At 41.8% G+C, this 243,793-nt stretch overlaps 3 protein-coding genes and 1 long non-coding RNA gene across 5 annotated transcripts; 2 read left to right on the top strand and 2 right to left on the bottom strand.

Annotated features, from left to right (window-relative positions):
• Positions 1 to 113,633: 113,633 nt before the first annotated feature.
• On the bottom strand, positions 113,634 to 133,567 carry NMBR (neuromedin B receptor). Its single transcript, XM_074946978.1, has 3 exons — positions 132,544 to 133,567; positions 118,123 to 118,471; positions 113,634 to 114,737 (listed from the first exon to the last, which is right to left on the bottom strand). Exons 1-3 carry the CDS (start codon positions 132,969 to 132,971, stop codon positions 114,336 to 114,338), a joined length of 1,179 nt encoding a protein of 392 aa, XP_074803079.1. The 5' UTR covers positions 132,972 to 133,567; the 3' UTR covers positions 113,634 to 114,335.
• Positions 133,568 to 148,555: 14,988 nt separating this feature from the next.
• GJE1 (gap junction protein epsilon 1) lies at positions 148,556 to 152,461 on the top strand. 2 transcript variants are annotated; one of them, XM_074948529.1, is made up of 3 exons: positions 148,556 to 148,809; positions 150,556 to 150,738; positions 151,876 to 152,461. In XM_074948529.1, exons 1-3 carry the CDS (start codon positions 148,771 to 148,773, stop codon positions 152,269 to 152,271), a joined length of 618 nt encoding a protein of 205 aa, XP_074804630.1. In that variant the 5' UTR covers positions 148,556 to 148,770; the 3' UTR covers positions 152,272 to 152,461. The 2 variants fall into 2 exon arrangements, 1 of the variants encoding a protein (XP_074804630.1); XR_012638838.1 differs by lacking the exon at positions 150,556 to 150,738 and having other exon boundaries at positions 148,734 to 148,809; positions 151,876 to 151,982.
• On the bottom strand, positions 150,520 to 160,625 carry LOC141984945 (uncharacterized). Its single transcript, XR_012638839.1, has 5 exons — positions 160,350 to 160,625; positions 158,619 to 158,750; positions 154,689 to 154,782; positions 151,913 to 152,106; positions 150,520 to 151,350 (listed from the first exon to the last, which is right to left on the bottom strand). It is a non-coding gene; the product is annotated as an uncharacterized LOC141984945 (long non-coding RNA).
• On the top strand, positions 160,430 to 242,902 carry VTA1 (vesicle trafficking 1). The gene is made up of 8 exons (XM_074948528.1): positions 160,430 to 160,632; positions 185,463 to 185,557; positions 189,504 to 189,631; positions 190,891 to 190,966; positions 201,780 to 201,891; positions 214,353 to 214,520; positions 219,714 to 219,794; positions 241,587 to 242,902. Exons 1-8 carry the CDS (start codon positions 160,524 to 160,526, stop codon positions 241,730 to 241,732), a joined length of 915 nt encoding a protein of 304 aa, XP_074804629.1. The 5' UTR covers positions 160,430 to 160,523; the 3' UTR covers positions 241,733 to 242,902.
• The last annotated feature ends 891 nt before the right edge of the window (positions 242,903 to 243,793 follow it).

Here is a 243,793-nt window from a genome sequence, read left to right on the forward strand (position 1 = left end):
TCACTGGGCTCACTCCAGGCGAACTCCCAGGCAAACTCCTGCTGTGAGCTGCTCTGCTGTCCCCGCTGCTCAGCTGGTTCGCTGCCGCTCAGCTGGTTCGCGAGGCTAGATGTTTTGGCTCGATCTCTCAGAGCCCAGGCTTCAGCCTTCCTCCCTTCACTGGGTTTCAGAACCCAGGCTCCAGACCAAGCAGGAACATCTACATTGTTGTTTTTTAGCTCCGTAGCATGAGTACATCTGATCCAGGCTCTGAGACTGACTGCTGTGGGGGATTTTTGTTGTGTGGGGTTTTTTTTGGTTTGGTGTGTTTTTTAGGTGTAGATGTACCCTTAGATGCTTGCATATGAGTCATGCATCTGGTGCACTACCAAATACTTTATCTAAATAAGGAATGTGCACCACAGCATTGCAATGTTCCATGAAGATGAACAATTACATCACTGTTAAACAAGATATTCCTAACTCTGTCAGTAACAGAATCCAGGGGCACAGTGAGGCAATGCTTACTACAGATGTGAGAGTTCTAAAGTGCATTAATGTGTTGTGCATTAATTGGGCCATGTAGACCCTACTGGTGTGCACTAAAGGTTCCCTAGTGTGCTTTAATGTGGTACTGTTTCAGGCAGCACTACATGGACCTATTAATGTGCAACAGGTTACCATTCTGTGTAGACAAGCCCCAGGTCTCTTAAGTTCTGTTCTCCAGTCCCTTAAAGTCAGTGGGCATCCTTTCATTAACTTCAAATAGGCATAAGTTCAGGTCCATAATTCCCAAGCCTTTGCTCTATCCTCTGATCCACACTGGTTCCTATTGAGCTACGAACTCAATTGGCAGTTAGATGATAATGGAAAGAGAGTTTCCTCTGTCTGACTTGTATATAGGATTCCCAGTGGAGAGTATGAGACTGCAGGACATTGTAATATTATGGCTACATCACCATTGCCTATTTTTCTCGAGGAGCCAGTCTCCATTTCCATGGGCTGTCTAACTTTTTGAAATTGCTTGACCCTACATGGGAAGGTGAGACATGGGGAAACTGGTCCATCCTTCTGCCCTCTACCTTCTATTGGCAGGGAGAGAGAAAGGTGTCTAACCTATCCTTTGATATGTGTTAGGGTATACTACTTCAGATAAAATAAGAGGCAGTTCTCATATGATATTCCTTGTCTTGCAAACAAGTATTCAAGCGACTCTCTCTTTTTTTCTCACCCATCGCAAGATTATTTGCAAGCTGTGACATGGAAGTAGTTGATTGGATGCTGTAAAGAGGTGGGCTATCCCCATGAACCTCCTTGTGTTCTTCCATGGCACTGCAGGTGCCCCTGGCCTTAATTTTCCCCCAGTTTGGGTGGCAATAAGCACAATTTAATGGATCTAGGCAAGGAGACACTAACACATACCAATAAAATAGCATGTCCTCTTTAATATTTCAGTACAGGGGCAATTACATCAGAGTTCATAAGGTCCTCCTCTCTGGAACCTGGTTCAGAGCTCCCAGACTTAAAGTCCTCAAACCAAGACTCTACGTTTGATCAGGCTCGTGTCCTGAAGCGTGAGAGAAACCAACACCCACTGCAGCCTGCATGGATTTTTCTCCCCTCTCCACTGCTCAACTTCCTCTTCTTGTTTAAATAGCCTAGCCTAAAGCAGGGCAGGGCCTCCTTGATTACACCCCAGGCTGTCCTGGCCATAGGCTCCAGCCTATCCCTTCAAAAGGGATCATACACTCCTTCACAGATGCACTGCGTCATATGTTCTGGTTGTGTTCCCTGGCTTAACTCTTAGAATCCGATTTCCAGGAAGAATATTCATGATTGTACATTTTGAGATCTGCTTTCTGTGGATATTCTCCAAAAGTCACTTAAAGTTTGACTTCACCACCTTTCCTGCCATGAAAGTTGGTTGCTAGAATATTTGTGGAGAATGAACACAAACTTGATCTGAACACAGTGAAAGTAAAATCATTAACAAAATTCTAAAGCATATTAGCAGATTTATTCCCTTAGTATTCCCTCCCCCAGCTATAATAATTACTATTCTGATGGATATACATTGTTTGTTTTAACTTTTGTTGTATAGAACTTGCAAATTTGATCTCAGTACTGGGGAATACTTGAATGGTATTGCCAGATGTATAAAGCTATGTTGTACTCTGCTTAAGGAAGGTAGATTTGATCATGGATAGAAATCCAGTGGGAGTACTAATAATGGGTGTATTAAACTGAAAATTCCTTGCAACCAGGACTTTGTATTCTTGCTATACTTGTCCGTAAAGCACTAAGTAAACCTTCATTTACTCAAGAGGTGGCTGCATTTCAGTTGTGTTGTATAGTGCAATAACTGCCTGGTAGCAACCAATACGACTAAGGTTTACAAACTAGTATCTGTTTATAACCACGATTTTTTGCTCATTTTTTTTTTCTAGACCACTCACCTTTTTCTGTTGACTGTTTCTAAGCCTGGTCAGTGCCAAGCTTTTTATTTTTCTAAAAAATGTGAAAATCCCATTGTCCATTACTTGGCCCAATTTTCCATTGCCTTGCACCAGTGCACAGTAGGTAGCAAACCTTACTGAATCTGAATTCTCCACTCACACCAATAATGATAGAGCCCACAAATCCAAGTACTGAGGTAGCCCAATTATAGAATCGGAGGGACGTACAAAATAGTCATAATAAATCATTCAAAAACTAATTCAATTCTAGAATAATATCTTTAGCTAAATATGCAGCATCACTTATGGTTCCTATTCATTCTCACAGCAACAGTTTTTTTTTTTTCCCCAAAAAGTTTCTTTGTTGTGGAATTTATAAATCATTGCAGAAACACAATAGTTTGGTTAATCTATTTACTCCTCTTGTTTGACAGAGAACAAAATACCCAAGGAACCTGTAATTAATGGGAAATGTTAGCTATTCATCGTTCCTTAAACAGTGGAAAGCAAACAGAAATTTTGGCTACAAATATGATGCTGCTTTATACAGGCTTATTATTCAATGCTACAGCAATTTATTGAATGTGGTGTTTAAGAAAAAATTAACAGTGCATTTCCAGTAATAAACATCACCCACTATAAATGTTTTAATGTATTTTCTGACACAAAGGATAAAAAGCAACCTTGCATTTTTAATAGGCATTGATTGTTTATCTAGGATTTAAAGTGCATTGTAAATTCATACATTCATTCACACATTCTCCACATTGGTAGATTTCTAACATTACTGTAGCCACCCCCTGGGTGACATAATGTTCCAAGCACATTTTGGGTGTCAAAAATAGTAAAAAAGCTGTGTTTGGCTTTTTTTTTTCTCAACAGTTTTTCAAAATATCCTTTTAATAGTCTATATGATCCCAGTCTTGAAAATGTTCACACAAATACATAACTTGAAGTTAAGGGGACTACTTGTTCTTAAAGTTTAGCATAGATCTCTTGTGGGATGTGGGTTCGTGCACAATGTGGGGAAGGAGTTTGGCTGAACAATTCACTGAATAATTTATTTAATGGCTTTGGCTTTTTTTTTGTTTGTGAATGACTGACTATGAAGTTATTCATAATGTATGTTTGGTGAATTCATTTAAGGAAATATTTGGGAGTGTTGTTGTTGAGTGCTTATAAGTCACATGTTGTTGTGGCTGCTTTTTCCTGATTGAATGACCTAGTGTTTAAAAGCACCAGCAGTGCATGAAGAAATCATTCCGATGTTTAAACATTTCATGGAGGCAGAGCCCACTAAGGAGACAAAAATAGCAGGAGCTAAGCAGCCCTAAGAAATGTTAGGATAATTAAAATCTTCTGTTTTGTACTGAAAGATCATATGTACATGGACCTATTGGTTCCACTTATAGATTTTTAAAAACAGTTAGGTCACTTCCAGACACAGAGAGAATAAGCAAGCCAGATTTATGGAGTGGCCTAGCACAGTGTTTCTCAACCAGGGGTATGCACAGAGGTCTTCCAGGGGGTACATCAACTCCTCTAGATATTTGCCTAGTTTTACAACAGGCTACATAAAATGCATGAGCGAAGTCAGTATAAACTAAAGCTTCATACAGAAAATGACTCCTTTATATTTCTCTATGTACTAGACACTGTCATGTAAGTACAATATTTATATTCCAATTGATTTATAATATTATGGTAAAATGATAAATTAATCAATGTTTCAGTAGTAGTGTGCTGTGACACCTCTGTATTTTTTGTGTGTGATTTTTGGTAAGCAAGTAGTTTTTAAGTGAGGTGAAACTTGGGGATACGCAAGACAAATCAGACTCCTGAAAGGGGTGCAGTAGACTAGAAAGATTGAGAGCCACTGGCCTAGCACACTTTGTTAGGTTTTCTCTTGTCACATCCACTAACTGAATATTTACATAAGCTGGTTAGGGAGCAGGTCTGGTGCAGATATGCTCATTCACACATGAGCACAAAGATTTCATATTTGCATAAATAGAAGTCCTCTGCAAAAGCAAAAAAAAGGTACACCAACAGGTGGATTGAATGGCAAGTCAAATGTAATGAACATGTTTACAAATAATTTTACTTGTTCAATTCTTGAGACCGCACAAGGCGCACTATCTCTTTTATTTCCATTTCCTTTTTTCTTTTTTAATAAGCAGACTGTTTCAACGAGCACATGAGACCTAATCCAAAGCCCACTGAAGTCAACTGAAAGATTCCTATTGCCTTCAGGTGGTATTTAGTTCAGGCACATGGAGCTCAGCGGGAATGAAAAATTTCATAAGAGTCTAAGATGCCATCTGAAAGTCTATTATTAATTTCCTTATTTGCTGAATCCAAAAGGCAACAAAAATATCTGAGTTCAGACTGCAGATTGCTGTCTGTAATGTTTATGCATGTGAAGATCAGCTGCATCTTTGAAGAATTACTTTTGTTCTACTTCAAAATAGGAAAAACCTATTCTGAGTCTCAATCTGTGTGAGATAACAGAAGGAACATCACTGTGATGTTCCAGCAAAAAGAAAGTAAAAGCGTCCAACACAGAAAGAGACAGGAGAGTCAGTAATTTAAATATACATTAAAATATGGACTTATCACTGAAAACCACATACATATCCTGATTCAAAATGAACCAAATGGGATCACAGAGCAGACAATTTTAAACAGTATGAGCAGGATCCTTAGCTGATGTGAATTGGCGTTGACTTCAATGAAGCTACTCTGAACATGGGTCTTAAAAGATAACTTGTTCTCTCACACAGACTGACAGGTGGATCTATCTGTTGTTTCTTGTCTTATACTTAGATTGTAAACTCGCTGGGGTATCTTTTTGTTCTGTGTTTGTACAGAGCCTAGCACAATGGGATCCTGATCCATGACTAGGGCTGTAGGCACTACAGTAATAAACTGATTTTCATGTATTTTACATTAAATCAATTGTTTGCAGTTTCTAAAGTTACATGTCTAGTTTTACTGATGCTTAGAGTAAAAAAAAAAAAAAAAAAAAAAAAGGCATTTTATTTTTTTTAAATTCCACCAGAAGTTTATCAAGAGCAGGCTAAAAAAGCGCACAGGTGTCACCAGAGTGAAAGACAGTTTATTCTACTGGGTAATGCAGTTGTTCACCTTTTCACAAGAGAAATGGGGCTCTCGGTGTTATACCAATAAAATAAAAACCAGCAGGATCTTATTAAAGGGGAAAAGGCAAAATACCACATTTATTGTGAATATAGAAAGAATCATAGTAAGCAGTTATTTATAGCTATAACATTCCATTCAATTTCATATTTATACACACACATATACACACACACACCCACCCACCCCCTGCTGGTATCATAGTTACCAGCCTTAGAGTTGCTCATGCCAAGCCACTGGCCAGGTGGCCTGGACATGAGGAGGGAGCAGGGCCTTGTCAGATGCTCATCTGATGCTTTTGGAAGTTGGTTTGCAGAATCAGATCCCAAAGTTCTCACTTTCTAGAGTCCATTTTTATAGGAGTTTCTTCCTATGCCTGTCTATGGGAATTGCTTCATCATGCTGTTGCTGATTCAGTCAGCAGATAGCACATTCCTGACGGCTCCGTGCTGCTAGATGTTATCTTGTTCTTTGGTTCTCCCATTCTTGAGGCTGTTGGGTGGATTCCAGTCTGCCCTCTGGGGGTCCTCTGGTTATTTCCACTGGACGCCTTCTTCAGCCGATGGACACTGGATTCTTAGGCTGGCACCTCCCTGATCATTCAGTTATTATCCACACCAAGCATCCATCCACATACATCCTCTATCTCTATTTTAATCACAATTGTTAGCAAGCGAGATGAATACAACAAAAGGGCGGGGAGTCTCTGGGTGCTGTTTCTATAGTTACAGAGTATTGCTTTGAGTCTCTCTCTGTGTGAGTAGTTGTTGTTGTTACAAAGAATTGCTTTGAGAACAGACTCTGTCTTAGAATGTACTAACACAATTAGCAGCTTGCAAGTTTCACACAGAGAGGGAGAGAAACAGTACCAAAAACCAAGAGACCTCTTAATTAGTAATACCCTGGAATTTAAACTATGGGGAATCAAACTCATTTGTGATTTTAATACAGAACTTCTTTAATATGATCCAACATCAGCAATGTGGCACAGGATACTGCCAAATCCCATGATCAAGCACTTCTTGGGTGTATGGATTCTAGCCTGTAAACTTCAAAATACAGAATAGTGTCATCTTACATATATGTTTGTACTACACAGGACTTCATTGCACACTTCTTGATGTACAGATCTGCTCTTTCTTGGCCCCCCCCCCCCATTTCAACTACTTTTTTGCCAATACTATCGCATTCTTCTTTATTCTGAACCTTATTTGCCCTGAAGTTAAAATGTACTTCCTCAGTTCTCCATAAATATTTCATACACTTTCCTGGGTGGTAGGAAGAAAACATAACCTTTTGCACTGAAGTATTCGAAATACAATTCCTATTCGTTAATATTTCCAGAGTAACCTGCCCACTCAACCTAAACCATTGGGTGCACTGTGTATGTGTCTTAAAGAGAGAAGGTGGGTGAGGTAATATCCTTTTATTGGATCAGCTTGTGGAGGTGCATGAGAAGAGATGTTGATCCAATAAAAGATATTACCTCACCTCTGTTGTCTCTCTAATACCCTGGGATCGACATGGCTACAGCTACACCACGTACAATGTATGTCTTGGTGATCATGTTTGCCTCTTCTATAAGCCTAATAAAGAAGCTAAAGGTGAAATTCTGGACCTGTGGAAATAATGGCAAAACTCCCAGTGACTTAAATGGGGCCAGCATTTCACCTTAAGTAGTTCTGTGACAAACACCCATTTGCCTAAAATTATTCCTATTGTGAATGCATAACTAATATAGTACACATCTCTCTTTCCTTCCTGTTGCAACAGGGGGATCATATCCAGAACAATAATGTAAGTATGGCTAGTAGATGAGTCCAAACCACCAGGGTTCCTGCCTTTTTTGTTTGTTTTTTGTTGGAACTCCATTGCAATGGATTAGTGACTGGGTGCTCTCTCCACCACAGGTTCCCTTTATATCACATCTTGGCAGTAGTTGTAACCTCTCCTTTTCGCTTTTCATTGTCTGTTCCTTTTTAACCATCTCTACTCTTGCTTTGTCTGGTTGGTGGGGAGGTTTGCCTTCCATCCTGATGTGCGTGCAAACACTCACTCGCTCCCCTTCCCTTTGTGAAGATCTCACACAAGAAGCTCAGTAGTCATGGGGTGAGAGGCAAAGCATTGTCATAGATCACAAACTGGCTAAGAAACAGAAAGCAAATGGCCAGTTTTCATCACGGGGAAAGGCTAACTGGTAGGATGATCTAGGTATTGTATTTAATGTAGTTATTAATCTAAAAAGAGGGGTGAGTAGTGAGGTAGCAAAACTTGCAGATAGGTTTGTGCTATGTAGGTTAATTAGGTTCAGAGAGGATGAGGAAATTCATTTGCCATTCACCTAGCTTTTTAGCTTTTTCTGAAAGTCAATGTTAAATGCACAGTGATCCACAGTGGGAGGAAAAACTTAAATTTCTCTTACACATTACTGGAGGTCTAAGTTAGCTGTATCCACTCAAGAAAGGGACCATTTTAGCTCTGTTAAAACCTCTGCTCAATGCTCAACTGTGGCCAAAAGGTTAACAAGCTGTTACGGTGTTCTGGTCTATGTATATTCATATACCATGCTCATCATATAGGACACACAAGGAAGGGAATGGTGAATAACACAAAGAATATTATAATGCCTTTATAAGTCAGTGGTACAGACTCCTCCAGAATACTGTGTCTCATATTGGTCACCTTGGCTCAAAAAGGATATTGCTGAACTAGCTGGGCTTCAGAGAAAGGTGACAAGAATGATGAAGAGCATGGAAAAACTCCTATGAAGAAAGATTGGAAAGACTGGGATCCTTTTCATCTCCTTTCAAGGTATAAGCCGGGACATGACAAAAGCATATGAAATAATGAATGGCTTAGAGAAAGTGGATTGGGACTTCCCTTTTTCTTGTATTGAGACAGAAAAATCTGGGCATTCAATTAAAGTGGCAAATTCAAAATTGATAGAAGGAAATACTTGTTTCACAGGACAGGTAATTAGAGTGTCTAGTCATTGTCACAGGAAGTCATTGAGAATAAAAACTTAAGATTCAAAAATGGATTGGACACCACTATCTAGAGTTACAAACAATTTTATAACAAACTTTGTAGAAGGGATATTAAACCTCATGCATCAGACGAATCTCTAACTATTAGAGATCAGGATGAGCCATAGTGTGGTGGGAAGTTATCGCATATCTGCCTACTGTGAGGTTCTTACTCCTCCCTCTGAAGGAGCTGGTGCTGGCTACTGTTGCAGACAGGATACTGAACTAGACAGACAGGTCTGATCATAGTATGGTAATTCCTGTGCTCCTAGATATTTTCTTTCCACTTGCCAAAACCTGCAAACTCATCCTGAGATCTGAAAGGCAAGCTGTGTGTTTCAGGTTCAGTGCAAACATCACTAGACACGATCTGTGGGCCAAATCTTTCTTAGTTATGCCAGTGCCCATTGCCCTCAAATGATTGCAGAATTTGGGTCTACTATTATAGCTTAGTTAAGAATATTTTTGACAGACGACCAGGATGCTAATCATGCAAAAACTTAAGCACATGCTTAATTTTAGTCACTATGAGTACACATTGATGTGTGTACGTCTTTGAAGGATGGGGGCCCGAATGACTCACATTTCCAAAGATGAAATGACTCTTCAATGCTAAAAGTGTAAGAATAAACATTGATTTAGTCATTAAAGTTAGCAGACAACACATTGGGTACTTAACAGGGACCAGAGCTGTTGGTTTCAGAAAATGCCACTCTTACATATGCACACCCTCATTCTTGAAGATTTAATTTTTTTAAATTTGGTCAGTCAGGTTTTTATTTTCCGGGGTGGTGTGGTGTTTCTATCCTCACTTCCCTCTTGGTCCTACTCTCTGCCCATCACTTTCTTCTGCCCATCCATTTCCCTCCTTCCCTAGTCCTTCTGAGATAGAGCTGGAAGATTCATAATCCTTTGTCTGATACATTTATAATAAATGTCACCTTTCCCTTCAGGATTTAGGAATCTCAAAAAGAGGAACACTTCCCATACTTTATGCTCTGTTTTTACAGTTTAGTTCTTAAAAGACTAAATGGGGGGGGCGCGTTTCCTGTCATTCAGTCATTACTCTTTTGTTGGTGACATTTAAATGTCAGTTCTCCAGGTTTGTTTTGTGGGGTTTTTTGTTTAACACATTTGCTTATCTTAATAACTGAATGGGGGAAAACAAACAGCTGAATTTTAACTTCGTCTGCAGTTTATTTGTTCTGAAATATAATTCTAGCATCATTGTGTGAAACCTGAATGCTTTGGTCGAGGAGGGAAGCTGTGGGGCAAAGACTAGCTCAAGGGGTTGGTAGCCCCAAATCCTGCATTTGGCTCTAGGTCTGGAAATCTGCTTTTGAGACAAAGCTAGCTTTTGCAGGGCTTGTATAAAGTCAGCTCCCCGCCCTGCCCCCTCACGCTTGTGGCTTACGTGGGCCATAGATCTCATTACTTGCAATACAGTAGAATCCAGAGGCACCAATTCAGAGCAGGACCTTTTTATGCTAGGTGTTGTACAAACAGACCCTTCCCAAAGAGTTTAAAGCATAAAGAAACAAGACTAAGGACAGGAAAGAGGCACAGAGGTGACTTGACTTGTCTAAGGTCACCCAAAGGGTCAGTGACAGACCCAAGAATAGAACCCAGGTCCTCTAAGGATAAGACTTAAACTGCAATTAGACATCCATAGCTGGCCCATGCCAACTGACTTGGGCTCATGGGGCTTGGGCTGTGGTGCTGTTTGATTGCAGTGTAGAATTCCAGGGTTGGGTTGCAGCCCGAGCTCTGGGACTCTCCCACCTCACCCGCCCAGCCCAGAAGTTTACACTGCAATGAAACAGCCCTGCACCCAGAGACTAGTGAGCCTGAGTCAGCTGGCGGTGGCCAACCATGGGTTTTTTTATTGCTGTGTAGACATACCCTAGGTTCACCTATTGTTCAGTAGACAGGGAACAAGTGTTGGACCCCAAGATCAGTAAGGGTTGTGGAATCAGACTCTTCCTCTTGTTCTTGGCCAAGAGGGCAATGTAGTTACAAGATGGAGTCTGCTGTGTAGGTGGCTCCAGCCAAAAAAGTCACCAGAACTCCAGGAGGGCAGTTTTTATATCTTCTGGGACCATCTATGATTTTGATATAAAAGTTTTTCCATCCCAACAAGATGAAAATGTGGAATGTACTGTCATCTGCCATGCTGTTTAATGCTGGCTGTCACTACCATTTCCTTCATTCTTCCAGTTGAAAGAATGGGGACTGTTGTGACAGTTAAGTGGAGCTTAACTTTTAAAAATAAATAACAGTAAGGGGCTGCCTTAAAGCTACAACATCCAGAAAATTATTCAGAACCAAGGATGCCACAATAACCCTAGATCAACCCCATGTGCCTAGGTACTACAGTACATCCCAAGATCCTGTAAATAGAACACTGAGCAATGTGAGATATCACTGGGCAAATATTAATTCCACTAATATGAGCCAAGTATTGTTCAGTATATGCAGGCGTGGCAGACCAGTCATTTGAAGTTCCAAAATCTCTGGCATGAGATAACGCAGGAATTGCTAGTTAACTCTCATTGGTATAACTGATGAAGATGGACGAAGGCTAGTATAACAGCTTCTGATTTCCCTGCTGCAGTGTGGAGCAGATACCTGCTAAAGGCAGTGGAGGATTATTGCTGAAATCAAGCAGGGAAGCTGTAAGTGCTGCAGTGTTAGTGGGGAGATGGGTGGCAAATATGCATTAACTATGACTGTCAGTAGACCAGCTGAAAAATTCCACATCCAGCAGCACTGCAGCATGAATTACCAAGACCTCTCATAGTGTCTAATCCTGGTCACTAGGACAGCTACGCTGTAGGCAAGTAGACTGCTTCACCTCCTTACTAGGTTCGAGGGAGCAGCCTGCAGAAGCAACAGTGACAGTGAGGAGGTAAAAGCTGGTACCAGTTCTTTCATTCTCGCAATAGAAGTCCTTCTCAAAAGATATGAGAGTTACATAGCACCAGGGTGGAGTTGCAACACCAGGTTGAAAATATTGTAGACACACATGACCTTGAAGCAACGTTGAAGAGAGTGAAAGGAGACAGGGCCTGGAGGCGGGCAAAGAGAGTTGGGGAGCTAAATGGGGGGAGGAGGAGGGGAAAATGATGGAGAATTAGATGATAGAGGGGAAACATAGGGGCTGACTGACTCAGAAAAGAGAGAAATTAGATTTACAAGAGGTGAAAAAGGAGGGAAAATTAAACTGAAGAAAACCTGTGACACTGAAAGAGTGAAGGCCAGATATATAGAGCTTTAGGAGAGACTATAAAGGATAGAAAGAAAAAAGTAAAAACAGAGGGAAAAGGAAATGGATAGCAAATTAACTTAACATTTTGAATATTTATTTAATGGTGGTTTGGCTATATCCACAAAAACCAAAACAAACAAACAAAAACAAAATGAAAGAAAGAGATTTATATATTTATTGGGCTTTCATGATTTTTCAGAGCAAATTTGCCCATTTTACAAGCAGATTTAATGGAGATCCTAACATTTGAAAATACTTGTTTGAATGTTTTCCTCTCTCAGACTTGCTTATAGATGCACTCACTCAATGCAGCTACATCAGCAGAGTGCTTTGTATTTCACTTTAGTTTGAACATTAATAGACCCAATATAACATGCACTGCCTTACACAATGAATAGAATACTGAATGAAGATTCAAGCAATCTGAGCAGTGAAGGTACAGGGTAACTCTTTAGAACTGTCCAGTCCATACCATTCAAGTAGCATCACCAACACAAATAATCAATAGCCTGTTTTGTTTTATTCCATTTTCAGCTTGTAATAGCAATAAATACAGATCATTTAACGAGGAATGACACTGAGCTAGTGTTAACAGCCCTGGATCATGCATCAGGCTATCAACTTCTCTTAGCTAGTTATTCTCAGGAAATGCTCCCTGACTTGAGTTAACCCTTCATTCCTGAATTAAAAGTCAGATAGAAGGGTAGTTGATGGCAGTTTTTGAGCTTTGTGGTCCTCATGGTCAGCTGAAGGACTACTCAGGGAAGGCGTATGTTTAGACCAAGGGAAAATCCCATTCATTTATTATTTTTCAAGGATCTCATGAGTGGAGCTCCTGAGGAAAGGGGTTGTTCCTTGTCATTCTCCTAATTTCTGCCGTATGGATTAACATATCGATACTTAAGAAGAAAGGAAGCATCCTTTATTATTAATTTGTTTGCATTAGTGCAGTGCCTACAAGCACCAGTCCTGGACCAGGACCCCACTAGGGTAGGTGCTCTACAAACACAATAACAAATCCCCAGACCCTACCCCAAAGGGTTTAAACCTAAGTTGAAGTGTAAAGGGTATAATACTAATTTGACTGTGACTAGGCAAGGGGAATCAACTCCCATTGGAAGACTCTAATTTTTGGTGACTAAATTTTCCCTTCATAAATGCTGCCTTGTTGCTATTTTTTTCCCTTTGGGTCAGTTTTTGTTCGTTTTGTTTTTCATCCAACAACCTGCTTCCTTCAAGCATTTTCCTCAGAAGAGTAACCTCAGGACCACAGTTTCTACCTCTCATGTGAAATGCTTCTGGGTTTAATTATGCCACTGGTTTATTATGTAGAATCCAACAATTCTTTTAGCCAGAAAATATAATCAAGACAAGATGAGGTTAGGATCAAATTAAGCGAGAATGGAAGGGTGCTCTGGCCCACCCTGTGAGGTCAAACCTCCCTGTCTCAATTGTCGATTATTTTAAAGGTCGTATTTAGGAGCTGGTGTGGGAAGGAAATATAGTAAAACAATTATTTTCCTATGTCAGCACAAGGAAAGAGAATACCCTAGAACATTAGATATAAGACCATTTTAACCATAAAATAGATCACATTTAAACCATAAAATAAAATGTCGTATTTAAGCATATGAATGGTTTAGACTGAAGTGTGGGTTAGTTGGAGTGCTCACATTTCAGAGAGACCCTACCACATGCTGTGTATGCATATGGGAGCCAGGTGACTAGGGGTATGTCTACACTACAAAATTAGGTTGAATTTATAGAAGTCAGTTTTTTAGAAATTCTTTTTATATAGTCGATTGTGTGTGTTCCCACACAAAATGCTCAAAGTGCATTAAGTGCATTAACTCGGTGGAGTGCTTCCACTGTACCAAGGCTAGCGTCGACTTCCGGAGCGTTGCACTGTGGGTAGCTATCCCACAGTTCCCGCAGTCTCTGCTGCCCATTGGAATTCTGGGTTGAGATCCCAATGCCTAATGGGGCAAAATCATTGTTGCGGGTGATTCTGGGCACATGTTGTCAGGCCCTCCCTCCGTGAAAGCAACGGCAGACAATCATTTCGCGCCTTTTTTCCTGAGTTACCTGTGCAGACGCCATACCACGGCAAGCATGGAGGCCACTCAGCTCACTGTCACCATACGTCTCCTGAGTGCTGGCAGACGCGGTACTGCATTGCTACACAGCAGCGGCTCGTTGCCTTGTGGCAGCAGATGGTGCAATAAGCCTGATAACCATCGTCGTGATGTCCGAGGTGCTCCTGGCCACCTCAGTAAGGTCGGTCAGGAGCGCCTGGGCAGACATGGGCACAGGGACTAAAATAGGAGTGACTCGACCAGGTCATTCTCTTTAGTCCTGCTGGCAGTCCTATTGTACCATCTTATAGCGAGCAGGCAGGAGATGAGGTTGGCTAGCAATCCTACTGCACCATCTGCTGCCAGCCAAAGATATAAAAGATAGATGGAGTGGATCAAAAGAAGAAATACACCAGATTTGTTTTGTATTCATTTGCTCCCCCCTCTCTCCATCCGTGAAATCAACGGTCGACAATCATTTCGGTGAGGTCTGTCAGGGGCACCTTGAAAAGTTTAATGGAGATTCAGTCCTGCCTGAAATACCCGGGGGAGGGATAGCTCAGTGGGTTGAGCATTGGCCTGCTAAACCCAGAGTTTTGAGTTCAATCCTTGAGGGGGCCATTCTGTGTGACAGTTGTTTTTGTTTCTCCTTGATGTAAAGCCACTCCCTTTGTTGATTTTAATTCCCTGTAAGCCAACCCTGTAAGCCGTGTCATCAGTCGTCCCTCCCTCCGTCAGAGCAATGGCAGACAATCGTTCCACGCCTTTTTTCTGTGCAGACACCATACCACGGCAAGCATGGAGCCCGCTCAGATCACTCTGGCAATTAGGAGCACATTAAACACCACGCGCATTATCCAGCAGTATATGCAGCACCAGAACCTGGCAAAGTGAAACCAGGCGAGTAGGCGACGTCAGCGTGGTGATGAGAGTGATGAGGACATGGACACAGACTTCTTTCAAAGCACGGGCCCTGGCAATGTGGGCATCATGGTGCTAATGGGGCAGGTTAATGTAGTGGAATGCCGATTCTAGGCCTGGGAAACAAGCACAGACAGGTGGGACCGCATAGCGTTGCAGGTCTGGGACGATTCCTAGTGGCTGCGAAACTTTTGCATGTGTAAGGGCACTTTCATGGAACTTTGTGACTTGCTTTCCCCTGCCCTGAGGCACAATAATACCAAGATGAGAGCAGCCCTCACAGTTGAGAAGCCAGTGGCAATAGCCCTGTGGAAGCTTGCAGTGCCAGACAGCTACCGGTCAGTTGGGAATCAATTTTGGAGTGGGCAAATCTACTGTGGGGGCTGCTGTGATGCAAGTAGCCAACACAATCGAAGATCTGCTGATATCAAGGATAGTGAGTCTGGGAAATGTGCAGGTCATAGTGGATGGCTTTGCTGCAATGGGATTCCCTAACTGTGGTGGGGCCATAGACGGAACCCATATCCCTATCTTGGCACCAGTGCAACAAGCTGGTGAGTACATAAACTGCAAGGGGTACTTTTCAATGGTGCTGCAAGCACTGGTGGATCACAAGGGACGTTTCACCAACATCAACGTGGGATGGCCGGGAAAGGTACATGACGCTCGCATCTTCAGGAACTCTGATCTGTTTCAAAAGCTGCAGGAAGGGACTTTATTCCCAGACCAGAAAATAACTGTTGGGGATGTTGAAATGCCTATAGTTATCCCTGGGGACCCAGCCTACCCCTTAATGTCATGGCTTATGAAGCCATACACAGGCACCCTGAACAGTAGTGAGGAGCAGTTCAGCTACAGACTGAGCAAGTGAAGAATGGTGGTAGAATGTGCATTTGGACGTTTAAAGGCGCGCTGGCGCAGTTTGCTGACTCGGTTAGACCTCAGCGAAACCAATATTCCCACTGTTATTACTGCTTGCTGTGCGCTCCACAATATCTGTGAGAGTAAGGGGGAGACGTTTATGGCGGGGTGGGAGGTTGATGCAAATCGCCTGGCCGCTGGTTACGCGCAGCCAGGCACCAGGGCGGTTAGAAGAGCACAGGAGGGCACGGTGGGCATCAGAGAAGCTTTGAAAACCAGTTTCATGACTGGCCAGGCTACGGTGTGAAAGTTCTGTTTCTTTCTCCTTGATGAAACTCCCCGCCCCTTTGGTTCACTCTACTTCCCTGCAAGCTAACCACCTTTCCCTCCTCCCTTCAATCACCGCTTGCAGAGGTAATAAAGTCATTGTTGTTTCACATTCATGCATTCTTTATTAATTCATCACACAAATAGGGGGATAACTGCCAGGGTAGCTCGGGGGTGGGGGGTGGAGGAGGGAAGCACCGGGAGGGGTGGTGGAGGAGGGAAGGACAAGGCCACACAGCACTTTAAAAGTTTAAAACTTATTGAATGCCAGCCTTCTGTTGCTTGGGCAATCCTCTGGGATGGAGTGGCTAGGTGGCAGGAGGCCCCCCCACCATGTTCTTGGGTGTCTGGGTGAGAAGGCTATGGAACTTTGGGAGGAGGGCGGTTGGTAACACAGGGGCTGTAGCGGTGGTCTGTGCTCCTGCTGCCTTTCCTGCAGCTCAGCCATATGCTGGAGCATATTAGTTTGATCCTCCAGCAGCCTCAGCATTGAATCCTGCCTCCTCTCATCACGCTGCTGCCACCTTTCAGCTTCAGCCGTCTCTTCAGCCCGCCACCTCTCCTCCCAGTTATTTTGTGCTTTCCTGCACTCTGACATTGCCTGCCTCCATGCATTCATCTGTGCTCTGTCAGTGTGGGAGGACAGCATGAGGTCAGAGAACATTTCATCGTGAGCGTGTTTTTTTCGCCTTCTAATCTTCGCTAGCCTCTGGGAAGGAAAAGATCCTGTGATCCTTGAAACACATGCAGCTAGTGGAGGGGAAAAAAAGGGACAGTGGTATTTAAAAAGACACATTTTATAGAACAATGGGTACACTCTTTCACGGTAAACCTTGCTGTTAACATTACATACATAGCACATGTGCTTTTGTTACAAGGTTGCATTTTGCCTCCCCCCATCTTGTGGCTAGCCTCTCCCTGTGGCTAATAGCGGGGAACATTTCTGTTCAGCCACAGGCAAACAGCCCAGCAGGAATGGGCACCTCTGAATGTCCCCTTAAGAAAAGCACCCTGTTTCAACCAGGTGACCCTGAATGACATCACTCTCCTGAGGATAACACAGAGAGATAAAGAACGGACGTTGTTTGAACGCCAGCAAACATACGCTGCAACGCTTTGTTCTGCAGTGATTCCCAACTACGTGCTACTGACCTGGCGTAGTAAAGTGTCCTACCATGGTGGACGGAATAAGGCTGTTGTCCCCAGAAACCTTTTTGCAAAGGCTTTGGGAGTACATCCAGGAGATCTTTATGGAGATGTCCCTGGAGGATTTCTGCTCCATCCCCAGACATGTTAACAGACTTTTCCAGTAGCTGTACTGGCCACAAATGCCACGGCAAATTAATCAGTAAACACGCTTGCTTTTAAACCATATATACTATTTAAAAAGGTACACTCACCAGAGGTCCTTTCCCCGCCTGGCGGGTCCGGGAGGCAACCTTGGGTGGGTTCGGGAGGTACTGGCTCCAGGTCCAGGGTGAGAAACAGTTCCTGGCTATCGGGAAAACTGGTTTCTCTGCTTGCTTGCTGTGAGCTATCTACAGCCGCCTCCTCCTCCTCATCATCATCATCAAATTCCTCATCCCCAAAACCTGTTTCCGTGTTGCTTCCATCTCCATTGAAGGAATCAAGCAACACGGTTGGGGTAGTGGTGGCTGAACCCCCTAAAATGGCATGCAGCTCATCATAGAAGTGGCATGTTTTGGGCTCTGACCCGGAGCAGCTGTTCACCTCTCTGGTTTTCTGGTAGGCTTGCCTCAGCTCCTTAAGTTTCACGCGGCACTGCTTCAGGTCCCTGTTATGGCCTCTGTCCTTCAGGCCCTGGGAGATTTTGACAAATGTTTTGGCATTTTGAAAACTGGAACGGAGTTCTGATAGCACGGATTCCTCTCCCCATACAGCGATCAGATCCCATACCTCCCGTTCAGTCCATGCTGGAGCTCTTTTGCGATTCTGGGACTCCATCATGATGAGCTCTGCATGGTCACCTCTGCTGATGAGCTCTGCACTCACCTGCAGCTTGCCACGCTGACCAAACAGGAAATGAAATTCAAAAGTTGGTGGGCCTTTTCCTCTCTACCTGGCCAGTGCATCTGAGTTGACAGTGCTGTCCAGAGCGGTCACAATGGAGCACTCTGGGATAGCTCCCAGAGGCCAATACCATCTAATTGTGTCCACAGTACCCCAAATTCGACCTGGTAAGGCCAATTTCAGTGCTAATCCACTTGTCAGGGGTGGAGTAAGGAAATCGATTTTAAGAACCCTTTAAGTCGAAAGAAAGGGCTTTGTCATGTGGACGGGTGCAAGGTTAAATCGATTTAACGCTGCTAAATCAACTCCTACCGTAGACCAGGGCTAAATGACCCTTTGTAGACTTCTGGTGTGATTTGCAAATGCCAGTCAACTGATATCTCTTAAAATACTGTAGTTGTCTTACTAAATCCCTGGGAGAAGCTACCTGTAAACGTCTTCAAAACTAACTCACTGTCCTTCAAATCCTCATCAAAGCTCTACTGTGCCATAAGGTGTACAAAAAACTTGACAACAGTTAGGCTGCTGGTGTGCTGAAACACAGCCGATCATGCTGACCATTAGTATCTCATTGATTGTTTCCTTGTACTCCCCAATTTGTCTGTTGTCTCTTGTCTTATATTCAGATTGGAAGCTCTTTGTGTAAGGGACTGCCTTTACAGTGCCTAACACAACTCGGTCCTGGCCCTTGACTAGGGATCCTAGGTGCTACAATAATAATTATTATAACAACAAGGAACCTGCAGTCCTACTAAGCTCTTCAAGAAGCCCCCATTACCCTATTCATTTAAAAAAAAAATCTGGATAGTGCTAGCTCACAGTGGAGTGCTGCCTCCTGAGCAAAAAGGCTGGACAGTAAACATGAAAGGGACAGCAGCCTACCTCAGGCTGAACAGAGGGACTGCAGAAAAGGCAAGATGGGGGAAAAAAAGAACAATTGAGAGATGGTGTGGCTAGACTACTGAAAAACATATGACCATGTCCCACACTTGTAGGTCACTGAGACAGTGAAAATGTGCAAGGTTCATGCAAAGATCATTTCCTTTCTGCAACAGTTAATTGCTGGTTAACTGGAATACTTGATCCTACCTGGAAAAGACTTTCATTGATGAGGTCCAAATCAAAAGAGGAATCTTTCAGGGGGAAACTGTTCACTGTAGCAATGCTATCATGGGTGCTTCATGAGATAAATTGTAGTTGTTGCTCTTTGCTGATATAATCAGTTGTTATACATGGATGATCTGAAACAATGTGTCTGGTAACAAAAAGGAGATAGCTTTATATCTTCACATATCAATCTCTATATATTGGCTTGATGAAATGCGCATTGACATCTGTAAAGTGGGCCAAACTGGTACAATCAGATGGCATACAAAGTTAATGAAGGTACCATCCAAGATCTTTCTCAGCATGTCTCCTGCTAATGTCTTGGAATCAGGGAACCATCAGAGTTACACCATAAGGAAGTAAAAAAAAAGAGGAGGAAAGAGTATTACAGATGAATGAGAAGTGTACTGTAAGGACAAAACTCAACTTGAAGAATTTAATCTGAGCAATTAATACGTGAGTAATACCAATAGTACAATACACTGAGGAGTAATCAAGAGGAGAATAAAAAATCTGACATCCAGACAAGAGCGTCTGGATGCGTGTCCAATGATGTGATGGAGGGAAAAGGTCTCCTATCTGTGGAGGAAGAAACTGACAAGGAAGGATATAACCTCAAAATATATGAGGAGCCAGCCAGAGAAAAAGTTCATCTGGTCGCCATCGCACACAATGGCTGAGGGAGCATCCCAGCCCAAGGAAGCATTAAAGAAAGCAGAAAGCAAATCGCCACAGAGAGACTCAAAAGATTTACACAGAAATCAATGTACAGACAGTGGTAGAGAGAGATCAGAGCCATTAGTGACAGAGTATTAACATGATGCCTTGTAGGAGGATACCTCGAGAGACAGAGAGCCTCATTATGGAAAACAAGAACAAAGACAATCGCACAGATCAACTGAGCATGTGAAGCAATTCTTAAGGGCATGAATATGAGCATCTCAAGAACATGTTAAGAATGCAGGACAAAATGATTAGTGGCCTCCAGAAGACAGGGCCCCCAGGCTCTCTGAGAATATTAAGGAAAGTCAAAGGAGAACCAGTGCTTGTGAACACCTAAAATGCAGGAATTTTGCAGAAGGCTTAACCAAACTCCTAGCTATCCAAATCTATGGAGTAGGTTCATGGCCCGGATTGACTGGTGAGTCATGATAAATTTTAAACCGTATCTCTCTCCTCCTTTTTATGCTTAAAAACCTTGTATGTTGTGAAGGCTGTTTTCTTAAAAAAGAAAAAAAAATCCCACTGATGTAATAATGAGGGATGATGGCAATGAAGATGACAATAACTATAGCATCACAAAGAAGGACCTATAACTTAGGGCCAGAATAAAGATAGGAATTATAGGCACCAGTTCCTGGAGTCATGTGATGAGATTTAAATGAAGAATGAGATTCTAAAATGTACATTTCTAGTGCCGTGGTTGAGGAGGAGAACTTGAAAACATGATTCAGGCTCTTTTAGTCTCCTCTTGTAAAATAGTCCTCCATTCCCGTGATTATCTTAATAGCCCTCCTTTGCACCTGTTCCAGTTTTGAGTTTATCCAACTCCTAAAGTAACACATATATAACAAAAAAAGCCCATGTTTGAAATACTGAATACTTTTTCTCATTTTAAGTATGTGAAAATGTTTACTCGTAATATAGGAGATTTTTCTGCTACTTGTAATAAGAACCTATAAAAATCTAACAAATCTACTGTATGATTTTGTCTACATAGTTTAAAACACAATGGAATGTTAATAGTATATATGGCAAAATACATTATAAAAAGGAAAGCAACTTCCTTATTGATCTGTACATTTGTTTGCATATTGTACAGAGTGACTGCAGACATTTGAATATGGAAATATTTAGCAAGGTCCATTGTGGGAGCTTCATCGTTGGAAATGCTCAAAAGTAGACTAGTAATATTAATATCTCTCTCATTTTAAAAAGCACTCATGAATAACAACTGAAGAACTGGGCTCTTAAACGAATTAGGCTAGATAAGACTTTGGAAAAAAATCTACTTGTACTGCAGGGGAGTAGGAATTATTTAGTCTTTCCTCACTCTAATATCTATGGTTATGTGATGCTGTAAAAACCAGCAGCATTTCTGGCTGCCTTGAAAGCTTTGCTTAATTATTGTGACTAATCTGTCCTCCCATTTGGTGAGAGATTGGATGTCTCTTTTCGTAAAGTACACTAGAGTACACACACTTAGTATCTTTCCATATCTATCAGAGTACATTATTTTACAGCAGCTGCCTTCTGTGGGGATTAAGCTTCAGGGATATCTTGGGTGTTCTCTCATTAAAAAATGCAAATGATAAATTATATCATGTCAGTAACTAATATTGATTATTTTAATTCAGTCCTACTTAGCAGAGATCCAGTTCAGAACACAGTAAATTAGATAAGAGAGCAATTTGCATAAAGTATAAATTTGAAAGATTTTTTTTTTGCCTTGTGTTATGACATTTTTCATTAAGCATGCAAAAAGCAATTATAGTAAGGCTGGGAGTTAACAAAGGGGCCCAACAGAGTTAGGTGCCCAATTCCATTGTACTTCGGTGGAAAGTGAATACCTACCACCCACAGAATCCTTTGAAATACCCTGCCTTCACAACATCTGCTACCCTTCCTCTCCACATCTTTAAAAAGGTGAAAATAGAACATCTAGTACTTTGAAAGAAGCTGGGAAGCAGGGGGAGGAGAGGTGCATCTTCCCTGACTGATATAGTCTTTTCATGGAGTTCCTAACCCTTGCCATTCATTATACTGTGAGCTGCTTGCATTTTAAACAGCATTTTGCATGAAGACGAGGTTTGCATCACTTTGTGGGATAGTCTCTTGCAAAGTCTGAAAGTGACACCTCATTTAGAAGTCGTGCAGAATTTAAGACTAACTTTTCTACAGACTTTTGTAACCAACCTGTACAAATCTATAGTAGGGTTGTAATTTAAAAACATTTGGGAATGAATATTTATTAGGTGTACTATATCAGGTTTCAGAGTAGCAGCCGTATTAGTCTGTATTCGCAAAAAGAAAAGGAGTACTTGTGGCAACTTAGAGACTAACCTATTTATTTGAGCATAAGCTCCCGAAAGCTTATGCTCAAATAAATTGGTTAGTCTCTAAGGTGCCACAAGTACTCCTTTTCTTTTTAGGTGTACTATAGTCATCCTCAAAAACTCAACATTTCACGCCCGGTTACCATGCAGTGGTACTTGTATTACAGGATCTCTCAGATGAATCCATCTAAGGTCCTAGTTACTGTAGTACAGGGGTGGGCAAACTTTTTTGGCCTCAGGACCACATTGGGGAATAGAAATTGTATGGCGGGCCATGAATGCTCACAAAATTGGGGTTGGGGTGTGGCAGAGGGTGAGAGCTCTGTTTGGGAGTGCGGACTCTGGGATGGGGCTGGGGATGAGAGGTTTGGGGTGCAGGAGGGTACTCTAGGCTGGGATCCAGTAGTTTGGAGAGCAGGAGGGGGAATAGGGCTGTGGCATGGAGTTTGGGCATGGAGAGAGGCTCAGGGGTTCAGGCTCCAAGCAGCACTTACCTCCAGCATCTCCCGGAAGCAGTGGCATGTCCCTTCTCTGGCTCCTACGCAGAGGTGCGGCCAGGCGGCTCTGCACACTGCCTGATCCGCAGGCACTGCCCCTGAAGCTCCAATTGGAGCACCAGAGGGGGCCATTGGAGCATGTAGGAGCTGGAGCGGGTGATGCCGCGGCTTCCGGGAGGTGTGTGGTGTGGGACCCGATCCTGTGCCCCAGCTGGAGTGCCAGAGCAGCCCACAACTACATACCCTGTTGCTAACTCTGTCCGCATATCTATTCAAGGGACACCATCATAAGACCTAACGACATCAGCCATACAATTAGGGGCTTGTTCACCTGCACAACTACTAATGTGATATATGCCATTATGTGCCAGAAATTCCCCTTTGCCATGTACATTGGCCAAACTGGACATCTCTATGCAAAAGAATAAATGGACACAAATCAGACATCAAGAATTGTAACATTCAAAAACTAGTAGGAGAACAATTCATTCTCCCTGGACACTCAATAACAGACTTAAAAGTTGCAATTCTTCAACAAAAAAACTTCAGAAACAGACTTCAGCGACAAACTGAAGAACTGGAATTAATTTGCAAACTGGACACCATCAAATTAGGCCTGAATAAAGAGTGGGAGTGGATGGGTCACTACAAAAAGTAATTTTCCCTCTCCTGATACTCGCACATTCTTGTCAACTGTTGGAAATGGGCGATGTCCACCTTGATTGCATTGGCCTCATTAGCACTACAAAAGTACTTTATCCTCTCTTGATATTCACTCCATCTAGTCAGCTCTTGAAAATAGGCCACTTCCACCTTAATTCAATTGGCCTCATTAGCACTGACCCCCCACTTGGTAAGGCAACTCCCATCTTTTCATGTGCTGTAATGTTTATAGTGTTTACTGTATTTGTCACTCCATGCATCTGATGAAGTGCATTTTAGCCCACAAAAGCTTATGCCCAAATAAATTTGTTAGTCTCTTAGGTGCCACAAGGACTTCTCATTGTTTTTATAAGTGCTGAAGTTAATGTTCTCCCCTCTGGTTCATAATCTGGACATTTGCCCAACTGCAGTGTTATAAAAGCTGGTAATTTGTATGCTTTGCAGACCGTGGGTGAAGTAGGTGTATGCTCTTTGGTCTACAAAGGCATAGCCTTGGCTGCAAAGTTTAATTCTGTAAAAGGTGCTGGTTCGAATACAGTTACATTATTGTCCTGTGATCTGTACTTACAGCTTGGTATTATGCATGAACTTGCACAGGACACTTCAAGTGTGGTTATACCCTGGAATAGAATGGAATACTCAAAGTATTATTCAGAGGCACCATGATTAATTAACAGTGACAGTGTTCTGTCTACAGGATATGTGTACTCTCTGCAGTTGGATTTGAACATCAAGCACTTTGCGCTCCCGTTTGGTTTGGTTTGGTTTCTGCTCCTGAGGTAATTCAGAGAGTGGTCTGTCAGCTTTTTGATAATACCCAGGGTGCATGTTTCTATTTGGAGGACATTCTCATCTTTGCTAAGACCCTTCTTGAGCATAATACTCTTCTGGATCAGGTGCTTGCCCAATTCCAACAAGCTGTCAAAAAGTTGAATGTGACCAAGTGCAGCTTTACAACAGATGCTGTGGAGTTTCTAGGGTATTCTCTGTTGGATGATGGTGTGAAATCGACTTCTGAATGGCTACAAGCTGTTGCATTGCTACAATTACTCACTGATCATAGCAGTTTATGTTTGATCCTTGCCCTAGCTCAACGCAAAGGCAGCCATGCTTCGGCCCGTTTTAGTACTCCTGCCAAGCCACTGTGGGATGTTATCCAGGGCCAGAAACGGTTGGGATGAAAGCAGGGTTTTGAAACTGTGTCAAGCTCTCAGTCAGATCCAATCCTGTGTTTGTTGTGATCCAAGGAAGCCTGTAGTGATTCAGACTGGTGCATACAATCAGGACCTCGGCACAGGTCTTCTCCAGAAGTCCATGGCCAATTATATTTGCACCCTGTACTCTCACCCCAACAGAAGTAAAGTATTGCCAGGCTAGCAAAATCCATCACCAAGAATTCTAGCTCGTATGCTTCAAAGCCCACTTAGTGGGAAGACATTTTACAATAGAAACTGACCATTTGCGTGTTTTGGGCCTCTCATGAAGCATTGACCTGCTCAGGGCCAGGCTGCAATGGTGGATTATTCAGTTGCAGAACTATGACTTTAATTTGGTATATATCAAAGAAAGATGTAATTTACTTGCCAATGCTCTTTTGAGAAATTCTGCTGGATTGGCACCTTAATATGCAGAAAAGGCAGAGTTCACTGTATGCTTTTTACTAAAAGATATGGCAACTGTGCAAGGTGATGTGTTGTACAAGCAGATTTAATAGACCTAGTCCTTAAAAGAACTTTGTCTATATTCTATAAAATGCATTCCAAGCTCGAGGTGAAGACATCTGCTACTCCAAAATATCTTATACAGAGAATCCCAGGTGATTGTCCCATCCTCATCACCATAATGTTAAGCTCTGATGCACCCTGGTATAGCAACACCAAAACACAAGGAAATTGAAGCAAGACATGCAGGTAAGTGGTCAATCAAAACCAGTAATTACCATGAACTAGTTAAGTCAGCAACAATCCGAACAAAACAGTACAAATAGCAGGTATATAGCTGCGGGCCCTGAATAACTGCAAATGTCCAATGCTCTGTGTGTGTGTGTTTGTGTGTACAAATGATCAGTTTCTATTGTAAAATGTCTTCCCACTAAGTGGGCTTTGAAGCATACAAGCTAGAGTTCTTGGTGATGGATTTTGCTAGCCTGGCAATACTTTGCTTCTGTTGGGGTGAGAGTACAGGGTGCAAACACGCACACACACACACTCTTCAGGGAGCAGGAAACAAACAGGAACAGGGAGCAAGAAGCAGGAAGACAACATGCACACTAGTCATCAGAACACCTAGGAACAATGAATGCAGCCCATACTTAAAGACTGGTGAACTGTATTCTGGAAAGCACCAAGTCTGAAAAAGACTTATGGGTCACAGTGGACAAGCAACTCCACCATGGGTTCCCAGGACACTGCTGTGGCAAAAAGGGCTAATCTGGTTTTTAGATGTATAAACAGAGGAGTGGTAAGTAGGGAGGTGATTTTTATCTCTGTATACAGCATTGGTGAAACATACTGGAGTATTGCATCCAATTCTGGGGTCCACATCTTAAAAGGAATATAGAGAAAGTAAAGATTGCAGAACAGAGCTACAAAAATGAGTTGAGGGTTGGAGAAAATGCCTTAAAGTGAGAGATTTAAAGAGATCAATCTGTTTAGATTATCAAAAAGATTGAGAGGTGATTTGATTGGTGTATAGGTACTTTACAGGTACTAAAAAATGAAACCCCATTTTATACTGAAATAACATTGAAATTTTTACTTTGTTTTGAAAAGTTGATTCAAAGTGATTTTCCAATTGGAAAATCAAAACAAAATCAGTAGTTTCCCCATGTAAAACTTTTTTTAAAATTTAAATTAAACCCCATTTTTTGATTATGCAGGGAAATGTGTTTTGGTCCATATACTTCAGCCAATTCCAGAGAAATTCTTTCTCTACACAGACAGCAGATAGGCAAGAGTACCTATTTGCTTCTAGTGGGTGGGGCACTGGACAGGTCACAAAAGCTCTTGGTTCAATTCCTGGCTCTGCCATTGCCTGTTGATGGACCACAGGCAAATCAATTACTGCCCAGTGCCTCAGTTTCCCCATCTGTGATGGAGATAAGAGGTTTGTGATTTACTGCTGAGAAGCACTAAAGTATTTATTATTATGCCAACTTCAGTATTTCTGGTTGTTGCCCTGTCATCCTACATCTATTTCATTCAGTTTCCATACTTTGTCGGATGTTCATTGGGTGTGTCAGGACAAGACAGTCTATCAGAGAAAGTGTAATTGTGCTCTTTCAGTTCAAGGCATACAGCTTCATTTCAGGAAAGCTATGACCCGTGTATAGTTACAGGACACTTCTCCTGCTTTCCATGGTATTTATGGCTTGAGAACAGTTTGTTCTACCAGTTTCAATAGTGGTTTGTTCTCTGCTGTGAACGGCCTTCATGTCATTCAGTTTACTGAGTATTTATATTTTCAAAAGTGGAGAAAACTTTAAAACCTAGGCACATTTGACTTATTAGCAGCCATCAACATTATAGTCACAAGCTAGTTACATGAGCAGCAGTCTTGCAAAAAACAAAAACAAAAGAGCCTTTTTGTTTCTTTCATAGAAAACTGGGTCTAGAAATTAAGATGTCAGGAAAATATATCTACTGTAATGCATATCTACTGAAGTAGTCTGTGTTACAACAAAAGCTTGTCTCTCTCACTGCAGAAGTTGGTTCAATAAAAGACATTACCTCACCCACTTGTCTCTCTAATGTTACAAGTAGGTCATTTGGGACAAATAAGCTAAAGATGGCAGCCCTAAAAGAATGTCCCACTTTTACATTTTGGAAGAGTTAAGTGAGTTCTGCTACATATCAACACATTGTCCATTTTGGGGAAGGGTGTTCAGTAAAACTGCTAGTTCTTTACTTTATCACTGAGACTGAGGGCCAGAGACTGCAACTGGCTCTGTGGAGCACAAAGACGAAGTGTTAGGAGACTTGTCTCCAAACTTATGCAGCTGCTCCATGCCAACGTCACCAGCGATGCCAGACTTCTCAGTGTCAGAACTGGTCCCCTCGTACAAGGCAGAGGACGTGCAGCACTGGTTCCGAGGGTGGCAGAGCTTCCTGGGAGCCTAAGAGGGAATTCTGAGTTAGTTTACTTCTGCTGCGCCCACTGCCGCATAGACCCTCCAAGTTTCCCCAAAGTGCCTTTAAGACATAGTGATGCCCTCTGTGTATTATTTCAAGACTATCAGAAATCTGATATATCAGACCTCACTGCTCAGGCTTTATTATTTGTATTACCATAGCACTGAGGGGGCCCCACTATGCTAGGCATTGTACAAACACAGAACAAAAAGTCTCTGCCCCCCAGAGCTCTAACTGCAAGACAGGAGACAACAGATGGATACAGGCTGGAAGTACAAGGAAACAGTGAGACAACGCCAGGGCAGCTTGACAAGCAGTGGTCTCAACATACCAACGACCTAACTGTTTTTGTAGGCATCACCGCAACGGAGAGTTTTTTGAGATGTGTTTGAAGGATGATAATGAGGCTGTTCTTCCCTTAACCTTACTTAACTGAAATCTCTTTTCTGAACTAACCCTTATCAAAAAATTGCAGGTCTGGAAATGGTAACTGACCTTGTGAAGTATGTAGCCACTTTATCCCAAAGAACAGCAGTCTGGCTGACAGAGCAGGTACTTTTTGTGTTTAACAAATAATCAACAGCCCTCTTGTGAATGTTTTTGGATCTTTATTTTGTAGTCATCACAGCATGGAATCACAATGGCATTGATTTTGGAAAAACTGAAGATATTACCCCCTTTAAGTGAGCCTAGTGAATGTCCTCACTCGACAATGACTTGACCCAAGTAAATAAGGAAAACAATCTGTATTCAGAGTTTCCTTATGCCTCTCCTGTGTCTTGGCTTTTTTTCTTTTCTTCCCATCCTACTCAAAACAAGTTGTGCAGCTCCCCTGAGCCCTGTAAAGCTCCATTACCAATGCCTGTCTGTAGTGCTGGATTGCTCTCCTATTGCCTCTGTATCTCACCAGTTTAATGGCACTTCCTTTTATCAGGATCCTGTTTATTATGCATGCTACCTTCAGGGCTGAGACAGAGTACTTAAAGCAATCCTACTCCATAAGTGGGTTATAGGTCAGGAATAGACCTGCATCTGCTCTAGACAAGGAAACAACAATGGAGCTAGTGAAGTGCTGGAGAGAACTCCAGAGAGTCCCTTGTTAAAATTCTGCCACCAAACTGAAGTGAGAATAAAGGTAGTTTCCTGGCTTTGATACAGTGATGCTATTTCTGGAAGCTGCTTGATTATTCCTGGCAGAGATGACTTCTGGTGTTCATCAAAATGCTTCTGAAGAGCAAATTTTTGCTTTGCAAATCCATGAGATTTTGCCAAGTAGCAGGGTATTTTTTATTTATTTTATTTGTCAATGCCCTGGGGTGGATATACCCAGGCATACATATTTCAAATGGGACAAACTGCACAGTGCATATTTTCCAAGAACAAAGTGGAAATATTTCCAGCAAAGTGCAGTTTATCAATTGGTGTTGCCTCCCTCTTTAAATTAGATTTATAAGAAAATGCTTTAGGTGAAGTGAGGAAAAACCTCTTTTCTGCAACAACACACATCCCTGCTATGTGACAGCCCTAATTGGCTGTGTTCCATTCTATTATACAGTCTTCCCTTCTGCTTGGGATACATGGTATAACTCACTGTAGTAAATAATTTTGTGGCATGTGCATCCCACGTTGACAGGGAATATTGCACATACTTAATTACCTAACTGAGTCTGGGCCTAAATATATGGTGCATTGATTGGAATTTGTACACTTTGTACGAGTATTTGGATTTTTGGTGTGTTCTGTGAGCCAAATTCTTCCTGCCAAGTTCCTGTAAAACTTCCATTAAAGTCCATGGGTATCTTGGGCACATAAAATGAGACAGATTTGGCTGTATTTTTTACATGGATTTTGTTTATGTTGACCGTAAAGTCTAAAACAGTTTTATATTTAACACCCTTTTTGTTTATTAAGCTATTGGATGTTTTATAGTCAAATGCATTAATTAAACAAAAGATAATGAAAGAAAAAGGAGTCTGTCTCCCCAGATATGTGTTTGTGCCATTTTCCTATATTGTGAAATAAGAAAGATGAAGGGGGGAAAGAGAAACTAGATGTTTTTTTCCATTGTTTGTTCACTCAGAGGACGGCAAGTAAGTATCCCATAGCAATGACCTTTTGGAACTCCTTTAAGCCTCTTAAAAATTATAGTAGTTGTCATAAAAATAAAGGGAAGGGTAACCACCTTTCTGTATACAGTGCTATAAAATCCCTCCTGGCCAGAGGCAAAACCCTTTTACCTGTAAAGGGTTAAGAAGCTAAGATAACCTCACTGGCACCTGACCAAAATGACCAATGAGGAGACAAGATACTTTCAAATCGGGAGAGGGGGGAACAAAGGGTCTGTCTGTCTGTGTGATGTTTTTGCTGGGAACAGATCAGGAATGCAGTCTCAGAAACTTCTGTAAAGTTAGTAAGTAATCTAGCTAGAAATCGTTAGATTTCCTTTTGTTTAATGGCTGGTAAAATATGCTGTGCTGAATGGAATGTATATTCCTGTTTTTGTGTCTTTTTGTAACTTAAGATTTTGCCTAGAGGGATTCTCTATGTTTTTAATCTGATTACCCTGTAAGGTATTTACCATCCTGATTTTACAGAGGTGATTCTCTTACCTTTTCTTTAATTAAAATTCTTCTTTTAAAAACCTGATTGATTTTTCATTGTTCTTAAGATCCAAGGGTTTGGGTCTGTGTTCACCTGTGCAAATTGGTGAGGATTTTTATCAAGCCTTCCCCAGGAAAGGGGGTATAGGGCTTGGGGGGATATTTTGGGGGAAGACATCTCCAAGTGGTCTCTTTCCCTGTTCTTTGTTTAACACGCTTGGTGGTGGCAGCATAGGGTTCAAGGACAAGGCAAAGTTTGTACCTTGGGGAAGTTTTTAACCTAAGCTGGTAAGACAAAGCTTAGGGGGTCTTTCATGCAGGTCCCCACATCTGTACCCTAGAGTTCAGAGTAGGGAAGGAACCTTGACAGTCGTAGATAGTAACGTGCTCCCTCTTTTCATAAAAACATAACTTTTTCTACTAACATTATTTATTTTGCTCTATTTTAACCTTTGGGGTTCTTTGCTCACAATTTTCTATACTTCAAACTACTTAACTCAAAATAATCAGCATCTGGTGTGAAAGTATAATAGATGCATTACGTATTTTTAATCCAGTATATTTTTCATTTTTTCTCCTCAGTATTCTAATAATTTCAGATTTCTAATGAGCAGATGTAGGGATAAAGGAATAATTAGTTCATAATGTGAGTTATATTACTGTGCAATGACTAGATGACTCAGAAACCACATACTGGTGAAGCATATATGACTTTGTTGGCTTGACCCTATTTGCTATTCACTATGTATTAAATTTACATTTTGGTGTCCTACTGTATCAGGGCTGCTATGGCAACCCTGAAAATGTGGCATTCCTCCCAATTGGGAAGCTGTTCAACATGCTTTTGTGTCTTCAGGGGAGTAATTCCTGCAGCTCTCTGCTTTTCCTGATAAAATTCAATGGTGTTTGCATGTAGCCTTTTACCCTCCCAACCCGGAAAACAACCATGAATCTTAAACTTTGAGCTGTCTGGATCAGAGCTTGTGTCTCCATTTTACTCATTTCTACAGTGCCTAGAACAATAGGATCTTGTTCCACTGGGAAAGACATTGGGTTTATTTGTAATAACTTATTAATATTCTGCATGATGTCGTTATTGAGATAGGTCCTTCTGACTATATCAGAAGTTTACTGTACACATATGTTTAACAGCAAGGCTATTAGAAAACAAACAGGAAGGCAACAGAGTGGCTCCAGATGAGCAACCTCCTGGTAAACACATCGGGGATTATTGAGACAATGTCTGAGCTGTTGGTTGGGAAGACATTACTTCCAGGCTCCGGCCAATATTACAAGACTGGTTTTGGTCAGAGAGACAAGCTTTTGAGCTACCCAGAGCTCAGAAGAAGCTTGTCTATTTTCCCAGCAGAAGTTGGGCCAATAAAAGATATTATCTCCACTTTGTCTTTCTAATATCCTAGGACCAATATGGCTACAACAACACTACAGATAAGACTTGTTTTGTCTGGGCTGGGAGCCAAAAAATCAAAAGGACAATGGGGAGTTAAAGACTGTCTCTGACTAGAGCAGAAAATTGTCAGGAAACTGTTTGTGGAGAACAAACTGGTACAGACTCTTGCTTGAGGTTCTGAAGAAAGTAAGCCTTCCTAAGTGTCTAGGGGGATGCTTAGCTTTAGGTAAGATAGATGTAGGTGTAGGCTTCCTATTGTTTTAAAAATCCATTTTCTTTTATGCTTTGCTTTGTTCCTACTGTTAGGATTAAGAACATAAGAATAGCCATACTGGGTCATACCAAATGTCCATCTATCCCAGTATTCTGTCTTCATTCCCTCTGAAGCATCTGGCACTGGCTACTGTCTGAAAAGAACAGAGCAATTACTGAATGACCCATCCTCTGACATCCAGTCCCAGCTTCTGGCAGTCAGAGGCTAAGGGATATCCAGAGCATGGGATTGCATCTCTGACCCTACTAGCTATTAGCCATTGATGGACCTATCCATCATGAAATTATCTAATTCTTTTTTGAACCCAGTTGTACTTTTGGCCTTCACAACATTCGCTGGCAATGAGTTCCACAGGTGGACTGTGTGTTGTGTGAAGAAGTACTTCCTTTTGTTTGTTTTCAGTACTACTGCATATTAATTTCATCAAGTGATCATTGATTCTTGTGTTATGTGAAGGGGTAAATAACACTTCCTTATTCACTTTCTCCACACCAGTCATGATTTTATAGACCTCTATCATATCCCCTTTTACTTGTCTCTTTTCCATGTTGAACAGTCCTAGGTTTTTTTTAATCTAGGTGTTTGATAATTTTGGTCTTTACTAAAGTTTCACCAAATTTTCCTGGTACTGAAGTTAGGCTCACTGGCCTGTAATTGCCAGGATTGCCTCTGAAGCCTTTAAAAAAAAATTGGCATTACATTAGTTATCCTTCAGTCATCTGCTACAGAGGCTAATTTTAAGTGGTAGGTTACATACCACAATTAGTAGTACTGTAATTTCATATTTGAGTTTGTTCAGAACTCTTGGGTGAATAGCTGCTGATCCTGGTGACTTATTACTGTTTAATTTATCTATTTGTTCCAAAACCTCCTCTGATGACACCTCAATCTGGGACAGTTCCTCAGATTTTTCACCTAAAAAGACTGGCTGAGGTGTGGGAATCTCCCTCACACTCTCTGCAGTGAAGTCGGAGAACTCATTTAGCTCATTTAGAGAACTCATTTAGCTTCTCTGCAACAGCCTTGTCTTCCTTGAGTGCTCCTTTAGCACCTTCATCATCCAGTGGCCACACTGAACGTTTAGCAGGCTCTCTGATGTACTTAAACAAAATTTTGCTATTTGTTTTTGTGTCTTTTGCTACTTGCTCTTCAAATTCTTTTTTGGCCTAATTGTACTTGTACGGTTGACTTGCCAGAGTATATGCTCTGTATTATTTTCCTCAGTAGGATCTGACTTCCAATTTTTAAAGGATGCCTTTTTGGTTCTAACTGCCTCTTTTACTCTATTTAGCCATGGTAGCATTTTTGGGGGGGTGGACTCTTACTGTTTTGTTTTTTTTCGTGTGCAGTATACATATAGTTTGAGCCTCTATTACGGTGTTTTTAAACAGTTTCCATGCAGCTTGTAGGCATTTTACTCTTGTGACTGTTCCTGTTAATTTCTGTTTAACTAACTTCCTCATTTTTGTATCATTCCCCTTTTTAAAGTTAAATACTACTGTGGTGAGCTTCTTTGGTATTCTCCGTCCCCAAAGGATGTTAAATTTAATTATATTAAGGCTGCTATTACAAGTCAGTTCAGCTATATTCACCTCTTGAACCAGATCCTGTACACGACTTTGGACTAAATCAAGAATTGCCTCTCCCCTTGTGGGTTCCAGGATTAGCTGCTAGATATTTTATCTCTGAATCTCATTCTGAGGTGACATGTACCCAGTCAGCATGGGTTTAGTTGAAATCCCCCATTATCATTAGAGAAGCTACAATAGAAAACTCAATCTCCCTGAGCATTTCACCATCACCGTCCGGGTCAGGGGGCCAGTAGTATATTCCTACTGCTATACTCCTATTATTCAAGCATGGAATTTCTGTCCATATAGGTTTTTATAGTGCTGTTTCATTCATTTAAAATTTTTACCATATTTGACTCTGATTTCTTTCACATATAGTACCACTCTTCCACCAGCACAAACTACTCTATCATTCCTATATATTTTATACCCTGATATTACCATGTCCCATTGATTATCATCGTTCCACCAAGTTTCTGTGTTGCCTATTACATCAACACCCTCATTTAATACCAGGCACTCAAGTTTGCCCATCTTAGCATTTAGACTTCTAGCATTTGTATACAAACGCTTATAAAATTTGTCAGTATTTAGTTGTCTGCCTTCATGTGATGTAATTGAATGGGACTCTTTTTCACTTGACTGTTTCTCTTCAGCTCCTACCTATACTTCATAAAATTCCGTCCTCTCCTCTTTACAGGGATATAGAGAATCCCCGTTTATAGATCCTCTCCTAAGTGAGGTCTCTGTCTGAATTCATTGTGTGTTCTCATGCCACTGTTGGCTTTTCGCCAGCCCTTTAGTTTAAAAATTCCTCTCTGACCTTATTTTTACAAGCCAGCAATCTGGTTCTGTTTTGGTTTAGGTGGAGCCCATCCCTCCTGTATAGGCTCCTCCTTTCCTTGGGAGGAAAGGGTTCCTCAGCCCCTTATACACCTAAGTCCCTCCTCCTTCCTCCATCGTCTCATCCACACATTGAGACCCTGCAGTTATGTGTGTCTAATTGGCCCTGCACATGGACCTGGAAGCATTTCAGAGAATGATACCATGGAGGTCCTGGACTATAATCTCTTATCTAGAAGCCTAAGGTTGGCCTCCCAGAACCTTTCTCCTACCTTTCATTGGTACCCACACATACCACAACCACTGGCTCCTCCCCAGCACTGCACAGAAGTCTGTCTAGATGTCTCAAGAGGTCTGCAACTTTTGCACTGGCAGGCAATTCACCATGTGGTTCTCCTGGTCATCACAAACCCAGCTATCTATGTTGCTAATAATCAAATCCCCCATTACTATTAACTGTCTCTTCCTAATAACTGGAGTCCCTTCCCCCACAGGGTATCCTCAGTGTGAGAGGATATCATGACATTATCTGGAAGGAAGGTCCCAATGATGGGATCATTTCCTTCTGCTCCAGTTTGATGTTCTCCTTTCTTAAGGCTTTCATCCTCCTCAACAGCACAGAGGCTGTCAGACTGGCGGGGTTGGACCACACAACTGTGTCCTGGAAAGTCTCCTCTATGTACTTCTCTGCCTCCCTTAGCTCTTTCAGTTCAGCCCCTGTGGTCTCAAGTTCCTGTATTCGCTCTCTGAGGGCCACGAGCTCTTTGCACTAAATGCACAGATACCCACCTGCCCATAAAGCATGTAATCATACGTGCTGCGTTCAGTGAGATAAACTGGATCGCCCCCACTCTGCTGCTGGACTTCTTCCTGCATTATTTTTACTCTTGCTGGGTTTTTTGTTTGTTTTCATTTTTGCGGGGGAGGGAGTAATTCATCTGAGTGTAGAGAAGGTTAAATATAATTGGCTTTCATGGTCCCTCTCTACGCTCCCTCACAAAACTCCTCTGTTCACTAGCTTATCTGGTCACCTAGGTGCTGGCTATTTATACTCCTATTCTCCCAGAGTAGCCCCACCTCCTTGTTGGGGTATCCTAAAGGGAATAGATTTCAGAGTAACAGCCGTGTTAGTCTGTATTCGCAAAAAGAAAAGGAGTACTTGTGGCACCTTAGAGACTAACCAATTTATTTGAGCATAAGCTTTTGTGAGCATCCGATGAAGTGAGCTGTAGCTCACGAAAGCTTATGCTCAAATAAATTGGTTAGTCTCTAAGGTGCCACAAGTCCTCCTTTTCTTTTTGCTAAAGGGAATAGATATCGAAGGGCGGCAGGCTAAGGCTCTCTTAGGAAGCTCTCAGCCTTCTCTAGCAAGCTGCTAGGCTCAGTCTCCCAAACAGATCAGACTATAAACGTCAATCAAGCAGCAAGCACACAACAACAAACAAACTAACAGACAACAAACTCACCCCAAGGGTAATGTAGTCGCTCCTCATTCAGCTGGAGAACTCCTGTGCAAAATTCCCCCGTCTGCTGTTCCTCTTTTCTAGTTTCCACTAAACAACGCTTTGTTTTAAGAAGGCTGTTTGCGGTCACTGCACTCACCACTGCTCCCAGACGGAAGACTTGCATGTGTATCTTCGGACCTGATCTTAAGAGTGGGAGAATCACAAGATTCCACTCTGAGAAAAGTTCAGGCACAACACCCAATACCTCTAGGTGACCAGAGAAAGGTTAAGGGGTATAGTTAGCTCTGAACCAGGACATCCACAATATAATCAGTAATAAGATTCAGAATATTGCTGCCAGTGTACTTATCTGAATATGGTTCTCAGCATATGTTACTCCTGCTTTTGCATTTGTTTCACTAGCTTTTGATTTACACATTGCATTGAATACAGAATCCCTCTTTTGGCTTATAAACTTGATACAAGTCTTATGCCTTCCAAGCTGCAGTACTGAATTTTATTTTAGTATATGTACTAAGGCACTTTGCCAGATCAGTTACTTACTCATTCATTAAAATATAGGTTTTATGCTATCAGTTTATACTTTTTTGAACTTATGAAAGAACACAGGATGCCCACAGAAAACAAATCTATTTCTGGTTATAATATACAACAGGGTTGCACGCTTCCAGAGACAGTGTTCTCTTATACTGACAAACTTCAGTCTCAGAGACATAGCTTCTCTTGGTCATAATCTACTGATGGGATATTAGCAGAATCAGATCAAACAAATATGGAGCCCCCTGCAAAATTATTCATCTGGACTCACTGCCTGCTAGAAAGGTTAAGTTTCAAGGTGTGACTTCCTAGTTTGCTTCTCTACTCTCCATGGCAGCTGAGAAGCAAAGGACAGCACAGAGGGGAAAGTAGCTTGTGGGGAGAGATTGAGACTGTCATTAGAGAAATAGTGGATCCAGATTTCCTGTTAAACAAATGGTAAAACCCCCAGTGGCCTTAGTGGGACCATGATTTCACCCCTGATTTCTAGTGCACAGCTTTTTTTTTTTTTAAGGGGGAGGAGAAGAAACCCTGAATTGTACACTTGGGTTTTATATTTAGATTATGTGAACAGGGCAGTCTGTTTGACTTTCTTTCTTCCTGGGTAACTTACACTTTAGATGCCATGAGGGTGAAACCATCTACTGAGTTTTCAGTATTAGTTTTGAATACTTAATAACGGGATCTAGTTTTGGGAAGTCCTAAGAAACAAAAAAATAAAAACCTTTTCCAGTTTTCCTCATTTTTAACTGGGTTTGTTTCCCACTCTGAGAATCATCACATTACACTAAGTAAGTCCATGCTAAGCACGTGAAAAGAAGAATCTAGGGCCCAATTCAGTGTCTACTGAGGTCAATGGAAATGCCTTCACTGACTTTAGTGGTCTTTGGCATAAGCCCCTAATGTATGGTTTGGCAGCGTAGAATCCTCAAGTCTAAATCAACTTTTGTCCCTAGACTTTGTGTAATTTTCATGATTCTCAATCAAGTATATTTTTACATTCTCCATCCTTGATGTGAGAGAGGTCACTTATCATTTGAATGTAGGAAAATAATGTAGCATATGCATTGGTAACAGCTGTACATTTTTTGAGCTATACCAATGAGCTGTTGCTTATTCAGAGTGAGTCACCTCTGCAAGAGCTTGATCCAAAGCCCATCAGAGTCATTAGGAGCCTGGGCGTTCCATGGGCTTTGAACCAGACCTCAAGTATGAAACATACTATGCACAGTAAGATTAGAAAGATTAATTAAATAGTAACACCTAGCAAATGGACATGCAGTGCAAGGGAAAGAAATGTAAAAGAAAAGGGGCTAAGGTACAATTACAGGAATGTCAAGGACACATGAGATATAACACTGTCATGGCTTCTGGGTCATTAGGAAGATTGGAGAGAGGTTTTTTTCCAAAGGCACAAAGTAGTAGATGCCTAGCACTCACTGAAAGGCACCTAACTCCCATTTATGTCTTTGAAAATCTCCCTTTAAACTCACCACCCCAGTCCCCTTGTCTCTTCCACCCATTACAGCTTATCTCTTAGATTGCAAGCTCTCTGATGCAGGGACTGTCATATACTATATGTTTTTACAGTGCCTTGCACAATGGGGTCCAGGCCTGTAGGTGCCTCTGCAGTCTAAATGTTTAATAATGATATGTTTCTTTGTTGGGAGATAGTGAGGTGACAGTAGCACAGGAGCCTGTATCATAGTCTAATTTATTTACAGTTTCTCTGTGCTTCTGTCACCAAAGAGAAACAAAGTAGGTGAGACAGTGTCTTTTATTGGACCAAATTCTGTTGGTGAGAAAGGGACAAGCTTATGAGCTTACACAGAGGTTGTGAAAGGACCAGGAAACCTAAAATCTTTCCTGCTTTACTCCAAAAGCAGAAAGCACCTCTATTCTGGAATTAAGGCCCCTCCCTCTTAATCTTCACAGAATAACTCAACTCTGCTGACTGGTTAACCATTCCTGTGGCTGCTAACCCATCTCAAGTAATTATTTCAGTATATTTAATAGTGTCATATCTTTATCACTTTGCCACATTATAGATTATAATGACATATCATTAAATTGATACACCAAGAGCTATAATGTTATGGAAGGGTTTGAAATTTTGGGGACTGAGTCACCACTCCATGAAGTTACTCTGGCATAAAACAGGAGTAAAGAAGTGGCTGTTCATGTCAAAAAGCGTAACAGTATATTCATGTTTCTGTAACCGAACACTCATTACGATGTTGGACCAGATCCTCAGTACGTCAGAGCAGTGTACTGTGCAGCTTGTTGGAGTTGCAAAGGTGTCACCCTAAGATGGTTTTAGGATAATAAAAAGCCACCCCCTTCCCACCTGGCCAGTCCACCTGCAGTCCTACCTTTGGTGTAGGTGGTTCTGAGAAACATTCCTTGAACCCTCTGACATAGATCTAATTGAGCTAATCCTTTTGGACGCTCACCGGACTGCTGTGAGGGGATCCAAACAGTGAACGTCACATGCCCTATGGTTGCTGAGGCCGGTCATGGTTTAGGCACTGTTCCTGGCTCTGGATCTCTAGGCACACATTCCAGGTGCAGACCCCATATCTGATGCCCTCTCATAGTGAGGACCCCTTACCTGCAGAGCTTAATTTGTTCTGGGGCTTGCCAGGGCTCCAGCACCTCTTCTGTCAGTGGCATGCAAGGTATGAGCTCGTACGCATGGTACGTGCAAGCTCACATTAAGGGGAGGATGCCATCATTACTGGAGAACCCCGGCACCTCTTCTTTTGCAAATTAAGCACTGGGGTTCCCATGATACAATTTCCTAGGCGTTGAAACTAGTCTCACCTCACCTAAGCCTCCCCAGGAGCTCTTGCACATTTCCCAGAATCCCACTACAGATGTGTGGCTTCTGGTTAACAGGTTAGCTCTTTAGGAGCACATGCTAGTGAAAGCCAATGGACACAAAGACTTTACACCAGGATTCAAAAACCCCATTATGCTTTTTACTTTATAGCATGAGAATACACAGATCAGTATGATATAATAAACACACCTGTACTCATTTCCCTGCCTCAGTTCTCACCACTCTGGAAAGCTCTTTCAGTCTGAGCAGATACTGCTGGAGTATCAGTGATTTCTTTTCCACATCCATGGAGTCTTTCCAGCTCAGCTAGCTTTCTCTGATCTCAGCTGATCCACTGTTAAACAGGACCCCTTTGCTACCAAAGCATGTGCACATCTGCTTCTCTCTTGCCCAAAGCTTCCTATTCCTATCTCAGTCTCTTGAGTTCCCTCTACCAACCCCTGGTCCTTTGGTGGTGTTTTTCAACTCTCTACTTCACGAATTCCCTGCTGACAAGCTGGAGGAAGTAGTTTGTCACAACTTCAGCCAACCTCCTTAGAATACAAATTGTTCAGTCTAGAGGACAGTTGTTAAGGTTGACTCTCCATTATATTTGGTCTGCGAGAGACATGCTTACAGCCTTGTCAGCAACTGGTGGATTCCACATCCATATATAGGCATTCCCTGATATGAATTCTGGTAGAAGTTATTACTAAGTTGTACAGACAAATTCCCCATAGCATCACGCCTGCTGCACTTTTTGTTAAATTTCAATCTAAATTCATGGGACATTTGTTGCAAAGTTACCTTCAATATGCCTTTTAGAATTCCTCACTCCCCCACTGACATCAACAAACGGATGTCATATTTTCAGGCACAGAGATTGTTTCCTAGTCTGAGTCAGAGCTCCATGGACATAGTGAAGTAGCAACTTCTTTTAACCTGAATTGGAGCTTTATCATCATACTGGCAAAGGAGAATTCCCTCTCTGGACTAAGATACTCGGTCTCCAATCTATTCATTTGCAGTTCTTGTTTAAGGCAAAATAATAATTAAGACTAATGTTAATTTAAATTCTATTAAAAATATCACAAGCTAGTTTTAATAGCAAAATAACACAATTAGTTTTGAAATTACAAAAGTTAATTGATCTCTTAAATTGGATGAGACACTCAGGAAATCATTTTTAATATTTGTAACAAACTGAATAACAAACATGACCATGTACTATAGCTATATTTTGGGATTCTAATAGAATTATTTGTTTTAATTTACTATAACTACGTTTTGGGAAGTTAGCAAGGTTAAATCCATTTTGTTATAGGCAGTCAAACAAAAAATGAAAATCTTTATAATTCTCTAAATTGTTCAGGAGGGAGAGTTATCATTGTGGTTCAACATAAATCAAAGTGTTCTGTACCTATAACTCTAGATGCTCTGAATTTAGGTGGAATCTTAATGTGTGACCAAATGATGTAATGTGTGTGATCTCTTGCTTTGACCCCACTGACTGGCACTAAAAGTGACTAGATGTCCAGCAAAGGACTATTTGTGACTGATAGGGAATACTTGTTGTTGCAGATGTTTTCTGTGCTTGAGGAGATAATGACCTGCTGAGTCATGTTTTTAGCTTGTTAGGGGTTGCATGTTGTCACAGTGTTTCTGTAATAATGACTTTGTTGAAGGTGTCTCTAGGTTATTGGTTGTTAGCTGGGATGTCTTGAAAGGAACTCTAAGTAGCAAAGTTGTGAGAGAGAAAATTTCTTTGTACTAAACGTAGTAAATAAGGAGGAGAGTTTCTGAAAGTTAGTTAAAAGAAAAGGAGTACTTGTGGCACCTTAGAGACTCACAAATTTATTTGAGCATAAGCTTTCATGAGCTACAGCTCACCTCATCGGATGCATTCAGTGGAAAAGTTAGTTGAGAGACTTCTCCAAATCTGTTGGGTAAAATGTGACTTTCCGTTCTGTATTGTGCTGTATCAGTCATTGACTAGTAATCTTTCATTGGTAAATACTGATTGAGCCTGGGTTGTTGGAAGTCCTATAAATTGAACCTAACAAGCATGTGCTCCAGCTCTGCCCTCAAAATGCCCCCGTATGTGGGATGAGGTGGGTGCATGTGGTGTAGAGCTGCCTACATCAGGGTAATCCTTGGCTGCCTCTATCGGGCAGTTTTTCACCTGCTTTGCACTGCCTCGGAAGTGCAAACAGCTGAAACAGACATCAAAGAGCTATGTGTGTCCTCAGACACATCTCAGAGGCCAAAAGTTTCAAACTTACCCAAGAGAATTTAGGCACCTATCTGAGTAGAACTGATTTTTTTTCAGAGGTGTTAATTTTTGTTTGCATTACTGTAGCACTTAGTCATGAACTGGAGCCCCACTGTACAAACCTAGAGCAAACAAATGGTCCCTGCCCCAACGAGTTTACAACCTAAGTATAAGACCAGAGTGAAGGAAGTAAGTGTTGGGAGCAGGGCCGTCCCTAGGAGGTTGCGGGGCCTGGGACATTAGAAACATGGCACCTATCCCCCACTGCACCCCGTCCCCCGAGGCCCCACCTTTCCCTGCCCTACCTCTTCCTGCCCCTGCTGTGCCTCTTCCCTGCCCAGTTCTGCCCCTCCTCCAAGCTCACTGCACCCTCGCTTCTCCCCACAGCACCTCCTGACGCCGCAAAACAACTGATCCACAGCAGGCGGTAGGTGGTGGGAGGGAGGGGGAAGTGCTGATCAGCAGGATCCGCCAGTGTGCAGGAGGTGCTGGGAGGAGGGGGAGGTTCTGGTAGGAGGGATCCACCTCGATCCTTCTACATGCCTGCCTACCTGCCGCTAGCCTCCCTGTTCGCCCCCATTCACCTCCTCACCCTGCTCGCCCACCCGCCTCACCTCCCCACCCGTGGGGCCCCTCAAAGCGCGGGGCCTGAGGCAGTCGCTCTGATTCACTGTACCCAAGGGATGGCTCTAGTTGAGAGCGAGCCAGGGCTTGGGGTTTCAGCCCCGCGGCGCACCTGCCGGAGCTCAGGGCTTCAACCCCACTCCTGCTGAAGCCCTGAGACCTCCCCTCCTCCCTGGGCAGAAGCCCCTAGCCCCATCATCCCACCTCAGGGTAGATGCCATGAGCTCACCCCTCCCCCTGTCCGGTAGGCAGGAATAGGGAGGAACATGGGGGCTCCACCAGCTGCACTTCAACTGTAAAAGAGCCACATGGAGCTCACGAGCCATGGTTTGGCCACCCCTGGTATATAGATTAGATCTGGAAATTAGGCTCCATGGATTTGATTCAGACCAGCACACAACCACCACAATGGAAGTGCTGTCTGAGGTGGCTGATTTGGAAGTGGCTATAATATGGGATGTGAGTAAAAGTGGAGATATGGCCAGGATGCCAGTGCAGTTCCTGTGTAGTCCCAACATGCCCTCTGGGGAAGCCTTGTGGTCCAGCTGCTTCAGAAATTGCAACTCTTTGCACTGGTGAGGAGCAATCAAATTCTAGCTCTTATAAACAACCCCCCGAGCTATCAAATCCCTCACTGTGATTTGTCCATATTTTCCTTCTGTGGGTGGATAGTACCAATATAATACCCTAAGCTTGGATTTTATTTTCATTTTAAAGCTATCCTCAGTTTATCTTTATTCCATGGTGCCAGAGTCCGTGATCAGTAGCTCTTTTACAAAGGCTTTCATGTGTATCCTGGTGGGACACAAATAGACAGCTGTGAATTATGGAAAGAAGTCCCAGTTCAGACTGGAACGAAGGTCTCCAACTCCTTAGCTTCCCATAAAGGATTCTGCTGCTGAGCTAAAGCAGAAGATATGATGCTGTAGCCTAGCAACAGAGACTCACTTCTGTATGAACTTTCTAATTTGACACTGCAGATATGATAGAAAGAATTAAAACTAATGCAGAGGAAGCCTACAGGCAGCAGACCATTACATCCCTCATGTCCTCTGCCAAGCAAGCCTGGCAACTTGGAACAGATCAAGGTTTGTCTAGAAGCATTTTTAACAGAAAATTTATTTTTAATCTGTTCTGCTACTCTGAATGTTAACTCATTAATGACAGAAGTTTGAATTCTGCTTTCTTTACAGCACTCACAAAATTAGACATCTCACTACTGAATTTTCTCACTACAGAAAAATAGTGGTGGTTTAAAAGAAACATTTGTAGGGTTGCTCAGGATTTTTTCAACAAAACATTTTTTGTCAGAAAACTCTAGCTTGTTGAATCTGAAACTTTTTGCTGAAACATATCAGCTTGGACTAAACTTTTCTCGGGAAACCATCTCAGGGCCAGGACTGAATTTTGAGAGAGTGAGGGATCCAGAATAGCCAATGCCCTGGTGATTGGAGCACTCACATAGTTTGTGGGAAACTTAGGTTGAAGTCCCTGCTGCGAATCAGGGTCTCCCACATCCCAGGTGAGTTCCATAACCATGAAGCTATGCTGGCGTGAGTTTCTCTCTCTCTCTCATGAAAATATTTTAAAGGTCTCATTTTTATTCTGATGTGGAACAAAAACAAATTTTGAAGCCTCTTAACATTTTTTCCAATACAGAATTCTTCTTTTCCAGCCAGCCCCAATTACTTATAGTGTTGCTATGTTGAAAGGTGCCAACATAATAGGTGATTCTTGGATCCAAGGACAATCACAACCCTCATTAAAACCATGAGCCAAGCAACTTCATCCAGCTACAACTTCATCCAGTAACAACGATAGACTACAAGGGGTACAGCACAAAGCGATAGGCCAGAAGGCAGATCAGAGCCAAGCCATGTGCATTCATGGGTTTCCCTGGTGGTTAGGGGCTAGGATATTGGGATGTGTAGGCACTGTGTGGAGAAGGCAGAGAACCTGCAGAAGCAGTTGAGTATGACCTTGGGAGGAAGTAGAGGGACAGGGCTGCTTGGCCTAGAGCTCACCGGAGTGGCAGGCTTGGGAATGTCTCGGCAACAAAACTGCCTGCTGTTTATTTCTACTGTGTTTAGGGAAACAGGACTTTGCGTACATTTTTGTAAATAAATAGGATTGGACCAAGGATATACCTGGCTCATGTTTCTCATCCTAACAGAAACAACCCTGAAAGGCCCCAAATTTTGGCTAACCACTCAAGCCAAAGGGGCACCAGTATGAATGCAATAACTTAATTCATATCGAACCTGAATCTTGGCAGCCTTACGCACACCAGGAAATACCTCATTCGGTGAGTAGTCTTATTGACCTTACTGGGGCTATTCGTGGAGTAACTTACTACTCACACCATGAGTGGCTGAATCTGGCCTATTGAAGATATTATTTTTGTTTTCTACATGCAACCCAATTTTCTAGTATAAATCCTAGTGTGATACGTTTCTTAAGAAACTACTGCAGTGGGAGCAGGATGAGGCCAATAAGTATCAGGTCCCAGAGAAGTCAATCCCAGCAGCCATAGATCACTGGAGTGCTTTGTCTTACATTGAGTTCTTTGTTATATCTGCAGCTGGTGTACGTACCTATCTCCAGTTACAGCTAAAGAGGGAGAAGCATTCATCATGGGGACTGATCCCACAAAGTGCAGAGCACCTTTTACTTACAATAATGTCAGTGAAACTCAGCAGCTTATAAGACTTAGCCCAGAGAAGCAAATGAACAGCACTTTATATTGTTTTGTTAAAGCAATATCTTTATTTACACTAGGGTGCCTTTATACCACTATGGCAGAGCTCACTTTAAGGCCACTTTCCACTGCCCGAGTGGTGTAAAGGGGCCTTAGAGTAAATGAAAATCAGAACCATTGTATTTCACCAGTTCATATTACAGCAAGGACAGTCCATGACAACAGATTCACTCTTCTGCATTAGCTGCCTAACTAGAGGAGACAGCTTCTTCACTGTCATTTGACATCTTTCCTGTTAATTTTAATCCAGTATTATTAAATATAATAACTGGTGGAAATGAATTATTTATATTGGATTTGAGTGTAATTTTCTCTGCTTTCAAACTGTATAAAAGCACAATATAAGAAATCTAGAAATCTCCCCTTCTCCCATAATATAGCATTGTTTGTAAAAATCCAAGCGGATGCAAATCACATTTACTTTGGAGTAAATACATATGTAGGGCCTGCTACCACTATATAATTTGTATGCATCTACTTCCATTGGCTCATAGCTCTGCCAAAAGCAGCAAGCAACAAGCTGTGGAGTGTGACACAAGCACTTCAATTTGGATGTTCAGCTTCAGATTTTCATTTTGAAGCTATTAGAGGAGGTGCTAATTGTAGCACACCAGGTAGAAAATTAATCTGAGACTCTGGGCCTTATTTTCATAGTAATTGCAGAGAAGCAGAGTTTGAAAGTCTGAGTTATATGAGGATCTAAAAGTCACAGTGCTTTTAAGAATGACTTAACCTATCCACAAAGCTTTGGTATTCAATACCCAAACATTTTATTTACTAGCGTGACCAGATGTCCCGATTGTATAGGGACAGTCCTGATTTTTGGGTCTTTTTCTTATATAGGCTCCTATTAACCCCCCCACACACCCCCGTCCTGATTTTTCTCATTTGCTCTCTGGTCACCCTATTGTTTACTAAATAATTGTTTTACAAACATGCAACAAAAAGACATTTTGATCTGAAGACAGAGAGATTTGTAGTGTTTCACAGATCTTCCAGCAATGAGTTCGACAGATACAGGCCAATTGCCAAGGAAGTTCTGCCTATCTCCAGTGTACACAGTCTGACTCTTGAGATTGACAGTTCTTTGGTTCCAGTGGAGCACAGCTGTCATGGGAGCTCATGACCTCAGAGAATGAGGCAGTCCCTCAGGTAGTTTGGGCCAGTCCGATGGCGGAATTTGAAGATGAGGAAGGAAATCTTGAATCTTCCTCTGTATTCAATGAGGAACAAATGCAGACCATGAGTATGGTGTGGTTTCAGCAGCCTATGTTCTTGAATATGCAGGCTGCTTCATTTAAAAACAATATAGAAGCTTTTGTAAGGTCAGCAGTTTCAGTCCTGTACAATCTTAATTCTTCTGCTTCCATTCTGTGCTCTGAATGAGGCAGGGGTCTGTGAGAAAAACAGTAAGTGATTGTGCTGTTAAAGATGGTACAATAATGCACATACATTAAACTCAAATATGAATTAAAGTTGGCTGAGGAACTGTAAATATGTCACTTCCTGGTGTTCAGGTGCTTGATTTTTGCAGTCTAATAACATTCTTTTTATGTGCAATTTCCTAGGGTTGTTTTTTTTTAAGGAAAAAGGTAAAGAAAATTCTGTTATGTGCCATTATAATACCGCTGATACTATGCATCATCATCAGTGGGGTCTGAACCCTGAACCTGTAGCACTGCAATATAGAATACCACTACTACTATAAGACTACATTAGCTCATGGCAGCAAAAGGCTGTGACCCCAGAGGAGGGGCTAGACTGCTGGGGCCAGATGTAAGTTCAGGAAGTTGGTTGGGAGGAGCCTGGTTTGTCTGTCTCTCTCTCTCTCTCTCTCTCCCTATCCTCCTCATACACACTTTGGGAGGTGGGGGCAGGGCCGGTTTTAGGGGTGGAAGAGTAGAGGGGTTGCCCTGGGCACCAACCTCTGGGGGGCACCACATCACTGTGCTCCTTAGGCTTTATTTTTCTCAGCCACTCCAGGGGATGGAACCGGGGTGAGGCGTTGAACAAAAAAAAATTTCCACCTTAACCTGGTGTCAAGTGTGGTCCAAGGAGAGGGATCCCCAGCCTGGCTCCCCACTCCCCACAATTTACAGCTGCTCTGTCAGCTCCCAGCTGTTCCCAATGTAATGAGGACATCATCTTCTGCTGACTGCTACTTTGTGAGCCTGGCCTCTTGGGATGCTGGTGTGTTCAGTTTGTATGCTGGCAGGCTGTTAAAATTTTCCTGAAGAATGTAAGTGAGAGGGGGAAATGGTGACTTTTTTAATAGTTTATATATCAGCAAATGCTTCATGGGACGAAGTAAGAGCACCTCTATAGCCTGAGGGCATTCCTTCAGCTCTGCTGCAAAGAAAGGAGGCATGAGAACTTCTTAAAGAAAAGATTACAAGAATCCTTTATCATGAGAAGTGTTGGGCAATCTAAATTTTAATTAAAGGGGTTGCTACCAGCTCCCCCCATTAATGTTAATACTTGACTAGCTTTTAATTAGCACCTTTAAGCTTGTCTCCCTGATGATTTCTCCATGTACGCTTACTGACGGTGTTTTCTACAAATACCATATTGAGAAAATTAAGATGCTCATCAGTCATTGCCATTAGATTTTATAATGCATTTAACAAACAGAAACCTCACTAGTATTAGAGCACAAGCATGAAAAACACTGACGTCAATGCTGCACCAGTCTTGGAATACATAATGGCCAATATGGAAATGAAATGTGAAGTTAGTGACTACACTAATCAGAATGTAGAATAATTATCAGCACTCTAACCCTAAGCACTTCCAGTCAGACAGGAGAACAGCTATCCTAAAGTTTTTAATTTCACTTTAGGCAGATTATCAGCCATTCTCAGTTATCACACTAAAATAATTACGCAGGGGAAAATATCTTGGATAGAGTTAGATACATTTAAAAATTGATGTGCTGGAATCAAATCTTCATAAGACTTATTTTTCTCTTGTCCCACATGCTAGCACCCATAGGCTGGTATAGGAGTCCCTGCAATGGCTTAGTGTCCCTCAAGAATGTCCCTACCATGGAGAAATCCTCCAGTGGCTAGTGTAAAGCTCCCCCAACATACCAATGAATCAGGCCCTATACATGATGGTGATAGCCATATGACAAATTATATTTAAATTAATCTCTGACTACCTCATTTTCTATCTGCCCATTCATCTAGCCCCCAGGGACTAATTCTGGCATTCCAAACCTCTGAGCAGCTTCAGACAGCTGTCGTTAAGAAATATCAGCCATCTGCTAGAGAAATATTTCCTTTTCCCCACTCCAAGATGTGGAATTCTTTCCTCAAATTGCATTTGCCCAAGATGAGCCATATTTATTGCTGTCTTAATGATTGGTTTAAAGTCTAATGTCTTCTCATATCTGAAGAGCTATGGAATTCCCAGGGCTACCAGAGGATTGGACCCTTGAGTGCATTCACTTATGTGGGCCAGATTTTTCCAGTGTGCCAAATTCACCTTTCATCTGTCACGCAGTGCAAAGTGAGCTTAAAATGGTGGGAGATTGTCCCAGTTGTAGGGGAAATCTCCACTGGTAGACAAGTGGTGCAAAGCTGGTGGAGGTGGTGGAGCAACATCTAACACCAACACTGCAACCTTGACCGAGCACTACCTCCCCTACCTGCTGTAATGGGGAAAAGGACCATGTCAGGCAGGGCCGGCTCCAGCTTTTTTGCGCCCCAAGTGGCAAAGGGGGGAAAAAAAAAACCCAAGCCTGGTTGAGCTGCCGCCGAAGTGCCACCGAAGAGGAAGAGAGGGACTGCAGGGCCCGCCGCTGAAGACCCAGACATGCCGCCCCGATGATGGACGGAGTGCTGCCCCTTTCTATTGGCCGCCCCAGGCATCTGCTTCCTTCGCTGGTGCCTGGAGCCGGCCCTGGTGTCAGGGAAGGGCAGGAAGCCATGATCGTTGGCTGGCATAAGACTTTACACCAGAAGTTGCTCCACTAAAGCTTTAACTTATACTGGCAGCTGAGAATCAGGGAGCTATGACCAGTTCCCTGTCAGCTCTCTTCAGGAACAGTGGAAACCTAAGTCCCCTTCGTACAGAGGTGATGTGTTATTGTTTGCAAACTAGAGGAAAAACTACAGTAAAACTGTGATTGGCTAGGATGAGTTATCACTTGCTGTTGCCATGGTTTCCTGTATGGGAAAAAATGGCTTCCATTTCCAGTAACTGTGGACTTAAGGACTTGATCCAAAGCCTTTTCTAGTCAATGGGAGTCTTTCCAATCCATTAACATTAATGGGCTTTGGATCAGACCCCAACAATGAAAAATCACATTGCATCAGTACATGGCTGCTAGAAAAGATAACGTGTATCACGGTTCTGAAGGGATTTAAAGGAGCACAGAAGCATGCTGATTTTTTCCTCCCACCCCTTTAAATGCAGTGGTTCTGCATTTCAACTCTGACTTTTCATTCATAGTGAAGGAAGTTATTTCAAAAGACGTGCTAACTAGTGAGGCACTAAGTATCCCCTTGGCTTTGCTAACTGAATTATTTCAAGTTCAAAGATAATAATCAGTTAGATGGGAGATGAAAGGATGATCACCATTATCTGTCTGTATAACTGCCCCTAGGGTAGCATTTATTTCACCTTAGAGCTTCTTCAATAAATATAGCCTCAAAACATATAAACACAAACTATGCTTTAAAAATAATTCTCAGCCTGAGGAGATTTTGTTGGTAATTTCTCTCTCTCATTTCTTGGCCTCTAATAATAAATCTTACATCTGGATTCACCCAAGAGAAGAGAATGATGAAATTTTTATACATCTCTGCAGTGAATCCTTATGGCAGTAAGGAACCTATAAAATGACTTTCTTTCTGACAGAAAGTGGAGTGTTTGGGGCCTAATCCTGCAAGGTGCTTAGCATGCTCAACTCCCATTGACTTCCCAGAAGAATCTGGGCACATGAGCAAAACCTTAGGTGAGCAAAGAGCTTGTAATATGTTCAAAATCATTTCTCCCCTGCCACTATTAGTGGTGGATAGCAAGTTAAGATCAAAGTTCCTGTTTGTCCCAGGAAAAGAGGGTTATGATTCTGATTTCCTTGTGAGAAAAGAGGTGGAGGATGAAATCCTGGAGTGGAAAGCCTAGGTACCAATGAAGATCCCTGTATTTGTAAGAATTAATGCATTCATGGAGTTGGTTGGTTTGTTTTTAGAGAATGAAGTCCCTTAGCAACGTGATCACTGTACAACAAGACTTTTTTTAAAAAAAAAATACACCTGAAAGACACTCATTAGGAAAAATGAGTGTAAACAGAGTGTGTAGAAGACAGCCTCGGGCCCTGGCAAGGGAAGAAGATTCTGTAAGGTAAGGAGGGCAGAGTTAATCAGAGAAAGAAGCAGATGTATGTCATAAACAGGCTTGTTTTTCCTGCAGAAGGGAAAGTAGCTAAAAGAGAAGGTAAAGGAAGAATCTGACCATGGCAAGCACAAAATGATTATATAAAAAATGAAAAGAGGAAATTAATAATTTACTGTACAGCCAGAACATTTTAGGATTCTGCCTCATAGCAATGTAGTTAAAAATAAAAACAAAGAGGGAAAACATGTTTCTAGAGACCATTCTTCCTTACCAAAATACATCCAGCACAAACTTATGCTCTGCATTCTGAAGGAAACCATCTCTCAAATAGCTTAGCAATTGGTCTAAAATTAACATACATTGCCTTGCTCTCATTTATACAGTTAAGACTGTTAATATATAACAACATTAAGCCCAAATAACATATCACAATAACAACTTTCCATGTAGTTATTAAGAATAGCCTGTTGAAACATTCTTTGCGTAAAATGAGTATTGTTGTATGATCATTGTGATATCATTTGCAAGTTTATAATAATATTAAAGCCTAGGATAATAAAATCAAACAATTGATAAGTGGTACATACAGTGTAGCGATATGTTTCTGAAGGGATATGTTTCACTAAGACTTCCTAAATATTAATAGATAGAAAAATATAATCAGAGGGCCGGATCATCAGCTGTCATAAATTGGCAGAGTTCCATAGACATAAGTGCAGCTACATTGATTTGCACGAGCTGATTTGGCCTTGAGTATGTTGTTTTCTCATTACCAATCACCTAGTATAATCTTATGAGGACACACAGTAGGGAGACTGAATTATCTAGTAGATTGAACAAAGCTGGGAGTCAGGAACTCTTGAGTACAAATCATATCTTTGCTCCTGATTTGTTGTGTGACCTTAGATAAGTAGGCTCAGATTTTGAAAGATGACCACAAATTTTTGTTTTCTCAGATTTTGGGTACCCATATTGAGGCACTGATAGCTTGATTTTTCAGAAGTGCTGGGCATATTACATTAGAATGAATCAGTTAATCTTCCATCTAGTCCATTTTTGCTAGGCCTCAGATTTAAAAAAAAAATCCTCAGCCAGTTACATGCAGGGAGAGGTCACAAGGTTTTAGCTATTTCCATTTAGTTATTCCAAGACATCTCACTTTTGAAAATTGCCATCACCATTTCAAAAGTGGGTAATCTTATACATTCTTGTACAATGCAATCCCCCTGGCAACAGGAAACTGACTGGAGGGGGTTGAATTATTGACTGAGAATTTAAGATATGTCAGAGACCAACCTATTGCTGCACACCTGACAAAGCGAAACATGATGAAATTCTCCTGGCTGATTTTTCTTACCACTTAGATAAGGTAATAGGAAGAGACAAGGGGGTAGAATTTTACTGTAATGCACATTCTGTGGGAATGGGTGGTAATAGCAGAGGCAATATAAAGAGAAAAGGGGATTGAGATCTTTTTCTTTCCAAACACATTTGTAAATTTGACATCATTCTGAGTTTTTCTTCAATGAGAGAATTTTTTAAAGAGAATTTGCAAGGAATTTCCATGTCAAAGTTGAAATGTTTCCATGTTGGATTTTACAAAAGAATGTATACAGCTATTTCTTAGTTGCTCCTGGAATAAATCAACATTTAGGAAAGTCATTTAGGGCTAGATAGATTGTGTCCCTAGGACACAGATCATAGTAAAGTATGTTACATTACAGCACCACCTCAGGAGAAGCCTAGGGAGCTATAATTCCCTCCCTGCTCCCAGGGGATTGTAATTTACCTTTTGTCAGCAGTAAATTACTAGTCTTGGCATGCAGGCTCAGCTGCAATGGCTGATGCATTTGTCAATTCCCCTCCCCTCCCTGCCCACATACCGAAGGGAGGGAAGAAGTAAGTGTATATAGAGCATCTCTTATGCCTACTGTGACAGGGTCAGGCCGGATGGCTACAGGAGAGTAATAGAAAGCAGATACATTAGCCCCAGGTTAAGTAGGTCCCTTTTCCCTGGGTAAGGTAGCAGGGAAGGTTCCAGAACAATCAGGAACCTTCTGGAGACCATTAAGACAGTCCGGAGGAGATACTAGAGGTTCTTGTCATTGACCGGTACATGAGAGGACTACCGCCAGACCTTCGCGCCTGGGTAAGCCAGAACAAACCCTCCACCTACGACAAGATTGTCATGCTAGTAGAAAGGCAAAGGACAGCGAGGGAGCTGACCCAACCAGTTAAGGAAGAAGCATCCCGGGTTAAACTAGCAGCACCAAGCCCTAGAGCTCATGTGACTGGGCCACCAGGAGAGCCCACATGGAAAAAGAGAGGGGCTGAAAGCCCACCAGAAGCCACAAAGAGTCGGAGCACTGAGGGGGAAGAGGATCGTGATATTAGACTACCCAAACCAAGAGACCGGGGAACGCCTAGGGCTCCATACAGATGGTACACCTATGGGGAATGGGGACACATAGCTGCGCAGTGTCCCAATGCCGAGGAGCCTATGCAGTGTAACCTGGGGAACTGGGCAGACCCATGCTCCCTAATCCACCTTGTGGGGGTCTCACTAACCCCACATGTGTACACCAAACCAGTGAAGCTAAATGGGGTAGAGACCACAGCACTGGTTGATTCAGGAAGTGCTATCATGCTTGTCTCGGGGAAGCTCGTGAAGCGTAGTCAGCTGCTGTGGGCTAAGCGTACGGGGATAACATGCGTCCATGGGACAGTTGGTTATTACCCCACCATCCCAGTAAAAATCGAGATTCAGGGGAACACTACTGAGGTAGCAGCAGGTGTAGTCCCTAACCTCCCATACCCGGTGCTCATAGGGAGAGACTTCCCAGGGTTTGGAGACTTACTCCCAGTAGGGGAACTGGAGAAAAGGGGAAGCCCTGAAAAGTAGTGAGGCATCCACAGTAGACTGTCAACCCCCAACCTTTTCTAAAATATCCCCAGATTTGTTCTCCACTTCCAGACAGCGTAGAAAGACGAAAAGAGAAAGAAGGGCAGCTAAGGCCTTGGGAACCCGAATACTGGCCCAAAGCCAGAGGGTCACTCTCGTAGGTAGGCGGACCCGAACAGCTGAAAAGGAGGCCACCCAGGAGGGAGAAGCACCCCAGTCTGACCCACACCCTAACGCCTCTGAACCAGTCGAGGCAACAGAGACTGCCCCCCTAGATCTCGGGCAGATTAGCCCCGGGAGAAGAAATTTTGGACGGGACCAGGCTGAAGACCCAAGGTATGACAACATTAGGAAGGAGGTGACCAAAATAGATGGGGTCCCCGTGGAAGGGAAAACCCAGGGACCAGGACCCTATTTCATAATGAAGAAGAATCTCTTATACCAGGTTGCACCAGTACAGGGGCAGAAGGTACAGCAGATCCTAGTACCTCAAAAACACCAGAATGCTGTATTAAGTCTGGCCCGTAGTCATCTTTTTGGGGGGCATTTGGGGGTAGAGAAGACCCTGGCACAGGTCCTGTGATGATTCTTCTGGCCTGCAGTACATGAAGAAGTGCGGAGGTACTGTGTGTCCTGCCCGGAGTGTCAGCTGCACAGTCTCCATCCCCACTTGAGGGCACCTTTAGTACCCCTTCCCATCATAGAGGTCCCCTTCGAGCGAATAGCCATGGACCTAGTGGGACCCTTGGAGTAGACAGCCTGGGGCTCTGTATGCAGCTCCATATCCATACCCTGAGAACTTCAGTCTATCATCCGCAGACCGATGGGCTGGTAGAAAGGTTTAACCGAACCCTCAAGGCAATGATAAGGAAAGTGGTAAGTCGGGACAGGAAGGATTGGGACACCCTACTACCCTACCTTATGTTTGCAATCCAGGAGGTACCTCAGGCCTCAACTGGGTTTTCCCCCTTTGAATTATTACACGGACGCCACCCCTGTGGCATACTAGATATCACAAAAGAAATCTGGGAAGAGGAACCCAATGAGGGGAGAAATATAATTGACCATGTGTTGCAGATGCAAGAACGGATAGCCCAGGTCACTCCTATTGTACGGAAACATTTGGAAAAGGCACAGGAGGCCCAGCGAACCCATTACAATCGCCAGGCAAAAGTCCAACAGTTCCAACCAGGGGATCGGGTGATGGTGTTGGTACCCATGGCAGAAAGCAAGCTTTTGGCCCAATGGCAAGGGCCCTATGAGGTGGTTGAACCCATGGGGGAAGTAACCTACGAGGTGCGGCAGCCAGGACACCGGAAACAAGAACAAATTTATCACATTAACCTCTTAAAGCCTTGGCACAAACGAGAGGCGTGTGTAGTGGCCCAAGACACCCCGATCCAGGGAAATAACCTGCAGGAGCAGATCAGGATATCCACTGATCTGACACCCAACCAGAAGAAGGAGGTAACTGAGATGATCAACCGATACCAGGACGTGTTTTCAACCAAACCAGGTTGGACCACTGAAGCCTATCACCACATTATCACAGACCCTGGGGCAAAGGTAACTTTAAGGCCCTATCGGGTCCCAGCAGCAAAAAGGGAGGAGATCAAGGCAGAGGTAAAAAGGATGTTGGAGCTGGGAGTCATCGAAGAGTCCCACAGTTAGTGGTCAAACCTGATTGTGTTGGTGCCCAAACCCGATGGCACCACTCGGTTTTGTAATGACTTTTGCCAGCTGAATGAGATATCCAAATTCGATGCATACCCCATATCGATGAGTTAGTTGACCGCCTAGGCAATGCCTGATTTTTGACCACCCTTGATTTAACAAAGAGATACTGGCAGTTTCCCCTTGCCAAAGATTCGAAAGAAAAGACGGCATTCTCTACCCCAGAGGATCTGTTTCAATATACTGTTCTTCATTTTGGACTGCATGGGGCACCTGCTACCTTCCAGCATCTTATGGACAAGCTCCTACGGCCCCATACCAGTTATGCAGCGGCATACCTGGATGATGTGATGATTCACACCCCCGACTGGGAAACCCACTTAAGAAAGGTGGAAGTGGTTCTAGACACGCTAAGACGGGCTGGCCTCACAGCCAACCCGGCCAAGTGTGCTATAGGGCTAGCCAAGGCTAAATACCTTGGCTACATTGTAGGAAGGGGCATGGTCAAGCCCCAACTAAACAAACTAGAGGCTATCCAAAATTGGCCCTGGCTGAATCGGAAAAAGCAAATCCGGGCATTTCTGGGTGTGGTGGGGTACTACCGACGATTTATTCCCCATTTTGCTACCAGAGTGAGTCCCCTGACAGACCAGATAAAAGCCCGGGGTCCAGTGGTGAAGTGGACAGATGCCACAGAGAAAGCATTCATGGATCTATGGACAGCCCTCTGCAGTAACCCCGTGCTTATAGCCCCAGACTTCAACAAAGAATTCATTTTACAAACAGATGCATCTGAAGTAGGATTGGGAGCTGTCCTATCGCAGATGGTCAGATATGAAGAACACCCAATCCTCTAACTCAGCAGGAAACTCCTCCGGAGAGAGCAGAAGTAAGCCATGCTGAAAGAGAGTGCCAAGCTGTGAAATGGGCCATGGAAACACTACGTTATTACCTTCTGGGATGACGGTTTACCTGGGATGACGGTTTGTGACCGACCATGCACCCCTCCAGTGGATGCAGCGAAATAAAGAGAAGAATGCAAGGATGACCAGATGGTTCCTGTCCCTACAACGTTTCCAATTCACCGTACAACACCGGGCTGGAAGCCACGATGGCAATGCAGATGGCGTGTCAGGAGTACACTGCCTGACGTCCCAAGTTGCCCAACCCCATAGTGTTGGGCAGAGGGGTGGGGGATATGTGACAGGGTCGGGCCGGATGGCTACAGGAGAGTAATAGAAGGTAGATATATTAGCCCCAGGTTAGGTAGGTCCCTTTTCCCTGGGTAAGGTAACAGGGAAGGTTCCAGAACAATCAGGAACCTTCTGGAGACAATTAAGACAGACAGGCTGATGAGAACACCTGCAGCCAATCAAGAAGCTGCTAGAATCAATTAAGGCAGGCTAATCAGGGCACCTGGGTTTAAAAAGCAGCTCACTTCAGTTTGTGGTGTGCATGTGAGGAGCTGGGAGCAAGAGGCACTAGGAGCTGAGAGTGAGAAGGCATACTGTTGGAGGACTGAGGAGTACAAGCATTATCAGACACCAGGAGGAAGGTCCTATGGTGAGGATAAAGAAAGTGTTGGGAGGAGGCCATGGGAAAGTAGCACAGGGAGTTGTAGCTGTTGCACAGCTGTTCCAGGAGGCACTCTAGACAGCTGCATTCCACAGGGCCCTGGGCTGGAACCCGGAGTAGAAGGCAAGCCCGGGTTCCTCCCAAACCTCCCAACTCCTGGTCAGACACAGGAGGAGTTGACCTGGACTGTGGGTTCACGAAAACGGCCAAACTGAGGGCTGTTGTGAAGCTCCAAGGCGAGCAAATCTGGCAATAAGGGCAAGACCCACCAAGGTAGAGGAGGAACTTTGTCACACTACATACCCAGCCCCAAGGTCCAGATAGCCTATGCAGGGGACATAGGGAAAGCCTTCCTCCCTCTCAGGCCATGTCTACACTACAGCGTTTTGTCAACAGAAGTTATGCTGCTTTAATTAAACAGCTGTTGCATGTCCACACTGTGCTCCTTGTGTTGGCAGAGCGCATCCACACTAGCACCTCTTGCATCTACACAGAGAGCAGTGCACTGTGATAGCTATCCCACTGTGCAACTGGCTGCAGGGTGCTTTGGGAAGGGTTTGCAGTGCCTCTTGGGGCAGGTTCAGCATCACATGATGCAGGTTTCTCAATTCCATCGTTAGGAGAGTGTGTAACATGGAGCGTGGGGGAGGGGGAGGAGAGAGACAGAGTCAGAGTCACTGTTCCCTCTAAGCTGTGCGCATGTGTGCATGCATACAGATCCGAAACCCCGCGCACATGGCAAAACACCACGCTCACAAAAATTTGCACAGAAATTTTTTGCGCACACGGCCTGTCAAAAATTAAAGAGTCAGAGTGCATGTTGGGTGAGAGTGAGTGTGTCAGCATGCTGTCTTGTAAATTCAGACAGCTGCCGGAAGCAATCAATCCTGAGGCAAGGGGAGGGGGACACCCCCGACATCAGCCCCCACCTCCCTCCCTGGCTCTGCACAGCACAGTAGTCTCGTCCCCCGTTCTCCCCTTCCCCCACAGCAGCAGCGTGTCTGCTACTGTGTTCCTATTGCCCTGGGAGAGCAAGATTTGCAAGTTAATGATTTGCTGTTTGCTGCTGGAGTGAAGCAGCACACTCGGTTATCAGAACTTTCCGGAGCTTTGAAAGGGAAGTGGTGCATGCCTGTGTAGCTGGAATGCAGAGCAGCTGAGTTCAAAACACTGAGCAGAGCAGTCAGGCTGGTATTGTGGGATACAGGGGGAAGCCAGTTATGGCGATATAACAAACAGCAGTGTCTGCGCTGACACTTGGAAGCTTTAACTTCACTGCAAAAGGCTTTATGCCCCTTGTCAAGGTGTTTTTATTTTGTCGTCAAAACAGCAGAGTTTTGCTGACAAAACTAGCTTTGTAGTGTATACACCTCTCCCGTTTTATCAGCAAAATCTGCCTGTTGCTGACAAAACTCTGTAGTGTAGACAAGGCCTTACTCACCTGTCTAGGTGCAAAGACTGAGCTACAATCTAGAATACTACTGCAAATCTACGCTTATCTTTTGCGTTCTGAAACACAATGGCAGAAGTTCTGCAAGTAGATTTATAAACCAAAATGTTAAAACCACATTTAGTACTATTAACAAACAAATCATGTTTTGTGGCAGGTAAGGTTGCATCAGAGCACATCCCTTCCACCTCAGACTTTAAAAGCATGAAATCAAATTCAGGGGAAAGATATGTTCATTCTTTTCCACCTTCATGTTCCCTACAACACTATTGATGACACACGCCATCACTCTAAAGCTTTATGGGTACCCAACTTCATCTAACTTGTACTCTAACATAAAACCTAAACGGTGACCTCATCTGCTTTTATAACAATTGTATGAACAGATCAGCACATCTGACTGTCACATGTTCCATGCATTGGGGAACTAATTCTGCCTTGGCACTGCTGAAGTCACTAACCCCTGTATATCTGATATTCTCAGAAGCACTGCATGAGGAGCAACAGTGAGGACAAAAGAACACATCCAGACTGCTTTAGAATTCTTGCAAAAGGGGTGCAAAAATAGTGAGATAAGCAGTGAAAAAGTGCCAAAAAGGTAATTTTGAATTCTTATTTTACTCTTATGTTAATCCATTTTTCATCAACCTACCATAAAAATTTCAAATAGAAATTTTCAAAAGCTTACATTCAGTATTTTGGGTTTTGTCATTTCAATGAGACTTTTACAAAATAAAGGTTTAAATCTCCTGTTAAGCTGAAATCTGTAAAACAACATTAACTGTGTTGGTACCAATCCATCATAGAAAGTCCTCAAAAAGCTCTGGTTATCCCTGTAAAGCTCTGAGCTATTTCATTTCTAGTGCATGAAAAATATCTATAGTACAATACCTCTGCTAATGAAGAAAAATGAACACTTAACCATTGTTAATATTAGAAAGTTATGTGCCAATTGAGGACTTAATGTAGGTGATGGAATCAGTAAATCCAGCGGCACATCTGTATGCATGGAAAGAGAAGTCAGTATTTTTTTTAAGAAAATGGGGTAAGGAAAATTTCACATAATATCACTCCTGGTTGGTAGTGAAGTACGCTCATTTCTATTTGATAATTGAGGCTCCTGAGAACTGGTGGACTCATGAATGAAAATTAGAGAACTGATTCAAGAAGTTACTCATCAGACTATTTTTTAAAATACATTACACAGGACTAATTTAATCACCACTAAATTCACTAGAGATCCAAAAGAAGTATCTCCCCTCTGCCCCCAGTGTCTGAAACTGGCCCTGAAAATGTAATTCCTGTTATGGGACTGTATGTATTATTATATGTTTTCTCCTATGGGAATAGAAGGTACCTTCAAGAAGTCTTCACAAAGTAATTTCAGGTTAATATGGTGAGATGTGAATCAGGGGGTATGCCAGATTTCCAAACGAGAAGGATACATTTCTTTGCCATAATCAATACCAAATGGATTTAAAACAAATAAAAGGAAGTAGTTGTGCAGTGTTAACCTGTGGAACTCCTTGCCAGAGGATGTTGTGAAGGCCAAGACCATAACAGGGTTCAAAAAAGAACTAGATAAATTCATGGAGGATAGGTCCATCAATGGCTATTAGACAGGATAGGCAGGAATGGTGTCCCTAGCCTCTGTTTGCCAGAAGCTGGGAATGAGCGACAGGGGATGGATCACTTGATGATTACCTGTTCTGTTCATTCCCTTTGGGGCACCTGGCACTGGCCACTGTCAGAAGACAGGATACTGGGCTAGATGGACCCTGGGTCTGACCCAGTAGGGCCATTCTTACGGATACGTTTCTATTTCCCCGTCATATGTAAGATAAAAAACAATTTTAAAATCTCAAAATATTTTACTTTTGGGATAGAGCCTACAGGCCTTGAATCAAAATACTATTAATTTGGGACAACCTTGGTTGTAAAGCGTGAGCTTGTATGTATTGATACACTGATGGTTTGCCAGCAGCTTTTGGCATTAAATCGAACACATGCAATGGGGGTAGGTGGTAGTTTTGGATTCTCATTCTAGTACTTCCTCTCTGTTCCAGTTTCCTGGCTTCCTCATTTGTAAATGCTTCAGAGTTAATTGTCTCTGAGTTAATCTACTCTATAAAATTACACTGTGTTAGAACACTACCTTGAGGAGTTGTGGTAATCAGCATAATGTTAAGCACAGTTGAGCACTAACTATAGTCAGAGCAGTTGTGCTCAACATTCTCTCATTTGATTGTGGTTAACCCTAGATATGTTAACATACCTGTGTTCTACACTGGTTTGATGATTTGTATTTGCTCTTCAAACCGTGTATACATGGAACTTCCCTTTCCACTCGTTCAAACTCAGTTTCTTGATATTGTTGCTTGTATAGCTATGGCAGTATAGCTTTGAGACATGGGCTCATTTTGTGATAACTGTATGAAATAAACTAAGTTTTTGTCAGAGGGATTGGGTGGCTTTATGTGTCCCATATTTGCCAAAGATTCATAGGTTTAATAAATCTTAAGTCCAGAAGGGGGCCATTATGATCAGAACACAGGCCACAGAATTTCATGCAGTGACCCTTTAATTCAGTTTTCTTCTGATGCCATGTACTAACAGGGTGCCACGGAAGAGTGCTTGTCAAGAGACTGATTTTTGTTTATATTCCCTGTCATATTGCATAACGTGAGCCAGATTTACACAGGACAGGGCTCAATATCTACTGATTCCAAGGGCCGCTGTTACTGCAGCGCTAGACTAAACCCAGAACTATTCTCCACCCTCTCCTGCAATTATAGTTGTTAAGAGCTTTTACAGTGCTTTTGAGATAAAAGCATCTAATTAAATGTGAGAGGTTTTTAATGACTATTCACAAAATGTCACACCCAGGGACAAAAATTTTCCTGTCCCTGTTCCAGTAGCTTGTCCATCAAGAGTATTGGCTCTTAAGGGTGCAATTTTATTTCAAATCCTGCCTCTTATGTTGAATGTCAGTGAGTAATTTAGAGAACATTTTTACACATGAGGCTGAGAGGTCTTCAGATTCATTCATCATGTTGTCCTTGTCACTGTTGATAAGTGGAAGGATAGAAATGTTATTGTGTGTTTCTTTAAGAGTCTCTCCTCGCTGCAATATCTGTTAACATTGACTCCTTCCAGACTCTCCTCCTCCTTTGATGTTTTACCATGAGTTACTGTGAAAGTTCTGCACATTGCAACACTCATGGAACATGGAACACTCAACATTGCAAGATGGCACCACAAAGCAGTTTTGCTTTAGTCTACTGACAGTGTAACTACTAATGACTAGTAATGTTGTGGGCTAATGCATTTGTAATATAACTGTTAGATATGGTTATGCTATCCTAGAATGGCTTTAGCTGACTTTCAATTGTTAAAACAGTCTTTTAAAAAGTGATAATTTACACATAAGTGACTTAGAAAGCATTTTCCACTAAATTTGAGGATGACAAAAATTAGTTGTCATTCTTTTCTGAAGTGAGCAGAGCAATTAGCTCATAAAACTGTCCGTGAATATTTGTTCACATTCAAAAGCTGTTTTTGAAGGGCCCATATTCACAGCATTTGTATGCTTGCTTTCTACTGTGTTGGTTACATACAGAAGTTATCCAATCATGGAACAGAAGCAATACTATGTGGCTATTCCCAAGAAGGTGTTAGTGAATAACCTGCAGACCAGGAGTTATGTAGCTGAATGAGTTGATTTTGTGAATAATTTTGAACAAGTACATTTGAGAATTTAGCGATTTCCACAATCAACCCCTCCACACACATTTTATTTGTTACAAGTGATTCATTCAGCTCTAGTTAAGGGAATTAAAAGGTGGCCCTTTCAGGAGTCTCAAGAGCTTGATACGAAGGTGCAAGATGTCTTGATCTGCAACTGTGCAACTTTAATTGGTTATTATTTACTTTCAGCTCTTCCCAGTCATTAGAGTTAATGGGGCAGATCCTCAAGTAGTGTAATTTGCCATAGCTCCACAGTGGAACTATGGCAATTTACACCAAATCAGGATCTGCTCCCGTGTTTAGAATGCAGCATTCCTTAGGGACATCTGATTTTATTAACAAAGAATGTGTATACTAAATACTAATCCTAGGAGAAAGAGGTTACAATATCAGTCTCAATGGAAAACCTATCCAGTGCTTTCCTTCCAGAAATATTCTTTTACTTCTTGTTCTGCTTATCTGTTGACTTGTGGGTCTGCTTCTATTGCTTCTTATTTTCCATCTCTTTATACATCAGCAAAGGGGACGATACATACTATTACTGCCCTCTGATCTTTCTCTTCTTAGAATGTTGTTTTTACCTGTAATTACTGTTCCTGCATTGTTAGGATGACGACAGATGTCCTTCCATATCACCACTTCATGACTATCCTCCATGCACCTTACATGTTCAAGATCAAGAGGGCATTTTGTTTCCTCTAATCTTGATTCTTACACAGCACAGCTCAGTATATTATTCGAACAGCTTGATTTTGCTCCCTCTTTCCTTCTGTTTTCTGTTGAGTTCTTCTTTATGTAATGTACCTACCCTGTATGTTTCTTGTCTGCTATTGAACTTGAACAAACTTAAAGCAGAATATCCCCTAATCCTATATTGCACTTTATGCATTTGTCAAAAAAAATTTTTTTTTTTTTTGCAGAGATCTGTCCCAAGGTATCTTGTGGCTTTTGAGGCACAGTCCCCACCCTGTCTCACTGACTGCCTAGGGTTTGGCTTCTGCCTATCAGGTGGAGTAATAGATGTTAACCTCATTAAAGCAGGGGAAAATACAACTCTGCCATGTTACTTTGTGGGGGACAAAGTGGGCAAGGTAATATCTTTTTTATTGCTTCAAGCTCTGTTGATGAGAGAGACAAGCTTTTGAGCTACACAGAGCTCTTCTATGAGTCTCTTACTTTGTGATAGTGTATGACATTCCAGGATGCAATCCAGACCTGTAAGGGGGTGTGTCACTACTTGCCTTGCAATTTAGGGTGCCTTACAATGCTTCGCTTCTGTAGCTTCCAACCTGGGCTCCTCACAAACAGCCAAGCAGCCTGCAGGTCACACCCTGAGTGTCTGGATGTAGCTGCAGCCCTGGTTCAGCAGCTCTGACCCCAGCAGCCTGTTAGGAAACCCAGCCACAATCTGGCTTCCAGCAGCCTTGGTTACCACTTGCAGGGTGACCCCAACACTTCCCATCCCAAATTTTCCCAAAAAAGTGTGTTTTGCATTGTCCATCCCTCTCCTGGATAATCCAGATATATTAGGTCCATTGCCCTTCTAAGGGGATCAATATACAACTCTCTGCTATCTTAAATAAAGTTATTCAAACAATTCACAACACTGGATTAGTTTTGATTAATGAATAAAACATGTTTATTTAAAGAGATATGTTTTAAGTGAGTACAAGTAATGAGACATTAAAGTCAGAAATGGTTGCAAGAAAAATAAAGATTAAAATGCTTTCTAAACTTAACAAGCTGGACTTGGTTTAAAGTGAAGTTCTTACCACAGGCTTACAATAACATTGCTGACCAAGTTTCAGATCAGGCTCTGCTCCAGAAGTCCATAGGCTGTTTCTTTTTGTTCTTAGATGAAAAAAAGAGAGATGTATAGGGAGAGAGACACTTGGAGTGATTTTCCCCTCACTTTTATAGTCCAGTCCTCCTTTGACATGCATTTTCATAAAGGTTACTCAAAGCAAAATTTATTTTCATCACAATAGTGAAAAAGGTTCCATGATGTTTCTTATTACCTCTGTTTGCTGAAATGCAGATTTTCCTTGTTTTCTGTCCTCCCCCTCTCATTGCCTGAGGACCCTGTTTATATACTACATATATGGAAACTGAGATAAACACACATTCCTTTGTTTAAGATCTATTTGACCAGTTCTGCCTAACTGCAGCTACGTGGGTTTGAAACGTTCCACCAACATCATTTAGGGGGAATTCATAACTTTACATATAATGTTGCTAAATACATTTCACCATTATATTATTGACCAGTAAGTTGTTAGTTTTCAAATGATACCTTATAGGGCAAAAATTATTATAATAGTGTGTAGGGTATGAATATAGGGGTGCATTCTGTCACATAGTGATAGTGACATGCCTCCAACTAGATCATGAAAATTTGGATATGCAGATGATCTTGCCATGACAATCCAAGTACCAAACTTCCATAACATTGAGAAAGCATTAACTCCAAACTATGGAACAATACTTCTGGAAATGAAGGCTCACACCAAACCCTGGAAAAACAATAGTAAGCACATTTCATCTCGATAATAGGAGCGCCAAAAACCTTGGAGCGAAACTCGACCACACCTTCCCCTTTCATGATCACCTTGAGAAGGTATCTGCAAAGATAAAAAAGAAAGCCAACAGAAACCAGAAACTATTAGGTGCAACCTGGAGTTCATCAGCATCAGTTGTGCAAACGTCTGCAATTAGCACCTGTATATTCAGTCACTGAATATTGAGCCCCGGTATTAAGCAGATGCAGCCACACACAACTTGTTTACACCCAGCTGAATAGAGTCAGTTGGTTCCATCACTATGGCTACCTGTTCTGTCTAACATCGTTACACCAAACTGCTGCAACAGTCCACAAAGGTCAGCAGATCCAGGAAAACAGAGGCCTTCCTATCCACCAAGACCTTGAAAACACCCACCACCCCGCCCCAAAGTCCCACAAGCCTTTCTGGGAACATTTGCTTAGCCTCATGCAATCAGACTATGATCAGAAGGAGTCATGGAAAGCACATTGAACTAAACAAGACTTTAAAAATAAGTACCTTGTGCCAGATCCCACACAGAAGGCTCCTGGGTTCGACCTTCCATGGTCACTTTGGTCAACTCTGAACTGAATCCAAGCCAACCATGGTAGATACGACCATCTAATGCACAAATGGAAAATCAAGGACTCCTCAGCATACAAGTGTGGCTCCCCATGACAGACCATCAAACATATCACCAACTACTGCCCAATTTATAATTATTAAGGAGGCATTAATGCAATAAATTCTCCTACTCCTGATGTAGCCATTTGGCTCGATCAACTTTGGGTGAAACTGTTGTTGCTGCTCTACACCAGCCATACAAAAGAAGAAGAAGTGACAAGATGGATAATGTAGATTGTGTCTATAAAATTGTTAATAACTAAAGCATTTTACTGAAGTAATTGTATAAAATTTCTAGATTTTAACGTTGTTTAATTAGCTAAATGCTTTGAGGTGATGCGACATCGGCAATGGTAAAAAGCAATGCAACACAAGAAGTGATAGCACACCCTGGGGTACCTTGATGGCTCATTTAGCTAATCATTCTATTTACCATAATTATACAATGAAAACAGGACACAAATATATTGTGCAAACAAAAATATAATGTGCATTGATTACCATAATTTGGACTACAAATTAAACCTCCCTTTTGGCCTTCTTGTCATTAGGTTGACTAAATAAACTCATCATCCATGTCATTCTAAGAGCCATTAAGTGGATAGAATGCTATGAATGGTATCTTACATATTTGCAGTATGTTTAGTTATTTTCTGAGTTGGAACATGACTGCTTTTTCCTTAAAGTGCTTTGAAATAAAATACACTGGGAATGAGTCATACTTAAAATCCATCGGACCTCAGAGGCTTGTTCCAAAGCTCAGTGAAGTCAATGGAAAATTTTACACTGAATTCAGTGGACTTTGGATCTGCCATGAAAGGGAATTTAATTAGCACTTACTCACTGTCATTAATTGGTGTTTGAGAGGGACTGAAACTAGTTCTTGATACATGCGTCCTCAAATTTAGGGAGACAAAGTCTAATAATCAAAACCCAGATTTAAATCCAAACTTTTCAATTCTCCCCATCTCTGTAATGAGTTGAATTACACCAGTGGTTCTCACCCAGGGGTACGCTTACCTCTGGGGGTACACAGAGGTTTTCTGGGGGTACATCAACTCATATAAATATTTGTCTAGTTTTACAACAGGCTACATAAAAAGCACTAGCAAAGTTAGTACAAACGAAAATTTCATACAGACAATAACTTGTTTATACTGCTTTATATACTATACACTGAAATGTAAGTACAATATTTATAGTCCAATTGATTTATTTATATTTATATGGACAAAGTAAGAGACCATTACTCCTTGTTCTGTCATCAGCTACCACTGAGAACAGTCTAGCTTTGAGTGCAGTCAAGGCATACTCTTAATGAGAGCTGTGCCTTTTGGTTGCCAGGTTCTCGCTCAGTAAGCAGCGGAAGGGTTGACAATATTAATATTAAATGAGAAAGTAAGCACTTTTTCCATCACCCACTTTGAAATGTGAAAAAGTTAAGTTTTGGAAGGGGGTTAAGTAATGTGCACCTCTGCATTTCCAAGACCAGAAACAGAAGTACTGAAATACCATGAGAGAGAATGCTTTACTTGTTATATTTTCAGTCTCCGTAGAAATTGGAATGCTGGAAATCTTGCAATAAAATTTGTTTTTGAGCTCTCCACCCAATCTTTGCTTATCCAGCAGATTTGTATAGTTTGAATAAGCAACCAGACTTCTGTAAGTTTATCTTAACTGAACTTCACAGCTTTATGACTGAGGTTCACTCCTCCCTAATATTTAGCCATATCTTTAGAACCAGGTTCACTAGCAAGTTCCAGCTACCTTGTGCTTCAATACCATTGCATAGATGCTTTAAACTGAGTTTACTCAGGTTTCAGAGTGGTAGCCGTGTTAGTCTGGATCTGCAAAAATAACAAGGGGTCCTTGTGGCACCTTAGAGTCTAAAAATTTTATTTGGGCATAAGCTTTCCTGGGCTAAAACCCACTTCATCAGATGCATGGAGTGGAAAATACAGTAGCAGGTATATATACACAGTACATGAAAAGATGGGAGTTGTCTTACCAAGTGTGGGGTCAGTGCTAACGAGACAATTCAATTAACAGTAGAATACTAAGGGAGGAAAAATCACTTTTGTAGTGGTAATGAGGGTGGCCCATTTCAGACAGTTGACAAGAAGGTGTGAGTAACAGTATGGGGAAATCAGTTTTTGTAATGACCCATCATTACAAAATTAATTACCCATTACTGGTCAGGTAGTTAAGCCAGGTCTACAGCTGCTTTGCAGTGCCAGAGCAGCACAAAGTAGCTAGACCACAATGGTGAATCTCACCCTTCATTTTCAATCATTTTAGTGCTATATTTTTTTCACTAGATTACTACACAGAATACTTTCAATGACAGGCAGTTTAAATGTGCACTTGATGTAGTTATACTTGTTATCAAGTGACAACTGGTGGAAAATTATATTAGCAGACTTTCATTGAATGTAATTTTTCATCTTAAGGTATCCTGATAGTTTAACCTTGTCTTTGTGGTAAGTTGAACTTGAGGATAAGTGCAACTACATAAGATATCCTTGAAAATTTTCATGAATATATATATTAGCGCAGGCACAAAGTCTACTCACTCATCTTTACAAACAGGATAATATTAATTAAAAACTAATACCTTCATTCAGCCATCAGAAAAACTACTCCTTCAGGTCAAGGGAACAAGAAGAATTTTGCAAGACTGTATTAAGATGTCTGTGCTATAGGGAGGTAAGATCAAAGTGGTTATGACCAATAAGAAGAAGGGAGAAATATTTGTTCTGAAAATCTAGAATATTGGCTATTATACCAAGCAAATAAGTATAGGTAGCTTTATGATCTAGGTGCTCTTACTCACCTAGCACAACAGAAATGGAAAACTAACTGACTCAGTTGTTGCTATATTTTACCATCTATGGTCAACTTGGAGAGTATTCTTAAGTTCTGAATTAGAATTGGTGACTAATACTTTTGTATGCAGACTCTTCTTCATTTACAATGGTTTAACAGGCAAATTGAACCTCAGTGATTTGGAGCCAGTAACTGCCAGAAAACACCATTTCAAATCCTGGAAGAGCCAAAAGAGTAGAACTGGTCAGAAAAATTTCAAATATTTCCCCCCCCTTATTCTAATTGACAAGACAGAAGAATTTAGGTACACAAAATATCTAATTGGGAAACTGGCCAACTAGCATTAACATTGTAATAGCCTGATCGTATCTTAATTGTAGCACTGTGTGGTAATTGTTTAGAAACAACATTTATATAAGTTAACTAGGCTAGATAGGTGTAGAGAATGAGGGAGACCTCTGTATTATTTTTATGACTATCATATGTATCTGAGTTTACCAGTTTGATATTATTCTGCCTGACTTCCCAGAGTTAAATCAAAGAATCTGTTGGGGAGAATAAGCAGGAAACAAAACAATTACAGAGATAAAAGATACCTCAAGAGAGGATACTAAGGGCATTGAGAGAATAATAGAGGGACTATTAATTGGGATAACATATTTACTTTCCTAAGGCCCAAGCTGAGGATCAAAGGGACATGATACCATTAGAACCATCTGCCTATAGAGGAAGAGGAGGGAATGCTGAAGGTTAGACTCTGACAAAGACACACTGGAGAATGTGGCAGTGCAGTGTGTTTCTCTCAGTCCAGAGGTAGGGGTCCAGTATTGAGTGGAACTTACCAAACACTTGCATGGAAAGGATACGGTTTAGGTAAGACTGAGTCATATAGAACACTTGTTGTTTTAACCCTTTTCTCTGTTCACTATGTACCTTTATGTGAATAAGCAATGTTTGTTTTGATACATTGTTTTGAGACACTGTTAATCTGCCACTGGTCACAGACTCTTAGAGAGTTTACTTGATGGTGTCAAATACAGTTGGGCCTGTTAGGTTTTTACACTGTAGGGAAACAGGAGGCCTGCAATCCAGAGATCCAGTCTATAATTGTTTGAATGGCACGGTGCCACCTTTGAGAGAGGTCAAGGAAGTAAAGTCTGCCACCTCAAAGATGCACTCGAGAAGGACTGCAAAGGGGTCTAAAACTCAGCTCACCTAATAACTATGACACTGGATAATTATGAAATGATACTTAGAGATGTCATTGTAGTACAGTGTTTGTCTCGCAGGTGCTTGATATTATAAAATTAATATTTGAATACCATTTTGCTAAAAGTTTGTTTCTGAATGATGGAAGGAGATTAACAATCTAACATGTATTAATTGAAAAATAATTGTCTCTTTTGCCCTTTACACAACAGGAATAATATAAAGAAACCACATGGGCACAATGGGATCCAAACAATCTTATTTACTAAATATACACAACATACAAGGTCTAGTTACATATATCCACTCCTGCTCTGGCTGCTTTCTGTAACATAAAACACAGTGAGCACCACTAAAGGGCTTACAAACTATTTAAAGGGATAATGCCCTATTTCTATACACTAAGTTGAGGCTGAATCTTCGCAGGCAGACAAGTGGATGAGGAAGGTTGGCATCCTTGGTGGAGCAAAGCAGTGACCCAGTAAGGCTCAAAAGTAGATAAGTAAATGAAGGCAAGGTTAACAATATTATCCCCAAATATGTAATTGCAGCCCAGGATTAGTACCTTTTCTGGCTCAGAAAATTAGCTGAAGTTCAGAGATGAAGGGTAGTATAAAGTCAGTGCAATTACTACTGACAACTACAGGAGATTCTTCGTTAGCTCGGGGGATAGAATAGTTGCTGATCCTTGTCAGAATTAAGAAGTGTAGAGAATAATGAAAAATAGAAAAAAGTTAAATGAACTTTTCAAATCTCAAAAAGATTTGAGGCCACAGCCTCAGCGGGTGTAAATGAAGTTGCATCCATTCACATCAGCTGAGGATCTTACTCTTAGTTTTGGCTTGAGTGTGAGGTGACAATTTGATCCAAAACACTACTTTGAAAAATACTAGTGCCTGTATGATTGGTTTCCACTCCTGTGAATTTTAAAACCTTGGGAGAAATATTTAGGTTTCCATAACATAACACATTTCCCTCCTCTGACTGAGTCACTGAAGGATTTTGTCTCTTAAGATGTAGCTTCTTAGAGCTCTCTTAACTAAAATCATCAAGGCAATAGTCTCTGCCAGGGGTGCCATTTAGGAGGGGCAGGGAGGCTTCTGCCCCACCCTCTCCAATTTCAGACAGGAGTTGTGCTCCCAGTCAGAGCTCTTAACTGCAGCATAAACATTAGTGTGGAATGGGAATTCTGCAGAGGAAAGGTTCTGCTCCCAGCTTGTGGCCCTGGGGCAGGGAGCCAGTATTTTGTTTACAAACAGGTTTCAGAGTAACAGCCGTGTTAGTCTGTATTCGTAAAAAGAAAAAAGAAAAGGAGTACTTGTGGCACCTTAGAGACTAACCAGTTTATTTGAGCATGAGCTTTCGTGAGCTACAGCTCACTTCATCGGATGCATAGCATATCGTGGAAACTGCAGAAGACATTATATACACACAGAGACCATGAAACAAAACTTCCTCCCACCCCACTCTCCTGCTGGTAACAGCTTATCTAAAGTGATCATCAAGTAGGGCCATTTCCAGCACAAATCCAGGTTTTCTCACCCTTTCCCCCCCACACACACACACATACAAACTCACTCTCCTGCTGGTAATAGCCCATCCCTCTTTGAAACCTCTCTTTATAATGCGCATGATAATCAAGGTGGGTCATTTCCAGCACTAATCCAGGTTTTCTCACCCCCCCACACACACCCCCCTCCAAAAACCACACACACAAACTCACTCTCCTGCTGGCAATAGCTCATCTTACAATGTGCACAGCAATAATCCAAGTTTAACCAGAACGTCTTGGGGGGGGTTTGTAGGAAAAAAACAAGGGGAGATAGGCTACCTTGCATAATGACTTAGCCACTCCCAGTCTCTATTCAAGCCCAAATTAATAGTATCCAATTTGCAAATGAATTCCAATTCAGCAGTTTCTCGCTGGAGTCTGGATTTGAAGTTTTTTTGCTTTAAGATAGCGACCCTCATGTCTGTGATTGCGTGACCAGAGAGATTGAAGTGTTCTCAGACTGGTTTATGAATGTTATAATTCTTAACATCTGATTTGTGTCCATTTATTCTTTTACGTAGAGACTGTCCAGTTTGACCAATGTACATGGCAGAGGGGCATTGCTGCCACATGATGGCATATATCACATTGGTGGATGTGCAGGTGAACAAGCCTCTGATAGTGTGGCTGATGTTGTTAGGCCCTGTGATGGTGTCCCCTGAATAGATATGTGGGCACAGTTGGCAACGGGCTTTGTTGCAAGGATAGGTTCCTGGGTTAGTGGTTCTGTTGTGTGGTATGTGGTTGTTGGTGAGTATTCGCTTCAGGTTGGGGGGCTGTCTGTAGGCAAGGGCTGGCCTTTCTCCCAAGATTTGTGAGAGTGTTGGGTCATCCTTCAGGATAGGTTGTAGATCCTTAATAATGCGTTGGAGGGGTGTCATAAATAGAAAGGTAAGGGTAAACCCCTTTAAAATCCCTCCTGGCCAGAGGAAATCTCCTCTCACCTGTAAAGGGTTAAGAAGCTAAAGGTAACCTCGCTGGCACCTGACCAAAATGACCAATGAGGAGACAAGATACTTTCAAAAGCTGGTAGGAGGGAGAGAAACAAAGGGTTTGTGTGTCTGTCTACATTTTGTCTTTGCCGGGGATAGACCAGGAATGAAGCCTTAGAACTTTTAGTAAGTAATCTAGCTAGGTATGTGTTAGATTATGATTTCTTTAAATGGCTGAGAAAAGAATTGTGCTGAATAGAATAACTATTTCTGTCTGTGTATCTTTTTTGTAACTTAAGGTTTTTGCCTAGAGGGGTTCTCTATGTTTTGAATCTAATTACCCTGTAAGGTATTTACCATCCTGATTTTACAGGGGGGATTTCTTATTTCTAATTATATTTTTATTAAAAGTCTTCTTGTAAGAAAACTGAATGCTTTTTCATTGTTCTCAGATCCAGGGGTTTGGGTCTGTGGTCACCTATGCAAATTGGTGAGGCTTTTTATCCAACATTTCCCAGGAAAGGGAGGGTGCAAGTGTTGGGAGGATTGTTCATTGTTCTTAAGATCCAAGGGTCTGGGTCTGTAGTCACCTAGGCAAATTGGTGAGGCTTTTTACCAAACCTTGTCCAGGAAGTAGGGTGCAAGGTTTTTGGGAAGTATTTTGGGGGGAAAGACGTGTCCAAACAGCTCTTCCCCAGTAACCAGTATTTGTTTGGTGGTGGTAGCGGCCAATCCAAGGACAAAAGGGTGGAATATTTTGTACCTTGGGGAAGTTTTGACCTAAGCTGGTAAAGATAAGCTTAGGAGGTTTTTCATGCAGGTCCCCACATCTGTACCCTAGAGTTCAGAGTGGGGGAGGAACCTTGACAAGGGGTTTTAGTTGGGGGCTGAAGGTGACGGCTAGTGGCGTTCTGTTATTTTCTTTGTTAGGCCTGTCCTGTAGTAGGTGACTTCTGGGAACTCTTCTGGCTCTATCAATCTGTTTCTTCACTTCCGCAGGTGGGTATTGTAGTTGTAAGAATGCTTGATAGAGATCTTGTAGGTGTTTGTCTCTCTGAGGGGTTGGAGCAAATGCGGTTGTATCGCAGAGCTTGGCTGTAGATGATGGATCGTGTGGTGTGGTCAGGGTGAAAGCTGGAGGCATGTAGGTAGGAATAGCGGTCAGTAGGTTTCCGGTATAGGGCCCAAGACGTTCTGGTTAAACTTGGATTGTTGCTGTGCACATTGTAAGATGAGCTATTGCCAGCAGGAGAGTGAGTTTGTGTGTGTGGTTTTTGGAGGGGGGTGTGGGGGGGGGTGAGAAAACCTGGATTAGTGCTGGAAATGACCCACCTTGATTATCATGCACATTATAAAGAGAGGTTTCAAAGAGGGATGGGCTATTACCAGCAGGAGAGTGAGTTTGTATGTGGGGGGGGGGGGGAAGGGTGAGAAAACCTGGATTTGTGCTGGAAATGGCCCTACTTGATGATCACTTTAGATAAGCTGTTACCAGCAGGAGAGTGGGGTGGGAGGAAGTTTTGTTTCATGGTCTCTGTGTGTATATAATGTCTTCTGCAGTTTCCACGATATGCTATGCATCCGATGAAGTGAGCTGTAGCTCACGAAAGCTCATGCTCAAATAAACTGGTTAGTCTCTAAGGTGCCACAAGTACTCCTTTTCTTTTTTCTGTTTACAAACAGGGACACAGTGATTAAAATAAGAAAGGGCTGGTAATTTAATTAATTGTTAGATGAGCCTGTAAAACAAATCCCTCTGCAGTATTGAAGAGAGAATGCAGCGGACTAAGAAGAAATATAGCCAAGCCCTATGAGCCAAATTTACATTCAGAAAAGAGGAAGATTTGAGGAGTGTAGGTGAAAAGAAGGGGCCAAAACCAAGGGAAGGGATAGCAGTGGTATAGAGAAGTTCCCACTCTACCTGGGATATTTATGTGGCCCCATCACCATAGTATCTGAGCCATAGGCTGTGCATAATGGAGGCTGGGGGAGGCTAAGCCTCCCCAAACCTTGCGCCACTGTGGGCAGGCAGTGGCAGATTTGGGGCCTCTGGAAAAATCTCCCCCTGCCACAGCTGTGGAGCTGGAGGAGCTCTCACTCCCCACCATGGCACCAGGACTGCGACGGGGACACATAGCTTTTCCGGTCTCAGGGCCGCGGGGGTGGGGGAGTGAGCAGTGGAGAGAGCCTCGGGGGTTGGGGGGGAAGAGGTGGAGTGGGGACTGGGCTGGAGGGGAAGAAGCAGGATGCGGCTGTGGGTGGAACGGGAGGGGCTTCGGGCTTGGAGTTCCAGCCAGGGCCAAGAGCTCTGCTGTGGTCACAGCTGAGGCTGAGAGCTCCGGCCAGGTCCAGGGGAGGGCCTAAGAGCAGCGAGCGGTGCTGTGGCCTTGCCTGGAAAAGGTAGGAAAGCGGCAGGGCAGGGGGCTGGCCTCCCTAAGGGGAAGATTCACCCGCTGTCCATGATCTGAGCACCTCACAAATGTTTAACCTATTTCTCCTCACACCCCCTCTGTGAGGTAGAGCAGTGATGTTATCTCCATTGTACAGATGGGGCACTGAGGCACAGAGAGGCTAAAGGCCAGATTTTCAAAGGTATTTAGGCACCTAGTGAGATTTTCAAAAGTGTCTAGAAGGCTAGGAGCTTTGTAACCCCCACTAGATGCCTAGCTGCATCTTTGGGTGCCTAAAAAACTTTGAAACTCTGTCCCTAAGACCCTGGCCTGGGGTCATACAGGAAGTCTATGTGGGGAGTAGAACCCAGGCCTCTGGGGGCTAGCTCGCTATCCACTGGATCAGGTTCTGTCTCTGCTGGAAAAAAAAAAGAGAGAGAGAGAGAGAGACCACTGATAGATGGGAGCAAAACCAAGAAGGCCAGTTCTTTGATACTCGAGCAAATGGTCCCAGGTGATTGGGAACGATGTCATGGTTGACAGCATGACAAGCAGCACAGAGGTCAGGAAGGATGAAGAAAGAGAGAGAATAAGAGTCAGATGAGAAGAAGATGATTTAATCCCCAAGGAATGGCAGGTTCTTCTCCATGCTGGGTTGAAGAGCTATGGCTGCAGTGAAATTTTATATTTTAACTGAAACCCATTTTGTTGTGTCATTTTTTGTTCTGAGTTTGAAAAAAGGAAGGAATGAGAAAGTGTTGTATGAGCATCAGATGTGTTTATGCCTCAAATTCTTAGGGTGTCAGCTGTATCCAGGCCAATTCCAGAACAAAGAACAAAAATTGCATCCACAGAATCCATAAAGTCAACAATTATTGTCATGATTTGTCTTATTCACTGGGCACCATCTGTGTGCTCAGCACCGTTCAGAATATGCCAGAAAATGTAGCCCCTGAGCCAATGCATATAAGATGTGTAGCCCTGGATAAGATACCTCAAATATTTAAGTATGAAGTGTATAATTGTTGAGCACATGTTAATATCTGAGTGGAGTTGCTGATGATAATAAAAGTTTTACTTGATTAACAACTAGAAGCTTTGACCCTTCAACTTTCTTTCAAGAGGAAGAGCTGCCAATAGCTCCTGTGCCTGTTTGTTTTCCTTTCCTGCCTATAGTGGCCCTGATATACCTCAGAAGTCTCCATTTTTTTTCTCAACTTTAAAATGTGGAATTTTCTTGGTGTTTGGTTTTAAATATTCTCCAGTGAGAACTGCATGTCAGCCACTGTAGTGTTGTGTTTAAGAGCTTTCTGGGGAGTAACTAGCCTTTAAACAGAAGAAAAAGCTGTGTTGCCAACTCTCGTGATTTTGTCATGAGTCTCATGATAATTATTGTTTTCCTTGAAGCCCCAGCTTCTGGGAGTCAAGTGGACATGTGATGATTTCAGCCTTCATTCTTAAAGAAAAATGAAGTTTCTAGCCCTCGTGACTGTGGAGAAAGCTTCAAAATGTGACTCTAGTGCACTCTAAAAACTCAAAAAGCAGAAGGCAAATAAAGAACAGCAAAACTATTATGTTTACATAATCATGATTTTAAAACCAATCTTATGATTTTTGGTGAGCCTCACTCATGATTTTTGAACATTTGGGGTTGGCAATACTGTGAAAGTTTCACTCCTGTTTAAAGTCACTGACACTTTCAAGTCAGTTTCTAGTCTATTATTTGTAGTGGGGTAATATCCCTAGAGCCCCAGGCAGATGCAGTATAAATTCACAGGAGCTTGCCGTAGTAGGATGTTTCCAAAGTTAAATGATCTAATCCAAGCTTGGTGAACTGCAAAAAAAATGATAGAAATTAATCTAGATTTTTCTACAATTGTTTCAATTGTTGTATTCAAGAGTTAGTAACAAAGTAAGAATATACATTAAAATTTTAAACCTAGCCACCTGTTAGTATTAGAGCTGAGTAGGTCTAATATTTATTTAATTTTCTTTCTTTATATAGGAATTAGAAACAATGCTCCTGTCAGCTAATTTCTAAGTTATCATCTGCAAAAAAAAAAACCCTAGGGTTTTCGGTGCCTAAGTCGCCACCGGAATCACAGTTAAAGTTGCCATCCCTCCCCCGCAAAATCTGAAAAGGTGCCCCTGGTCTCTGCCTGTCTCATATGCAGATGGGGGCTAAACTGACATGCAAACTTTGTCACTGCCAGCAAGACCAAAAGGGAAGGTTGGGAGAGAACATTAAGATCAAAAGGGTCTCAAATGAAAGCACGTAAAAGCAATTTCTAGCTTTTAGAAAGAGGTTAAAATTAGAGTAGTCAAATTCAGAATAATGAGTTTCCTGCTGAGCCTCAATACTTAATCTGTATAGTTCTTTGATTTATTAAAATACATGATAGAGGAGAAAAAGAACATTTTCTTAATACTCCTATATTTTAAAAACTGATCCATTAAAATATATTCATATACGCTTCATTCCTGGGTTGTATGCTATATTTCACCCAATATCAATTTACAATGGTAGAGTGAATAATATCTAACAAGATGGTATACGACTTAATGCAGTTTGGACAATACCCCTGTAAAGAAAGTAATATAAAGGGTGTTAGTCTAGGTAGCAGAGTGAACTGCACATATCAGTTAATCTCTGGAGACCGAATTGTAAACCCTGTGTATACACAAATGGATATAAAGCTAGTGGTTCCACACTAGTGTCAGTCAAAAATCCACCACAATTTGGCTTATTTGACTGGTCAGGAGAAACCCAAGTCTGAAATAGCAAAAGGCATGACAGGTTAGGATTGAGGTGTACCAGCAGACCTGTCCTTAGTGACTTTCTACACTGTTAATTTTAGCAGTGTAGTGTTCTGCTGCCTCCCCACCCCGGCCAGAGCCTTTCACAGCTGCATGTAGCTACACATCACAGCATGGACATAGCCTGCTTTTAACTGAGGTGTGTAGCTACATGTACCCTACACGCTGCTGCCAGCATAGACAAGGCTTTTGACTACAAAGTCTTCAGGGCAAGGACTGTCTTAATCTTTGTGTTTTGTATAGTACTGAGCACAAGTGCTGTGCTAAGCAGATAAATAGTTATGACAAACTGAGGAAGGGTGAGATTAATTACATTTGTAAATCCAAGGTCACACTGCATGCGTCCGATGAAGTGAGCTGTAGCTCACGAAAGCTTGTGCTCAAATAAATCTGTTAGTCTCTAAGGTGCCACAAGTACTCCTTTTCTTTTTGTGAATACAGACTAACACGGCTGCTACTCTGAAACCTGCAAGAAGTATTGGCTACAACACTGCCCACAGCAAATTAGTGACAAAGTTGGATCCCAGCTCATCTTATTCTCACTCCCTGTTATAGCCTCTTTGTATTGTATTTATAAGCCAGAGCCGTGCTGTGATGATGATTAAGCTTTTGCGCCATTAATATTTTATTTCTGTTCAACACCTTTTTGTACCCACTGAGAAGTGTAATATAGGACATTAGACCCATAAGAAATCTTCAGAGGAAATACTTATGGAAGATGGGATGTATTTCTATGGGTACCATTATAAATACAAACAATATTTGAATAGTTGAAGCCTACTCAAATCATTAGTTTCTTTTAGTTAGTAACACAATAAACTATAATTTTGAGAAAAACAAGTGGTAGCTAATGGTTAATCAAAAAAAGCAAATGGAAGTTTTGGAGATTTACTAATTATTTCTTCCTGAGGCAATTATCTGTTTGGTTCAGGAATTCATAACCCTGTGTCATAATTCTGGCCACCTCCTGATCTGTATTAATTATATGGCTCTAATGTTAGTCAGAATAGAGTATGCACTGAGGATGTCACACACTTAGGCATGGAAGTGCAGTTTCACCAAACCCATTCAATTTATTAACATACTCTATAGCCTCTCTGTTTACAAAACAAACTGCTATTAACGCTTATTAAGCCGTTATTTCAGCGGATGCTTTTTTGCATGCTTAAGAGAAGAAAGTTTCTTGTTCTATGTAGATAATGGAAATTCCTTGTTTATCTTTCAGTATCTATATTTCTTACAATGCTCTCCTCAGCAGGTCAGTATTCCTTTATTGTGACATGAAGGCATGATCACAGGAGAACAATGCATACATCAATTTAATGGGATCTTGCTTCCTACACTATTTGCTAATCCTTGGAGAGAAAATGTTATTCTTCAGGAGAAATTTTCAATGGCAGGTGCTGAAACAGTTAGCCCTGGTCTACACTAGGACTTTAGGTCAAATTTAGCAGCGTTAAATCAATGTAAACCTGCACCCGTCCACACGATAAAGCCCTTTATTTGAACTTAAAGGGCTCTTAAAATCGATTTCCTTACTCCACCCCTGACAAGTGGATTAGCACTTAAATCAGCCTTGCCGGGTCGAATTTGGGGTATTGTGGACACAATTTGACGGTATTGGCCTCCAGGAGCTCTCCCAGAGTGTTCCATTGTGACTGCTCTGGACAGCACTCTCAACTCAGATGCACTGGCCAGGTAGACAGGAAAAGAACCGCGAACTTTTGAATCTCATTTCCTGTTTGGCCAGCGTGGCAAGCTGCAGGTGACCATGCAGAGCTCATCAGCAGAGGTGACCATGATGGAGTCCCAGAACCGCAAAAGAACTCCAGCATGGACTGAACGGGAGGTACGGGATCTGATCGCTGTATGCGGAGAGGAATCCGTGTTATCAGAACTCCGTTCCAGTTTTCAAAATGCGAAAACCTTTGTCAAAATCTCCCAGGGCATGAAGGACAGAGGCCATAACAGGGACCGGAAGCAGTGCCGCGTGAAACTTAAGGAGCTGAGGCAAGCCTACCAGAAAACCAGAGAGGTGAACAGCTGCTCCGGGTCAGAGTCCCAAACATGCCGCTTCTATGATGAGCTGCATGCCATTTTAGGGGGTTCAGCCACCACTACCCCAGCCATGTTGTTTGACTCCTTCAATGGAAATGGAGGCAACATGGAAGCAGGTTTTGGGGACGAAGAAGATAGCTCACAGCAAGCAAGCGGAGAAACCGGTTTTCCCGACAGCCAGGAACTGTTTTTCACCCTGGACCTGGAGCCCTATCCCCCGAACCCACCCAAGGCTGCCTCCTGGACCCGGCAGGCGGAGAAGGGACCTCCGGTGAGTGTACCTTTTAAAATACTATACATGGTTTAAAAGCAAGCATGTGAAAAGATTAATTTGCCCTGGCAGTCGCGGCTCTCCTGGATGTACTCCCAAAGCCTTTGCAAAAGGTTTCTGGGGAGGGCAGCCTTATTGCATCCTCCATGGTAGGACACTTTACCACTCCAGGCCAGTAACACGTACTCAGGAATCATTGTACAACAAAGCATTGCAGTGTATGTTTGCTGGCGTTCAAACAACATCCGTTCTTTATCTCTCTGTGTTATCCTCAGGAGAGTGAGATATCATTCATGGTCACCTGGTTGAAATAGGGTGCTTTTCTTCAGGGGACACTCAGAGGTGCCCGTTCCTGCTGGGCTGTTTGCCTGTGGCTGAACAGAAATGTTCCCCGCTGTGAGCCATGGGGAAGGTTGAGGGGGTAGCCACGCGGTGGAGGGAGCCAAAATGCGACCTTGGAACGAAAGCACATGTGCTATATATGTAATGTTAACAGCAAGGTTTACCCTGAAAGAGTGTAGCCGCTGTTTTATAAAATGTGTCTTTTTAAATACCGCTGTCCCTTTTTTTTTCTCCACCAGCTGCATGTGTTTCAGTGATCACAGGATCTTCTCCTTCCCAGAGGCTAGTGAAGATTAGAAAGAAAAAAAAACGCACTCGTGATGAAATGTTCTCTGAGCTCATGCTGTCCTCCCACACTGACAGAGCACAGACGAATGCATGGAGGCAAATAATGTCAGAGTGCAGGAAAGCACAAAATGACCGGGAGGAGAGGTGGCGGGCTGAAGAGAGTAAGTGGAGGGCTGAAGACAGGGCTGAAGCTCAAATGTGGCGGCAGCGTGATGAGAGGAGGCAGGATTCAATGCTGAGGCTGCTGGAGGATCAAACCAGTATGCTCCAGTGTATGGTTGAGCTGCAGCAAAGGCAGCTGGAGCACAGACTGCCACTACAGCCCCTGTGTAACCAACCGCCCTCCTTCCCAAGTTCCGTAGCCTCCTCACCCAGACGCCCAAGAACGCGGTGGGGGGGCCTCCGGCCAACCAGCCACTCCACCACAGAGGATTGCCCAAAAAACAGAAGGCTGGCATTCAATAAATTTTAAAGTTGTAAACTTTTAAAGTGCTGTGTGGCATTTTCCTTCCCTCCTCCACCACCCCTCCTGGGCTACCTTGGTAGTCATCCCCCTATTTGTGTGATGAATGAATAAAGAATGCATGAATGTGAAGCAACAATGACTTTATTGCCTCTGCAAGCGGTGATCGAAGGGAGGAGGGGAGGGTGGTTAGCTTACAGGGAAGTAGAGTGAACCAAGAGGCGGGGGGTTTCATCAAGGAGAAACAAACAGAACTTTCACACCGTAGCCTGTCCAGTCATGAAACTGGTTTTCAAAGCTTCTCTGATGCGTACCACACCCTCCTGTGCTCTTCTAACCGCCCTGGTGTCTGGCTGCATGTAACCAGCAGCCAGGCGATTTGCCTCAACCTCCCACCCCGTCATAAACATCTCCCCCTTACTCACCCAGATATTGTGGAGCGCACAGCAAGCAGTAATAGCAGTGGGAATATTGGTTTCGCTGAGGTCTAAGCAAGTCAGTAAACTGCGCCAGCGCGCCTTTAAACGTCCAAATGCACATTCTATCACCATTCTGCACTTGCTCAGCGTGTAGTTGAACAGCTCCTGACTACTGTCCAGGCTGCCTGTGTATGGCTTCATGAGCCATGGTATTAAGGGGTAGGCTGGGTCCCCAAAGATAACTATAGGCATTTCAACATCTCCAAGAGTTATTTTCTGGTCTGGGAATAAAGTCCCTTCCTGCAGCTTTTGAAACAGATCAGAGTTCCTGAAGATGCGAGCATCATGTACCTTTCCCGGCCATCCCACGTTGATGTTGGTAAAACGTCACTTGTGATCCACCAGAGCTTGCAGCACTATAGAAAAGTACCCCTTGCTGTTTATGTACTCGCCGGCTTGGTGCTCCGGTGCCAAGATAGGGATATGGGTTCCGTCTATGGCCCCACCACAGTTAGGGAATCCCATTGCAGCAAAGCCATCCACTATGACCTGCACATTTCCCAGGGTCACTACCCTTGATATCAGCAGATCTTTGATTGCATGGGCTACTTGCATCACAGCAGCCCCCACAGTAGATTTGCCCGCTCCAAATTGATTCCCAACTGACCGGTAGCTGTTTGGCATTGCAAGCTTCCACAGGGCTATCGCCACTCGCTTCTCAACTGTGAGGGCTGCTCTCATCTTGGTATTCATGCGCTTCAGGGCAGGGGAAAGCAAGTCACAAAGTTCCATGAAAGTGCCCTTACGCATGCAAAAGTTTCGCAGCCACTAGGAATCGTCCCAGACCTGCAAGACTATGCGGTCCCACCAGTCTGTGCTTGTTTCCCGAGCCCAGAATCAGCATTCCACAGCATGAATCTGCCCCATTAGCACCATGATGCATGCATTGGCAGGGCCCATGCTTTGAGAGAAATCTGTGTCCATGTCCTGATCACTCACGTGACCGCGCTGACGTCGCCTCCTCACCCGGTATCACTCTGCAAGGTTCTGGTGCTGCATATACTGCTGGATAATGCATGTGGTGTTTAATGTGCTCCTAATTGCCAAAGTGAGCTGAGCGGCCTCCATGCTTGCCTTGGTATGGCGTCCGCACAGGAAAAAGGCGCGGAACGATTGTCTGCCGTTGCTCTGACGGAGGGAGGGGCGACTGATGACATGGCTTACAGGGTTGGCTTACAGGGAATTAAAATCAACAAAGGGGATGGCTTTACATCAATGAGTATTTCAGGCAGGACTTCACGGAGGGTTCCAATAAGAAATGGTGCACCTAAGTAATTGTTCTTATTGGAACAAGCAGGTTGGTCTGGCCTCTGATTGATACATGGCTAGATTTACCTCGCTGCACCTTCTCTGTGAGTAACTGCAGTGTGACCTAGAGGAATATGTCCCCTAGACGTGGGAGGGGGGAAGCAAATGAGTACAAAACAAATCTGATCTATTTCTAGTTTTGATCCACTCCATCTATCTTTTACATCTTTGGCTGGCAGCAGACAGTGCAGAAGGACTGCAAGCCATCCACATCTCATGGCTGCTCGGCAGAAGATGGTGCAGTAGGACTGCTAGCCATCCTCATCTCTTGCTTGCCTGGCAGAAGATGGTACAGTAGGACTGCTAGCAATCCGTATCGCCTGCCTGCTCACCATAAGATGGTTCAATAGGACTGACGGCAGGACTAAAGAGAATGACCTGGTCAAGTCACTTCTAATGTAGTCCCTGCACCCATGTCTGCTCAGGCGCTCCTGGCCGACGTGGCCAGGAGCACCTCGGACATGACGATGACGGCTACCAGTCCTACTGCACCGTCTGCTGCCACAAGGCAAGGGGTTGCTGCTGCTGTGTAGCAATGCAGTACTGTGTTTGCCAGCACCCAGGAGACATATGGTGACGGTTACCTGAGCAGGCTCCATGCTTGCCGTGGTATGGCGTCTGCACAGGTAACTCAAGAAAAAAGGCGCAAAACGATTGTCTGCTGCTGCTTTCACGGAGGGAGGGAGGGAATGGGGGCCTGACGATATGTACTCAGAACCACCCGTGACAATGTTTTAGCCCCATCAGGCATTGGGATCTCAACCCAGAATTCCAATGGGCAGTGGAGACTGCGGGAACTGTGGGATAGCTACCCACAGTGCAACACTCCGGAAGTCGACGCTTGCCTCGGTACTGTGGAAGCACTCCGCCGAGTTAATGCACTTAGAGCATTTTCTGTGGGGACACACACACACAAATATATAAAAACGATTTCTAAAAAACCGGCTTCTATAAATTCGACCTAATTTCGTAGTGTAGACATACCCTTAGGCACAAAGTTAATTATACCACGTGTGATTGACAATTCAGTTTTTATAGAGAAATCTGGATTTGTTTTGCAGTTGCATTGTTGACAACCAAGCAAATGTTATTGATTGATTTTAGCCTTACATTGAGGAAGATGCCATCACAGAGCAAACTGACATACCTATAACATTATATGGTAGAATTTGAAAGGAGCCAGTTGTTAAGATCTAGCACAGACATCTGATAACTTTAGCAAAACACAAAAGATGAGAACAAACACCTTATTCCTTTTCAGGGGACAAGTAAAAAGGAATGCCAATGTCTAGCCCGGTGTGTCAATGAAATATCTTCAGATATTGCTTGTCAGGTAAATCTAGATATGACAGCCTATCCTCTGCAATGAGAGTAATAATGAGCTGGGGTTGCTACCTACTGGTCAGATGCCAGATTACGCAAGTCACAGAGTTTATTTAAAGATGTCATGTCAAACAGAAGCAAAACAGTAACAAACCAGTACTGGGATACCATATCTGCTTTGGAAGTCAACCTAATCACAGGTGGTTTAAAAAAAAATGAAACTTTCGAATTGACAAATTAACACTGATGGATTCTTTGAAACTAAATCAAATGCTCCAGTAGGTATGTGTATTGTCTGGGTGGAATGATAGAAAGTAAGTGGTGTAACGAGTTCTAGTACTAGACTTTTCTGTAGACTTGGCTTTCATCACAAACACAAAATGAATTTCATGTTCTTGGCCTATTCTTTACCAGACTTTTTGTCCACATCAAATAATCACCACGTTTGATGAGGTATAATTTTGCACAAATGAGACTTTGATTAGAAGAATGAAAAGTGCTTTCATGAGGAAGAAGAAGCCCTGTGCTTTCTCAGTGCATAGTTCACACATGATTGATTGAATGACCCATCATCAGCAAGGAAGGTGGCTTGTACCAGTATGCTGATTAGATGCTTGATTCAAATTTAATTAACATCAATGGCAAATAAGTTGATTTTGATGAACACCCAGGATCAGTCCCTAGAGTTGGTAAGAAGGAAGAGGAAAATATGGAAGGGGAGGACAAGAACATTATCTTGTGGAAAACAGGGAGTCTGTAGAAGAATTAATGTAAATGGAAATTTTATACATGGGATAGTGCAGAATATGCAACAGTGATGTGCAGTGCTGATAAATCTGCATTGTGAATAATAGTTTTGCATGCATGTGAGTTAAAGAAGGAACTTTCCATTCACATGTCTGAATTTCAGATATTTGCCATGCTGTTGTAGCTATTTTGGTCCGAGGATATTAGAGACACAAGGTGGGTGACGTAATATCTTATTGAACCAACTTCTGTTAGCGAAAGAGAGAAGCTTTCAAGCTTACACAGAGCTCTTCTTCAGGTCTGGGTTTGCAGATGGCATATTACTAGGACTAAGCCTTAGAACACCATATGGGTAAAATTTTCAAAAGGACCTAAATTACTTAGGGCAGGTCTACATATACAATGCTGCAACTGCGCTGCTGTAGCACTTCAGTGAAGATGCTACCTACGTCAACAGGAGAGCTTCTCCCATCAGCAAAGGTACTCCACCTCCCTGAGAGCGCTTTCTACATTGGGGAGTTAGGTCAGGACAATTACGTCACTTAGGGGGGTGGATTTTCCACACCTCTGAGCAACATCATTATGCTGACATAAGTTCCTAGTCTCAGACAACTAAGTCTCATAGACTTCCAATGGAACATAGGTGCTTTTGAAAATTTTACCATGTTTCTTTTGGAAATAAGTTGGGTGGTGTCATCACAAGTAAACAAAGCATTCCAATTACAGCAGGTCATTCCCAAACAAGTGGACAGAAATGCTCGTTGCAAACTGATTTTCCTTCTGAAGTGCACAAACCCTGCCAAAAGAAAAGGATTTTTCTCCCAATTTATCCTTGATGCATCTGTTGAACTGAGGTTGTCCTACAGTCCAGGATTCTTTTAGTACAATTTAGAAATCTTCTGCAATTTGTGCTCACAAAAATTGTACTAGAACTATACTAGAAAATGTTCGGGGAGGTGGGGGTGGTTAAAAACTACATCTGCATTACAAACATGCTGTTTCCAAACTGTAGTCAGGGTCTCAGTGCTATAAACCCGACCGTGATGACGACAGTCACACTGTTATTGATTACAGTTCATTTGCTTCTTTTTAGGTGCTAAATGGTATTTTACATGTTAGAGAATAAATTAATCACTATGGATAGCAGCAGTTTCAGGCCAGGTCGACACTAGAAAGTTAAGTCAACCCAGCTACATCACTGAGGGGTGTGAAAAGTCCACACCACTGAGCTACGTAGTGAAGCAGACCTAACCTGGTGTAGACAGTACTAGGTCAACAGAATAATTCTTCCATCGAGCTAGCTACCGCCTCTCGATGATAGAACCTGCAGGGCTGGAACCTTGGAGGTTCTGGCTCCCAACACCTCTGCATCGCTATGGGAGTCTCAGGCTTGGGCTCCCCCAGAAGGACACTCTAAGGCTGGGCTTGGCAGGAAGTACCACGCAGCAGGACCTGAGTGGCAACCCCTCACAGCCCATTTATTGGCCGGTAGCAGTACTTAAACCACGAAGCCCTGCAGGGGAGCTGTCTGAGCAACTATACAGACTGCCTGCCTGTCTCTGCTCCAGACCCTGCTTGCAATAGACTCTGGCTTCTGACCCTGGTTTGTCCTTGACTTTGCTATTCAATTACTTTCTGAAACCTGGCACCCGACCCCAGTCTCCTGGTAACCTGACCCTACCAGCCTCCTGGTGCTGGACTCTCAATTCACCCTCTGACCTGTCTTGGACTCTGTCCTCCTGGTACCTGACTCAGCCTGATTCCTGCTCTGACCACTAGGTCTGACCACCCACATCCTGGTCATGTAACTCAGGGAGGTGGATTAACTATAGCAATGGGTGAATACCTGCCATTGCTGTAGTGAGTGTCTACTCTAAAGCACTTAGGATGACCAGACAGCAAATGTGAAAAATCGGGATGGGGGTGGGGGGTAATAGGAGCCTATATAAGAAAAAGACCCAAAAGTCAGGACTGTCCCTATAAAACTGGGACATCTGGTCCCTTAAAAGCACTGAAGTGGTGCAGTTGCGGCTGTGCCAATATAGCAGTTCAAGTATAGACTCAGGCCTGGTCTACACTTGAAAATTAGGTTGGTTTTAACTATGTTGGTCAGGGCTGTGAAAAATCCCACTGAAGCCGACCTAAGTCCCTGTGTAGACAGCACTAGATTAATTAAATAATTCTTCCATCGACCTAGATACAACCGCTCAGGGAGGTGGATTACCTTTGCCAACAGGTAACATGATGTAGGTAGTGGCTACCCTGAAGCGCGACAGTGGCATTGCTGCAGTGACACAGCTGTTTTAAGTGTAGACAAGCCCATAGAGTCAGTAACTTCAGATATTCCTCCTGGTCTTAAATGGTGCTTAGCTGGTACGTGAAGCAACAGCAATCTGCTTTAATTGGCAGATGCCCCCACGACCCTGTCCTCCTGCACGGCTGCTGTACTGCCCCCAGCCCCGCCCCCATGCCCCTGTCTGCCAGTGGGGCTGCTGTTCAGACCCCAGGCAGGAGGACTCAGGAGACATAGCTGCGTGGAAGGGCTGGGGGTGGGTCTGGAGGCAGAACAGCAGCCGCACAGAAGGAGCTGCCTGCATGGGGCTGCCCGGCGGCCCCATGTTCTTCTGCTCCTTTCGTTGCTGCGGTTCCAAAGAGCCCTGATCTCCCGGGAACTGCCGCAGCGAAAGGAGCAGAACGTGGGGCTGCTTGGTGGCCCCACGCCAGCAGCTCCTTCGGTGAAGCTGTACCACCCCCAGCCCAGCCCCAAGCCCTTCCACACAGCTGCGTCTCCTAAGTCCTCCTGCCTGGGGTCTGTACAGCAGAAGTCTCCAGCACAGCGGGAGGAGGAAAAAGCCCCCTGCCCCAATAACGAGGGATGGGGAGAGAGTGGGGGGGCCCTGAGCTGGGGGGTGGAGCAGGGAGGAGTCATTGGGAAGGTCACATGCCTCCCCTTTGGCTCCCTCCCATGAGTGCAGTGTACCGGCAAGAAATGATTTCTACTTGCACCACTGTAGATCATATATCCTCTCAGTTACTAACTGAGGGAAGGACCCAAACTAGAACACCAAATCCAAATATCCCTGCAATTTGAGAGTGTTCATAAACTGAGTCACATCCAAATCTTGCAGCTGAGGCACATCTATGCATATAAATCTCTTGTGATTTTGCAGTGTGTGTAGTGCTGTATTTTTTTATTCCAACTCAATCCGTTAATTACAACTATCTGTACCACTCAGATTTGGATGCTTTGTTATGTAACTATGGTTCCCTTTGTTGTACTGTTGAGCGAAATCCAGTGAAAAGAATTTTGTTAAAAGAAATCACCCTCTTGCTTCTTCTCAACAGGAGATAATTCATTGTGATATTTCAATTTTGCACTGGTTGTTATTGTCTTAATGTCTCAGAGTATTATGGCTTTTCATCAGGAGACAACAATGAAACAACAGAAAGCTGTTCTTGAAACAGACATAATTCAGCATGAAAACACTGTTAAAATGATATGAAAGTTGTGACACAAACTAACAAAAGCCAGGAAAGTGAAGTTAAAGCATGGCACTCTGTACTAACATTATAGGTCTGAGTTAAGGAAGAAGAATGAACCTTCATTTTAAAAAAAAAAAAAAAGGAGGACTTGTGGCACCTTAGAGACTAACCAATTTATTTGAGCATGAGCTTTCGTGAGCTACAGCTCACTTCATCGGATGCATACTGTGGAAATTGCAGAAGACATTATATACACAGACACCATGAAACAATACCTCCTCTCACCCCACTCTCCTGCTGGTAATAGCTTATCTAAAGTGATCATCAAGTTGGGCCATTTCCAGCACAAATCCAGGTTTTCTCACCCTCCGCCCCCCCCCCACAGACAAACTCACTCTCTTGCTGGTAATAGCCCATCAAAAGTGACCACTGTCTTCACAATGTGTATGATAATCAAGGTGGGCCATTTCCTGCAGAAATCCAGGTTCTCTCACCCCCTCACCCCTCTCCAAAAACCTGATCACTTTAGATAAGCTATTACCAGCAGGAGAGTGGGGTGAGAGGAGGTATTGTTTCATGGTGTCTGTGTATATAATGTCTTCTGCAATTTCCACAGTATGCATCCGATGAAGTGAGCTGTAGCTCACGAAAGCTCATGCTCAAATAAATTGGTTAGTCTCTAAGGTGCCACAAGTCCTCCTTTTCTTTTTGCGAATACAGACTAACACGGCTGTTACTCTGAAACCTTCATTTTTTAATTTGGTTATGTCTACACTGCAGATAGACACCTATGGCTGGCCCATGCTGGGCTAGGGGCTCGTGCTGCAGGGCTCTTTAATTGCGGTGTAGACTTTCTGGCTTGGACTGGAACCAGACCTCTTCCACCTCACAGGCTCCTAGAGCCCAGGCTCCAGCCCGAGCCCGAACGTCTATGCTGCAATTACCCTGAGCACGAGTCAGTTAGCACAGGCCAGCCATCGGTTTAATGATAGTGCAGGCATACCCTTACTTTTAAAAATAAGAACAAAATTTAATGAAGGAAAGAACTAGGACTCTGTGGAATACCTGCAACTTGAAAACCTTTGTATGATTTTAGTTTTACCTTTAAAAAAAAAAAAAAGTAAACATTACCATTTCATGGGAAACCTTCACAATGTTGCAGATTTGCACAGAAAGTATTTAAAAATTCAACATTTTTATAAACATTTGTGAAAAGCAAAGTGGCCAGGTATATATGCTGAAATAGCTTTTTGTCAGATTATATGGTATATCAAATGTTATGGTATATTCACTATTTTTCCCACTTCTATGGAAGACCAGTATTTCATTTAGACCATCCATGTTGCCTTCTGGCAGGATCACCTAAATCTCAGTAGAAAATGTGAACTACATTTTTTAACTCCTAGTACAATTTGATGTCATTGAGATGTCTAACTCCCTGGTATGTGAATGAATTCACTTAGATGTCTGCATATCATGAATTGCACCCACGCCGAAGGACCAGTGTTGTGGGCACAGAAGGGGAAACTTAAAGTCCCGAGTCCTCACATCCAGCTGGGCTGTGTTCATTGCAGGACCCACGTGAGATGGGGACATGTGTAGGTGGCTCTTTGCACTAAGGCATCTGTGCCACTCATTGCTCCTCCCAGATCAGGCAGAGAGAAGTAGCCAGCAGTAGGACTGGAACTTGAGACACACAACCCTATTCGCTGATGGCACAGTGAACTGCTGTAGTTAGCATAACTTAGAGAAGCCCTTAAACTATTCTAAACTATGGCAAGGGCCCATTTTGTACAATAACCCCAAGAGTGGAGAAGATACAAAGATGGCTACATTTTTCCTCCCCTCCTCTCAACTGGGCCAAAGGTGAGTTCTGCACAGTTAAGGATTCACCCTTGGGTGCCTAATGGGTGTCTCACTGACTATTTGGGTGTAGTAAATGTATGCCCAGAAAATAAACACAGAATCAATGTTACTGTTTATTATCAAATTATCGTACCACCTAGGAGCCCCAGTCACAGACCAGGACCCCATTGTCATAGGTGCTGTACAGACGCAGAACAAAAAGATGGTCCGGCCCCCAAAGAACTTACAATTTAAGTATAAGACAAGAGATGGATACAGACTGACGTGAGCGCAAGGAAATAATACACAATATTGGTCAGTTTGATCGGTAGCTGTCTCAGTATGCCAGCAGCCTATAATATGACATATTGTTAGTTCCACAATAATTGAAGAAAGTCTTTGAGTGCATTTCTGTCACACCCAGGGCAGGTTACAGAATACAACTGTTCACATCTACCTTGAGATACCTTTATGACCCACAACACACTATTATTTGGCATAACTCTCAGAAGTTCTGGGAATAATGTGTAAAACATAGGGCTCCCTCCAGAAGAAAATAAATGCAATATCCCGCCATCTGCTTTACCCTTAGGTCAGTTTGAATCCTTCAGCTCTGTTTAACATCTACATTTGTAAGTCACACACTTTAATAACTTGACAAAAGGTCCTCAAGTGGAATGAGTTTTTCCAAGGTTTTTCCACAAAGGCACAGGATTAGAATTCTGTTACACAATAAGGGAAGAGCTGTGTTCACACAGTAATGTCAAATCATGTTCAGACTGAAAATTAATGTTCATGCACTCCAGCATCTATCAAACTAGTCTGTTATAAAGTCTCTTCAGAGAAAGAAAAGGAGTACTTGTGGAAATTGGTTAGTCTCCAAGGTGCCACAAGTACTCCTTTTCTTTTTGCGAATACAGACTAACACGGCTGTTACTCTGAAACATCTCTTCAGAGAAAGAATTATGTTGGCCCAAGAAGTGTTATCAGTACATATTTTGTTAAATACCTATACATTTCAGAGTGAAGTTTTATAGCTCATTTAAATTATTCTATTAAAATGTTTGCCATGAGTTGTTGCCTGATGATTGAGAGACTTAGCAGCATGGCTGGTTTAAATTCCAGGTTGTACTACGTGGCGCCACTTCTAACTATTGCACTGGCAGTTTAACCACAGTAGATGCAGACAGGCCTGATGGGAGTTACGGTCGGGGAGGTGGGGGCAACAGCTCCCTGACTCTGCGGCCCGATGGGGCACAGCTTCTGTAGCGATACCTTTCCTTTCCCTTCAGCAGCGGTTGGTGAAGCAAGGATTGGAGAATCAATCAGAATCCAAGAGAAACTGAAGTATCAGCATTGGGAAGAGCTGGGTGCAGAGTTTCTGGAATTCCATGACTTTCTACCACTGTGTGAAGCAGCAGTACCTGACAGGAAAATAGAGAATGAGAATTGCTGCTTCCTGTTTGCCTCTGCAACACAGATCTGTCTCCTCATCACAGTGAAGAAGGAAAGGAAGACCCTGCCTTCTTCAAAGGGGTTGATGGGAAAAGAGACAACCTCCACAACCATTTCATCCTCCACTCTAGGGAGAAGATCCCAATAGCAACAAACAAGGACTGACAGCTCCCACTCTCCTCCTGGCATTCCACAGTAGGGTTGGGAGTGGGAATGTATTTATAAGAGGTGGAGAGGAGTATCTGGCAGGTGGGAGTGAATGAGGGAGGACTGAAGAGAAGGAGGGAAATGGAGGAGAAAGAGGACAGAGGAGGGATTTAGAGAGAGGAAGAGGGTAAAAGTTAACTGTAGGGAAAACTGAAAAACAAAGAAAAAGATTGATACAGGAATCGAACAAAGGGTGCGGGGGGAACAGATTACCTGGAAAACACAGTGTGTCTTTAAAATATTTAGAATATTTGTATACATAGTCTGCCTAGTAGTTTGTAAAGCTGCTTGTTAATTCTAACCTTCACTTGTCCATTGGAACATAAAATTCTTTTCACATTCTGTTTACAACATGGTCAGCTACACTATCCAATAAAGTATCATTCATGCATTAGCCTCCACTGCTAAGGTTAGAAGTAGAGCCCTCTGTGAGTGCTACAGCTTTAAAATAGAGTGCAAGTGGGTTTCTGTCTCAGCTGAAAGCAATCCTCAAATCCTTTGTGTCCCAACTGAGAGCAGATGAAAGGATACATGTTCATCAGCTGAACTCATCATAAGGATGACTAAGAGTGCACATCCACCTGAACCTGATGAAAGGATGGCCTGCTTTTTTCAGAAGTTCAGCCAAATGCAGTTACTCATGCAGCCAGGTTAGGATCCTGTAGTAAATTGTAATTGGAGTAGAACTCCAGTGATCAATGTAATTATGAATTTGATCAAGCATGCAAACCTGATGTCTAAATTGGCATTAGACACTGTGTATGGTTTCCTATTGTAGTAATACATCCCACCTCTTCAGTTAGAGGAATTGCATACACAAAAGTAATCAGACTTCTGTAAAGGAAAAGGAAGCGTGTGCTTCAACTAAAGAGATGATAAATGAAGCTCTCATGTCCCATGTAAGACCCCAATGTATGTTTAAAGCAGGATGTTAGAGGGTGCTGTACTGCTGAAGACACCCCCTTTCAGATGAGATTGAAAAGCGAGTCCTGACAGTTATCATTAAAAAGTTCCTTTTGTACTTTTCACAAGAGTAAAAATGTTGTGTCCATGGCAGTTACCCCTAAGTGAGTGAAGATAGAACTGGGCCTATTCTCTCTGGTGGCCTAGGCAAATTCCGGTTAAAGTAATTCATATATTCATAGGATTTAAAGCCAAAAGGGACCATTATGAACATATCTTCTGACCTCCTGCACAATTCAGGCCATAGAATTTTATCCAATAATTCCTGCATCAAATCCATATCTTGTAGTTGAACAAGAAAATTTGTTTTAGAAAGACATCCAAGACTTAAAGTGAATAAGAAGCCTGCATCCCTTGGTAAATTGTTCTAAGTACATTCTGCCTTGTACATATTGTAACCACAGCTGCAACCAATTGAAACCATGTCCCTCATTTCATGCCTAATTAGCTGATGTTAGATGGTTGTTGCAGTGCACCCTGGAGTGATTATAATATTGGTTATGAGCAGGTATGTGTAATGTAAGCCATATTATACAGTATTTCAGAGGAGCTATTTATTTTTGAGCCTGCCAAAAGGTTTTTAAACAAGTTATAGCCCAAATGTGAGAAATGACATGTGACAACACCAAATAAAGGACACCAAACAATGATTAATTCAGGCAATTTAGAGTGCTGGGAGAATCCACCCTTTTAGCGTAAGGAATTCTTTCAATCACCTCACTGTTTTGATTTTGTATTTCTGATATAGATAGTATTCAACAATAATAGCAAGAGTGCACCAAATTTTCATGGAACACAGTCAACTATGGGACTAAAATGAAAGAAATTAGGTGTTTCAAAGATACGTCTTTTGTTGCCAAGCTCCTGGCTGTTTCCAGTTAAGAGCACACTCTGTGTAAGGATGGTGTGACATGGCCACTCACCTCATGTGAGCTCCCCTGCTTTCTGGGCGTGTCTGCACCTGCCCTCTCAGGTTTGCTCTGCCTGCAGTGACTCCTGTTGATAAACTTCTTGAGCAGGATTTCAGTGACTCAACCCCCTGAGACACACACAGTCTGTAGGTGTATAAACAAAACAGCCCTTTTCCAGGGTACAAGTCCAATAGGGCCTCTCGTGGTGCCCCCTATAATGTCTCAGTCCATAGCTCTGTCTCCTGGCTCAGTTCTCAGTCAGTCCAACAGGGTCTATCACAGCATCCTGATTAGCCTCAGCCCCTCCCAGGCGAGCTTCCAAACTGTCCCTCAGCCCCTCCTAGGCTAGCTTCCAATGGTACCTTCTCTGTTGTGGAGCAGTGCCCCAGTGCCCCTCCCTGGTGACTCTTCATTCTCTAGCAAGCCTGCCTGACCCCAGCTCTCCAGCTGAGTCACTAGTTCAGTTCAATCCTCTTCCAGGGTTAATGCAGTTCAATTAAATGCTGACCCTCTTTGCGGTCTTCTGCCCCCTTCTCTGAGCTTAGGCCTCTCTGCTTGTAGGTGGTGGTGGTGGTGAGATCTGGGCCTACCCACTGTGACAGGTCCCAACCCAGGAACCCTATAAGTAACAGGTGCCAGCTGCTTCCCTTTAGCTACTTGCTGCTGCATTTCCCTGGACCACTTCCCTTCTTAGCCCCAGCACTTTCGGCTTCACCCTTACCTCAGGGCTGAAGTCTTGCTTGAGTCCCAATCATCAGCAAGGAACAGATCGGTCAGCCTCACCTCAGTCCCTGGAAAAATCATGGAGCAGGTCCTCAAGGAAACCATTTTGAAGCACTTGGAGGAAAGGAAGGTGATCAGGAATAGTCAACATGGATTCACCAAGGGCAAGTCATGCCTGACCAACCTGATTGCCTTTTATGATGGGATAACTAGCTCTGTAGATATGGGGAAAGCAATGGATGTGATATATCTTGACTTTAGCAAATCTTCTGATACACTCTCCCACAGTATTCTTGCCAGCAAGTTAAAGAAGTATGGATTGGATGAATGGACTATAAGGTGGATAGAAAGCTGACTAGATCATCGGGCTCAACAGGTAGTGATCAATGGCTTTCTGTCTAGTCAGCAGTGTGCCCCTGTTGCCAAGAAGGCTAATGGCATATTGGGGTGCATTAGTAGGAGCATTGCCAGCAGACCGAGGGAAGTGATTATTCCCCTCTATTCGGCACTGGTGAGGCCACATCTGGAGTATTGCATCCAGTTTTGGGGCCCCCACTACAGAAAGGATGTGGACAAATTGGAGAGAGTCCAGAGGAGGGCAACAAAAATGATAAGGGGGATGGGGCACATGAGTTACAAGGAGAGGCTGAGGGAACTGGGCTTGTTTAGTCTGCAGAAGAGAAGAGTGAGAGGGGGATTTGATAGCAGCCTTCAGCTACCTGAAGGGGGGTTCCAAAGAGGATGGAGCTCGGCTGTTCTCAACAGTGGCAGATGACAGAACAAGGAGCAATGGTCTCAAGTTGCAGTGGAGGAGGTTTAGGTTGGATATTAGGAAACACTATTTCACTAGGAGGGTGGTGAAGTACTGGAATGGGTTACCTAGGGAAGTGGTGGAGGTTTTTAAGGCCCAGCTTGAGAAAGCCCTGGCTGGGATGATTTAGTTGGCGTTGGTCCTGCTTTGAGACTTGAGGTCTCTTCCTACCCCAATCTTCTATGATTCTTACTCCTCTAGCTCTAGCCAGCAACTGCTCTGTCCAGGTACTGCAATTCCCGTACCTAGCCAGGAGCACCAAGCTTGCTCCCCTGGCTCCAGCCAGCAACTGATCTTCTCTGTCCAGCAGGTCCTTTTAAATGAGCCTGCTGGGTCTGACTGGTTGTTCCGTACAGCTGCTCTCTGATTGACTGATTCCCCGCAGCCTCAGTAAGCAGCCTGGAGGACCCAGTTCTTCTGCTCTTTCCTGGGGCTGGGTGTGGTAGGGCCATGAAGCCTCCAGCAGAGGGCCTGATACACCCCGTCACAGGTGGGTATGCATTGGAATATTTGTGTACAAGCTTTGGGATGGAGTAATGAGGGATGTAAAAATTTCAGATTGCCAACTCCACTCCTGGCTGCACTTCAGTGAAGGATAAAAGTGACTCCTTAGGAAATCAATTTGTACTGCACTTTGGGACCCTTGTACATGAAAAGGGACAGCTAAGTCATGGTCACCTTTGTTGGTTTCCCCTAAACTGTTTCTCTTCAGTTAAATTCAAGCTGATGAAATATGAGTCTAATCCCCTAAAAACCACTTCCAACATAACTTTTTTTTTTTTGTAGAATAACATCTAGGGGTGGAAAAACTCTCTGAAGTTTGCAATTTTGTTAACTACACCAATTATGTTGGAGATTTGAAGTTCACAGCATTAAATCAAATGTGCAAAACTTTCCTGTTTGTAATATAAGCATAGGCTCAAATCCTCAGTTGGCATAAATTGTCATAGCTCCACTGATACTGAAGGAGCTATGCTGATTTTCACCACTAAGAATCAGGCCATTATATATAGATTATTTCTCTCTCCAACTCAGTTCCTTTTTTCTACACAATCTCTCCCTCCCTCCCTGTGCTTTTTCTTTCTGCTCACTCTCTACTGTTACAATAACAATACTGTTGATAAACTTCAGCTCTTTCGAATATTACTTGACTTGACTTATGTCTCTCTATTCCATGTGGAACATAGGGCTTTCACCATTGCTTTCTGTCTTTGATGGCGTCTTGCTGTAGTCATTGCTTTTTCCAGTGTCATTTGGATAGCTTTCAATTCTGCTTCTACTGAGAGTTTCCATGTTATCCTAGGTCTACCTTGTCATCAAATATGGTGCAGTGTTAATGTGACTAACAACGTGATTAACAAAGCTGTTACAATATCTCGATTGGGCATAGGAAAAAAGTGTTTCTCTAAGTACATTGTGCTGTGTTACTGTGCATATAGATAGCAATACTGTGTGGCAACTGTCTCGTACTAATATGCAGAAAATACAATGGAATAGAGTAGAGTCAGCATTGTATTTAATGTGCCCATGATTAGGGTTTGTTTTATTCCCAGCCAAAGAAATCAAATGCCCTTAAATTGATTACGAACCAATGTTCTGTTGAAAAGCCAATGGTTTTTGCAAATTCATCAAAGCACTCCTACTTCTTTAGATCTAAATGAAAGATATTTCATTTAAAACCCTTAAGCATTTGTCCTTTGCTATAATTGCATGTTCTGTAATCAGAGGTATTTGACTTCTTATTATTACATTACACAAAATGAGTTTGCCTAACCCTTTTATCATCATTTATAAGTCATCTGGTGGAGGAAATAGGTTTCATTTCTCATGTTCAGGTCAGGAGTGACTCAGGCCTTGTCTTCACAAGGGAAAAAGATGTACTGTATTCTTACCTTGTACTAGCTAAGGTGGAGTAACTAACACAAGGTAAAATCCTATTGAAGACAGAGCTGTTGTAGTTTTCTCACAAGTTAACAGATCAAGGTAAACCCAAGGCTTCTCTATAGTCTTTTTACCTTGACGTACCGATATATGAAAAATACAAACTGCCTTCTCTTTGCTGGGGTTTTTCTGGGACTTAGTTATCATGTGAATGATAGCTAATATGTGGTGAGAACACATCTTTTTTTGTTAGGGAAGATGCACCGAAAAAGCCATATCCTGGTTCTTCGGTGGCCTACATGAAATAGATTGGTGGTTTTATTCTAAGTCCTATGAGATAATAATCCACACTATAGGGGATGCTATCAAGGAATGAATGGGGCCAAACCCTTTTATCATTAGACATGGTTCCTCCAAGTCAGGGTTGAGAATCATTGAGGAGCTTGCACTGCCACTGCCCTGTGCTAGCTCCGGATGGAATTTTTCTGATAAAACAGTTTAATCAGAAAATGCCAGCTCATTGAATCCAACATTTCTCATGAAAACCCAGTCAGGTTTGATGAACTCTGGCTGAATCACAGGAAGGGCTCCAGCCAAACCCTATTGATTTCCCTGGTTCCATGCCTGCTTGCCTTGCAGCTAGTACTACTAATATCCAAATGATGAATACAACATACCATGTGTTGTTTGTACTTATAGTATAAGAACTGATGCTTTGTAACTGGAGACTGAACTCTCATCAGTACTGTTCTGGTAATACGTCGTGTGAACATCACATAGTTTTAATCAGATAATTGAAGCTTGCTAAACTGTCAGAATAATAGGTTTTTATAATATTCTTAGTTTAAGAAACAGGAAACAATTATTACTGGGCTGTTGCCAGTATGGATTTACTGTTTTAGTAAAAATTATTCTCTGACACTTATAACACTTTAAGGGACAACGTCTTCCCTGCACCAAGATCCACTCCTGCAGAAAGTAGGTATAGGGGGCATCAGGGTGTTGGTTATGGCTACAACTGGCCAGAAAATAGAATTTCCTTCCCCTAGAAAACTTAAGTTTTTTATTATTTTATTTTAATCAATCCCAAATCAAGTAGAAAAAAATATTGAATGGAAAGGCTTGCTCCCAGCTGCTCAGTTCCTTGGGCAGCTGTCTCCCAGGGCTGTCTGGATTCCCAGGGAGATGGAAGCTTGGAGAATTGGATGGCCCCAGGAGGCACCAGTGCAGAAGTTAGAGAGATGGAGGAGACTGGGCTGTCAGAAAATCAAGCAAGGAGGTCTCTGCCTCACTGACATGGAAAGTTTTGACAGAATCAGCACATTCTCACAGAAGGGCTTCCATTCCTTCCAACATTTTCTGGTGGAAAAGCATTACATTGGAAAATTTTCAGCTAGCTCCACTTATTCTGTGGGCTGATCTGTGCCAGCCCTAAGGTCCCGCACACCAGATGAGCACTGAGAGAGCACAGCTGGGCTCTCCTCCTGGCCCCAGCAGGCCCTCCTACACCAACGTGGGAGAGGAGGCTGGTTCTGGAGCTGGCTAGGCCAGCTTTATGCTAGCATATAGATCTCCTGTGGGGAGAATTATAAGCTAGCTAGCAACATTCAGCTTCTACTGAGCCATCTGAGCAAAAAGGTTTAAGCTAGACAAATTCAGCCTGGAAATAAGAACATACATTTTTAACAGTTTGTGTAATTGACTATTGGAGCAATTTATCAAGGATTGCGGTGGATTCTCCATCACTGACAACTTTTAAAGCAAGTTTTTAAAAATACATGCTGTAGTTCAAAAGGAATTATATTGAGAAGGTTTTGTGGCCTGTGTCATACTAGATGATCTCAGTGGCCCCTTCTGGCCTTGGAATCAATGAGCCTAGGAAATGGGCTGAATTGGAGTGGAGAATCTGACCCTAAATCTTCAGAGCATGGTACAAACCTAAACTAATCAGTCCTCGTTTCGTCTGTAAGGTGCTTATTGATCAGACACATTTATAAGGTGCCTGTCACTCTGTAATAGCTAGATAAATATAACATTGTCATTGCTAAGAATGACTGAGTTACTGACCAGTGCAAGAAGGAGATGCAGTATTGCCATGCAGTATTGTGTATATTCTGCCTTATGCCTTCAGAATGGATTGTGTTAAACACTGTGCTGTTATACACTTTCTTCTGTAATAAAATCATGATTTGTAGGTATCCTCTGTTTTTTGTTTTCTCTCATGTTTCTGGAATACTATTGGGTTTGGGGTTGCTGTATTTTGTTGTTTGTTTGTTTGTTAATACTATTATATCGATAGCAACCTTTCAGAATAATGCCATGCACGTGTAACATATAATATAAGGAATATTTGAGAATATTGTTGGTGCTTGTACAAACTTGATTTAACAACCTTTTCTTATCTGTTGGCTCTTGAAAGATATTGAAGCAAAGGTGGGTGAGATAATATATTTTATTGGACCAGATTCTGTTGGTGAAAGAGACAAGCCTTTGAGCTTACATAGAGCTCTTCATCAGGTCTGGAAACTCTGCGTAATCTCAAAGGCTTGTCTCTTTCACCAACCGCAGCTGGTCCAATAAAAGGTATTACCTCACCCACTTTGTCTCTCTCAGACCCTGGATCCACCACAGCTACAACAATGCTGCAAATATCAATATCTTTTGGGTATTTAAGTGTTTAAGCATGCATTGCAGACTTCATTTGGGATACATTTAATTAACCACATGGATTTATTTAAAGGAAGCAAGGATCTTTAATCTGTATCCAGTGATTTAAGAACTCTCTTTCTCTAGTCTTCCATCAGTGTGGAGACAGAGAGGGAGAGATTCGGTAAGGCCTTCTGAAAACTGATGTCTCCTACTCTGTATCACTTGAAAAGTTGACTCCTTTAACTGCTTGTTAACATTTGCAGCACAAGATGAAATCTTGTGCATAATACTCCCACCTGGAAATGGCAGAGTTTTCATCCAACTTGTCACTTGCTCCTGTTTCAGCCTTGGCTTAAACTAATATTTCAGCATATCCCTTGACAAACTCCACTCTGGCATGCTTTTCTTTGCCTGTTGAAAGAGAGAGAGAAAGAGAGAAAGAAAGAAAGAAAAAGATCATGTGCCTAGTCCATTCTCTATTAAATTTGGCACGGATTACAAAGATCTTATTGCATCAAGCGAGATGCCCTCTTTGTTGTTACTTGCAAATCTGCAGCCTTTTCATTTCTTGAGTGATAGATTGTGGAACTCAACCCTGCAGTCATTATTACTTATAATCCTTCACATTCTGTATGTATACTAGTAGCATCACAAAGCTCAGACAACCAGTGTATCCATCCTACCCAAGGAAGAGAAGTTCCTTCTGCCACACTAAACTATAGGGCTCCAATTTTCCCTTTCAAGAAGCTTGAGTCTTCTCCATATTGACATGACTTAACACGGTTAGGGTAACAATTAGTCATGCCAATCATGTTTCTGAAGTGAATCTGCAGGGAAGGTTTCTGAATGAATCCTGCACCAAGTTATGTTGTAAACCCTTTGGGGCAGGAACAATGTCTTCTTTTGTGTTTGTACAGCACCTAGCGTAATGGGGTCCTGATCCTGGCTGGAACTTCTGGGCACTGTCACAAAACAAATAATAAGTGAAGATGACCCTGCTAAGACCATACCTGTACCCTAACCCTCTTGAAAAAAAGAATGAATAACTGTATGTCAGTCTGTTATGTATGTTGTGAGATGTAGTGCTGGAAAAGGGAGCTGCCAGACTGTAGGGCCAGATGTTCAGAGTATGTAAACCAGCGTTGACTTCAGTGAAGCTCTGCTGCTATACACCAGCAAAGGATCTGGCCCATTATATTTTACTATAGGAGAATATGAAGCAGATACACTGGTAAAGAAAAAACTGTCACTAGGATTGCCATCATAATGGGCATTAATCAACACATCCCTGCTGGCAGCTGTTGCTGTTAAGTCAATAACTGACTGAGCAGGAAATCTGGCAACCACAGAGGGGCTAACAACTTTCTGAACTGAATACTGCAATGCATATCCAGCTATTGAACGTACTTATTATTTATTATATGCTTAGAAGAGGAGGAGTGTAGAAATGTGCATATAGTGGTTATGCTTTTGGTGTTTCATCTTCTTTTCCTAATATATATTTCATTCATAGTGAAACTTTCTTATGCATGTCGGTTTCCTACCTTTCTGTACAGTGGTGATCTCAGCCAAATTAGATCATTTTAGATAAAGATATCTGGAAATTATGCACCATGCTGGTTGCCTCTCTCATCAGAGAAGACAAGGACTGAATGGCCATGACTCTACAGCCCAGAGATACACTTCAGGATCAAGAGTAAGGCACATTGTTCAGGCTGGTACTGTTCCTTTTAAAAAGTCTCAACCCAAACTGCTTAACGAGATTAAATATAGGAAGTACAGCTAGAAAAATACATGAGGCTATTTCACATTGGAAAAAAACAAAGTAAAGCAATGTGTATGAGTTAATAGTGCATCCACTCTCTGATAAGTACAGCAGACGATAAATCTGAGTTTATGAAATATTCTCGTAGAAATAAACTGCAAGGCCAGTAAAATTCTGGCTCACACGCCTCACTGTGGTATTGACATGAATATTAGACCAGTGGGAGCCATCAAATACCCAAAATGTAAGCATTCTGCAGACCAACTTTTACAGAGTAAAATACATTCAGAAAATGCACACTTGGAGTAGGATGCAATGAAAACATCTGTCTCATAATATTAATCGCAGAATTCAGAAGTAGGTACCATTTATTTATTTAGTATTTCAGAAGAGCCTAGAGGGCCCCCACTGGGGCTTCGTTGTACTATGTACTCTCCTTACATGTAGTAAGAGACAGTCCCGGTCCCCCAAGGAGTTCGCAAACTAAATAGATAAAACAGACAAAGACAGTGAAATGAAACAGAGGCACTGAGCAGTGAAGTCACTTTCCTAAGGTCACATGACAGAGCCTGAAATAGTCCCTCCCGGTTATGACTCCAAGTCCAGCATCCTATGCACTGGACCATACTGCTTCTCTATAGAATATTGTATTTATATCCATAACCAGAACTTTCTAGAGGCTTGGGACAATGACTAACAGAGGTCAGTTACACAAGTGCAGGAAAACAGAGAATGAATGTTTTAAACTAAAATCGTCCATAATAAAAGTTACTGTTGAGCTTCATCCTTTTCATCTGCACTGTCTACTCAGGAATCCCTCTTCTTATTATTACTAATTATTTGTATTACCATAGTTCTTGGGACCTCTAACCGTGGATCAGGATCCCATTCTGCTAGGCCCTGTACAAACAGAACAAAAAGACACTCCCTCCTCCAAGGAGCTTACAATCTAAGTATCAGACAAGAGACAACAGATGGACACAGCAAAACCAACAGGGGAATGCAATGAGACAACGTTGCTCAGCATGATAGGCAGTGGACTCAGTATTTCTTGCAGCATTTTTCTCTCAGCATGCTATAAACAATAAACTCAATTTAAAAAAAGATAGAGATTAAAACCTCATTAGATTAACTGTATAGAGAGAAATCCATCATTTTAACTGCTATGGCAGTAAACAAAATTGGTCAGACATTTACTATGGCCCAGGGTACTAAAATACTTGACTTTTGAAAATCCCTAGTGCAACCACAGGGATGAACCTTGGAGATTTTTAAATGTGATCATTCTTTTGTACTGATATTTACATAAATCTTTGCCTTCGCATACAATATTTGTTATGGTTCCAGTGGATATATTTGTCTTGTTATGTCGCCCCTGCTTTGTTTAATTATTAAATCAGTAGGTTGTTATCCATTTATCTTTTATTTTTGGCATACAGCCTGATTCCTCAGCCTGGTCTCTTGCATAATATGGGTAGCCCACAGGTGAATGTGTGTTATGAGTCCCCCTTCTGTGTCAGGTTTCAGAGTAGCAGCCGTGTTAGTCTGTATTCGCAAAAAGAAAAGGAGTACTTGTGGCACCTTAGAGACTAACAAATTTATTTGAGCATAAGCTTTCGTGAGCTACAGCTCACTTCATCGGATGCATTCGGTGTCAATTCACACAGGAGATGAATTGTTACAGCCCCCAGCTACAGAGGCTTGGCTCTTCAGTTCCACTTGAAGCAGCTCATACTTTTAGCTCTGGAGGTCCCTGGTTCATCCCTAGTGCACTGGCCAAGCGGGTAGCTACCACTTTAGCACCTGTGCAAAGGAAGTGCAAAGGGTGTGCACAGTGTTACAAAATCAGAATTCTCCACTCATTGACACCAGAAGTAATATTTTACACTCACTAGGCAGAGGTGTAAATGACTATAGAAGGTGCAGGGCATTGGAAGTTTATGTCTATGTTGTTCCCAGGTTCAAAAACTGTTCATGAACTGGGGCTGATTTCTGCACACAAAGAAGTACTCAAACTCACCCTGATTTGAAATCAATTCCTGGTTCTATATGAACCCACACAGCCTTACATCCAACAAGAATTACTGAAAGGTGACTTTCTGGAGCAACATAGTCTTCTCCAAGAAATAAGACTCTTGAAAATGTACTTTTCATTTTATCCAGTTTTTCCAATTGCATCTCCAAGCCTTGTCCTCTGAAGAGATGCAGTATATCTCAACAGAAGTTATCATATCACACATACTCTGTAGTCCACACTACGCTGCAGAATGCTAATGGATGCTCTTAATGGAAGATGGTACTGTAGAGCTTCCCCATAAATCATTATTGACCTGGAGTGATGTATTCTTGATTAGAGCTTGTAGAAAACAGGGCAGAAAAAATCATTTTTTTTCATCCTTTTTTAGTCCTGGCCAAAATGTCATTGAAATTTGAATTGGTTTTATTAGTTCTGTAGTCGGTTCAAAAATGAGAAGCGGAGGAGGGAGATTACAAATACTGGTAAACTATGTGTCCTATATTTGCGCATGTGAAAAGACCAGAAGGTTCAAGCACTGATACTAAAGCTGTCGGTAAAAAGAGGTCTCCCTCTCCACCCCATGTGTCCTTCCCCTCCCTTCTTCTAGGCAAGAAGAACCACACTTTGTGAATGTGCCTTTTTGGGGGTTTAATAATTTTATTACTTGGAAATAGATCCCTTCAGTCTGTATTATTTGGTCTAAAATGAATGCCTCTCCTAGTGAGAGTTTCTGGGCAGTCACTGCTGAGTTCTGGTCATGTATAAGTTGGTTTGGAAATTTGAGTCTGTTGTTGGCATTAGCCAGCTTGCTGGAATATGTTTTGACTTCTTGTGACACAAGCTGTCTTTCTGTGAGTCACCTTGCCTAATCTTGAATAATGGCTAAAGGAACTGTGTGGTATAAATATCAATTGTAACAGTCAAAAATACATTAAAAGAACAGAATTTAGTGCAAGGTGAAGCACTCAAAAGTTAGCAAATGCCAGATTTACAGTTATCTGTGCAATCTGAATTCACTCCCATCTGTACTGAACATGGAATAAATGGCAATCCTATGGATGCATTCACGCAAGGTAACAGAATTAGGGGTTCATGGGCAACCGTAAATGTAGCATTTCCTAGTGTCTGACTGTTTAATTATGCACAATAATAAGGTTATTTTAGCATAATTTTTGGATGTAATTTCCCAGGTGTGTGTTTTTAAATGGAAAAAGGTAAAAACAAATTATATTATGTGCAGAGGGGGTCCAGGCCACTAAGGAAGTTTGCTGGGCCTGAAGTGGTGATATGGAGGAGCCTAACTGCTATCTTACTCTTGTATTCATGGTATTTACAGTATTTTAAGCACCATGTGAAGCCCTCAGTGGGAGTAGGAATGGGCCAGTGGGGCCACATGCCTGGTCTGTGGGAGAGCTTACAGAGGGAGCAGCCTGGCCAGTCTCTTTCTCTCTCGCCTACCCCCACTCTCCAATGTGGTTCCCCCAGAATGGAAATGGGCCTCTGGAGTCATGTGCCAGGTCGCCTGATGAAGAGGGACCCCAGCCTGGCTTTCTTTTCCCTTTCTCCACCCACCTATTATAGCTTCTCCAGCAGCCCCCAGATGTTCCCAGCGCGTGCTGCTGTTTTGACGTCGGAGTCAGCTGGCCTTCAGAATGTTGGTGTGTTTAGTTGTTATTGTTCAGTTATTAGTTGACAAGCGGCCAAAATTTTCCCAAGGAGCACAAGCCAGAGAAGGGAAATAATTTTTTAACAGTTTATATCTCAGCAAAAGTTGAATGGAATTTCATAGGACAAAAAAAAAAGGCACTTCTGTAGCCTGTGGTGTTCTCCCTGGTGAATGTCAAAGTTTCTACAGTGGCGGTGTGAGTGCTATTCAACGAAAAGGTTGCAAGAACTCTTCACAATAGAAAATGTTAGACACAGTAAGGGCTAGTCTACATTAGAGCTCTCCCGTTGGCGTAATAAAATCACCTCAAGGAGAGGCGGTAGCTATGTTGGCGGGAAAAGCTCTCCTGCCAACACACGATGTCCACACCAGCGCTTAGATTGGTGGAACTTACAACGTTCCAGGGGTGGCTTATTCACACCCCTGAGCAACATAAGTTATACCTATGTAAGTGGTAGTGTGTTCAAGTCCTAAATTTCAGGGTTTCACCCAGTTCCCAGCCCTGGAAGCTGTTTATCTAGCCAGGGCAATGTGGATCTGCTCTAAATAATTAACCATTGGAACAATTTACCAAGTGTCGTGGTGGATTCTCCATCACTGACAACTTTTTAATCAAGATTGGATGTTTTTCTAAAAGATGTGGCCTATGTCTAGGAATTAGTTCAGGGAAGTTCTGTGGCTTGTGTTATACAAGAGGTCAGACTAGATGATCACAATGGTCCTTTCTGGCCTTGGAATCTATGAGGCGATGTTAAGTTGTAACAGGAGCTGGACTGCCCCAAAATAGGAGACGGCACAAAGGTGGCCACCTCTGCCCCTCCACTCCATTCCTGTATAGAGTGGAGTAATGTAGAATCTGGCACCCTGTTTCTTTGCTGAGAATGTAGGGAAATGTTAGTGGTAATTTATGATGAATGCGTCTATTTTTGTCTGGTGAGTTAATGAAAACAAACAGTATCGAGACACAGGGAAACAGCCAAAACAGCTTGGTGCACAATGCAGGATGTAATAATAACCTTTTCCAGTGCAGGCATTTTATGCTGTCAATACATGAGCTGTTAGCAGCAGCACAGTAGCCTGTGGCTCTGGAACCAAGTCAGAGAAGCTGCTTTACAGCCACAGATGTGTGCACAACCAAAGACTCATTGCATTCTGCTGAAGAGGCTGCTTAGATGTAGAAACCAGGTGGTAACTATGCTCTCAGATCAGCAAAGCATGGTGAGCTGGCAGCATTTGATTTGGAAATTACTTGACAGGTCACTTTGTGGAGTTTTTAGTTCTGAACTGATGATCTCTTAGACAGTCTTTATTTATCACAGTGTCTTCAAAGAGCCTATCCCTAGCTCAGAATGCCTTTAAAATATTTGTCACCTAAAGCAAAACAGTTACATAGGGCTGGTTTGTAATCCCACAGTCCAGACTGTGACTGTGTGAATCCCAGTCTGATACTTCCCCCTCTGAACCAGCTCCAGGCCTCTGGAGAACATGGGAGGTAGGGGAGGAGGAGAGGGAGAAGAAGAGCCATGGCTCCACCCACTCCCTACCCCTACTTGCCTACTGTGTGGGATTGGGAAGTAGCAGCCCAGTAATGACTTTCCTCCATGTGCAGGCTCCCGCAATAGAAAGCCTGCTCAGAGAAGTAAGGGGGCTTCTAATGTTCCACTACTTTGCATGGTTGTGGAGAAAAGCTGAACACATGATCTGAGTATATCCTAAAAGCTCTCAAGGCAAATAAAAATGATCCACGATTATTGTTTTTAAAATCTCATGATTTTTAAACCAATCACATGATTTGGGAGGGGTCTGACTCATAATTTTTGAATGCTGGGGGTTGGCATTATTGCACCGTAGGCCCCTGCTGCCTCCTCTCTAGGGAATGCAAATTCTGTGCGGCAGCGCTTAGACTTTGTGAGCCTTAAGTGTGTGCATAAAATTAAGCACATGCTTAAGAGCTTTGTTGACTAGGGATGGGATTACTCACAAACTTACAATTAAGCAAGAGCATAAGTGCTTTGGTAAATCAGTGCGATGATGCAGCCAAACCTATTTGGCTTAAAAGAACCTCTTTTGTTTTATGCTTTAAGAGATCTCCAGAGCTTTCTTGTGATATTGCTGGAAATTCCATGCAAACAACTTTGCAGTAGAGGCACTACTGGAACACCGTAGCAGACAGAGTTAACTCTAGATCTAACCCTTCAGCAGCTGAAGGGTAGGTAATCAGGCAGGGTTTCTAGTGAACTCATAAAGACTAATCAATTGCTCAAAGTTAAAGCTGGGAGCTCTATAAAAGCAATTTATGGAAACCAGAAGTGGAGAGTTTCAGGTGTGGCAGGGAAAATGGGGGACTTAATCCAGTTCTGAGGGATTTTGATTGAAGAAGGTCTGGGCCTTAGGTTTGTGCTCTGAACTGGCCTTCCATTTTGTCTGGTTGGTTCATATAAAAAACCTTTATCATGGTTACAGCCTCTGAACTCTAAAACCCAGAAATAAAACATGTTTGGGAAGGGGGCACTCATGTAGAAGAACTTTGGCTTGTTATTGGATAGCTTAGTGCACAGTAGTAGTGAGAGGTCCATGAAAGACAATAAAACCAAAAGTTAACAGCTCTTTGATCCTCAGGGACATTGTAGGTTCAGTTTTTATTTGACTTTGGGCAAAGGCTTGAGCTGGGTCTTAACTTATCTTGCGTGCCCATCCCTAATGGCAACTAAGATTGATGGTAACAAAAGTTGTTAAAGAGCATAATTAGAAAAGTAGAAGAACTGCACAGGACTTCTTGATGTCCATTCATTTTTACTAACTCGACCAGCTGCTGTACAGATTTCTAATGCTACTGAGTTCAATGAGCTCCAGAGTTAGCTTATTGACATATTGCTGCTTTAAAAACAAACCGTGATATGAATTCTGTGAGCAGTACTGTGTCCCAGTGAAGAGAGATGATAGCAGAAACCCCAGATAAACTACATATGAATCAAGAAGCAAAAGCAGGGAGAGGTCTTGATAGTAAAACTTAATTGTCTGTCTGCATGACTGACAAATGGCTCTGTGTGTTTAACAAGTGAACCAGCAAACAGTGTCTCCTTTTAGACTAAAATATCTCCATTTTTAGAGTCACTATAAAGCAGTTGAGTTAATTACTTACTGCTGTGGAAAATACTCTGTGTTACACCAGAGCCTGCACAAAAGCAATGTTATAACACTTGCTATCTCAATTATCCCACATTCTAGTACTAAATCCAGAGCTGTCAAATCTATTATATTTATTATTTGTAACAATGATGCCTAACTGTATCCAGTTAAAGAGAAAATCCTAAATTTAATAAACGCTTGCAACTTCTGTCTCTTTATTCTGATATTTCTTCTGATTGCTTAGGTTTTATATGCTGACAAGCAGCACTTTGTCATATTCTTTCTCTTTAAGGGAAGAGAAAGTAACAGAGGAGTTTGACTACTCATCTTGCTTGGTTGGAGCAAACAGACTCCTTTAGCACCACGACTATTTAAGGGCAATCCCAGCCCTATGCTCAATGCATTAGACCGGTGATATTCAGACCTCAGTGGTTCAGGAGTCAAATTATCGATGAACGTTACCCAAAAGAGGCACATTAGTGTGATTGGTTAACAACACAATAAAAGCATCCCGATTGGTTGATAACTTTGATTAATAATTAAATCACAGTGTTTTAATATCATGTGCTGCAAAGAACTGCAGGAGACACATTAAAGAGCCCCTTGCGGCTCGCGAGCCTCAGTCTGAGTATATCTGCATTACACTGTGTGGTTTCGCCAGTCACAGGCCCAATGATTTTAGAGCAAAAGGGGCTTTTCTTTCTGTTTCACAAGCACCCAGATAGTGAGAGGTAGTGGACACCAACATTTGCTTAAAGGCTCCAGACACTGCAAACCATCTTGCCAAGTGCTGTGAATTTGTTCCAGTAACACAAATTCAATAACAAGCAAATGTCATTTTTAAAAAACTCTTTTTTTGAAAAGAATATTTTACACAGCTCTCCCCCTGAGCTATCCTCTCCTGTCTGCTCCATCTTGCATAGCTGAAGTGCCACATCCTGCCTTTCTCAGATAGGAGCACAGAGACTTGATGCAGTAGGAGGAATTAGGGGGATTCTATAGAACCCTCTTTACTCCTTCCCAAAAAGAACAGCACAGCTGCTATAGGTAACATTCAGGCAAAGATTTTCAAAAGTGACTAACGATTTTGTGTGCCTCCATTATTCATTGCCCAATTTCAGACATTGGTAAAGGGCCTAATTTTCAGAAGGCAGGTGCTCACCATTTTCTGAAAATCAAGCCACTTAAGGTTGTCTCAAGTTGTGCCTCCAAAACCAAAGTGATCCAAAAATCAATAGTCACATTTAAAAAACTTCAGTTTACCATATACGCCACTTTCCTGAACTATGAAAAGAATATTCTGGTCTCCTCCCTATGTTTACAATCTCCAGGAGTCCATTTCAACAGAGTCTGGGGAAAAAGATAATTGGGTTGGGCAGGACCTCAAAAAGAGTTGTTATCTCTCTGCATTGTGGCAACATTGGTATTCATCGTAAAGCAAATATCAGTATAAAATATAAGATTAAACAGAATGTACTTTTTGGTGTGATTGTTCAGAGATCAGAAGTGTCAACATTTCAGGATTCAATGTAATTGTTTCTGTTACTGGCACAATGGGATGACACAGTGCTGTAAAAACTGCTTTTGCACAGGCTCCATTGTGGCAGAGAAAGTGTTCTCCACAGAAGGAAATGTAACCACTTCTGCTCTGTCATTTCTCAGGAGTGGTGGAATAGCAATGCTTTTCTCAAGCATTCAAAACAATACTGTTGAAAGTAACCACCTCAAATCTCTAGTGAGCAAAAAAAAAACAATCCTTCCGAAACAGAAAAGAACTGTTTCCACTGTAGAAATAAAGGGGTTGAATAGATATCCTGTAATAAGTATTTCAACATTGACGTCAGGTATTATCCGATGACAATTTCATGCAGAACAGAGGCACTCTCTATTACATTTTTCTACTTTCTTTCCCGTGTGGTTTAGAAGAGAATATTCCATACACAACATTCTGTAATGGTCATTTTAATTATTACAACAGCAAGCCACATGAAAATAGCACTACACACATAATTATACATGGTTACAATGCTTATTGAAGCACAGGAATAGAAACAATCAAAATACTTTTGTGCGGTACATCTTGCCATAGCAAAAATCCTAGCAAAGCTCGAGGAGAGTCAAATAACTCTCTATGGCTACATAGAGAGCATGGCCAAGGAGAACCTGCTAGTTTACTCAAGTCAAGCTTTGAGCACTATGTCTGAGAAATATGAGCTGAAGATCTGCTTTTCTTCTGTCAGTAAGGAGCTGCATGTTGTAGGGTGACCAGATGTCCCAATTTTATAGGGACAGTCCCGATTTTTGGGTCTTTTTCTTATATAGGCTCCTATTAAGCCCCACCCTTTGTCCCAATTTTTCACACTTGCTGACTGGTCACCCTAGCGTGTTGTCCCAGTGTGACTTTTCTCCACACGACTGAAACCACAAGGCTGTAGCTCGGTATTTTACCAGAAAGAAAGGCTCATGCTGCCCATGCCACACAAAGCAATTTAAAGCAGTTACATGGAAAAGAATACAAGTAAAATGTAAGTGGCAGATAATCCATTATAAAGCAGGCTGTTCCTTTGCAGTAGGACAATGGTGTCATTAAGTAATCTCTGCACCAGAAAAGTGCTGCTATGGATTAATAAGTGTGATACGCTCTAACGGTCTGTAAAATGCGATGCTGTACAGTGAGACTGTCTAGCTTAGATGAGAAACAGGGAGGCTAAGTAGGTGCACTAGTAAAGCTGAGAGATGACCAGGGGCAGTGATGGGCACTGGAGATAGAAAAGAGGGGCCTGGAAGTTCAAATGAAGTGTTCATCTTTTGACAGGGTGGGGTGAGATAGTAGGGGCAGGCAGAGATATGAGACTAATGGAAGAAGCCAGCGGTAGCGTTGATATTCGGGAGACATTAGTATAAAGTTATAAGAGGGGATGTGAGGTCACCCAGGGATGGAGGATGTAGGGAGACAAGGAGATGACTCAGGAGAGGGAACGTTAACAGAAAAACAGGAGAGGTGAGTGGAATGAGCTACAATGGGAGAAAGAAGACCTGCAGTTGAGGAGATAGGAGGAGAGAGAATAAAGAAGTTGGAGTTCTGTCTGTGAAGATGAATGTTCTTTACAGAATAAAGAAGGAGACAGTTCTGTCATACATTCCTACTGGGTCAGAATTCCTCCGGCTCAGTCATTCCAGTAGTCTGTAAATGGCCAAATACATACCTCCCAAGGAGCTATTGTAGACACCTGGGACAGGCAGTCATCCCCAGTGCTGCCACTGAACCACAATTTTGCTTAACCTGGTGAGTTTTATCAGTTTGAATCAGGGTATAATTGTCCCTATCTCAGAGGGGTGTTGAGTTTCAACTAACCTTTGTAGTGATACTTGGACTGAAGGTACTGCGGGAAAATAATTTCTTTCTTTTTTCCTCTCTTTCTACTTGGATACCCAGTCCCCTTTTACCCATTCCAATGCATCTCTCAATACAATTATTTTATATATAAACTCCAGATGTGAAATCCTGTCCCCACTGAAGTCAATGGTGAAGTCCCATTGACTTCAAAGGAGCCAGGATTTCACTTTAGGTTTCTAATCATACTGCTGCCTACTTTCTCCTGGGTGAATCCTCTCTCGCTCTCTCTCTAGCACAGGTGCCCCTGTGGGGTCAATAGGAATACAGTTTGTCCCCTCATTCCTTCATAGTGGTAAGTATACACCCCAGTATATAGGCCCTGCTCCAGCAGAGCACTTAGGCATTGAAATCAATGAGACTACTCACGTGGTTAGCTACACATGTGCTGAAGTCTTTAGGACCAGGATCTAAATCACCATGTTATTTAATACAATAATCTGATAACTAAAAGAGAAGTAGTGTTACATTTCTCTGGATATCTGAACAGAAGATTGTTTCTTCAGTCCTCATGAAAGCAATTTTCTTCTTCTTGCTGTAGAGGCATGCTAAGTATCAAGTGTTCAGCCCAAAAGAGACAGTTAAAACAGGGACATATTTCTCTTTGTTCATTGCTCTGTAGACCTTGGTTTTAATTAGCATCAGTTTGTTATTTTCATTATTGCACACTAAAGAGTTGGATTATAATGATTTTAGACAAATAGCTTAATCTAATAAAACATTTGTACTACATTTAATTCTAAGAGATTTAAGAGAGATTTGAAAATGTGATCAATTGCAGGGTTATATTAAAATATCTCAAATGGTTTTAAAAGTGGAGGGAACTATTTTTGTGCCTTGATATCAGAGACTGGAAAAGAGAATTGTAGTTTGATGCTTTAACTGGTCTACAGATCCACAAATAGCTAGTACTTAACAGTAGCACAACCGAGAAAGTACTCCTTTTCTTCTTGAAGGAACTGTAACACAGAGACATTGGTTCCTTTGAAATTATAAGCTATGCTAAATATGCAGACTTGATTTAGTGTTGTGTTATTGATTCATTAAGTGTAAGATGGCCTACTTCTACAAACGTCTGTGTGTGCAGACTGAAGTCAATGCAGCTCCATTAGGGATTCAGAGCCAGATTCATCCCTGCACAGGGTAGGCAACAGCACAGGGATAGAGGAAAAGGGACTCGTGTCTCCCCTGTTCCAAAGGCAGCATCTGATGTGGCCTTGGCCCAGGCTACAGAACCGTTGAAGGTTGAGCTAATATATGTCCTTGTTGCAGTGGTCAGGGTGCAGATATTCCCTGGCCATGTCTCCTCCCGCCATCTACTGTCCCTCATTCCTGGCTGGCTCTGCACTATCTTACACCTGTCCTGTAGCCCTGTGACAGGGTGACGATTCACCGCTGCAGTGCCTCCTGCTGGTTGGCCAGGGAATTAGCTCTTTTCAGCCAGGAGCGCCCTCTGCCAATCAGTGTTTCTCCTGCCGCTGGCCCCATGCCCCTCCCAGACCCCAGTGCCCTTCTAGATTAGGGTTCTTCCCCCTGGCAGTACCCCCTCAGTCTGGGGGTTTCCTCCCCAGGGGAACCCCCAATCCCTCCCTTGCCTCAGTGGCTACTGTCAGTCATCATCTAGCCCCCACTCCCTGGGGCAGACTGCAGTCTGTACCACTCAGCAGCAGCAAGGGAAGCTTGGGAGCAAGGGAGCTCCAGCCTAGCAGACCCCCAGGCTGCAGGCCGAGGTAAAGGCCCACAAAAGGGTACTAAGGCTGCAGAGGAGCAGCCCAGACCTAGACAGAGGCAGCTAGTCCGAGGCTGCTCCTCTGCAGCCTTAGTACCCTTTTGTGGGCCTTTACCTCGGCCTGGGGGTCTGCTAGGCTGGAGCTCCCCAGCTCCCTCTGCCCTTCCCCAGCACTGCTCTGCCCTAGGTACCCTCCTCAGCTTCCCAGACAGCCAGGTCCTCCTCTCTCCATGTAGCTAGAGAGAGTGTCTCTCTCTCAGCTCCTGGCTAACAGCCCTCTTATAGGGCCAGCTGTGGCCTGATTGGGGCATGGCCCCACCTGTGGCTATTTCCCCCAATCAGCCTAGCTTTCCTCTGGCTACAGCCCTCTCTTAGGGCTGTTTTAAGCCCTTTGAGGCATGGCAGGGTGACCACCCTGCCACAAGCCCCTTTACACAGGGTGGTACCAGGGCAAGAGGAGGTCTTACCATTTCTCTTTTGCAAGGTAGAATCAGTTACCATTCATCATCCTTGCAATCCCAGCCCTACAGCTAAATGCATACTCTGAAAATTTCCCCTTGAAAGCAGTAGTATTGAAATTCTCCACACCATAGCATAATCCTTTAGAGATTAAACTGTGGTCCTGAGAGGCTTTGTGGCTGGCCCACTGAGCGCTGGCTGGTCACATGGTACTGTTCATTTTCTGCCTTTAATTGCACTAAAACAAGTACAAAGTTTAAGAATCCCTGCTTGAGGGATTTAGGGTAAAGTCTTCAAGAGTGCATCAGTGACTTAGGTCCCACTGACTTTCAGTGAGAGAGTGAAGCCTCTATGTATCTAAGATACTTTTGAAAATAGGATTTGGCTACTACCTCTCTTAGGGATCTTTGAAAACATTACCCTTAATCTTGCCGTACTGCATGTTCAACATTTCCATTGAAGTTTATAGTAGTTTTAAGTCAACAAGGGCACTTGGTAGTAGGAAATTAGGAGTGAAATATAATAAGCAATAGACACAGTAGAAACCACTGAATACATCCACACTGCAATTAAACACCTGTGGCTGGCCCATGTCAGCTGACTCGGGCTGGAGCCCAAGCTCTGGGATCCCGTGACGGGGGAGCGTCCCAGAGCTATAATCCAGCCTGAGGCCTAACATCACACTGCAACTGTATAGCCCCACAGTCCAGGTCCGGCGAGACTGTCAGCTGACACAGGCCAGCGGCAGGTGTTTAATTGCAAGGTAGCCATACCCAGTGGGGTTGCAGGCTTTATAAAACCATAGAATTTTATTTTGGTTTCTGAGGAACTTTTGAGTTTCACCAAATGCTTTTTACCCTGACATAGCTAACTAATTTTCAAAGGAACTGTCATTTTCAAAATTCTAACTAAATGGAATCCTGTACTATGCAAGTGACAAAGATTCTGGGTGCCTTGTAATTCTTTCACTGCTTCTAGGACTATAATAACAGAGGAATGCAATTTTAAAAATGCAGCCTCCCAGAACTCATGGTCTGCCAGAGCCAAACAGAACTTGGACTTCAAAAACCAAATTTGTATTTGGCGTAAATTGCTGTAGGTCCATTCAAGTGAATGGAACTATGCAGATTTGCACAACTGCAGATCCAGCCTTCACAACGTTTTGATTCTCTTCTGAATCTAGAACTTATGGCTTTGGAAAAACCACCTCTCCCAGCCCTAATGAACAGTGTGTGCATCATTTTTGGTTGTGTTCCTCATACACTCTATTAGAATAGGACAAGAGCAATTAGCAATAGTCATAAAAAGTCACGTACCATAAATTGTTCGGCTAAGTGAATCAATATTCTTTTTTAAATAACATCAGATCAGCTACACCTCTATTAACAGCATACCTTTGTTGTCCTGCATGTTAAATGTACAGAATTGTGTCCCTTAACAAACAGTCTTAGAAACCCTCATTCTCCTCTTCTCATTCAGTAATATCATTCATTTCTGTGTGAAAGTAATTAGAAGTTAGATATGCAACGGTCCCAAACTGAAAGACTTGGATCAATCCTCTGTTTCAAGGACTAGTGAAAGCACCTTAAGCTATTGACATGGCTGTGAAATAAAAGCTCAGAATTATTCCTAGGTAAAGTGCTACACTGATGAAATCATAATGACATTTCCTGTTTTAGGTTATGCCCATTCAGTAGAGTCAAGGTGGTCACAGTGTTCTTGGCATTACTTTTCAGAGAAGTCATTCGTATGGCAGAGGAGCTGAGCAGATAACTGGTGGATCTCTCTTGATGAGATTTCCTCCTGCAGCAAAGCTGACTGTTGAAATGTCTCCTAAAGCTCTCACTCAGAAAATACAGTGCAAATGGGTTGACGCAGGAGTTGCAGAAACTCAGTACTCGGGCCACTAAGGTAATGATCATATGTCCTAGTGATGGGTCGATCTCACTGTAATTAAAGGACCGGTACATGTACAATACATGGTTAGGGAACCAGCAGATGGCAAAAAAGCCAACAAAGACCAGAACAATTTTTGCCAGACGCTTTCGAGTTTCCATCTAAAATGATAAATCAACAGAACCCAAATTAACAACACAGAATAGAACTAATCCACGTAACAGACTTAATTAAAACATGTAACATTTCACTTAACATTAACTCTAACAATGAATTCAGATAAGATCAGTAAAATTACTCCCTTTAAGGGCTAAATTACTTTTGCTATCTCATTTGCTTTCATTTCTCATGTACAGTTCACTTTCATTAACCACTCCTTAGCTGCTTGCAGCTACACTAGATAAACTGGCCTTTATATATGGGTTTGTTAAATAGATAAGTACACCAAGATGGACTCATATTCCAAGTATATATTGGCTTTCAGCCACCACAGTAAGATGGTAGAATAGATTCCTTTGGAACATATCTCAACCCTTGGCTAATTTGAAAAAAAAATTGAAATTTGGAAACATTATTAGTCTGATGCATGGAGTTTTAGCTAAGCAATGGCACTTACATCCCATTATTTCCCTCTGGGACTGAAATGCTACAGCTTGTACCATTCTCTTAGCAAATCCCCAGAACAGGTGCTCTTAGCACTCAGTGGCATCTCAGATGCAGACTGAGGTAAAGGGTCTGGTAAAGCATCCAAAGTGAGACTAGAGAAGCAGTTCACAATTGCATTGCTGTAGAATAGTGGGAGTTGCAGGCCACCTGTTCCTCTGAAGCCATTTACAGGGCTAAATGTAGGGGAATATGGCCAACACACTGGTCCTCACAAAAAACAAGACGGAGGGAACAGGCCAGATGGTCAACCCCTGAAGAGAGTGAAGGTAGAAAGCTACTGTGTGTTCCCTCCACTGTAGGAAGAGCCAGGGCCTGCTGTGGGGAGGAGGGCTTATGTGGAGGATTCCTGCTTTCTGGCTCTAATTTTTACTAGAAAAACTCAAATGAATTTGGGGGTGTTGGAGGGTTGCAAAACCCTGTGAACTAAACTAGTAAGTATAGTTCACCAATACCCATCCAAACCCAAACCAGCAGGTTTCACACAGCCATAGAGAGCATGCTGTTTTCTATCTCTGCAAAGTTTGTGCCTTGAAGGGCATACACTCTAGGCCTATGAATCTCTTCCTGCTTCTACTGGGCCTGATTTTCCATTGCCTTTCACCTTGTGCAACCATGTATACTTGTACAAAGTGAGTTGGAAATTGGCTATAAATGCTACCATTCTGATCGAATAGGATTTTACACCCATTTTGCACTCTATTCGCAGCTGTAAATTGCAAAGCTAGCAGAAAATATGAGATGTGTATGTTCCCCGTCTGTTCTCTTTCTTAGAGAAACTCTGGTTGGCAGCAGGAATCTGAATCCTTTACCATTTATCAAGTGATATGTACATAGGCTGTCCTCCCCCTTTTAATCTAATAGATAAACTCAACAAATAAGTAAAGCAAAAATGTGTTTTGTTTTTTAAAGAATCTCTGGCAGTTTCGGAAATGTGATGTAAATTAGCTTTACTTTCCATGAGGTCAAACAAATGGCTCTTTATATTTCACAGAGTAAGAAAATGGTCCATGCAGTGCTGGTAAGTGTGCGTTTTTAAAAGGAAACGGCTAGAATAGAAACAAAATGTTGAGTACAGAGGACACAAGGAATTTTTTTCATTATTCTGTTAAACGTATTTTTAGGTGGTAAATAGTTTATCTCTTCTCAGGGGGTGAAAATGTAACAGTCTAAAATGTGGCAGCAAATACCCTACCTAATTCTTTTAATCAGCATTGGTCTTTTATTAAGCAATCTAAGCTGTCTGTAAAGTGGATGTAGGATTTTGAGGCAGTTTCCCTCAGAAAGATTTACTTTGTTGAACAGCAAAACTGTTGTGTCATTTACACTGATGAGTAGGCTGCTGATATGGCTTGTTGATCTGTCACATTGATTTCAGTTGGCTGTTAATATGCTCTGTCTCAAAGACTTGTAGCATATTGTAATATAGAGGATGCAAAGAAGGATGGTACTACTAAATATGGATTGTGAAGAACCTCGGTACATTCAGCATTTCTATTCAGAGGAATGCCTCCAAAATCTGACTGCTTATCCAAGCCACTTTGTTCTAGAAACAAGAAGAAATCCTTACATGGATTTTCAGCACTTCTTGGTTTCAGCTAGACTAGAAGTCCTACAAGAACTGCCTTTTCTGTTGTATTTCAATACCTAGTTTCCAGGCACAAGGTTTTTTTTACACCTTTGATGAATCTGGCCCTTTACAGTTTGTTTCCACAGATTACTCTGTAATGCACTGGATTTCTTTCAGCAAGAGATGAGTATATAGAGGTCAGAAAACTACAACTGGTTGCCCCAGCAAATGCTGTTTCTTAACAAATACAAAAGTGATCGCTAAATCAACAACACATACAAATACTCAAGTCACCAATACCATACATTAGTATAAATAGTAATTAATGTCATCAGTTGAATTGTTTCTGTTTCTTACTACAAAACTAAGACAGAAAAGAAATAAACACACTCTTCAGCTTGTTTTTCTTTGTATTTCTTATCTAACAGAGTAAAAATACTCATTCCAAACTAGTCTTAGAACTGTTGTAAAATAAGATTTAACACAGGGAGATTTTTGAGATAATGGGCCCATGCCTATGAGGATTTTAATACAATCCTAGGCCTATACTATGTATTGTGACGAAGTTCCTCCTCTACCTTGGTGGGTCTTGCGCTTATTGACGGATTTGCTCGCCTTGGAGTTTCACGGCAGCCCTCAGTTTGGCCGTTTTCGTGAACCCACAGTCCAGGTCAACTCCTCCTGTGTCTGACCAGGAGTTGGGAGGTTTGGGGGGAACCCGGGCCCACCCTCTACTCCGGGTTCAAGCCCAGGGCCCTGTGGAATGCAGCTGTCTAGAGTGCCTCCCGGAGCAGCTGTGTGACAGCTGCACCTCCCTGGGCTACTTCCCCAAGGCCTCCTCCCAATACCTTCTTTATCCTCACCATAGGACCTTCCTCCTGGTGTCTGATAATGCTTGTACTCCTCAGTCCTCCAACAGCATGTGTTCTCACTCTCAGCTCCTCGCACCTCTTGCTCCCAGCTCCTTACACATGTACCACAAACTGAAGTGAGCTCCTTTTTTAAACCCAGGTGCCCTGATTAGCCTGCCTTAATTGATTCTAGCAGCTTCTTGATTGGCTGCAGGTGTTCTAATCAGCCTGTCTGTCTTAATTGTCTCCAGAAGGTTCCTGATTGTTCTGGAACCTTCCCTGTTACCTTACCCAGGGAAAAGGGACCTACCTAACCTGGGGCTAATATATCTGCCTTCTGTTACTCTCCTGTAGCCATCCGGCCCGACCCTGTCACAGCATGTTACAGCTTTTGTGCTTTTATTTTAAAATGTGTACAGCACACAAATCTTTCACTATACAAGTGCACTGCAAATAGCTTACCTGTCTTTTAGAATGCTCACTATATTCTCCAGGGATATTGTGTGCACTCTTAATTAAAGTCTTAGCAATATGATAGTAGTAGATACTAATGATGGTGAGAGGGATAAGGAAATATACTAAGAATATCAGCACAGAGTGGATCTTCGGGTGCATGTCATCTGTCTGGGGATATGGTATGCATGCCCTGAAACTGACGTTATCTGTGCCATTGATGTGGGCCACTTCAGAGAAAACTGCTTCAGGAACTGCTAACATCATGGAGATTATCCAGATGGCAAAAGCTTTAAAACACGTCCACAGAACTGCATTTGATGTTTGGATGTCCATGGGATTTACAATTGCTTTGTACCTGGAGAGGGGCAAAAATAGTTAATTAATTAATAATAAACATTCTATGTCTGATGCATAAAGGCAATACAAGCCTTTGATTAAAGTAACATGTAACACTTGAATTTTTCTGATGTGATGTGTCATAGATGTACATATAATCTATTTTACTACAGTATATTGTATTTATTAATGTATATTAAATATAATATTTAATTATATTTTTTCTGTGAAAACCACGTTGTATCAAGAAATTCAATTCTGTCTCTCTCTCTCTCTCTTTCATGACAGGACATTGAATTATTATAGCTGCAGCCACACCACCTGGGACTGTGGTCTTGTCAGCTCTCATCAGTTAAGTAGTGTTAGGCGTGAACCGGACGCTGCCAGAAATTGATGTTGGTGATTCAGTAGATGGTACACTTTCACCTGAGCCATCACTGAGTCAGTGTTAGAAGGTACTGTACTGTTGGTGGTGTCCTCTTTAAGCTGAGACATAAACCAAAGTTACTGATCACTTGTGGTAACAAAGAACCCCTGGCTTCTGTTCTGAAGAATAAGGGTGGTCAGGCTGGCAAATTTAATCAGTGTGTCCTGTCTACTTAAATTCCCCAGGCATTTTCAAAGGGACACATTATTGTTCACTCCCTGTCCTAGGGCCCAATCCTGTGAGGTGCAGAGCACCCTGCCCGCCAACTGAAGTTAGTGGGAGTGGAACTCAGCACCTGCGAGGAGGCATTCAGCATATTGAAGAATCTGGCCCATTGTTTGTATCTATGAAAAGACATGGAATAGGAAATGGTAAGTAACAGACTACAGATGAAATCAAACATAAATGATGTATTACAACATTAATGAAAAGCAATTACGCAGCTTCTCTATTTGTACAAAATTGGCACAGATGTAGATAATAGGACAATCTGAAATCTATGAGCTGCTAGATTTCTATAAACAAATTTGGCTAGGTTTTATTAACATTTGGAAGTAAACCTAAGTAAGGAATGTTATTTATTTAAATTACCAAGGAAACCCATGTTCCCATTAACCTCTTTGATGAACCCAGCCCATTGTACATTGCCAGTTAGGTCATGTAGTTATTATAAATGAGTTTTCAGTTTTAATTAGAAGTCTTCCCTAAAAGTCTATATTCCTCCCTTTTCTAACATTACCACCAATGGCAAGGGTGCCTCATTGTAGGAAATATTTTTATAATAAATTTTCTTTCTCTGGAGCTTGGGCATTCTGCTTATAAATACATTCACATGCTCACTTGAAGCTCCCACTGTGAATATCTGAACCTGCCTAGTGGGTATGTTACAGAGCTTCTTATTGTTGGCATGGAAGAAACTCCCTCTGTCATCCTCCCCCCAACCCACTCCCCCGACACACAAACTAAATATCTTACTGTTGGAATGAAAGAGTATCCTCTTCCTAAAGTATTTTTGTTGGAGGCACATGGTCTCAAACCCTAATATTGATTATATCATCTGTGACGATTATTTTAAAGAAACAGATATAATTGCCGCTTCAAAAGAGAAAAAGCCACTCAGGTGCTAGATACTATCATCTTCCATTGCACCTAATACTATGGGAAAGAGCTTTCCTGTGATTTGTTGCTTTTAAATAATAAAATACCATGAATCAGGACAATAATTTACTATAAATATTCATTTTATGAATGAAACAGCAAAGTACCATTCTCAACATCTGTACTTCTGTGACTGCACTAATGTCATTCAAGGGACTGAGACCTAGGGCCTCTAAAGTATTTAGGCACTTAAATACCTTTGAGGACCTGGGGCTGGCTGAGCTCCCTCTGCTTGCTCTGTTTTGAGTATTGTATTCTTTCCTTCCTGCTTACAGAATATGCATGCATGGGAAGACATATAAAAGTTCAGATATTATCAAAATACGACTCTGGGTACCGAGAGTAAATCTGAGTGCTAAAATATGTTTCATTTCCTTCTGACTATTTTCCTTCTCCTCCCCCAACAACTTCATCATTCTCACTGAAGTTGATTGGGGAAAATATTTTTTAAAACAATGAACCAAATTCAGTGTTTGGATGTGCATATAGGGCTCCCATGAATCCAAGTGCAAAATTTAGCCTGGTGTTCAGTCCTTTTCCAGTGCTATGAAAGTATGGGAGATTATCAAAAAGTGTCTGCATGAAATGATTGAAATTTGGAAGGGTCACCATGTGTTAATGCCATATTTGCTCTATGAATCCTCATGGAGAAGTTTAGAGAAAAGAGACAGCAACTGAATGAGGTCTTTATGGACTTGGAGATGGTTTATGATCATGTACCACAAGAATTAGTTTGGCAGACTTTGTGACAGAAAGATGTGCTGGAAGGATATGTCCTTCTTATCTAGGATATGTATGATGGAGTGACTACCACAGTCAAAACCAAACATGGCTACAACTGAGAATTTCCAGTAAATGTTGGCCTGCGCCAGGGTCAGCATTGAGACCTTTTTTGTTTTTGTTGTCTTGGATGTGGTAAGTGAGAATATACGAAGGGAGTCACCTTGGAATATGCTGTTTGCTGATGACTTTGTGATCTATGCAGAAGACTGTGAGATCCTGCAACCAACTTTCAACAGTGGCAACACAGTTTACAGTGAATGTTGGTAGGACTGAGGCTGTGACAATTGATGGAGGAGGACCTTCCATAAAGGATATTACAAGCAAAGAACTTAAAGTGAAATAATTTAAATACCTAGGATCAATGGTTGCTGACAATGGTACCTTCCTGAGCGATGCCTGAGATCATACCAAAGCTGCTTGGTGCAAATGGTGGGCGATGCCCCCAGTTTTTTTGATAAAAAGATACCAACAAAAGCTAGAGTGTACAGAACTGCAATTCAACCCGTCCTAATATATGGAACCGAGACTTGGCCAGCAACCAGAAAAGAAATCAGTATGCTCTCCCCCATGGAAATAAAGATGTTGAGATGGTCAGTTCCATGATAGAAAATGAAATGAGTTTGTGAGAGGCCTAATGCAGGTTGCCCCAACTGAAGACAAGTTGAGGGAGGTGAAGCTACGTTGGTATGGATGTGTCCAGTGGAGACCTCAGAGTTATGTTGGTAGGATGGCCTTTGCGATGATTATGGATGGAAGATGATCAAGGGGGTGGCCAAAGACTCAGAACATGGACTGGATATCAGCAGAACTTAGAACAATTTTCATGACAGCCAGGAGTATAATCATGAGTTTTGGAAGAAGGCTTTAAAAGTTGCCAAACTGGAATAGGGAAGTAGCAAGAAAAAAGAAAAAGAAGTCCCTAGTCCTTACAGCTATACCACCACTACACGCATCAGACTCCCTGTGCTGCTCTGCACTGTACTGAGTCCACTTCCTGCCACATACACGGTACCCTGAAATGAAGCACGTCTAAATGCCTTTTGGGTATAGCTTCAGCAGCTGGACTAGGTTTTTCTCTTACAAGGCCATCAGAGCCACCACTTTCAGGCAGCTTGTCAGCCATCAGGTAAAGCAGGTTTCAAGGTAACAGTCACAATGACAAAACAGAAATATCACTTTTGCTTTTCTGCAAATTTGGGGTGTTTCTTTCCTTATCTGTTTGCCACCAATGAGATCTGTTTCATGGGCCTGCAGCACTAACAAGCAGCCTTGTCCAAAACATGCCAGATTTTCTCAGTACTTCTAACACTGAGATGACTCATTTGCTTAGGCCCTGATCCTGCACCTTTGAAGTCAGGGGGTGTTTTACTGTGCAGGATTAGGGCCTTAAAACTACACCATGTAATCTGCATGGAAATCAATTGAAACGAGGACCAACAAAGTAGTCAAAGGCGGGTGATCCTCACATCAGGAAGATCTAGTCAAATCTTTGAGCAGGGGATTGGACTAGATGACCTCCTGAGGTCTCTTCCAACCCTAATATTCTATGATTCTATGATCAGAAACATCCATTTCAGGGTTATGTTCTAGAGACAAGCTCCATCCACACAAACTGTTCGACAGCAGTCTGAGAAGTGTAATGAAAACCATTTGTCTGTACCTTACAAAAGAAAATCCCTTCCATTTCTTAACAAAGAACCATAATTAATATTGTCAAGGAATATGGAACTACAGGGATTTCCTTTACTTTTATTAACAATGCTGTTGACCATATAAATAAACTCCTGTAGTAATGCCAAACAATTAAGTGCAATGTCCTGTGTAAATGAGATGTATAGGCTCTCACCCCTTACATATACACAGTGCTAACACACCAAATTCTCAGCAGATGTAAATAAGCATGACTTCATTTGTTGTTTGCAGTTGTGTTGTAGCCATGTTGGTTCCAGGATTTTAGATACAGTGTGTGAGGTAATATCTTTTATTGGACCAACTTCTGTTGGTAAAAGACAAGCTCGGAAGATATCACCTCACCCCCCCTTGTCTCCATAATTTCATTGACATCACTGGGGCTATGCCTCTTTATACCAGCTGAAGATCTGGCCCAAATTGAGGTGTTATTAACTGATTTCTTTCTATAAAGGCAAGCACCGATACTGCCCTGCAGTTATAGAGACAGCTGGATCCGCCAGTTATGAAAAGAGTGAATGTTTTTTTCAATTTGAAGGCGTTTGTAAAAACATAGATGACGCAAAAGTTATATCTGATTACATTGCATTCCTGCTGTTTTTGAAACAGATTGAAACACAGATTATGTTTATCTGAGAATTTCAGAGACGTTAATGGTGCCAACTACTGACTCGAAAAGAAAAGGTGTTGATCACTGAGATGTAATTTAAAGCTGATTATTGAAATTGTCATATTACTGTGATTTGTATTGGGCTATGTTTTAAGGCTATTGGGGAAGTTTTTTTGGTACAACTGACAGCCACATAGCTTCCATTTTAAGATAACAGGGCCAGTGCTTAGCCCACAGGTAATCCCCCAAAATGTCATCTGCCATGCTCATCTCTCTACTGGCATTTTACTTTGAGTGTGATTATGTGTAGGTTTGAAATATAAGAAGACATTATTTAGCTTGACAATATAAAGGGTCATCGGAAGTCTAAATACAGAATTAAGGTGTAACTCAGCACTTTTTATGACGAGTCAGTGTCCAGTAGTAGATCATGCAGAGAAATTTTAGACCAGGAGGGTGAAAAGTAAACCTTCTAAAGCAAATCCTGCTTTCCTTACATGAGCAGCTGCATTGACTTAATGAGTCTATTTGTCTGAGTAAGATGAGCAGAATTTGACTATTCAGTACAGGAGAAAATGACCTTATTCATATGTTCTAGTGTCCTGGGAAGTTCTTTCAGGACACCTGAAATGTCCCAGTTTTTCATAGAATCAGTCCATCCATTTGGTGCTGTTTGTTTTTTAACAAATATAAAATGCTTGTTCAAGACATATCCCTTTGCTGAGTAGAACTGCCTCTGCATTTACCAGTGGAATGATCATTCAATGTGATGACAAGCATTAGGAGTGAAGAGAAGTTGAATGGGTGAGTGGAGACATGATTAAAACTGTTCATATGCTCAAACTGAATGTCAGTGACACGTGTTCAGTGTTTCATGATAAGTTTCTGCGGAAACAAAATCTGCCATGCCAAAAAATTGGTCCTGTTGACCCAGGAACTGGCAGCAGCAATAGCCTAGCATGACACTTTAAAAAAGAAAAGGAAAGCTTATGCTCAAATAAATGTGTGAGTCTCTAAGGTGCCACAAGTACTCCTTTTCTTTTTGCGGATACAGACTAACACGGCTGCTACTCTGAAACTTTTAAAAAAGATACTCTTGTCTTTGGTATGATGATTTCTCCACCCTAAAAGGTGTCACCATAAAAAATTCCCCATTTTTGATTTTTGAAAATATGATCACCTTGCAGGTAGGAAGTACAATTCTATCCTACTCAAACCCTCCTCCCCCCGTCTATATCTGGAGTTTCACAGGAAGATGGAAATATTTCTCTGCCTTTTCTTTTTCTCTTGCCTCTTCCTCCACCTCTCATCTAAAATAAACCTACTGTACTTCTTACAGGCTAACAAAAGCCTCCCAGCAGGAGGCCAACTCGCAGATCCATGAAGAGCCATAGCCTCTCACTGCCACTGGCCTGAATCCATTTACCTGGTATTGCACAGCCTTTCACTGACTGATAAAAGACATCTTTATCTATTTGCTCAAGCCTGTTCCTAAGGAAGGTGATGATGTAAGAACGAAAGGAGTATTTTCTAATATTCTCTATTGTAATGATATCTAAGCGTATACATGCATCCAAAAATTCGCTGATGGGCACCTTTTATACAACTTAATGTGCCATAACAGATTCGGTTCAATATGGAATCTGGTCAGAAAGGCTAGCAGTGACTGCGAAAACAGCAAAAACGAAGGGCCTGATTCTTCATTCCATGACACCCATTTTACACCTCTGTCTAGTCTAGTAATAGACTAGATGATCAGGCTATAAAACTTATTGGCTCCTATGAGTCTTGTATCCTGGAGGTTTGAATGGGCAAGGCATTTGAAGGGAGTGAAGCATTTTGGGTTTTATTCCTCTCCCCCTTGCCCTCAGTATGGGCCTGATCCAAAGCCCATTGAAGTCAAGGTCCTTAGTGAACTAATGATTTCCAAAAACTTCCCAGTACATCGGAACAGGTTGTTTTCAGAAAATGGGGAAAGTAAAACAACTTCACTATAGTCTGTTTAAAATAACACTCCCACTAATACATAATTTATATAAACATCATTTCAAGGTGTGTATATATACCCACCTCGATATAATATACTGTATGGCCATTGCTACTGCCCAACCTTAGGCAGTGGGTCAAGAAGCACACTATTGCTCTGCACATGCCTGAATAAAGAAAATCAATTTTCATCTCCTAAAGGTATGACTACCAGAGGAGAAGGTCGATAAAAGATATTAGTTGCCCAGAAGCATAATTGTCTGGAGGCAGAAGCCTATGGTGTAAAAATCTGTTCAATTACAGTTTACCCTTATAAAACTATTACTGTCATAAAACCGTTCCCCATGTTTCCTTTCTAAATTCAGTGATGGGCAGAATAATTAAAGAGCAGCATGTCCCCCTGATTTTCAGAAGTGTCATGGTCAATACTCAGGCAGTGTAAATGAGTACAAAGCTCTGTTGACGTCAGAGTTGTGTCCATTTACTGCAGCTGAGGATCTGGCCTTACATTTTAAAATCCTGAAGAAAAGGAAACTGTTGCCTCATCCTCCTTTTCAGCTGTTCCATACCAGTTGCCTTAGTCTCCCCTTTTCAACATATCTGAGTCTATTTCATTTGCACCTTCTGCAGAAGCTTTCCATTGTAGCAACACAGAGACATCCCCCTAGATTTTGGTGTATTTGTTTATTGTACCTAATAAAAGGATCAAAGACACAAAAGTGTATTTAACAAAAATAAAGAAGGTATGGAGAGAAAGCAAAAATACACAATTAAAGAGCTCAGTATGCAAACCAAGTATTGAAAAATAAAACAAAAGGTAGAATATTCATGTGGAAAAAACAATGGATAATACAAAAGGAACAACACACACACAAAATAGGAAATAGACAGAGGAGGCAAAATGAAAAATGATACACAAAAAAATTAAACCCCCAAAACCATAAAGCCTGAAAGAACGGATGTTTCTATAACAAAACACACATTAGAAATATTCTGTTTCTGATGCAATTCTGCAATCTGAAGCAATGATGCAACATAAGTATACATTTTGGGTGAGAAATATATAAAAATCAATTTCTGTGTGTGTGTGATTTATATATATATTATTTATAGAATAAATATGGAAGATACTTAGCTCTTATATTTATATATAAAAAAGCTAAGTATATTCACTATTTATTCTATTAATAAATCTCATCTCAGTATGGTCAGTAAGGAATCTTTCCCCCTGGATAGCATTGCCCAAAGAGCTATGTGGCCTAGGTTTCCTTTTTCACCTTACTTTGGAGCACTGCTAGAGGCAGAGTACTGATCTTGATAGTATGATCCAATGCAGTAAATCCCATGTTCTTAACCTAGAGGAAATGGATATTTGCTAAGAAGGGTTTCTCAGCATGCTAGAGAAGCTCATTCAGTACATGGTCTTGAGGGACATGTTGAACAAAACTGGTTGAGAAAGAAAGAGTAGAATCAGCAAAGAGAAGTTGTATCTGATCTGAATTGCATATCTGTACTTGCAAATGTTTCAGGTTAGGTGATTTCTCAGTCTGTTCCAAAGATCAGTTTTCATACTGATCTTTTTCCTTGAATAATTCTCCCGTACATTCAGTAAAGCTGTGTGAAATGGTTAAAACTCAAAACAAACTGGAGGATTTGGGGCTTTTCATACCGTAAGTAGGTGACATTCTGATCCTCACCTGAAGAGAAAAGATACATACAATGCATATAATACACAATGCCCCTTTTCTGGGGGTTGCCTTTATTGTTAACTTACATAACAACACCAAAACATAAAACTCAGCATAAGCTATCTCCCAACAGAACCTTCTCTGGCCCAGACCCTAGTTCTCTGTGTCTCATCCCTGGTTTACACTACGAGTTTATGTCGAATTTAGCAGTAGTCAGTAAACTGCACTAGCGAGCTTTTAAATGTCCAAATGCACATTCTATCACCATTCTGCACTTGCTCAGCCTATAGTTGAACTGCTCCTTACTACTGTTCAGGGTGCCTGTGTATGGCTTCATGAGCCATGGCATTAAGGGGTAGGCTGGGTCCCCAAGGATAACTATAGGCATTTCAACATCCCCAAGGGTAATTTTCTGGTCTGGGAAGTAGTTCCTTCCTGCAGCTGTTCAAACAGACCAGAGTTCTTGAAGATGCGAGCATCATGCACCTTTCCCGGCCATCCCACGTTGATGTCGGTGAAACGTCCCTTGTGATCCACCAGTGCTTGCAGCACCATTGAAAAGTACCCCTTGCAGTTTACGTACTGGCTGCCAAGGTGGTCCGGTCCCAAGATAGGGATATGCGTTTCGTCTATTGCCCCACCACAGTTAGGGAACCCCATTGCAGCAAAGCCATTCGCTATGACCTGCACATTTCCCAGAGTCACTACCCTTGATAGCAGCAGCTCAGTGATTGCGTTGGCTACTTGGATCACAGCAGCCCCCACAGTAGATTTACCCACTCCAAATGATTCCTGACTGACTGGTAGCTGTCTGGCATTGCAAGCTTCCAAAGGGCTATCACCACTCACTTCTCAACTGTGAGGGCTGCTCTTATCTTGGTATTCTTGCACTTCAGGGCAGGGGAAAGCAAGTCACAAAGTTCCATGAAAGTGCCTTTACGCATGCAAAAGTTTCACAACCACTGGGAATCATCCCAGACCTGCAAGACTATGCGGTCCCACCAGTCTGTGCTTGTTTCCCGGACCTAGAATCAGCGTTCCACGGCATGAACCTGCCCCATTACCACCATGATATCCCAATTGCCAGGGCCCGTGCTTTGAGAGAAGTCTGTGTCCATGTCCTCATCACTATCATGATCACGCTGTCGTCACCTCCTCGCCTGCTTTTGCAGGATAATGCGCGAGGTGTTTACAATGCTCACAACAGCAGTGGTGAGCTGAGCAGGCTCCACGCTGCCGTGGTATGGTGTCTGCAGGAGAGTAGAGTTGCGGTGGAAGCGGTAGATGACAACGGATGCCACGAGAATAGATATTTATACAGAACGACGAGAGGACCTGCGAGGTAGATTCATGGCACCAGGAGAGCAGAGTTGCACTGGAAGCAGTGGATGATGATGGTTAGCAGTCCTACCACCGTCTGGTACTGCTATACCACTGACAGCATACCGCCATACCACTGACAGCAGTATGGTGTCTGCACGGAAAAAAGGCGTGAAACGATTGTCTGCCTTTGCTTTCACGGAGGAAGGGGCGACTGATGACATGTACCCAAAACCACCCGTGACAATGTTTTTGCCCCATCAGGCACTGGGAGTTCAACCCAGAATTCCAATGGGCAGCGGAGACTGTGGGAACTGTGTAAGGAGGTGGGGATGGCAGATACAGCACTCGGTATCTGATTGACTACACCTGTTGGATGGTTTAAATTTCTTCAAACCCCTCCATCATACACTCAGTGTGCCAACGGAATTTAGCACAAAAAAAGTGTAGAAAATAATTATTTTGCCTCCGGTCCATGTTTTAAAGAGAGACAGACTTGTTTAGGAGAATGTGGACACCTCTGAACACAGACTTCTAGTCAAGATAAATCTTTTACTATTAGTTCCCCACTTATGGGATAAAGTCCATAAAACAATACTACTTGTAATGATGTTGCAGCTCTGCAAATGCTGACACTGTGACATGACATTACTCATGAAAATACCACTTTCTGTGGCCTATGTCTCATAAAATGACCTCATGGTCCAGGGTGTATGCAAATATTTAAGGATACAAACCTAGTAGCTGCTATGGGAAATTTTGCACCATTGCTGAAAGACCTCATCCTATTATTTTAATTGGGTATCTGACAATGTAAGAAATAATAGAGGTATAAAGTGGCTCAACAAGCATTTTATTTTCTATTATAAAGTCAGAAATCAGCACTGAACTCACATATTTTTAAGGTTGTATAGAACTGTAGTTGTCTTTCTCTCCATTTCTACATCTACTTTTGCATAGTTCCAAGAAATGCTACTTGAAACCATAGAAGATTAAAAGTAATATTGTATTGAATAGCTGAGCTATTCAAATCTTAATAATGATGTAAGGTGCTGATCCAGCAAAGCACAAAAGCAGGTTCTTAACTATAAGCATGTACTTAAATGCTTTTGGATTGGGGCCAAAATGATGATAGGGCTTTGCTATTAAAATGTAGGAGTTAAAAGGCTGGCTCTAGTGTAGTCAATGACAAATCTCTTATTAACTTCAGGGGAACCTGAATTTCAACCATGACCATTACTCAATTATCCTAAAAGCCATCTAATTAGTGCTTTCTTTCGGTCATGCTTTTAAACAAGAAGAAAAAGTCACTCTGTATGTATGGTGATAGGACCCGATTTATGCTTGGTCTAATTCCATTGATTTCAATGGAGTTACACAAGGGCTGCATTTGACCCTCTGCACTTTAAGCATTTGTTAAAAGGAAAAATAAATCTAGAGAAAACAGCAGAATTATATTTGATCACAATATTAGAAAAATGTGACCATGCAAAAAAGTATGAACTATAAACAGTAGCCCATGGTATTGCTAAAGGAAGCTGAAAATATTAGGCTGAATCTTTAGCTGGTGTAAATCAGCATAGCTCCATTTACACTTCCTGAAAATCTGGTCCATTATCCTTAACTCAGCAGAATCCCACTTGTTTCACTTCCAGACACATTGAAACTTGTTTTCTAGGCATTTTACAGATATAATTGTTTCTAATCCTCACACAGTACAATTTCTACAGGAAGTTTACATGGAGAAAGATCATGGGAGCCCAGTATTCTACAAGGGACAAGATACAAGGTACACATTTGTTTCACTAAAAGGAAGAGGTCGCCAGTTTTCTGAGAAAATATTTATCTGTAACTGAAAGGTCAAATGAAATACAAAGCACAGTTAAAATAGCTGTATATGGAATGAGTACCACTGTAATATCCAAACAAGGACATTAATATATAATTGACCCCCATCCACAACAAGTCTCAACACTCAAATATCATACTGTTCAGTCCACGGTGACTTATGAAGTCAACCCTTGTAATATTTTATTTTCAGAAATCACCATTACTGTAACATGTGTCACTTGATGTAGGGAATTTCCAAACTTATGATTACTATTAATTACACTATGGGAATATTTAAACCTTTCCTTTTTGCTCCTCATTCCAGTTTCTCCCAACTCCTTTTATACAATCCAAATAGTAAATATAGGCATACTTTTAAAAAAACTCTGACTATTTTATATATGTTATTTTGTATGTTTAACCCCATTGAAGTTTAAAGGGAAAAATTCAATCCCTTTTTCCTCCTAAAGCTAAAAAAAGATAAATACACAAACCTCTCCTTAGGTCAGTCTAAATATTTTCAGTTGATTCTCATGTCAATGATAGACCAGAAAAACTTAGTTCCAATGCAGTAAAAAAGTACAAGTAGTTTGAAGGGTATCTTTGAAAAGAGTACGTTTACTGTGCACCAAACTAACCATGTAGTAAACTACAGTGGGACCCCTGTAACTTCTTTGGCGATTAGTCCAGCATTCCTTCAGCATGAATGCCTTCCATTTAGTTCAATGGGAGCTTAAGGTCCACAAAAGTGCAGGATAGGGCTGAAAGAGTCCTCTTCAACTCCCATTAAGTCAAGACTCTCATTGACTTTAATGAAAGCTGGACTGTGTCCAAAAGTAATAATGACTCAGTCAACTGAAGTCAATGGAAGTTTTTGCTGAGTAAAAACTTATGGATTGAGATTGGTAATTATTTACCAAGTGAATAAGTCCCCAGTAAATGAAAAGATAATCTACAGAAGAAAAGAAGAAATACAGCTGTCAAATAATATGCTTGGCTTTATCAGGGAAATCACTCACATTTCTACTACACATAATACAATACAACCCTCTAAAATGTTAAAGGAACCACCTGTAATAAAAATATTTTACACAGTCAAGACAGTGTGTGTATTGCTGTTTTCTAGGATGTCAACACTAAAATATACGCAGTCATCATGACTTCAGTAGTATTATTACTTTCATGCATCTTTATTAATATAACGAGGATGCAAAACTATATGTATAATAATACTGAATTTACGATGACTCAGAAGTTATATCTCAAAAGTAAAATAAATGAAACTTGAGCCACTATACCACATCCTCCATATTTCACTGGTGATTTGACAAATCTCTGATTTGAAAATACATTCCTTCCATATCATATAGAATATCACAATAGCACTTTTTAAAATGAAAGTATATTTTGCATGTCCAATTTCATATACAAGGCAGTTTGAGGTAAATTCCTGAACTGATGAAATTAGAGTGTTACATTCTCCTTTAAGGATCTTTCATAAGTTGTAGTCAAAAATACCAAACATTAATATAGATTGAATGCTTTATACAAAAGTAATGATATAGGGCCTGATTCAAAGCCCACTGAATTAATCTGACTTTGAGGGGCTTTTGGATCAAGCTTTTAGATGAAATTAGACTCTTTTGCAAACTGGCTGAAAAACTGGGAAAATAATTGTTGTATACCCTGAAGGAAAAAGTTAAAACAAAAACAAAACAAAAAACAACAAAAAACTTGTGTAAAGCTAAAGATACATTTTCCAACACAAACCTTTATCACTGTTATACACTGAAAGCCAGTCATACGTGCACATGCTCAGATAAGACTTCCACAGAAGTCAGTGAGAACTTTGCCTGAAAGAGTTCAAGAACTTTCATCTGTAGCTGAAGAAAAGTGTTCAAAACAGGAAAGAAAAAAAGATGATAATAATTTAAAGGACGCAGTCAGTCATTTTGCAATACTTTTATCATTTAGGACCTGAGCCTGCAATCCCTTCCTTATTCAAGCAAATACTATACCTGGGAACAGTCCCAGTGGAGTAATAGGGCTGCTCACATGAATAATCACTACCACTGTGAGTAAGAGTTGTCAGACTAGGACATGAGGGATGGTGGAAAGAGAAAGTGTATTTTTCTTTGTCTGCTATTCCTCTAGAAAAGTTTGAAAATGTTAATGGAGCTAATCCGGTAGCCTTGAATTCCTTGAATGGTTCTCTTTAAATCATTTAGCAGAAAGAGATGCAGGAATAAGCCCTTTCCTCTTTATGTGTTGGTTATTGGGGGAAAGGCGGAGGGAATTTGTTTGTTGTTTTTTATGTATTTTTGGAATGGAGATGAAATGGGTATCACTGTTTTGGGCAACAAAATCAAGGTGTATAATTCAAGGGCATGTCAAAACAGAACATTATGGTGCATCAGCATTCCTATGATACCAGAATAGTTCTGGTACTAATATCTGGTAGCTAGTTGCTCCTGTAGAGCAGAAATTTCTCTCTCTCTCTCTCTCTCTCTCTCTCTCTCTCTCTCTCTCACACACACACACACACACACACACACACACACTGCAGAGAATGATGATCTCTAGGCGTATTGCCATCTTACCTGTCTGCACTCAGGGCGGTGAGAGTGAAGACGGACACGCCCACCGAGGTGAGCTGGATGGCAGGGATGAGTTTGCAGCCCACCTTTCCGAACATCCATTCCTCGAAGAGGTAGCGGGAGGCATCCACCGGCATGCAGGTCACCAGCAGCAAGAGGTCTCCGGCGGCCAGGCTGGAGATGAAAATATTGGGCACGCTTCTCATAGCGCTGTTGGAGATGAAGATCTTCACCAGGGTGATGTTGCCTAGCAAGCCCACAGTGATGATGAGCAGGTAAAGCGAGGGGATCACACAGCGGACGATAAACACCGCCGTGTCCCGAGAAGGGGGCAGGAGGTCTGTTTCCAGCAGCACCCCTGGCACCAAAGCATTGCTTACATTTCCTCCTGGGGGCTGCACGGTGAGGTTGAGGGAGAGCTCCCCAGCCATCCTCCCAGCTCCGGAGATACCAGCTGCAATGGGAAAGAGCAAAAGAATTTGTCTCTGAGTCAGCAAAGAAAATCTTGTTCGTTCTTTCTTTCTTTCTTTCTTTCTTTCTTTCTTTCTTTCTTTCTTTCTTTCTTCCAAGATTTCTCCCACCAAAATCGCAAAGGAGGGATTGTCTGCGGACAAACACTGAAGAGTTAAAAGAGAGAGACCTTCAGTTGTGTCATTTCTCTACCCAAAGCCACTTCTTCGGGGTCAGAACAGTCTTTTGCACATTGGGAAGATGAGGGGAACTAAACGAGATCCAGAACGCAGCTTTCTGTTCTTAATCATCATCTTCAGGATGCTTCTGTTCTGAAGGGCGCATCCCGAAGTCCTTTCTCACAGCTGGTCAGATGGGAATAGCGATGGGACTCGCATAACTTCTAGCCGGGTCTTCACTGCTCTGGCAAGAGAAAAGACTGCAGCCCTCCAGGGTCTGTGGACCTGTACAACTCCTTCCACAGGCTTTGATGATCCCCAGCCTCTTCCTGTGCTGTGTTTCAGTCCCTTTCTGACAGAGCCCAGCTGATGGACTGGAGGCAGGCTGGGTCTTCTACTGCCTCAGTCCTTCCATTTTTACATTCGCCCAGCTCCGCCTTGCTGGGAGGAGCCGCCAAACCCATTGGGTTGAATGCGTGAAGTTTGGTCCGTTGTGGTTGTGGAAGGGAGGAGCTCTTCATCTCCAGATGAAGGAACGTTTGGCTCGGACACCAGTAGAAGAGGCGATAGTGAGCACGCTCCACACCTGTCCTGCTCCGAATTACTATCATTTCCAGCTGGAGCCCAAGTCGGAGTGATAAACCAACCACCTAGGAATGCTGCTAACTGGATAGCTCTGCCTTTGGCCCAGAGAGCTACCCAGTCCGTGTTACTGGCTCTAATGCCCATGCATCGAGCGGGCGGGGTGGGGTGGGGTGGAGCTGTCCAGCTTTTAGTGCTGAAAACACGTAGACTGTCCTTAGGAAACAAAACCTTTTTAGTCCCGGACACTTTCCAGTGACTCTTGAAACTGACTAGCTTTAAAGGGGGGTGGGGGGCGGAAGGACCTATATTCAAACATCTTATCCAACTGTTGTTGTTTTACCGAGTTCAAAGAGCGTTTGGCCAACAGGCTAAGAATGTTTTGCTTTGAGTTTTTGGTTTGTAATAGTTCACCTAAAATTCGTCTGGATTAAGGAAATGGAAAAAGCTGAGATGTATCCTTGCTGTGATATGCCAATGGCAAATCAATATATATTGTAAGTGATGGTTCGGTCGGTGTAGCATAGGGTCTCTCACCAGAGTGCCTTGCTCTTCCATTAACCAACATGCTTGACATCTTTGTTGAAACACTGTGGGTCGCCCGAAAATTCTTAGACTACAGTTTGGGGACGGGTGTGCGTCTGGATGTTTTTGTCATAAAAGACTCACATTTGGTTTCCTAATTGTACCCTACATTTTCAGCGGGATCCATTAGTTTAATGCGATGCACCTGTACAAATATCGTACAATGGAGAAACATCTAGGTGAGTGGAAGTTTTCAATGTCAAGAGCCGGGTTATAGCAATACAGTGAAACAGCGCTAGTTGCCATGAGTACTGTCTGGAAATTGTCCTCTATCTTTATTTTTTCTGAATGCTACCAAAAGGCATGAAACAAACGTTCACTGTTCATATTATTAAAACAATAGCCATGGTATATTTGGCATACAGGATTAAAATATTATGGCATCTAGAAAAAACAAGATTAACGAATGAACACATGCAGAAAATGGTGAAGTGGCAATAGGAAACTAATATCGTAACAAAGTCTGTCACCTGTATGAGATAATACATATCCTGTCAACAGTGCATTATCCAGTAAAGAAACTGGAATTATAAGGGAAACTGGTTTACCTTTAATACAGCTTTATATACATAAAGATAACCATACATACGTTTAACACACTATTGCTTCGCAAGCGTACCATCAATACATTAATTCCTGGGTTGTATTCCTGGCTCTGCCATTGATTGGCCTGCTGGGTGACCTTGGGCATGTCATTTCACCTCTATGTGCCTCAGTTTCTCCATCTGTAAAAAAGGGGAAATGATACCAACCCCCCCTTGTAAAATGCTTTGAGATTTACTGGTAAAAAGTGCTGTAACAGCTATGTTGTTCTTATTTTGTTACTGTTGTTTTTTAAAAAATATAACTTTTCTAATATCCTGGAATATATAATTTATTACAGTATTGTAGATTACTGATTTATGTACTGCAGAGTACTGTTTTACAGAACACAGTAGATCGTACGGAAAACAACCTGGACTACTATTCAGAAACATCTGACATCCAGACTACAAGTTTGCCACTAAGTGTTTGCTATAGAAGCTCACAGCTGTCATGTAACACATACATTTGTTTAGCTATTGGATTTATATTCACACTTCAGCAAATCAAATTGTGGTTCCTTTGAGATAACCTGGAACACATATTCTTGCCTTGAGTAGTTCTCTAAATTACTGGTTTATTATTGATAGAATAGACTTAATTGAGTTTATTTTAACTCTGTAAAGGTCATTGTTCACAATACAGATATTAAATTACCTTGAACGTTTTCTAACCATTATTCACTCTTCCTCCTGTTGTAAGGTGTCTACTGATTGAGAACGATAGACTGAATTAGTAAAAGTTAAGTCTAACCCCCAAATGTATAAATGGCTTGCCTAGTGACTTTTTTGAGAATGCATTTTACTTGTGAACAATAAATATGCTTGATTTGGGATGATGGTTTGTTAATGTTTATGTATTTCACTGCAGATTTATGTGGGTGATCACATGTGACAATAAGAGAGGAGTTGGTCGTGGTTAGAAACTCATCGTACCAGGGAATGGGGAAATTCGAAAACCTGAGTCGTCTTGAACCAGTCAAATCTGAAACGCCAACTGAGCATCAAAAGCAACACATTTGAAAGGGCTTTTACTTGGTATTTTATCCTGCATTCGTGGTTTGTGTGCTAACTCCTGAAACTAGCCAAGCAGCCCCTAGCCTCTTGACTCAACTCGAGCGAGTCCACGGAAAATTGCCATTCTGACACTGATCTATGAAAGAATTCTTATCCTGGCAAAGTGTAACATGTTCTTCAAATTGAAGGGTGAATTTTCAACAGCGTCTAGGTGATTTAAGAGTATAGGTCAATGCTCCTAAATCACACCCGTGCTTTTAAAAATCCCACCCTGAATCGGTGCCTTTGAAAATCCCCCTCTAAAAGTCCTGCTTTAATTCCTTTAAGTTTTACCTACATCACGTTTTCAAAACTCAGCACAGAAATTAATTATGGTCTGACATCTGTAATTTACACGTTGGAAACAGAATGATAGATCTTGCTTCCAGTGCCTTTCAAAGGATAAGCACATAGACCACAAAGAGCAAGAATCTACTGTCCTTGGCGAGGAGACGGAGCAATCAAGGGACTCAGATCTTGACGTTCAAACTATCTAGCATTTACTGTTGAAATAAAGGCTTTAATCTATATCTTCTGATACTGTTGTTTATTTCAGGTTACAGCCTACGGGCACACAAGAAAAAATTGATAGTTTCAGAGCAATGGAGCGAGGGAGAGGAGAGAGAGAGAGATTGCAACAAGTTAGTAACTCCGGTGAGAAAGAAAGTAACTGTGGGCTGAAACTCACTTTTCATTCATAGCAGTATACATTGGAATTTTAAAATCACGGTATGGCGGGCAGATTAATCTTTGAAAACACTTACTATGCTGTACGGCTCCCCAAAAGGGAAAAGGCAAATCGGCCCATTCATTAAGACAAAAAGCCTTTTTACAGAACTGAATAACAAGTCGGCATGGGAATGAAGCTAATAGACTGGCCCCACACGTGTCTCAAGCGCCATCTACTGAGCACTGTTCAAAACAGGGAATAAATTCAGTTCCCATCTCTTTGTTTCGCTTAGTATTTCTGGAGCAGGTACTTGTGCATATCAGCGGATGTAGATCTGTAGCTGCTGTGACCAACTTAACATAGCTCCAAATCGTCGTTTCTGTCCAGCAAGTCTGACGGCAAACTCCACTCAAGGCACAGGTTCGCATAGGCGATTAAATCATAGCTTGCAATCTGAACATTAAGACCTATTAGGTCCATGCAATAATCTCACTCCTTTAGCCCACAGCAGATTTTGATGGTTGAAAGCATGATGCTTATATCTTCATGTAAAAAACAAACAACAACAATATTATTTAATCACAAATTGCATAACTTCCCATTCTTCTAGAGGAATAACTTGAAAGGTGCCTTTTTCTCTCATACTACTTGTGTTATCTCTCAAATATCCACCATACTGGGTGAAATATATTTCAGAAAGACTTCTCACTCCAGATAAGGAAAGTAATAATCATCTAATATCAGAAGAGACTCCAAGGGTGAATATTAAAGCTAAATAGGTTACACAGTGCTGTATACTCTGAAAGAGACATGGGCTAAAAAATCCTTGATGTAGAAATTATCAAAACAATGGCAATTTAACAATACTTTACATTGTATCAGAGAATGAATGGAAATGTTTAAAAAGGTGCTGAAACAAGTAATATTGCTTGTTTTATGTTCTTCTAATCTTACATGGAATCTCAGTTTAACTATCCTTTAACCCAATTCCAAGTAATGCAAAATAGAAAGAATTCTTAAATCTTAAAATGGAATTTCCCATGGAGAAACTAGATACCAGGCCTCTCTAACCGTAAAGCAGAATGGACTTTTGATGAGACATGAAGCCCCAGGGGTGTCACCCAAAGCAGAGTAGATTCAGATAAACTGTTTCTGCTTTATCCCAAGGCAGAAAGTATTATTCTGGTGACAACTATCAGTATTTAAAGATCAAAAATTGGTTTATAGCCAAAAGAGAAAAAAGCAGATGGTCAGAGCAAGTATTGTGGAGTTCTTGGAAGCCTGATAAAGAGAATGACAAACTCCAAATAATCAGAAGTACTAGTAAAACTTGGAAAAAATAAATACAGAAAATAAAATCCTGACCCCTTGAAGTCAATGGAAAAACTCCCACTGACTTCAGTATTGGCATCTAAGGTATCTGCCCTACTTTTCTACTACTCTATTGAAAAATTAGGCACAAAGCATGCCTTCTGTGTTGATTTGTCAAGGACGTTTTATGGAAGAAGAAGTGGGGGGCATTCCTCAGATCTGAATAAAATAGCCTAAGCAGCCCCATGTCTTTCTTCCTTTCTTTAAGGTAAATAATATTTTGACAGATTGAGTAACTGAGGAATTCAGTGGGACAGCCCATGTACATAACCAGTTGGAAAGAGTCCAGAGGAGAGCAACAAGAGTGATCAGAGGTTTGAAAACCATGACCTGTGGGATAAGGTTGAAAGAATTGAGCATGCTTTATCTAGGAAAGAGAAAACTGAGGTGAGAACCTGAAAACAGTCTTCAACTATGTAAAAGCATGTTATAAAGAGCATGGTAATCAATTGTTCTCCATGTCTACTGAGGTTAGGACAAGAAGTAATCAGCTTAGATTGCAGCAATGGATATTTCGGTTAGATATTAGAAAAATGTTCTAATTCTAAAGATAGTTAAGCACTGGAAGAGGTTACTGTGAAACTGACATACCATGTACCAGCTCATGCCAACATCCCCATGTCTCAGTGGAATACCGACAAATACATAGCTGGAATCAGTCTGGCTCACTTTTGGGTTAGTATTGTTAAAATATGTATTAGAAGTATCAGAATGTGTTTAGTGTTTCGACTTTATTTAATGCTTGTGAGTTGCTGCATGCCTTAATCTCATTTATAGCATCTGTGTCCCCTATTGTAAGGGGATATTTGAGCATTTGTATTGTGAGTTCCTGTGACCGTGTAAATCACCAGACAGGAGAGAGACATTAGTGTGAAATGCTGGTCTCCAGTAGAAGGTGTTAAGTCCTGTCCAACAGGGAAGGTCCTTCAACACCATATGGGCTATCGTGGGACATTTAAGAGGACAAAATACACTGTTGTTCTGCTGTCCCACCCCTGCCCCCCCCATGAAGATAAGTGATGCAAGTGGATTCCTCCCATCAGTTAAATTTGCAGGTCAGAATACAAGGTCCCTTCCAGCCCTGAATTTCTATAAATCTATGATTCAGTAAGTGTTTACAGAATCAGGGCTTTAAGGATTAGATTCCTTGAAAAATTACCTTTGTTTCTGATGTACGTTAAAACACAAAAGAGTGATAGAGTAGAAGAAAAGATGGATTGATTAATACCTTGCCTGTGGTTATACCTGACTGATGAATTTCTGAAGAAATGAGAAAACAGTTTTAAATCATTCAAAGCAGAGGCCAAATTAGAGGGAAATAGCAATGGGACTTTCCCAGGCTCCACACATTTGAGTCACACTCTCAGTAGACTGTGCAGATGTTTCAAATATGATTATGCATGCTCTGGGCTCGACTATGCTACTTGGGCTTGGTTACCCCTGTGTGGGGCTCAACCGCTCTGCTGGGTTCTTGGTTAGGCAAACAAATTATCAGTTGTGGTATCTCCCAAGTCCACCCATCCTCGGACTAAAATGAGTTGTCACAGTGAGTAGATTGTACATATCTTCATAATATCGTAAGCCTAGGTCCAAAAGACTTCGGGGGGTGGAACTCCCTTCTCCCTCTTTAAGAAGGCAAAGAAATATCATATTGTAAGCCTTCTGTCAACCAATGGCAACAGCAAAGGCAAGGTTTAGTCTATCAGGTCAGACTAGATGATCACAGTGGTCCCTACTAGCCTTGGAATCTATGAGATCTACTATCTAGGGTTCTTTTTTCTAAAATACATAAAACTTGGTTCAAGCCCAAACCCAGAGCCATACTCCTATCTCTGGTTCTGGAGAAATAAAATATAACCTCACTGACCACCTTTGCTGCTGGTTTTTCCATAGTTTTCAGGTTAAAAATGAAGTAGATTTGAGTTCTCCTACTGTGGCTTTTTCTTTTATTTTTTTCTTTTATTTAAAGAGGGCCCTAACCAATACAAACAAAAACATATTTTATTGACTACATTAAACAGCGTATTTTCACTGGCGACATGTATCCTAAAGGGAGTAAGTGAAAAAAGTATTAATGACACTAAATTGAAGGGTAGCATGCTGTGATAACTGAATAATCTGGAGGTATAAGCATTAAAATCTGTTTATGTGCATATAAATCATGCATTATTTGAGCAGGGGAAAGCCGAGGCATTTTACCAATGATTTTTAATTTTTTTTAAAATATGCTCACATATAGAGCAGCTGCATACTTTAATCCTCTCAATATCATGTAAATATTGATCCCAAGATGCAAACCTATTTTGGATAAAAGATGCAATAGGCAAAAGTGGTGGGGGGTTAGGGGTTGCAATAGCTATCTATTATTGCAATGAGTCAGACAAACTACAAACAAATAAAATAACTCTCATTGTACAAACTCACTGAGATTATGTTCTTGCTTAAAATGTGAAAAGCTTTTCTTTGGGAAACTTTTATATGCATTCTGAGATACAAATATAGAGAGAAAAAACAAGATTGCCAGTCATGCACAGCTTTTGTTATGAGGACACTTGTGAACGAGAACTGGATCAAAGTCAAGAACTAATTTTGCACAGGTTGTCAAATAGACTGGATCCAACACCCGCCAAAGTCAATGGAAGAACCCCATTGATTACAATGGGTGTCAGATTAGGTGCTTAATAAGAACTTCCAGTTTCTTAGAGATACCTTCATATCAGTGGTTTAGAGGCTAATGCCTTTGGTAGTCCATTAGTAGTCTTCTGCATTATGCATAATTTTAATTTTTCTCTTTTCTAGATTAATGCTCTCACTAATTAAAAATAAATAATAACAAAAGTAAGGGAATAATGGCCCTGGCTTGAGCCAGGCATGGAGTAAGATTGTACAGAGCAATATTCTAGATCGCGTCTACTAAGGCAACTCCAGCTTCACCTCCAATTCTTTGGGTCTTTCTTGATAAGAGATAATTATTTATGATGAACAGGCTCAAACTGTGCAATGGTTTTCTGCACTGCAAAAGTGGGATTTAGGATGATGCCACCACATTCATTCACTTAAGCCCAACGCCAGGATTTGAACTCGGGGCTCCCATTCAGTAAAACACTCACTTAATTTCTAGTCTGTGTTTAAGTCCCATTAAATAACCAAATTGAAGTCAATGAGACTTAAGTACATGCATGACGTTAACCGTGTGTTCAAGTGCTTTGTTGAATAGAGATGGATTTAAGCACCTACTTAATTTTAGGGCACCTACTTAAATGCTTTGTTAGTGCATTAAACCATAATGCCACCTATTCCTCAGTAGTACTACGGTTAAGCAATAGCTGTGGTAAAAAAAGTTATATATGGAAATAAGAGGGAAGCACAAAAATATCTATTCCTACCTTTTCAGTTCACAATCCTGCAACTCTTACGCACATGAATAATTCTTTACTTCATTGGGAATACCCAAATGAGTAAGAACAATTCACATATGCAATGTGTTTGCAGGACTGGACCTTTAGTGGCTTGCTTTACAGTCTGGTTTAATTTAGTTTTCCTAGGAGATATAAGAAGGTTTGAAGTTTCTGAGTTCTAGGGTATTTTTCTCGTGGTCATTAATCCTGGAAAAAAAATTATTATTATTTATTCATTATTTATTGAATTAAGGCCTGATTCCTAGAATGAACAGTATCCACAATTCCCATTGACTTGACAGTAGCTATGATTGATGTTAAAAAGTGGCTGCTTTTTTTTTATAATATCTGAGAGCTATAACTGATTACAGTTCTCAGAGGAAAATAGTTTGAGGACATGATGTCCTAGTATGGAGGCAAAAGATTGCTAGTATTGAAAGAGAAATGATATAAAGTTACAAAAAGTAAACTAAAGATATTTATATGTCAGGTAATAACAAAAACTGGATGTAGGAAATTAAATTTGGACGGCCTGATTCTCCTTTATGCCTCTCTCTCTCCCCTTAAGTGTAAAGGAGCCTTAAGTTGGATGTAAAAGTAATTTATCAAAGTAATGAAGCTAGACAGTATAAATGAGAATCAGGCCTGGAATGCGTCAAGGTCATCAAAAATAACAGTCAAATTTAACAAATATAATCCACATTAATATAAAGTATTGATGTTATCTAACTCTGTTTTGTTATTGTGGTATTGTTATTTATGTAAATGTACTGATCTTTAATATAGACCTTTTAAAAGTCAATCAGGCTTACTGATCTGCTACCATCTCTTGCATCTTTGTTGGATAAATCACTTTCCCCTTCAGTGTCTTGGAGATGTATGGTGAAGGGAGGCCTGCTCCCCTACGATCTTGGATGAACCTGCAGGGGTTAACAAGTGACACTATCTCTCAAAGAGTACAGAATCCCTTCCTGCTGCCAACCTTCCCCCTCCTTCCCCCAACCTCCCCCTGATAACCATGTCAAAAACACACTGCTGCTCCCTCTCAGAAAATAAGTCAATATGACTCTCTGCCAACCTTTCAACCTACAAGGCAGGTTCCGTTAGGCAGGAGCCATGTGGCTTATGACCAATCAAACCAGTTTGAAATTCAATAAAGTAACAAGAAAATGTGTCATAAATTCTAACAGCCATTCAACATGAAAAATAAATTTCATATTTTCACTGGTGAGGAGCAAATGTTCATAAAATTCCCTTTTCTTTTGTGTGTGTGTGTGTGTGTGTGTTTGTGATCTTGGAACAGGCAGATGTTGATAAACAAATGTCTGATAAAAATATTGAACTCATCTCTAATGACTGGCAGCCTGGTATCTTGTCATAGTTTGAGGTGTGTGTGAGCATAACCTGACTCTGTGGTTGACTTGACAACTGGAAATATGTGATAGAAATAAAGGAGTCTGTAGAATGTGTAATTTTGTTGAAATGAATATTTATCATGTTTCTCTCAGCTGCTGAGAGGTCAAAGATGTTACAAGTGGCATCATAAAAATGTAACAGGAACTTAGAGGGGCAAGAAAGCTGAAGATTAATTAGCAGAGACGTCATCAGCCTTTAGAAAAATGCCACTAATACTTTCACTGGAATATAACTTTGGTCTTTTGTTTTTAATTCTCAGAACTGCCAAACTCTGCGACTCTCCTGAGTTCAGTAGTTCACCTAGCATTCATGGCTGGCTTTTCAAAAAGGAGAAGTGCAATTACACAAGCGTAAAGGGTCAAACCCAGCCCCTCCCCCCACCCCACCTCCAACTATGAAATATATTGCAGTGTGGTCCTGCTACAGCAGATAGAGCAAAAGTGTGTGTGTGGAGTGGGGTGAGGGTGGCGAGGGATAGAACAGATGCAAAACTGGGGGGTTACTGTTGAGTGGATCCTCCAGTTCTCTCCCTGCTAAGGGCTGCAAAAGGTACTGCAAAGGCTACTCTGGTCCCTGGACTGGAGTAACCTCTGTGTAATACAGCTCAATAGCTTTTTAATGTGACTGATGCTAGCCTGGGTACCTGAGCTGTGTGTTAGGATCTAGCTTTGAGCTGAAACACATGTGAAAAGCATATCCATGGTTGTGTGCTCTCTTACTAGAGTGTCATTTTCAAATGGCTAATTATATGCCTATTTATCCTTCTACATGACTTGTGCATGCAGTTGTAGTGCTAGTGCTAATTTGTAGGCCTATACTTCTGGAAAATGTTATATTTCCATGTTGGGTATATGTGACGCAGTGGCCCATCAGCGGCTCACTACCCTATGTCAGCACCTGTTGTCAGGCCTGGCATACTCACTACACCTAACACATTGTTGTCATAATCTGTATTTAAAAGGTGTCATATAAGATATCCTTGGAAAACTTAACTCTGATCATTAATATTCTTCCATGGTGTTTGTAAGGGATTGTACAAAGAGTTATGGATATGTGTTAGAATTATATTCTTAAAATGAGTTGGGCAAGCATAAGCCCAATCTGCCCTGGACAAAGGAATATGTATTGGTTTGTCTGATCTGCCTGGTCGTCAGGCAGAGGCAATGAAGGTAAATTTACATAAAAGGTAAACAAAGCCATCAACCTCACATGTGGGGGAGATAGTCTGTCGCTGTGTCTGAACCTCAGATGATAAATAATTGAATCAACTGATTGTGTACAATGTTACTAGATTATACAAGTGTATCAAGCAAGGTCTTTTGTTAAATTAATGACACACTTGTTGTTTAATACCACTGTGAAATGTATACATTAACACTATATGAGAAATTATGGATACTCACTCATTATGAAACACCCAGATTCAGGACATGGAATGTGTCAGACCCTACCAATTTTTGCACCCAGGCCCTAAAATTCTACTGCCTGAATGTCCAGCAACTCCTACCACACCAAATATTGCAGACCTTGGTATATTCCAGTGCCACAAAACCCAGAGTTGGAAGATTCATTTTGCCAATTTTGGCACCTCACCTCCCCCCCGCACACACATTCCACTGTGTAAATAGAGCATACATCCAGCTGCATCTACTACACGAAATAAACCTGGATCCAAGCATGTTGTGTTGCCACAGAGCTGCCAAAATCCATACCCAAGGTATGTATCATGCAAGATTCTGCCTATTTTTGCTCCCAAGGCTTCATATTTCACTGCCTCAGTAAAGAACACATCCAGCCACTCCTAGTGAGCCAGCAAATTCTGGGACTGATGCTACATAAATGGGGGAATAGGATCCACTTTCAGGGAGCACAGACCAGAGGCACCAGGGGGACTAGTCCTGGCAGACACATAGAAGCCACCCATGGGCCCCTTGATTGAGAAGGGTGTGAAAGGAGATGCATTGCAAATAGAGCACACATTTTTCAAGGGGTGGGGGACAGGCAAGTTTCAATGAAGGAAGAAATGTGGAAGGGGCAAAAGGTGGCATAGTTGTGAATTATGGGGTGTTTATTATGGACAGAGTAGAAATATTGAACAGTGCAATGTTGATAAAGGGATAGGGATAGATTTGTTTCAACGGGGCATGTGGAATATGGGGTCAGGTTGGAATGGAATGGCCTATGGCAGGTATATGGGTGATGCCTAGGTTGGGTCATATGGCTCCAGAAGAAAGAATTAAGAGAGTAAAAGATTCCAATTTAAACCTGTACTTAAAAAGGAGACCTCAGGGGAACCTGTACTAAGGTACTGGAAGAACAGTCTGAATTCTACTTTCAGATGACAGAATCTAGAGGAAAAAGGAAAAGGCTGCTTGGTAAAGAATGAGGAGTAGTGGAGAAGACACAGTATTCAGGGCCCAGAAGAAAAGTTAAGTGGTCTGGTGACAGAAGTTACGAATCCAAGAAAGTAATGTCAACATAGACAGCAGTGAGCAACTACATGGCTATAGCAAAAATATGGGAGAACTGAATCAAGACTAACATCAGGGGGTGAGAGCAGTTGGTGAGTGGTGGGGAGGGCATCTCTTACCAGTGACCCTCAGCAACAGGCCTGCAGAAATCTCTGTGGAATCTCTGGATGTACAGTATGGCTTTTTTACTATAAGAGAGCTATTCCTTTTGCAGTGGGAGACGTATATAACTGTTCTGAGGGTCAGAAATTTGTTACTGATCCACCATATAGACTTTGTGGGGATGTGTTCCTATATTTTTTCAGAGGTTTTCCCCAGAAGATAATGACGGCTGGTTGTGATAAGTATTCTTGCATTAACTGATACATCTGTGGACAAAATTACATCTTAAACTATGACAGGTTTCAGAGTAGCAGCCGTGTTAGTCTGTATCCATAAAAAGAAAAGGAGTACTTGTGGCACCTTAGAGACTAACAGATTTATTTGAGCATAAGCTTTCATGAGCTACAGCTCACTTCATCGGATGCATACAGTGGAAAATATAGTGGGGAGATTTTATATACACAGAGAACATGAAACAATGGGTGTTACCATACAGACTGTAACAAGAGTGATCAGGAAAGGTGAGCTATTACCAGCAGGATAGCGGGGAGGCGGGGGATGTGTGTGTGTGTGTGTGTGTGTGGAAACTTTTGTAGTGATAATCAAGGTGGGCCATTTCCAGCCGTTTACAAGGACAGTAGGAGGGGAGATAAAAAAGGGGAAATAGTTTTACTTTGTGTAATGACACATCCACTCCCAGTCTTTATTCAAGCCTAAGTTAATTGTATCCAGTTTGCAAATTAATTCCAATTCATCAGTCTCTCATTAGAGTCTGTACACAACAAAAACACTAACCCAGGAAACTATCCTTGCAACAAAGCCCATTGCCAACTGTGTCCACTTCAATCTCTTTGGTCACTCGATTACAGACCTAAAAGTGGCAATTCTTCAACAAAAAAACTTCAAAAACAGACCCTGCTCTCCTTGCTACTTCTACATCTGGAGCCAAGGGTGTGATTCCCAGTTCCTGTAGACATACTCCAGCTAGCTCTCAGAGCTACCATGCTAAAAATAATAGTGTAGCCAGTAGCACTGAGAGCTGGGGCGAGGGCTAGCCACAGGGAGTACAAACCAGCCAGGACCCCTTGGGATGTATTGGACATCATTAATCTTTGCTACCGCTGCTACACTACTATAAAGCTAGCTGGATGAGAGCTAGCACCAGTATATCTATGTCAGCTGGGAATCACCCCCCTAGCTCCTAGTGTAGATGTAGCCATTACAGACTGTATTGCAATGACATTAATAAAATGTATTGGAAAAATATATTATTTGTGAGGTAACTAGTGTCCTAAAAATGAACCAAGAAGATCCAAGTTTCCAGATATTGTTCTGATGGCCTTTGAAGAGCCTCAGTCAGGTTTTTCTCCAATTTCAATTTCTTTGATGGACATAAAACATGATGTTTTCTGAAAAAGAAATGCCTTAGGCCAAACTTGAACATGAATATGGTGTTTTGTAAAGGAAACTGTAAGGCCTGGTAGCATTGCAGTTGCTTGGAAATTGAGACAACAACAACAAAAATCCTCTCTGGTGTTATTTCCCCATTTGTGAAAATTAAGTGCAAATCAAGATCAGTCAAATAGTACCTGCTCCTATCACTAATGCTTAGTGGGTGGATGAATATATTTTATGGAGAGAGATGGATTTAAGGGAAAGGGGTTGAAGAAGACTAAACTAAGGGATTTGGCAGAGAGGGAGGGGAAAGTGAAGTGACAGGGGGATATGCCCAACAGTTTGTGTCATTATTTGCACCTATGTAGAGTGACAGGTTTCAGAGTAGCAGCCGTGTTAGTCTGTATCCGCAAAAAGAAAAGGAGGACTTGTGGCACCTTAGAGGCTAACACATTTATTTGAGCATAAGCTTTTGTGAGCTACAGCTCACTTCATCGGATGCATGTCCACATGTCTATATGCATCCCATGAAGTGAGCTGTAGCTCAAGAAAGCTTATGCTCAAATAAATTTGTTAGTCTCTATGGTGCCACAAGTACTCCTTTTCTTTTTATGTAGAGTGAGTGTAAAGCAGGCGTGAGTACAGTTTTACATCAGCTCAGCATACAAGTAAGTGTTCATTGTTCGAGATGTCAAAACTGGAGGAGGATAAACATCCCATACTCATTTAAGTGACACAACGCGATACTCCTATTTAAAAACACCTTGTTTTGAAGTCTGTGATTACCTTCCAACTCTCATTGTGCTAATTCTGCCCTTCCTTCCTCTGGCTTCTGATCTCCTCTTCAAAATTCATTTTTTAGGATATGTAAAAATGTTTGATCATGGGTTACATCTTATACTTAAAACTGTGAACCGTTCAGGGGCTGTTCCTTCTGATGCTCTTTAAACTATGTAGCACACTTTAGGTGCTATGCAAATAATAAATACTACTACTTATACTTAGTAATTATTCAAAGACTTATAGTTTTTGTGTAATTGAATTTAAGGGCTTAGATCCGAAGCTTTTTGGCATGTATCATTTCAACTATTGTTTTTATTTACCAGTTCCTGCTATATTTCACTCACCTATTTAAAAAAATTAAGTTATTAAGCAACAAATGTTGTCGTTTAAATCATATTAATAAACCAATGTGAAGTTAAGTAATTCGGAAATATATTTATAATATGGAAAGGGCAAAGCTGTGTAACTTTTCTTTTTATATTAAAACTCTTCTCTGCTGCCTCCCAGGATTGTCCTGAATACTACCCAAACATAATTTCTGTTCAGCACCGGACTTCATTAACTATATTTTCTGTCTGTTAAGAAAATGATGACCTGATCTTGAATCAGAAAAAGGAGATGCACATGTTACAGATATCTGAGCGTGGCAAGCAGACCAGTGAAACAGCGACACTGTTACCTATAATCTAAATAATTATCACAAAGCGCTAGAAACAACTATTTGATCAATGATGTTTCCTAAATAGGGAGAGGTTGCAATAGGTTGAACAAGGACTCGCCGAGTTCCAGGTCAGTCTGAGAGGCCGAAAGACAAAGTGGTCTCTATTTAAGCAGTGGAAGGGGGGACGCTTGGAGGCACAAATCGGCGGGCAGATCCAGCTTTCTTCTTTCCCCCCCACCAGCGCAATTTGAGCTTGAGCGCGCAGTAGCCCCTGCTGAGTGAGGCGGCGGCGAGGCAGGGGGGAGCCACGCATTAGGCCGCGGATGATTATTGGAGCGCTGCCCACAGATGTGTGTCTCTCTCTCTCTCTCCCCCTGCCTGGGGTGAGCGCGCTGGGCGGGCGAGGCGCCGCTGGCGGGACAGCAGCTTCCTTCCAGGATGCTCCCTGCTCCTCTCCCTGGACGGACCCAGTGGCTGCCGCGGAGAAGCGGGACCCAAGAGCAGCAGCTCCTGACTTGAGCGCCAAGTGAATGGGGCGCCCCAACAACACCACGCCGGGGCTGCGGCTGGTGCGTACTGCGCCGTCTCGTTGCGGTTGGTCCCTGCTTTCCACTAGGTCCAGCTCTGCGGAAAAGTTGGTTCCCATCTGAGAAGGAGGGGAAAGGGAAAGCCCCGCATGGCTCTGCGTCCTCGGGCTGCTGTGCAGCCCGGAAAATACACCGTGCGCTGCTTTTCCTAGCCCCCACTTGAACTCTCTGGGTGGGTCAGGCTAGAGGGGGACTAAAGAGAGAGGAAAGGTGAAATATAGTGTGTGTGTGGGGGGGGGGGACTGTAAGGAGGAGGATCGTGTTAGCAAATGGGGAGGATTTTATTAGTGACTATCAGAAGGGCCAGTGTAACTCCTGTTTGTGAGTGAGCAGAAAGGCGTTGGGAGAACACAGATGTAAGAAGTAAGCTTACCAAGAATGCCTTGCCCACCCCAGGATTTCACTTGAGAAGGGAGTCCCTCCCAGGGGCTGTTTGCTAGGCAGATCCCTGTGCGCGAGATGCTTCAATGTTTCCTAAGTTTTCACTGATTTCCTTTGTGAGAGAGACTCATTCTCTGTACTCGGGTATCTCATCATGGGGGCCCACCGGGATTGAAACCCCCAAGGGGCATTTGTTTGTGTTACTTTCATTCTCAAGTAGCACAGTGATGTTGGGAGCTCATTGCCACTTGCATGTTCCCCTGTCTATTGTGTGACTGTGTCACGGTGTTGCACGTTTCTGCTGACTGCGTTCATGGGGGATTATTAGGCAAACCACATGTACCCTGCTTTTGTTTGGGCTCTTTTTTTATTTTTGGTCCTGAAAGAGTAAGGTTGATTGGGGCCCCAGAGATAAAAAGTGAAATGTGCAGTGACAAGTGTTTTGTACAGCAAGGGTCATGAGAGAGCGATAGCATCAGACTGAGTCTGATGACAGCAAATTGGCAATGAGGGGCATGAATTATGCCACAATTGCACTAGGATAACATCTTCCAAGACATGTCTTTAAATTACATCAAGAACTTCTATGAAGGATGTGTGAGTATTAAGTAAATAATGAAAGGAGAGGTGTTGGGGAAATAAATAAAGTGCTTTCTTTATCATGACAAATATACATGGGTGGAGATGAAAGTTCTGATAATCAAATATGGAGGAACAGAATAGCATTCTCTGAAAAGGCAGACTTTAAAAACTACATAATCCATGCTTTCCTAAAAGAAAATAAAGATGTAGCACTACTACTCAAAGTAATAGTGCAAACAGGTAAAGTTTCCTAGCCTAGTTCCTAGCAAAGCCACTTTTGAGAAGTTTATATGTTTAATTTCTGATACTAAATATTAAATTATTTTAGTTTAATCAATAGAATAATAAAAATTGATTGACTCTTTGTTGAAGGATTCTTTTTCAATCTGCCTGACATGTCTCTAGTTGTAGAATACTGAGTTTTATGAATGTAGCTGATATGTAAAGCCACTACTGAAATCACAAAAGCATAGTTGTTAAGCAGAACAACTGACAGACACAATATAAATGAGAGTGTACTAGAAACAGTAAGTAAAATCAGTCCCTAACAATAACAGGGACTTTGATTATATTTCAAGCCACTATTTGGTTTGATGTACACGACACCCTTTGTATAACAGTTATTTTTAAAAGGGAGAAAAAAAGAGTGAGAAGGGTGTTTTTTAAACCTGAAATAAATGTTCTAGGTAACCTGAAACTGGAAGAATAACTTTTGTTCATCTTTGCCTTTATCTTTCCTGCTGCATAATCCTGCGATTGTTACAGCTCAGGCCTCCAACAGTGATTGGTCAGTTCCATACCCTTTTCTTTGGCTCAGTTCGAATGTTTTTCCTTGGAGTTCTGGGCTTTGCAGTTTATGGAAATGAGGCCTTGCATTTCAGCTGTGAACCAGACAAGAGGGAGGTTAATCTCTTCTGTTACAACCAGTTCAGGCCCATAACTCCTCAGGTACATTTTCTTTTAATTGAAACAACCAATTATTTAGGAAATAGATAAAAAGTTCATAAAATGAAAGTAAATTCCATTTCCCCATTTTACATAAAGAGTAGTAATTAAACAGAAAGTGGTGGTAGTGTTTTTCAACAACTGGCACCAGTTCCTGAGCTCTCCCTGACACAGTTTAGGAAGGCAGCAAGCTGGTCCCTGGTATCAAAAGGGTTGAGAAACACTGGTTTGGACATCAGTGGAACATAATCTTCTGTAATAAACTTTCATTTGTGACAAAGTAAGGGGCTAATCTTTTAATCTTTATTCACATGAGCCATCATTACCCTTGCAAGTAGTCAGACTGATTTCAACTCATCAGCACATAAATGTACTTTAAATAGCATTCTCTAACTTGGAAATATTTGTAGACAATAAGACCGGATTCTGTAACCCCTTATGCAGTCATCCTTGTTCACCTAGATCAGTCCAGTGACTATATAACAAACAGGAAGGTTGGCCTAGTAGATAGGGCCCTAGCTTGACACTCAGAAGACCTATGTTTGATTCCTGGTTCAGCTACAGATTTTCTGTATGACTTTCAGCAGGTCCCCTCATCTGCCTTAGTGCGTCTACCTGTAAAAGAACATAGGGATAACATTTAACGTACTCACAGTGTGTTATGAGGATAAAATCCATCAGTGATTGTGAAGCACTCAGGCTGAGATCTGCAAAGGCTCTTAACTTACACTTCCCTTCTGAGTCCAACTGAACTCAGTGGAAGTTAGGAGCCTAAACACCTTTGAAGATCTGGGCCTCATACTTTGGTGATAAGGGCCATATAAGCGTCTATAGCTAGAATTATCCAGACAAATAAGGACTACTCCTGTGAATAAGGGTATACAGGCCCAGGATTTATTGACTGTAACCTACTTTATTCATACCAGTCTTCAATTAAATGAATGTTTACATGTAAATGAACTGTAAAACTGGAATAATATGTAATGGTGATTGTTCTTATCTTAAATGATCTTGTAATTGTTTTTAATGTATATCGTTAATAGAAAAAAACTTCTCACAAGAAATTTGGATGTATGCCTGTTTTAACTGGCACAAGGCAGTTATATATGATCTGACAGCGAAGTTTCTGCTACCCTTTAGGTATTCTGGGCATTACAGCTAGTGACGGTTCTGGTACCTGGAGCAGTGTTTCATCTTTATGCTGCATGTAGAAACATCGATCAGGAAGATATCCTCCAAAAGCCCACCTATACTGTTTTTTATATCCTCTCTGTTCTGTTAAGGATTGTCCTTGAAGTTGTGGCTTTTTGGCTTCAAAGTCATCTCTTTGGCTTCCAAGTGAACCCACTCTACAGGTGTGATGCAGGAGCCCTTGACAAAAAGTTTAATATTACCAGATGCATGGTGCCAGAACACTTTGAAAAGACAATTTTCCTCATTGCTATGTACACTTTTACTGTGATTACAGTGGTGTTGTGTGTTGCTGAGATTTTTGAGATATTATGTAGGAGGCTGGGTTTTTTAAATAATCAGTGACCCTGTTGTCATAGTGAACTATTCCCACTTATGTGCCATCGTTCTCACTGTTGTGTATGGTGGGCTTTTTATGAACAATGGAGATCTTAGTGTGAAACAAAGACCACTTTTTGTACACCTCTGCAATTTTGTATAGGAACTTCCCTTACATGAGCTTTCTGTACATTACTGTTGTAAAATATATAACTAAGGGCCAGATCCAAAAGATATTTACTTGTGTGAATAATCCTTACTCACATGTATAGATTGAAGCCAATGAAGCTACACATGTGAATGAGTGCCACTTCAATGCCATTTAAAGCAATTTGGTGGGGGGGAGAGGGAATGAGTTGGGGTTTTGTTTGTTCATTTGTTTTTTGTTGTTTTTTCCCCTGTCAAGGTTCCTCCCCCATCTGAACTCTAGGGTACACATGTGGGGACCTGCATGAAAACCTCCTAAGCTTACTTTTACCAGCTTAGGTTAAAACTTCCCCAAGGTACAAATTAATTTTATCCTTTGTCCTTGGAATATCCACTGCCACCACCAAACTCTAACTGGGTTTACTGGGAAACGTAGTTTGGACACGTCTTTCCCCCCAAACAACCCTTGCCCCCCACTTCCTGGGAAAGGTTTGGTAAAAATCCTCACCAATTTGCATAGGTGACCACAGACCCAAACCCTTGGATCTGAGAACAATGAAAAAGCATTCAGTTTTCTTACAAGAAGACTTTTAATAGAAATAGAAGTAAATAGAAGTAAAGGAATCACCTCTGTAAAATCAGGATGGTAGATACCTTACAGGGTAATTAGATTCAAAACATAGAGAATCCCTCTAGGCAAAACCTTAAGTTACAAAAAAGACACACAGACAGAAATAGTCATTCTATTCAGCACAGTGCTTTTCTCAGCCATTTAAAGAAATCATAATCTAACACATACCTAGCTAGATTACTTACTAAAGTTCTAAGACTCCATTCCTGTTCTATCCCCGGCAAAAGCAGCATATAGACAGACACAGACCCTTTGTTTCTCTCCCTCCTCCCAGCTTTTGAAAGTATCTTGTCTCCTCATTGGTCATTTTGGTCAGGTGCCAGTGAGGTTACCTTTAGCTTCTTAACCCTTTACAGGTGAGAGGATTTTTCCTCTGGCCAGGAGGGATTTTAAAGGGGTTTACCCTTCCCTTTATATTTATGACATCCCCCCTTATCCCTTGTTGGAACTTGTAACTTAACTGCACAAATGCATTTGAACAAGTTTATTTTTAAATTGAGTGATTATTAATCTGCAGGGGAAAGCCTTTCCAAACTACGTAAATGCTCTCATGATTAACCTTTGGTTCAGTGAATTTTAATGCTCATGAAGTGAGCTTTCATGTTTCAGTAATGCCTGACATGGTACAAGAAAATGCTCTAAAATGTTCTCAAGCAGCTCTACCATTGCAACCTGATTCCTGAACCACCATATCCCTGGCCTTCACTAAGACTCCTGGTTGTGCTGTGATTTTAGTATGAACCAAGGTCTAAACCTAGCTTCCAACAGCCAAACCTATTTTATCTGTGTCCAATGCTAGATGTAAATTCCCTTTTAAAAAAGAAAGCTAGCTTGAGCTTCCTTTAATCCCCTACCCTGCTCATCTTTATATTTAAGATAAAACTTAGCCCCTCTTCCTTTTCTTTGTAATGAATCAGAGCTTATATTTATGGCTCATATTTACTTATGAAGTAAAAGTGTACAGATCCCAAACTTGCCTCAGATATGTAGCATTTAATAATTCATACATATTCATTATATGGTGAGGTGAGGAACTGGCCCTGTGAGTTAATTTTTTAACAGGAAATTTCAAAAGAGCTGTCAGGATGACACTGCTGCTTGTGGGCCCAGTCATGCATTGATTTCAGTGAGAGTTTTGCCGGAGTATGGCCTGAAGGACTGGGCCTTGTAGATTTTTTTTTTTTTTTTGCCACGCCACTTCTACTCACCCATGGCACTATATACTGTTAAATAAAAATAATCATAAATATTCTGTGCATTAAAAATATTCTCTGAATTAAATGTATTTTTTATAATTTACACACCTTAGACTTTTATAGAAAATATATCTCATCTTCTCTTGCACTCCAGTTTCCATCTCATAATTAATGGAAATTTTAACATGAAAATTAATCTTGTTTCTTGAAGACGGGACAGAAAGAAAGGGGTAGTTTTCCTTTTTAAGTGTTTACAGTTAGAGTGCTAATAATCACCTAGGTTTTTCTGTTTGTTGGAGATTTTTTGCCACTCAGTTCTGATTTCTAAAAGTTAAGCTGTCTTGTCTGCTTCATCATTGTCCATAGGAACTAAATAAAAAAAACCCTCAATTTCATATTCCAGTGTGCCTACTTTTGATGAAGTCTCAAAACAAGAGACTTTCTGACACATTCTCTTGAATTAAACTGACCTTAGGGCTTGGTCCAGTGTCCACTGAAGTCATTGGGAGTCCTTCCATCGTCTTCTGTGGGCATTGGATTGAGGCTCATAGCGCTGAGGATAAACTGAGGGGGGAAAAGCTTAACTTATTTGCGAAATTTAACTTATTAAAAAAAGACAGTTAAACTAAAAGTTAACAAACAAGAGCAGACAAAAAGTTGCTGTAAAATGTACAGGCTTAAGGGTCTGTCAAAATTAATTTACCTTTGAAATCTCTGTGGGGAATCTAAATACAACTTTTACAGTAAGCTGAGGCCAAATCCTGTTCACTTTATTCATGTGAGTTGTCCCAACAGGCTCAATTGTGCAAATCTTGTAATCGTGATCCACACAGGTAGTCCCAGTGACTTCAAGTGAGTAAAGCATACAGGATTTGGTTGCTGTTGTACTCATATCAATGTAAACTGTATACAGGTTACCTTGTTCTATTTGTTTTATGAGCTGGCTAATGATGAGATCCTAAATTCTAATATGTTTTTGTACTATAGATTAATCTTTTGACTCTTCCCATGGAAACAAGTGATATTTTTCTTGTCTTAATATTATAAATGAATGCAATATGTTTGGCCAAACACACTTAACTAATTATTTATTTGATATTTTGAAATACAACAAGGGCCGGGGGACTGCCCTTGTTTGTTGCTTGCCTAATATAACATGTACTTTGGTCAGTATATACTTATTTTTGTTGTATATATCAAATATCCATCCAGCTGTTTTTAGATATATACAGGATCTGTTCTTTCCAAAGTAAATTTGTAATCTCAGGTACAATAAACCTCTTTATGTATAAAAATACAAAAATGTGTGACTCTATTGACAATCCAGTTCATCTCTGTACACGAAATATAGAGCAGTAATTACAATGTTGTCAGGGTTTTTCCCCTAGTGTTTCATAGTTCTGTTTAAGTGATGAAATTCAAATGCTTTCCAAATAGAGCAGCTGACCTCATGTTAATTACAAATAATAAAAATTCCTAGATTCTATATAGGACTTTTCATCAATAGATCTCAAAGTGCTTTGCAAAGGAGAGCTGGACAGTATGAGTATCCCCATTTAGCAATGGGGAAACAGAGGCAAAGAAAAGTGCTCAAGTTCACCAAGCAGTCCCTTCACAGAGCCAGAAATTGAACCCAAGTCTTATAAACCACAGGCCATTACCCAGCCTTTAGGCCACAGCATGTCCTGGCCTAGGATACTCAAAACTTGGAATTTTGAGAGAAATTTTGACATCTTGAAATTTGTTTTCATTCCAAAACCAATCCATTTTTGAAAATTTTTTGAGTGTTTCTTTCAAAACAAATTGTTTTCATTTTATATTATTTACATTATTTCATGACATGAGAAGTAGTGTATAAAATGTCAGAATATAGTAGTCAAAATATTCTATTTTATTTTTTGAAATTATTAGAGGAAGCAGCTACTTTTAACAAGAAAATAAATTTATTCAATGAATCTGTACAAACTGTATCATTACAAAACAAACAGGAGACACTTTGATCTAGAAAATAAGATTTTCCAGCAGCTCTCATTCTAAACACTACATGTAATTTGTTCAATGCATAAGCTGTTGTATGTAATGCCCTAAAAGTTAAGTTGCTTAATAATCCTCCTCCTATAGGATGCAATCCCGCATTTCTTAATAAAGAAAAACTCCCATTGAACTAAGTAGTAGTTTTGCCTCAGTAAGGAGTGAAGAATTGGGCCCAAAATGCATCTCTCAAGCCATTTTCAAATTCTGTTTTACATAGGCTCGCTCCTTTGTGAAGGTGATTTATGTGGCCTCAGCATTAAGTATAATTATGAAGAATATTATATCAGAGGCAACAAGTATTTTCTTAATGTAAATGGAAGCAGCAAATGTTGTAGATGTACTCTCAATTGGATATCTGGAGTGCTCCTTTCCCATGCATTAAAATGTAAATACATCTCCATGTATGAAATGTATTACTGCACAAGATCTGAGATAAATACTGCACAGAATGAAAAATGTGAAGTTCTATCAATAATCTGGTCGCTATAAAGGTCACACTATAAACCAGATTCACTCGCACTGGTGTAGTAAACTGCAAAAGCTGTTGTAGCCATGGGAGCATTCACCCTGAAGGGACAGCAGACAGGGTACCCACGGCTTTCTATCTGCAGGAGTTGTATTGCAGGGAGACCAGCTTCATAGGAGGCTGGGGCTTTATAGGAGATCTGACTTTGGACAGTCTTGGCCAGGCTTGAGTTTTCTCGTGGGGTGGAGGTTGTCGACAATCCCTGATGAATGAACCTTACATTGCTAGGAGCTCTCAATTATTATGTATTTATAAGGCCTTCGCTGCTTGCCTTCTTCTGGAGGTAACAAGGCAACACTAAGTACCAGGAACACAGGTGAACATTTTTTGGCATTGCAGTGAGATATGCATGAAATCCAGAGCCAAGGGAAATCTTATAAATCACCCGTACAAAAAAAACTTTAATTTGCAGTTAAGGCTGCTGAACTGGATTTTCTATCAATATAGTTGCCAAACATTAAGGAAATAATTAGTTAAGACAACATTAACATCCACACCAACCACAGCTCAGGTGCCTTGCAACCCAATTATAATGTCCAGCTGCACTGATTGACAATCTCTACAACAAACTCTCTTTCTATTCTAATGTAAAATCACCCAAAATGTACACATCCAGTTACCCAAAATTATATTCACTTGTACAACCTTTGTTCTGGCCTCAGAATATTTTAGATAGAAACAGAACAGTATAGGATCTTGCTGAGGTTAGAGTAAAGGTTCTGGGCTTGAGGACAAGTTTGAGAAACTGGATATGTGCTCTTGAATAACCTGCTCTAGTTTCTCTTCAGATTGTATAAATCTTTAATGAGTGAACTTAATTTCAAATTAACAAAGTTTGGGGTATTTGGTGATGGGGGGAGCGGGAAGAGGGCAGACGAGGCAATTTCCTTGTTTTCTAAAATGAGGAAAAAGGGTTTAAATGGAATTAGCGTGCAGGGTTTGAAAGAGGGCAGCCTTCTTTAACAGATGTTATGAGGCACACCAAGTACAGTCTCCCTTTTGCGGTTCTCTGCACATCTGTAGGGCCCTACCAAATTCGTGGCCATGAAAAACATGTCACGGACCGTGAAATCTGGTCTCCTCCTGTGAAATCTGCATAGTATAGGGTAAAAGCACACAAAAGACCATATTTCATGGGGAAGACAAGCATTTCTCAAACGGGGTCCTGACCCAAAAGGGGACTTGGGGGAGGTGGGGGGATCGCAGGGTTATTGTAGGGGGGGTCGTGGTATTGCCACCTTTACTTCTGCATTGCCTTCAGAGCTAGCTTGCCGGAGAGCGGCAGCTGCTAGCTGAGGGCCCAGCTCTGAAGGCAGCAACACAGGTAAGGGTGACAATACTGCGACCCCCTTAAAATATCCTTGCGACATCCCTCCCTGCCCCCGCAATGCCTTTTTGGGTCAGGATTCCTACAGTTACAACACTGTGACATTTCAGATTTAAATATCTGAAATCATGACATTTATGATTTTTAAAATCCTATGACTCTGAAATTGACCAAAATGGACTGTGAATTTGGTAGGGCCCTACACATCTGCATCTAGTGTGTGTGTATGGAATTATAGCTATATGGGACCTGAGGGGTTAGATAATGGAGGGAAATACTTCTATCCATATTGAAAGTGTTAAACAACTTCAAGCATTTAAAGTGTAACCTAAAAAAACACACCCTTTCCCTGTTCTCCATGGCTCCCTCTGCCATATCTGTCTGTAACCTTTACAGCCCCTCTCTGAACTCCCAGATTTGAGCATCCCCCAAGTCCCACCCTCCTGGTCCTCCAAACCATCAGACCTCTCTTCCCTGACACCTTTTATACTTCCTTTTTATTTGTGCCCTTACCTGAAGCTTTCTTCACACCCTTGTCTGCACCTTTATTCCATGCCTCCATTTTCTGCACTAGGTCTTTGTCCCCACTGTTACCCCTTTCCAGCTGGAGCAATTAGCCAATATTCAGGGTCTTACAGGTTGTTTCTATTAGGAGGAGAAATTGAAGGAGTCAGGTATTTCTTTGATGCAAGCTTGTTTATTTCCAAAAAAGGTACACAAAGTTCTGTTTTCTGGAACACAATAGGAATCATACAACAAGGGGGAATTTCCTTGTTCACAATTCCAAGCCTTTTTCCAGACAATACTCTGCCCCAAAAGTTCTCTCTTGGCTTTCTCTCATGGTCATGCTACAAGTTCTCCTCTTGCTCTCTTTGGCTTTCTACTTCTCTGGCTGTTTCTGACACACACACATAGAGCAATCAAAACAATCCCTAGCCCCAGCATTTGCATTCAGTCTAGTCTTTTGGCAATGACTTTCATTGTTTCAATTATCAGTAAATGGGCATTTATCAGTTCCTTCATGTACCCTGAATATAAGGCAGCTAGTAGGCCCAGCAGTTACAATGAGGTGGTGACATCGTGTAATTGCCCATATATCAAATACATGCTTGCTGGGGCCCACCCAACCTCCAGCATAATACCACAATGCCCCAGTCCCCTCACAACTTTCTATCCCATCCAGTCCCCTGTCCACTCCATCATATTCAATCCCCTCCATCCTCCCATGTCCCAACTCACGACACATTCAAGCATGTATTTTGTTACATTTTTAACCATTTAAAAATAAATGGAAAAAAATCCATTCAAATGTGCAACAGGGGAGATGACTGAAGGGGGTTGTAGAGTGCAGAGGTTCTCCAGGAAAAGTGCCCACTTTACAGTGAATCACAAGCTCCATTTCTTAAGCAGCTTTGCATCCAAGTTTCCCTTTGCCCCCGTCCTCTCCCACCATATCCAAATAAGAGCCACAGGGGAGGCATGAAGACTCGAAGGAAAAATTTCCTAAGAAGCATAGCTTGTAGGTCCACTAGGAATGCACTGTTCCAGGCTGGTGAATCTGCTAGCTTGCCATAGTATGGTTTGCTAAATCACAACTGTTCTGAATAAAACTTTTGTCTTATGGTTTGTTCTCAAATAAAACTAACCTATACATCCTCTAGAGATCGACTCTAGAGGGGAGATGCTTAGTCCCAAATAGGACTGACTGGCTCTGGGAATTTTACATCCAATTACCTTTTTGTGCCTTTGAAAACCTCATAGTGCAACCTAAACCTTCAAGGGTGAGAACTGTGCTATTTGTTTGCTAGAGGAAGCAAAAGCTAAGATGAGACAGGAAGGGTACAGAGCACGAACAAGTCACTTCCACCCCTTAACACAACTGAGAGCAACATTCAGGCACGTGCCCATATACGCCACCCTTTGCACTGACCCACGGCTTCCCTTATCATTACAGCTGCCGCCTAAGCAGCCCTGCTCCATTTGACAGGGGAACCCACACAGCAGAGGAGGTCACAACTTTTGTCTTCCCTTTGTGGCTAGGAACAGGCCCGCAGCGGCTGCACTAGCGACCACAGGCTACGCTACAGGCTAGCCCCATTGCTAAAGCTCGCGGATAAAGGGAGGCTCGTGTCCGCGCTCGCCTTCGAACGCGAGTCGTCCCGCTCCCAGGCCGGCGCGCTCCCTGCTACGCCACTTCGCCCCGCAGGTGGCGGCTCCCCCGCCTCACTTTTCCCCGTCGCTCACCAGGTGTCGCTGCTGCAGGAGCGAGGCGCCACGCTCCCCCCCGCCCCCGCCTGTCCCCGCACGCCTCGGCCGGCGGTTGCCGCGGCACCGGAAGCGGAAGTGGGCCGCGGGGTCGGGCGTGGTGCTAGTTGTTGTTGCTAGTGCTGCCGCCGCCGCGGGTCTGACTGGGGCGTCATGGCGGCCGCGGCCCTTCCTCCTGTGCCTGAGCAGTTCAGGAGCCTCCAGCATCACTTGCGAACCGGGCAGGAGCTGGACAAGCGGGAGCCGGTGGTGGCGTATTACTGTGAGTGAGGCTGCAACGGCCACGAGAGCCCCGCCCCCCCACTCTCTCACCGACCGGTCCCCGACAGCCACGCCCCCATCCCGTGACTGTGTCCCCTGCCCCGCCCCCAACACCCCTTCTAACCGCAGCCCCCTGCGCCCGCGTCTCGGTGGGTCCTGCTCTGCAGGCCCGGCCCGAGCTACAATCCGGGCAGGCCGCGTCCCCCCCGCCCCCCTCCCGGGACAGACCACTTTTTCGGGGGCGCGTGGAGTTAAGAATACTAACCTAATAAATCGTTTTGTACCACGACTAAATTTGTCCACTTTTAATCCGGTGCGAAAAATTAATGTTTGTTCCAAATTTAGTGTTGCCTTTAATTAAGGGAGCACCTATTTTGGGTCGCCCCCCAACCCTCAGTGATTAATGCCCAAGATGCAACGTCTAACAAAATACCGCCCAGTGGCACCACCTTCACCTCACTATAAAGCTTATGCCCAGATGAATTTTTTAGTCTCTAAGGTGCCACAAGTACTCCTCCTTGTCTTTGCTTAGAAGTTGGAATAGTTTTAATAAGGGATTTTAAAAAAAATCAGTGATGGAGGTTTTCAAATGCCTCTTTGAAATATATAAAAGTAGACTCCTAAAATGGAGAAACAGACTAGGATTGAGGCGAGCTTGGTTCTGTTCCCAGCTCTGCTGCTGATTTGTCTTGCCTTCAGCAGTTCACTTTCCTCATCTTTTGAGGCAGGTGTTTGTGTATCCTTCTAGATATTTAAAATCTTCATTTGTTATTGTTTGACATTTCCTCTTTCTGAGGGCAGGTCTACACTACAGCCCAAGTCAATCTAACTTACGTTGCTCAGGTTACATGGATGCAAGTTTTGCGCTGTTCACTCCAGTGCTACGTCGGCGGAAGATGCTCTCCTGCCAACATAGCTTATGTTTCTTGCTGAAGTATATGCCAACGGGAGAGTGCTCTCCTGACAGCATAGCACATCACCAGACATGTTACAGTGGCTCAGTTGCATCAGTGTAGCTGCGTTTATGTAGCACTGTACTGTAGAATGGCCCTCACTCATTTTCAGCAGGGAGGAAATTATATTTTCTTAAGGTATGTCTACACTACAGTAGCACAGCTGCACTAGTGTAGACCCTTGCTACAATGTCAGAAGGGTTTTTTTCATTGCTGAAGTTAATCTACCTCTTTGAGAGGTGGTAGTAGTAGTTGACAGAAGAATTCTTCCATTCAATTAGTGGTGTCTATATTGGGGCTTAGCCTGGCCTAACTACATCTCTCCGGGGTGTGAATTATTCACATCGCTGAGCAACATAGCTAGGTCAACCTAAGTTTTAGGTGTACTGTTTCTGTCTCTTGAAGGACTTATTCTTCCCCTTTGAGATAACTTTATCAGGAGGTAACTTCTTGGAGTTGTTGTAGTATATTTTCAGAAAGTAAATGGGGAAAGGAACTTTTTAACCAATGATTTAATAAAGTACTTCTTTGTATACAGAGGTGAACTGAAAATGCAGGCTTGCAGTGTTTTGAAAAACATAGGCAACTCAGAAGCACAAGAATGATCCTATTCTTTATTTCCTGCACACAAATAATATGCTAATACAGTACTAGAATATCAACAAGTTGAATAAGGCATCTGTAAAATAACAGGAAAACTAGAGGTTTGTAATAATAATTGCTGGATGGTTCTAGTAAAACACAACACAAAGTCATCTTGTATGTGACAGGAAGCACTAGCTAGCTCCTGAAGTGCTTTTTTGTTATCAGATGTAACACAATGTCTAACTACGTCATACAAATAATAGAGTTTCATGTAAGCAAGTAAGTGCAGGTTTTTGTTCTGATGAAACTAAATGCAGAAATGTTTGATGATTAACCAATACTAACTTCTCTTGTTTTTTTGATTTATATATTTGTTCTGAAATCTAATATAAGTTCTCAGGAGTATGTAGGAAAAAACTAACTTTTTATCACATCTTAATATATTGTGATATTTGAATGTATTTTGTGATATTTGTACTTCAGTGAATAAGTACTTAAGGGAGAGGAGATAAAGTGCCAATTAGCTTTATGTCATTTATGGTACATCCCTGCTTGAGCTTTAAATTAGTGTAGGTGGCCTTGAGTTTTCCATTTGGTCACTTAAGTGTGCTTACTGTGTTATTGAACATAGAAGAAGAATATGTTCCAGTGACATAATGTTTCTCATTACAACTTAAAGTAAAAAGTGATGACATCTTGTTTTCAAAACCAAACACTGTATAGATTCTGAATCCTTTTAAATGTCACAGAGCAAAAGAATCAGTCATCACTGAAATTATTTCAAAACTTTAAGTAGTGTTTCATACAAATAGACATCCAACCCATCTCTAGCAATGAAACTGTTCCTGCTATATTGTATGGCTCCAGTCCTGCAACTTCTGGTGTGTTGATGTGCTGGAGAGCCCTTTTGAACTCCATGTTGGTGGGATTCGATGCAGGGACAAGGGGTTTCAGGATCAAGGAGATAGGCTTCAATCCTATAAATGTGTGTGTTTAACTTTACTATGATGAGTACTCCCATTGACTTCTTGTGACTACTCAAGGTTTTAAAGTTAAACACGTTCATGAGTGTTGGCAGTGCCAGGGATGAAGGGCATTTCTGCACATTGTTTAGCAGTAAAATTGTCAGTAGTGACCACTCCTTGATATTACTTCTCTATGTAACTTCCTGCTGTTCCCTCCCTCTGCCCCCCCCCCCCATTTCAACAGATAGTGGGTGTTAAGTCTGTGTTATGAACAGACCTTGGTACTTGAGTTCGAAGTCGGATTTTCTACCTCTAAAAATCAAGAAGCAAAGTGTAACACATTGTTTGTCTCACAAAAATAGCAAACAGAAAATTTTAAATAGAAAGATATACATTTAGAAGTATTTATTTATTGTTAGACTATAATAGTTTTTAAAGAATACACCTTGGGCTTAAACTACGTTTATTTTAAAATGTGTATTGTAAAAGACTTTTTTTGAGCATTTCCTTTTCTAGGCTGTATTAAATAGTTTGTGTTAATCATATGGCAAGGTCTTCTCAGTGGTGCTTGTTCAGTGCCGAGCTGTTTCCACACCCCACTAATGATCAGATTTACTATCTAGTAATGTCTAAAAGAAAAGTTATATAGCTCCACTGGAGAAAAGGGCACAGGTGATTAATGGTGAACAAGGTGGAATTCTTTCTTCATTAAGTAATATGTGTGGAGGGTAGATTGTTTAATAGAGTTGTATGACTTCTTCAAGGGATGTCATTTTCTAAACACAAGGAGGAAAACTCTGATAATAAATCTCTGGCCTGTTCAATATCTAAAGAAAAAGATAGTCTGACTGGAAAATAAACTTGCAAAATAACTGTGTTTGAGAGATAATTACTTGTTTTTGTAACTAAGTTTTCACTTCTGTTGTAGAGGTTTGATGAAGGAAACTTCTTCGATACTGATTTTTTTCAACCTTTCACTCTTGGCTCTTTTCAAATTAACCTGTAAATTTTCAAGAATATATTTATTAACTAAATTGTGTTCATTTTATTACTGTAGCTCTAATTTAAAGGTATTGATAGCTGTGCAGGTATACTGAAAGCAACACTATTGTCCCTGAATATCGTCAGCACTATAGTACATACATAAATCATATTTCCATATCCAGTAAATGCAGTATAAAATAGTATAAGTGATAATAGTCAGTGTGTTCCAGCAACTTCTAAGAAGCAGAGATATAGGGCCTGATTCTGATAACACAGTGTTATAAATCTGAAGTGTCTCTGTTTAAATCATTGGACTAACTGGTGTAAAATAGGTGCAAAAAGAATTTGATCCCTATATATTTTTTTTTCCAGCTCTCCCTTCTCCTTCTCCCATCATCTTCAAATTAATCTTTTGGACAGATGACAGTTAAAAAAGCCCTTACTCAGCATGTGTATTAGTGATTTTCCTGAAATGCAAGGGAAGAAAACACATACAAGATTTCAAGTTGCTTACTTCTCCCAGAACTCTAGCTGGCCATAGTTTGGTTGAAAAGCTGAGTGGAACAGAGGAAAAAGCCTCTGGCCAACATTTTTCAACAGTTAAATGAGGTTTTTCCACTTTGGGGAGTTTGGGGAATAATAAAATGTTGGCAGACATGACCTTTTCTACCTGCAGTAGATCCAATGTCATTTTTTCTTGTGACAAGTGATAAAGAATAAGGAAGCTCTGCTTGGTCTTCTTGTCTTTCTAAAGCTGAGGTCTGTGTCGTGTATTGCAGTTCTATAGGTTCATTCTGTTTAGCATTACCGAGCTATTTCTGTCTGCTTGTTTTATACAGCAGCTACACTGTAGACCCTCTCGCCGTCACCTGTATTTGACATACTGTAATATGTTGCTTAATGAAAACCTACTTTGTGTTTTTCAAAATTAACACCAACTGAAATTTCAAGTTCCAGTAAAGTGTTAGCATAAGTGGTAAATTTAAAGACTTGGCTATTATTAAGGCACAGGACTGACTGTAGACAGCAAGAAATATTTTTCCCATTGTGCTTGGTTATAGTTGCAGAAACAATGTTCTACTGTAACTTGATACATTTTTGCTTATTAGGAAAATTGTGACTAACCATTTAATCTTTTTTGAAGCAGTATATAACTAAATGGTATTAGATCTTTTCATTGAAAAAAATCTTTGTCAATTATGTACTTTATACATTTAACTAGGGCTTATTAGAATTCAAAAGCATAAAATATTGTGCCCAGAAGATTTCTTGTTTATTAAAAGGTGAGTTCTGTGGAGTTCCTACATACTGGAAGGAAACATACATTTATTACATGTCTGCAACAAAGTTTCTTTGTAGGATAGTACCTACTAAGACTTCAGAGTTCAAACTGATTCACATGTTGTCCATGGTTGAACAATCTGTTTTCCGTATCGCTAATAGTAACGGGGAAACAGATTTTATGGGGTTTTTTTAAGTGTATGATTTGAGGTTACACATTAAGGAATAGATTTTAATCTTTTGTTTTTCTGGAATATTTAAGGAATAAGACACCTAGTTTGTGGTGTGCTGTGACCCATGTTTTGAATATATGGGATAAATTATAAATTGTCCTCAACTTCAGTTTCTTAAAGATGGGTTTCCTTCATCCTATATCAAGTATTTTCCTTCCTCTGTCTTTGTTTGTGGGCACTTATTCCTTTAAGAGGATTGCAAGGGAGAAACTGTACTCTATGCTTTTGCCCTTATTGTTGCAGCAGAAGAACAAGTAGCTGTGTGTTTAGCAAACACTTACTAGAAAGGTTAATAAAAGTTAATAATTGCCAAATGTATTTGATGGAAATTATTAGAACAATGAAATCAAGCTGATGATATTGTTTAAAAATACTAGGGGATGGACAGAAATGGAACTATAGAACAGATATGATTCAGAAATTAAAACTTGTTTTCTCAGGTGTGTATTCTTTGATTTAAGTAAACCATTAAACCTATTACTTACCCACTGGTCAGAGAATAACCCTCGGTCTAGGACCTCAGTACAGACCTGAGGATCATGAAATCTCCATTTTAACCTCTCTCAGAATGTTCCTTACACCAACTCATTCTCCTCTGGCTATTTTGTGAATCTAGCCCTTTAAAAATGGCCAGAACAAAATGTTTTCAGTCAAATAAAATGTTTAATTTAATCTGAAATGGACTTCAATTTGCCAAATTTGTCTGGAATTTTTCAAATTTGATTTGGGTGCTATTGGTTTTTTTTAATTGCCAGCAAACTGCAAAATCAGTGATTTGCCCAGCTCTAGCTCCAACCTATTCTGTCATCCAGCTAACTATAATTCCCATTGGCATCTCCCTGGAACTTGTCATTTTGGGCAAAATTCTCTGCAGAGGAGCCCAAGTTGAGATCAGCATCTCCACTCTCTTGCATCTAGCAGTTTGTCTTCACAGGGATATGCAGGGTAGGCATGGATGTGAATTTAAAGTGCACTAGTGATTTCTCACTAACTCCCTGTGTGGATTCTCTTACTGTGCACTAGAAGCTCCTTTGCACTTTGCATTTACACCCTAAATTACTCTGCACTAAGTTCCTTGTATAGACAAGCACTTAGTGTCCTAATAAGGTGATTAAAGAACATCAGGCCTTTAGTAAATTCCTTGACCCTGAGAACCAGGGATTTGAATCTCTTCTGCTGGGGTTACCCCTCATTTTACCTAATCTCATATATCCCTGTTTGATTTGGACGAAAAGGGAAAAAAATACGGTAAAGCTAAAAATCACAATAAAAGCAGTCGTCGTTTTCAGAAAATGATTTTCAAGTTGACTATTTCCATTTAATCATAAAATATTAAGATATCTTCGCCAAACATATTTCACATTGCAAAACATACATCTCACTGCTAAATACTCAAATCACAAAAGAAACGACCATTGAAAATGCAGTGATTTCACACTTTCCCTCTCTGCCCCTTCCCAACACACTGACAACCCCATATAATTGTACATGATCAGTCTTTGATGGATGTTTCATAGGAATGTAGATTGGTATTATGATTCTGAAGTATACTCTTCTAAAACAGGTGTGCTATAAATCTGAAGACCTGTTGTGGAATTCATGTAATTTTTTTTCTTTTCTAAATTGACATTGATTATATAAAATTCATTTTGGTTATTAATATGCAAGGTTTAATTTAGAAAGCATGTGTTACTTCCCCGACCTTGTCCCATCCCTCGCACCCACCCTACTCTTCAAATAAAGGAGTTCCCTTTCCCATCCACCCTTTAGTCTGCATTGTGGTGTTTTTTCTTGGCTGAGGAGAGCTGGATGAGACTGTTTGGAGCTAACAATGCTAATTCTACAGTAGCTCAGATCTAGGGATTATTACAGAATGACATCCTTCCCACTAGAGGCCAGTACGGGTTGGGATGAGAAAAATCTCGATACTGAATGAATGTGACTCAGATGTCGCAATGTATATTGCTTCAGGGCCAACATAACAGACCCTCTTCTGTAGCTTTCACAACTGTAGTTGCTCAAGAGTTATTTTTCTTGTGTGTGGACAGTCCCATTTTTTGACTTCTTTCTTTGAACAAGCTGTGTCATCTTAGATGTGGTAACCCATGACTGCAGTTAATTGAACTTGTCTACTTCTACTTTTCAAGCACTTTCTCAAGTATTTGAAAAAGATCTCAAACTTACCTTTTTACTAAACTCTTACTCATTTCTAATATCAAATTTAGTGTTTTCACATTAATATATTGGACCATAGTAGTGCTCTAAAAAAACAACAATATTATGATCTCTACAAGATTGGATTTAATAGGGAATATGGTAAATTGCCTTAACAATACCAAGAATTAGAACTGTAACCTTTCCATTGCATACAGAATACCATTGCTTGTGTCTTTCATATGAATTAAGTGCTCACAATAGGTGTGACTGATAGTCTTGAAGACTGATGTTTTCATCTGTTGAATGGGTACAGCATAGACAGTTACACTGCAAAGTTCCCCAAATGGTCCTGAAAATGTAGGTCAGTCTTTGCCTTGAAGAACCAGCTTTAGGGATGAGTGTATTTCGTTCTTCAACCTGCTGATCCTCTAAGTTTCTAACAAAGGTAAGCCAAGGTGTCATTTGTGATACATTTTCACACTGGCCATTAAAGAGAGGAATGATGCTCCAGTGTTAGGGCAATAGTCAAAGACTTGGGATCACGTCTGCCATAGACTTTTTCTGTGACCTTAGACAAGTCACTTAGCCTTTCTGTGCCTCAGTTCAGCATTAGAAAATGGGGAATATAGTATTCTCCTATGTCAGAGGAGAGATGTGAGGATAAATATATTTTAAGTTTGTGAAGCACTTAGATATTATAGTAATGAGGGCCATTAGATAAAACATATGTTTTTAAATCTCCCCCCCCAACCAACCAACAACAACAAAAAAAAAACAATGGGACAGGGGAGTCTCCTTTTATTCTTTCAGCTAGTATTTTTAAAAACAGGTGGATTTTCATTTCCCTCGGTTATGTCAATAAGAGAAACTGAGCAAATGTAAAACCTGTCTTCAAACCTTGTCAACAATTTTCTTAAGTTTTTTTGTGGCTTCTTCCTTTATAGTGTATATGTATCTCATGTTACATACTAAGCAAACAGATAGTGATGAGACAAGGAAGACTTTTTTAAAAATGCTTTCTCCTGACACTCATAAAAAGAAAGTTATATTGAATTTATTTTATTATGAGGCTTAAGTTCAGAATCTATTAGATTGTGTAAAGCTTTTAACTTGGAAAGGCATTGATTTGCTATTGTTAGCTCTGTGTAAAGTGTTTGGGATGTTTGGAGTGTCTGATTGTTAAAGCTGAAGTAAGGTTTTAGAAAGTGCATTGGATTGACTCTGACAGCGTACTTGGAGATAGTGTGTTATTTTAATTGTTTTGTGGAAGTGCAATAATCTGAACATTAAAGATGCAGATATTAATACTGACCATTTAAAAGATTAAAACCTGATACTTTTTAGGTAAAGTTTGCAAGTCTACAGATCAAGTTATTGCCCATTGTCATCTTCCTCATAATATTTTAAACTTTTCTTGTGTTTGCTCTGCTCTGACAGTAGCCAGCATCTTCTTCGTACTTTATGGGGCAACCCCCTGGTACCTTTCCTTTGACTGAGAGCCTAGATCTGGCCTATTTCTGTCTCCCTTGAGAGTAAATGAACAGGTTATTCATCACAATGACCATGAGTATCCTCTTATTAAAGTCAGCAATTTTAAATTCATGTATTTTTTTTTTAAATCCTGTTTTTTAGAGAATACAATTTTAATCAGTCTAAATACATTGACAGCTATGTTGCTGCACAGTATTTAATGTAGCTAGATCAGACTTTTCTAGTTTTATTCCAACTTTATGTTGGAGGACCAGAAGTTGGTCTTTAAATAACAGCCCTGAAAGACCAGAGCTTGGAAGAGTGAATTGGTCATTTTTTTTCTAGGATTCTTAATGGAGATTTGTACAGCCTATTTGCATTACCATCTGGACTTCAGAGTTACAGCATGTGTTTGTAATTGCAAATATAACTGTATTTTCCAATTAATTCATTTTATTTAACAAGCTGGTATTCTTTAGAGAATAGTATGTTCTAAAATAGTTGTTTATAATTTTCAATATAATTTTTTTGAAACAGTATCAAGTTTGTAGTATTAATAGTACAAATATGTATCTCCTACGTAGTGTTTTGAAAAATGAGACCACCCAGCACATATACAAGATTGTGGTAAGTTTTAAAATGTGGTACTGTAAATGATCCGCCCTCAATTCCAGGATTTGGAATACTATTAAACATGAACTGAAAATATTTTTTTTTCTTGGATGGGATCTTTTTTACTTTTTAAAGGTAGTCTGGCTATTTTTTCCTCCAAAAGGAAAAAAGTTTTCTTCAGCTTGTATTTTTCCTTAGAAATATCAGGAATTTCAAGTTTTATTATCTTTGGGGAGCACTGATTGTCAAACACTTTTTCAGTCAAACTCTTACTGTTTGACTTTGCCCATCTACATCTCCCACGTTATGTAGTGGAAGGGGGAGCGTATGACCCTCCCAGGTGTTTTTTATATATCTACATATATACACACATATATATATATATATACATATATACTGCAAAATAGGTAACGAGTCAGTTAATTCAAGTGAGTTAGACTTGGCCATCCTGTAAAAAAGTAGCATGATGAATACTAAAACTACTAATTCCATAGTGGAATAAACAGTGGAGCAAGTAGAAATCATTTCTTGCTGGTACACTGCACTCATAGGAGGAACATAAGGGGGAGGCATGTGACCTCCCCACGTGATTCCTCCCCAGCCTGGTCCCTCCCGTCCTCTCCCCATGATCCACATCCATCCCACGTTACCTGGGGGAGGGGGTCTGACGGTCCCCCTCCTGCTGTGCCGTAGATGTCTGCTGTACAGACCCCAGGCAGGAGGACTCAGGAGACACAGCTGCATGGAAGGCCTGGGGCAGAGCTGGAGGCGGTACGGTCACACTGGAGGAGCGTGAAAGGAGTTGTTGTTTCTGTTGCTACAGAACAGTTGTCTACATTAGATTGAATGACTCTGGAAAACAGGGTGGATTGATTTTAAATCAAGGCAATTTAAATCCTGATTTAAATCACCAAGTTGAAATCCTTGATTTAAATAGTCAATGTTAATCAGGTTTTAGTTACTTTCTAAACAAAGTTGCATTCTCATTGGTTGGTATAACCATTAAAACATGTTCACTTACAACTAAATAAAGCCTTTGTGCTAGATTTTGTACATCTTTTTTTCTACCTAAGAGAGTATACTGTAACTATATACATTTATTTAAGGAACTCTATAGCTTAATATTTTCAGATTCTTATTAATTGTACATTTTAATATGTTAGAAAATTAGTGAATAACATATTGCTTATTTCTAACAACAAAAAACTAATTTTTTTCTCATGATTTGTGTCAAACTGGATTAGGATGGTAACTGGAATTTAACTAAATGCACAAAACAGCATATAAAATTTATTTTTATTAAAACAACCTTAAATGTTGTGGGCACAAACTTCTCTTATCAGGACATATTTCACAGTTACAACTAAATGGTTTAATAAAGAAACAGAGGTATTAACTGTAGTCAGTGAATAAAATTGATTATTTCAGGTGAGCCTGGGAAAATTTTCAAATATGCCTAAGTGAAAGTGACTCGAGCTTAAGTTCCTATTTGCCTAAGTCTGCTGAAAATGAGACAGTCTCCTAAGTTACTTGGGCCGTGTTTCAAACTTTTAAAACTAGTAAATCTCAGTCCCTCCCTCTTTGTTTTTATGCATAGGCTGAAAGAGAGAGACAAGTTTTCCTGCATTTTGAATTCCCAATCGATTTCTCAACTTCGAATGAATTAGTCCACATGAAGAAAATAGTCTTTCTGTGCCTGCAGAAAAGGCTACAGCTGTCAGAAGCCAGTTTAGCAGTTCGGCATGATATGGTTCCAGGTGCTTAGCTACTGACTTCCACCTGTTGAGTTGTGAGACTTTCTTTAAAACATCAGCAAACATATATTGCTTGAATGGTTCACCTCAAGCCCTGAAATTTATTATGGTTGGTGTGACTTGAGGGGTGATTATTAGATGCCCATGTCATAGCAGCTGCATCTTCTTCAGCAGTTAATAATCTACTTTGGTACTTTGGATTGAGAATATTGGCAAGAAAATGAGGTGGAGTAAGTGCTTGACCTATCTGCTTCTTTCCTGCCTACAATTTAACATTGTTCTTGAGTATTTCTTTCTTCAGTGTCCTTTCCAAATTTCAGCAGTACAGCAGCAATCTTTCTGCAGTTTGTTCAAGGCTATGGAAATAGGTTTCAGTGTATTCAGCATGTCTTCTGTATTTCTCTTTAGTGCAATGTTGACTGCTTTGTCTGTGATAGTTCCATCTATTTCGTCACAATTTTCTCGATAAGCTGTCATCAGAGTAGGCCAGTTCTTAATAAATAGCTCAAAACATTCAGCCACTGAATTCCATCGTACATCTTGGGGGAGAAATAGTTTGGATCCTATTGCTCTCCCATGAAGCTGAAATAAAGTGGTTGTTACAGAAGTAGTTTTCAATTTCAACAATATTTTCCTTTATTCCTGGAGTTTTACGTAAGTCTTTGGCTAAAATATACATCAGATGAGGTCTGCACCCATATGTTGTGAGTTTCAGGTTCCCTCCATTATCTTCTAGATTTCTTCTCATCTTTGCTACATTTGCAGCATTGTCTGTGATAAAGCTACACACTTGATACTTTAATTTTTGTTCACAGTTTTATAGTTTTTACTGCTCCTTCTTTTTAGTATTCTGCTGTATAGTCATTCCCTGACGTATCAGTTGTTTCTGTAAGATAGAACATCTTCTGTTGTCAGACAAGTACAACAGGATCATTGTGTACATTGCTTCACCCATCAAGACTCAGATTAATGCATTTCCCATCAATGTTTTTTGCGCGCTGTTCAATTTCTTTGTCATACACTCTATCCAGCAAACTTCCAGCAGTGTCTGCTTTACTGGGTGGAGTGTAGTCTGGTCGTAATGATTGAACCATGTCAATGAAATGTTTTGTTCTGAACAAGATGAAAGGGGGGAATTTGTTGCATAAATGAACCGAGCAATCTTTTCATCTATGGACTCTTGCTGAAATTTGCTGGTCCTGATTACAACGCATCCATGGTTTTACTGGATGATGAAGACAGTACTTTTTTTTATTTTTATTTTTTTGGATACAGGTAACTTACTGTCTGATGTGTGTTTAGTTGCTGTGCTGCTGGTGGTACACATTGCAGATGGTGGACATTCATAATCCCTTATGTCTAAGAAGGACCCTGAAACAAAATGGTAAAGGAAGTCGCTCACTGAATATTACTCAGTACACTGCTTTAAAAAAGTGATTGTAAATACAAGATTCCTCCTAGTGCAACTCTTTGTACCACTTTTTAAATGATAAAATTTATTCTAAACCAGGTTTTATAGGGAAGATAATTAATAAATATACGGATTATCTAAATCTATTTAAACCCTTATCTCTAGCAGCATACCAAACAGGTTAAAAAAATGGTTTTAAAAGTTAAAATTCATAAGTGTCTAATAGAACTTTATTTGTAAACAGGAAATCTTCACCTAGGATGTTTGATTATATTGAGCAATAAAAAATAATTTCAGAAGTCCAGCAGTAACAGTAATAATATAGTTGATAAATATTCCTACAACAAATTAATATGCCAATTATATTTGCATTCAAACATTTTGAAATTCATAAGTAAGTAATCTACCCAAAACACAATTTTATTACAATAACTTGTCATAGATTATCATTTATTAGCATACTAGGACATGGAACGCAGTCCATAAGAATGATGCAAAAATAAGTTTACTAACCAGTTGATTCAGATTGTTCAGGCATTCCCACATCATCATCTTCAGGTAATTTACTTCTGAGGAGTATTTTTCATGATGGTGTTTCATTCTGTCAGTTAGGACTTGCATCTATGTGGCACATGTTCCTGTTTTACCCAATGGTAGAGGAGTTTCTTGAAAATATTCCTGAGTAGGGTCTTTCTTATGACCGGCAGCCAAGGCAGTTTTTTCCTCCAGTTCCCAGGTGTTGAAATCAAGACTAGAGGCTGCATTCTGAAGAATACTGTTCCTTCTTCCCACAGGGTCCTGCTTGAACACCAATATTGCTCCTTTCTTTTTGCACACTTTGTTTCTTCTCCCTTGTTACATAAACTGGATCCACTGCTCCCCGATTCTTCACCCTGGGGGAAAACAACAAACTAAAAACTATGGAAGACTTCTGCTCGTGTAACCCAAATGCCTTTTTGCACTGCAGTATTTTATTTATTTAGAGACAGACAGGGAAGCAGATGAGAAATTAATGGATCTGTTTGTATCTCATTCTGTGTACACATGCAAGGAGACCGAGGCAAGGCCATTTACTTGAAGTGCCTAGAACCATCCAAAGCAGGGCTTGTAGTTACTGGGCAGGTTAGTGCTCTTCCATGAACTGGAGAGTAAGCTTCTGTGATGAGTTGACTCGTAAATTTTCATAATTTTGAGAACTGAGCCAGTCAGGGACAAGCTATAAAATAGGAGTAAGAGACCGAGGTGGATGATCCTGATGTGATACATGATGGGGTCTCCTGGAGTAAGAGGCCAGGTCCCAATGCCTGTGATCACTTTGCCAGTCTTTTGCACCCAGTAGCACTGTCCCTGGGTCCCCCACAGGATCAAGCCCTTACTACAGTTCATGACCTATTGTGCCATATTCTTAAAGCTTGATCTCAAAAATTAAATGTTTTTCCTCTGATTTTTTTTCTTTATTTAGAAAAGCATCCTTTAACTCAAAATGTTTGATGGTGACAGTCATAGATTCAACATATTTTTTTATTAAATTCAGATTTCATTTTAAACAGGTTTATTTTCAAAAAGAAAAGCTCATTATAATTTACATAAAATAAAAAGTCAGATTTTAAATTTTAAAAAATCCAACTTAAAAAAAATCTACCCTCCTGGAGAGAGAACTACCTATTTGTCATTACAATTCGTCATCCCTCTAGGCCAGAGTAGAAGCATGTGGTAGGACAGAATTAGAAGATAGCAGCTAACAGTAATATCGATTCTGTGGATAAAACTTCATTTGCTGCTATTTTATTTTTATTTAGCACTAAATTCATTTAAAAAATAAAAAAGTTTCTGTTATCCTGGCTGAAATCTGGAATAATATAGAAATGAGTGCTATGCACAAATTAAAGACACACTACTCACAGTGAAATTGTGCCGTGCATTAGAAAAGGAGGAATAAACTAGTATTGAGTGACACGAATAAAAGCAGAACAGTTTGTGTCAAAGCTCATTGTATAATTCCTTCCAGCACACCCACGTTTAGTATTTACTGAACAAAGATTAAGGGCAACAAATTGAAACATAAATATTCAGTTCTTTGAAAAACATTTTTCTGCGAATTATTACTTGCCAAGTCTTTGACTTTGAAGATAAATGTCCTGTCTTTAAAAAAAAAAAAAAAAAAAAAAAAAGGAAAGAAAGAAAGAAAGAAAAGAAATAGAAACAAACTGTTAATGATTAGGAAAACATATTTCTATCTTTGTGTATAAAAAGATTTAAAGCGATTTCAGTAATATATTACTAGCAAGTACTCTTTGCAGTATTAAATGATGGTGGCAGTAGTTTACTCCAGAAACCTTTCTTTACCTCTCCATCACCCCAGTCTCTGCATGTTGATTTAGTTTTGTTTGAGTAGACAGAATTTGAGCTGCTAAAATATTTTGTTAATTTTAAGAACATGGGAGCAAAGGTAATATAATTCTGTAATTATATATTAAGCAAATTGCTAGAAACAGAGGTGAGATTAAAAATGAGTAATCAGCATCTTTTATTCATCTTCAGATAGCCCACATCTGTATCACAAGTAGTATTGAAGATTTGTAGGTCACTTTTTTTCTGACAAAGAATACCTAAGCTCTTCTAACAGGTCCGGTTAAGACTTTGGAAATTTGTGTGTTCTTGCAGCTGGAATGTATGACTAACTATGGCTTTTATTTCAGAAGTTACAACTGCTTGGCTTTCTTTCCACTGAGTATATTTTTGATCAAAAGGTTAACATCAAGTGGCTGCCTTCATTTTAAGCCTAGCTCTTCAGTTTACAGAGTATTATTGGTTCCTTTAGGGACAAGCAATAAATACATTGTTTCAAGTTCAGCAAAAGAGAAGTAATTGGAAAATGAGCTTCATAATCATCTTGATGTAAAATGACACCTTGAGCCATTAGGCACTTGTGTATTCTCATTGTTTTAAAAGCAGACTCCTTTGGCTGAAATAATACAGTTTTTTAATTCAGAGCATAAAGAGGATCTCATTCTGTGTGCTGTATGTGGTACTAAGCAACTTAGCCTCCCTATGAGGCTATTAGGAATCAAACATTGTCAGACAAAACAGAATTTGTGTGACCTTAGCAAGTATCATAGCTATATGTTCTATTGCTTTTGCAATATCATGGAAACTAAAATTTCTGGGTTTAAGGGAATGTAAATATTCAGTCTATTTTCTTTCAGAAAAGAAATGTGGAAATATCATTTATGATTTATTAATGTCTGGTTTCCCTCAGCAAACTGGTGGGAACAGGTGGGAATTTAGTTTCTCATTTGGGAGTTGCCCCTGAATACTGAGAAATCCCATCTTACTGAGCAATGCTTAGGGCCTAGCAAGTTTTGTCTTCTGGCTATTAGGTGTCAGTTAAAAAAATTCAGAAAAGGAACAACCTGAACTTGAGAAGAAGATTTGGGCATCACTGCCTACAGCTCAATGAAGATATCTGCTCGTTGTTCAGTTGCAGTCGGAATAACAAATATGTGAAATCCTTATCTTTCAAACACCTACATGCATGCTCAACCTCACTTTTGGACTGCTCACTGTAGTAAAATTAAGTATGTCTTTGTAGGATCGGGACTTCTGTTGCTTATGCAAACTAGATGGAGAAAAATATAATGCTTATGGCTTACTCCCAACTGGAATACTTTGGTCATCCCATCTTTAAAAGGATATTTCAGAGTTTTTCTAAAGGTGGGGGGAGAGGGCTAGAGAAGGGTCACAAAAATGACTAGGGACATGGAAACACTTTCATATGAAGAGAGATTGAAAAGATTAGGTTTGTTTACCTTAGAAAAGAGACATCAAAAAAGTATATAAAACAATTAATGGAATAGAGGAGGTAGATGGGACATTTCTGTTTTCTCCCTGTCTTACGAGAAAGGGGACAGTCAATTAAATTGAAAAGCAACAAATTCAAAAGTGAAAACCAAGAAATATTTTTTGCATAAATCTGAATTAGATCACTGATGTTGTTGAGTCCAAAAAATTAATAGAATTCAAAAAGAGCTTAGATATTTATATGCATAACAAGAATATCCAGAGTTTTTATAGTTAATACTAGCAAATTTTAGAGGCAATATTAAACCTCATGCTACCAGGTTTTATGCCAAACTCTAACTATTAAAAATTAGGATGACACCTAATGTGGGAGGTAGGTTATTCAGCATCTGCCTAATACAGTGTTTCTTGCAAGCTCATCTGAAGCCTCTGGTGCTGGCCATCATCAGAAATCACTGGACTAGATGGTTTGTGGATCTGATCAAGTATGGCAATTTCTGTGTTCCTGTAACACAGCCATGGGGGGCAAAAAGTAGGGGGAAAAAAATCTAGTGTGTTTTTTAAAAATGTATTTAATTGTATGTGGGACTGCAAACACTAAAATGCCTTAATCATATTCATATGGTTAGCCCTTACTGCAGGGCAGAGTTAAAGTTGTTTGGGTGCTTCACATGTGCTTATTTTAATATGTTTGGGTTTCTTTTAAGTGTATCCTTAATTCTAAATTTTGTGGATTTGTAATGCTTGGTTTTAGGATAATTGCAGCACCTTGGAGTGTAAAAAAAATAAAATACTGGTACACATTCTTAAACTTAACTATATCTTAATGTAAGTGTTTTGGGGGGGCAGGGGGAAGGGATAAGGGAGTACATATGATAAATTCCATCTGCTTTTAAAAACTTACTGAGTTTCTTTCGGATGCCAAACTCTTATTTTCAGTTACTCAGAGCTTTTACCCAAAACATATCTTTTGGACTGAAGTTCCTATTTAGTCTCAAAATTAAAACTTTGTTTTTGTTTTTGCATTGTTGATGATACAGCTGTTAGGCTATTTTTTAAATTATCCAAATGTGTACAGGGAGGAGTCCGAAGGCAAAAGTATGTTGTTTTTCATCTGCTAAAAAATGTTTGTCTTTTTTGTGGTTAAATAACTCAGATTTATTTTAACGTTTTAAAACTTGGCCAGTGCATGATCCTGAATAAGGAGTGCATGCTTTGTCTGCTTTGAAGAAATTTGGTTTCGAAATAATGTGGTATTTGGCTCATGTGAGGTACATTTCCTAAACTTTGGAAAGACTTACCAAATTGTAAGACTCACTGTTCAAACCTAATCACTGATAGCCAAGGTGATTCTGCTCTACTTCAGAATCATTGGAGGAAGTTTGGAGCCCTTTTTTACTTACACAGCAAGTTCAATATGTCCTCTGATTTGTCTGCCTTGAGAATGGGGGTTACGTGTTCCCTACTGCAATCACTGTCAAGTCCCTCTGCCAGTTGCAAAATCAGCTTGTTACACTGCGCCCCCGCCTCCCCCACCCCCCCCCCCTCGGCAATCTTACTGGATTTAATGTATAATGATGTGAGGGGGGGACAGACTGATAACTTCAGCATTAATTCACTGGAGTTGTCGAGGCAGTTTCCAATTTACTGTACAGTTAATACTAAAAATTAAATGTACTTTATGGTGATAGTTATTTTATTACAATTGAGTATGTTCTATTCTGGCAATGAAATAACATGGTTAGATGACTCCACATACCTTCAGTGACCCATTTACTTTTTACCTTCAACCATTGTTGGGCATATCTTTGTAAAAAAGTCTCCAAATTTCCTCCTTCCTCCTCCCACAACATAACATAGAATTATTGGTTTGCGTTCCATGTTTAAAAAATATGGAGAAAAGAACCTGTGAGTTGTTATCCTGTTACTGTGAAATAAATAAATAAGATAAACCAAGTGGAAAAATGAAATGAAATGGAGAAAATCTGTATTTTGAATCAACTGTTGTGGATTGTGCTTTTTAAATTTTTACATTGTATAGGGCAGGGGTGGCCAAACTGTGGCTCGCAAGCCACGTGTGGCTCTTTGACAGTTAAAATGCAGCTCATGGAGCACTCCATGTCCCTCCCCCCATTCTCCACCTACCAGACTGGGGGCGGGGAGCTCAGGGCTTCTGCCCTGCGGCAGGACGGTGGGGCTTCAGCCCCGTGGGGCATGTCTGCTGGGGCTTGGGGCTTCAGCCTTGTCAGGTGCCTACTGCAGGGTGGAAGCCTTGTACCCCAGCAGGCACGCCCAGCTAGCAAACTTTTTAAGATTATCGTATGAGGCTCAGAGGATCAATAAGTTTGGCCACGCCTGGTATGGAACATAACTTCAGACCTTATTTTGCAGAAGGTACAGTAATTTCAGGGGTAACGTCTTAGAATCTCTTCCATAAAACACATGATTGGAACTTTGTCAGAAAATATGAAGGCTAAGAGAACCCCATTTTACTTTGATTTTTTACAGTAAGGCAAGGGATCCATTGTTCCTAAAGTGATCATGTTTATAAGCATCCACAAGCCCTAATGTAGAACTGACACTTTTGATACCTCTATTCGTGAGCCTGAACACTTAGAATATTTTATTGCTAGCTTACTAAATTAATTTTATATTTGCACTGACCAGGTGCAGGGTCTAGGTTCTTTTCTGATAACCTTTAAATTTCTCTTTGAATATGTCATAGTGGATCCCAGTGTACATGCACATGTGCCTCATTCATGCAGGTTTGGAATCTTTCAAATGACAGCGTCCATCAGGGCAGTCTATGTGCCCTTTGCCTCTTTGTGCTCCAATATGAGGGCAGAAAATGTCGAGCACCCATCACCCTCCCTCAATTCCCTTTTACAGTTCATGGCTTCAAGATGGAACCTGAATGGTGTCCAGTCCACTCTGTTTCTCAAGCTTCAAACCCAACTTTACTCTGAAGAAATTCCTGTTCACTCTTATTATTTAATTTATTACTTTTTTTTTTTTTGGTGGCCCAAAAGACAAGGGGAAATCCCCTGCTGGAATGAGGTGCTGGGTGCCAGCTACCAGCATAATGGTCGCTTAACCCACTGGGTTTAAACCCTGCTCATCATGCACAGCATATGTCTTTTCTGCCTCAGGGAAGGACATATCCCTGACAAGCGCTTAAGCTGACACTCTTTCGCCTCCTGCACCCAAAAATCAGGAAACACAAGGCTCAAATTACATCTCTTGGAGAAATCCATGAAAGAGACATCTTCCAAGCTGGAGTTGAGGAGGCTATCTGCAGCAAGTGCCAAAGTAACCAGATACCCATACCTCCAGTTCCAGTGGGGAGAAGAATTCTAAAAGGATGCCAGGACCACTGGGACCAGTGTCAAGATCCCCAGCACCTTATGCACCAGCGGTCTTGGCACCAAGCGCATCTATGTCAGCTTCCAAGGAAAGAGACCCAGCACCCATTTTGACTACTTCAGACACTGAGCAGCATACCCACAGAGAGCTTGTCCCATAAGGAGGAGTTAAAATTCCTCCAAAGACAAGTCTCCCCAAACGCTCCTTGACATCAAGGGATAGAAGCAGGATTGTGAGACCATGTTTCAGGCACTGATGTTGACACTGAGACCTGGCCTGGTACTGACACCAATCAGTGAGCCCTTTCAGGTACCAGGGTACACCTTTGAAGAATTGTCCTTTGCCCCTTGTCTCAGCACTAGAACTGGCACCAGCTCTAGACCTGCACCCATCAACACCACCCTTCCCAGAGATGTACTGCCCCGTGCCATCGCCAGGCCACTCCTTTGTCCTGACTTTGAGCAGGAAACCCTCTCCCATTAGATTGGAACATTACCGTGGAGGAATTTCAGAAACACCCTTTACCAAGCTCTGGTGCATGACTGGCAGTGGACAGGCCAACCACTGTCTGGCCAATACCCATACAATTTATCACAATGACTTTACTGGCCTAGGTCTAGGTCTAGTTTCCCACAGGTCTAGAATGGAGCCCCATCACATGTCAGGAAAGAGAAAGAGGTCTCAGTCACTGTCCCTATCGATTGCCAGGACCCCCAATTTGGAACCAGAGGAATCCCCTTGTGAGGATGCAGAGGTTGTTCAGGAAAATCTCCTATTGCCTTGCCCACCTAAGGCATCCTCTTCTCTGGATGAAGCAGTAAACTTGGCCCTGACACTAGCCATCAGTGATTTTAGGATCTTCCAAAATGTGCTGTTGAAGATAGCTTCAGCCTTGCACATCAAGCTAGTGGTGAACCAAGAGAACACGACAAGCTATTTGATATCCTTTGCTCATCACTGTCAACAGGAATTGCCCTACCAATCAATAAGAGCATATTGAACCTAGCAGATGGACTGTAGCATACCCCACCTTGCTTCCCCTACTGCAGAGTAGAAAAGCATTATCAATCTCCACTTAGTCTTCAAACATTTTATGTGCATTTGACACCAGGGTCTCTTGTGGTATTGCAGTCCAGGAAATGACTAATTTCACAAGGAGACTCTAAAAGATACGGTCTTCAAGGAACTGGACCTTTTTGGCCAAAAGGTTTACTTATCAGCCTCCCTCCAATTCTGCATCACGAACTACCGGACTCAGTTTACTAAATAGTTTTCTGATGGGGGAAAGAGTAATCCTCTTTCTGTCTAGGCTCCTGCAGGACTCTGGAGAGGAGATGGACAGATGGTAATTAAAACAGCGCTACAACTGACAGTAGACGAGTCTGATTTGACCACATGGCTACAGCAGTCACAATGTGTTTGGACTTCTTTTGGAACCCCAGACATCTGTAACCAGGAGGCCAAGTGACAGTAGAAGACCTACTTTTTGAGGGCATAGAGCTCTTCAGCAAGCCGTCAGAAGAGGTACTCTGTTCTCTCAAGTATTCCAGGGCAGTGCTGAGCTCTTTAGAGATCTGCATCACAATGCTGTAATTCAGGCCCTTCCTATATCAGCCCATCATAGACAAAGAATACAGGCTTATTCCCACAGTTGCCAACTGGAATACCTGCTCAGAAAGCAACCTCAGGAGGCATGCCCATCCTCCTCTCTTACAACCATGATTCTTCCCAGAGTCAGCAGATTTGATGAGGGTGTTGAGAGCCACATTAAGACCATCCCAGACCTGACCTTTGGAAATCACTTCACCACCATCTATTGGGTCTGGTCAGAGATAACAGCTGACAGAGGAGTGCTGTATAGGTAGCAAATGAGTGCTGGACGTCCCATGGCTACCCCATCCGTTTCTTTTTCTTTGCCCCCTACCCCATGGACTTTCCCCATCTGTCTTCTGTGACCCTTCTCATGAGAGCCTGTTACAAACAGTAGTGGCCTCATTACTTTGTCTAGGAGCTATAGAAGAGGTAGTACAGTGGAAGAGATTTCTATTCCTGATATGTCCTTATTCTGAAGAGTTGGGGGGGGGGGGGGGGGGGGCTTTGTCCTATCCTAGATCTGAGGAGACTGAACAAATACAGCACCTCAAAGTAAAGAATGGTAATGCTTGCCTCCATCATGTCATCACTTCAGGCTCAGGATTGATTTGTCGCTTTAGACCTACAGGATGCATATTTCCACATTGCCATCCACCCAGCCCACAGGATGTATCTGAGATTTATGATGGGACCAAATCACTATCAGTACGAGATACTGTCCACAGCACCAAGAGCTTTTACAAAAGGTGGCAGCACACCTGTAGAAAAAGGGCATTCATGTCTATCTATACTTAGATGGCTGGCTCATCAGAGGTAGCTAACATCAGGAAACTGAGTCTCAAATGTGCTCTCCAGGCCTCCTAGTGGGTGGTGAGAAATAGTCTCTTATCCCTTTCCAGATAGAGTTCCAAGGAGCCACGATAGATCTCCCAACAGCAAGGGCTTACCTACCAGAGGATAGATTCCTCTCACTTCGGTCATTACTGAATAGGGTGAAGTCACACCCCTACAGTGGCACCAACTTGCCTCACATTATTAGTTTATGTGTCTGTTGAGTATGTAATTGATGCAACTTGATAGCCTTCCTGAGATTGTTGAAATTCTGGTAGAGGTCAGTCTAAAACAATGGTCCCCAAATTGTGGGATGTGCCCCGCTAGTGTTGGGTGTGGAGGAATGTTTGGGGGGGGGGGCTGCAGGGCCTAGGCCAGCCCCTCTGGGGGGCAGAGAGGGAGTGCCACCCAGCCCCGTTCTGCCCCCAGCTCTGCTCCAGCCTCCAGGCTTGGCCCCCAACCGTGACCCCGGCTGCTGGCCCCTACCGTGGCCACGGTTCCCAGCCCCAGCCCAGCCTCGGCCATGGCTCCAGCCTCAGCCCAGCCCCCAGTCTGGGGCCCTGCCCCCAGCCTCGGCCCCCTTACCCCAGTCCACGTCCCCCCTCCCCCTCCGGGAGCCGTGGTGCCACTTCTGGCCCCGGCTCCTAGCGGAGATGGGGAGGGCGCAGGCTGGGGTGTGGGCATGTGACACTGAAAAGTTTGGGGACCACTGATCTAACCCCTGCAAAACAGGCAGTGTCCAAAAAAGGTGTAGCTTTTGTGGCCCATCATCTTCAAGGCCATCTATCATGGACATGTCAGAGTAGTTTGGGGAGCCCATCTGGACAATCTACAGATACAAGGGTCACTGTCACTGGAAGACATGGACCTGCACATAAACGTCTTAGAGCTCAGAGCCATCAGACTGGTATGCAACACTTCTTTCTGTCCTGTGATACTTGGAAGTGTTGTTGCTGTCAGACAATATGTCAGCGATGCACTTCATAACCAAGCAAGGAGGCTCCTGCTCTTTCCTACATCTGCAGAGACAGACAAGCTGTGGAGTTGGTGCCAACTGTATGGCATAACCCTGGTAGCTCTGCACCTCCAAGGAGCCAGCAGCGTCTTGGCGAACTTCCTAAGCAGGCAACTGTCCCCATTTACAAGTGGTCACTGCAGAAATCCATCACCAAGTTCATATTCCATCAGTATGGGCCTCTGCTGATAGACCTGATAGAGAGGATGTGTCCAGGATCATTGCCTTCCTTCTGCAGTGGAGTCAAGGCCTCCTATGTGCCTTTCTGCTAATCCTCCAGGGTGACTTGCCAAAGCCAGACAAGACCATATCACTCTCATTCTTAAAGCTCCCTAGTATGAGAGGCAATTTTGGCTGACGGACCTGTTACAAATGTACACATAACCACCGATCAGGCTCCCAGATTGCCCAGACCTGCTGTTGCAAACCAGAGTCAAGTATACCATCCAGATCTGAAGTCACTGCATCTGACTGGTCGGACGTTGGCTGAGCACCATGGACAGGGACTGCTCCTTATGCATTCAGGAAATTCTGGCACAGAGCAGAAAGTTCCTCCAAATGGAAAAGATTCTTAATATGGCCAACTCACCATGGTCTAGTGCAGGCCCTGGTGTTAAAGTGTATGTCTACACTGCAATTAGACACTTGCGGCTGGCCCTTGTCAGCTGACTCAGACATGCTGAGCTTGGGCTAAGGAGCTGTTTAATTGCGGTGTAGAGGTTCAGGCTCAGGCTACAGCCCAAGCTCTTGGATCCTCCCACCTTGCGGGCCCTAGAGCCCGGGCTCCAGCCCAAGTCTGAAAGTCTACAATGCAATTAAACAGCTCCTTTCAGCCCGGGAGCCTAAATCAGCCACAGTTTTTAACTGCAGTGTAAACGTACTCAAAGATTCTTGTCTATTTGCTGCAGTTAAAACATTCTGAACTTTTATGTGGCTCAACCAGGGTCCATCCAGCAGCAATATCAGCATAGGAAGGAGAATAGATAGTTAGCTCTGGAGAAAAAGTTTGACATGCAGGAGACTAGGTGAGTATAAAACATCAGAAGAGAGAAGTTTTTGGACAGATGGGAGGTCTGAGAAAGAATGGCAGATTTGGGATTTGAAGTTTCTTGTTATGACTCTTAGTTCTTTTCCACGTCTTAAGCCCTCCCTGTGCTTCACTTGCCTGTAGTCAGTACCTTCAAAATACTTCTCTGGATAGAGAAACTGCATTTTGAGAATACAAAATGAAAATTCTTAAGTTTAAATTCCAAAAATATTAAAATTGGACAGGTTTGTTACACCTGTCAAACCTTAAATTTAATCCTATTAAATCAGGATATTTTTAAAAAAATTATTAGAACAGAAATTTAAACTCTAAACCTATTAGTTTGTTGTGGTCAGCTCCTGACATACACTATTCTTTCAAAAAGGGAGCCTCTTAATAAGGGAAATGGGTCTATAACTCCTAATTATCACTCAAATTTGGATAAACTCTTATACCTAGGGGAGATGAAATAAGGATGGTGTTTATTTACAAATGCTTCATTATAGTTATATGTTAGGTCTCAATCTGCAAAAACTTACTGATTGAAATCAATTGATTACTAAGTGCAAAAAGTGAAGCATATGCATAAATCTTTGCAGAATCCAGTTTGCCCTAAGTGTGCAATAACGAATGTAGTTGAACACTTGATAGAGTTAGAGTTATGATTTAACAATGTAAAAATGAAATTGTTTCTCAAAATATCTGCTTTTTGGGACATCTATATATAGACAGACATACACACAAACACACACAGAGAGTTCATTGGTGACCTTTTAATATTTTCTCTCCTTTAAAGGCCGTTTGTATGCTATGCAGACTGGGATGAAGCTTGACAGTAAAACCCCAGAGTGCCGCAAATTTTTATCCAAACTAATGGATCAGTTGGAAACTGTGAGTATTTGGGTTTGGGGTTTTTTGCTATACTATTAGAGAATCTACTACTATCTCACTTTTTAAAAAATCATCTTTAAACAATTGGAATTGCCTTTCCCTTTTCATTAATTAATGAAACAAACCTATATGTGCAAGCATACTGTTTAATTGTTGTAATGTATTGTTTTTAAATTAGGTGACAGGAGGGGCAAAGGGTCTACATATATTTACACAAACTTAACTGAAATCTAATACAAAACAAAATTTTACCATAAAATTCTATGTGAAGTACACATATTACAATGACAGTTTTCAGAGTAGCAGCCGTGTTAGTCTGTATCCGCAAAAAGAAAAGGAGTACTTGTGGCATCTTAGAGACTAACCAATTTATTTGAGCATAAGCTTTCGTGAGCTACAGCTCACTTCATTGGATGCAATTACAATGATATTTTATAATGATACTTTGTTTAAACTCTATTGAGAAATTAGATGACCTAAGGATAGGATTTTCAAAAGTGCTCATGCATGGCCTATCTTTTCTCCTATTGAAGTCAATGAGAGTTTTACCATTGACATGAGTGGATGTGGTTAACCCAATGCTGACTGCTTTTGAAAATCTTACCCTAAATGTCTTGCTGGAAGAAATAAATCTCTTGCCATGCTGGTAAGATCAAGTAACATAATCTAAAAATGTTAAGATCTGTCATAATTTCTGAACTCGATCAGTCAAGAATTCATAATGTGGCAACCTTAATCTTACTCACTATGTAAATAATCATCTGAGCCTCTGAGAAGCAAGGACCAATACTGTGCAAAAGAAAAAAGTATCTTAAACTGAAGAGGAGTAAATTTTAAAAAGGAAATGCATGGTTGAATACATCAATAAAGTGTTAGAAGCTGAATGCCACCTAATGACTTCTCATGTAAAATTCCTGTTGCCTTTCATGGAGTTGTCTGCCTCTCTCCTCCCCTCCCCCCCCGGTGAAGGAATGCTATGCTTGGAAAATAATTTTTTATCACCATCATGCCAGTTATGAAGGATCTTGCAGTGTGTCCTCAAAGTGGTTGTCCTCTGGGCTAATCTGATTTCTGATTCCAAAGCTTTGAACATGAAATGAAAATGGACTAGTAGGCAATGGAGGGAACACAGAAGTGAAGTGTTGATGGAAGTCTGTCCCCGTCAGCAGAGAGGCAACCCAAGATGGAGTATCTGCATTGTGTTCATGTTCTATCCTAGAATAGAGTGAATTGTGATAATCCAATCTGGAGGTGACTAATGAATGGATCACTGTGGCCAGAGCCTCATCTGGGAGTAAATAGTAAAGTTTACTAGCAAACTGCAGTGGAAGAAGGATTTTTTTTTGTAATGTCTCTGATACTATCTGATGCCTTAGCTTAGTGATGTGTTAAATAGATTCACAGAGCATTACATTGAATGTGAAGCCAAGGACAATGTACCAGCTATTTCTTCAAAGCATTTTTCTTCTTACCAGCGCTGCCTCAGTCTTGCCTAGGTTCAGTCTGAGGCTAACTATTAATTCAGTAGCTCCTGTCTTGTTGGCATTCTTGCACTGCTTTTATCTTTTGAAAATGCTATATACAGGAAAGTGTCCTTGACATGTTGACATTGGAGCCTGTTGTATCTTGCCACATCTTCAAATGGTCTTATGTAGATGCTGAAAAAAAGGGGAGATGAAATAACTTTGGTGTCTTGGAGAGGAGCAATTTCCTATCACCACTCTCTGAATCCTCTTGGAAATGAATGATTGGAGCAGTAGTACTACACCATCTACTTCAGCTGTGTTATCTAGGTAGTCCAATAGCACCTTTTGGTTCATATCTGAAAAAAAGGTCAAATAATTTGAGCAATGATATGTGGCCTCTACCCATTGTCATAAGAAGTGTCATGTGTTAATTGCTGTAGTGGTTGTCTCCGTGGTGTGCCCCTGTCTGAAGCTCAGTAGGGGAGAATCAAGTATATTGCAGATGTCATTTTTTGTTAGTTAATTGTTGCCCTTTTCTCTCTTTTACCCAAGACTGGGAGGCTGGAGACAGAACTATAGTCAGAAGGTTCTGAAGCATCAGATTTATTTTTTATATGTTTGCACAGACTAGCATTTTTAGGTAATTCGGCATTTTAGCTTTTCTGAAGGAGGCGATGATTTGTTAACAACAAGCATAGTTGTTTTTCACTAGCCAGATGAAGAACAAAAATGTCTTTCTGGTCTTGGTTTAAATATTTCTCAGGGCTTTTTGAGCTTTTGTGATGTGAGGTCATATTTTGTCACGGGTGGTGAGGTGCAAACAATTATCATGCTTAGTCAAATGTAGATGCTGTATAGCTGTAAAGAATAAAATAACTCAGCTGTCTGGAAATTACCAGAAACAAAATTTGTTATGAAACACCATTATTTTGTAAATAATCATGATTAATTATTATTTAATACAGTATATTATTGCATTATAAGATATTTTACATATTTTGTGTAGATATGCCTTTGGATTCGATAATTGTATTATCTTAATGGTTCTGGCAAAGTAAAGCCATTGTGCATGCTTTTAGGTTTGAATTATAAACCATAATTTAGTACATAATGTTCAACCTCAGCACTACAATGCTCTTTGGGGAAGAATTTCAAAGGCACAGCTTTAGGCACCTAATTCCCATTGACTTTCAGTGAGAGTTAGGAACCTTTGTGCTATTTGAGCCTTTGAATATCTATTCCTTTATTTTGGAGTACCTTTATTAAAACTGCCCCATTATATGTAAAATCTTGGCTAAGGAAATCTATATGAAATCACAGTTCATCTTCAATAAATAAAAGCAGTGAGTACAAGTTCGCATATTTTAGGTCAAATATAAGTCTGACAAAATTACTTACAAATAATGATAATTCACTGGGAAGAAAATTAAGCTCTCTCAAATACCAGTTGTTTTGTAACATAGCTATGATGAAAATCGTGTTTAATTTACTTTTTGTAAAGAAAAATAACTGTTTGCAATAATGGTCACATTTCAGGTCTAAAACTCTCGAGTGGCTGTTTTTGGGGACTTCGTGTGCTTTTTACATTGCTGTAGGTGTTCCTAATATTATAGATGTCTAGCCTGTAGACTTTATTCATGTGTGCCCTTTGGAGAAAAAAAAATAGACTACCATTCAAAGTTGCCTTTACAATTTTTGGCAGTATAGAAGTTGTATGTTTGTATTATGTGTAGTATTCCTGTTTTTTGTTCTGCAAGGATAAACTGAGATGTCTTTAAATGCAAACAGTAAGTCTATTCAGGAGCCCTACATCCACCTGTTGTAACTGTACCAGTGTTATTTACTTTACAGATTTTATTAGGAAACCTGAGGTTTCTTGTACTCTGTAACATCTTTGAAAAGAGGTCTTTCAATTGCAGTTCACTGCTTAGACTGAGCATTCCAGTAAATATTTAGGTCATTAGAGCAGTCAGGTTACAGCTGGGATTTCCTTTTCATTAGATCTGAGTTTTTATTAAATACTATAATGTGCAGCACAAAAATGTTTTATAAGACAGAAAAAATATGTAGTCATACTGATCTACTGTGTGACTCTGTGAAACACACATTATGAATTCGGTAGTGTTCAATCCTTACTCAGAGTTCAGAATGATGGTCTTTCAGATAGTGGAAAAAATGATGTACTCTAGAAATTCCTTTACAGCAACATGTGTGCATATTTCTTTCAATATTTCTAAAGACCACTGTGAAGAATGCTTCTATCATAATACACACCGTTTAGAGTTATTAGTTCATAATATTTTCTCCCCAAAAGGCTGCGCTCTGTCATATTATAAGAAACTGAAATAAAGTTATTAATCGTGTCTCTGTGTTTTAATTGCATCTGGATTGTTTTGAATTAGCAAATTGATCCTATGTCCTTGAAATTCAATTGCTGAGAGCTAGTCAGTAACCAGATATGTATTTTTAACTTGCTTCAGATGAAAAAGCAGCTGGGTGATAATGAAGCTGTTACTCAGGAAATAGTTGGCTGTGCCCATGTGGAGAATTATGCTTTGAAAATGTTTCTATATGCAGACAATGAAGATAGAGCTGGGCGATTTCACAAGTAAGTGAAGAATGAAAGCAAATGGCTGAAAGTATCTTTTGTCTTCATTACCTAACCTAAGTAATAAATCTAGAGTCCAGAAACTCAAATATCCAAACTCTGTCCTTCTTTCCTGATTTATGGAAAAACATTGGGTTGTCATCTGCTCTTCGCAATTTTTTTTTAAACCAATTCATCACTACCCCTTAAAGCTACCATTATAAAATGGCTAACATCTCTGAATGGCTTTCAGTATATAATGCCTTATTTTATTGGCAAATTATGCACCTCATTTTGAAAACAGCCTTATGTTGACCTAAGAAGAAAGACTCCTGAGGCCAATATTGAATCATCATCATCAAACATGGCAAAAGTATTTCTACTGCTGTGCTACTAATATATCTATGATGACATATCGCTAAGGTCACAGTATTGTGGTTTGATTTATGGTATTACTAGAGAATAATAAAAATGGCTAATTATTTTTATGAAAATACATTAGAATGTCTTATGAATTGGCATCTACAGAGCAAAACTCCAGATCAGTTTTGAAAAATCTGTATTTTGCCTTCTAGTTAAAGGGGCATTATCAATTTAAATTTACTCCTAGATCCAAATATTGTGGAAAAAGTTTTTTAAACTACCTTCATTTATTTTAAATGTCAGTGACAATTGTTTTTTAAACAAATAAATATTTCCCTGTGGTGTTTGATAATACAGTGTTATGACAAAGTTAAGGTTAGTGACTCTGACTATAAACAAAAGTGAAACTGATTTAATTATTTTTCATTGTCCAATCTGAAAGAAACATCAAAGCTCAAATAGTGATAAGTAAATGAGATTTTAAAATTCTTTTCCTTTTAATAATGTGGGGTTAGTAGCAAAGATAAGAAATTTTGAGTGGAGGGGTTACATCATATAATTTTTAAATTTATAGTATTTCCTTAACTCATTTTTTAAGATCACCAGTAATAAGCAAAATTCTTAATATTGCTATAGTACTACATGTCAAATAGTTCCTTATTCAGTTTGTCTGTGTTATTGTTTTAAGACTTTATTATTAAAATAATACTTATGTAGGACTATCGTTGATTAGATTAAACTGGTTGAAAAAAATGAATGTGCACCTGACTTCAATGAAAAATTGTAACAACTAAGTTATGAATTGACAAATCTACTTTTAGAGATTTTTAAGCCTAAAAATGCTTACCTTTTAAAACCTGATACTAATGATATTCAGCATAAGAAACTAAAGTTCGCACGATGTTTGTTTCTTGTAGAAACATGATAAAGTCCTTTTATACTGCAAGTCTCCTGATAGATGTTTTGTCTGTATTTGGGGAGCTCACTGAAGAGGTAAGTTACACAGGTATACAGTATATCATTGATTGCTTCTTTCCAGCTATGACACAAAGACATGGTTTTAGTCTGTTAAAGCTTTGTTCTACCGTTTGGCTCTCAGTATATTAGCTGTTAATTGTGAATGTCAATGTAGATGGGTTTTATTGCCGTCTACAGCTTCACTCTTGTGATCACAGGATCTAGAGGGAATCACATCCAGTATTTCCTCCATAAGTGTAATATACAGGCTGTGTGTATTATTATCCTTTACGCATAGAAATTTTATACCTGTACAAGTGTTTCAGTTAGTAATGAACATACGGTACATTTACGTGGGGATGAAATATTGCACCAGCTAGAGGGAGGGTCACTAGGGGAACTGGGGAGGGAAAATGGGAAAGTCTAACTCCTCTTCCTCCTCTCCCATTTAAAGAAAAGCGCTTCTCACCCCAATAATTGAGGTTGCACTATATAAAGTTTAAAGTAAAATATACATTTTTTGGTGCAACAAATAGATACCTTTTAAAAAATGATGTTTGATATCAGCAAGTACCGAAGTTCAGTTCACAAATGTACTGCTAATGTCACGAATTGTCACTTTATAAGCACGTTGAGCACCACCAGAACTAGTTTCTAGAAAAACAATTCTAAACTAAAAATTGCGAGTAACTAAAGTAGACTTGGTTATAGCCACTTTTTTCAGCAGATTTCTTATTCAGACAAAGACTTCAGACCTGGCTGAATGGGATGACAGTATGCCTGGTAAAAATGGGAACAATCACCAGGACTACTTTAAAGTGAGGGTGTCTGCCAGTAGTACAGTCACCTGCTCCTGCTTACTCTTGCAGCAGGAGGTTTAGACTGGAACAGATAAAGTCTAATCAAGATGTTTCATGTTCTTCTATTTCCTTTCTAGAAAATAACTCAAGGGATTTCTTCAGAATTAGCTGAATTAGAGACTTGATGGAAAAATGTGACAAAAAGGTTGAAATCTTTGGACAGTAAGATAAAAAGAAAGCCATTGCGGACCAGCACAGGCAGATTTCGCATCTAGTCAAAGGCAGTTTAAAATACCTGGAAGATCAAAACAAGATGCTGAAATATTAAAGCATTTGGTGTCCCAGCAGCAGGAGGATATGTGGTCTTAGTAGCATTTGTGGAAAAACTAATGCCAGCAGTTCTGAATGGGGATGGGATAGAACCTATCCAAATGGAAATTGGCAATCATACGACTAGAGGGTTCAGAGTAAAATGATGCTTGCTGTGATCTTTCTCAAAGATAGCTCATAGTGGTCAGTTGTTCTCTCCTGCCCCCAGATTTTAGCTCAGTTAAGCTAGTTAGGAGAAGGGATTTAGCTTCACTTAGGGCTTAAACCCATGGAAGAATGTCCATTGACAGCAATGAAAACTGAGTGGGTCCCTTAAAGAACTTGGTAGACAAAGGTGCTTTCCCACAAGAACCTGGATTCTAAGTTTACTGACCTGCATCTAATCAGAACTAACCAACACTCTTCAAAGTGCAGGTTTTAACCTTCTATAATCCAGGTGCTTGGAACATTGTTCCCCTCAGTAGCAGAGGTAAATCAATAATTACATCTTTTTATGTCACATCCCAAGATGTAAGGTCTAACCTGTCTTTCAGACTCTGAGTGTTTCCATCAAGCAGAAAATTCAGTTGTCCTTACAAGCTTGTGGCCTGAAGAAGGGCTTTGTGTAAACTCAAAAGCTTGTGTCTCACCAACAGAAGTCAGTCCAATAAAAGATATTACCTCAGACACCTTGTCTCTCTATTATCCTGGGACCAACACAACTACAACACTGCATATAGCAGAATAGATAGAAAAGGTCTCTGAGGCATAAAAAAGGCCAAAGACACACTTTCTAAAGAATCATGTGAGGGACTATCTTTGGGCTCTTGAGCCAATGTAAACTATACATCCTTAGCTGGCAGCCAACATGACTGACTCCAACAAGGATTCTGGACCCTAGTTGCTTACATGATCAGTATCCTATGCAGCCAGGCACTTTGAGGGCTTCAAGCCTGGGTTTTATATGTGTGCCCCCAGCACAGGAAAGAGGAGGAGGAATAGAGGTATCAGAATCTGAAGAATCCCAGCACTCAGAGGAAGCTGGAAAGCAGAAGCACGCAGATGCAAGGTAACTGCTCTGGCGGGCTGCAAACATGCCCTTCTTGCCCCATAAATTCACATTTCCAATTGTCCTCCAGCCCATCCCTTACACCCAAGTCTCCCAGAGGACTCAGGTTACATAGTTTCATCTGGTCAGGGGCTGGAGCGAGAGCACAAGTGTCACTCCAGCCCTTCCAGTGACTTCAGTTGTCAGTCTGACTATAGGGGAAAGCAGCCAAGCAGACTTCTCTCCTCTCATATTCCAGATTTGGTAGGAAGAGGAAAAAGAGCCTATGCTGCCAAAACCCCCTCCTTCCAGAGAAGTCTCATGGCAGAATTATCCCTGACTCTCAGTTTTGAGCATCTCATCTTTCTCACCTCCAGCAGAAGGGCTGCAGGGGGAGCTTAGTGATAATGGTTCTTCTGCTATAAACTCCCATTACCAACACAACAGCTCAGGCAAGGAAATGGAGTAACTGCTCCAGTGATTCTCCTGTGGCTCAACATTTCCACCCCCACAGAAACGGACCACTAAAGGGGAAAAAAAGCTAACAGGCAAGCATCAGAGTGACCAACAAGCAACTCCACATTTCTTCAGCAGCAGATCCATCAGGATACACAGTAGCCAGAAATCAGCCATAGCTTGCAGGATCGTTGCTACCCTGTTCCCCCAGGTAATCCTAACCAACCACAAAGTAGAAGAGATGATCGGGGAAAGTACCAAATGTATATTCTGTCTTTTAAGACTGACAGCTCCTCCCCACAACAGACATATATGCTCCGATAAAGAGGACTACCCTTCTAGGCAATGAGGAACACCAACATCTGTTCCTTCAGTGCCTCCAGTTAGGTTCCTGCTGGACACTCAAAGCTCTGTTCAGTACAAACCTAAACAGTCCCTGCATTCTTTCACATCCCCATGGGAAACTGAGATAATGTGTACTAGATGGATGAGTATAAAGCAGTATGGGAAGAGGATTAACTGGAAAATGGGGCAACTTAAATGGCAATAGCACATCCCAGAGCTGCAGCTATAGTGAGCAGAGCATTCTAAGTATTGAAAAGAGGAACAACTGCACTTTTCATAGTTGGATGGCACAGAAGAAGAAACAATGGTGGAGCCAGTATCCAGGTCCTCCTAGTATAAGACATAATTTTGCCCTTTCATGCTCACATAAAGCAAATAGTAGACTAGTAAGGTTTTTTTTTTCCCCCTAAACAAAATATTAGGGCCCAACTGGATTATGAGAATTTTGCATTCTTTCTATCTAGCAGTCTCTTTGGTTTATAAGGCTGCTACTCTCAGATCCAAAGATACAGTTCATGTGGAGAACTCCAAAAGAACCCCATCCTGGTTCAGTGGCGAAATAAAAAGGCAGTGTATAACAAATGGAAAATGGGGGAAATAGATAGCAATTGACATAAATGAGAAGTTATGTAGTGCAGAAAACTGATGAAGGAAGCTAAAGTCAGGGGAAAAATACATGTCTGGAAGGGTTAAGGACAATAGAAGAAGTTCAATATATTAAGAACAAAAGAAATCCTAGCAATGGCATAGGCCCATTATTAGATGGAAATAGATAAAATTGTTGTTAATGATATAGAAAAAGCAGAAGTGTTCAATAAATACTGTTCTGTGTTTGGAAAGAAGTGGGATGATGAACTCATATCATATGAGGGTAATGAAATCCTTTCCTGTCCATTTGTAACTGAGGATATTAGACCTCTACTAGGGATAAATATTTTTAAGTCAACAGGCCTGGATAACTTGCATGCAACAGTCCTAAAGGGATTGGCTGAGAGATCTGTGGCCATTGATGTCAACGTTTAATAAATTTTGGAAAACTAGGGAAATTCCAGAAGGTAGGACAAAAATTATTAGGGGTATGGAATGGCTTCCGTATGAGAGAGATTAATAAGACTGGGACTTTTCAGCTTGGAAAAGAGACCGCTAAGGGGAGATATGATTGAGGTCTATAAAATCATGACTGGTACAGAGAAGGTAGATAAGGAAGTGTTGTTTACTACTTCTCATAACACAAGAACTAGGGGTCACCAAATGAAATTAATAGGCAGCAGGTTTAAAACAAATAAAATGAAGTATTTCTTCACACAACGCACATCTTCACACAACGCAATCTGTGGAACTCCTTGCCAGAGGATGTTGTGAAAGCCAAGACCATAAGAGTTCAAAAAAGAACTAGATAAATTCATGGAGGATAGGTCCATCAATGGCTATTAGCCAGGATGGGCAGGAATGGTGTTCCTAGCCTCTATTTGCTACAAGCTGGGAATAGGACAGCAGATTGATCACTTGATGATTACCTGTTCTGTTCATTCTCTCTGGGGCAACTGGCACTGGCCACTGTCGGAAGGCAGGATACTGAGCTAGATGACCTTTGGTCTGACCCAGTAGGGCCATTCTTATGTTCTTTCAGGAGTCTGATTTGTTTTGTGTACCCCAAGTTTCACCTCACTTAAAAACTACTTGCTTATAAAACCAGACATAAACCCACAAAAGTGTCATAGCACACTATTATTGAAAAATTGCTTACTTTCTCATTTGTACCACATAATTATAAAATAAGTTAATTGGAATATAAATATTGTACTTACTTTTCAGTGTATAGTATATAGAGTAGTATAAACATTTCATAGTCTGTGAAATTTTAGTTTCTACTGCCTTTACTAGTGCTTTTTACATAGCTGTTGTAAAACTAGGCAGATATTTAGATGAGTTGACGTACCCTGTGACAGGGGCCCTGCGTGTCAATTTGGGGCTCCCCTGGTGGCCCAGTGCAGGGTTGGTACACGCAGTCACACAGTCATTGGGATTTCCCGTTAAGCAGGTGATTTCAGTGAAGTGGGTCCCGGCCCCCGCCGGGGTCACTTAGCTAAATAGTCTGTGGGGCCCTGGGCGGGAAAACAAACAAGCAGTCTGTTGCCCTGCAGCCTCCTGGCTGGGGCAAAGCACACAAACAGTCTATGGCTCCTGAGTGGGGCAAAACAAACAAACAGTCTGTAGGCCTTACTTCCCTCTGAGCTGGGACATAGAGCAGGCAGCAGCCTCCTCAGCAGGCAATGGCTTGGCTTCCCTGACAGTCTCTGTCGTCGGCGAGTCACCTGGAGCGTAGTCCGGGTCTTTGGGCTCTACCATCAAGAGCGTCACAGGAACTGGCAGGGTCCATCCTTCCCCCGCTGCCCCCTTCAATTCCCCCAGTTGAGCTGGCCTGCCTCCTTTTATCTGTCTTTTCCACCTGGAGCATGTGCAGTAGGGGAAAGGGGGCGTGGCTGCCTGGGCTTACAATGATTGGTCCGCCCCTGGCAGCCCAGTGCTTGGTTGGTACACCCTGTCACATACCCCATGGAAGACCTCTGCGTATCCCAGGGGTACATGCAGTAGCATAGCTGGGGGGGAGCTGCTGCTCCCCCACTAAGCACAAGTGGCGCCTCTTTAATTTTTAGTCACCCAGCAGCGCTCCGGGTTTTCGGCGGCGGGTCCAGCACTTCAGCGGCGGGGCGGGCCTTCACTCGCTCTGGGTCCTCGGCAGCTTTTTGGCGGCAGAGGCCTTCAGTGCTGCCGAGGACCTGGAGCGCTGCCCGGTGAGTACAAGTGGGTGGCACCTTTCTTTATGTCCGCTCCCCCTGTTTGCTCCACCTAGCTTCACCACTGGGTACATGTACCCCGATTGAGAACCACTGCAATAGAAGACTCATTAAATGGATTAAGAACTGGCTGACTGACATATCTCAAATTAATTGTCAATAGGAAATCATCACCAAAAGGGGGTGTTTCCAGTGGGGTTCACAGGGATCCGTACTAGGCCCAATTCTATTCAACTTTTCTGTCAGTGAGCTGCAAGTAAATATGAAATCACTGCTGATAAAATTTGCAAATCAGACAAAGGTTAGTGGAGCAGTAAGTAATAATTAGGATGGGCGGTCATACAGAATGATCTGGATTGCTGGGCTCAGTCAAAGAAAATGTGGTTTTTTTGTATAGCTGAATGCAAAGTTGTACATCTAGGAACAAAGGATGCAGGCCATACCTACAGAATGGGTGACTATATCCTGGAAATAAGTGATTCTGAAAAGTATTTAGAGGTCGTAGTGGACAGGCAAATGAACATGAGCTCCCAGTGCGATTCTATGGTAAAAAGGATGAATGAGATCCGTGGATGTGTAAACAGGGAGTGTGAGTAGAAGTAAGGATGTGATTGTATGTCTGCTTATGGCACTGTTGAGACTGATACTGGAATATTGCATACAGTTTTTGGAGTCCACATTTTAAACGGCTATTGAAAAATGGGAGAGGGTGCAGAAAAGAGATACAAAATTAATTACTGTCAGAATTACTGTCTGTCAAGATCTTTCTCTTCAGGTTTCTAAGAAATAGATTTACTTAAATTGGTACAACTTGTGTGTGCAGATAAGGACAAAGATGCTGTAAGTATGCAGTTGGGACACAGGTGTTTTCTTCTTTTTAACTGAATTGTAATGATGAGGTCTCTACTGTTTCTAAACCAGTTTAGTTAAATAAATACAGCTTTCCCATGCAGACAGTGTTTTAGCCAAAAATGTTTTGCTATCACCCCAAACAGCTTCTCCTACATTTTGAATGGGGAGCGTGAAAAATAGAACCCCACCACTTAACCAGGAAAATTCTTGCAAGGAAAGGTTCATTATCCAAAACAGCAACCTTGGTTTCTCAGCTAAAATGGAATTAAATTACTCAAGGTATAGCATTCACTCCAATCAAGGTTTCGTAAACATTTTGTAAAAAATCTTCATACTCAGTAAAATCAAAGGTTGTGGACAGATAAAGGAAACTCATGGACCTCTCAGGTATGACCAAAGTTAACTTCAAAAGAATCTCCTTTGTAAATTTACATAGACAGGAAAGATTAATAGAAAGTAGCATCCCATACATCACCATGAATTTCTATTTGAATTTTATCTTTGGAGACTCATACCAAGTGAACATACTTAAATAACAGATGACTTAAACGCCCTCATAGATTTCCACCACAACTTCAACAACCATTAAGCTCTCTCTGGAACACTGGCACACTAGCATCAACTTCCTGGACACCACAATTAGCTTCAACAATGGAACCCTAGAGACTATATACAAGAAACCCCTGGATCACCACACCTATCTTCATAGATCCAATAACCATTTCCAAACACATCAAGACATCTGTTATCTACAGCCAGGCATTCATGTACCACAGAATATGCTTGGAGAAGAAAATCCAGGATATACATCTTAACACACTCAAAACTACCTTCACCAAAGAAGGACACTCCACCAGAGAAGTAGATTCCATCATGGAATGGGCCACCCAAATACCCCTAGAGAACTTGCTTCAGTACAGAAATAGAACCCCTTCAGACCACACACCCCTAGTTGTCACCTACCCCTCCACACTGGAACCCATATGGAGTATCATCAAACTACAAAACCCATACTCGATGGGGACCCCATCTTGAAAAACCTTTCCTGAACCCCCACTTATGGGCTTCAAACAAACCCGCAGCCTCTCCAAGCTCATCGGAAGCAAGCTCCCCACAGACCAGGATAAATGAACTCAAAGAAGTACCAGACCCTGCCGGAACAACAGATGCAAAACCTGAAGACATATCTCCCGTGCTACAATGATCGATACCCCCCACAATGCACCTTTCAAAATCCATGGGTCCCACACATGCCTGTCACAACATGTGGTATATCTCTTCCAGTGCACTAAATGCCCCAATAACAACTATGTGGGTGAAACAAGACAGTCATGATGCTCTCGAATGAACTCACACAGGAAAATGATAAATGAAAAAAACACTGTATCACCTATGGGTGAATGTTTTTCACAAAAAGCAGTCACTCCTGTATCTGACCTTTCAGTCCTCATATTCAAAGAAAACCTGCACAACACTTTCAAAAGATGAGTGTGGGAGTTAAGTTCATAACTTTGCTAGACATTAATAATCATGGTCTTAATAAAGACCCTGGATTTATGGCTTATTACAACAATCTGCAACTCACTAACTCCCTCCCCCCTCTTTTTGTCCTATGACTATAAGGGTGTTAATGGGCCACTTTACCTTGAATGATTCCTTAAAATATGGGCTAACTACTTGTGCTAAACTATCTTTTCAATCTTGTATTTAGCTGTGACACTCTTAGTATGGACAGGTGTATGTTACAAATTTACATCGGGGCAGCTGCACCTGTAGCGTCTGGTGAAGATGATCTAAGCTGAAAATAACTCCACCTCCATGAGAGGTGGTAGCCATGTCAGCAGGAGAAGCTCTCCCAGTGACATGGCACTCTCTGCACAAGGAGTTGTGGATCAGTCAGGGGTGTGGATTTTTCATGCCCTTGAGTGACATAGTTATACTAAGTAAGGAGACCAAGCCTACCTTTCCCAGACCTGAAGAAGAGCCCTGTGTAAACTCAAAAGCTTGTGTCTCACCAACAGAAGTTGGTCCAGTAAAAGATATTACCTCACCCACCTTGTCTCTCTAATATCTGGGACCGACATGGATACAACAACACTGCATACATTTTTAAATAAGTCCATCTTCAGAATAGGGCATTTCCTGCAGGTCAGACTAGCTGCAAAAACTAGGGCCGCCGCTTTCACCTGACCCATCCAAGCATGCAGCTAGACAAAGACCAGCTAAAATATGAAAAGCATTATCTAATTTTATGTCACTGATGTCTGACTGATTCACAACTGATAGTGCTTTGAATTTAATAAAATATAGCTTTGGATCTCTATTTATCACATTCCCAGAATCATGAATGAAAACCTCAGGAAGGACCATAAGACACAGATTAAAAGATGTGTGCAGTCTGCTTTGTGCCAGATTACTTGTCTTCCCCAGACATTTATAGCCCCATGATTGTCTACAAATATACTGACCAGCAACATCTTGTCAATATGATGTGGTCTTCAGTGGAACGCATGCTCCAAAGCTAGGATGAATCCTAGAGCAAAATGAAAAGGATGTTGCTAAACCTAATTTTGATTGATTGGATTTGCAGAGTTACTCCAGTAATCTCCGCACTCTTCCTGCGTGCGTGCGCGCACACACACACAGAGTCCAATCCGCTAAAATAGGTAATCTTACATCTGACCAAATCTGTGATTGGGCAGTTCCACCCACCTTAAGTGACTGTCTATAACAATCTTCTTTCCTAACCCACCAAGACTTCTCTGGTAAATTGGACATCCTTTTTTTGTAATTAAAAAAAATCTATTGCATCCATCCAAGGGGAAATAAAATAGCCCAGATATTTTTCATTTTATTATATTATACTCAGTTCTAAAATTTGCCTGAAATATAAATAAACCTCTTACACCAGTTCTAACCTCCACTTAATTCTGTGAAATTGTACCCTTTTGCACCAGGTTTGAATTTGCCAGGTTTTTTTGGCTCCTCTATTTGTTTTGGCCATATGTACAATTCAGTTACTTATCTGTAAAAGTGACAAGTGAGAGTGCTCAGTGTCTTCTTTCTGTAGGTCATTATGATCCCATTTTTGCAATGGTTGAAGTCAGTAAAACCCTTAAATTACCTTAATCACTCCAACATTCATTTTGGGGGAAAAACAGGAATCTGTAAAGGCCCTTGATGAGAGGTTTTTCTGATGGTACCTGTTTCCCAGAAACAGAAGGTGGCCAAAAATAAGGGAAGGATTTTAAAATATTGACATTCTAAATTTTCCTTACCTTATTTTCTCAATTCCAAACTGTTTTTATGAAGATGGAATTGGAAAGCCTGCCAGCAGCTGAGTACGAACTTTCACTGCTCAGCAGTCATCCAGCTTCAAAAAAATACCAGTTTGCCAAAACTAGCTACAGACTCTTTTGAGAAGAGTTATTTTAAACTCTTTTTGAAGATATTAGTATTTGTTAAACACCTGGTACTCTTATTTCTCTGGTTATTGAAGGTATTTTGCCATTGACCTTCTAACATACAATTCACTAATTTTGTCATGTGTTCTTATGTACAGAGATTAGAAAAGATAATCAACTAATATAACAAAGCTGCTGTTCCATCTGTTGATTTTAGCTCCATTATAAGATGCTACGGTAAACTTTACAGTGTCTTTCTAATGTCACCAGAACGTGTAGATGAAACTATAACCTCTTTTATACAGACATGATTTTAAAGCTCTATTTGGAATTTTATATCATAAAAATTCCAATATTATTGGTTAGAGATGAATTATTTGAATTTAGTAGAGAGATGAAATCTTAATCAGATGGTCTTCTGAAATTATTAAAGTGTAAAATTTATTTCTGCGCTGTGTGGACAGTTACAAAACACCTATCAATTTTTAGTACTCAAAGAACAGTTCAATATACTAGATGACTAGGGTGTCCATTTTACCCCTTATCTTGACGTGTTGCATTAATTGAAGACCTCCCACATTTTCACCTCTTGCTGAGATCCCATTTAAGAGCTTATCTTTATTAGTTCCCTGATTTACTTACCTGAATAGTTGTTTATAGTGGTATCAGGTAATTGCAGAGAAGATTACTGTAACTTTTTTTTTTCGTCCTGAGGAGGAGTGGAAAATCTAAATCCTGCTTAAAATAGAAGGTTGAAGACCAGTGTATTTTCTTAATCTGTGAAGTCACAAAAGTTAGAGTACATTTTGACACTTTTTTTTTTTTTACCTCCCCCAGAATGTTCAACACAGAAAATATGCCAGATGGAAGGCAGCATATATTCATAACTGTCTAAAGAATGGAGAGACTCCTCAACCTGGACCTATTGGAATGGACGAAGAAGATTATGGTATGTACATTGCTATTTCAAATAAAGTAACAGGTTGGATGGGCTAGTGAATTAAGGTGAATATTGTTATATATGTTTCTCCAAAGGGAACTTATTATCATCACTTTTCTGCTTAGGTGAATGTTTCACAATAATTTTCTGTTGTTCTTTTCTGTGCCAGACATCTTTCTGATTTTCATTGGACTTTTCTCTTGACTGGCAACACTAAAAAAAATCTTGCTTGCATATGGAATGTTGTGATTTTGGATAAGTGTCAGCTAGAAACTAAATAAGGATAATGAAACTAATTTAATAAATGTCTCAAGATGGAATTTAATAGTTTTCAGAAGCAAAAGGCCTGGTAAATTAATCCCCTTTATCACATACCCTCTTTGACTCTAAGGCAGATCTGCAGCTGGAAGGTAGTCAAGTAGCAATGTAAAGTTCTGAATCTGTTGGTACAGGATGTGTACTAAGGTTATGGGCTCTATACCTGGCTCTGCCATAGACAATATAGTTCTTTTATGAAAAGTGATTCTAAAAATATTATCTCTAGACTTCTGTTCTTCAATTTAATTTAAAATGTGTTAAACATTAGGAGATAGACATATACTACTATGGATCTGGTTTTCAACCTTTCTGAAACATGATCTCATGCTTTTGGAGAGCCCCTACCCATCTAATCAAAGAAAAGGAAGGATGGGCATGACTTCCAGGTTGAGAAGAGATCAGACTATTGGTCCTTCAAATACATTATGCTGCTTGAGGTAGTGGCAACTAGCTGATGCCATGGAGAAAAACAGAAAATAGGAACATAAGAACTGCCATATCGGATGAGATCAGTGGTTTGTTTAGGCACGTTTCCTATTGCCAACAGTACTAGATGCTTCAGAGAAAGGTGCAAGAAATGCTGTAGTAGTGGTCATAGAATAATCTGCCCTCAGGGAACATTTTTTCCAAGCTCTCTTGAATAACAGATTGGCTTATGCCGTGAAACATGAGAGCTTATATCTCTTCCAAAAATACATGTGTTCCAGAGTTGTACAAGGAAAATGGGATGAGTGATACATGTAGTAATCAGCAGATATCCTATTGCATTTTTTAGACTGATACCTCTGGCTATCCATTTTTTTAAATCTTTTGGAGTTTACATCTTACTTGGCACTATTTATGGTGTTTGCAGGCTTTCTAGTTAAAAAAACAAACAAACAAAAAAAAAACAGTATTACTGCTCATACATTCTTTCTCTGTTTAACTACCTATATTTACTGTCCCCCTTTTGTCTGATAGCCATACAAGAGATCTCTGTTTGTATTAGTTATTTTCAAACTACTCTCTAAAATGATTGTGACCTAGTTTTACTTTACTATGCAGTGTACTTAGCCTTTATACTTTTAAAAGTAGACATGAATAGGGCCACCTAAAGGACTGTAGTTGCAAATTATAAGTTTTATACCATAGAACTATACTCCTTAGAACACATGTAAATGAAATTCATAGATATTTGTGAATTGATATTAAATCATATTTCAGTGTGTTTACCAGATTATTAGTTTATCCTAATTATTATAAATGTTTCATAGTAGTATATTTTTTCCTACCAAAGAAACCCAAAGCACTTTACAAATACTGAAATCAGTACACTCAACCACTGAAATACAGTTGCCTCTGAGCTGGAGCACAGCAGCCAGTTGCTACGATGTACAACTTTAAACAGTCAAGAATAATGCTATATTAAATTGAAACTATATTCTTACATAGTTCTGTAGAATTAGGCGTTGTCTCAAACTGAGCTTTTTAGCCACTGGTACAGCTATGCTCATGTGGTTGTACCAATGCAAACTCCGAGTGCAGATGTGGCAACCTACCCCAGTTTGACATGCACTTAGTTAACTGAAAAATGTTGTTAAAAGAGCTAATGTGAAATGAGTTAGTTTTTATTATCAATATATTATAAATCTGCAAATATAGAAGTCTGTAAATTAAATAATTTGTTTTTATTATTCAAATTCATAACTAGTGATCGCCCACAGAACTTGTTTGATTCTTGTAAAAACGCTAAGCAAAAAGTGTAGTACTACTACTACTATTAAAAATTACATACCACTTCTAGTCTTCAAAACGTTGCACAAATATTAACTGATCCTTAGAATGAGGAGTGTAAGTTGTATTGTGCCTCCTCATTTTACAGACTGGGAAACAAGCAAAGATGATAAGGGACTTGCCCAAGGCCACAGAACCAGTCAGAGGGGAGATTAGAATTCAGTAGTTTTTCACTCTTACTACTATGCTAAAACCACTACTTTTCACTCTGTATCGTTACCAGGGGCTGTAGGGAAAAAATGAAAATTGCAACTCCCGTTGCCAGGGTTATAAGTAAAAGTAAACTAATGGGGACAGTATTTTTGATGGCGATATAAAAATGAAAGCATTGCTATTCAAAGTGAGCCTGCAATATGTATTTTTCATAATCAACAGGCTATATTTTTTGTTTGACAAGTTTTATTTTGTTTGGTAAGGCATTACTCTTTTAGGCATTAATGCCATATTCTATTTTTATGTATGGGCAATAAGATGACAAAATACTTTTTTTCAGGGGATTATTAACATTGTACCAGATGTGGCATACATGCCATAACATTTTGAGCATTGTAGAGCCAAAGATCATATGCAAATAGATTTTTCAGTAGAATATTCTGGAAAAAGAACTTGTCATAATTCTTGCTTTGTTCATCCCAGAAAGAAAAGCAGCATTGTTTAAACATACTGCTGGACTTTCCTCATTCCTTTCGGCTTGCTCACTTTCTGCCTCTTCTTGCGAATGAAAAAGTGCATGTTTAAATAGACTGAAACTAGCCATCTCCAGCTTGACAAATTACCATATTTTCCATAAGTGTTGTGCTCCCTGTGATTCTTGAAAACCATACTGTAAGTCTTGGAGATGTTTATACAGTAACATAGGCGTTCGCTATGTAATTCTGCTCTTGGATTTAGTGGAGGCTTTTGTCAGTATTCTACAAGACCATGGAAACTTAAAATGGCACACTTGATTTATTAATGTGGTTAGAATACGACTCATAGAGTACACATGAAGATCACTCAGGAGTACCCTTGGGTCAGCTACTAAACTTTTATTGCAGTCAAGAAAAACATAGTTATAAGCTGTATATTTATAAATTTAAAAAATTCTAAATGGACAAAGTATAAAGACGGTAAAATACATGAACTACTGACATTAATATTAGAGAGTTCCAAGGAGCCTTTTCAGTCCTCATAAGAATAAGGAGAAATTTGTAGAAGCAATTAACTTTAACGTTCCAGAAGGGGAGGTACTGGAGCACCCTTCTTACCTGATTTGAGGAAAGTATGTGTTCTAAATGTTTTTAGAATCATAGTTTGCAGTAAATTGGAGTGAAATGGTACACCAGGATAAGAAAATGAAATGATTTGGAAGCTGAAATTACTCCAGGATCAGTTGGAAAGAGGAGACAGTCTTTAAAGTTCTAGTCTGGAGTTCCTAACACCTCAAAAATATGGTTTCTATGCCAATATTCAGTATGATATTCTAAGCTGTATTCTATATGATATTTTAATTAAAAGTTGTTGGTATTGTGTGTCAGAATGATTACTGTAATGTTCCAGATTTGTTACTTTTATGATCTGCTTTAAATACCGATCACGATCTTCAAAGCAGAAAGTTATCTGTTTATATTTGCCAAGATGAAATATCTATGGAATTGTTGCTGTCACTCTGTGTAAAAGTAGTTTAAACACTATGTGGCAATAAAAATGTGACTGTTAAAGAAGGCAAATATAGAATGATAGTATTTCATTCACATGGGCTCTAGAACTGTAAATATATGGTTTGGCTATATAGATTGACAACAGAATTAGAAATATAAATATTAGATAGCTTTGAACAAGGTTTTTGTAAAACTACAGAAGTCCTAATATTTACCTTTTGAATTGCCAGTTGTTAAAAAGAAAACTATAAAATTGAAGTGTGAAGAGACTGCAGTTGTTTTATTACATAGTTTTTAAACATTCTTAGCCATGTTACAAATGTTTTAAACTTAGATTGTAATTGGTGTATTTTGAGGAACAGATGATCTAATTTTACTAGCATTGATTTACTGTAAAAGATTTGCATTTCAGATTTGTGTTCAGATATCATACTTAAAACAGTTCTTGAATGAAAAATTCTGATCCAGCATCTTAAAAATAACTGTTTGTTTATCTCTTGTATCAACTACTTTTCAATCCTGTGCAGTAATATTACAACTAAAGATTACATAAAAAGGCCATATTGAGTCAGACCAATGGTCCATCTAGCCCAGTGGCCAGATGCTGCAGAAGAAATGAACAGAACAGGGCAATTCTTGAGTGATTCAGCCAGTCATCCAGTTGCAGCATCTGGCAGTTAGAGGTTTAGGGATACCTAGAGTATGGGATTGCATCGCTGACCATCTTGAGTAATGGCCATTGATGAACCTATCCTCCATAAATTTATCTAAGTTGTTTTTTTTTTAACCCAGTTATACTTTTGGCCTTCACAACATATCATGGCAATGGGTTCCACAGGTTGACTATGCGTGGTGGGAAGAAATACTTCCTAATGTTTGTTTTAAACCTGCTGCCAGTTAATTTCACTGGGTAACCCCTAGTTCTTGTGTTATGTGAAGGGATAAATAACACTTCCTTATTCACTTCCTTCACACCATTCATGATTTTATAGACTTCTATCAGTTCCCTGCTTAGCTATCTCTTTTCTAAGATGAACAATCCCAGTCTTCTTAATCTGTCCTCAGATGGAAGCTCTTTCATACCCCTAATCATTCTTGTTGCCTTTCTCTACTTTTTCCAATTCTAATGTATCTTTTTTTGACTGGGGCAACCAAGAACTGCACGCAGTATTCAAGGTGAGAGCATACCATAGATTTATATAAATGGCATTATATTATCTGTCTTATTATATATCCCTGTCCTAATGGTTCCTAACATTCTGTTAGGTCTTTTTTGACAACCGCTGCCCATTGAACAGATGTTTTCAGAGAACTATTCACAGTGACTAAGATCTTTTTTGCATGGTAACAGCTAATTTAACCCCATCATTTTGTTTGGATAGTTGGGATTGTGTGTTCCAATGTGCACTATTTTGCACTTACCAGCATTGAATTACATCTGCCATTTTGTTGCTTAGTCCACCAGTTTTATGATATCCCTTTGTAATTCTTTGCAGTCAGCTTTGGATTTAACTTTCTTGAATAATAATGTATCATCCACAAATTTTACCACCTCACTGTTAATCCCCTTTTCTAGATCATTTAAGAATGTGTTGAACAGCTCTGGTTTTAATACAGATCCTTGGGGGATCCTGCTATTTACCTCTCTCTACTGTGAAAATTGACCATTTATTCTGACTTTTTTTCTGATCTTTTAACCAGTTACTGACCTATGAGAGGACCTTCTCGCTTATCCCATCACTGCTTACTTTGCTAAAGAGCCTTTGGTGAGGGACCTTATGAAAGACTTTCTGAAAGTCCAAGTACACTATATCCACTGGATCCCCTTTGTCCACATGCTTGTTCAAATCCACAAAATATTCTAATAGATTGGTGAGGCATGATGTCCCTTGACAAAAGCCATGTTGACTCTTGTAAAACATATCATGTTTATCTTTGTATATGACAATTCTGTTGTTTACTAAAGTTTCAACCAATTTGCCTGGTACTGCAGTTAGGCTTACTGGCCTGTAAATGCCAGGATTGCCTCTGGAGCCTTTTTAAAAAATCGGTATAACATTAGGTATCATCCAGTCATCTGGTACTGAGGCTGATTTAAATGATAGATTACATACCACAGTTAGTAGTTTTCCAATTTCATATTTGAGTTTCTTCAGAACTCTTGGGTGAATAGCATCTGATCCTGGTGATTTATTACTGTTTAATTTATCAGTTTGTTCCAAAACCACCTCTGGTGATACCTCAATCTGGAACAGTTCCTCAGATTTGTCACCTAAAAAGAACGGCTCAGGTTTGGGAATCTCCCTCATATCCTCTGTGGTGAAGACCAGTGCAAAGAATTCCTTTAGCATCTTTTCAACAGCTTATCTTCCTTGAGTGCTTTTAGCACCTTTATCGTATAGTTGCCTCACTGAGTGTTTTGACAGTCTTCCTGCTTCTGATGTACTTAAACAAAATTTCTCTGTGTGTTTGTCTCTTTTGCTAGTCGCTCTTTGAATTCTTTTTTTGCCTGCCTAATTATACTTTTACACTTGACCTGCCAGAGGATTTGACTTCCATTTTTTAAATGATGCCTTTTGCTAGTTTGGTTAGCCATGGTGGCATTTTTTTGGCCCTCTTACTGTGTTTTGTTTTATTTGTTTGTTTGTTTTTTTATTTATTGGGGGGGGGGGTATACATATAGTTTGAGCCTCTATTATGGTATTTTTAAAAAAAGTTTCCAGGCAGTTTGCAGGCATTTGACTCTTGTGACTGTTCCTTTTAATTTCCATTTAACTAGCTTCCTCATTTTTGTGTAGTTCCCCTTTTTGAAATTAAATGCTACTGTGGTGGATTTATGCAGTATTTTCCCCCCTACAAGGATGTTAACTTTAATTCCATTATGGTTGCTGTGTTTGGGCTGTTCGGCTATATTTAACTCTCGGACCAGATCCTGTGCACCACTTAGGACTAAATCAAGAACTGCCTCTCCTCGTTTGGGTGCTAGGACTAGTTGCTCCAAGAAGCAGTCATTAATTGTGTCTAGAAATGTTATCTCTGCATTCCAGCCTGAGGTGACATGTACCCAGCCAATATGGGAATAGTTGAAATCCCCCATTAATATTGGGTTTTCTGTTTTTGGAGCCTCTCTAATCTCCCTGAGCATTTCACAATCACCATCAGCTAGTCAGGAGGTTGGTAGTATATTCCTTCTGCTATACCCTTATTATTCAAGCATGGAATTTCTATTCACAGAGATTATGTGGTACTGTTGATTCATTTAACATTTTTGCTATATGTGACTCTGCTTTCTTTCACATATAGTGTCACTCACTCACTAGAGTGACTTACTCTCATTCCTATATATTTTGTACCCTCATATTAATGTGTCCCATTAATTTTCTTTGTTCTGCCAAGTTCCTGTCATGCCGGCTATATCAATATCTTCATTTAATACCAGGCACTCAAGTTCACCCATCATAGTACTTAGAGTTCTAGCATTTGTATACAAGCACTTATAAAATTGTGCTCCTCCACACCCCCTCCAGCCCTTAGTTTAAAAACTCTTCTACCACCTTTTTAATTTTATATGCCAGCAGTATAGTTCTGTTTTGGTTTAGGTAGAGCCCTTCCTTTATAGGCTCCTCCTTTCCTCAAAGGTTCCCCAGTTCCTAGTAAACTTAAATCCCTCCTCTCAACTCCATTGTCTCATCCATGCATAGAGACCCTACAGTTCTGCCTGTCTAACTAGCCTTGCTCATGGAACTGGAAGTATTTGAAAGAATACAGTCCAGAATCTCCATGGTAGCAATCAATTACCTAGCAGTCTAAATTTGACCTCCAGGACCTCTCTCCTGTCTCTCCCTGTGTCATTGGTACCTACATGAACCACAACCACTGACTCCTCCCCAGCACTACACATAAATTTATCTAGATATCTTGAGAGGTCCATAATCTTCACACATGCAGGAAATTCACCATACAGTTCTCCTGGTCATCACAAAACCAACTATCTGTATTTCTAATAATCAAATCCCCCATTACTATTATTTGTCTCTTCCTAATAACTTGGAGGGGTATCCTAAGTGCAAGAGTGTACCGTCACATCATCTGTAAGGAGGGTCCCAAGGATGGGCTCATTTCCCTCTGCTCCAGCTTGTTGTCCAAGCCTGAGACTTTCATCTTCCTCAACAGCACAGAGGCTGTCAGACTGGGAGTGGAACCACTCTACAATGTCCCTGAAAGTCTCATCTATATAGATTATAAAGCACTGTAATTTTTTGCTTCCTTCATTTTGGACAGGTAAAAATTTAAACATATGACATTGCAGAAAGGAAAGAATACTTTTCATGTTCTGGTGATTAATTTGATTGAGCTTGTGCAGCTAATAAAAGAAGTTCATTTTATAAAAAGATGGCTTTGTTTAAGAGCACAAGATGAGTTTAGCTCATTGCATTATGAGTTTTCAGTTTTAGAAAGTGTGTATTGGGGAGGGGTGGGAAACCTGGAATTGCTCTGCTTACTGTATGTAAGCTGTGTGCATATGGAGGCTAATTTTTCAGTAGTGAACATGCGTGAAACTGTGCTTAATTTTCCACATACAAATTGAATATTTGCACATGCCCCAATAAATGAATACCCTCTTTCTGGGGTGCTTTGTATATATATGTATCTTATTGGAGACTACCTATTATTATGTTTGCCCAAATTTTCCCATTTTAAGACCCTGGTTTCAGTTGCTTGTAATTTGGGCATGTACACACTACAAACGTAAGTGACCTATGTTGGCGCAACTTACAGCCACCACAGTAATTACTGCAATGGTTCATGTCCACACTGCCCTCCTTCTGTTGGTGGTGCACATCCTCACCAGGAGCACTTCCACCGACTTAAAAGGGGCAGTGTGGGGGACTGAGAGCCCAGGCTGTCTGCTCCATCCAAGTTGGGATCCTGGGCAGCAGGGTGGGAGGGAGCTGGGAGCCCATCAGGCAGCCCGGATGACAGCTTCGGTGGGAGCTGGAGCCAGGGGTGAGAGCAGGGAGCTTGGGCAGCAGCCTGGCTGAGAGCAGTGAGCCCAGGGACACTAACTGGAGCACCCCACCCATCCCAGGGTGACAGCGTAAGCTGTGAGCAGCCTTCCTGTCAATTTCATGGCTCCAGCATGGAGTCATGAACTTGAGAAGAATGACAGCCAACAACCAATGTAAGTAACCTGTAGTGTCTACACGGATGCTGCATTGCCCTAACTACACTGATGTAAGCCCTATGCCTCTCATGGACATGGAGATATGGTGGTGTAGTAGGGCACTTATATTAGTCAGAGCAAGGCTGTAGTGTGTACACTGACATAATTAAGTCGACATAAGCTCCCTTGCATCAACCTAAATCTGTAGTATAAACCAGGTCTTTGCAAAACTTTAACTATTTGGTTGAAATTTTCCATGCTACTTGTCCTTCTCATGCTGAATTGCTCAGGATAATTTCAGCCAAAATGGTTCAGCTATTTCTGAGAACAAGGTTAGGGAAAAATACATTATTTTGTCTGTGTTAAAAAATTTTGGTGACCTTTCTTTGAAAAGCTGTAGTGCCCCATGTTTTGGATTGGGACTGCCAAAACTGCCCAGATTTGGCCAAGTTACAAGCCTCGTTTAAAAAAAAAAAATCACAATTCATACGTGCTTGGAGACTTGCTAGACCTTTGCAGCTAAATTCCCTGAAGATTCTGTGCACAATGAGCATGCTCCAGCCTGAGGCAAAGTAGGATTTTCCCCTCTGATTGCAGCTCTAGGCTGGGCCAGGAACTGGAACGGAGATCAGCAAGCCTGTCTTTCCTGAACTCTGTGACCCCCTGCTGGTCCAAGGCACCACAGAGAAGGAAACTTCCTTATATGACTGGAGTAGGCTGGAGTAGATTAGGACAGCAAGCCCTGGCGGGGCGGGGATACGGGAGGCGGGGAGGACTAGGATTAACTTGGTAATGAGACTTGGAGCTGGGGTGGGAGGAGACTGGTGACATGATCTGTGGGGGGATGACTGGAGGCTGGGCGTGGGGAAGAGACAGATCAGATGTGGCACTGGTTGAGTGGGGGAGCTGGGAGCGGAGGAGAGACTGGGACTGGTTAGGCAGTGAGAATGGGATTGGGATGAGTAGGAGATTAAAGGAAGAGAACAGATTGTCATCATTAAGGATGTTGAATGATGCTTAGCAGAATTGGATTCTAGCCCTGTCTCTGCCACAGAATTCCTGTGTGATGCTGTGTCCTCTTTTTCTGGGTGTTCAGCCTGAGTCCCTAATGCCTGAATTGTAGAAGTGTTGACACTTAGAGTTGCAGTTGAAGTCTATGGGAGTATGACAAACTGGGAATATGTCTGTTATTTCTTATGAATATCTGTTTCCTTATTCAGTTGTGTATTGTTGCCTGCCTGAATGCGTAGAGTTAAATCAAAGGAGGCTTTAAAGGGGTTGTTGAGAGGCCAAGCAGGAAAGGTAATGTAATGACAGGATAAGACAGCCTCATAGGTACCTACCTTCAAGGGATTTAAGATAACAATGGCTGGGCCATCATTGGAGGAGAGAAGTTACCTAGATGGCTCCATCCAGGTGAGAATGTTTTACCCTTCCCAAGGCTAAACCTATAATCAAAATTTTTTATTTGTGCTATGCCTAGTCTTTTTCTACCTGTTTTAACACACCTTACCTTTGCTCCGGTGAATGTTAGCCAGATTGCATTGCAGTGGTGGTGAACTAGCAAGAAATATAGAATAAAGGAAAATCTCTGCATCTTTAGGATTGTGTTTGCCTGCAAAAAATCTACCTTAAGTTTGTTGTAGAGGTCAGACATCTGTAGCAATGAATTACAAGATGCAGATGAGAAAAAATAATTTTTAAAAGGTAGAAGAATTTTAAGATGTTCTGTGCTTTTCTATTACATTTTGGAAACAATACTAGCCACTTTGTTTATAGCTTTCTCATAAAAATGCATTTTTATATGTTTAAACACTGGCAATATAGTGAATGCAACAGTGATGGCTTAAGTGTAAAATAATGCATTTATGAATAAACTTATACAAGTCACAAAGTATAATGACAGTATTAGACTTATTGACAAACACAGTCATCAGGCATATGGTGTTTTATTCCTTCTTATGTTTTCAACTGTATTTGAAGGTGGCAGTGAAAGACTACTAGGACTAACTTAGTTACAAAATTACCAGAAAAATCATTTTTATTGTAATTATATTTAAAATCAGACTAGAAAAGAACTTCATGGGATAGCTTTTCTTCTTGATGCACACATTTAAATCCCATACATATGATGCTCACCTCAGAAAAATATACATATACAAATTTTGATAGGGAGTTGAGAAGGCAGATAACTTTAAAAAAAAAAAAAGAGGTTTTTCCATGGAATGTATTTTTAGAGTTTTATACTTTTAAAGTAATGATATCTTAGTCTAAATCTAGTAATACGCTCATACAGATATTGTCAATTTCAGCTATTCTGCCTTTAGTTTTCTGTAGTAGTAAAGGATATTGTGAAAGGAAATAGAAAGTGGTATTTGTGTACTCTTTTTAGTAAAGTTAGCTGTCCTACATGTAACTCATATTATACCCTTTCTCTGTTTATTTCAAAAGCCTTAAGTGGGGCAAAATCTCAGTTCCATCAGTTGACTCTCCAATTTTCATTACTAGATACTAATATTTACATACTTGTAGATACTAATATTTACATACTTGATCAGATCTTCTATAGCTGGAGACCAGAATGCACTTCGTAAAGAATTTTAAAATAACCAGTTTTTACACTATCTAAATACAACTCTATGCTCTTATGTTCTTTCCACTGTCTTTGATGCACCAGCAGTTAACAAACACTATTCCCAGAACTGTGCTTGTTCCTGCTGACCTTTCTAATCATGCAAATGCACACCTCCAATAAATGAAACAGAGCTTTGTTGGCTTGAGCACCACTAGAAATCTAGGAACAGAAACAACTTCTTAATAAAATGGCACAGGTAGGATAAATTATGCTTGGTGCAGGTATGGCCATACTTAGCTGTCTAGATTGGATCTTTAAAGTTATATGCCAATTAGAAGCCAGGATATTTTTAAAGAGGTAACTATTAGCTTTGCACTAAATAGGCCAGCCATTCATATGCTAATGCAGGAAGTTCTGCAGGCAGGGCCATGGATCAGCTGACCAAATGTCTCATAAGCCCTCTTTAATATTACTTCCTTCGCAAATTTTCTCTTGTTTTTTTCTCTTTGCTTTCTTTTCAGTTCTCATTTTAATCTTCTTAACATTTTCCTCACGAATATACATGCCATATAAAAGAGAGAGTGCCTTATACAATGTAGTGTGTTCATTCAAATATATTCATTATTACACACTGTTTGTACTCTTTGTCAAACTGTTTTTAATTCTGTATAATTTATATGCTAAAACTTAAGGATTCAGAAAAATAAAACCACAAGGTTGTACATATTCAGCCCAGTGATGACATGCATTCTCTTTCAAACATCTGTCTACAGCTCTATACATTAAGTATGTGAGCTCCCAGAACTTATCCCATGATGCACTTATACTTCTATAGATCGTTATTTCATTTTTTTTGTTGTTGTTAAACCATTCATTTTATAACTTTATAAGATGTTATCTGATAGGGAAGTCAAGGCGGATTATTGTTGCAGAAATAAATGGTAGTTTATATGTTTGCACAAAATAAGAATTAATAGAGCCCTTTTCTGTATCTTAACAGATGCTGAAAGTGAAGACGCTAGTTCATCTGCTCTACCTACCCAAGTATCTCGGCCATCATCATCTACATACGATGCAAACGTGCCAACTAGTAATTATACTGGCATACATATCCCACCTGGTGCACATGCTCCAGCCAACACTCCAGCTGAAGTACCTCATAGCACAGGTATGTCGCATTATATCCAAGAACACAGATTTACTTTTACTGTGAGGTGCTTTGCTATTCCATTGTAGCCTCCTTTCCAGTTATATGTAAAGTATAATAAGGCTGCAATATTGTATGTGTTAGAGGCAACTTTTATAGTTAATACTTCATAAATTACCATGCTAATCCTCATGTTTTTGGACACTTGTGACTTTCTGAAACTTTCACTTGTTGGGCTGAAACTTTCTATAATTGGTCTCTGCTTGAAAGTGATTTTTGTTAAAAGTTTGGCAAAATGGTGTTGGTCTTTGACTAGAGGGGATAGTGACAAGAATTTACTTTTCCCATTATTAACAAATATTTCATAGAATCATAGAATATCAGGATTGGAAGGGACCTCAGGAGATCTAGTCCAACCCCCTGCTCCAAGCAGGGCCGATCCCCAATTAAATCATCCCAGCCAGGGCTTTGTCAAGCCTGACCTTTAAAAACTTCTAAGGAAGGAGATTCCACCACCTCCCTAGGTAACGCATTCCAGTGTTTCACCACCCTCCTAGTGAAAAAGTTTTTCCTAATATCCAACCTAAATCTCCCCCACTGCAACTTGAGACCATTAGTCCTCGTTCTGTCATCTGCTACCACTGAGAACAGTCTAGAGCCATCCTCTTTGGAACCCCCTTTCAGGTAGTTGAAAGCAGCTATCGAATCCCCCCTCATTCTTCTCTTCCGTAGACTAAACATCCCCAGTTCCCTCAGCCTCTCCTCATAACTCATGTGTTCCAGTCCCCTAATCATTTTTGTTGCCCTCCGCTGAACGTTTTCCAATTTTTCCACATCCTTCTTGTAGTGTGGGGCCCAAAACTGGACACAGTACTCCAGATGAGGCCTCACCAGTGTCGAATAGAGGGGAACGATCACGTCCCTCGATCTGCTGGCAATGCCCCTACTTATACATCCCAAAATGCCATTGGCCTTCTTGGCAACAAGGGCACACTGTTGACTCATATCCAGCTTCTCGTCCACTGTAACCCCTGGGTCCTTCTCTGCAGAACTGCTGCCTAGCCATTTGGTCCCTAGTCTGTAGCGGTGCATTGGATTCTTCCGTCCTAAGTGCAGGACTCTGCATTTGTCCTTGATGAACCTCATCAGATTTCTTTTGGCCCAATCCTCCATTTTGTCTAGGTCCCTCTGTATCCTATCCCTACCCTCCAGCATATCTACCTCTCCTCCCAGTTTAGTGTCATCTGCAGACTTGCTGAGGGTGCAATCCACACCATCCTCCAGATCATTTATGAAGATATTGAACAAAAGCGGCCCCAGGACCGACCCTTGGGGCACTCCACTTGATACCGGCTGCCAACTAGACATGGATCCATTGATCACTACCCGTTGAGCCCGACAATCTAGCCAGCTTTCTATCCACCTTATAGTCCATTCATCCAGCCCATACTTCTTTAACTTGCTGGCAAGAATACTGTGGGAGACAGTGTCAAAAGCTTTGCTAAAGTCAAGGAACAACACGTCCACTGCTTTCCCTTCATCCACAGAACCAGTTATCTCGTCATAGAAGGCAATTAGATTAGTCAGGCATGATTTGCCCTTGGTGAATCCATGCTGACTGTTCCTGATCACTTTCCTCTCCGCTAAGTGCTTCAGAATTGATTCCTTGAGGACCTGCTCCATGATTTTTCCAGGGACTGAGGTGAGGCTGACTGGCCTGTAGTTCCCAGGATCCTCCTTCTTCCCTTTTGTAAAGATGGGCACTACATTAGCCTTTTTCCAGTCGTCCGGGACTTCCCCCGATCGCCATGAGTTTTCAAAGATTTGTGGACAAGTCAATGAAAGTATCTACTCTGTGGGCAAGTGGCAGTCAAAAAATCTAACCAAAATGCAGAGTGTTAAGAAAGGTCTAGAAAATATGACTGAAATATTAAGATGTATTGATTTAAATCTCTGTACATCCTCAGTTGGAATACAGTGCTTAGTTCTCGTGACCCATCTCAAAGAGATGTAAAAGAAATAGAAGGGGCATAGGAAGGCTCCCATACGAGGAGAAATTTAAAAGATTGAAAAGAAATTTACTTAAGAGAGCAGAGGAATAAGGGGACAGGATAGAGGTATATACCAACTAATGAATGTGATACAGAAGGTGAATTGGACGCTCCCACTTGCCGTTTCTCATTATACAAGATTAAGAAGACCATCAATAGAATTAAAAGGCAACACATTTATAACTGATAAAAGGAAACACTGTTGACATTGTGCATAATTAGCCTTTGGCAACACATTATCACAAGATGTAAAAAAGATGTTTATATGGGTAATGGGTACACTCACAGTTAAAACAGAATAAGCAAAATTGTTTACCCTAAAACATATAAAACCCTCATAGTGTGGACATAGCATATCCATTCGCTGACAAAGCTGATGGTGAAAGTTCCCGTGTGGGCAATTAAATCTGTTCCAATTGGTAAAAGTGCACAAGAGTTTGAGTTATTCTAATGCATCTTTGGAGCTTTGCAACTCCCATTTGAATACCTCCATTGATGCCTGGTTTATTAACTTTTCTCATCTTCAAATCCCTCCACCCAGATACATCCTTTTCCTACGTTTGGGACCATATCTAATGGAGTGTCTTCGCCCTTCTGCTCTTCCAACAATGCTATGCTTGCTGCCCTGTTCACTGAATAGCAGCTATGAAACTGACAAGTGTGTCAATTTCACTTAGCTGCTCCACAGCAAGGAGCCTGCCAGCCCTGGGAGCCCCAGCTGGAGCCAGGATTCTCAGGGTTGCTAGGCTCCATGCTCCAGCTCGGGTTCTGTTGGCTGGCAGGCTACCTTTTGTGGTGAGGGGAGCCTGTAAGGGGTTGGAAGGCTCCCTGCCATAGAGCCTAGCAGCACCAAGAGTCCTGGCTCCAGCGATGGCTCCCAAGATTCTCTCCTATCTTTCCAGTATAACTTCTTTGTCTTTCTCTACATACTCCCATTGCAGCATGCATTGTTCCTCTGGTTGCGTCACCTGTGATTGGCTCTTTTTTAAGACTTTTCTTTCTTCACTCAGTTTCCATGTGCCTGGCTGTATCCACTCTTCTGTCCTTGATCATCTTGATCCAAGTGAAGTTATCGCAGCTTCCCATCAGACATCTCTAAAGCAAGCCCATTGTTCCTCTATGTCATCATTTGTTACCTGCAATTCTTCAGATTCATTGGACTGCTGGATTTTAAACTCCCTCCTTCCATCAAATATCATCTCTTTTCTTGTTAACTTGTCTTTTAGCTTGATTCTAACTGTTCCAATGGCAAGGTAGTGGTTACTTCCTGCGTCAGAATTTTTAAAAGATCTTGCATCCTGCAGTGATCATCTGTGCCATCTGTTTAGGCAGCATTATCCAATTGTTTCTCAGCAATTCCATCATTTGACTTGCCTGGTAGTTTGTGTTTCCTGAGATGAGGGGAAAGTACCCCCACCAATGGCACAAGTTATACATGCTGCACATCTCAGTGAATCTTTTACCATTTTCTATCTGCCCCTCAATTCCATGTCTATGAAGTGATCAGATCCGAGACTGCCATTACCACCTTGAGCATTCATATCACCCAGAACTACATCATAAGCATAGACCTGGTTTAGTACATCTTGCAACTTGTTGTAGAATGCACCCTTTGCTTGTTCATCAATATCATTGGTAAGTGTGTAACACTGGATGGTAGTTACTTAGCATGATTTGTAACAAAACGTGCTCTTATAATTCATGAGTTGACTGGTTCCCATTCGTGTAGAGCTTGTGTTGCCTTTTGGTCAAGGACTATTCCAACTATCTCTTTAGGAGTATCATGAATAGAGTACCATGATACCAAGTGAATTGATTTCAGAGTAACAGCCGTGTTAGTCTGTATTCGCAAAAAGAAAAGGAGTAGTTGTGGCACCTTAGAGACTAACCAATTTATTTGAGCATGGTGAGCTGTAGCTCACGAAAGCTTATGCTCAAATAAATTGGTTAGTCTCTAAGGTGCCACAAGTACTCCTTTTCTTTCAACTGAATTGAGTATTCCACATTCAGTCCATCTCATTTTCTCCCTCTGGGAATACCACTATTGAATTGAGTCTGACTCTTAATTACTTGACTCAGTTTCCCAGTGAACCCACATGGTTCTCACATTCCAACACCTAATTTTAGCTGTTAGGATCTCTTGTTTCAGGTGATGAACTCCTTAACAGTTTACGTCTACCACCGTCAGACCTCCATTTGAACTCAGTGATTCCAAAAGGCTGAGGTCTCCTTCAAGCTAGCTAACTGAGACAGACTCTCCTGTATCTGGGTTTTTCCATAACTACAACTTTTTTAGATAAACTGGTAGTTCATCTAACTCACAACCTTAGATCCATGACTCCTTATCCTATATGGGGTTCCTTCATCCACCATCCGAGACACACAACTGGTAGTTTAGGATGCCCAGGGTAATGGCATGGTTGTAGGGTAATAAGGGGTTGTCTGCATGTGTTTTGGCGGGGGGGAGTTGGTCTCACACAGAACTACCCTTATCTCAGGGGTCAGAGAAAGATTTGAGATAGAGAAGTGCTGTCTCTCTCACTGAGAGCACAAGACTTCGGAGTGAGAATTGTATTTTCAAAGGAGCACAATCCCAGATAAAAAATGTTCCTTTTCATTATGCAACCATCATGTGGAACAACTTTTCTGTATCTCTTCATGTCTCAATCCTTAACTCTTTTTCTTGGCCTGAAATTCTTAACCCTCTTTGAGAATAAACAAATGCTACTTCTATTCTCTCCTCCCCAATCCGTTTGCTTTCTCCTAGTTCCTTGTACTAATTTTCCCTAAAACTCTGAATCTGGTGACCACCTGTTCCCACTGGACCTTTTTTCACACCAACTTTTCTGTACCTGTTACTTCTATGAAATATTGTACTGAAATAGCTGTTCTTGAATGCGTCTTGATTTCGTCTTCATGAAAGGTGCTATTTAGAAATATTTAAACATTCGTAGCCAACAGATTATTTTTCAGAAGCACTTTATAAATGTTTCTGAAGTTCTCCTAAAGTTTCCTTCAGTTATAATTATTTCCGATTAAAAGCCAGTATGGGATTGTTTACACTGTAAGTAACACAATTAAACCTCCTGTTAACAACTTGCTTTTTAAGTCTATAATTAAAAGTAACATAGTATAATTCCACTGTTGTTTCGCTGATTTGCAGGTGTAACAAGTAATACCATTCAACCCACTCCACAGAATATCCCAGCTGTAGATCCTTCTCTTTACAATGCTCAATCTGCAGGTAAGACAGTGGCATTTATGTTTTTGCTTATGACTTATTTTGCACAAAAAATAGTTTGAGGAGAAACCGAATAAAATTTCAGTAATGTTGACAATTCATAAATAAAGAGTATTGCTGTTTGGAGGTAGGGACTGCCTTTCTGTGCTTGATGCCATCACCTAGCACATTCTGAGTGCTAATGAAATGCAAACAGTTTTAAAACTGTTGTTATTACCCTGATATATAACTCTTGGCTATTACCTCATTAAATCCCCTAGCTAACCAAAGCATGGTCTGTACTTAGAACAATGTTTCTGAAAACCCCAGGTGCTGCAAAAGGTAGAGTTGGGCGATTTAGGTAGGTAATACTCATCCTCTGAATTGGTATTGAACTAATGAGCTATTATTGTGATAGGGACTCTGTGCTGCTATTTTTCAAATGAGTTTTAGAACCATCCAGTTCAGTCAAAATGATTATTCTGGTGGTGTGGCTAAATTCCATGTTGGGTAATCATGGAACATTCCACCTACCTAAAATGGCCCTCACAGGGTCAATTTAAGTTATTATTCAATTCCTTCCTAAAATAATCACACAAAAAAGACATTTCTGTAGTGTCTCTGCTGCAGAATACCTGTCGTATTTCACACCAGAGACAGCACGCCGCTGCCACTCCAGCTGAACCCCCCTCCCCACCCGAGAGAAGGGGTACCTGTCGGCCCGCTTCCCTGGATGGGGGGAGTGGAAGGACCCAGCCCCCAGACCCAGCCGCTTGCTGTTTGTCTGTGGACCCGTCTCCGGCTGAGAGGATTTCTTATCATCCGCTCCGGTATCCCTGGAATGCGAAAAAGAAAGCCCGGAACAGACAGAGAAACAGCCATCTACTGGAGGAACACCGCCCGGGGAATCTACAAAGTGCCGTGGAGGAGGCCCAAGACTGAGTAACTTTCGAACTGTGCTCTCATGTGGGGGGAGGCCTTGACTGTGTCGTGATTGTGTTTGTAGGGACACAGGGGGTGTGGCACAGAGCTGCCCCCCGATCCATCTGTGTCCTCCCAACCCCCACACTACTATCCTCATCACTGCCCCCTCCATCGTCATTGCTGGCTGTTTAATATCTGCCTCTGGACTTAGCTGCTCGCCCTGATTCCACCGTGTGGGCCAGAAGCACCAGCCAACCAAACAGGACTCTCTGGACAAGCGTATGTGAACTCCGAGGCAACCGTCGTGGCGGGTGCCAGTGGGGAGAACCCCGGGGTGACGGAAGGCGTCCTCTCCTCCATGTTCGAGGAGATCGAGACCCCTAGATCTGACCCCTCAGGGGGAGGACGACCTTTTGCGAGCAAACCTTGATTTGGGCGACCTCACTCCACCTCTCTTTTCCCCATGCTCCCTCCTCCAACTGCTGTTTCTGCTCCCACCTCCAAGGAGCCCCTGGACTCCTCCATCGACCCAGCCGCTGATGGCACCCCACTGACGACCACCGAACCTGGGGCACCCCCCCGTTGGTGCGGAGCAATCGATTTCCTTCCCGGGCGGGGGCCCAACAGAAGATAATCCACCTCCTGATGCTGTAGCCACTAAATCCGCCACAAAGCGCGTTCCCGGTATCACTGAGAGCTCCCTCCCTACCCCCTTAACCCTCGAGCCTGATCGGGAGGCGCCACCATCCAGCTGCTTGCCTCCCGAAACCCAGAACCTCGCCTCTGCCCCTGCCCCTACCCCTATCCAGTCTACCTCCTGCGATGTTATCGCCGCCCCCGGGGCTGTCTCCTTCCCTTTTCCAACCGATGACCCACAGGGAGCGGCATTTGCATTCTCCTGCCCCGACCCATTAGGGGCTGTTATTTTCCCTCCACCGCCCCCTATCGCCCCAGGGCTTGAGGCGGGCCTAGAAGCTCCAGCCCATCAGGCACCTCGTCGGGGGTCCGCACCCTGCTTGCCCGTTTTAGTGGGCCATAGGGCTGCACCAAGGGCCCTGCCAGGGAACAACCGAGAAACCGTAACCCCACCTCCCCCATGAGCTGCGAGGAGAGCTGCGGAAGTTTTTAGAGGATGTCCATGGCTCTCGCAACAAGGTACAGCTTGCTCTCCAGCGATGGGGGGATTTTTTTTCAAATCCTCCGGGCCACAAGGGCCCTCATGGGGGAAGGTAAAGGGACGGGGAAGCAGGATGCCGCAGCCTACTGGCGGGTTCGCGTCTTCCGTGACCAATTACTCACCTACGGGATGGGTCAGGGAATGTCGCGCGGCCCACTGGGGAATGCGAGCGTCCCTGCCAGCGAGGATCCCCCCCCCCCCCGGTCCTCCCCATGACACCTCTGACCATCACAACATTGAACACCCGGGTTGTAGGATGGCTCTCCGCAGGTCCCAGGTGCTCTCCTTCCTTCAGAAGGGAGGGTACTCTGTGATTTTCCTGCAGGAGACCCATACGGATCCGACCACCGAAGATAGTGGCGGCTGGAGTGGGGGGACAGGGTCTACTTTAGCCATTCCACGATTTGGCAGGCTGGAGCGGCGACCCTGTTCTCCCCCGACCTACGGCCCGAGGTGCTAGGGGTCGCCGAGGCCATGCAGGGTCGCCTGCTGCATCTCCGGGTCCATATTAGAGGGGCTCGTGGTTAACCTCGTTAACGTCTATGCCCCGACATCGGGCCCGGAACGGCTGCAATTCTATCAGCAGGCGTCCGCCTTCCTCGGCACCTTAGATTCTCACGAGTGCCTGGTCCTCGGAGGGGATTTTAATACCACCCTCGAGGAGCGAGACCGCTCGGGGACCAAGCAGTGCCCGGCCGCCGCGGACACCCTCCGGGAGATAGTTGAATATCACTCCCTAGTGGACATCTGGCGTGACCACCACCCGGGTGACACTTCCACGTTCACCTTTGTCGGGGTGGAAGCCCATCGGTCAAGCCACTCCCGGTTGGACCGCATTTATTTATCACGCTTCCATCTCTCACGAGCTCCCTCCTCCAGCATTCGGCTGGCCCCATTTTCTGACCATCACCTAGCCCCCGTGACAGCCTCCCTCTGTGCGGAGAGGCCGGGGCCGGCCTATTGACATTTTAACAACAGCCTGTTGGAGGATTAGGGCTTCGTGACGTCCTTCCGGGAATTCTGCCTGGCCTGGCGAGGGCAGCGGCGTGCCTTTCCCTCAGCGCGGCGATGGTGGTACCTGGGGAAGGTGCGCGCCCGGCTTTTCTGCCGCGACTACACCCAGGACACCAGCCGACGGAGAAATGCAGCGATAGAGCAGTTGAAACTGGAGGTCTTAAAGCTGGAGAGGCGTCTGGCCGCCAGCCTCGAAGACCCACTCCTCTGCAGAGCGTGCCGGGAGAAGAGGGAGGAGCTCCGGGCCCTTGAGGACCATCAGGCCCGGGGCACCTTTGTTCGATCCCGCATCCGCCTCCTTCGGGCGATGGATCGTGGCTCCTACTTCTTCTATGCCCTGGAGAAAACGAGGGGGGCCAAGAAACATGTCACCTGCCTCCTGGCAGACGACGGCACCCCCCTCACGGAACCGGCAGAGATGTGCGGGAGGGCCCAAGCCTTCTACGCAAGTCTTTTCTCCCCGGATCAACTGACCCTAGCACTTGGAGAGTGCTCTGGGAGGAGATCCCTACGGTCAGTGCGAGCGACCGAGACCGGCTAGAGTTGTCTCTCGCTCTGGCCGTGTTCTCGGAAGCCCTCCATCGTATGCCCACTAATAAGTCTCCAGGCATGGACGAGCTGACCGTGGAGTTCTACCGCATGTTTTGGGACGTCCTTGCCCAGACCTAGTCACCATCTGGGCCGAGTCTCTGCAAAGCGGGGTCCTCCCTCTTTCATGCAGGCGAGCTGTGCTCGCCTTATTGCCGAAGAAGGGGGACCTCCGCGATTTACGAAATTGGCATCCCGTCTCGCTCCTCAGCACGGACTACAAAATCGTAGCGAAAGCAATCTCGCTGCGGCTAGGGTCTGTGCTGGTGGACGTGATCCACCCAGACCAGACCTACACCATCCCGGACCGCAGTATCTTTGATAACCTATTTCTGGTTCGGGACCTTTTGGAACTCGGGCGTAGAGACGATCTGTCATTCGCCCTCCTGTCCCTAGATCAGGAGAAGGCGTTGGATAGGGTGGACCACGGGTACCTTCTGAGCACTCTGCAGGCGTTTGGCTTCGGACCCCAGTTTGTGGGTTTTCTCCGGGTGCTGTACACTTCCACAGAGTGTCTGGTTAAGCTCAACTGGACCCTGACCAAACCGGTCAGCTTCAGGCAAGGAGTACGGCAGGGGTGCCCCCTCTCGGGCCAGCTGTACGCTCTGATGATCAAGCCCTTCCTCTGTCTCCTCCGCAGGAGGTTGACAGGGTTGGTGCTGCGGGAGCCGGAGCTGCAGCTGGTCCTGTTGGCGTACGCTGATGACGTGCTCCTCGTGATCCAGGACCCCGGCGACTTGGCGCGGGTGGAGGCTTGCCAGGCCATCTGTTCAGCAGCCTCCCCTGCCCGGGTCAACTGGGTCAAGAGCTCTGGCTTGGCGGTAGGAGACTGGCGGCAGGCGAGCTCCCTCCCACCCGCGCTTCAGACCATCCGGTGGAGCGCGGGTCCGCTGCTGTACCTCGGCATTTACCTTTCTGCCACGCATCCCTCTCCACCGGAAAACTGGGAAAATTTAGAGGGCAGGGTGATAGAGCAGCTCCGGAAATGGACGGGACTACGCCAATGTCTCTCGGTCCGAGGGAGAGCGCTGATGCTTAATCAACTAGTCCTGTCCATGCTCTGGTACCGGCTGAACACCCTGGTCCCGGCCGCGGGTTTCCTGACCAACCTCCGGACATCAATTCTGGGGTTCTTTTGGTCAGGAACGCACTGGGCCCTTGTAGGGGTTCTTCATCTACCCCTGAAGGAAGGAGGACAGGGCCTGAAGTGTCTACACACTCAGGTCTGTGTCTTCCACCTCCAGGCCCTACAGAGGCTCCTCTGTCGTGCAGGCAGTTCGGCGTGGAGCGCACTGGCGCACGCCATCCTGCGCCGCATCCAAGGGCTCCGATATGACCGGCAGCTCTTTTATCTCCATCCGGGAGGTCTTCCGCGAGAACTCTCTGGGCTGCCGGTCTTTTACCAGGACCTCCTCCGGACTTGGAAACTGTTTTCAACAACCAGGTCCGTGGTGGCCACCGAGGGGGTAGTTCTCGCGGAGCCCCTGCTACACAACCCCCAGCTCCATGTGCAGGTGGCGGAGTCCCGCTCGGTGCGCCAGAGCTTGATCCTGGCAGAAGTCACGAGAGTCGGAGACCTCCTGGACTATGACTGGGGAGACTGGCTGGATCTCCTGACGCTTGCCTGGCGCATGGGGCTCTGCAGACCTCGCACCCCCCGGCGCATACTTCAGGAGGCGAAGGCCACTTTGCCGCCCGCTGCTCGAGCTTACCTCGACCGGGTCCTGCTCGAGGGCACGCCCTCTACCCCAGGCCCGCCGGACCTTTTAATTGGACCCCTGCCCCGCAGACCCAATCGACCCCCTCACCCCTTCACTGCGAGCTGGCTGTATGAACTGCAGCTGGTACGCTTCCAAACTGCGCCAAGGAAACATCTATACACGCTCGTGCTCCACACCCTTCACGCCCTCACCCTAGTGTCCTGCCCCGACACAAAGTGGCGAGACCTTCTGCCACCTTTGGAAGGTGAGCAGCCCCGGTGGGCCAGCCTATATTCCAACTTGGTTCCGAGGCCCATCGGGGACATCAGTTGGCAGCTCCTTCAGGGAGCTGTGAGCACGGGCACGTACTTGGCGCGGTTCACCCCCGTCCCAGATACTTGTCCGTTTTGTGGTGTGAGGGAAACCCTGGCGCACGTACATTTGGAGTGCGCCAGGCTGCAGCCCCTGTTCCAGCTCCTCACAAATTTCCTGTTACGTTTTTGGTTGCATTTTTCCCCTCACCTTTTTATTTATGCACTCCCCATCCGTGGCCTCACAAAGTCGCGGGATCTCCTAGTTAACCTCCTCCTGGTCCTGGCTAAAATGGCCATCTATAAACCAGAGAGAGGAGGTTGGCCAATGGAGCTTCCTGTGACTGTGGGGCCGTTTTCCGATCCTCGGTCTGTTCACGTATCCGGGCAGAGTTCCTCTGGGTGGCGTCCACCAACTCCCTTGATGCTTTTGAGGAGTGGTGGGCGCTGTCTGAGGTTCTCTGCTCGGTGTCCCCGTCCGGGTCCCTTTGTCTGACCCTTTGATTGGGGGAGAGAGTAAGGGGCCCCAGCCCCAGCCATTGCTGCTGCGGACACCACCACCTCAGAGGGGTCCTTTCACACGTGGGTGCACGTGCCCCCCCCCCCAACCCCCCCCGATTGTCCACCCCCACAGCCTGCCCCTCTTGTTGGGTGCTTTCAGAGGAGGGAATTGTTGGTGACACTCGGGCGCGGCGCCAGATAACTCGAGGGGGTGGAAGACCACAAGAGTCGATGAAGCCCCCTCGCTCTGGGCCACCAGGTAACTCAGAAGGGTGGAAGACCACGAGAGTCGAGGAAGCCCCCAGCTCTGGGCCCAGGCAAGCTTGAACACTTCCCTCCCCTGAAGCTAATGAGAAAACAGTTGTGATTGGTTGCTGTGTTACACATTGCATATGCTGCTGTTTTTACTTTGTAAGTGTGTTATGCAAATAAAAACATCTTTTGCTTCAAAAAAAAAAATTACTCTCCTGTAGCCATCTGGCCCGACCTTGTCACAGTATATAAAATCGTCCTACTGTATTTTCCGCTGCATGCATCCGATGAAGTGGGCTGTAGCCCACGAAAGCTTATGCGTAAATAAATTTATTAGTCTGTAAGGTGCCACAAGTACTCCTGTTCTTTTTTCAATAAACTAAGAGACCTAATTAAAGGTGGTGTGGTACATTATTAATTAAAATACATTTTTTTCTTTGAGATATGAAAAGACTCCTTAGCAGTCTGCTCTTTGAGTATAATTAGGATTGGAAGGATTAGATTTTTTTGTTGGTACATATCAGGAAATATCAATCTACAGACTGGCAAAAAAATTACCATCAACGATAATCTAAATTTATAGATAAGCAAAGTAAAAAAAAATGCTGTTTGAGAACTTACTAGTGTTTGATGTAAGGATACTTACTGTGTATATTTTGATGTGATATTGACCATTTTTGTTTTAACAATATTAAAGCTTTAACTTTTTGGATATCAGGGTCTACTGTCATTAAAAATTGTTTGATCCCCCATTAATTTCCCACATCGGTGAAAACTTAAATTGATAAAAAATAAAAAAAGCTTTAAAATAAGCATTGATTTCATCCATCAAAATTACATTTAAAAAATCAAATTCTGCCAAGCCTAAGTATAATGAATTAAAAGACATTAACTGGAATATCGTATTTGAGGATGTTGTCACATGAGGATGCCACATAACAATGCCATCTTGATGTGTGAAAAGCAAATTTCTGTGATAGGAAATGTGTTCAAAAGATAGCAGATGAGTGGGAGTTCATTAATACATTCATCTTCCCCGTTTTCTTTAGAGAATAAAAGGCATCCCTCTGAATAATTCTGAATAACATATTATGTAGTTTCAGAGTAGGAGCCGTGTTAGTCTGTATCCTCAAAAAGAAAAGGAGGACTTGTGGCACCTTAGAGACTAACACATTTATTTGAGCGTAAGCTTTCATGAGCTACAGCTCACTTCATTGGATGCATTCCGATAATGTAGTGTTTCTGGTTACAGTTGCTCCTATTGTTGAGTACAAAAACATGGTACTGTGATTAAAATGTCTGTGTGCTCAGAGGTTTCATAAGCCCTTTAGCCTAAATCACAGGGCATTATTTATTTTTACACATGTGAACTGCCCGCTGCCCTCTTATCTCTGGGAGCCTGAGTTCAAATGCTGAATTAGGATAAAAAAGAATTTGAATCTCTGTGGATTCCCCCTACATGTGATGCAGTTCAGAATGATTTGGAACCTCTACTACAGAAACATTCAGCACTGGGTTAGTAGTGAGCATTGCAAGTCCTGATTAAATTGATCCATCCTCATTTAGGTATTCACGTGCCCCCTTTTCAGATCATCTCAGTATGGTCTTGATCCTCCAGTGGGATAAGGAGTAGCACCAATAATGCTGAGCAGAGCGAGGTAACCCTGTGGTGTGGATCGCCAGTTGCTCCTGATACAGAGAGCTACACAAGTAGTGAAGATGATCTGCATGCACTCCCTTCTGCATGAGTGCACAGAGGTCATGCCAGTTGGCAGAGTCAGGATGTGATGCCACATCCCCTGCAGATATGCAATTGAGGATGTAGGGCGTGTGTGTGGAAGTCATGTCCACCCTTCCTAATCACCATCTCTAAATTCCCCTGTGCCAACTGGTTGCAGGTATTGATGCCATATGCACAGACAGGAACCAGATGGCAACCTGCAGAGAGGGGCAGGTGCCCGGTGGCTCTAATCACAGACATCTCTACTGGTAAAGGGACACTTCCAGAAGCTGGCCAGCCCATGATATCCCCACCTCAGGCAGACAGAGAGGTAATCTCTGAATTTTCCTCTCTGAAATAGTTGCAGAGCCAAGCATTCATCTGTGGCACATGCACTGCCTCTCTACGGATAGGAACCTGTCCCTTGCTGCATGGGCAGGCTTTGGATCGCATGCTGTGCCACAGGGTGTTCAGCATGCTTGTGCAAGGCTCTCTGAGCACCTCCTTCGTATTTTAAAAGAAAATAGAGGTGGTGGTGGGTGGTTATAGTGGGAGAAGAGGAGTGGTTGTCTTACTGAAGGAAATAAAGAAGAAATAAGTATTGCTTTTAGTTTGCCCAAAGTGAGGCATGTGGTAATTGTCATATTTATTAATCCAGTTTATTACAGTAGTGCTTAAAGGCCAACCAAGAATGGGACCCCATTATGCTAGGCACTGAACAAACAGAGTAGTCGACGTTTCTTCGCCTGAAGAGCTTGCAGTCTAAACAGAAGAGACAGATACAGGGTAGGGCAAGGGGTACACAAGCACACACACAGAAATGTTCATCATTTTTCTTGGTCATTTTTATTTGCTCCTGGCCTTGTGGCTCTCAGTTTTCTTGGGCAGCAGCACAGCCTGGATGTAGAGCAGGACATCCCTTGAACAATTGTGACTTTCCTCAGCAGCTTGTTGAGCTCCTTGTCATGACAGATGATGAGCTGCAGGTAATGGGGGATGATCCTGGTTTCCTCCAGTGTTGCATGCCAGCTCAAGAATCTCAGCTGTCAGATATTCCAGCTCCATGGCCATGTAGACTGGGGCTCCTGCCCCAGCTCGCTCCACATAATTGCCTTAGCAGAGAAGATGGTGCACACAGTCCACAGGGAACTGCAACCCAGCCCTCAAGGAATAAGACTTAGCCTTAGCTTTTGCTTTGCCTCTCTGCTTCCCTCAGCCTGCCATTGTAATTTATGCTCTGACAGAGCGACCTCCCAATGAACACTGTGATGGTAGAAAATGAAAATATCATGTTTGTGCCACTGTTTGGGGAGGGGGAAGAGACGGGTTGGATCTATTTACTTAAGTGGGGATAAGCGAAAGGGAAGGGAAGTGAGGGGAGGTTAGGTGTAGAGTGAAACTGAGGGACTGTAAGGCACAGGGAGAGGGTTGGCACAAACAGCCAATCAGCACAGAGCAGAGTTGCAGTTCAAAACTGCAGAAAATCCTCTGAATGTCCAGAGGTCCCTGCTTTGGTTGCTTCCACTCCGCCTAGCTAGAGTGTCTGTCTAGCTCCTCCCTGTAACTTTCCCAAAACGCAGGAATGAGCGTCACTGTCTTAGCTATGGCTACACTAGAGATCTTACAGCAGCACAGCTGAACCGATGCAGCTGAGCTGCTGTAAGCTCTCAAATGTAGCCGCTCTAAGTTGATGGGAAAGAGCTCTCCTGTCGGGTCAATTACTCAAGCCCCCATGACCAGCAGTAGCTGTATTGTTGGGAGAAGCTCACCCGCCAACATAGCACTGTCCACACTGATGCTTAGGTCGGTGTAACTTATGTCGTTCATGGGAGTGGCTTTTTCACACTGCTGAGTGACATAAGTTATACCGACATAAGTGGTAGTGTAGACTTAGGTTTAGTGTCTGTGAAAGTTCTGACTCCTACAGTCAAGAGTTGCCCATCTGGTTGACAGTTTCATGGTACAAATAAGCCAGAACTGTGTAGCAACTTTGTACACCACCTGCATATATTAGTTCAGTTCAGCTTAGTCATTGTTTTTGTTAGCACTAAATTTCATTAAATTTATTCACAGGTTACATGATGTTTTATATAAACTTTGTATGCTCCCATAAGCTTCCTTTGCCAATGGCATAGTGTAGTAAAGCCACCTTTACCACCTTGTTGTACAAGTGATCATATTTGAAATTAATAACCATTTTGGTTTTCCACCCACAAAATAGAAATAATAATTACACATTTAAGATGGCTAATGTAAATGAATACATCTAGGAAGAAAGAATGTAGCCTATACTTTCATGATGGGGCACTCTGTCCTGAGAAGCAGTGATTCTGGGGAGGGGAAAAAAAAGATTAGGGAGTTGTGGATAATCAGCTGATCATGAGCTCCCAGTGTGGCCCTGTGGCAAAAGGGATAATGGAGTCCTTGGGTGCATAAACAGGAATCTCAAGAAAGAGTAGAGAGGTTACTTTGGCACTGTTATAACTGCTGCTGTAATACTGTGTCTAATTCTGATGTCCACCGTTCAAGACGGATGCTGACAAATTGGAGAGGATTCAGAGAGAAGCCACAAGTTTGATTAAAGAATTAGACAACAAGCTCTGTCAATTTAGCTTAACAAAGAGGAGGTAAAGGAGTGACTTGATTACAGTCTATATGAACGTGCGGGGAACAAATGGGCTCTCTCTGATCTAGCAGATAAAGGTATAACATGATCCAGTGGCTGGAAGTTGAAGCTAGGCAAATTCAGACTGGAAATATGACCTACATTTTTAACAGTGAGAGTAATAAACCATTGGAATAATTTACCAAAGGTTGTGATGGATTCTCCATCACTGGCAATTTTAAAATCAAGACTGGAATTTATTTTTGTTCAAGTGCTTGTTCACGTTGATGCCATTCTAGGTGTGTGTGCACCCACGTGTGCAGCTGTCAAAGATTTTTGCCTTAGCGGAACTCGTAGGGCTGGCTGTGGCGCCCTCTAGACTGTTGTATTCGTACCACAGTATATCAGGCGCTGCCAGCTCACATCCTCTCAGTTCCTTCTTACTGCCCGTGGTGATCAGTCGGAGTGCCTCTCTTGCTTGACAAGAGCTAACGGTTTTCTTCCCTTGGACTCTGTGTCTTCGGGCCTCTTGTACATCGTTGATAATGTTAAGTAGTTGTTAAGTGTTAGTTAGTTAATAGTTAGGGTCCCAGCGGGGACTTTGCCCCAGGCCAGGCGTGCCTCGTGCTCCTGGGTTTAAGCCCTGCTTGGACTGCAGCTGGCCTATGCCTGTGAGTGACCCCCGTAACAGCTGCCTTAAGTGCTTGGGGGCATCATACATCAAGGAGTGTTGCCAGATCTGCAAGAACTTTCAGCCCCACACCCAAAAGGAGAGAGATATTCACCTCAGGGCTCTCCTGATGGAGTCCGCTCTCCACCTGGCTTCTGACCCTTCCACACAGGCCGTACCAAGCGCCTCAGCCTCTGTGCACAGTGCGCCCCTGGCACCTGGCTCTTCCCGGCACAATTAACCGACGCTGGTACTGAAGAAGAAGGCTAAAAAGCACTCTCCAGCACCGAGCAAGAAGGCCCAGAGGTCATCCAGCAAAGGACCCGGGCCTGCCCGCCAGCCTTCTCCAGAAACACGTGAGCGTGCCTCCACGACTAGGGCTCTTAGCCCCCTTAAAGGTCCGCCACCGACTCCTAGGAGCGGAATGGGACCCACAACCCTGCCTGAACCGTCGTCATCCCAAACCAAGGTGCAGAGTGTGCACAGGTCTCCATCTGCTCCTATGATGTCTTCGGTGCCACAGGAACAGGCTAAGGGTCCCCAAGAGGGCAGGCCCGCTGTTAAGACCCCTTCGGGGGCGGAGTAGCACCACTGGTCACCAGACAAGAAATGTCAATCTCCACTGCGTAGAGCAGTGCTCTTCACTATTTTTGAAGTGGGGGCCACGTTGGTAAAAAATCTTCAATGTGAGAGCCACATCAACCTGACACAGACATTTGAACACTCCGAGTCCTTTGTTGGTTGATATGGTAATATTACCGTTATTGGTAATACTGTTTGGACTGCAGGAGGGGGAATGGGAGGCTGGCTCTGGGAGGGAGTTTGGGTGCCAGAGGGGGCTCAGGGCTGGGGCAGAGTGTTTGGGTGCAGGAGGGGGTACGGGTTGCAGGAGGGGATATGAGGTGCGGGCTCTGGGAGGGGGCTCAGGGCTGGGGCAGAGTGTTCGGGTGCAGGAGGGAGTATGGGGTCCTGGCTGCAGGAGGGAATACGGGTTGCAGGAGGGGGTATGGGGTGCGGGCTCTGGGAGGGGACTCAGGGCTGGGACTTAGGGTGCAGGAGGAGGTGTGGGGGGCTGTTACTAGGAGGCTGCAGGTTGGGTGGTGGAAGAGCTATTCAGAATCTGCCATTGAAGAGAGTGGCACTTACTTTGCGCGGCCCCAGCTCCACGTCGCTCCTGGAAGGGGCCAACACACCCCTGCAGCCCCTGAGGGGGGGGCACATGGCTCTGCGCGCTGCCCCCACAACTCCCATTGGCTACAGTTCCCCGTTTCCGGCCAATGGAAATTGCGGGGGCAGTGCTTGCAGGCAGGAGCAGCACACTGAAACCTCTGCTCCCCCCATTACTCCGCGGGGGCGTGCTGGCCCCTTCCAGGAGCCACGTGGAGCCGGGGCCGCCCAAAATGGCGCGGGGCCAGGGAACAGCGTGGGGCTAGGGAACGCAGGGAGCCTGCCTTAGCCGCAGCCCCACTGGAGAGCGTGATCGACAGGGAGCTGCACTTAGGGTCCATGGGAGCTGCCACTGGCTCATGGGCCTTGCCGTGAAGAATACTGGCTTAAAGAATCCTGAGCCAGGTCCCAATCTTGTCATCGGTTGTATGGACTTTCCTCCCGGGCTCCTCAGCAATACTCTGCAGCACGGTGTCTACACTCCCCATACAATGACCGGTATCCTTCACCCTCTCACCGATCTACCTCTAGACGTCAGTCCCGATCGCCAGCACCATGAGAAATCTCCCTATCTTATTGCTGGTGTCCCCCCGGCACCGGGACCGCTCTCCCCGGTAGAGTCATCAGTCAGTTACGTCTGGCCAGCGATCCCCGGTAGCCATGACAGGTAAACAGACTTAGGCGTCGACAGCTCCTCCCTGGTCGCTGGAAGGTGGTTCCTTTGGCATGGAGGCCCAGTTCAGCCCGTCGCCCCAGTCTCAGCGACGGGATTGGGCACTGGAGCCTGCTTCATCGTCCATGACACCGCAATAACAGCAAGGCCAGTGGCCAATGTATTGGAGAGCAAGGGGCGTTCCGGTGAGGACGATGCCCACTTCGCATTACTCCTCGATGGCCGTGTCGGAGCAACGGGCGGCAGCTCCACCAGCACTGGGTCCAGTACCGGAAGTCAATTCTGAGGTCGGGGTAGAGGATCCCATATCTACCCCTAAACCTCCGTCTCCAGTGGTTGCCAAGCCCTCTGCGCCACCACCGGAAACCAAGTCTTCCTTATCTTCCCTGGACAAGGCAGTTGTGGGACCTTCCAGGGCTAGCCCCCCAGATGACTTTAGGGAGCATCAAGCCCTTTTCCAGCAGGTGATCAAGTACTCGGGGCTCGAGGTGCAGGAGGACACCCTTTTCAATGTCCTCTCAGCCTCCACGCCCGCCTGGGTTGCCCTGCCGATACACGATGGGGTCCTTAAGATTGCCAAGTCACTGTGGCAGACCCCATCCTGCATCCCGCCCACCTCGTAACGGGCAGAGAAAAAATACTTTTTGCCCGCCAAAGATTTCAAGTACCTTTATACTCACCCAGCCTCAGGCTCGCTGGTTGTATCTGCAGCCAATGAAAAGGACAAGCAGGTTCCCACCGCCTCTACTCCCAAAAATAAAGAAGCCAAAAAACTCAATTTATTTGGCAGAAAAATTTATTCAACAGCCAGCCTACAATTCCAGGTGGCGAACTATCAGGTCCTGCTGGGTCGATATAATTTTAATCTTCGGGACAGTCTTAAAAAGTTCCAGGATTCCATTGGTCAGGTTCAAGAGTTTGGCACCCTGGTAGAGGACGGTGCCGTGGCAGCCAGATGCTCCCTGCAAATGGCATGGGACTCAGCGGCAAGGGTGGTCTCATCATCTGTGGTCATGCAATGCAGCTTCTGGCTCCAAACAGTGGGCCTCTTCCAGGAGATGCAGGCCTCGATTCAGGACCTCCCCTTTGACAGAGTTGGACTCTTCTCCGATCAGACAGACGCCAGGATACACGGGTTGAAGAACATGAAGGCTACCCTTTGCTCGTTGGGCACGCATATCCCGCAGTCTGCCAGAAAGCCATTCAAGCCTCTGCTGCCATCAAGGCCTTGGCAAGCCTGGTAGGGATCTGCCAGAAAGGATGCTCGGTTTGCCATCGCTGCTCTTCCTCCCGCTCACCAGCCCAGCCCGAACCCGCTAAACACTTGGGCGGCCAAAAGTGATCGTTTTGTGGGTGCGCTCGAGAGCGATGCCCCAGTCATCCAGATGGATCCTGCCCATCCTTTCCTCAACTGCCTTTGTCCCTACCACTCCACCTGGTCATGGGTTACGTCGGACTGCTGGCTTCTGGACACAGTAGCTCAAAGCTATACCCTGCAGTTTTTGGATACCCCTCCTTCCTGCCACCCTGCTTCCCGATCCCTTTGCAGGAACCCCTTTCATGAGCAACTCCTGGTTCAGGAGGCCAACAACTCCTGCAGTTGGGGCTGTGGCAGTGGTTCCTCAAGAAATGGAAGGAAGAGGTTTCTATTCCCATACTTACTAATCCCAAAGGCTAAGGGGGGCCTTAGACCCATCCTGGACCTGGGTGGCCTCAACAAGTCTCAAGAAATTGAAGTTCTGCATGGTCTCCCTGGCCTCCATTATTCCCTCTCTGGATCCGGGGGACTGGTACACCGCTCTCAATTTAAAGGACGCTTACTTCCATATCTCCATATTCCTGGGACACAGACGTTTCTTGCATTTTATAATGGACAGGGGCCACTTCCAGTTCGTGGCGCTACTCGGCCCCCAGGGTTTCATGAAATGTGTGGTGCCAGTAGCAGCTTACCTGAGACGTTGGAGGGTCCAGATCTTTCTGTATCTCAGTGACTGGCTCATCAAGGGCAGGTCTCCGGAGAAGGTGCAAAGAAGCCTCAATCTGGTGCACTCCACCTGCAGCGACCTGGACCTGTTAATAAACATAGAAAAGTCCACATTAATGCCAGTCCAGCACATAGAGTTTATCGGAGCAGTTCTTGACTCCACGCGAGCCAGGGCCATCCTTCCAAAAGAATGCTTTCAGGATCTCATAGCCCACATAAGGAGACAATCAATCACCACGGCCCACACATGACTGCGGCTGATGGGCCACATGGCATCATGCACATACGTGGTCAGTCATGCCCGGCTTCATTTACGACCCTTGCAGACGTAGCTGGCAATGGTTTACGTTCCCAGCAGGCATCCCCTGGACCGAGTGGTCACAGTACCGAACCACATCTTCTCGTCCATGGACTGGTGGTTAGACCCCAAGTCAGTGTTTCCGGGAGTTCCCTTTGTGTCCCCAACACCGTCGCTCACCCTGGTCTTGGACACATCGGACCTGGGCTGGGGAGCCCACCTGGGCTAGTTCAACACCCACGGCTGCTGGATGCAAAACGATGTAGCCCTTCATATTAATGTCAGGGAGCTCAAGGCGGTGCGCCTGGCCTGTCAGGCATTCTTGCTCCACCTGAGAGGCAAGGTGGTGCAGATCCTCACAGACACTATGGCCGCAATGTATTACATCAACAGGCAAGGCGGTGCCAGGTCTTCGGCCCTGTGTCGGGGGCACTCAGCCTCTGGAACTTTTGCGTGCAGCATGCCATCCATCTGGTGGCTGCTCACCTAACTGGAACCAAGAATGTCCTGGCAGATCACTTCAGCAGGACCGTCTCGTCTCGCCACAAATGGTCCCTCCATCCGGAGGTGGTCAGCCTGATCTTCTGAAGGTGGGGAACTCCCCAGGTGGACCTGTTTGCATCCAGATGAAACAGAAAGTGCCACATATTCTGTTCTCTGCACGGCAGAGACAAGGGATCCCTGTCAGGTGCCTTCCTGATTTCATGGTCAGGAACGCTGATGTACGCCTTTCCACCGGTGCCGCTTATCCACAGGGTCCTGCTAAAGGTAAAGCAAGACAAAGCCTCTGTCATCCTGGTAGTCTCAGTGTGGCCTCACCAGCACTGATTCGGCATGCTGCTGGGTCTTTTGGTGACCGACCCACTGCAGTTACCTCTCCGACTGGATCTGCTGTCCCAGAACCATGGCAATCTGCTGCACCCAAACCTGGCATCTCTGCACGTGACAGCATGGCTGCTGCATGGCTAAGTAGGGTGAGCGGGAGTGCTCTTGCTGCGCAGCAGGACCTGTTGGACTGCAGCAGAAGCCTTCCACCAGGGCTACCTATGTAGCAAAGTGGAAACGCTTCACATATTGAGCCTCAGACAAGCACATTCGTCTGGAGGAGGCCCCACTGCAGAACATCGTGGACTATTTGTTGCATCTTAAGCTTCAGGGCTTGTCGTCGTCTTTGGTCAAGGTACACCTGGCTGCCCTTTCAGCATTATGCCCTCCGCTTCAGGGCAGGTCGATCTTCACCCATCCCTGACAGTGCACTTTCTGAAGGGTCTAGAGCATCTGTACCCGCACATCCAGGACCTGGTCCCCCTGTGAGTCCTGAATCTTATGCTTTTAAAGCTCATGGGTCCCCCCTTTGAACCCTTAGCTTCCAGCTCCTTTCTGCTTCTCTCCTGGAAGGTCTCCTTCTTGGTCGCTATAACTTCAGCCCAGCCGGTGTTCAAAATCAGGGCGCTCACATTGTAGCTTATACTGTCTTCTACAGGACAAAGTCCAGCTGCATCCGCACCCAGCTTTTCTGCCCACGGTCATTTCCCAGTTCCATGCTGGCCAAGACATTTACTCACCCGTCCTCTGTCCAAACCTTCATGCATCAGATGAGGAGCACAGGCTGCATACTCTGGATGTCAGACTGGCCCTGGCCGCCTCATTGATAGCCATTCCGTACATCAACGCAATTATTCATTGCTGTCGCAGGGAGGATGAAGGGTTGCTCGGTGTCAGCCAGAAAATCTTGTTTTGGATCACTGCCTGCATCCGCTACTGCTACAAGCTGGCGAAGGCGCCTCTGCCGGCAATCATAGAATCATAGAATATCAGGGTTGGAAGGGACCTCAGGAGGTCATCTAGTCCAACCCCCTGCTCAAAGCAGGACCAATCCCCAATCAAATCATCTCAGCCAAGGCTTTGTCAAGCCTGACCTTAAAAACTTCCAAGGAAGGAGATTCTACCACCTCCCTAGGTAATGCATTCCAGTGTTTCACCACCCTCCTAGTGAAAAAGTTTTTCCTAATATCCAACCTAAACCTCCCCCATTGCAACTTGAGACCATTACTCCTTGTCCTGTCCTCTTCATGACGGCTCATTCCACTTGAGCGCAAGCGTCTTTGGCGGCCTTCCTGGCACAGGTGTTGATCCGAGAAATTTGTCTGGTCACCACTTGGCCATACGTTCATACGTTTGTGTCGCACTACGCATGACTCAGCAGGCGCGAGACAACACTGGCATTGGCAGAGTGTGCTACAAGCCTCACGACGGTGAACTCCAAGCCTACCTCCATTGATACTGCTTGCAAGTCACCGAGAATGGAATTGACATGAGCAAGCACTCGAAGGGAAAAGGGTTACGTACGTTTCATAACTGTTCTTCGAGATGTGTTGCTTCTGTCCATTCCATTACCCGCCCTCCTGCCCCTCTGTTCCAAGAAGGAACTGAGAGGGCGTGGGTCAGTGGTACCTGATATACTGCAGCATGAGCGCAGCACTCTAGAGGGCGCCACAGCTGGCTCTACGGGTGCCGCTGAGGCAAAAATCTCTTGACAGCCATGCACGTGGGCGCACGCACGCCTAGAATGGAGTGGACATGAGCAACACATCTCAAAGAACAACAGTTACGATGGGGAGGTAACCGTTTTTTCTTGTTTTTAAAAAAGATATGTTCTAGGAGGAATTATTTTGGGGCAGTTCTATGGTCTGTGTTAAATAGGAGAGCAGACTAGATGATCACAGTGGTCTTTTCTGGCCTTGGAATCTATGAATCTATTAATTTAAGTGATACAGTAAAAAAAAAAAAATTCAGTTTAGTTACATTTTGAATATCTTAACTGTTTCTTTTTAATAGGAAAAGAAACTTTCACTCCTTTAAATAATTATGGTTCCAATTAGTGCATTGTTCGTATATTTAAAGAATGGTTAAAGCACTGCTAACACATACTAATAATTTTAATCACCGTCACAGCTTTGATTTTCTGTGGACTATATCTAAGGCCTTGCCTACACACCACAGTGCATTGGTTTCATTAAAACTGTGGTTTTAAACCAATTTATCTAAACTTGTCCAAGTTGTGAGTAGCAATTTAAATTAAATAATAAATCAGATATTGTGTAAAATATCAATTGTTTTTCTTTCAAAAACTGCTTTCCTTTCTCACTACATGATTTTCTTATCCCTCCTCAAAATGCCCTTCATCATGTTCCTAATTGCTGAGCTGAAAGAATCATGGCTGGTGGAAGTTAGCTTTGGATTGCAAATGACTATCAAATTTCAGTAATGAATATAACTACTATACTAATATTATTTCAGGATTGGTACAGCATAGCTTTTCCTGTGTGTCAATATTTTTCTTGCCTTTAAATTATATAGGTTGAAATTAATTAGTTACTAAATGGACAGGCTATCTAAATGACAGCTTTGAAATAACTACAAATATTGTAGTTTTTCTCCACATCATTTCCAAGTAAATACTTTAATAAAGTATTTCAGGAAAATTACAGTTGACTTTTTTTCTATATTCTCTCTCCATTGTGAGATGCTGACTTTAACAGGAGCTGAGGCTGCTCGGAACCTGATAGGATGAGGCCCTTACTGGATAAACTTTGGTTTATAAATTAAAATTGCTAGAACCTTTCCCTAAAGTGTTGATATGGTGGTATCTGAAGGAGGCGTCATAAAATATAAGACTTCATGCCAACAAAACATTAATAGACCTGGAGCTGTAAAAATAAGATTAGGTGGGTTAATTTAGGCTTTGTTCCAGTAAATTAGTTGAATACTGGAATGATGCCGTGTCTATTTTTTAAAGAATGATTTTCTAGTTTCTTTTGGCATCATAATATGAAGGAAAAAATGTCTAAGGGGAACTTGTTCTTCTTTTACTTTTCAAACGTATAACCCAGTGTGGTGGTGGAATTCAGCCCAACTGGTTTGACTCAGTTAAATGTCACTTAGGCTAATAAATATGGACAAATGTATACATACCATGTATGTATGAGTATAGTTTTTAAAAAGGCGTAAACTGGCTCATCTGATTCACTAAAGTACACTGCCATCATACAGTAATCTTACAGGTTTGACAGGTGCCAGATGCCAGAATATTCAACATCTATTCTTTCTCAGGCTTTATATTTTGAAGATGAAAGTAGGTGCGGGTGTGGAGTGTGTTTTCAATTCGGATAAAATTAAATCTCAAGAGCTTCTTTCCTAGTCATATGCTGTTTGTTTTGGAGGGCTGGTTGTTTCACTGACCTGGTTTTACTGATGAATCTCAATGATACTAAATGTTTCCGCACTGTATGACAGTAGTAATTATCATCTGGATTTGGCTGTTATGTGTATGCTAACTTCTTGCCATATAACAAAATTGAACCCAAAAGAATCTCATTTATAATTTGCTTTGATTGGCTGATATATGTTGTCCATCTTCAGTAATATAGATACTTATTATTTAATCATTATTTAACTTATTCATCTGAAAAATCATTGGTACTTATTCATCCAGGACATATGGATCAGATCCAAAGAAGGTTAAACTGAAATTAAAAATATTAAAACAAGCTTTAAAAATTGTATATAGATTTTGTCCACTAAACTATTTCTATCAATTGACAAACAAAAAATGTGTACTGTAGATTTAACTTCTTTAAACAGAACACAGCAACCACAAAATGTATTTTCCTGGAAAAATGGAGTAATAATAATAATTAATGATACCTAGCTCTTATTAGAAAATGAACAAAGATATTTAGTTTTTAATATTTTCTATCTTCCCATTTTTTTTATTTGCCCCAAATCAGCTGCCTAAAAGTGGAAAAATGGATGAGGAAATATAATGGGTACTTAGAAACATTTCTTGATAAGTAAACAACTGAGATTATGAAGTAAATATTTGCATAATATCAGCAACTACACAGTTGGTGAGTTTCAGAAAAGGAGATCCAGCTGAACTGAACTGTACAGGATAAAACTCATAAAAATATGTTTATATTCATGTTTAAACATTCAAAGAATTAAGTTTACAATATCTTGAGTTTAAACAGGTTTTCTGTTATTAAAACCCCCATTGTATAAGAAATGAATGCTAAATAAATATTCATTTTAACTACTAAAATATTATGACCTGATATAATAGGTGGTTATGGGAGCCCTGGATTAAATAAATTCATATTAATGTCCAATATAACACATGGTTTTTAAACAGAAATTTTCTGATGAATATGACAAAGTAGATTCCTAAGGACCACATTTTTCACCTTGAGTAGCATTGATAGAAGTAGGATTATTTACAGAGTAAAATATACTATTCATTATGAGCACAGGTTTCAGAATCGGGCCCTAAATTATATTGGCTACATGGGCTTTAGCCTTAACTTGCATTGAATTGGTTAAGCCCTCAGTGCAATGCATTTAAGCACATGCTTAACTTTAAGCACATCAGTGAGACTATTCACATGCTGGTCTGCTGAATCAGGATTTACATCTCCAACACTTTTTTGAAAAGTAGGAGTGTGTGTGTGTGTGTGTGTGTGTGTTTGAGAAGTTTGTACAGATCAATGTTTGGGTTTGTTACAAAAAAGCTTTTGGCTGGTGTTTGTCAAAATTACAAAAATAGGTGAATTAATAGAGCAATCTTGCTTTCTCTGATTACGTAAAACTGAAAATATTGCAGATATGTTGATAATATTGGGACAAATGCTTTAGTCTGTTTCTCAATAGGTAAAAGTAGAAATGTAGTATTTGCACAAATATCTCAATAGGGGACGTTTCTGTATCTGGAAGGTTATACAGACACGGAGAGAATGGCTTCAGCTGTGAGTGTATTATTCCATGCTGAGAGTAAAGCAGTTACACAATAAACACATAAGCCACTGTCCTTGTTTCACGCAGGTTGTAACATGAATACAGTTAACTTACTATAGTTTGAAAGCTCTTCTGAGCTACCTCAGATAAAGGGCAGATCTTTCTCAAAGGTATTGGTTTACTCATAAAAGGCACTGGATCACATAAATGTCCAGATTTTGAAGGTCCCCATATACTATTAGAACGAACCAAAGAAACTGAGAATTATGCATGAAAATGAACTTAAAAATAACGGCATAGGACCAGCACTTCTTCTCATGCTCTTTGTTAACATATAAACAGACTACTTCAAGCATTTTAAGTAAAACATTATGCTTGATCTGAGATAAAGCCCTGAATTTTCTTATATTTTTACTTCTTAATTATCTTGTTTTTGCAGGGGAAGTCCGTTTGACACCAGAGGACTTTGCCAGAGCTCAGAAATATTGCAAATATGCTGGCAGTGCTTTGCAGTATGAAGATGTGAGCACTGCTGTGCAGAATCTACAGAAGGCCCTCAAGTTACTGACTACAGGCAGAGAATGACGCCTTTGTCCAACAGATTCATGTCTTTTGCCTAAAGAACTAACAATCCATTACTTTACCTTCTGCCTATCAGGGGGACACAGTTACATGAAAGCTCTCAATTCCATTGACCATGACAATGAAATCTGTTTCTCAGTATTAGATCCCTGATGTAGCACTAATCAGCAAACTCAACCGGTTTTCATTTTCCACACAGTGGAACTGGAAACATATGGATGGAGTGATGTGATCAAGATACTGGAGAATGCACTCTGAACACTGTTTAAGAGTTAGAATTAATGCAACAGTATTTAGAGTGTTTAAGGAAAAACATGGAATCTCTCTTTATTGTTTTGGAAAAACAAAGTAATGTGCTCTACTAGCATTCATTGAGTCTGAATTTATCACTATTAATAGAATTTCAAATGAAAAATGGCTTTGGGACTGGAAATAAAAATTAGGGCTTTTCTACTGAAATTTAGATAGCAGGAGTGTGGGGCCGGATGGATCATGAAATGATCTTACTGTACATCCAGAAAAGTCCTTTTTAAAAAATACAACTAAATTGTTATGGTATTATCTGAGACCAAGTTAAAGGTGTGGGAGGCTTGAAAAGAAGAATACTGAGATTTAATTGATAATTTATTGTACTGGAACATCCATTTCTTGAAGCGTTGGGCAAAGACATTTAGATGTTCCTTTTCCTCCCCCTCACATATGTGTGAGTGTGTGTGGACGGCTACATATTGATTCTGGTAACTGTTACTCATTTTGCATGGACAATTTAAATTTTCTATATTAAGGATAGTTAAAAGAAGGTGGTACTAGTGTTAACCAGAGATGAGCCCAAAGCCCAGATCCTAACACGGTGGATTTAAGCTTCACAGCTGCCCCATTTCTTTCACCAGCCAAATGACCCCTCAACCAAATGCCTGGACTTTGACACCTTCATAGTCTCTGTTTAGATCCAAACTTTGCAGCTCAGGTTCATCACTATGGTTAGTGCGACAGAGCTAGTATCCTCCCCTGCTTACTTTCTTGTGGAGATTTTGGAGATTCTAGAACTGATTAAAATATTTTGGAATTTGAACTCTGAACATTTTATAGGCTTTGTCCTGGGGAATTATGGAGCTATTGATTGTTAAAACTGCATCCATGCTGTATAAAAACAAATGAATAAAAGATTCTTAAATTAGTATGATTGCCTTCAATGAGTACACTATGTAGTTTGTCTGGTTGTATAATACATCTTTGAATACCAGTAAAACCTGATAGACGTCTTTCTTTACAAAATACCAAATCAGATGTGCACACCTGTTCATGCCTACACTATTTTCCAGGGATGGAAATATAGCTGGTATTTAAAGTACATAAAAGCAGCCTAATGGTATGTAAAATCTGGTATGCAAAGCACATCCAGTTAAAACTGCAAGCTCTGTTCACCAGCATGTTTGAAAAGGTAGTGTGATCATTTGTAATATATTTTTAAGCATTTTAATTGAGTACAAATTAATACATAAAACAAGTTCATTCTTACATGTCTAAGAATCTCAACTTAAACAATGTTTGTGTGTGTAAGGGACGTTGTTGCAAGTTTAGAACAAACAATTCTGAAACATTACTGACAAATAACTTTCTGTAGCTCTTGGCAATGAGCTCATGGTTCATTATAGTACTTTAAGCAGGTCAGAGACACTTCAGTTTGCTGAACAAGCCCTTGTCACCATCAGACAAAACTATTGGTAAATTCTTCCATATATATGGAATCCTTTCATTTTATATATATATAATGAAGGGATTTTATTGTCACTAGAAAAGCTGGATTTTAAGAAAAATGATATGTTAAATTATCAACCTAGAGAAACCTGTTGCAATCTAGAAATGACTTTAAAAGTATACAATTTGGTATAGCACTTTTCATCTTAGGTTCACACAGCTAATTATAAATATTAAAGAATAAAGCCCCAGAGTACCCCAGGGAACAAGCTAAGTTTTGCTGTTTGTCTGACTTATACATTAAGTAAATGTTACGCTTTGTTTTAATAATGTTTCTCAAATGAGTACAGTGTTAGTCGGGGCTTT

Source organism: Natator depressus, chromosome 3 (genome assembly GCF_965152275.1).
Source record: "Natator depressus isolate rNatDep1 chromosome 3, rNatDep2.hap1, whole genome shotgun sequence".
Taxonomy (NCBI): domain Eukaryota; kingdom Metazoa; phylum Chordata; order Testudines; family Cheloniidae; genus Natator; species Natator depressus.

Bases quoted from the DNA above. Each gene is read 5' to 3' on its own strand.
- VTA1 (XM_074948528.1), top strand. From the start codon at position 160,524: ATGGCGGCCGCGGCCCTTCCTCCTGTGCCTGAGCAGTTCAGGAGCCTC. The intron at 160,633-185,462 runs GTGAGTGAGGCT...TCTCCTTTAAAG, and splicing joins GCCGGTGGTGGCGTATTACT to GCCGTTTGTATGCTATGCAG. The intron at 190,967-201,779 runs GTAAGTTACACA...TACCTCCCCCAG, and splicing joins TTGGGGAGCTCACTGAAGAG to AATGTTCAACACAGAAAATA.
- GJE1 (XM_074948529.1), top strand. From the start codon at position 148,771: ATGGGGCGCCCCAACAACACCACGCCGGGGCTGCGGCTG. The intron at 148,810-150,555 runs GTGCGTACTGCG...CGATTGTTACAG, and splicing joins CCACGCCGGGGCTGCGGCTG to CTCAGGCCTCCAACAGTGAT. The intron at 150,739-151,875 runs GTACATTTTCTT...GCTACCCTTTAG, and splicing joins TCAGGCCCATAACTCCTCAG to GTATTCTGGGCATTACAGCT.
- NMBR (XM_074946978.1), bottom strand. From the start codon at position 132,971: ATGGCTGGGGAGCTCTCCCTCAACCTCACCGTGCAGCCCCCAGGAGGA. The intron at 118,472-132,543 runs GTAAGATGGCAA...GCCCCTCTCCAG, and splicing joins ACCGCCCTGAGTGCAGACAG to GTACAAAGCAATTGTAAATC. The intron at 114,738-118,122 runs GTAAGCTATTTG...TTATCATTTTAG, and splicing joins GTGAGCATTCTAAAAGACAG to ATGGAAACTCGAAAGCGTCT.